This window comes from Pithys albifrons, chromosome 17, assembly GCF_047495875.1.
Source record: "Pithys albifrons albifrons isolate INPA30051 chromosome 17, PitAlb_v1, whole genome shotgun sequence".
NCBI classification, from domain to species: domain Eukaryota; kingdom Metazoa; phylum Chordata; class Aves; order Passeriformes; family Thamnophilidae; genus Pithys; species Pithys albifrons.
Window position 1 is genome coordinate 13,691,398 of NC_092474.1, and position 274,693 is coordinate 13,966,090.

Sequence of the window (274,693 nt, forward strand, 5' to 3'; positions counted from 1 at the left end):
GTCTGCAATCGTCCCACTCCAGCCCAAGAGACCAAACCCAAGTGCTGCTTAAAGAACAGGGAGCCATAAATACCCTCATCCTTTACTGGATCATCCCAGAGTTTTCCAGCCAGGTTTCCTGCACTGTGCTGGGGCTGCTGGAATCCAGAGGGAACACGTCTGGTCCACTGGCAGGCTCTGCTTTTGAGTACTGACACATCCCTCTTTCACATCCTATTCCATAGTCTCCCAAAGTTCCTGGTGGCATAAAAATCTTCCTGTCAGCTCTGGCTCCTGCACTCCATCTCTGCAGAAGCTGCTGCTGCTGCAGACAGGGAAAACAAATGAGATTCTGCAGTGGTCCCACACAAGTTTGCAGAGCTCTCGCAGGGAAATGTGCCTGAGGAAGCCCAGCCTTTGAAATCCTGTTTCAAACTTTCCCTTTCATCACCCCCACAGCAATAACTGCAGAAGCTCCTTCTCCCTCCTTCCCCAAAAATCAGGGCAGAAAGCTCCCACAGATTCCAGGCAGGCAGATCCCACATCCCACAGCTGCCTGCTCCCAGATTCTCCAGGCAACTCCTACTGCAGGGGACAAAGGGCTGAACAGGCAATCAGAGGAGCAGCAGATTCTCACTGGGATTGCCCCTCCAGTGATTCCACCCAACACTTATTCCCGTCTCTTTAAGGATTCCTCTGCATGGATATCTTGTTGGATTCTGCCAACTCTCTGCAGCACCAGCAAGTCCAGAGGAATAAAAGCTGCTTCTGACGAGCACCAACCTATTTCCATCTCCCCAAACAGCTCCAGCAATAAACAAAGAGCATTATTCAGCTGAACACAGAGATGGTTCCTAATTAAATCCATCTTAGTCATTATGAAATAAAGGAAATGCAGCAGCTCTGTAAAGAACAGCCTCGGCTTGGCCATTTCCCCTCAACATCTGCAGACCCCAATTTTGAGGAGCTCAGACCCTGCACAGCCACAAACACCCCCAGACAGGCTTTGTGGCAGCCTGAATGAGTTCCTGAATCAGTGCAAGTACAAAAAACCCCCCAAGGGCTTTGTCTGGCACCAAAGTACCACAGGACTCCTCCTCTGCACCTCCTGTTTGATGAGGCACCTCCAGGCGTGTCCCAGCCACAGAGGGGCTCGGGGCATCTCCAGCCCAGCCCTCCTGTGCACCAGCCCACACTTCCCCTCTCCAGCTGCTGCCAAACACCCCGTGGTGCTCTGCACCAGCTACAGATTGGATTTAGGACTCCTGGGGTGTTTCCCTGGGCAGAGGGAGGAAGGTGACCCCGAGATGGGCACACAAGGACTCAGCTGTGTCTGGGTGGAACCCCAGGAGCTGCTGCTGGGCCTTGACCTCAATTTCCTGTCTCCTCCAGCCCAGCCTGGGGATGCTCCAGCCTCTTTGGATGTCCAGGCAGATGTGAAGTTAATTGGATCCAAGTGTCAAGCTTATGACACTCAGCTGCCAACTGAAATGGGCTCAGATCTGCAGGGAGACTTGGAATGGCAGCAGAGTCTGCTGGCACCTTCCAGTGCCAGAGGGACAGATCCTGCTTTCCATTACACCTGGAATAAATCATGGAATGGTTTGGGTTGGAAGGGACCTTAGAGATCACTTTGTGCCACCCCCTGCCATGGGCAGGGACACCTCCCACTGTCCCAGGGTGCTCCAAGCCCTGTCCAGCCTGGCCTTGGACACTCCCAGGGATGGGGCAGCCACAGCTCCTCTGCCCAACCTGTGCCAGGGCCTGCCCACCCTCACAGGGAAGAATTTCCTTCTAATATCCCATCTATCCCTGCCCTCTGGCAGTGGGAAGCCACTCCCTTGTCCTGTCATAGAATCATCACAGAATGGATTAGGTTACAAGGAACCTCAAGGCCCATTTCATTCCAAGCCCTTCCAGGGGCACCTTCTACTGCAAATCTGGAGCTTGACTTGGGATTAACCCCAACCTGACCACACACAAACCCTCCTGGGGGCAGCAGTTCAGGGGCTGTTGGGGAGAATTGTCTGAGAGACAATCCTGAGCAGTTAAATTGGAAAAATAACTGAGCTTTTGCAGTCTCTGCTCTGTGTGACAGGGACAGGGCACAGGGAATGGCTGGAGCTGTGTCAGGGCAGGGACAGCACCCAGGGAAGGGCTGGAGCTGTGCCAGGGCAGGGACAGGGCACAGGGAATGGCTGGAGCTGTGTCAGGGCAGGGACAGGGCACAGGGAATGGCTGGAGCTGTGCCAGGGCAGGGACAGGGCACAGGGAATGGCTGGAGCTGTGTCAGGGCAGGGACAGGGCACAGGGAAGGGCTGGAGCTGTGTCAGGGCAGGGTCAGGTTGGATCTCAGGGAAAGGTCCTTCCCCCAGAGGGTGGTGGGCACTGACCAGGCTCCCCAGGGCAGTGGGCACAGCCCCAAGGCTGCCAGAGCTCCAGGAGGGTTTGGATGATGCTCTGGGGCACAGGGTGGGATTGTTGGGGTGTCTGTGCATGGCCTGGAGTTGGACTGGATGATCTCTGTGTGTCCCTTCCAGCTCAGGATATTCCATGATTCCAAAGGTGTAACACTACCCACAGGGCTCAGGAATGTGTCAGGCACATTCCAGGCTTCCAGCACGAGCAGAGGCCTTTCCCTAACCCAGAAATATCCCACAGATCCCCACAGTCACTGTTTGAGAAACCAAACATAAATAAATCAGGAGAAATGACTCTGCAGCCCAGACCTTGTGCTATTCCTGGGTGGGTGAGACAAACAAAACGACAGAGCAGAGTCACTTGAGGGTCTGCTCTGGAATTTCGTGTAGATGCTCATCTAACAACAATCCTGAGAGGAAACAGCTCAGTTCTAGGATATCCCCTCTCCCCTTGTCTGTCCTGCCATCCTACACCCAAATTTGTCTCTCTGTCCCATCTGGGCCACCCTGGGGCCCCTCTGCCCTTCTGAGGTTAAACAGGGAAAAACACAAAGACAAGGTGGCAAAAGGGAATGTTCCCACCTCTGTTCTGCCACATGGGGCCACATGTCACTGCTCCTGAGGCCTCTGGAGCAGCTCCCTGAGGGTGCCCTGGCACAGGTTGGGCAGAGGAGCTGTGGCTGCCCCATCCCTGGGAGTGCCCAAGGCCAGGCTGGACAGGGCTTGGAACAACCTGGGCTGGTGGGAGGTGTCCCTGCCCATGGCAGGGGGTGGCACTGGATGGGCTTTGAGGTCCCTTCCAACCCAAACCATCCTGTAATTCCATGATTTAGGAGGCCCACGTTGCTCTCCCACTCACCCCACATTGTCACTGACCACCCTCCACACCCACAAAGTGCCAGAAAACACCCAAACTGCCCCCAGCTCCAGGGGTGAGCAGAGAATCATAGAATTGACTGGGTTGGAAAAGCCCTCTGAGATCATCCAGTCCAACCCTTGGGCCAACTCCAGTCCCTTTACCAGATCATGGCACTCAGTGCCACGGCCAAGCTCAGCTGAAAAACCTCCAGGGATGGGGAATCCACCCCCTCTCTGGGCAGCCCATTCCAATCCCTGAGCACTCTCTCTGCAAAGAATTTCTTTCTGCTCTCCAACTTCAATTTCCCCTGGCAGAGCTTGAGCCCATCGTGCCCCCTTGTCCTACTGCTGAGTGCCTGGGAGAAGAGACCAACCTCCACCTGGCCAGAACTTCCCTTTGGGGCAGTGACCACAACCCCTGAGTGTCCCTGTCCCCCTGGGAGGTCACCCGGGCAGGGCAGGGCAGGGCAGGGCAGGGGTGACTGTGCCCCCTCGGCCCCCCGGCCCCAGCCCGGACTGGCCCCACAGCCGGGGCCGCGCTGGTGTCACAGCACAAGGCGGGACACAGACCCTGGGGCAGCCCTGGGGACGGTCAGGGCCAGGGGGCGGGACGGGGCGAGCGGGACCCCCTCCCAGGGCCCTTCACGGGGAATCCTCACAGGGACTGTCACAGGAACCACCACAGGGACTGTCACAGGAACCACCACAGGGATCCCTCACAGGAACCATCACAGGGATCCCTCACAGGGATCGCTCATGGGGAATCCTCACAGGGACTGTCACAGGAACCATCACAGGGATCCCTCACAGGAACCATCACAGGGACTGTCACAGGAACCATCAAAGGGATCCCTCACAGGGATCGCTCATGGGGAATCCTCACAGGGACTGTCACAGGAACCATCACAGGGATCCCTCACAGGGATCGCTCACGGGGAATCCTCACAGGGAGTCACACAGGGCCCTAACAAGGACTCCATACGGGGATCCCTCACACGAAGCCTTCACAGTGACCCTTCACACGGACCCCTCCCGGTGGCCCCTCCCGGTGGCCCCTCCCGGTGGCCCCTCCCGGTGGCCCCTCCCGGTGGCCCCTCCCGGTGACCCCCGGCCCGCTCCCCCCGGCCCCGCTCACGCACCTCCAGCCGGGCCCGCGCCGCGCGCCTACAACTCCCACAGTGCCCCGCGCGCCGAGCCGCACACAGGGAGGTGTCACCGCACCGCCTACAACTCCCACAGTGCCCCGCGCTCGGCGCTCCAGCGCCGCCTACAGGCCCCAGCAGCCCCCGCGGCGCGGCGCAGGCGCGGTGCGCGCGGCCAAGATGGCGCTGCTGCGGCAGGTGTACTCGTCGCTGTTCCGCCGCACCTCCACCTTCGCGCTGTCCGTCGTGCTGGGCGCGGTGCTGTTCGAGCGCGCCTTCGACCAGGGCGCCGACGCGCTCTTCGAGCACCTCAACGAGGGGGTAAGGCGTGGGAGGCGCCGGGGCAGGCCCGTGGGGCGCGGCACCGCGCTGAAGGTCAGGCCGGCCCCGCTGGGCCCCGCCCCGGGCAGGCCCCGGACAGTGCCGGAACGTTCCCGGGCTGTTCCCGGGGTGTTCCCGCGGTGTCCTGGGCTGTTCCCGAGCTGTCCGGGGCTGTTCCAGGCTGTTCCCGGGCTGTCCGGGGCTGTTCCCGGGGTGTTCCCGGGCTGTCCCTAAAGTGTCCCTGGCTGTTCCTGGGCAGTCCCTGACTCCTCCCCGAGGCTCGGCTCTGCTCGGCTCAGCCCGCCCGGGGCGCCCCGCGTTGTCCTCGGGCTCCGATGGCTGCGGGAAGGGACGTGGGCGGCGGTGGGGGCAGGAGGGGCAGGGGGAGCTGTTCGGGGCTTTGTTTGCCCCCCAGGGTGCCCTTGGCAGGGGGCTCAGATGGCGCTGTCGGGCCGGGGTGGGACACACGGGGCAACTTGTCCTGGTGTTCCCGAGCACAGCTGGGAGGGGACAGTGACTGCAGGGGACAAACGGGGGCTTCATGGACAGGAAGAGAAGAGAAGGCTCCAGGGACACCTGAGAGCCCCTTCCAGAGCCTGAAGGGGCTCCAGGAGAGCTGGAGAGGGACCTGGGACAAGGGATGGAGGGACAGGACAAGGGGAATGGCTTCCCACTGCCAGAGGGCAGGGATAGATGGGATGTGGGGCAGGAATTCCTGGGTGTGAGGGTGGGCAGGGCCTGGCACAGGTTGGGCAGAGAAGCTGTGGCTGCCCCATCCCTGGGAGTGTCCAAGGCCAGGTGGGACAGGGCTTGGAGCAACTTGGGACAGTGGGAGTTGTCCCTGCCCATGGCAGAGGGTGGGACTGGATGGGCTTTAAGGTCCCTTCCCACCCAACCCATCCTGTGGTTCCATGAGTAGGATTGTTCTGTGCATCCCTTTTCTCCAGGAGCAGAACTGCCCTTTGTGGTCCAGGTGGGAATTCAAGGCAATGTGACTGAGATACTTCATTAATCCAGAGAAGGGGAGGGGGATTTTCTGCCCCTTCCTCCCTGTCCAGACCAACAGCCAGGAGCCCCCATGGCCAGAGCCATTCAGGGCTCCATCACCTGTCCCCAGGCAGGACAACTGTCAAATATAAACTATAAAATAGCATTTCAGAGTGAAGTGTCATCCCAGCACCTCTGAAAAGCCTCCTGAGATTTTTGTTTTGTTTTCCCCTTTGTTTTGCACACAGAAACTGTGGAAGCACATCAAGCACAAGTATGAGAACTGAGCAGCTCAGCAGCAGGAGCCAGCCTGGGGTGGCCACAGGATTTGGCCTCCTGAAACTGGGAATGGATTCCTGAGGAACAACTCCGAGCCAGACTTACCAGCCACCCCCTGATCTGATGTGAAGCCAGATGGACTCCAGGAGTTCTGCTGCTGCCCCCGACTTTCTGTGTTCAAATAAAACTCCTGGTCCGTGTCTGGTGTCTGTGTGTTCACCTCACCCCTCCTGGTGCCTCCTCCTTCTCTGGGAGGTGGGGAATGGTTAAATACAGCCCCACCCCTCAGGTCCAAGGCATTGTGAGGACTCAGAACGTCCTGGAAATGGTTTGAAAGGCTTGAAAGCACTTACACAGCTGTGGTGTTAGTGCCAGGCCTTGGCCTGTGCCTGGGGGCAGCTGGGACAGGGATGAGCAGCTGTTGTATTTCTTCTGTTCAAAGGGACTGCAAATCATTTGCATCATCTGTAGGTCATGTGTGGATTTGATGGAGGTTCCTGGCCTGTCCCTTCAGAGCCTGTTCCCCTTTCCCCCTCAGCCTCTGAGTGTGCCCAGCACTGCTGGGCTGAAAATGGGGGTGGTGTGTGACCCCCACCTTGTCCAGCACCTCCTGAAAGGGGACATGGATCCCTTTCCCAATCCCTTCTGTGCCTTCTGGCTCTTCAGATGGTCTGAGGGGCAGAAGGGATGTCAGGTCTGTGGTGCAGTTCCAGCCTGCCCCATCCAAGGGGAGCTGCTGGGAGGGGAAAGGAACTGCCTGGTTCTCCCCAGCAGCTGGATCAGAGGAGTCAGGGAATGGTTGGGATGGGAAGGGACCTTACAGATGATCCAGTTCCATCCCCCTGCCCTGGGCAGGGATCCCTCTCTTGCCATGGGCAGAGTCATTCCCTCCCCAGCAGCCTCCCTGGGGAGTCCAGCCCTGACTCTGGGCCCTTCCAACACCTCTCTCTTCCCAGGAAGGGATGTTTGGGTCCTGTTTGGGGCAAGGACCCAGGTGCTCAGAGCTCTCAGGTGGCTGTGGGGGGATCTGGCTGGGTGGCTCCTGCTCCTCCCCAGCTCTGCAGCCACATCTCCTCTTCACACCAACCAGGAGGAATTCCAGCCATGGCTGGGGCAGAGCCTGTCAGAGCCAGGGCTCCAGGCAGCAGCTTTGCTGGGTTTGCAAACAGGTGCCAGGGGGGAAACATTTACTCTGAAAACACAAGGAGGACTTAAAAATCACTGTGTTTTTAGAGCAAAAACCAACTGCAGCTGTCCCAGTGCCAGCTGTGCTTTATGGAGGTGCTTAAGGGGAAGGCTGAAGCTTTCCTGGGACAATCCCAGGCTGTGAGTGCAGCTGGCTCTGCAGTGCTGCTGCTCCGGGAGAGCTGGAGCTGCTGAGCAGAGGGAACCAGAGCTGAATGCAGGATGAGAGGGCAGACAGCACTGCAGTGGGCAGCAGGGAGGAGCTGCAGCTGGGGGAGAGCACAGCTATCCTGGCAGGGGATTTCCCTGGACACAGGATTTGGGGACAGAGGGAACTGTAATTCCCTTTTTCCTCTGCCTGTCATCAGGAGGTTTGAAAGAAAAACCTCCTCCTTGGAGCACTCAGGACTTCACCTCATGTCAAGACTGGCAGTTCTGCTGCATTTCTACTTCTCTGCAAACAGCCCCAATCACCCCCCCAGCCCCCTCTGCATTAAACCAGGCACCAAGTGCATGTCTGTGGACCTTACTACCACCTTACTACCACCTTACTACCACCTTACTACCCCCCTGCTCCTCCTGCAGTGCTGGAATTACCCTGGATCATCATCCACTGCTGATTTTCTCACCGTGGGGGTGGCAGCCAAAGGCACCTTTGCAGTTCTAGAAAACACACTGTGGTGGGGAGACACCACTCAGGGCAAGTTAACCAGGCAAATTAACCCAGCAAAGGCTAATTGGTTAACAGGAGGTTCATCTCCATGATAAGAACAGCATTCCAAAACATCCTAATGCTCCTCCATGACAACAACAAGTGAACAACTTTACCCCAGCTGCAGGCAGGGCAACTCTGGGGTGCCCAGGCACAGTGTGGCAGCCACTGCTGTGGCATCTCAGCACCTCACACACAGCTCACAGTCAGCTTGGCAATGTCTGTGTCTCCCTGCTCAGGGAACAACTCCCTGACAAAAACCAGCCCTCAGGAGGAGCCTCCCCCTCCCACAGCCAACGGTGACAGGGGCAGTTCTGCCCCACAGGGTGGGACAGGAGGTCACTGAGGAGGAGGCAGCTCCCGAGGGCTCTGCCCCTGCTGCCTTCAGCCTGCATTCCACACCACTGGCATCTTGCTCAGCATGGCCTGATCCTCATTTTCCAGCATCTTTAGCCTTGGTGCTGTGGGTCAGTCTCACTACACTGAACCTTTCACTGCCTCCAGATCCAGCACTGAGAGGCTCATGGAGGTTCCTCAGAGTTACAGATCAATCCTGTCTGTAGGAGCCCAAAACAGCAACTGCAACATCCAAATCATTTATTTGCACTGTTTGTTTTCACAGGCCTGACTCAAGGGACAGAAATCTGTGGGAAGGTCTCATTCACCTGAACTGCTGTGGGTCAGCAGTGGGAACAGCCTGAGCACTTCCCTGCCAGCCTGGAGTTGTGCCAGGGCAGGGGCAGGATGGATTTTAGGAGAAGGTTCTTCCCCCAGAGGGTGGTGGGCACTGAGCAGGCTCCCCAGGGCAGTGGGCACAGCCCCAAGGCTGCCAGAGCTCCAGAGCTCCAGGATGATCCTCTGAGGGACAAGGTGGGATTGGTGGGGTGTCTGTGCATGGCTTGGAGTTGGACTGGATGCTCCCTGTGGGTCCCTCCCAACGTGGGATATTCTGTGGTTCCAGTTCAGGACAAGGCATTCCAGTGGAGCAGAGCTGGGGCTGTTCCAGGGGAGCTGTGGAGCCCTGGGAGGGCAGAGGGCACAGGGAGCCAGTGGGAAAATAAAACTCTGGAAATTATAAAAGCACAAAAGGGCAGGAGGGGCTGGGGCAGCCTGTCCTCTGTGCTGGGTGCAGCCACCAGCACACACCTGTGTCTTCAGGACCTGGAGAGGCAGGGCCTGCCTGGGGGCAGCTCCTTCCCACAGGGAATGCTGCTCCACACGGGCTGAAGTGCCAGGGACTGAACCACAACATCCAGGCCCCTGAGCACAGGGAATGCCAAGGAGCCTGAGCCAAGCCCCGGGCAGAGGGCAGGGCTGGTGGCACAGCTCAGGACGGGATCATGCCCTTGCTGCGCTTCCTGTCGGCCATGGCCCTGCGGTTGTGGTTGGCCCTCGTGCTCTTGTTGGCTTCCTTCTTCCTCCGCTCCTGCAGCGTCTCCCGGTTCTGCCCGTGTCCCTTGGCATTCCCAACAACGGCAGAGCTGTCGTGCTTGTGCCTGGGCACAGACAAGGATGTCACAGCGAGCCCACCCACCCTGGGCACAGAGTCCCACATCCCACACCTGGGTGAGGAGCTCAACCCTCAGGGATCCCACAACAGCCACACAACAACTGTGTCCTTCCACACCCTGAGCCCAGCAGCTGGAAACAGCTCCAGCTGTCCCAAAATCCCTGCAGGAGCTGTCTGAGCTCTGGAGGTTGTGCCCTCCAAATCCTGCCTTGCACAGGGTTCTGCTGCTTGTGATAAAGGACCTGGAGGGACAGGACAAGGGGAATGGCTTCCCACTGCCAGAGGACAGGAATAGATGGGATATTGGGAAGGAATTGTTGGCTGTGAGGGTGGGCAGGCCCTGGCACAGGTTGGGCAGAGAAGCTGTGGCTGCCCCTGGATCCCTGGAAGTGTCCAAGGCCAGGTTGGACGGGGCTTGGAACAACAAGATGAGCTTTAAGATCCCTTCCAACCCAACCCATTCCACAATTCCATTTGATGGGATAGAACAACCAGCAGTGCAGTGACAGGTGGGTGAGAAGGGTGAGAAGTTTCCAGCACTGTGGTGGTGACCCTGATGTACAGGAATGTCAGGCACAGGAACACCATCAGCAGCAGAATCCCTGCCCAGAGCAGAGCAGGATCCCCCCAGGCTGGTCCCTGCTGCCCAGAGCAGAGCAGGGTCCCCCCAGGCCAGTCACTGCTGCCCAGAGCAGAGCAGGATCCCCCCCAGGGTAATCCCAGCTGCCCAGAGCAGAGCAGGATCCCCCCCAGGCCGGTCCCTGGTGCCCAGAGCAGAGCAGAGTCCCCCCAGGCCGGTCCCTGCTGCCCAGAGCAGAGCAGGATCCCCCCAGGCTGGTCCCTGGTGCCCAGAGCAGAGTAGGATCCCCCCCCAGGCTGGTCCCTGCTGCCCAGAGTAGAGCAGGATCCCCCCCCAGGCTTGCCCCTGCTGCCCAGAGCAGAGCAGGGTCCCCCCCAGGCCAATCACAGCTGCCCAGAGCAGAGCAGGATGCCCCCCAGGGTAATCCCTGCTGCCCAGAGCAGAGCAGGGTCCCCCCAGGCCGGTCCCTGCTGCCCAGAGCAGAGCAGGGTCCCCCCAGGGTAATCCCTGCTGCCCAGAGCAGAGCAGGGTCCCCCCAGGCCGGTCCCTGCTGCCCAGAGCAGAGCAGGATCCCCCCAGGGTAATCCCTGCTGCCCAGAGCAGAGCAGGATCCCCCCCAGGCCGGTCCCTGCTGCCCAGAGCAGAGCAGGATCCCCCAGGCCGGTCCCTGCTGCCCAGAGCAGAGCAGGGTCCCCCCCAGGCCAATCCCAGCTGCCCAGAGCAGAGCAGGGTCCCCCCAGGCCGGTCCCTGCTGCTCAGAGCAGAGCAGGATCCCCCCAGGCCGGTCCCAGCTGCCCAGAGCAGAGCAGGGTCCCCCCAGGCTGGTCCCTGCTGCCCAGAGCAGAGCAGGATCCCCCCAGGCTGGTCCCTGCTGCCCAGAGCAGAGCAGGATCCCCCCAGGGTAATCCCTGCTGCCCAGAGCAGAGCAGGGTCCCCCCCAGGCCAATCCCAGCTGCCCAGAGCAGAGCAGGATCCCCCAGGCCGGTCCCTGCTGCCCAGAGCAGAGCAGGGTCCCCCCAGGCCGGTCCCTGCTGCCCAGAGCAGAGCAGGATCCCCCCCCAGGCCGGTCCCTGCTGCCCAGAGCAGAGCAGGATCCCCCCAGGCCGGTCCCTGCTGCCCAGAGTAGAGCAGGATCCCCCCAGGCTGATCCCTGCTGCCCAGAGCAGAGCAGGATCCCCCCCAGGGTAATCCCAGCTGCCCAGAGCAGAGTAGGATCCCCCCCCAGGCCGGTCCCTGGTGCCCAGAGCAGAGCAGGATCCCCCCAGGCCAGTCCCTGCTGCCCAGAGCAGAGCAGGATCCCCCCCCAGGCCAGTCCCTGCTGCCCAGAGTAGAGCAGGATCCCCCCAGGCTGATCCCTGCTGCCCAGAGCAGAGCAGGATCCCCCCAGGCCAGTCCCTGCTGCCCAGAGCAGAGCAGGATCCCCCCCCAGGCCAGTCCCTGCTGCCCAGAGCAGAGCAGGATCCCCCCAGGGTAATCCCTGCTGCCCAGAGCAGAGCAGGGTCCCCCCAGGCTGGTCCCAGCTGCCCAGAGCAGAGCAGGATCCCCCCCCAGGCCAGTCCCTGCTGCCCAGAGCAGAGCAGGATCCCCCAGGCCGGTCCCAGCTGCCCAGAGCAGAGCAGGATCCCCCAGGCCGGTCCCTGCTGCCCAGAGCAGAGCAGGATCCCCCAGGCCGGTCCCTGCTGCCCAGAGCAGAGCAGGGTCCCCCCAGGCTGGTCCCAGCTGCCCAGAGCAGAGCAGGATGCCCCCCAGGGTAATCCCTGCTGCCCAGAGCAGAGCAGGATCCCCCAGGCTGGTCCCTGCTTACCCCCTCCGTGCCAGCTGTGCCTGCCGCCGCGCCTCTGCCCGCTCCCGCAGCACCGCAGGGTCCTGCACAAAGTGGTCCTGAGGGAGGGAGGGAACAGGTCAGGACACTCCCCAACGCCCTGCAAAGCCCTGGAGCAGGAGGGCATTCTGCTGGCCCTGGGACAGAGTTATCCCTTGCTCACTATCCCTGCAGGGATTGCCAGGGACTCTGGACAGCACCTGCCACAAAACCTGCCTGAGGTTCCCCCCACACCCTCCTCTGGAGCAGCACCAGCACCACCCCCAGGACAACGGAGCCCCGTGCCCCTCAGCTGGCACTGCCTGTCCACTGAAAAAGGGAGATCAAAGCTCTCCATGGAGTGTCACTGCTCCAGCCTGGCTGTCCCAAGAGCTGTCCTGGGGACACGTCACAGCCATGGGCAGCAGCTCAGCCTCTGCTGCTGCTGAAAGACTCACCCCAAAGATTCACCCACATCACTCTGCAGGGAAGAAATAGGGTGAATCAGTGTTACCTTCGTTCTTTCCTTTTCAGCTTCCTCCTCCTCCTCCTCTTCATCCTCCTCCTCTTCCTCCTGTCCCTCCTCCTGTCCCTTCTGCCTCAAGACCTGAGGAATTGTGAATGGCCTGGGAATGAACACACAAACAGTCAGCAGTGAGGACAGTGCAGCCACAAACACTTCACTGAACCTTTTAGGGTTGCATCCTATCTTCCAAAATTGAGAATCTACAAATTTCATGGACTTTCTCTGAAGAAAAGAAAAAAAAAGAAGGAAACTCAGTAGCCAATGACACACATTCCTATGGGCAATTACCAAATGTGCTCTCCACTGGGGAATGTTCACTATGAAGTTGTCACTGAAAATAATAACAGCTTAAAAAAAAAGAGCAGGTCAGGGAACACCTCAAACCTCACAAGGAATTTCTCCAAGGAAACAACAGCTTCCTTTGGGAAATGGGGCTTTAGTGAGGAAAATCCTTTGTCAAGCTTTAGCTCCCCTGCCAGGACCCCCCAAACTCAAACACTAATGCTCAGCAGGTGTTGTGCCCTAAGCCCTTTGTGAGTGGTCAGGGGTCATCCTTGGGGCCCAAATTTCATTGCAGTGCCCCAGTTTCACACAGGGGAAAATTCTTGGAGAAATCCATCAGGATTTATGAATCACCCTGGACATGCAGAGCAAAGAGCCTGGGGGTGGAGGCAGAATTGATCACCTCTGTTATTCTTTAAAATATACATAGAGGTGTGTGCTTAAATTCTATTGGAATTGAGACCCACCATTCCACTGTCAAAGAAATAAATGTAAGACCAGAAAAGCCTTTGTTATTTCAAAGCTACAGATCCAGTTTTCAGCATCCACTAATTGTTCCTAGGGAGACTGAGCACCTGAAACAGGGGAAGAGACCTGGGTGCCACACTGGCAGGCAAACCACAAAAAGGATTTAAATTGAAGCCTCACCACACTTTGGAGTGGAAAAAAGGGACAAAGGAACCCCAAAGTTTCATCTTGGTTTGAGTTAAGAACAGTGACATCTTCAAAATACAGCAGAATTTAAAGGCCTGTTTCCAGGGAAGTGCTGAAGCAGCTTTTAAACCACGTGTTTTCTGCCCCCAGCTCATATTTCTGAAACAAATACTCTCCAGCCTCCATCCCAAATGAGCCCTTTGCTTCCCAAGAGCTCGTTGTCTACAGCTCTTCCTCACTGGGGAGGGTGCTGAGGGCTCTGAATTCCAGGTGTCAGCACTGGGAGATGCCAGAGGGGACTGGCAGGGAAACGTCCAGTCATAATATCCCAAATGATGAAGTTTCCTTTGCTAAGCAGCTGCTCTAGGTTGCCCAGCTACACTGACTTTCCAAAGTAGCCCATTTCTCCCTGTTGCAGAGTGTTCCTGTAAGCAGAAGGACCACTGAGTGCAAATTTCCACACAATGGCAAATTCTCCTCTTGGATTTGCTGATGAGTTGAGGTGATGGCAGAGTGGAAGTCACAGAACATCCTGGCACATGCCATGGCCACACCCTGAACCCACAGGAGAAGGGAGGCCCAAACCCCCCTCCTTGCATGTCATACAGAAAGCAGCAGCCAAAGGGGTGGCTTGGGGGGTGTTTGGAGGACACACATCCTTAGGGAGGAACAGCCCCAGGTCTGTGGGGCCAGACAACCCCAAAGGACTCCCACCAGCCTGCCCTGATGTGTCAGGAATTAAAACTGTTGACATTTTGGTCTGTGTTTTTGCGATTTATCCTTTTCCTGACAAGTTCTAGGGAATAAAAGCTGAGAGAGTGAAGGCTTCATCCTTGAAGACAGAGTTTGCATAAACTAAAGTTACTTGAGTCTCTCCTGTTGGTTGACAGCCTGGGGAGGAGATCTGAGGGGATGAGGAAGGATGAAGAGACAGAGAGAGCGGCAGGGGCTGTCACTTTTTCCTGGGGGTGGTGGACAAACCTCCCTGGGCAGAGTCTCCAGCAGGCTCAGTGAAGGTGAGAGGGTTTGTGCTCTTGGCCTTGGTGGGTTTTCCCCCCCCAGAAAAGCCAGCAGGGACCCTGCTCTCTGCCCGTGCCTGGAGGATGTAGCCCCTGCCTTTGGGGGAGTGTTCTGAGTTGGTAAGACAACCTTACATGAGTAACTCTTTGCTGAGTTGGTGCTGACACATTTGGGCTTAGTGCTTTACTCTCCCTCCTTCTCTCTTCCTTCTCTTTGGGTTCCTGCTATTGGGTCACTCCTGTTAATACAGACACTGTTTTCTGAACTCTCTACGGTGCTCAGCCTCACTTCTGCAGCCCCTGCAGAGCCCACCCTGTCACCCTGCCCGGGCACCGCACCCACCTCCTGCTGAGCAGCTCCTCGTCCGCGTCGGCGTCGTTGGCGCCCACCTGGTTGCCGTCGTAGGTGTCGTCGTACTCGTCGTCGTAGTCGGGGCCGGGCAGGGCCGTGTCGGGCTGTTCCTCCCACACGAGGCTGTACTGGCTGTACCGCGGCCGCTGCTCCCGCACCGCGCGCTTGTCGTTCACCAGGCCCCGCGCCGAGCCCGGCTCGCGCCTGCCGGCACAGACACACAGGGCAGGGGTCAGACCTGCCTACAGGGCTGTCTGGCACTGTCAGAGCAGTGCAAGGGTGTTCCCCAACAGCACAGGCACTCCTCAAACCCACTTATCTTCCCACTGATCTCAGAATCACAGACTATTCTGCGTTGGAAGGGACCCACAGTCACAGAATGGACTGGGTTGGAAAAGACCTCCGAGATCATCAAGTCCAACCCTTGGTCCAACTCCAGTCCCTTTACCAGATCAGGGCACTCAGTGCCACGGCCAAGCTCAGCTGAAAAACCTCCAGGGATGGGGAATCCACCCCCTCTCTGGGCAGCCCATTCCAATCCCTGAGCACTCTCTCTGCAAAGAAGTTTTTTCTGCTCTCCAACTTCAGTTTCCCCTGGCAGAGCTTGAGCCCATCGTGCCCCCTTGTCCTATTGCTGAGTGCCTGGGAGAAGGATCATTGAGTCCAACTCTTCAGTCAATGGCCCACATAGGGGATTGAACCCATGACCTTGGCATTATTACAACCAAGTTGTAACCAACTGAGCTGATCTCATGGAATGGTTTGGGTTGGAAGGAACCTTAAAGCCCATCCAGTGCCACCCCCTGCCATGGGCAGGGACACCTCCCACCAGCCCAGGTTGCTCCAAGCCCTGTCCAACCTGGCCTTGGACACTCCCAGGGATGGGGCAGTCACAGCTTCTCTGCCCAACCTGTGCCAGGGCCTGCCCACCCTCAGAGGGAAGAATTCCTTCCCAATATCCCATCCAAACCTACTCTGTCAGTTTGACACCATTCCCCCTTGCCCTGGCACTCCATGCTGCCATGAACAGTCTCTCTCCATCTTTCCTGCACGTCCCTCCTTCAGGCTCTGGAAGGCCACAAGGTCACCTTGGAGCTTTCCCTTCTCCAGGCTGAACAATCCCAATGCTCCCACCAGCCTTTCCTCACAGCAGACCTGCCCCATCCCTCTGATCAACCTGGTGCCTCCTCTGGACTCACAGCTCCATGTCCTTCCTGTGCTGGGCCCCCAGAGCTGGATGGGGTGATCCAGGTGGGGTCATCTGTCTGAGGGCTCTTTGTCTGCCCACTAAAACCATCCACTCCTGGCTTGGAACAAAGTCATTCTTAAAGAGAGGCCTGTGAAGATCCCACAGCAGAAAAGAGCAGGAACTGGAGACCACCACTCCCATCCCAAGGTGCAAAGAGCACAAGTGAGGATGAGACTCAGCACAGCCAACGAGGCAAAGCACAGAACAGCAGACAGTGACTGTGATTCAACCCTCAGAGCACTGTAAGGACTTTCTTTTAAATTTAGGAGGCAAGTTATAGTCATTTTAGAGAAGGGAAGACCAGGAAACAGAGGTATTAAAAAGCAGCCACTGACAGTCTCAGGCTGCACAAGCATAAGCCCTGAAGTCCAATTTTTCAAAGCAGCCAAGTATATATCTACAACAAAACAAGGAATTCCACTGTCCAGCATTCCCAGGACATCTTGCAGTCCTCAGAGTCCAGCAGGAACAGGCACCAATGGATTTATCACAGAAAGGCAGTGGCACTGACTCAGGAAGGGACAGACTGAGGTGACACAGCAGCAGGCAGTGGGGAGGTGATCCAAGCAGCCTGATTGCCATTCACAATCTCCAAACAAAGGAAGTTTCCAGCTCCATGTGGTTCCCTCTCTCCCATGGCTCCCTGTTCCAAGCCTGCACTCAGCTGCACAATGTCCCCCCAGGCTGGGGCACTGGGGTAGCACCTCCTGGGGGCATCCAGCACGGGGGAATGGCTTCCTGCCCAGCTGCTCTGGTGACTGCAGAGGAGCTGTGGGAAGTGGCACCAATCCCAGGAAAAACAGTGGGACAGCTCCTCTGCTCCCACAGTGCTCAGGACATGCCCTGACTTGGGAGACAGATTGGGCTGAAACAATTAAGGCTGAACAGGCACAGACAAGGGGGATCACATCTCAGCACCAGCAGAGCTCCTCATGCTCCTTTCCCTCCTCATCCTGGCTGGATTTCTCTTTCACAAGGGCAGGCCCTGCCCCAGACTGTTCCTGCTGACAGTGGCTCTTTAGGTGACATCATGCTTAGCAATAGACTGAGCACAAGGGAATTTGGTGAGCAAAAGACATTAAGAAGAATAAAACACAAAGAATTAAATATTGATACAATTCCAAACCAAAGCAGACCTCAAACTAGGCCTGGAGAGCACTGTTACTCCAACTCTTGGGTAAACCATCAGGCCTCCTGCTGCTGGGAGAACCACTGAGGGAGTGGGACTCTCAGTGCTGAAAAGACCCTCTTGGTATTTCTGGAGTGCTGAATGTAAAATCCTGGAGATCCAGGTACCCCAGTTATCCTGTGCTTTAGCTGGATGGGTGGGGGGTGTACAGTGCTGATCACACCACTCAAACCAGAAATGATGTGTCTGGAGTCCTGCAGAACATTCTCAGTGAAAGAACTGTTTGAAAGGAAGACACAGCCTGGGGGAGGCCAAAAGCCACCAGGAAGAGCAGCAGGAAGAGGGTAATCCCAAGAGGTCCTGTAACTACAGCAGGAGAGATGAGAACTTGCCCTGCAGTGATGGATTCTGTTCCACTGGAGACAAGGCTCAGCCTCCCACACAGCTGGAGGGCAGTGCCATGGGAGCAGAACCCCACAGCCCAGCCCAGGGGCCACCTACAGCTTCCAGAGCTCTCCAAGGGATCTGCAGAGGGAGCTCCAGGCAGGTCACTCCAGCCACTGGGTGCTCTGCACTGAACTCAGGGCTCTCTGGCCTTGTCCAGCTGCTGCAGCAGCTGCCCAGCTGTGCAAGGGTTTGGGAGACAGGGAGAACCCAGGCATGGCTTTGGGAGACAGGGAGAACCAAGGAAAGGCTCTAGGAGACAGGGAGAACCCAGCCAAGGCTCAGGGAGACAGGGAGAACCAAGGAAAGGCTCTGGGAGACAGGGAGAACCCAGCCATAGCTTTGGGAGACAGGGAGAACCAAGGAAAGGCTTTGGGAGACAGGGAGAACCAAGAAAAGGCTCTGGGAGACAGGGAGAACCCAGCCAAGGCTTTGGGAGACAGGGAGAACCAAGGAAAGGCTCTGGGAGACAGGGAGAACGCAGCCATGGCTCTGGGAGACAGGGAGAATCCAGCCAAGGCTTTGGGAGACAGGGAGAATCCAGCACACCTGCTCACAAGGCACCTGCATAGAGGAAGGTTCACCATGAGGAGAAAGGTTGTGTCTGGGAATTCTTAGCTTTGGGATGTGTAAAAAGTCACTGCCAGAAAGAAGAGAAATTCCTATTTTGCCCAGTCCAGCCAGGATCAGCACCATGGCACTGCTCTGAGAAGCTGTTCCACAGCACTTGGGACTAAAGTTGTTTCCTCCTGAGAGTTTGCTGCTTTGCTGGGAGCTTTCAGGGTCATCTGGCTCAAACTCCAGCCAGACTTTCAGTTGTCTTCTGTGTAAATACATCCCAACACAGAGATCACACTTGGCTGGTTACAGAGTGTTTAAAGTGCCCCTTCCAACCCAAACCATTCCATGATCTGATTTAAAGGATCTGAAGCAAGGGACCCACATCACAGAGCTGATACCCAGGGGAGCCAGCACCTAAATCTGTGTGGCACAGCACAACACACCCAGCTGGGCAAAACCAAAGTAAGGACTGATGGGTTTTCATAGAAGTCCCTGCTCCCTGTTGGTAGACTGGACTAAAGGACCTTCAAAGGTCCCTCCCAACCCAAACTACTGCATGACTCCAAATGCCCTTGTGCAGGAAGCTCATGGCAGCAGGAACAGAGGATGTCTAAGGCACTCAGTGTTATCAGATTTGGAAGGAGATGGATATTGAAGCTTCTCTTGGCTCTAAACCAGATCATTATTTATTCTCAGCTCTGAGTCACAATCCAGGCTCGGAAATGGTCCTTTTCAAGGTTCTGTTGTTCAGTGCAAGTTTAACATCAAGCCCAAGGAGCAAGAGCCTGACATTACAAATGGGTTTGGCAGAACCACCTCCAGCAGCAGACACAGGAAAGCCAATTAGGAAAAACATCAACTGAAACAAACCCCCTTAATATTTCACTTTCCTTTCCCAGACAACCAGGTGGGAAACATTTCTGATAAGCCTCATCCCCTGCCAACACAGTCCTGCAGGAGGTTTGCAGGAGGTATAAATGAGAGGTTCACAGGTATTTGTTCCTCCTGACAGACAGAGGTAATGACCAGGGACACCACACTCACCTCTTGCCTTTCTGTATCCGAGACACATCCACTGAGTCCCTGCTGAAAACATCAAACTCATCATTCTGGAACACATTATAGCGAGAGGTGACCAGAGGAGTGGGGTCTGGCTTCAGCTGTCTGTCAAAAAAGAGACAGGGAGAGAGAGAATAAAACCAAAGGTGAAGTGGGGCAGACCAAATCCTCTCCTCCCTAAGCCCTTGGTTTATCCTTTGTCCATCCCAAAGTCACCCAGAGCACACCAAGCTCCTCGCTGTGGTTCTGGGTCACCCCTCACTGCACAGCAGGCTCTGGGCTGAGCTACCAGGCAGTTTCCAGAGCTTATCCTGGTGGGGGAACTCAAGCAACTCACAGAGAGCCAAAAGGAAACTCTTCTGCTCCCTTCAGAGCAAGTCAAAGTGTGCAGCACCACAGAATACTCAGCAGCCTGCCTGGTCTCCACACAGGGACCCAGTGAAGACAAACACTAAGTATGATGAATTACGTGCTGGAGAAAAGTCCAATAATTTGCTGCTGCTGATTGCAAGATACTTATCTCCCTGTGGTTCCTCCTTAAATCATTCTCAGGGCTCCAGGTTTACGTTTGTTCAGCTTACAGGACAAAAGGCTGTTCTCTGACATTGATTTTGGTGTGCAGTGAGCTCAGCTGGGCAGCTGCAAACGCTGCTGTGCTCACCCATAAATCAGCAGGAACCAGAATTGGACATTTCCTATTGAACCAACCACTTTGTTTCAAGATGCAAAAGGCAGGGGAAAAAAAAATCCAGCTCTATCTCATTTAAGTGCTGGCTTTGCAGAAAAAGCAGCCCTTCCTAAAGCCCACCCTGCAGCAGCTGTGCCAAAGTCAGCAGCTCTGGCTGCAGGAGCACCGAGACTGTTGCAAAACTAAGATTTTTTACATGGTTTTTCTGATAAAGATGCTTCCCTTTAACGTAACAGTGAGACAGTCTGCCCACTCCTCCATGAAATGTGAACAAACAGCACATTCCCATCCTGACACTCTGTCAGGAACTGCTGGTGCAGCACAAAAACACCCTCACAGCTGCAGACAAACTCCAACAACTCAATCCTGCCCCAGACATAAACCCTCAGGCCCCTGTACAACCCAGGGAGGCAGCACGAGCCTGGCAAGTTTGTCAGAGGATGAGGGTCTGAATTTCCCATTTCCAACCTCTTTCTGGTCTGAATTCACTCACAAACCAGCAGCCTGTTAAATAACCACATCTGACCCTGCAGGTTGAATTCCTGCTGAATTAGCTCCTCTGAAGTTGCCCTTCCCTGAGATTTGTACACTGTGACCCCAAACTCTGCAGCAAAATAACTTTTGAAGGCAACACATTCTATTGCTCAGCCCAGTGGCCCAATGATGGAATTTTAATGGTGCTTATTTGAACATTTAATGTCCAAGCAGTGCAGTCCCTGTCACACAACATGACCCAGCCCTGCTCCAACACTGCACAGGGAATGCTCCACTCCTTGGCACGGACACCACGAGGGCAGCAAGCCCGTGACAGGTGGCAAGGAGAAGCTCTCACTGCAGTTATCCACCCCAAAAATGCACCCATGCAACTCCTCAGAGCCTTACAAGGGCTGAGCCTTCACTAAGAACACCGTTAAGTGCTAAACAACACCCAGAAGTTGTGCCACACCTTTGCATCCTTCGGTCCAGCTTATCCAGGTACGGCACCAGCTTGTCCTCCAGGATGTTGTTGATCACCTGCTCTGTGCTGTACCCATACTCCTCCAGGCAGGCCAGGATGAATCCCTCCCCAAGGTCAGGCAGCAGGTCCTTCACTTGGGAGATCAGGGAGTCGAGCTCCACGCCGGACACGCGGGCGACGGGCGCGGCCGCTGCGCCAGCACACTGTGGGCACCAAACTGGGGTTACTGGGCAGGGGCAGGGCTGGGGGCAGGCAGGAGAGCCCAGCAACACAGGGACAGCAGCACCCTGGTGGGGGGCACTGGGCAGGGGCAGGGCTGGGGGCAGGCAGGAGAGCCCAGCAACACAGGGACAGCAGCACTCTGGTGGGGGGCACTGGGCAGGGCTGGGGGCAGGCAGGAGAGCCCAGCAACACAGGGACAGCAGCACCCTGGTGGGGGGCACTGGGCAGGGGCAGGGTCAGGGCTGGGGGCAGGCAGGAGAGCCCAGCAACACAGGGACAGCAGCACTCTGGTGGGGGGCACTGGGCAGGGGCAGGGCTGGGGGCAGGCAGGAGAGCCCAGCAACACAGGGACAGCAGCACTCTGGTGGGGGGCACTGGGCAGGGCTGGGGGCAGGCAGGAGAGCCCAGCAACACAGGGACAGCAGCACCCTGGTGGGGGGCACTGGGCAGGGGCAGGGCTGGGGGCAGGCAGGAGAGCCCAGCAACACAGGGACAGCAGCACTCTGGTGGGGGGCACTGGGCAGGGGCAGGGCTGGGGGCAGGCAGGAGAGCCCAGCAACACAGGGACAGCAGCACTCTGACCTACCAGAGTTTAAACACAAAGAACTCCAAGACTTGATTCAACAGAAATCAGCTGTATAAACCTCACAAGGTTTAGGACACAGATTTGGGCACACAACTGCTTTTGTTTGCCCCTGAGCCAGCAAGGGCACTCTGGAGAATCCCTTCCTCAAAGCTGAGCAGTTAAAAATATGCACATGAACTGCAGGGATTATTTGAATAATCCCCATCAAGGAAAAACCCAAGCCATGGGAGTTCCAAGCAATTTGCTCAGAGATAAAGCAGGATTGAGGTGCAGATTCAGTTCTCATTTCCCAGGGGATGTGGGGCTGCATTGAGACCCACCACGAGTCAGAAATGACACTAAATCTCATGTTGCCCCAGAGCTGAGCAGGTCTGTCCTCACAGAGGAGTGAAGGGCAGGCAGAGCAGAGCCCTGTCCCACCCAGGAGCTGTACCCACCTCATCCCCTGGGGCACAGGCAGCCCCCAGCTCTTCCCTGTCCTCAGCTGAGCTCTCCACCTCTGCTGATGCTCCACTGGGTGCTGCTGGTGCTGCTGCATCTTTCACAACTTGTCCTTTTTTCCTGTCCACCCCTTCCCAGGCACTTTCCACTGCCTGCAGGATATAGGCTGTCCTGGTCTCATCTCTGAGAGCACGGAATTAAGGACATTCCTGGATGTGCAATGCTCAGGGATCACCTTTGAGTAACTGTGATTGTGACTCCCAAGCCTGTGCCCACATCAACACCCACGGAATGGGCTGGGTGGGAAGGGACCTTGAACCCCATCCAGTCCCACCCCCTGCCATAGGCAGGGACACCTTCCACTGTCCCAGGTTGCTCCAAGCCCTGTCCAACCTGGCCTTGGACACTCCCAGGGATGGAGCAGCCACAGCTTCTCTGGGCAACAACTGCCCCCTCTCACTTTTTTTTAAGAAAAAACTTCCCAGCACTCCTTGCAGCTTAACGAGAGGCAGCAGCAGTGGAAGTGTCAGTGGTGTGAAGGAATGCAGTGCCCAAGGTGAGAGCAGAGGATACAGTGTGGAGGATGCCTGCTGGAGCAGACTGACATCATCCTCCACGGGAAACAGCTCATCGTAGTCACGCAGAAATCTGAAAGCACAAGTTTAATCAGTGGAACTCAATTAATTACCACTCCCACCCCTGCTGTGCCTCCCTGACTGCCTCAGAACTCAGGTAGGAACACAAAGAACTTCTCACCCAATCCTGGCTTCCAGCCAGGCCTGATTTTGCTCCCACTACACTGCAGCAACACCCCCCCAGAGCAGCTGAACACCCTCCCGGGGTGAGGGCTGTGCCCCAGGGCTGCAGGACAGGGAAAAGTGGGGTATGGTGGGAACATGCTCAGAATGCCAGCACAGCCAGGAATTCCCAGTTCTGACACTCACTTTGCATGTCCAGCATTAGTGTTTAGTATCTTTCTGGTGTGGTCACCCCATGTGGAAAGCACAGGTCACTAATAACAGCCTAACCTGTCTAGGGAGCCAATGGCTAAATTGCTGCTCTCCTCTTTGGGAGCCTGGATTAAAGAGAGTGAAGAATAACATTCCTCAGTGTCATGCAACACCCTCCTCACCTTTACAATGATGTCTGTGCTGCAGGCTGCAATCCTCTCACTGCAGTTCTCCCAACTACCTGGAATGATTTCTAACTCCCCAAAGCCTCACGATGCTGTCTCAGGCAGTTCTGGGGTCAGGAATGGAGAGGAAGGAGGTCCCCTCCCCTCGGGCTCCCTTCCAGCCACACTCACCTCCTTTCCTGGAGCACCGAGGAGAAGATCTGTAGAAACTCCTCAATAAATGGCTGAATATTCTCACAGCTGCAAGAGAACACAGCAGGTGAACATCCAGAGCCAAGGCTGCCCCACTGCACAACCTCCACCTTCTGCCTCCCCAGCCAGACCAGTCACACTCACACACCAAGGGAAAATCTCATCTGAAAACTGACTTCTGGCCTCTTTTTGGCTTTCATGGGAGCAAAGGGTCAAATGGAAACAAGTCTCTCCTGCCTTCAGCAAACCCTTCAGGCAGCTGCCTCTAAAGCTGTATGACAGTTAGGATTACAGGACAGGCTTTACAAAGAGTTTGATGCCTCAGACTTGCAATGAAAAGGGTGTGTAGTGCCTTTGTAATTGTGCCTTTATTATATGCCTTGGGATGACACTACCAGTGCCCCTCCCAGAAAGTGTGTGCTCACCTGTGCAGGCACCTCCTGTGCCCAAACCTCCCTGTGCTGCTGAGTCTCCCAGCCACAGGCACCACGTCCTTTGGGGGGGAAGGACCTCAAAGCACAGCCTGTCCCACCCCTGCCATGGGCAGGGACACCTCCCACCAGCCCACGTTGCTCCAAGCCCTGTCCAACCTGGCCTTGGACACTCCCAGGAATGGGGCAGCCACAGCTCCTCTGCCCAACCTGTGCCAGGGCCTGCCCACCCTCACAGGGAAGGATTTCTTCCCAATTCCCCATCTAAATCTACCCTACCCCAGCTCAAAGCCCCTTCACTGCCTCTGCAGTATTTACAGTCCTCAGCACTGAGGGATCTGAGCTTGTTGCTCTGTTTTTTGTGGATATTTTCAATACTGCAGCAGGCACTGAAAGCCATCCCAGGAAGGCAGGGGAAAGGCAAGGCTGCTGTTGCTCCCTGAAGGATTGGATTTACAGCCCAGACAGGCTGAGGAATAAAGTCAGGTCACAGAGGGAGGCAAGGAAGTAAATCCAATCTCCTAAGGAATCCTGGTGTGATTCCTGGGGTGTCCTGTGCAGGGCCAGGAGCTGGACTCAAGTGGGTCCCTTCTACCCCAGGATATTCTGTGATCCCATGAATTTCACCATCAAACTGCTCATCTTGGACAGCTCTACTGCTGCCAAAGCAGGGGAGATGTTCCAGCAGAACAGGAGCCCCAGAGACCAGCACCCCACAGCACCCTGAGCAGCAGAGAGGAGAGATCAGCCCCAGGGAGCACCAGCCTGGCACTCCAGATCCAGGTCCCTGGCTCTGCCCCTGGTGTACAGCAGTATTTGGGGGTATTTCCCTTCTTTCCTCTGCTTTAAAGAAGGGTAGTTAAACTTGTTTTCCTTTTGAGATTACTCAGAGCTATCAGTTATTCTTCCCAACAGGAGTGGGGCAGGACTAGATAAAGGCACCAGTACCCAGGTTTAAAATGGCTGTTTTCAGTGATTCTCACTCTGCACCATTTTTGCTGTGGGGTCTCAACCAAGATATCTACACACACCCTTGGAATCTGCAACTGAGGCAAAACCTGAGGTTAGAGATCTCCTTGGACCACAGCTCACCACAGAGATTCTGGATCAAACACCTTCCTCTGGAACATTCCTGATTTGCAGGACAAGAGAACCCTGATCTTTGGCTGCAGCCCCAAGACAAATGGCAGTAACTGCTCATTTTCTCCAGTAAATTTGTAACTGAGGAAACAGTTCCCCCCCAGCAACCCCGTACCTGGCGAGGAGCACAGAGCCCAGTGCCAGTACCTGCTCTCCAGGATGGGCTGCAGACACACTTGGTTTATTAGGATGTGAAAAGCCTCTATCATCTTCTTCCTGGAGTGTGAAATCCTCCTCCACAGATCAGCAAAAACACTTCAGAGAGAGCAAAACACACTGTTGGTGTCAGCACAAGGCAGTAACACACCTTTATGCCAGAGTTAACCTTCTCAAAGAGAAATGGCATTAACAGAATCATTCCCTTGCTGCAAAGACCAGAGATTAGAGCCATTTCACTGTCATTAAGGAAAATCCATGCTCCAAACAAAGCTGATCCCAATTCCCAGCAGTCCTGACAGCCCCACACAGGATACCCCCAGTGCACCAGCACAGCCTGTGCCTTCCAACGAGCCCAGGCTGTACCCAGAGATATCATTCATGTTCTCACTCTTTGTTACAATTTGAATGCACCTCCCATCAAATCCCTTCTTACACAGCACTGAAGGAAATGATTAGTCACCCCACTGCCCAGGAAAATTTGGAATTACCAGTGTCATCTCTTCAGAGCTCTTCAAGCAGCATAAAGAAGGACAGAAAGACTCTGCAGGGATGGGTAAAGCAGCATGAAGTGAATTTTTAACTAAGCCCTGGGAAGCCTCACTGAAAAGCCAAGGCCAACCCTTGCAGTCCTTCTCACCTGTTATCCTCATAATGCCTCTTCTTGATTGCAGATTCCAGCTCAGGAATTGCCAGTTCATAAAATGAAGCCAATCTGTGGAAAGGGGCAACAAACCAGTAACTGTCAGCTGAGGTTCCAAAAACCATTTGCTAAAAGACAAATCAAATGGCAGATTTAATTACACTCCTCACCAGCAGCAGTCATTAGCACCACCCATTTTGTTATTTTTTCCCCAAAAACCCACAAGCAAATACAACACAAAGAGCAGCACTCCCAGGAAATCATCGAGGTGTCTTTGGAGAGGCAGGAAAGAATGCACTGGAAAAGCACCCGGGTGCTGATCAGAACCACCTGCCCAACCCAGAAACATCCCAAACACAGACCTGCAAAGAGCAAACAGACACAGAAACTCAGAATTGCTCAGGCTGGAAAAGCTCTCTGAGATCATCAGGTCCAACCAGCACTGCCAAGGCCACCACTGCCCATGTCCCCAAGTGCCACATCCACATGGCTTTTAAATCCCTGCAGGGATGGGGACTCCACCACTGCCCTGGGCAGCTGTGCCAGGGCTGGACAGCCCTTTTGGTGAAGAAATTCTTCCAATATCCACCCTGCCCCTCCCCTGGCCCATCCTGAGGCCATGCCCTCTCCTCCTGTCCCTGTGCCCTGGAGCAGAGGCCGACCCCCCCCCCCCGGCTCCCCCCTCCTGGCAGGGATTGCAGAGCCAGAAGGTCCCCCCTGAGCCTCCTTTTCTCCAGGCTGAGTCCCCCCAGCTCCCTCAGCCCCTCCTGCTGCTCCAGCCCCTTCCCAGCCCTGTTCCCTTTCCCCTCAATGTCCTGAGAGGCCCAAAACTTACCCCAGTTTGAGCCCAGCCCAAAATACCCCATCCCACCCCAGTATCCCCATGGCCCTCTTGCTGGGAACCAAGAACTGGAGATGAACTGGGATATGATTTCCAGTCCAGCCTTACTGGTCTTGCTATTCAGCTCTGCTCCAGGTGGGCATTTAGCTGGAGGTCTCCCATGAGCTGAAAGGCCAAGAGGATGTTCCAGTAGGATGGGGCAGGGAGGACCCCAAGTTTGCCCAGATCCAGTGCCAGGCAGCACACACAGACCTTTTCCCTCAGGGACAGGACACCAGGAGGTCTGGAGAAATGCCCTCACAGAACACAACCAGCACTGCTACACCAGCAGGGAGATGTTAATGGTTCCCAGCACTTTGCAGGAAGGTCTGGCTGGACTCCACCAGAACATTCTGTCCATGGCTCTCAGTAAGAGCCAAATATGCCCAGTGAGTGTCCCTGAGGCAAATGTGGCAAAGTTGGTCCACACTTTTAGTGAGGGAGAGGAACTAGCAAGTGCCAGCAGACTGACTGAGCTCAGAGTTTCCAGATGACATAAATCAGTCTTTCCTTCCCACATTCCAAAGCCCAAGAAATTTGTCCATACTGAGCATGGAAATGTTGCTGTTGTCTCACAGAGACCAAGATCTTTTCAGCACATCTCTGACATCAACAGGAGAATTCAAAGCCAAAGGTCTTGCTCCTCTGAGTGCCCAGGCAGGGAAGCAGTGCTGTTTGCCAGCCCAGAAATCCAAATCCCCCTTGGAGACAACACCCAGGGAGGACAGAGCCCTCCACACCCAGGCAGCTCACCCAGCCTGTGCTCCCCAGAGGCTTCAGAGCTCTGCAACCTGACTGGCAGCAAACGGGAAATCAAACCTGGGTCTGCCCACACTAAAAAGCACAGAAAATGGGGGAATTCAGGACAGTAGGGTAACACTTCACTCTACCCTAAACAAGGAATGGTTAAATAAAACTCCACAGGGTGATCTGGGGGCTTAAACCACCTGCAGCAAGGTGTGAAAGTGCCACTCAAGGACTTGCAGGCTCTGTGGGAACAGGCTCTGCTGTCTGGAGCTTGAGCCCATCCTGACTCATCCCCACTGTGCAGTGCCAGCCCTGCCACCCTCTCCCAGGCACTCAGCCTTAGCCAAATCTCAGGAATACTCTCTAGCATAAGACTTGGGCACCACATCAAACAAAACCACTTGGTTTTGGACCTTGAAGGACTCTGACTGTGAAATCCTTTCCACTTCCCTTGCTTTGGATCCTGCAGCAGGAAGCTCTGCATGTCCATAGCTCGTCCCTGTGCCCCTGTGCAGGCACACGGGGCTCTGCTCAGCTGGCCTGGGGCTGCCATGCATGCCTGGCTCTAATGCTGCAGGTGAAGATGTAACAGCAAATCCAGACTTCCCTATCCACTGATTTATGATGCTGCATTCCTGTCAGTGTGAGCCCAGCAGCCCCTGCATTAAATCTGCCTTCTCTCAGCGAGGAAGGGGCTGGGACAGGAGCAGCAGCACAGTCAGTGTTTGTACCTGCCCAGACAAGCTCTGCCTGCAGAGCAAGACGTACCTGGAACAGAACTCGTGTTTTTGGAAGGTCTGGCAGGCCAAGGGGAACACATCAAGGAAGGCCCAGAGTGTTGTGCAGGTGTCACATAAATACAGCACAATGTCCTTCAGCTCCTGAGGGGGAAAGAGCAGTTTCTGAGGGACAAACCAGGTGAGTTTTCCCAGGACACAGCATGGCCAGGCCAGGCCTCCTCCTGACTGCAGAGTCTGAACTACAAACAGGTTACAGGGTCTGGGGAAAGAGACAACATCTCTCCTAAACCCTCCCAAACTCCTTTAAACTCCTAAATCCTTTAAAGATCTGTAATGCAATCCCAACTGCTCCCTTCCACTAAAGATCCAGTGAAATCCTAGGAATTCTCCTCAGCTCCTGTCCTGGACAGTGGCTGTGCCCCCAGCACACCCTCCACACACAGAATTGTTCCCATGGAACAGGGAGCACTGCATGGCACAAACATGGGAATCAAAGGGGTGACTTCAGCACTCTGGCCCAGTGCAAGATGCATTTCCAGGGCAACAACCCCCACAAACTGAATGACTCAGATCCTGCAGAGCACACTCACTGACAGGGGGCCTTGGTACAGCCCCCAGCACAAAAACCCCCTCCTAATTAACTCCAGTTAAAGCCCATTGTTGTTAAACACACATTTCTGAGGGACACAAGCCAGCTCTGATCTCAGCCAGGGTTAGGGGGAGGCTTCTGTCAGATATTCTGCTCCATGATTTGTAAGTTGCCAGGTCCAAACCACCCAAAGGAGATGGGTGAGGTGCACACAAGCAAAGCACCAGCTCGTGGTGGGAAGGGAAGGTTTTATCAGCATGTTCTGTGACACTGAAATGACAATGTAGAACCAGGTGCTGTAGGAGCCCCCAGTTTTGGGCACAGGATGGCCCTCTGAGGGCTCAGTGTCCAGGCTGCAGGATCCTGGGGGCACAGGCAAGCAGGAGCAGCCCTACCTGCAGGGGCATGTTCCCTGGAGTCACACTGACTTTTTCTTCCAGTTTCTGTGGCTCAGCAGAGGCTCCTTCACACTGCAAACCACACTTGTGCAAGATATTGTTGAACACCTAAAGCAAGAGCACAGGGCAGAGTTACCACAGGCAGGAGCAGGACATGCTTTACCCTGGAAACAATCACTGCTGATCCCAAAGGCAGCCTGGGAATATTTCTGCACCACCACCCCCTGTTTATGAGCTATTCCCAAAGCCCTCCTCCCTCTCCCCTGGGGCTGGCAGGACAGATTTTGTGGTTCTTGCTTATAAACAAAGAACAGGGGAGGAGTTGGCAGCTGCAATGGTCACAAAACCAGAGCTCTGCAAACTGTCCTGACACAGCAGAGCACAACAAGCAAATGGAATCCCTGCTGTCCTCCCCAGTAATTCATTTGAAGGCTTGGTCTGGCTTTCCAGGATATTTTTAAAAGGTTCTATCACCTCTGAGATCTACCTCTAACAGCTTCTTAACAGACACATAAAAAAGGAGAATGTGGGTTTTCAAAAACCCAAGTGAGACTGTAGGTGTACTGGGATAAGTGATACAGAATCATGGAATGGTTTGGGTTGGAAGGGACCTTAAAGATCTTCAAATTCCATCTCCTGCCACCGGCAGGGACACAGGGACACCTCCCACCAGCCCAGGCTGCTCCAAGCCCTGTCCAGCCTGGCCTTGGACACTCCCAGGGATGGGGCAGCCACAGCTGCTCTGCCCAACCTGTGCCAGGGCCTGCCCACCCTCACAGGAACAATTCCTTCCCATATCCCACCTAAACCTTTCCTCTGGCAGTGGGAAGTCACTCCCCCTTGGCCTGTCCCTACGTGCTCTTGTAAACACCTTGTGTTTAATTTTGTGCACAGGGCAGCTTTTTGAGGACACAAACATGACATTTCAGGGTGCAAAGACTTCAAGACACTTTGATTTCCCCCTCACCTTAAATGTGAAATCCCTTTGCTGAGTCTGGGGAATGTAAAAGCTGTTCATACAAAGGAAAGCTTAGACATGGGAAGGTATTAAATAGCTCTTGCATGGCCACAGAGCATCCCTTGCACCAGATTTTCCTTTACTCCTGAACCTGCATGTTATTCCTAACCTGTTCTGCATTACCTCTCATTGTTTCTACTTTGCTGATTTAAGTTTAATTCTTCCTCTGAACTGTCTAATGAAAATTCCTTGAGATTCACTGCAGGGAAGGTCAGAAGCTGAAGGAAGGGGATGGGAGAGTCAGCAAGTAATAGTTTTAGATAAAGGCTCAAAACCTCCCTGGGACACGTTAACATAAAGCAGGGAAAGGAATCAATGGCAAAATCAGGGCAGGGTCAGGTTGGATCTCAGGGAAAGGCCCTTCCCCCAGAGGGTGGTGGGCACTGCCCAGGCTCCCCAGGGCAGTGGGCACAGCCCCAAGGCTGCCAGAGCTCCAGGAGGGTTTGGATGATGCTCTCAGGTTCAGGGTGGGATATTCCATGATTCTATGAACTGCCTGCCCTCAACTTCCCCTCCACTCTCCAAGCTCTGCCACATTTCCAGATGAAATCCCAGCAGGAAAGCAGTACCTGCAGGACAGTGGGCAGAGTTTCATCCAGGTCACCAAAGTAACTTGGCTGCTGAGTGAAGATGTTTCCTGAAAAGGGGAAGGAGACCATTGCCATTAGTCCAGGCACTGACACCAACAAGCAAATCTGCACCAGCAAGTTGTACCTGTAACATTGTACCTGTAACACTGTGCCTGTAACGCTGTGCCTGTAACGCTGTGCCTGTGATGCTGTGCCTGTAACGCTGTAATGCTGTGCCTGTAACGCTGTAACACTGTGCCTGTGACGCTGTGCCTGTGATGCTGTGCCTGTGACGCTGTGCCTGTAACGCTGTGCCTGTGACGCTGTGCCTGTAACGCTGTGCCTGTGACAGTGTGCCTGTAACACTGTACCTGTAACGCTGTGCCTGTAATACCCATAACACTGTACCTGTGACACTGTGCCTGTGACACTGTGCCTGTTACCTGTAACGCTGTGCCTGTAACGCTGTGCCTGTGACGCTGTGCCTGTAACACTGTAATGCTGTGCCTGTAACGCTGTGCCTGTAACACTGTGCCTGTAACGCTGTGCCTGTGACGCTGTGCCTGTGACGCTGTGCCTGTGACGCTGTGCCTGTAACACTGTAATGCTGTGCCTGTAACGCTGTGCCTGTAACACTGTGCCTGTGATGCTGTGCCTGTAACGCTGTGCCTGTAACGCTGTAATGCTGTGCCTGTAACGCTGTGCCTGTGATGCTGTGCCTGTGACGCTGTGCCTGTGACGCTGTGCCTGTGACGCTGTGCCTGTGACACTGTACCTGTAACGCTGTGCCTGTAACGCTGTGCCTGTAATACCCATAACACTGTACCTGTGACACTGTGCCTGTGACACTGTGCCTGTGACACTGTGCCTGTTACCTGTAACACTGTACCTGTGACACTGAGCCTGTGACACCGTGCCTGTGACACTGTGCCTGTAATACCCGTAACACTGTACCTGTGACACTGTGCCTGTGACACTGTGCCTGTAATACATATAACACTGTACCTGTGACACTGTGCCTGTGACACTGTGCCTGTAATACCTGTAACACTGTGCCTGTAACGCTGTACCTGTGACACTGTACCTGTAACGCTGTACCTGTGACGCTGTGCCTGTGACGCTGTGCCTGTGACGCTGTGCCTGTGACAGCCGTAATATTGTACCTGTGACACTGTACCTGTGACACTGTGCCCGTAATACCCATAACACTGTGCCTGTGACACTGCCTGTGACACTGTGCCTGTGACACTGTGCCTGTGACACTGTGCCTGTGACGCTGTGCCCATAATACCCGTAACATTGTACCTGTGACACTGTGCCTGTGACACTGTGCCTGTAAGATTGTACCTGTAATACTGTACTTGTAACACTGTACTTGTAAGATTGCACCTGTAACATTGCACCTGTCACACTGTGCCTGTCACACTGTGCCTGCAATGCTGCTGCCACCCCCAGGCACAGCTCATGAGCAGGCAGGACACAGGCCCAGCTCAGTCCTCAGCTCGTGCTCCCCAAAAACTGCTCCATCAGCTGGAGCTCCAGCACTGGGAAGGTGCTCATGAGAGCAGAGCAAGGAGGTGTCAGATGATTCGTGCTCCAGGGGCTGGATCAATGAATAATGCAAATACTATCACTGAACATCCCCAGTTCCTTTATTTGACAACTGGAGTTGACTTTTAATTACTGATAACAGTTCAGCACACACTGGTAAATGTGCTGCAGAGTATTTCTTAAAGGTAATGAGGCTTCAGTAACACCTGCTATTACATTTCTAGGGCTCCATTATCTTCACAAAATACTCCACTGAGTAATGCCGTGCCATAAATCCTCACCAAGCACTGAGGCTCCCATTTTCCTGGGAATTACTGTTCAGACAATGAAAATGAAGAGTTCCCCAGCAAGGACAGAGCTTGGGTAAGAGTTATGAGACAAGTTTCACAAAAATTTAAACCCTGAGAAGAACCCAAAGTTTATGAAGTTATGAATTACACACCAGAACTGCCAGTGCCATCATTGTCACACATGAAATAATCAGGTGGGCAAATCCACGGTCACCTGTGTGCAGAATTATTGTGTGGCACTCCAGAGCACAATTCAAAGGAAGTTTCATACACTCAGGTCTTCTTTGGAATATTTTAAACCCCAGATAATCTCAGCTTCACATCTCAAAGAGATCTACCTGTCATGCCTTTCTTCCCACTTCTGAGGCTCCACAGAGGAATTTAGAGTAGAAGTTTCTGAGAAAGGATAAAAGGATTAAAAACTTAAGGTTTACCTAAGCTTTTCTGGCTGTAAATCTGTCTGTATCACATGACCTGTAACACTTCTCATGTTAGTGAGCTTGGAAATGAGACAAAAACAACCACCAGAGAAAGGGAAGAGTTTCATCCCCTGAGCCTGCAGACAAAGTGAGTGGGAATTTAGGAAGACAAGCTCACTTAATCCAAGCCCAGATACTCTTCCAGCTGTGCTCAGGAGATGTTACAGGTCACAAGGAGCTCCTGTGGAGGGAGCACAGGATAAACACAGAAGTAAATCAAAATGCTGCATCTTCTCTGCTGAGGTTGGGGAACCACGTGGACCCTCCTGCCCTGTGTGCACACAGAGCTCCAGGGACAGGCACAGCCTGGACAACACTGCAGGGCCTGTGGTTTGGAGGCTCTAAACACCTGCTTGGAGCATTCAGGTTCTCCCACCTCCCAGAGCAGTGGTTACCTCATGCTGAGTGTTTCACTTGGCTCCCAGCTCTGGGAACAGAAGTGCTCACATGAGCAGCTGGACTGAGCCCCAGCTCCCAGCCCTTCTCCCTCCTTGCCCAGCAGTTGTTTGCTCCTTCCCACCTCTCCCAGGATTTTAGAGCCCTCACATTCCTCTAACAATGGCTGAGGACACACTGAATTGGCGTGGGAAAGGACTGAGCCCTGTTCAAGCCTCACAGCACGAGCCCAGCTCGGGGCAGCAGGACATGATGTTCCCTTGGCATAAATAAAGTGCCCAGGAATAAGGTAAAGCAAAATCTGATCTAGAAATTGATCTAGAAATTATAGATCCCAGTTGCTACTGAACAATTCCTTTTCAGACTGGCATAAAATCCCACTTGTCCCTTGTCATACAAGTAAGGAAAAGCCCGAAGGCAACAAGTCATTCCTTGGTTTTAACTAACCAATCATCTTCTGGAGCAGGAGGCCATTTCCCTTCCCAAAAAGCACACAGAGATCCAGAATCTTGGGAATGTCGAACAGGAAGTTATTGTAAATAATTTCTCCAAAGACAGAGGGAGTGATAAAATGGTCCTGCAAAGGAAAAAAACAAAAGCAGTTTAAAGGATAATCCATACCTTGCTCTGCAGTAGCTCCAGCAGTACAGTGACACCTGGAAAATCCTCTCCCAAAGGTGTATTAAGGATTTGGTTTAAGAGAAGGCAGCAACTCAGCTTGAGACAGCTTCTGTGAGACCCCTATTCCCACACTCCCAGCTGCCTGTCACTGCCACGACTCCATCTACCCTCTGATTCATCCACCATGAAGGGAACCAACCCTGAAAGTTAAACCCAACATCTCCCTGCAGCTTCTCAGTTCCCAGCCTGGCCAGCCAAGCTGAGCTCAGGAGCAGGAGTGAGTAACCAGGAACAGCTTCACTGGCAGCCCCAGAACACAGCCCAGCCCACAGCCCGAGGTCCCTGTGCCCTGGGAGGGCAGATCTGGGCCCCAGAGATCACAGAATCGGGGACAGGCAGCAAAACAGGCCCAGGAGCTGCACCCTGATGGCTCAACACTGTGCCAACAACTCAGCACACTGAGGGAATTTCTTCCCAAATTCTGGGGGGAAAAAAGGCTAATGCTGAGAAACAAACACCTAAAACATGGGTTAGGATTTTCAGAAGCCCAGTTTGCCTGTGACAGCAAATGTTTTCAATCCCAGGGAAAGGCAGGGCACATTCTCCCTGCAGAGGCACAGGGACAGGCCCAGTTTCCAGAACTGCTGACTCCTGCATGACAACAGACTATTCATGCCCTTCAAATCTCTCAGCTATAAAATGGTTTCAAATGCTCTCCTGCCTCTTGGAGTGGTGAGATTTAATCAGACCCTGGAAAGAAAGACAACACAGAGGTGTCAGGTGCCTCTGCTGAAGTGGTGCCAGCAGCTGGATCCAACATTCCTTCTACCTGCTCCTGTTCAGTGCTCCAGCTCTCACCTCCCTAAGTAATTTAGCCCTAAATAAAACATCATGAACCAATGAGGAGATCAAGGGAGCAGCTGCTAAAAGACAAGGTGCCTCCCCCATCCTGCCCAAAGGTCTGGTGAAGATCCCTTGGGTCCTGATGGGAGTTGCACTCACACCAATAGTGCTGAGTGTGTCTTTTAATTACAGAATCACAGGATGGTTTGGGTGGGAAGGGACATTAAAGCCCATCCAGTCCCACCCTCTGCCATGGGCAGGGACACCTCCCACCAGCCCAGGTTGCTCCAAGCCCTGTCCAACCTGGCCTTGGACACTCCCAGGGATGGGGCAGCCACAGCTGCTCTGCCCAACCTGTGTCAGGGCCTGCCCACCCTCACAGCCAGGAATTCCTTCCCCACATCCCATCTATCCCTGCCCTCTGGCAGTGGGAAGCCATTCCCCTTGTCCTGTCCCTCCATCTCTTGTCCCCAGTCCCTCTCCAGCTCTCCTGGAGCCCCTTTAGGCCCTGGAAGGGGGTCTCAGGTGTCCCTGGAACCTTCTCTTCTTCAGCCAAATGCTGATGATGCCAAAACCACAATAACTCAGAGCAACTCCACTGTGTGTCCAAAACTTGGGGAAAGTTCAAGGACAGACAGGCATTAGCAGGGATTATGTGACCCCACGTGGCACTGAGGGAGGGAACACTCAGGAATTGTGGCCTGAAAAGCCTGTTCCACGTGGCCACACAAAGGCCAGCTTGCTCCTCTCTCCTACCAAGATGTATCCCACCAGCACAGGGATAACCTGCTATTCCTTGGGAAGGAGATCCAGGCAAACAGCTGAGGAATCACTGCATAGTTTGGATCCTTCAGCTCTGAGTGTCATCATCTCCACATGGAAAATCAGACTGATAAACACACCAGGGAGAGGAACATGGTTGGACACATAAGGAACAAACAGGATTCACTTCCCTAATTCCATTTTCCCCTGCCCTGGGAGGCAAAGCGAGATGTACCTTGGACTCCTTGTGGGTGGACATCCTGAGGAAGGTGAGGAAGACGCTCCGGTGGAGGCATTTCTGCACATCCTCCACCTCTGGCAGGCAGTGCCACAGCCCATCGAACCTGCGGGGGGCACGGCACAGGAAGGAGTCCAGACACTTCTGCAGGGTCTCATCAAATATCACCTGGCACAAGGAGAGACAAGGAAAGGGAAGGAGGAATGTCACACATTCACAGCTTGAGCTCGTGAGCAGCTCAGTTCAGTTTAACAACAATCCAAAACATTTAGAAGTGCTCAAAGGACTCCCCCACCCATCACATACAAGCAAACTCTTAAAATCCACAATGGAAAATCTATAAGGAAATAATTGTTTTGCACTCTAAGGTGCAGTAATTGAAATGAAAATCTTTCCCACGTGACAAAATGAGCATAACCAAATCCCTGTGAAAATGTTTCAAGCCCGTGGCTTTTACAAGCACCTCCATGTTCAGGCTTTGCCTTCAGTGCCCACAACACAATGATTACCTGGCACCAAAACTTGTCATGAGGCAGAGCCAGGAGCCAGCTCAGGTCATCTGCAATGAATCTGGCTCTCTCCAGGAACTCCTCCAGCAGGGCAGGGTCTCTGACAGCAGGAGGGGGTTTGTACAGCACGAAGGAGCGCTCGGCTCTCATCTCGGGGTGCTGCAGGGACACAACACCCAGTCAAACCCCACACAGAGGGGCAGCAGTGCCCAGTTCCCACCTGCACTGCCCGTAGGATTCCAGGAAACACAGAGGTACATTTTAATACAGTTTGATATTCAAGGAATCATGGAATGGTTTGGGTGGGAAGGGACATTAAAGTTCATCCAGTGCCACCCCTGCCATGGGCAGGGACACCTCCCACCAGCCCAGGCTGCTCCAAGCCCTGTCCAACCTGGCCTTGGACACTCCCAGGGATGGGGCAGCCACAGCTCCTCTGCCCAACCTGTGCCAGGGCCTGCCCACCCTCACAGCCAGGAGTTCCTTCCCAATATCTGACCCAAATTTCCCCTCTTTCAGTTGAAGCCCATTGCTCCTTGCCTTATCACTACAACTCATGTGACAGGAACATTCAGTTCCCAGGTAACTTCCCATTTTCTAACCTTCCAAGGCAGTAGGTTTGTGTCTTGATTTATCAGCAACATTTTCAGACCTTGATGACTTGGTCATGTTGCTCCTTGCTTTTTCTTACCCACAGCCTTGCACAGCAGCTCTCCCACACCTCCAAAACCAACAGCAGCAGCTTCATGTCAAGCCTTTGAACTCTCTCTTTTTCCCCTGAACAGGTTCTTGCACAATATTCCATGAACTCAAACTGACACAACCATCAAATCCAGAAACATTTCCCTTCCCAGGGTTGCTGACCAGGCTTTGCCCAAGTCCTCCCACCTCAGGAGGAGAATCACAGGGAGCAGCAGCTCCAAGCTCTGCCTCATCCCCCACCTGTGCCCAGGATAAAGCAGCACTGCTGGTCCCACCCCTGCAACATGCCCAGAAAGCTCCCCAGGCCTCATTTCTGGGAGAAAAGGGTTACTGTGGGTTTAATTTTCTGATTCCATGCAGCTGAAGGCACAGGGCAGGATGTCCTGGCTGCAGGACATGGATGGACTGACCCCAGAGCTCAGAGCTCAACTTGAGGCAGGGCTTGCAAAACCTCCCTGGGCATCCCCATTGCAGCACAGGTTACATCTCCAATCAATTCATAATTTTGCTCCTCAAAAGAGTAGATCTGGGAAAACACAGTTCAGCACAGATGTTGAACACAGCATGTTTGGTGGTTGAGTTTTGGGGGTTTCTTTTATGGTGTGTAAATGAAATCTCAACTATTTGAATGCAATAAAAAAACCCCAAACCTCTTTAACAGGCAAGCTGAACAAACTTCATCATATCCCAGACCAAGGGGTGCTTTTGCCCAAGTCTCAGCATAAGAGAATTATTTACTAAAGGTCTTGGTTGGCTTTCAGGAACGCCAGAGCTCACCAGTGCAGGTAAAGTTCTCAGCTTCCCTGTCCTGGGATCCCTTTCTGTCAGCTGGAGCTCATCCAGAGGCAGCACTGGCATCCTGGTGGCTTGTCCCTGTCCCCAGCAAACAAAGGCAGCACAGGACACAGTTCACAAGGTCAGTCAGGCAGAAGCACAACAGAAGAGGCTGCAGCCTGGCTGTGACACACACACAGTGGCTGGAACACGCTTAGCAAAGCAATTTATATCCCCACAAATCATCAGATCCTGAGGGAACACCCAGGATTCCCCAGAGAAACCTGTCATGTGGTGCTGTACCTTCATCCCTGCTCCTTATTGAGAGGCCACAGGTACCTTCCAGGACAACAAAAAGCCTTTGGGGACACTGCTGAATATGGAAATTAGAGATTGAAATCTGGGTGCTGAGGAGCTGGAGGAGCCTTTGCAGCCTCTTTTGACACTTGCACTGCATCTCCTGAGAGCACAAACTGCAGAGGGATCCACACACAGCCTGCCTGGGCTGCTGAAGGAGTATTTTTGGTGTTTCTGAGGCAGTCACTCAGCACCCACCCAGACAGTGCCAGGCTGAGCCCACACCCAGCACTCCCTGCTCCTGCCAATCCCACGTGCTCCCAAAGCCACAGCATTCCAGGGCTCACAAATGTTTCAATGGACTTCCAGAAATCAGCTGGAATTCAACCATGAGAGTGACTCAAAGCAAAGTGTGTTATGGGCGTTGTTTAAAAGGTTCAGACAGAAACCTGCAACTTTCTTTTCTTCTTTTTAAATTCTTTTGGGGGGGTGTTACTATTATGAGTTCTGGAAAATGACACCAAGAAGTTCCTGTTAAGGTCTAAGGTCACACATCTCATATGTGCAATTAATGCAGGCACACTGATTGGGCAGAGTAACAATTAACACCAGGGAAGGGTCTCTACAGCTGAACACCTGACCCAGGGGCAGGGTCACAGTTCAGACAGTGAGACAGGGACATGTTTCATTCCAGAGGATTTATCACCTATGGATTTAGGGAAAAAAAATGGTGTCATCTCATATTTTAAAAAATACAGAAAATACAGCAGAGCAACCCCAACACACACAGCTTAGAAAACTCCAAATCATGATGCCTTTCTAGGGAAGGGTAAAAGTTAAAATGTTGACAAAGCAACAATTTTTTTAGTGGCAAAAAAATTTCTTCATGGAAAAATAAAAAAAACACCACCAGAACTTTCCAGCAGAATAAGCCAGGCTGGTTTTCAGTTCTCATCATATATTTAATTTGGCACTTAACATTTCCAGAGTCATCCTCAAGACTGCACATAAAGGGTGTGTCTGCAACAAGGAAAAACACTCCACGTGTCTCATGTGCAGCTTTCCAGGCACCAAAAACTCCAGCCAAGTCAGAAACACCTTGGAAAAGACAGAGCCCTGGCCAACAGCTTACTCAGCTGGAGAAGAGGACACCTGAGCATGGAATATCCTCAACAGAGAATCAGTCCTGGTCACCCTCAGGAGCTTCTCCCCACTCAAGAACTTTGCTGTGCACCACGAGCCCACAATTACTGTGCTGTGCCCTGGGACTCCAGGGACACTGAGAGCCCAACAGCCCCGACCAGGAACACACCGAGCCAGGGAAACTTATTTCCCAGTGCCAGAAACATTCCCTGCCCTGCCCTTCCCACCAGGTGCACAGACACAGGGACACCCCGGGGGAGGTGACACTGCCGGGGCACCACCCGGGCACAGCTGGCACAGGCAATGCTGTTCTCCTCATGGATTCATGGAATAGGATGGGTGGGAAGGGACATTAAAGTTTATCCAGTCCCACCCCTGCCATGGGCAGGGACACCTCCCACCAGCCCAGGTGGCTCCAAGCCCTGTCCAACCTGGCCTTGGACACTTCCAGGGATGGGGCAGCCACAGCTGCTCTGCCCAACCTGTGCCAGGGCCTGCCCACCCTCACAGCCAACAATTCCTTCCCCACATCCCATTTATCCCTGCCCTCTGGCAGTGGGAAGCCATTCCCCTTGTCCTGTCCCTCCTTCCCTTGTCTCAAGTCCCTCTCCAGCTCTCCTGGAGTCCCTTCAGGCCCTGGAAGGGGCTCTCAGGTGTCCCTGGAGCCTTCTCTTCTCCAGGTGAGCCCCCCAGCTCTCCCAGCACCGCAGGGTGATCCCGAACCGGCTCCGTGTCCGGTCCCTGCCGGGCCAGGCCCTGTCCCTGTCCCCGTCCCTGTCCCCGTCCCTGTCTCGGTACCGGCACACGGGCCCGCGGTGTCGGTGTCGGTGTCGCTGTCGGTGTCCCTATCCCGGTTCCTGTCCCGGTTCCTGTCCCGGTCTCCCCGCGCCCCTCCCCGGCCCAGCGGCGCTTCCGGCCCCGGCGGAACTGCCGAGCGAGGCGGGACCGGAGCGGCTCCGCCCGCGGGAGCGGGGCTGGCAGGGACGGGGACGGGGACGGGGACGGGGACGGGGACCGGGACGGGGACGGGGACGGGGACGGGGACGGGGACGGGGACGGGGACGGGGACGGGGGGGCATCGGGGGGAGCGGGGATGGGCACGGGGGCAGGACTCGGGATCGGGGCCGGGACCGGACGGCAGGGTCAGCCCCAGGTCGGGCCGGCTGCCCTGCGGGGCCGGGCAGGGACAGTCGGGCAGGAAAAGGAGCCTCCGGCCGTCCCTCTGGAGGAAGGGCAGCCGGTTCATGTCACTGTCCCAAGGAGCAAACCCTGCCATCCCAGTGGCGCTGCCCGGCCGGTGTCACGGGCAGGGCGGGGGATCCGCGGGGACACGGACCTGTCCCCAGCCTGTCCCAAACCTGTCCCCAGTCTATTCCAAACCTGTCCCAAACCTGTCCCCAGCCTGTTCCAAACCTGTCCCCAGTCTATTCCAAACCTGTCCCAAACCTGTCCCCAACATATCCCAAACCTGTTCCAAACCTGTCCCCAGCCTGTTCCAAACTGTCCCCAGTCTATTCCAAACCTGTCCCAAACCTGTCCCCAACCTATCCCAAACCTGTCCCCAACCCGTCCCCAACCTGTCCCTAACCCGTCCCCAGACTGTCCCCAGACTGTCCCCAACCTATCCCAAACCTGTCCCCAACCTGTCCCCAACCTGTCCCCGACCTGTCCCCAGCCTGTCCCAAACCTGTCCCCAACCCGTCGCGGCCGGGACCCGCAGCCCCCCCGCCCTGCCCTCGGCTGCGCCTCCCGGGGCTGTCGGGGCGGTGTCTGTGCCCGCAGCCGGACGGCCCGCACGGACACACATCACATCGCGCTGGAACTCCGGGAATCGGGCTCTTCCCAGCCTGCCGTGACACGGACACTCGTCTGTGCTCCGGGGGGTCTTGGCTCTGCCCCGTGGACACGGGGAATTCTCCTGAACTTACCCCGCAGTCCAGCTTTAAATGGCGAAGTGGCCTAAAATAGACCCCGCGCCATGCCCTGTGTCATGTGGCTAATTAGGGCTGTGCCGCAGTGGGGTCCCGGCCCCGATGTCCTGATGCCCTGATGTCCCGATGCCCCGATCCCCTGATGCCCCGATGCCCCGATCCCCTGATGCCCCGATGTCCCGATGCCCCGATACCCTGATGCCCTGATACCCCTATACCTCGATACCCCAAGCCCCTGATGTCCTGATGATCCAATAGCCCAAAGCCCCTATGCCCCAATACCCTGACACCTCGATGCCCTGATGTCCCAATGCCCCAATGTCCTGATGCCCTGGTATCCCAATGCCCTGATACCCCGGTGTCCCAATATCCTGTTGCCCTGACAACCCCATGCCCCCATACTCCGATGCCCTGATACCCCGTTGCCCTGATGCTCCAATGCCCCGATACCCTGATGCCCCGGTGCTCCATTATCCCAGTGTCCCGATACCCCAGTGCCTCGAGACCCTGATGTCCCGATACCCCGACATCCGTGTGCCCTGATACCCCGATACCCCATTGCCCCGATGTCCCAATACCCTGATGCCCCAATACCCTGATACCCCAGTGCCCCAGTGCTTCAATAACCCGATGCCCCAATACCCCAGTGCTCCAAAACCCCGATACCCCAATACCCCGATGTCCTGATACCCCAATACCCTGGTGCCTTGATACCCCAATACCCTGGTGTCCCAATACTCCGATGACCCAACACCCCAGTGGCCTGATACCCTGATACCCCCAGTGCCCCAATACCCCAATACCCCGTTGCCCCAATACCCCGATGCCCCAATCCCCATGCCCCAATAGCCCAATACCCCGATGCCCCAATCCCCATACCCCAATACCCCGATGCCCCGATGCCCCAGTGCCCCAATACCCCAATGCCCTGTTGCCCCAATAGCCCAATACCCCGTTGCCCCAATACCCCGATGCCCCAGTGCCCCGGTGCCCGCAGGCTCCACCGCCGTGGCCGTGCCCGCCGCTGCCCCGCGGTCCGTGCTGGCAGCGCCGTGCCCGTGGGCTCGGGGGGCCCGGGAGGGGCTGCCCACCCTGAGGGCTCCCCCTTCGCCTGGCCCGTTCCCCCTCCCCAGCAGCTCCCACGGGTTCCGTTCCCGGCTCACCCGGCCGGGCATTACCGAGTCACATTGTCACTGTCACTGTCACAGCGGGCTGTCCGGAACCTGCCATCGCCCCCGGTCTGGTGAATTACCGATTTTTATGTGAAATATTCATTATTTCTGCTCCTCGAACATCCCTGCACCGCTCAGACCCCGGGACCGGAGCCCCGGCTGTGCGGAGCAACCTGCCGGCACCAAACCCAGCGATGGTGCCGATCCAAGCTTTGCTCCCACCGCGCTGTGCAGGGGAACACTTGGCAACTGAAACCTGATTCCCTTGCAAAGGCATCTGTTTATCTCCCCTCCTGTGCCAACCCTCTCAGAGCAGTGCTGGCACCAGGCCAGGTGACTCAGTGGGCTTCCAATGTGTCATCGAGCTGTTTTGAGTCACTGTTCCTCTTTCTGGGATATTTTTTGTTACCTTTCCAACTGCATATTCCATATTTGATTTCCTAAAGCACCTTGAACTATTGGAGCCTCTGCCTAAAATATTGGGGATATTAACTCCTCGTGTATAACTGAGTTAGATAATTATATGTAGATGTATTTGTGCAAATTCGTGTGGCAAACAAAAGTGCATCTGCTCACCCGTGACAACATGTCAGAGACCTTTAACACTTCATGACAGTAAAAGTTAAATCTGAAATCTTCCCAAAATCATGACTTTCTGATCCCAGTGTGCAGGGAAACTGCCAGTCTGCCCAGACAAGGCAAAGCACTAAGAGCAGCTTGCTGGCTGTGCTGAAAATCCCTCTTCCAAGGTTTGATCCAGAGCCATGTGAAGCTGCAGGCTTTGGATCAGATGGGAAGGGGAGAGCTGCCCCAGAGAAAAAGCTTTTGGAAGGGAGCTCTTGTTGGAAGGGTCCTTCTCTGGTTCCCATGGCAGGGGGGAACTGTTTGGCACTGGATGTAATGATGGGGATGGTCAGATGTCACAAGCCAAGGACTGGGATGAGGGCCCTGGTTCCAGAATCCTGAACAGCACTGAGGCTTTCCCAGCTCCTGCTCCTGCTCCAATTCAGCCCCAAAGTCCCAAATGAGAGTGTGGGGTGGGATAGAGTACCTGCTTCTCTCCTGTGCAGTCACAACGAGCTCTTTTCCTGCTCACACAGGAGTCTCTGCAGCCTCCAGGCCAAGTGACCTTCCTTGTCACACACAAAGCAGGTGGGGCTCACCTGCTGTTCCCTCTGCTGCTCCAAAGGACATCACAGGAAGTTTAGCACTCCTCACACATGGGTCTGTGTGTGAATCCTTCTAAACACACTTAAAAAAATAGAATAAAATGAAAGAGTTATGAAATGGCCTGAGGAAAATGTCTGTGTAATTTAGGAAAAAAAGACAGAACACAGCACTAAATTGCAAAGTTGTGGAAATTGGCCATTAAGTGTTCAAAGCAGCTGAAATGCAATTACAGTAATAGCAATGAGTCAGGAGAGCCCAGGGCTTTGCACTATTTCAATCCAGCCCTACTTTTTCCTTTTTTTCCATTTTATCTTAATGATATACATTAGTTTATCAAGGACTAATGGAAGTTACAAACCTTGGAATCAGAGAATCACAGAATTATTTAGGTTGGAAAAGACCTCCAAGTTTGACTGATCACCACCTTGTCACCTACACCGTGGCACCAAGTGCATGTCCAGTTGCTTCTTGAACACTTCCAGGTACAGCAATTCCACCACTGCCCTGGGCAGCTGTGCCAGGGCTGGGCAACCCCTTCCATGAAGAAATGTTCCCTAATACCCACCCTGCCCCTCCCCTGGCACAGTCTGAGGCTGTGCCCTCTCCTCCTGTCCCTGTGCCCTGGAGCAGAGCCTGACCTCCCCTGGCTCCCCCCTCCTGGCAGGGATTGCAGAGCCAGAAGGTCCCCCCTGAGCCTCCTTTTCTCCAGGCTCAGCCCCCCCAGCTCCCTCAGCCCCTCCTGCTGCTCCAGCCCCTTCCCAGCTCCCTCAGCCCCTCCTGCTGCTCCAGCCCCTTCCCAGCTCCGTTCCCTGCCCTGGACACGCTCCAGCCCCTCAGTGTCTCTCCTGTCTGAGGGGCCCAGAACTGCCCCAGGGCTGGAGGTGCCCCAGCAGTGCCAGCACAGGGGGACATTCACCATTCACACCTTCCACAGCATGTTCTTGACAGCCACAGAGACAGAGGTGTCACCATTTCACTACTGACCTGATGGATCCTACAATACATTATTAACTATTTTTTCAATCTCCCAATCATTCTCCAATTAACCTCCTTGAAGTTTATTCTTAGCATAAGATCTCATTGTAGGATATTTTGTATTTTGGTCCCTACTGAATGTCACCAGAGATGACCCAAGGTCCTTCTTGGGGACTCTGCATGGCACTGGGGCAGTGCAGGGCAGAACTCCAGTTCCCTGCTCCAGAGGGCTGTGGGTACAGCCTTGCCTGGGCAGTGGAACTCAGGAATTGCTCAGCTTTGGAGCTTTCAATGCTGCAAGTTCCCGTGGGTGGGAGCTCCCAGCACAGCCCTGAGCTGGGTACCATCCTGTGTCTCCAGGAAAGAATGAGCACTGAAAGATACTCAGTTAAAGTAATGTCATCTTCTAATGATACTTGAAGCAGATCCTCTGATCCAACAGCTGCCTGGCCTCTCTTTGCCTGCTGTTTCTCTAATTATCCAACCTCAGGAGGAAAGTTCTTGAGTGCTTATTAAGAAAAACAGATATCCTTTATTATGAGAAGAATTTTTTCAGGCAGCTTTGTTGTAGCAACACAACACATGACACAGGATAAAAGTGTGCCAGTTGGCTTTTCCAGGGAAGAGACAGGTTCAGCATAAAATGCTTTCAACCTTTTACTGACGAGGTGAAAACTATCATGGAATGGTTTGGGTTGGGAGGGACCTTAAAGCTCATCCAGTCCCACCCTCTACCATGGGCAGGGACACCTCCCACTGTCCCTGGTTGCTCCAAGCCCTGTCCAGCCTGGCCTTGGACACTCCCAGGGATGGGGCAGCCACAGCTGCTCTGCCCAACCTGTGCCAGGGCCTGCCCACCCTCACAGCCAACAATTCCTTCCCCACATTCCATCTATCCCTGCCCTCTGGCAGTGGGAAGCCATTCCCCTTGTCCTGCCTCAAGTGCCTCTCCAGCTCTCCTGGAGCCCCTTTAGGCCCTGGAAGGGGCTCTCAGGTGTCCCTGGAGCCTTCTCTTCTCCAGGTGAGCCCCCCCAGCTCTCCCAGCCTGGATCCATAGGAGGAAATTGTGTCTTACATGAATCCATATTAATCTAAAATTAATCTCCTGTAGGTTATTAGCTTTTTAAAGAAAATAATATAAGCATCCACAAACCAAGACTTCCCAGACATCCTGCCCACACTGAACTGCTGGCACATCCTGAATACTGATGGCCTCAGCTTTTACTTCCAGGTGTAGAAACTCCTTGCACAAACAAGGTGTCATCCATCACCTGCAGAGCAATGAACACGAGCAGCAACAGTGTGTCCAAACAAATTCAGGAATGCAGAGCTCTCCTGCCTCTCACAGCTGGACACTGTCTGGCTGTGGCTGATCCAGACAGGCTGACACATCCCTGCAGACCAGGCTCAGCCATCTGTGCTCCTACCTGCAAACACTGTCCCCAAAGCCTTGCTCATATTTGCTCAAAAATACGGTTGTTGTTCCACTGAACTTGAAGTTCTGAGTCCCCAAAATCTTCGTCTTTGGGCACTCCTGTGATAATCATCTTGAAGTGCAGCCAAGACAGCTTCACTAATAACACATCTTGTTTTCAAACCGGGTCATTACCAGACAAAAAAAATCCTAAAATGAGACTGGTGCAAAATGTTCTGACCAAAATGATATGTATGTAATAAAACCCTCATTATTTTCAGATTATTCATCTACTTTGCAAGGGAATGAGTCAGAGTATCTGCCTGGGGGCCCCATGAGGAGGGCTGGCAGTGGGTGCCTCTCACCTGGCACGTGGGGTCGGGGGTGTTCTGACCCCGCTGTCACCTCCTGCCATTGGATTGAACGAGCAATCAAACAGCAGCTTGTTTGGTGGGAGCAGGAAGAGCAGAAGCACCTGCACATTGAGGAACACCATGTAAATACAGTGGTCAGGGATGGGCTGCACGTTCTGCTCAGGGATTTGCTAAAAAACCAGGAGAGTCAAATGAGTAAAACACCTAAACAGGATAAAAGATAAGAAAACAAACAAAATAGCAGAGAAGGGATGAAGGGAGTTGCTTTTGGGTAGAAAACTGCCCAAAGGAGCCAGTTTGGAGTCCTGAGAAAGCAAACTGCCCTCTGTCCCATGATCTGACTGTTCTTATTGGATCAGCACTTGGTGTGCTGATTGGTTGTTTTAAGGCATATCTGACCTTGCCATCAGTTTTTTATCATAACAGAAACAGCCTGCAAAGGCTGAGGGGGATGTTGGGGCCGCAGGAGTGAAGTGTACAAAGGTCACTGGATGGGAACATCGGCAGGAGAGGACCTGACACACCTTTGGTTTTGCTGTTCCAGGTGTGGATCGTTCCAGGATTTCAGCTCACATAGAGGGTGGGGTCTGGGAAGGGGATCCCAGGGCCCAGGGTGGGATGATCCAGCCTTTGGGAGGGGATCCCAGGGTGGGATGAGCCAGTCTTTGGGAGGGGATCCCAGGGATGATCCAGCCTTTGGGATGGGGATCCCAGGGTGGGATGAGCCAGCCTTTGGGAGGGGATCCCAGGGATGAGCCAGTCTTTGGGAAGGGAATCCCAGGGATGAGCCAGCCTTTGGGAGGGGATCCCAGGGTGGGATGAGCCAGCCTTTGGGAGGGGATCCCAGGGATGAGCCAGTCTTTGGGAAGGGAATCCCAGGGATGAGCCAGCCTTTGGGAGGGGATCCCAGGGATGAGCCAGTCTTTGGGAGGGGATCCCAGGGTGGGATGAGCCAGTCTTTGGGAGGGGATCCCAGGGATGAGCCAGCCTTTGGGAGGGGATCCCAGGGATGATCCAGCCTTTGGGAGGGGATCCCAGGGTGGGATGAGCCAGCCTTTGGGAGGGGATCCCAGGGATGAGCCAGCCTTTGGGAGGGGATCCCAGGGATGATCCAGCCTTTGGGAGGGGATCCCAGGGTGGGATGAGCCAGCCTTTGGGAAGGGGATCCCAGGGCCCAGGGTGGGATGAGCCAGCCTTTGGGAAGGGGATCCCAGGGCCCAGGGTGGGATGAGCCAGCCTTTGGGAAAGGAATCCCAGGGATGATCAAGCCTTTGGGAGGGGATCCCAGGGCCCAGGGTAGGATGAGCCAGCCTTTGAGAAGGTGATCCCAGGGATGATCCAGCCTTTGGGATGGGGATCCCAGGGTGGGATAAGCCAGTCTTTGGGAGGGGATCCCAGGGTGGGATGAGCCAGCCTTTGGGAAGGGAATCCCAGGGATGAGCCAGCCTTTGGGAGGGTGATCCCAGGGATGATCCAGCCTTTGGGAAGGGGATCCCAGGGATGAGCCAGTCTTTGGGAGGGGATCCCAGGGATGAGCCAGCCTTTGGGAGGGGATCCCAGGGATGAGCCAGCCTTTGGGAGGGGATCCCAGGGTGGGATGAGCCAGTCTTTGGGAGGGTGATCCCAGGGATGATCCAGCCTTTGGGAGGGGATCCCAGGGATGATCCAGCCTTTGGGAAGAGGATCCCAGGGATGAGCCAGTCTTTGGGAGGGGATCCCAGGGATGAGCCAGCCTTTGGGAGGGGATCCCAGGGATGAGCCAGCCTTTGGGAGGGGATCCCAGGGTGGGATGAGCCAGCCTTTGGGAGGGGATCCCAGGGATGAGCCAGCCTTTGGGAGGGGATCCCAGGGATGAGCCAGCCTTTGGGAGGGGATCCCAGGGATGAGCCAGCCTTTGGGATGGGGATCCCAGGGTGGGATAAGCCAGTCTTTGGGAGGGGATCCCAGGGTGGGATGAGCCAGCCTTTGGGAAGGGAATCCCAGGGATGAGCCAGCCTTTGGGAGGGTGATCCCAGGGATGATCCAGCCTTTGGGAGGGGATCCCAGGGATGATCCAGCCTTTGGGAAGGGGATCCCAGGGATGAGCCAGTCTTTGGGAGGGGATCCCAGGGATGAGCCAACCTTTGGGAGGGGATCCCAGGGCCCAGAGTGGGATGAGCCAGCCTTTGGGAGGGGATCCCAGGGTGGGATACCCAGAACAGGATGCTCTCCACAGCCACGTGCAGATTTGCAATGTGTCCTTACTGACCACAGCCAATAACTCAAGGGACATTTGGTTGCAACTGCAGCCTGAGGAACATCTTTCCACACCAGGTACCTCTTTTCCTTCCATAAGGAGTCAACTGGTGGCTCAGTGGCTGTGCTCCAAACAGTAAGAAAGGTTTGGGAAGGGCTTGGTGGGTCTTTAGGGTCAGTTCTCAGCTGTTGGTGGCAACAGGGCACAGCAGCTCGGGATTGGAGCTGCTGGAAGCTCCGGTGCTCTCATGTTTCAGCCCAGACTTTTCATGGCCACTGGATACTTGTTTTCTCGTATATGAACACACTTGCTCTTAAGGGAGATGTGTTTATTGCTGTGTTTACTCTCCAAAGTTTCATGGAGAACAACTGTTTCCCTTCTCTGCATTCAGGATTTTTTGGCTAAACTATTTCAAGATCCTTATATAGGGAAAGAAAATCAGGATTACGCTGTGATTACTTTCCAGTCACATTTTATCTCCCTTGTTTAAAAGTGGCCAGAGCTGCAAGCATAATTCCAGAGGAGGTTGCAGCAGAGCTTCCTACAATGGCATTAATTTATCCCCTTGTCCTGGAAATATCTCAGTTGATTCGTGCTTTTTGTGGGATCTGCTTCATAGTAGGAGTTCATAGTCATCTGGAGATCAACAAATACACCCAGATTTTCTCTTCTTCTGTCATTTCCAACTGATGAGCTCCCAGCTCCCAGCAGAGATTCTCGTTAGCAATTCCCAAGGGCATGACCTTGTACTTTCCACTATTAAATTTCATCCCATTTCCAGAGTGCCAGCTCTCTGTGTTATCCAGCTCTCCCAGCAGTGCAGCCATTCCCAGCTTTGTGCCATCAGCACATGCCAGCAGCTCCCTCCCACCTTTGTTCCAAGGCCTGTCTGAAATTCAAACACTGAGCAAGCCCCAAAGCACACAGGGCCGTGCTGGGCCAGGCTGTGATCCCTGGGATCCAGCGCTCCGGTGGGAAGTGAGGCTGGATAGGGAGAACGAGGGGACCCGGACACTTCCTGCTCACTCTTCCCTTTGCACCCCCTGTGGATCCACAACTGGTGTGTGTTGGAGGTGACTTCCCTGCCTTTTCAATCTGGCTATTTTTTTATTGCTCTGCTTTCCATTATTTTATTAAATATACTAATAAATCTATTATATATCTGTTGTCTAGAAAACAATTATCAAATGTTTAATCTTATTTAAATGCAACCAATCTTTAGTAAAGCTATGCCACATTTTTACTTTATATTTTACACTTACTTGTCTTGCCCCAACTACTTTTTCCTTTACATTTAATTTGTTAATCTTTTAATGTTCTGGAGGTCACACTGACAGGTGTCTAAATGACTGGATTGCTTTACTTCTTCCTGCTTAAGACTGGCCAGTGCTCCAGGAGTTCCTCTGTAATTCATTACCCCCCTCCAGCTGGCAAATTAAAAAATGTACTGGATGAGTGAGGATACATTCCTGGTCCATCAGGGGTTGGGAACACCTCATTCCCTGAGCTGTCAGGTTCTCACAGGCCTTGCTCTCCCTTTAGGTCTAGTAATTTCCAGTTCCATAAAATAATCCTTATTAGCTGTCATCCTTTGTCCTGATCATGATGGGAAACAGGGGCAAAAGTCATTTAATGTGAGGCTTTTTCTTAAAAAGTAGTCTGAAACCCAAGAAATAAAGAGGTTCAGGACATAGGACATGGAGTATCTGGTCTGGAAGAGATGAAATATATAACCAAGCAGCTGAAGTGCCCAGTTTTGCTGTCCCAGGGGTGGCCCTGCAGGAGCTGCCCCTCCTTGGGAAGCAGCAGGAGCAGCAGCAGGTCCTGCTGTGCAGGAGCCCTGGTTCTCCAGGCTCTCCAGGCTCTCCAGGGTCCAGCTTCCTGAAGTGGGGCACATTTATCTCCCTCCAGGCAGGCTGCAAAAGGCAACATTTAACAGGGGCTTCTCAAAACCCATGTTTTGCTTGCTAGTGCTGTCAACACACATCCTTTTCAGAAACAGCTGTACTGGCTCAACGTGTTTTCATTGCTTTTGGGTGTAAACAGGCCAGGAATCTGTTTTTCCCTTCAGTTACCTGTATTTCTTCCAAAGTTCAGCTGAAGGTACATATTGACATTCAGATCACACTTGCATTCAGGTGATGGCTTGTTGTTGGAAAAAATCCTTTCAGAGGGGCTGATGAACTTCCTTTGCAGTGTTTGCTGTCCCTGGCTGAGGGAGCAGAACTGGAACACAACTCACTGCACGGCTCAGATCTGAGTGTGAAGACACAGGATCATCCTGTATTTTGCATTGTTCTCTCTGAGCAGTAATGCTCCTTCCAGCTTAGACATGACCTAATGACAGCCTGAAGTCCATCTGTTACAATGACTAGCCTTGGACTCAGTGGGAGAGTCCTGGGGATAATTTAGGAGTGCATTTTATAGCTACTTGCAAGCATTTCATTTCAGATCAAGGCGAACATGAGGAGCAGGTGGAAATCTCTTGCAAAAGAACAACCTGACCTACATATGGTATTGTAAATTAAAGATATGTATAAAAATAAAACATTAATGATCCATCACAGTTGCTACAAAACCCAGACATAAATCTTGCTGCTGGAAAGGGGCTCAGTTAAGGCTTCATTTTGGAAGTGGTTTTGTTCCTGCCACCTCTGACAGTGATGCCACTCACCCCTCCAGCTTTCCGGTGTTTTCTGCAGCTTAAAGCTCTCAGACCTTTTGCTTTATCACTCGTGTCTCAGTTCCCATGTGTTTTTTGGCAGTCCTGCCCTGTGCTGGCTCCCTGCTCCCCATGGCTTTGTGCTTTAGGGCCCGTGGGCTGTGCTGGGTGTCCTGGTGGAGGGGCCACTTGTGTCCCACAGCTGAGCTGGGTGGCACCAAAGCGACACAGGAGACCCTCAGCCTGAAGCCCTTGTGCACCAGAATGGCTTTGTAGTCAGACAGGGTATTTCTCCAGGGGTTTTAGAGGATCCTAAGGAGGAGGGGTGGCAGTGGATACTGCAGGACCTCCGAGCTCCTCAGCCCCCCTCAGTGCTCATCTACACCATTACCTGCCTCACAGGTTGGGTGCCAAACCCCTCCTGAGACACCTCCTGCCCCATGGCCTCACACCCCCCACCTCAGAGGGGCTCTGGGACACTCTGCCCATGCTGGTGTGGACAGACACCCGTGGGGGATAACGGGGAAGGGGCGAGTTGGCTTCACAGGATCACAGGACCACAGAAGGAATTACAGGATCACAGAACTGTTAAGGTTGGAAAGGACCTCCGGAGACCACCCAGTCCATCACCTGCTCCAGGTGACCCAGGAATGTGTCTGGATGGAATCTGAACATCTCCAGAGAAGAAGAATCCACGCCCTCCCCAGGCAGCTCTGCCACCCTCCGTGGGAAGAAGTTCTTCTTGTGCTGAGGTGGAACCTGCTGTGTTTCAGTTTATGGCCATTGCTCCTCATCCTGTCACTGGCACCACTGAGCAGAGTCTGCCTCCATCCTCTGGACACCCCCTGGAGACATTTCCATGGGTTGATGATCCCCCTCTCTGGACTCAGCAGCCCCAGCTGCCACAGCCCCTCCTCACAGGGAGTGCCAGTCCCTCAGTCCTGGCCGTGGGGCTGCCCCTGTCCTGCTGAGGGGCCGCGGGGTGTGCTGACCCCAGAGGGGCCAGATCCTGCTCCAGGAAAAGCATTCCCACTGCTCGTGTGGTCGGGCACTGGATGGGACTGCCAGGGGTGCAGTCCCCGGCCCTGGAGGGGAGGAGAGTTGTCTGGACGTGGCACTGGGCAGAGTGGGGTGGTGGCTCAGGGGCTACGGTGGCGGTGCCACCAGGGTGGTCAGGATGGGTGATCCTGAGGGGCTGCTGCGACCTGGATGATCCTGTGATTCCGTGATTCTGTCATTCTGTGATGCCGTGATTCTAGAATTCTGTGATTCTGTGATCCTGTGATCCTGTAGGTTTATAATTCTGTGATTCTGCAATTTTATAATTCTGTGATTCTGCAATTTTATAATTCTGTGATTCTGCAGTTTTATAATTCTATGATTCTGCAATTTTATAAGTCTGCAATTCTATGATTCTGAAGCGTCATGAATCCACGCTCTGTGATTTTTGATTCTATAATTCTATGATTCTGTGATTCTGCAGTTTTATAATTCTGTGATTCTGTAATGCCATGATTCTATGATTCTGTGTTTCTGTGATTCTGCAATTTTATAAGTCTCTGGTTCTATAATTCTGCGATTCTATGATTCCATAAGTCTGTAATCCCATGATTCCATAATTCTGCAATTGAATGATTCTGCAATTCTATGATTCTATTTCTGTGATTCTGCAATTTTATAATTCTATAACTCTGTGACTGTGATTCCACAGTTTTGGGATTCTGTAATTCTGTGATTCAATAATTCTGCAATTTTGCAATTCTGTAATTAATTGTGTGATTCTGTGATTCAGTATTTCTGCAATTCTATAACCCTGGTATTCCGTGCTCCCCGTTCCTGCACCTTCCCATTCCCGGCCAGTCCCTGCTCGGCTCCCGGGCCGGGCTATGCGGGATGGGCTGTGCGGGATGGGCTGGGCTGGGCTGTGCGGGACGGGCTGTGCGGGATGGGACGGGCGGTGCGGGATGGGCTGTGCGGGACGGGCTGTGCGGGCTGGGACGGGCTGTGCGGGCTGGGATGAGCTGTGCGGGATGAGCTGTGCGGGATGGGCTGTGCTGTGCGGGCTGTGCGGGACGGGCTGTGCGGGATGGGACGGGCGGTGCGGGACGGGCTGTGCGGGCTGGGATGGGCTGTGCGGGACTGGGCTGTGCGGGACGGGCTGTGCGGGACGGGCTGTGCGGGCTGGGATGGGCTGTGCGGGCTGGGATGGGCTGTGCGGGACTGGGCTGTGCGGGACGGGCTGTGCGGGACTGGGCTGTGCTGTGCGGGATGGGATGGGCTGTGCGGGATGGGATGGGCTGTGCGGGACTGGGCTGTGCGGGACGGGCTGTGCGGGACTGGGCTGTGCTGTGCGGGATAGGCTGTGCGGGCTGGGCTGGGCTGTGCGGGACGGGCTGTGCGGGACTGGGCTGTGCTGTGCGGGATGGGATGGGCTGTGCGGGATGGGATGGGCTGTGCGGGACTGGGCTGTGCGGGACGGGCTGTGCGGGACTGGGCTGTGCTGTGCGGGATGGGCTGGGCTGTGCGGGATGGGATGGGCTGTGCGGGACTGGGCTGTGCGGGACGGGCTGTGCGGGACTGGGCTGTGCTGTGCGGGACTGGGCTGTGCTGTGCGGGATGGGCTGGGCTGTGCGGGATGGGCTGGGCTGTGCGGGACTGGGCTGTGCGGGACGGGCTGTGCGGGACTGGGCTGTGCTGTGCGGGATGGGCTGGGCTGTGCGGGATGGGATGGGCTGTGCGGGACTGGGCTGTGCGGGACGGGCTGTGCGGGACTGGGCTGTGCGGGACGGGCTGTGCGGGACTGGGCTGTGCTGTGCGGGACGGGCTGTGCGGGCTGGGCTGGGCTGTGCGGGACGGGCTGTGCGGGACTGGGCTGTGCGGGACTGGGCTGTGCGGGACTGGGCTGGGCTGTGCGGGATGGGCTGGGCTGTGCGGGATGGGATGGGCTGTGCGGGACTGGGCTGTGCGGGACGGGCTGTGCGGGACTGGGCTGTGCTGTGCGGGACGGGCTGTGCGGGCTGGGCTGGGCTGTGCGGGACGGGCTGTGCGGGACTGGGCTGTGCGGGACTGGGCTGTGCGGAACTGGGCTGGGCTGTGCGGGCTGGGCTGGGCTGTGCGGGATGGGCTGTGCGGGACGGGCTGTGCGGGACTGGGCTGGGCTGTGCGGGATGCCCTCCCCGCCGGGACGGGCCTGTCGGGAGGCCCTGTCGGGAGGGAGGTCCTGTCGGTAGGGCTCTGTCGGGAGGGACGTGCTGTCGGGAGGCCCTGTCGGGAGGGAGGCCCTGTCGGGAGGGACGTGCCGTCGGGGAGGCCCTGTCGAGAAGGAGCCTGTCGGGGGGTCGGGCTGTCGGGAGGCCCTGTCGAGAAGGAGGGCCTGTCGGGCGGTCGGGCTGTCGGGAGGCCCTGTCGAGAAGGAGGGCCTGTCGGGGGGGGTCGGGCTGTCGGGAGGCCCTGTCGACAGGGAGGTGCTGTGGGGAGGGCGGGCCGTGGGACGGCCCCGCCCGGCGCGGGGGGGCGGTGGAGCCGCCATGTTGTTGTGCCCGTGAGGCGGCGCCGAGCCCGCAGCGAGCCCGGCCCGGCCCGGCAGGACGCGCGGCCCGCACGGGCGGGGGCCCCGCCATGCCCTGCCCCGCGGTAAGCACCGGCACCGGCCGTGACCGTGTCCCTGTCCGGGTGCCTGTCTCTGTCCGGGCGGCCAGCGCCGGCACAGCGGGGCCTGCGGAGCGGCCGCGCTGTCACCCAGGGCCGCACACGCCCCCTCGGCCGCGGTGCGGGGCGGGCACGGCGGAGGGGCCGGTGCCGGGTCGGGGCTGTGTTCGGGGCCGGGGCCAGGTTGGAGCTGCGGTTGGAGCCGGTGCCGGGTCTGAGCCGGGGTCGGGGCTGTAGTCGGGGCCGGGGCCGGGCCCGGTTTTGGGGCCGGGGCTGTGGTCGGGTCGGGCCCCGCTCGGCGCCCTCAGCCCCGCTCGGCTCTCCCGGCCGGGGCACAGCGGGCCGGGCACCCTGGACAGGAGGCCCCGCGGACAGGAGGCCCCGGGCCCTCCCCCTGTGCCCTGTCCGGGCGCTCGGGGCTCTGCCGGCCGGACCCGCCGAGCTGTCCCAGCGTCTCCCCGGCCCGGGCCGGCCCCGCCGTCCCCCCGCGCTGCTCCCTCGGCCCCGCTCGGCCTCGCGGGGTCGGCTCTGCTCGGCCGCGCTGCCCTGATGCTGTACGGCGCTGGTTGGGGGGTTGTATTTACATGGATTTGCGACTCTAATTGCGCTTCTTCCCCGTGTTCCTCTTCACAGTCCTGTTCCTTCACTGGGATCTGAGCAGATGTTGCCCTTCCTCGGTAAGTGCTTTGCCCCCCAACACGGGGCTGAAGTTTGTGCATTGAAGTTGTTGCGGCTCTTGTTTGCTCTTTTAGAGAATGTTGTTTTTATCGGCAGATGAGACCTGGTGTTTCTTCACATCTCCGTACAGGAAATTGATGTCGTTCCTTTCCGTGCACACTTCCCTCGCTGCGGGAGGGGTGGGTGTCCTGCACCCTGCGAGTGTTGTGGGCGCTTTCCTGTGTGCCTCACCTGCTTGTTTGGGTGGCGTAGCCGGGTCAGTGAGGCTTTACTTTAGAAGAAAAGAGCTGTCTAGTGAATCACGTCAGGTAGTGCTGAGTGTGGAGGTGCAGCTTGGCTTTCTGGTGAATATAAAGGCATGTTTAGATTCCTCGGTGAGCCCTCTGGGAAGGGACTGTAGCGTGGCGGAAGGAGCCGGGACAGGTTTCTTGTAGTACCTGTCGTGCTCTGAGCTCTAGATAAAGAGCTGAGGGGGCTTTTGTCTGTTACTAAAGCCTGTGGTATTTGAAAATGAACTTTTTTGGTGGAGGTGAAGGAGTTTCTATGAAGGAGTGCTTGTAAACTGGAGGGGAGGAGGCTGACATGTGATACCTGCTTTGCTTCAGCTGTTACTGATCTCGGTGGTTTGGAGATAGAAGTGTTGCTTTCTTTCCTAGCACAGGAAACACTGAGCTGTAAGTGTTGAAACTTTGTGCTGATAAGTGAAGGCGGGGCATGAGGCCTCAGATGCCTCAGTGACAAGTGTGTCTGTGCCTGCTTTGGAGCTCGGGGAGGGGCACAGGGGCACACACAGCAATGTTGGCCAAACCAGGTTGGTTTCTGAGTGAAAGGTGCTCTTGTCCTACTTCAGTTTATAGGAGTGATATATAGAGGGCCAAGCTGAGTTCTCCTGCTGGCAGTGCCATAGGTGCTTATCTAGGATGCTGTTAATATTCATTACATTAACTGCACTAGCAGTTATTAAAATATCAATGTTAACCTGCTTAAGTAACCTGCCATACAACCCACTCATGATACCACAGAGGTGGAGTAGGGCAGCTTGATAAGCTCTCATTGTATTTTATTTATTTTTTACATAAAAACAGCCATCTGCAGCTGGAGGAGACAGAAATGGAGCATGCCCAAGCTTCTGAAATAGAGGATACAATATTTTATCTCAGATCTCAATCCACCCACGTGCAGCCCAGGATGGTGGAGAGAAGTGTGTTGTCAGCTTGCAGGAGTAGGAGGAATGGGGCTGTGCAGTGTTTTGCTGGCAGTTAACCTGGAAAAAAGGAGTAACTTAAGGAGAAGGGTATGGTTGGGCTGCTGGAGTAATGGGCAAGTGTGATGTGGCAAGGAGGAGGAATTGTCTGCACGGGGTGACTCGGGGGAGCTGGGTTAGCATCCAGCTGGGAGCTCCAGATCCCTTCACCTGCAGAGATCAAAGGGCTGTGCTGGCTGTTCCTGCCCTGGTGGCTTCCTGCTGGGAATGTAACTGGATATAGAGAGAGGACTCTTCCACTTGGTATCAGTGGTGCCTTGCAGGGCACGTGACTCCCAATAGTGCACTGGTGCTTATCAAATGCTGTGAACCAGAATGAAATGTCCAGATACTTAAACATGCACTTGTTTCATAGTAGCTTTCACTGCCTGAGTCAGAGTCATAATTCTTGTTTCTTTCAAAATAACCTTTGAGGTACTGAATTGTCTAAACCAGCACGTGTAACTGTTGTGCATTTGTCTCCAGCCTGAGTAGCTGGTGGTGTTAAAGAGCTGCCTGTTTTATCCCATTTGGGCTTTAAACTCTGAGAAATGAGCTTCATGACTTGTAATTCCACCCCTTTTGCAGATATTGGTGTCGTAACTTCCCAGTGCTGTCAGGAAAACTTCAGGAATGTGCCTAGCACTCAATTCCTGCTGGAATTCTTGTGAATTAACTGGATTGTTAAAAGACTACTATTTCTACATAGTGCTTCAGAATTTCAGGCTGACTGAGGGCTTGCATGAAACCTCAAAGTGGAGCTGGTGGTAGTTGAGGAATTTGAAATGCTGACTTTTCCTGAGACCTCAGCTCGGGGTGCTGTGCAGTTTCTCCCTTGGATGGTGCAGGACAGTCGTGTCCAGGCTGGTGCATTGACTTGCTGCTGTCAGCTTCCTGTGGGGTGGGCAGAGGGCACACACCACACACAGCCTCCTTTGGTGGGAACTGCCCTTATTTGGGGTGTTTTGGTCAGCAGAACAGCCAAAACTCTGTGCCCTGCTTTGGGGGAGCAGCTGGGAAGCACTGACAGAATGGACTCGATACCATGGAAATCTAGTGGTGAACTGGAGCATGAGTAGCCTCGACCTGTTCTTCCTCTCATCTGATGAGTGGTTTCTGGTGGTGGGGTGAGGGAGGTGAGCCCCAGCTGGCTGTAGTGATTCCAGGGTATTGTTTCATCCTGTAAGGAAGCCTCGAGGCTGCCCCTGTGCTCAGAGCTACAGGGAGCAGTAGCAGGGGAGAAATAAATGTGGCATGATCTGGTTGCAGCCGGGGTGTCTCTCACCTTTGGTCTGTTCTGAGGTGTCAGGTTGTGTTGCTCTGAGACAGAGCTGCTCTGCTCACCTTCAGCAGGTGCCAATGTGCATCTGGAAGTGAGGCCTGGACCTGCAGAGTGAACTGGGGGAGGGCAAACGGGGGCTTTCTGGAATGTTCATTAAGTGGGGAAGATGTTTCTGGAGTCACTGATGTCCAGCAGAAAGCACTGTTTGTAAAGGCTGCCCTGGAAGTACAATTGCTGCTTCATAGCTTTGGTTCATCTTCTGAAACTTGGAATCTTCCTGTGAAGTTTGGGAGGCAGCAGTTGGTTTGGCACCTGAATGTGGCTGCAGGTTAAGGGGGTAACTGGGAGTGTGCTCTCCAGGGCTTACTGGGTGTTTCAGAGGCTTTGTCCCTCCTTAGGGGTGGAACAACAGACCTTCTGGGTCCTTCTTACCCCCTTCTGGGTCCTTCTTACCCCCTTCTGGGTCCTTCTTACCCCCTTCTGGGTCCTTCTTACCCCCTTCTGGGTCCTTCTTACCCCCTTCTGGGTCCTTCTTACCCCCTTCTGGGTCCTTCTTACCCCCTTCTGGGTCCTTCTTACCCCCTTCTGGGTCCTTCTTACCCCCTTCTGGGTCCTTCTTACCCCCTTCTGGGTGTTAATGCTGAAAATCATTGTAACAAGGTAACCATGGTAAGGTCCAGCTGGGAGTTTTTGGGATTTGTGTGTGTGGCTGCCTGGGTGAGGCAGCAACGACATTGCAACGTCATGCAGGTGGTGGGACCCTGAGAAAGGGGAAGAAGAACCCCAGGCCCTGAAAGAACTGCCTGAATAGGGGCTCTTGCCCTTCCTTGGGAGAGTGGGATGTCAGAAGACTTGGAGCTGGATGGCCCTTGTTCAGTGATACTGTAACTAAATTGTACAAGCTGTTGTATTGAAGTATTGGCACTTCTGGAAAGTGAATGCTTTGAACAAGCTCCAGTGGGACTTGATTTTAGACAAATGAATCTGTTATTTTTCCCCTTGACTAGGAATGCAGTGCAAAGTGGCTTGGGGGCAGGCTGTGGTACATCACCAGTCATGCCAGGAATGAAATGTGTCCTCAGCAACACATGCTAATGGGTCTTAAGTAGAATTAAACTCCTTTTTTTGAGAACTTTAACAGAAAAAAAAGAATTGTAAATACTTTAAAATGTAACTTTGCAGGCTGGAGTTGAAAGGGGCCAGAAGATCAAAGAAGCCAAGGCTTGGGGAAGCACTGCAGGTGACAAGCAGAGCAGGTTGTCCTTTGCCTTGCTCAGCACATCTGGCTGCTGCTCTCAGCGTTCATGTGAGGGACTGACTGACCACAGTGGGAATGAAGTTGGGTTTGCTCTGCACGGCTTTCACCTGAGATGCTGATCGAGCTGATGCTTTTACTGAGGCTTCTGTGGCACTGGTTGTTCATCAGATTATTCAGCAGGGTGCAAACAGCTTGGTCAGCTTCAGGTTTTCAGCTGCTTTGTGTCTGGTGAGGCATTGGAACTACTGCTGGCCTGAGCTTAGCCTGGAAAATTATCCTGTGCCTATGGAATTGGCTTGGAGAGAGAATGAAACCTGAAACTGAGTTCCTGGCTCCTTGGAAAGAGCTGGGCTGGTGGAAGGGCAGCCAGAACAGACCCCCACCCTGCCTGGGGCGTGTTCTCTGTAGGGGGGACTGTAACAGGGAATGTTCCCATGTTTGAACTGACGAGGCTGGACAGCAAGGGAGGCTTGGAGCTTTTGGAAGGTGGCCTGGCAGGCAGGGAACATCCATGTAGGAAGGACTGGGCTTTGTTACTTTGATATCCAGCTGTCTTTATCCTCCCTGGGGTGTATGTGGGTCTCAGCTGTGTGTTCTGTGCTCCCTCACTTGATTCAGTCCAGCCACTCCTGTATCATCTGCAGAGTGGCATTGTCTTGGTTGAATTTCCAAACTGGAGTTGTTCTTTACTGGGACTGTCTCTAGCAGGTGTGCTGGTCTAACCTCTCAGGTTTAACCTTTACTGGGACAAGAATAAAAGAAGACTTTTTCAGTATAATCTCAGCTTCCTACTTTTGAAGGAAACAACACTGTCAAAGCAACTTACTACCTGTATGTGCTTCTCTTGTGCTCTGTGTTCTCCCAATGGCTGAGACTTCTACCAACAGTTCCCTTTTATGGTCCTTCTACCCAATTTTAAGAAAGATTTTCATCAGGGAAAAGCGGTGAAAAGGGTTTAAATCTTTCTTTAGCTGAGATTTCTGAAAGCAAAGTAGCATGAAATAGATCTTCAGGGTGCCTCTGTGTGATGAAGTCTTTTGTATATACAGGCCTAATAGTCTGTAAGTATTTTGGATTGTTCTGGTACTCGGGGGTTTAGTTTCTAGAACACACAGGCAGGATGGGGGGAGCAATGCACTTCAGGCTGGGTTTGTGGGGGAAGGCTGCTGCATGGCCATAATTAAGTCTTTGTAGTTTTTCTTTCCAATACCAGAGATTTGTGCACTGGTATAGACATTATTTATAGAAACACTGTTAGAACAGTTTTGTGTTGCCCTTTTGTGGGCCTCATTTGCTTCTCCAACTTTGGGACTGGAAACTAGGGCTATAATCAAAGCATTAATTCTGTGGTGTTACCTGGGAGGACGGAGCTTCGGGAAGACATAAAAATAGTTTCTCTTTCCCTGTGCCTTTAAAAGAAGGTTTTGACTCCTCTGTCAGCCAGGAAAGGGCAGACTCGTGACAGAGTGAGACTTGTGTTCTCCACTTGTGGAAGTGCCTGGGGGAAGCTGCTCCCAAGGCACCTGAGGGGGGAGAGGACAGAAAGCCTGTCTGTGTAGGGTGACATCGAGTCTGTGAGGACAAGATGCACTTGGGTGGCTCCTGAGTGCCCTTGGAGAGTGAGCAAAGGCAGGGCTGGCTGCAGGGCCCCTCCCCAGCTCCCCCTGAGGGCAGCCCTTCATGTGGGGCTCAGGTGCATCATGAGACTCCAGGCCCTGTGATGTGACCCCTCAGTTCCTCTGAGAGTTCTCCTTCACTGCTCTGGGCAAGTAGGATTCTTATTTTTGGAGGTTTCTGTACAGCTGGTGGCAGGATTTCAGAAAACAGGTGGAAAACCAGATCTTCCCTCGAGTCTCTCTGTCATGTGGAGTTTAGCACAGTATAGGTCAAGGTAGACTACTAGAATATTGATTTTGGTTCTTTCATTGCTGGAAGTCACAGTTAAAAGTGTTGAAGAGCTGAGTGGAACTGAAGGCTGAGTTAGAGAAGTAGTTACAAAAAGGCTGAGCACACAGAGGTTAAGAACAATTTATTTGAACTACGGTACTACTGGAACTGCTTATGGCTGTGGAGTTGTTAGTACCTTCAACACCTGACAGTCAGTGTTACCTGGGTGGGGTAACTTTCAGTACTTTTGAAGTGACACCTCAGTTTTGTACAGGAGTTGTCAGAATGATCCAGTGCACCAGCTGATCTGGTGTTAAACTCTGTCCCATCACCCTTATGCTATCACTGTGTCCTTTCTAAAGGAGTTTAAGCTCAAAGCTGCTCATGGAAGTAGCTGTCTCTAGGTCTGGATTTGGTGGAAGGTTTCCTTGGAATTTCTAGGTTTGGAATTGGTGGAAAGCATTTCCCTGGAATATCCTGCCTGGTGGTCAGGAGGGACCCAAGGGCCTGACTGTCCGTGCTCTCCCTGCAGGTGGGCGAGGAAGGGAGTGAGCCAGGGCTGGCACCGTGTGATTCCAGCTCTTGGAGATGGCCAGGTGTGTACCTGGCAAAGCTCTGGTTGTTCCCTTGCCAGCGTGTCACTGAAACCTGACCCAGAGGTGAAGGAGGGCTGGGAGGTTGTGCTGTTTGTCCTGGTGCTCTTTGCTGCATCCTCGGGGGGCTCTTTGCTCTGAGACCTTGTCACACCCAGAGCTGGATCTGGTGCAGCTGGAAACCACTCTATTTTCTTGCCTCCAGCCTTGTCCTCTCTAAGTAAAACTGCTGTTACCAAAGCTGACTTTTGCTGTTCTGTGGGTCTCTGGGCTCAGGCTTTCCAGGTGTGTGTCTGTCTCCTGGCAAAGAGCAGGAGAGGCAGTGAGAGGAAAACTCACCTGCCATGTCACAGAGCAGCTTTGCCTGGGCAGTGGTGTCTCTCTGCACTGTGCAGCCAGTTTGCTGTGGTCTGACCAGGGCAGAAACAACTTCTCTAGGTAGTATGACCTCATAGCTTTGATTTTATTGCATTTGAGTTACTTTCCTTTTTTTCCCCCACAAACAGTTAGTGTAATGTAGGCATTGATCCATTTTGATCCATGAAACCTCACTAAATGTCTGAGCAGGTTGCATTTCTAGGTTATTTTGAGTATTTTCCTTTAATTAAAGGAAGCTGCAAGCAAGTGAAGTGTGCTTGATGTAAACTCACAAGTTTACTGCCTGTGCCTGCAGACCTTTTCTTTCCATCTAAACCCTGTGTACAGGTTTTATTAAGAGTGGATAAGCTTTTCATCAAATTAATGACTAATCCTTATCAAACAAGTGTTCATCTTTACAATTAGAGAACAGGAATGCCTAATTGTGTGCTGATTGGTGAACATACTAGTCATGAGTACATTTGAGAATTCAGATTCTTAATTTTCTCTCAGTGCTGGTAGCAGGAATTTGCTGTGAACAGGGCATTATATTCTGGTTGGATACCCATTATGATTAAATTATCATCTTTGTCTATGTTCAGTGAACCTTTCTTTGAGTAACTTCCAAAAGAATGCACCTTTTTGCACTTTGGGAAAATCTGAACTCTCTGAGGAAAAAGGAGGAAGATAGAGCAAGGTAAATATTTTGAAGTTGCTCAGCTTTCCTTGTGGGTTTGGCTGATGGATTATGGTCAAGGCATAGTTGTGTTCTAATGCAGAATACAATGGCTTGCTTGTTTTCTTTTACTTTGGGCTGGAATCTCTTAATCCCTTCAGACCCAGGCGTGAGTATCACATGATTTGGAGGTGTTTGGTTAGTGCTGCCCTGCTGCAGAGCATCCCTGTGCACAGCACGGGAGGACAGGGGGGCTGCAGGAGAAGCCACATGGAAATTTTCAGTTTTGGAGATCCATGGCCCAGTGTCCAGTATTTTTGTTCTCTGGCAAAGCCACGTGGTCAGTTGGGCTGTAAGGGAGGGAGGAGCCCAGATACCTGCTCTAAAACTCCCAAATTCCTTACACAAAGGACTCCAGCTTCAGTATACTGACACTACACCTTGATGTTCAGGGTGCCTTAAACCACACACTGAGGGATTTGTAGGGAAAATTCCTTGCAGGAAAACTGGTGGCACAGCTCCTTGTAGGCCCTTCTTTCAGAGTCTGTGACCACTGGACATCAGTGGGGTTATAGCTGTATAAGTAATACTCATAAACCCTTATTAAAGTAAAAGAATAATGAATATTCATTAACAGTGTATTGCCAAATGTAGTAGCTTCTTGTGTAGCTGCAGAGTGGTACCAACATGCCTGGTTACTGTCAGGTTACTTTTCCCCCCTTCAGTTCTGCAGGTTTTAGGAGCTGGAACCAAAATGTCTTCCACGTGTCAGACTGGAATTTTGGCTTATAATGTCAGGGTGAGTGCTGGCCTTGGTGAGGGTGCCTGGTAACCCTGACCTGGGGAGAGCACTGGGCACGGGGGGCTCTAAAATAGAGTAGGATACCCCAGAGTGCTGACATATGGTCACGAGGGGGATGGTAGAGAGACTGCAGTGAGTTACAAGATGCTGGTCTTGGCTCTTGGTGCTGCTTGTGCAGGATTTGGTGTGTTAAGCACAGAGTCAGCGTTGCTTCCTTGCTCAGGGGCTGCTTCTCCAGCTGTTTCACCTGCCTCTGAATTGCTGCACAGGTAATTGGGGCGCTGGAGCCCTGGTGTCCTGTACTTAGCTCATCACTCCAGGCAAGTTATCTGGTCCTTCTCAGGTGTTGGCTGGCAGGCCAGCTGGAGAGTTGTCCAGCTTTCCATTGCTGGGGCATTCCAGCTGCCCTGCTGTGTTTTCATGGCACAGACACTTCCTTCTGGGACCTCCTGAGAGGCTGGTGGTGACCAAACAGCGCGAGGGGCTGAGCATGGCAGTTCTGTAGTAGTTCACTGAAGGGGAAAAAAGCAGTGCCAAACCTGCTGTTGTAACCAGCTGGGAGCAGGAAGCAATCTGGAAACCTGCTGGGCACTGTGGGGGGTGGTTGGGTCCATCCCTGGCCCTGGGTGGGTGTGGTGTCACCTGGCGGAGCCAGCCCGGGCAGCTGCGGGCCAAGGATTGCGCTGCGTTTGACAGCGTTGGTGTAACAATAAAAGCTCCTTCCTTGCTTTCATTTTCCAGCCGGGCTTCCCTGGGCTGTCTGTGTCAGGCCCTGTTGGTGCTGCCCTCCCACAGGGGCACGCCCAGGGCAGCCCGTTGGGGTTAATGGTGCTGTTCACCCTGCCCAGCCCGCGGTGTGCCACTCAGCGCTCAGGTATGGAGACTTCCCTCTTGCATAAGGCACTGGGGGTGCTCGCTCGGGCAGGAAACAGCTGGCAGCTCCCTGAACAGGGAGTTCCATGTGCTGTGCCCTGTAGCTTATTTCTCTAAACATTAGAATTTCGAGTTACTGTCCAGCTTTCTAAACTGTACAACTGCTCACACACAGGCAGGGATTGCCTGCCAGCCCCTCTGCATGTAGAGCCCTTCCTGCTCTCAGCACACTTGCTCCTGGACCCAAACTCTTTGGTATTTAGAGACACAGAGCAGGGCTAAGCCTTATGGACTTGAACATACTTCAAGAGCCCCAAGATTCCAATATGGAATCATAGAATAGATTGGGTTGGAAAAGACCTTCGAGATCATCGAGTCCAACCCTTGGTCCAACTCCAGTCCCTTTACCAGATCATGGCACTCAGTGCCACGGCCAAGCTCAGCTGAAAAACCTCCAGGGATGGGGAATCCACCCCCTCTCTGGGCAGCCCATTCCAATCCCTGAGCACTCTCTCTGCAAAGAATTTCTTTCTGCTCTCCAACTTCACTTTCCCCTGGGAGAGCTTGAGCCCATTGTGCCCCCTTGTCCTATTGCTGAGTGCCTGGGAGAAGAGACCAGTGTGTCTTTTTTCAATTTCTAAGTATTTCTAACTACTGTGTTTATTTTTTTCCCTGATTCTTCCAACAAAATTCAGTTTTTAGTCTCATCACAAACCTTCTCTACCATGTGTCAACCCCAGCAGACCAGGTCTACTTGGTCTGTTAAGAAATAATACTAGTCAAGAAGTAATTTTTCTATAAATCTGCTGCAGGTCTAGTAACATTTGTTATTGAGCTAAAGTGACCCCACTTACCAGAAGCAAGGAGTGGTAAGTTAAAACAAGCCAAGGAAGCTGGTCTGAAGGGACCTGTATCACAAAAAGGACAAGAGAAGACTGAAGATTTTGAGCTAGATTTGCCATATTAGAAGTAAGCAGGTGGGCTGGGGAGAATCTGGTTGAGCTTTCAGTTTAAAGAAAGGCTTAATGCCAAAACACCCTCAAAACCCAATTTATGTGCTTCAGCTCTACAGTTTTTACACTGCCTCTTGCCAAGACAGTTAAAGAATTCCTCGAGCTAGTCTGAATTTCCAGGCTGGGTTTGGAACACGATACCCACTTCTGCAGGTGCAGAGAACACTCCAGTCTGTTCTGGTTGGTTGGTGAGTCTTGGTGCTTTTATTGCTGATGTCCTTGATTTTCAGGAGCCTGGAGGTGCTGCTCTGCAGCACGTGTGTGGTGCAGTTGCAGGGGTGGCCAGGTGGGGTTGTGCTGCTTTTAAGCTTCTGTGAACTGATGAAGAGCAAACTTTAAGTTGGTGTTGCAGCACCTGTTTCCTGGAGCTTCCAGCCTCCTGTTGGACTCTGGAAAACTTAAGAGGAAGAACTTGAGTCCTGTGTGGGGTTGGTGTTAAGATCTGTTTAACTATTTGTAGCTAATTAAAATGCAGCAGGTGAAGGAGTCCCTGGGGTCAGTTTGGAGGGGGCTTGTGCAGCTGGGTGAGGGTCAGAGAACCAAGTGCACCATCCTGGCTGCAAGGGAAGCACAACCAGCAGTTGTTCAGTAGCACTGGGCTGTGCCATTGAGTTGTCCTGTGGGTCACCTCATTGAAAGACTTAGCAAAGTTTGTACATGTTGAAACAAATTTGGTGGCTTGAAACTTGCCTGAAGAACCTGCTGCCTGTCAGGTGACTCCTGAGGAGCTGCTCCACCTGTGACCCCTCAAAAATCATGACTTGGGTACTTTGATTATCTTTTAATAACATTTTAACATACTGACAGCTTATTGCTTGTAAGAATGTGAAAGAGAAAGTGTGAGCCTTTCTGTGGAGCTGGGGATCCACAGACCAAACTGGGTGAGTGACAGCTCAGCCTCTACATGGAATTCAGAGCATCTTTGCCATGTTATAAAAAGCCTGGTGCTGATGTGTCTGTTCCTCCAACACTGAGCTTTTTGTAACCTGTAAACTCCAGGTATAGGGTAGGAATTTATCCAGTTAAAACCTGCATTTGTTTGAAGAGTTCACTCCTGCTTGTTCCCCTCTGCCCCACATCTGTAGATCTCAGTTATGTAAATACCAAGGTGTGTGTCACTCGGAACTCACTGGGTAGGTCGGTTTTCCTTTAGCAGAAGGCAGTAAATGTGACCTGTAGTGAACAAGCAGCTGTGCCTGTCCTGCTGCACCTTTCTCATTCTTCAGCTTTGCTTATGTACAGTGGGACTGCTCAATGAGGATTTAGGAGTTGGTCTGCAGGTGAGTTTTTGGGAAATCCTGGAAGTTTACTGAAATACTTGAGATGAATGTGCAGCCTCAGCCTTATCTTGATGTGATGTATTTTGCTTTGTCTCTGATGTCAGGTTTACAGGCTTTCTTCTGTGGAGGAAGGAGGAAAAGTCCTTACTAATTTCTCATCTCAGCAGAACAGGCTGAGGGAATAACATGTACTGGAGTATCTTATAATGAAGTGCTTGATGAAGGGGGTTGGGTGGAAGGGTCTGAAAGCTTCATTTCTGAAGGAAGAAATAAGTCTTCTAGTTTGTCCAGTCAGGCTTGTCCTACTTTGAAACCTCACTGAATTTTCAAAGGGAGAGGTAGCAGATTTGTTTGGTGTTGAACAGCAGGCTTGAATTATATCCTTTTTTAGTAGTTTGAGATAGCTTGGTGTAAACCTCTCACAGACGTGGTGCTCTTGCTGAGCTGGTGAGTTAAGTTCATCACAACTCTAATGCTGCTCTTCCTCTTCATTTAACTCCTTGTCACCAGTGACAGGGTTCCTTGCAGACAGATTTTAGGTAGAAATCTGCAACTTGCCCCTTGTTTGTGTTGTCAGCCCTCACAGCCCCCAAGTTTACGGTGCAGTCTCAGTGCCGTGCTCAGTATGAGGAGACTGATACTCTGGGGGGGATTTTTAACCCTTCTAGAGCAGGGTCACTGCAAGTAAAGCATTTCACACGTGCTTCTGCAGTGCCTGAGTGTGTTTCTGGAGGTGAATGGAGCCTGTGCTGGTGCTGCTGGCTCACAGCAGCCTTTGCTGGGCAGGGATGTATCCCAGGATGGGTGCACAGCACCAGGGCTGCTCCCTGGATCCTGTGATTGGAGCTCAGGATCCATCAGCCTTGTGGCCCAGGGGCCTGGGCTGACCCCCTGGCACAGGGAAGCCCCAGTGCTGGCAGGGTATCTGCTGCTGCCCATCTCAAGTGGTCATCCCTCAGAGGTGCAGCTCCCAAAGCTGGGCTGAATCTGTGCTGTGGGTCGGACTGCACTGGAGATTTCTGTAGGAAGGGGAAGCAGATGCATTCCTTTTTCTCAGAGCTTTTATTAATTGTTAACTGAAACAGTTGAGTTGCTGGGTGGTGTTTAGTATTTGTGGTAAGATTTGATATGTTGCTTGATAACCACTCGTGTGTTTTCCACAGATAAAATGTGCTTAGTCCCTGTGGGTTATGGGGAGTGGGCTCTTGGGTCTGTGGGTGTTGAGGTGGTTGTGTTTAATTCAGCAGTGAGGACTAAGGCACTGGAACGTCATGTGGAGAGTTACTCAGGAGCACTGTTTGTGTCACGGAGCTGCAGGAAAGTAATGCTGAGATCTTAGCAAGGCTGAATGGGTATTGTGCAAATCACATGTATCTATTTCAGCCTCCCCTGGAGGTGATAAAGCCTTCGGTGGTTGCTGCGCTCAGGCAGAGATTCCTTCTGGCTCTAGCGAGACTAAACGTTGTTATCGATGTTCTTTACCAGTGCAACCAGGACCTCTCGTCCTTATTTCCGAGGTTATTTCCTGTGAGCAGAGTGACTCCCTGCCAGTTTTAGTGCTCCAAGGCAGGATCCGCTCCAGGTGTTGCCAGGGAGGGCAGAGCCTGTGAAGGCAGAGCCTGTGAAGTCTGTGTGTGCCCGGGGTGGGCTCCTGCGGGGCCGTGTGTGCCCGGGCTGGGCTCCTGCAGGGCACTGGCTCCTGCGGGGCCGTGTGTGCCCGGGCTGGGCTCCTGCAGGGCACTGGCTCCTGCGGGGCCGTGTGTGCCCGGGCTGGGCTCCTGCAGGGCACTGGCTCCTGCGGGGCCGTGTGTGCCCGGGGTGGGCTCCTGCAGGGCACTGGCAGGTCCAGGGCCGTGTGTGCCCGGGGTGGGCTCCTGCAGGGCACTGGCAGGTCCAGGGCCGTGTGTGCCCGGGGTGGGCCCCTCCAGGGCCGTGTGTGCCCGGGGTGGGCCCCTCCAGGGCCGTGTGTGCCCGGGGTGGGCCCCCGCAGGGCACTGGCAGGTCCAGGGCCGTGTGTGCCCGGGGTGGGCTCCTGCAGGGCCGTGTGTGCCCGGGGTGGGCCCCTCCAGGGCCGTGTGTGCCCGGGGTGGGCTCCCGCAGGGCACTGGCCCCTCCGGGGCCGTGTGTGCCCGGGGTGGGCTCCTGCAGGGCACTGGCCCCTCCAGGGCCGTGTGTGCCCGGGGTGGGCCCCTCCAGGGCCGTGTGTGCCCGGGGTGGGCCCCCGCAGGGCACTGGCAGGTCCGGGGCCGTGTGTGCCCGGGGTGGGCCCCTGCAGGGCACTGGCAGGTCCAGGGCCGTGTGTGCCCGAGGTGGGCCCCTGCAGGGCCGTGTGTGCCCGGGGTGGGCCCCTGCAGGGCACTGGCAGGTCCGGGGCCGTGTGTGCCCGGGGTGGGCTCCTGCAGGGCACTGGCAGGTCCAGGGCCGTGTGTGGCCGGGGTGGGCTCCTGCAGGGCACTGGCAGGTCCCTCCCCGGGGATCACGTATCGTCTGGGGGGCAGGAGCCAGGCTGCCAGCACACTTAATCTGGTTTGATTCGGCAGGATCTCGAAGACAGGAACAAAAAGCACTTTGTCCCGGCCGGACTCGAGGACTGACACTTGAATGGCTCTCTGCATTGTGTATTCACTGCTGTGTGAGCTGCCCCTGCAGTGGAGCACATTGTTGTGGAGCAGCCACTTCACTGCTCAGTTCACAGGCTGTGGCTGCCGCGGCAGCATCTCGGGGCTGCGACTTCACAGGGGGCTCTGATGTGAGCCCTTCCAAGGGCAGCCCTGTCAGTGTAACTCGGTGGAACTGCCCTGGCAACTGGTGGTCCTTCAGGAAAGGGGCCTGTGCCAGGGCTGGCTGAGCACTGCCCTAATCCTTCCTGGTGCTGCAGCTCCTCTGCCCCAGCCCAGTGAGACAAGGGGACACTGCAGGGACCATGTGAGCAGGAGCTCCAGAGATGCTCCAGAGTTTTGGTGGTATCTCCAGGGAATCATTCATGCAGTCAGCAATAGGACAAGGGGGCACGATGGGCTCAAGCTCTGCCAGGGGAAATTGAAGTTGGAGAGCAGAGAAACTTCTTTGCAGAGAGAGGGCTCAGGCATTGGAATGGGCTGCCCAGAGAGGGGGTGGATTCCCCATCCCTGGAGGTTTTTCAGCTGAGCTTGGCCATGGCACTGAGTGCCATGATCTGGTAAAGGGACTGGAGTTGGACCAAGGGTTGAACTCGATGATCTCAGAGGTCTTTTCCAACCCAATCCATTCTATGATTGCTGAGAGAATCTGACAGAATATTCTGGAAATACTGCAATCCAATTTCTAGTTATTTTGGTATATATTATAATAAACCTTTCTTTGTTGCTAATCCCAAGTGTCTGGATACAGGGAAAAGATTGAGTCTTTACCTCACTGTGTGATCTGCCTGTGGCCTTTTTCTGAAGCTCTAATCATCAGGGCTTTTAATTTCTCATCCACATGAGAGCTGTGTGAGAATTTCCCTGACACTTGCAGGTGATCATGAAGTGTGTGGTTTATCTTTGAGTAGCTGAGCTTGGTTTCCTACTGTTAATTCCATGCTGTTTGGGTTTCTGTTTACATTTACCTCAGTTAAGCAATAATAATTAACTCAAAGCATTGAACTGATGAGTTACCATATTGGGAGAACAACCCAATAACCATAATGCAAGAAGCATTACTGCAGCTTCCTGGTAATGAACATTCCAGTAGTAGAGGACTTGATTTAATCTTTGAGAAAACAGTAGTGGTGATAAAAAGACTTTCTATCTGACTCTCACTTAGACAACCACTTAATACTAGTAAAAATCTTGGGGTGTGAGGGAGGATCATAGTGGAAGAATCATACAGCTGTTGAGAACTAAAGCAGTTTTTGTTAATTGGGGGAATGTCTGAGCTCTTGCTGTTCACATTTGAACCCCAACCTGCAGTGTGCAGCTGTGCTTTTAAATCACTGATGCTTCCCCAGACAGTCTGGATGACATTGTTTGCTTCCTTCTAGTGAGTCTGTCTAGATGTATTTAAGCTGGAAATTGCAGAGTTCAGGGCAGTTGGATATTCCTGTTCTCCCACCAGACCACACAGTTGAATCAATCCATGCCTGATACATCAAACATGTGTCTGTCTTGTGAAGTGGGTGTCCAAAATAGGTAAGAACTCTTAAGGGATAGAATGTGGGACTTTTAAATAAAGAGGGACAATATCAGACACAGAAGTGTGGCTTTTGCTGAAGAGCATCTTCCTTAATGTCTGTGGGGCAGTTTTAGTGTGCAGCTGGCATGGCCATGGCACTGACATGGATCTCTTGGCTGCAGGTGGCTTTGGCAGTTTCCTTGGCATGGCAGGCTGATTAGCCAGCACAGCTATAGTAGTGTGGATGCAGCCAGTGAAGGGCTCACAGAACAGCTCTGAACACTTGAATGTGTTGTGTAAGGACAGCTCTGACTCAGTGGGGAATGTCAGCACGTGGCTGAACTTAGGCAGTATCACTGTACAAGTGGAATGAGGGCTCACAGCCACACCACCTCGATCCCATCACCCTCCTAAGTGGCATCCAGAGCTCGTGCCTTATCTCACTCTGTGTGCCTGTGCTTGCTTTAGGCCCTGGTTTCCAGCTGTGCAGGCTGAGGCCCTGCTGTGTGCCCTGCAGCTCAGCTCAGCTCTGGGCACTCTGCTGGGCAGCCCCAGGGACTGCTCAGACATTCCTGCACAGGGAGATGCTGTTCTGTGCCAGTTCAGAAGCCTCTGGTCTAACAGAAACTTACCCCCAGACCAACCTCTCATCGTTTATTTTACTGAATTTTCTATGTATTTCACAGATACTGCCAGTGGTTATTGTATCTTAGTGGGTATTGCATCCTAAATATTGGTATTTTGAGCAGTGAGTGAAGACTTTAAGCTGAATGCTATGGGCCAACAGTGGGTTTGGGGGCTGGGATGCCTTTAATGACATCACTAAAGTGAGCTTAGTGTTAACAAACAGAGCCCTTCTAAACAGACTGCAGCATTGCAGTGGTGGCAGTGGTTGTGATGCCAGGACTGGCCTGTGAATACACCCTCCATGTGCACACTCATGTGAGAATGACAGCACAGCACGTGCTGGGCTCAGAGATAGTGTTTCTGTCGGTGTGATAAGGAGTGGGGCACAGTTGTGCTTTGCTTCTGACGTGTCACACAGACCCAGTGCTGGGTGGCTGTCCAGGAGTGAGTGGAAGCTGCAGGGGGTGGGGAAACCTCTCCCTGGGAAGGGAACACACCTCAGTTTCTGCAGTGTGTGCTCAGAAACCTGCCTGCGTTGGGCTCTTCCCTGGGTATGACATGGCAGGGGGTGGACTTCCCATGCAGATGGGAGACTGGAGCCAGCTCCCAGCTTTGGGCTCCCAGGCTTTCTGGTTTTTCCTCTTGCTTGGGTTTTGAGCTTGCTTGTGTACTGGTTTATTCCTCAGCAGTCAGGTAGTTAAAGGGGAACACCTGGTAAGTAATCCTTGGAGGCTGTGATGAACTGGGGTGAGCTGTTCAAATGGCTGCTGCTTTCCTGCTCCTGGCTGCATAACGCCAAGGAAGTGTGGGGGTGTTGTGGGCAGGAAGGGACACTTGTCCTGAGAGCCAGACTGTCTGAGGGGCACTGCCCAGCACAGCTGCCCTGATGGCACCGAGGGTGGGCTTCAGGGGTAGGAGATCAGTAAAGTACCAGCTCTGAACACCTCCTTGTGCTGCCTGGTCTCCTTGACAGAATTAGTCTTTTGAACATACAGACTCTTCAGGCAATCTAAAGCTGGTTTGTTATTGTAGGCAAGACTTGGTCTTTCTTGGAAGTGCCCTCCTTGCTACCTGTACTATCAGGAGATGGGCCTTTCTCACAGGGCAGTGAACATCCTCTGCCATGAGGCGTCAGGTTCTGTAGGGAGAAGCCTTAGTGTAGTTAAGTGGAAGTGAAGCAGCCTTGAATGCCAGAAAATGGGACTGCCAATGACTGATGAAGGATCTGTATCTCTTCAGACTTCTCTCCAAGTGCCCTGGGTTTCTGATGGAGTTTAATAGACAGGTTGTCTTAGTACCAGAGACAGGTGGTAACCTGAAGTGGGGCTGATGCTGTAGGAGTGGATGGAAGGCAAGAGGAAACTGTGGAGAGCTGACATGCTCTGGCTGCCTCAGTTTGCACACCTGTGCACGGCCCGGACGTTCAGTGTATGCTGCTAAAAACTTCTCTGGAAGCAGAATGAGAAGCTGCAGTTCCTCCCTCCTGCTGCTTTAGTTCCTCCAGAGGCTGCTGAGGAGCAGCTCTGCTGCAGTTCTGGCAGTGCTCCTTTCCCTGGGAATGCCACTGCTGGAGCAGTTGGAGCAGTGGAGGCCTGGGCAAGTACCACTGGCTGCTTCTCAAGTCTGACATCATAGCCAAGAATTAGATGGCTCTCTCTCACCGTGGGGATAATGAAATAATTCCTACTGTGTTATTCATTAACTCACATTTCATTCAGTGGCTCCTAAGAGGATAACGAGTACATTAGAGGTGAACTTGCATAAGCCTTCTGACATCCTTTTGATAAGTTAAATAAGAGTTAAGGCTGTGGCAGACACAGCATGGCAGTGGGGCCTCACTGAGGGGCAGGTGGCCTGTGCTGTGTTACACTGACTGCCTTAAAAGCTCATTTAGTGGCTTTTCCTTTAATGACTTAAAACACCAGCAGTAACTGGTGCCCAGAGCCAGGTGAGGGTGGTGCTTGGTGTGGGGGCTGTGCAGGTGGGTGATGGGGAGCCCAGTGACTAAACTGGGGGCTCAGCATCCATAGCAGGGAGGGGAAAGCATCCCAGTGAGGGACAGCTGCTCCTGATCTGCACGCAACTTTTGGGCTTGTTAAGCCTTGCTGGGTTTTAGTGTTAATGTAGCTTAAGCTTGTGTAAAATTTGAGCCTGCCCTAAGTGTTGGTGTCATGCACTCTCTGCCCTCAGCTCAAATGCTCCTTTTAAAGGGAAGGGATTGCCTCAGTTGGTCAGGGATTTGGACTGACAGGATGTTCAGAACCAACGAAACAGCCCAACTCTACCCCTGGCTTTAGGACTGACCATTCTACAGGAGGGTGTTGGAATTGGGTGTAGTGTCTTCCCATGTGAGTCCCTGGTGCCCTGGACTTCCTGGGGAATGTGTCTGTGTCTGGTGGAGCTGCTGGGAACGCTGCTCTGTTCCAAAGGCTCACCAGGAGTTTGTCTCCCTCCCAAAGAGGTTTGTCTGCGCTGTGCAATTGAGGCAATAAACTAATATAAATAAAGATTAAGTTGTTTGTGGGAGGAATGCTGGTTGGATATCCAGGTGCCTAACAATTTGTCTGATCTCTTGAGTGTTGGTGTGCCTGTGCTGACATCAGTAATTCATCCCCACAGATAATGACTGAGATCATTTTAAGCAGAGGCTGCAGTAGCCTTGGACACCTGCAGAAATCCAGAATTTCCAGGTGGCCCAATAAGATGTTAAATTACCTGGTATTTGTTGAAGCAGTGGGTGAGGTGCTGTTATCTGGGAAGGAGCTGTAGGTGGTGGTCTGGTGAGTCAGGTCAGTGCCATCCTGGAGAACCAGGTGTGTCCCTGCCCCGTTGTGGATTGTGGTCCTGGCCTGTAAGTTCCTGGGAACCTTTCCAGGTGTGTGTAGAGTTATGGATTTGGTGCTGAGTGTGTAACTCCAGGTCTGGGTGCTCATCTCTGCAGCTCAGAGCCCTGGCTAGGGCAGTTGTATTTCCAGACACAGAATCCTATAGAAATTGGGAGTATTTGAAAAACTAGACTCTGGACATCTGTTCTGGGTACCAACACTAGAAGGATCATTCTGATGCCTTGAATTCTTACTATCCTTAGTTTTCCAGGCTTTTGAAAATCCATCACTGCCACTTAGGGAATGGGGGGCAGTGAGAGCCCTGGTGAGCACTGTGGATCCTTCACAGTGCTGGAAGGATTGAGTGGCTTCAGAACTCCCCCCTGGCTGCAGGGTTAAGGAAAATGACTGTAATGGGAAGTTCTGGGTTCAGGGAGTGCTGTCCCATCCAGTTCCCTGTGTGAGGGTGGGGGTTTACAGGAAGGAAAGGATGGAGATTGTAGTTAGGGGTCATACATATGCCAAGAGAAGCTGAGCTAAAGCTTCCCAGGTGATCACAGTGTTTGCATTTCCTGATGTGTAATTCTTCTCTCCGTGCTTTTTATGTGTGACCACTTGAAGCTGCAATTACAAGTTGATTTCCATGGCAGGAGCAGTGAAATACCTGCTGGGTCATTAATACTCAGGGCTTTCAGCTTCACCTCCCTTGTTTGCTTATTGTGCAACTGCATGGAACAGCCTGGGCCAAAAATCCATCACCAAGGCCCGCCAGCCTGCTGGGGACCTGTTCCCTCTCAGCAGCACCCACACCCCACAGCTCTGCCCTCTGAGAGAAGTACCCAGACAGCCCATTGAGTCCCACCTGGTGTGCTGGTTTAAAGGGAAACCGGTGGAGAAATGAACCCAACACAAAAGAGATTATAAGTCAGAGTTACAATTTAATAACAATATTACAATAAATGCAATGGCACAAAGAGAAAAATTGGTTTTAACCCACAAAAACCTGGCAGTGTAACCCAGCCCCCTGGGGCACAAACACAGAGGGGTTTGGTGGCCCCTGTGCTGAGCCCCACGTGGTTCCCCCGAGTCCAAAGGAAGAGTCCAAAGTGGAAAACCCATTGGTGCAGCTACAGTTGCAGTCTGGTGGGGAGTGGTGGTCGCAGCCTGGTTGAAAGTGGTGGGCTCCTCCTGTCGAGGTTTTGGTCCCCCTCTCGATCCGATGAGTGACCCCTGAGGTCTTCTCACCCCAAGATATGCACCCCCAGTTCCAGGTGGGAGCCCCCAGTGCCTCCCCCAGGGCAGGGAGTTCCACACTGGGGGATCTGACTCTGGCACTCAGGGGGGATTTTGGAATGGTTGCTGGCCCATGGGCAGAGCTGAGCCTTCAGGTGGGTGTGGAGGTGCCAAGGAGTCCCTGCAGGGCAGTTCTCCCAGCTCCTCTGCCAGGCTTCTTTCCCAGCCAGCTCCCAGCCTGAGGGCTCAGCTGTGCCCTGGGCAGCTGCTGCCAATGGGCCATTGGGAACAGTTGCTGGGAAATGGCCCAGAGGGTTTGGAATGCACAGCTTTGGGCACACCCACACAGGGCAAACTGGGCCCAGCTGCTTAACTGGGACACCTGGCCTGCCTGAGAGGGTCTGGGTTTGGGCACCCAAGGTAAGGGCATCTGGAAAGGGAATTCTTCAGTTCAAGCCTCGAGCTGTTCAGGCTGAACTCGGCAGTTTGGCTGCAGTGCTGGTTCCTGGTGGCAGTTTCTGTCCTGGCAGGCTCTGGGGCAGTGCTGTCAGAGGGACCTGCTGCAGGGCTGGCACAGCTCCACACTGGAGACACAGATGTGCTTTAGGAGACATCCACACCTTGGATCCTTGTTCTGTGCTGGCAGACTCACCTCAGCTCGCCAAGGAAGCCTTTCTGCATAAAGATGGGATCTTTCCTCCAGGAGTTGGGCTGATTTTTGGCATTTGAATCTTAAATGAGCAGAACTCTGTGCATGCTCTGTCTGAAACACACGACCTGAATGCTGAGGCTGTTCCTCAGCAAGCTGTTATTTATCTAAATTACAGATGCTTTTTCATCTTAGCTCTGAGCATTTGCTTCTAGATTTGTCTTCACATGGAGATTTGTGTTACACCAGCTGCATAACCTCTTGAAATAAAGGCTTGCAATGGAAGAGAGGCAGACTTAAGTATTCTGAACATTGTTTTTGCCCTTCTTGTTCCCTGGTTTTGCTCAGAGGAATTTGTTTCCTTTGCCTTTGAGTATTTTTCTGAACTTGGTTGCAGATTCCAGCTTTCATATTGGAACAGTTTGTCCAGAAAGAACATGCCTGGTGGTGCTCAGACCTGGGCTGGGTGACTCTCTGAGCAGCTTGGTCTGGTGGAACAGGGGCTTGGACTCGCTGCTGTGCTCCTGTCCCACTCAACCCAAATTCTTCTGGACTTTTTGGTGTATGTTTCCATCTTGGTTCTTTGTACTTTCCCATTTGGACTTAAAGGAGCAGAAGTAACTTCTGTTGGTTTTGTAGTTGGACATTAAGTCTTGTTTCTGTGATGGCAATCTGGTGTTGAATGGGAGTCTCGGAAGGAAAGCTTTCTGTGGAGTTGGGTCTTCCTGGGCCCGATGGCAGGCGTTGGTACAGGTGTTACTGCAGGTGTTACTGCAGGCAGCGTGGGTAGTTCTGGGAAGGAAAGACATTCCTGCCCTTCCTTGGTTTGGGTTTTGGCCAGAGGGGGCACCTCATGAGGTGTTTAAGGAGGTCCCTGAGGACCAGAGCAAAAAGGGAGTCCCAGAGTCGTGTCCATACCCTGTCAGCAGCCTCGTCCTGTGTGCACCACGAACCGATGGCAGCTGAGGGCAGGGGGTGCCACTCCATTTCACAGCAGAAAAGCAGTATGGCAGGACCCAGACACTGAACCCTATTGTACCTTCTCAGTGGTGTATCTACTAGTTTTTCCCCTCAAAACTCACCTGATTCACTTTCTGACTCGAAGCAAATGCACCCTGAACATTTTACCCTCACCGTGTAAGACACTTCTCTGTTTGTGCTCGGCGAGTGCAGCCTTGGTTTGCTACTCAGCTGCTCACCAGAGGGGGCTCCAAGTGGAAGCATTAATTTAGTTGATCTTAATTTTTCTTGTGAAGTGCTCCTTCTGTGCATTTAATTGAAACGAGATCTGCAAGTCACAGGTAGCAGTTGTAGTGTTACAAATGTGACTTGGGCTGTTCTCGTGTATTGAAGCCCATGGACTCATATGCACATGTTCTTTTATGTCTTCATAAAATACAGTCAGAAGGGGACATGTTAAATTTACTCTAAGGATGGTTATAAATCTTTATATATTCCTTAAAGGAAGGTGGAGTCTTGCTGGCTGGTAATGATTCAACTGCAAAACAAAATTGAAGTGGGTAACTGCAGTTTCCTGACATGTATTTTTTACAAGCTGGGATTAAACCACATTTGAAATGAAAATTACCTTTCCCTGATGCATCGGTAAGAGAGTGAGCTGTGAACTGCTCTGCCTTCGGCAGTGCCCGTGGGAGGGATGGGATGTGCCCTGTTTGGGTAACTCGCCGAAGAGCCAAACCTTTGTTTCTTTAAAATGATGATTTATCTCTTAATTACAACCAACTCTTTCTTAGTAAATTGGGTTTGTTTTGAGTCACACAGGGAAGGAGTGAATGTTCTCTAAAGGATAAAACACTTAAATGGCTACTTATGTTCTTTGTACTATTCTTTTCCTTCCCAGTGTTTGTGATACCTACCAAAAGGAATGAATTTCTTTAGGGAAAAATAAGTGGGGGAGGTTTTAAATGAGTGTTTGCCTGACTTGAATGAGTCCACTCTAGCCCAGATTTTGGGGCCAGTGTGTTCTGGATGGTCCCCTAAGAGCTGACAGGACATGTCTCTGTACAACAGTTGCTTTCCTGCAGCCATTCAGCACTACAAGCAGAGGTTGCTTGTTGCTCTCTTGCATTGCTAATTTGTTGTCCTTTTCTAAGGGTCATTTAGTGTAAAACAGGATACTGGGGTAATAGCTCTTTTTGTTAAGAACTGATCAGCTGTGGAGAACCTGATTGAAGGTAGGAAATCAAGACTAAAATCTTGCTGTTGCAATCACTGTTCCAGTGTCAGGGTTGGCCAGAGGAGATGCAGTTACCCCATAGGATGAATTCCTTTTTCCACATAAGGCAGTCTCTGCTGGTATCCTTCTATGGAAGCTTGAACTTCATGGATTTGGACTTTAAACAGGAGGAGGGGGAGGCTGTGCTGTTAACTGGAGATCTGTCAGACCTTGTTTCACCAGCAGAGCTGCAGACTCTTGCAGAGCTTAATTCCAGTCCCAGCTGAAACCCTGTGTTTTGATACACACACATGCCTTAATCAACCACAAAACCTTCTTTGGTGCCTCAGAAATACCTAAATATATTTAACTTTGGCTTCATACTGTTTAGTTTTTTAGAATAAGCATATTCTGTTAATCCAAGTAAATTCTTTCTTGGCTCTGAATGGCTGTGCAACTTCAGTCTAAGTGAACGGGGCTGGTGATTATTTGAGTATGGAAGTTGTTATGGAGGAAAGATCTGGGGAGCTGTGACTGAGCTCAGCCTTCCTGGGCAGTCTGGAAACAGGACTTTGTAAGTTGTGGTTGTTCCTGCCTTGGACACCCTCAAGATCTGAATAAAACTAGCGTGGCCAGCAGGCCCAGGGCAGTGACCCTTCCCCTGGACTCTGCCTTGGGGAGGCCACACCTTGAGTGTTGTGTTCAGTTCTGGGCCCCTCAGTTGAGGAAAGAGATTGAGGGGCTGGAGTGGGGCCAGAGAAGAGCAACCAGGCTGGAGAAGGGACTGGATGTGGCACTGAGTGTCCTCTGAAGCACCTCCAGGGACAGAGAATCCACCATGTCTTGATCCAACCCCACTGTGATCACCAGCCCAGGGCACTCTGTGCCAGAGTGATCCCAGTGGGGTTGGATCAAGGACTGGACTTGATGATCTCAGAGGTCTCTTCCAACCCAACTGAGAAGAGCAACGAGGCTGGAGAAGGGACTGGAGCACAAGTGCTGTGGGGAGAGGCTGAGGGAGCTGGGGGTGTTCAGCCTGGAGAAGAGGAGGCTCAGAGGTGACCTCAGCACTGTCTGGAAGTGCCTGAAGGGAAGTTGTGGCCAGGTGGGGGTTGGTCTCTTCTCCCAGGCACTCAGCAATAGGACAAGGGGGCACGATGGGCTCAAGCTCTGCCAGGGGAAATTGAAGTTGGAGAACAGAGAAAACTTCTTTGCAGAGAGAGTGCTCAGGGATTGGAATGGGCTGCCCAGAGAGGGGGTGGATTCCCCATCCCTGGAGGTTTTTAAAGTGAGATTGGATGTGGCACTGAGTGCCATGATCTGGTAAAGGGACTGGAGTTGGACCAAGGGTTGGACTTGATGATCTTGGAGGTCTTTTCCAACCCAATCCATTCTGTGATTCTGTGACTGCAGGGCATCTACCTTGATTTAGTAGCTGGAGGATGACTGGGCTTAGATAAAACAAAAAAACCGTGGGGCCTGTTGTTTCTGAACCAGCACTGCTGTAGAACACATTTTGCAGTGTGACAAAATGACCGAATATGTTGCAGCCCTCAGTACTTCCCAGCAGACGCTGCTGATGTGTGTGATTGATCTTCCGAACCACTCACGGCAACTGAGGCACATCAGGTCGTCCCTTCAGGCGTGGAGGAGCCGCAGGACTCGTGGGTGCCTCCCCATCACAGGCTGGGCACAGTCCCTGCTGCAGCCCTTCCCCCGGGGGCTGAGCCAGCCCCGGCTGCTCCTCCCTCCTGGCTGGATGCACAGATGGCTCCGTGTCCCCTCCCTCCTCTGTCCATGGGCAGGGCGCTCCACGACTCTCTCTTTGCCTGCCTGTTATTTGAGTGGTGGAGGTTCATCTCCAGGGCTTATTTAGGTCCAGCTTGCAAATGGAAATTTTGCCAGTTGCGTTTTCTGCTTCCAGAAGTAACTGTGACTTTCCACGAGTGGAAAAAGATAGGAATAAACAACTGTCCTAATGCTTGGAAGGTACTGAGGTGATTTAACTGTAGGAGAAAATTGTCTTTTCTGGCTTTTTTATTTTAGCTTTAGTGAATTGAGGAGTAAAAGGCCAAGGTTGGACAGGGCTCGGGGCAACCTGGGCTGGTGGGAGGTGTCCCTGCCCATGGCAGGGGTGGGACTGGATGGGCTTTGAGGTCCCTTCCCACCTAAACCATTCCATGACTCCATGACTCATCTGTCCAGAGAAAGGCCTGAAGCAGCAGGTTTGTTGGAGGCAACGTGCTGGTGAATTGGCCAAACCAGTTTGTCCCTTGTGATCTGAATGCAGGAATTTTCCTCACTGGGAAAGGCATTTGGGTTCTGTGTGTCTGAACCCCTGTGGGCAGCCAGAGCCCTTCCCTGCTGTCCTGGAGGGAGCTCGACAGAAGCACAGCAAACTGCAGGAAGTTTGGGGGCTCTGGAGCTGGCAGCAGGTTGATAGACCAGCCTGACTTCTCTCTGGAAGGGGTCACTGCTGAGGTGCCAGGAGGGCAGGAGCCTGTTGAGGTAAATGGTGTGTCTGGCTGTGCCCTGGAACTTGCTGCCTAAATAGGACCAGCAGAGGACTTGGTGCACTCACTGGAGCCGCTGGTGTTTCCTTCCCCAGCTCTCTCCTTATCAGGCACAGCCACACGTGGCTTTATCTCCTGAGTTTGCCTCCTGCCTGGCAGTGTTTACACAGCAGTGTCTGGTTGTGACGGTGCTGTTGATGTCTTGGCAGCATTGTTGGTGATGCCCTAACAAGTATTTGGACTGCTCTCTAGAAAACAGCTGTTTGTGAGCCCAGCAAAGCTGGTCTGATCCTTGATTAGCTCCTGAAATGTGGAAATTAGGGGTCAGTTCATAAAAAGGGCTCTCAGCTTAGGTCAGCTCTTGATTCAGTTACCAGGATTGTTTTGCATGAACAGTAAAGACATACCTGAACTCGGGGCTTTTCTTGCGTTGAATTTACTTACTGTTTTACACTGTAAATATGCTGTGATCAAACATACTTGTCCCCTGCCATGGTAACTGAAGAGGCTTTGGGAGGAAGAGCTCTGCATGCTCAGGTTCACAGACTGTGGCAGAAATGTGTGAATTCTTCCTGCAAACATCTTCAGTCCCGTGGGCTCGAGTGCTCTAATGCAGGTCAGGGCTTTGGGAGCCTGCTGGGTGTTTGCATTGTGAGCTCTGCCACTGGAACTTCAACCACTTCCATGTTTCTCAAAGCATTAAACAGGCTAAGGGCAAATTGATCAATTCTGTAAAGAAATGCCATTTCTGCAGGACTTGAACAGGTTCTCAAAGTGCCTCAAATTCTGTAAATCAGGAATGTCCTGCAGGTTTTCAGGATGTGCTGCTCTGGGAGCAAACAACAGCTACACTCCAGAGTGGTGCTTCCATATTCTGCTCTCTGGGTTAGTTTTGTGGTGAGGGCTTGGATTGTGCCATGAGGGGTCTGAAATTCCAGACTGGTGGAAGACAAGGAGGGGGAGCATTTTGTTTGGGAGGAGTGTGGGAGCAGTACCCTCTCTGCTGGCTCACCAGGGAATGCCAGTGCAGACTGTCTTAAAGCAAAACCAGCTGAAGTGCCACATTAAAAATGGCATTTTTGGAATGTGCCCCAATTTTCCAAGTGCTGATGTTGGGCAGTTTGCAGTAGTAACTTTCCCACCCGTGTGGGGTGATCCCCTGGGATCACTGACCAGGGAGCCTCCCGTGCCCTCCTGTTCCTCGAGGGAGGCAGAGAAGGTGGGTGTGCACCTTACCCAGGGGCCTCCTTGACAGAACAGGTTTTTTCAATGCAACTCAGGAGTTAATGGATTAAAGCTTTGCCCATAATTAGGTTGTGTAAGGTGTGCAAAGAAAGTGATGTCTCGTGACAGCCCTCGATGACAGCAAAGCCCTTTGTGTCCTGCCTGGTTCAAGCTGTGCAGCACAGAGTGGTGGAGAAGGGAGGGACAGGCCAAGGGGAATGGCTTCCCACTGCCAGAGGGCAGAGATAGGTGGGATATGGGGATGGAATTCCTGGCTGTGAGGGTGGGCAGGCCCTGGCACAGGTTGGGCAGAGAAGCTGTGGCTGCCCCATCCCTGGGAGTGTCCCAGGCCAGGTTGGACAGGGCTTGGAGCACCCTGGGCTGGTGGGAGGTGTCCCTGCCCATGGCAGGGGGTGGGACTGGATGATCTTTAATGTCCCTTCCCACCCAAACCATTCCGTGATTCTGTGGTTGCTGGGCCTTTGCCAGGGGGGACTGAGGTCCCTGTCAGGGACACCTTGTAATAACTTCAGCATTTCTTTCTGAAAGCATTACTAGATTGTTTGTAACAGGTACTTGGTGTTTCAAGAAGGTTGTCCTACAAGAAAAGCATGGAGTAGTGTTTGGTTAAAAGATCTTCAAAGGTTTGTGCCAGAAAAAGTGTGGTGACAACGAGGTTGACTTACACACTGAGGAGCTGATGGCTGTGACTGGGTGTGTTGTCCTAAGCAGTTCAGTGGGGGGAAAAGTCTCATGGGAAGGTATCTTGAATCTCCAAAGGAGCCTTGAAATCACATCTGCTTCCTGGTTCTTCCTTTTTTCAAAACTTTGTTGCTTTAAGTAGTTGTGGGTGTCTCTAGTGTTGCTGCACTGGCTGTCAGAGCACCGTGTCCTGCTGGGGGTGTGGAATGCTCTGGAACAGCTGCTGCCCCTGACCAGCACCCAGCCAGGCACAGGAAGCAGGTTGTGACCCCAGGAGGGAAGGGGGATCAAGAGTTGCTTTGGGAGGGTGAGTAAAACCTTGGGGACTTTGATGAACAGCCACTTCTGGTTGGTTGTTGCCTTCCTGGAAGGAAGAACAGGGCAGGGCGTGGGACTCGTGGCAAAGGGTCCAGAGAAGAGCAACGAGGCTGGAGAAGGGACTGGAGCACAAGTGCTGTGGGGAGAGGCTGAGGGAGCTGGGGGTGTTTAGCCTGGAGAAGAGGAGGCTCAGAGGTGACCTCAGCACTGTCTGGAACTGCCTGAAGGGAAGTTCTGGCCAGGTGGGGGTTGGTCTCTTCTCCCAGGCACTCAGCAATAGGACAAGGGGGCACGATGGGCTCAAGCTCTGCCAGGGGAAATTGAAGTTGGAGATCAGAAAAAACTTCTTTGCAGAGAGAGTGCTCAGGCATTGGAATGGGCTGCCCAGAGAGGGGGTGGATTCCCCATCCCTGGAGGTTTTTAAAGTGAGATTGGATGTGGCACTGAGTGCCATGATCTGATAATCACAGTGGGGTTGGATTTGATGATCTCGCAGGTCTCTTCCAACCCAACCTGATTCTCTGACTCTGTTCTATGGATGTGAGGACCCTGGTGGGAAAATGAGGACTGTGAGGAGCAAATCATTCTCTTCCTCACTCTGCCATTTCAAATGGAAGCTTTTGCTGCCTGGTCTCAGCCTTCCTGTTTGTTCCATAACTCCAGTCTAATACTGCCCTACATTTCATGGCTCTTTGGTGAGCTCTTGCCATAATTCCCCCTCTCTGGCACACCTGGTCACCTTTCCAGCTTGGAACCACCACAGGTGCCCTGGGTTTGCCCCAGCAGAGGCCCTGGGCAGCTTTCCTGCAGCTCCCAGATCCAGGTGCCACCCCCCCAGGTCTCCCCACGGGTCAGACCCAGCTGTGCAGCTCCTTGGTCCTTCCTGGTAGCTGTTCCTTGTCTGTCATGCACATGAAATTGAGGAATATGGAGTAATTGAAAGAAAAGGAAAATTATGGTACTGAAGATCTCTGATGGATAAATTGTATCCTGGCTTATGTATGAATAATTGCAGCCTTTGGATCTCAGGGTTTTATCCAAACTGAAAGAGAAGAAAGCCTGAAATGTTGTAAGAAAACGTGACATTCTTTTTAAATTTTGGTTTTAAGCTTGCTGTGGTCTTTTGGCCTGTGTTGTTTTGAGGTCAGTGAATGGGAATATTGATGTAGAATCTTTTCTTCAGAAATACTCTTGTATTTTTTCAATAATTAGTACTGTTGTCTCACCTGAGGCCCTACTCACTTTTATTCTTTACATCAATTATGGAAAATGGGTGTTTCTTACAGGAAGATGAAGTTTCTCTGTCCCCTTTGCTGTTGACCAGCAGGGTCTCAGCAGTGCCTCTCTTGCATTCTGCTGCCATTTCAAGCTCTGCTTTCTGTTCAAGCTGGGGTTTTTTGGTTTAACTCATGGACTGTTGCTTCTGCATTTAATTTTTGTAGAGTGTAAAAAGTGATCTTTAACAAATATGCAAAGATAATCAGCTTAATCAAACTGCTCTCAGAGCAGATTAATGGCTCTTCTGAGTGGGAAGATGAAGGAAGATGAAGGAAGCCAAGACACCAACCTGCCATTAGGGGATGAGTCAGTGCAGTGACAGATGTTGACAAAACTTTTTTGATGCTTTGGACTCTCAGAATTAATTTTATTCTCCACTCATAAAAGCAGAGGTAGAGCAGAAGATGGAATGAGATCTTTTTAAAATCCTCTTATGGAGGGCAGTTCCCATCCATGTATGGGATGTTCAGGGTGGCTCTTGGTAGCTGCTCTCTCTGTCCAGTATTGTTGTGTACACACCTTTATATCCAGCTGAGAATTATGTGGCTTAATGTAGGGACTTGCATGGCAGAGCAGACAGGGAATGGGGGGGCTCAGCCTGGAGAAAAGGAGGCTCAGGGGGGACCTTCTGGCTCTGCAATCCCTGCCAGGAGGGGGGAGCCAGGGTGGGTCGGGCTCTGCTCCAGGGCACAGGGACAGGAGGAGAGGGCATGGCCTCAGGCTGGGCCAGGGCAGGGGCAGGGTGGATATCCGGAGGAATATCTCCCTGGAAGGGATGGTCAGGCCTTGGCACAGCTGCCCAGGGAGATTTGGAGTGCCCATCCCTGGAAGGTTCAAGAAGCACGTGGCTGTGGCCCTTGGGGAGCAGGTTGGTGTGAACAGGGTGGTGCTGAGCTGGTGGGTGGACTGGGTGATCTCAGGGGGCTTTTCCAACCTTCACAACATGGCAATAGAAGCCAGAGATGTCTCCCTGAAGACAAGCATTCCTCCTTCTCTGTGTGAATGTTTTCCAGCTTTCTCTTGAGGAGCAGCCTGGCCCATCCTGGCGGGGAGGGCTGAGCTCCCGTCCATCCTCTGTGGCTCCCACAGGCTCAGCCCAGCTGGGGGTGCTGATAGCAGCTCTGTGTCCTGTGCCTCAGCACGCTCAGGACAGCAGGAAAACAGCTGGGAAAGGAAGCTGAGATCCACTGTGAAGAACAGAGAAAGGAGAGAGGAGGAGAAGAACGTGGGGCTGGCATTGGAGCTAAGGCTGAGCAGGAGGAGGTGAAATCGATGGTGAGTGTGGATAACCAGGAGAAGGAGAACCTTCTGTCCCAGCAGAGGTTGGGTGTGTGGGAGCAGAGATATTGGGGTTAGAAATATCAGCAGGAATGCAGAACTTCTCATCAAAACCCACACTTGCATAATATCAGATTGTGACATGGGGTGGCATAACCAGGGTGGAAATGGCACATTTCAGCAAAGGGACAGAAAAATACACCTTCAGAGTAGTCAGTTACCAGGGAAAAGGCTCCAGGTGGTTGTGTTTGTTTACACCTTTGTGAGGGTAACTTGCAGCTAGAGAAAATCTGGGTTTGTTTTTTTTCCAGAGCTCTTTTTAACTTGTGCCACTTTATGTTTATGAAATCATCCCTCTCTGCTCTGGGTAGATAGAGCCTTTCAGAGAAGGAACTGAAGAGAGAGCGTCCCAATCACCTAATTAAACAAACATGTTTATTAGAATGTCTACAGAGTGCTTTTCCTCACTGTTTGCCAGTGTTTTACTTCAATAAATGTCAAGAAAAACATTGTCACAGGCTCATGGAGTTTAGATTTTGAACTTTCTGTAGCCCAGCACTGCTCAGGTGAGGGCTGACTTTGATGTTGGATTGGATTGCTCAGGGTATTGCAATTCCAAGGGTTGGAATGTCTCCAGGGATAAACCATTATGTGGAGTTTCCCCCCACATTTGTGTTGTGACTTGTATTTCACTCTTACAGTGTGATATAAATGCATCTGCTTTACTTCTCCATAGCACCTTCCATGAAAAAACAGTGGAGGTGAGACCTGTGTGCTGGTGAAGTGTTCGCCTAAACCCCAGTTCCCAAAACAGGCAACGGAGCAGGATTTTAAGAGGGTGGTTCAGAGGAAAAGCTGAAGTTTAAACGCTCCTGTTCCCCCTGCTCAGTTCTGGAGCCCCATGGCAGAGTCACTGCTGGCTCTGTGAGGTCCTTGGGCAGCTGAGCTGAAATGATCTGAATTCAGGGAGGGGATTGACCCCCTCTGTCCTGCTCAGGTGACACCCCACCTGGGGCCCAGCACAGGAAGGACGTGGAGCTGCTGGAGAGTCCAGAGGAGGCCCTGGAGATGCTCCAGGGCTGGAGCCCCTCTGCTCTGGAGCCAGGCTGGGAGAGCTGGGGGGCTCACCTGGAGAAGAGAAGGCTCCAGGGACACCTGAGAGCCCCTTCCAGGGCCTGAAGGGGCTCCAGGAGAGCTGGAGAAATACGTGGGACAAGGGACGGAGAAACAGGACAAGGGGGAATGGCTTCCCACTGTCAGAGGGCAGGGATAGATGGGATGTGGGGAAGGAATTCCTGGCTGTGAGGGTGGGCAGGCCCTGGCACAGGCTGGGCAGAGAAGCTGTGGCTGCCCCATCCCTGGAAGTGTCCAAGGCCAGGTTGGACAGGGCTTGGAGCCACCTGGGACAGTGGGAGGTGTCCCTGCCCATGGCAGAGGTGGGACTGGATGGGCTTTAATGTCCCTTCCCATCCAACCCATTCCATGATAAACCAAAGCAGCTCTGAGGGTGTGACAGGCTAATGAAGGTGGTGCAAAGCCAGTTCCTTACTAGACAGTTTTGTAGGTTTCTCTCAAAGGGTCCCGTTCCCTTTTCCATCTCCCACCTTGGCTTTCCTGGTGGTGCTGAGTGTGTTCCTGTGGCTCCACCAGCCGAGGTGCCCCCGAGGGGCAGCGCCCGGGGCTGTCCGGGCTGTGTGAGCTCAGTCCCCCTGGAGCCAGGACTGAGCCCCCCACCAGGAGCTGCTGCTGGGGCAGCAGCACCCCCAGCCACGCTGCCTTTCAGTCAGCTTCTTTTCCTTGTTTTGGCCCCAGTTGTTGCCTCAGGAAGTGCTGACACTCGCGGTGCTTATCTGAGCCCCACAGGCTCGCAGCAGGAATGCTGCTGGGCACGGGGGGTTTGCTGGCACGGCCGGGCGGAATTGCGGACGCTTTTCTTGGAATGTTTCCCCCTGTTGTTTAAAGTTCTCGACAAAACTCTGGAGATTCGGTGACTTCTTCCAAACCTCGTTAAAATCAATAAAAAGCTTGTTGCAGATTTTGTGAAGGTGGTGTTTTGTTTTTGGGGTTTTTTTTCTTCTCTTGGACCTAAACCTCACAAAATCAGTCCAGCTCCTGCTACTCAAAATGTGTGTCTTGCCTTGTGGAAAAGCAAATACATGGCCAGAAAACTGTCTCTGAAGAGTCGTTCTAGAGTTGTCACTTTGCCTTCTGAGCTTTTTTTTGTTTCATAAACTTGCTCCATGTTCCCTTCAAAGGTGACTTTGTACAACCACACAGCTGTGAAGTTGAACTTGTTGCAGGATCGAGTTGGTACCTCAAAGTAAAACTGTGCCCATTCCCCTTTGGGTGCTGGGCTTGATTATTGATCCAAGTTACTGGAATTGGTGTTTGGCTTGTTGGTTGGGAGAGATTTAAAAAAAAAAAATGAAAACAAAGTTGAGCTCTGTTGCAGGTAACCAAATGTTGCTTTTAGAAACTGTTTTATGAAATGGTGAACTGAAGTTTAGCTGAGGCTTGGGCAGTTGGCATCGACACAGGGCCTTTCTGTTCAAGCACAGCATCCTCAGGGCACTGTTTGTGTCAAGACTGACTGGACACAGATCCATGAGATTCCCAAGTGGGAACATGCTGTGAAATGGTAGAATTTCTTTGGTGCATCTAAGTTTGTACTTGGAATCATGGAATATCCTGAGTGGGAATGAACCCACAAGGACCATCCAGTCCAGCTCCTGGCCCTGCACAGACACCCCAACGATCCCACCCTGTGCCCCAGAGCATCATCCAAACTGTCCTGGAGCTCTGGCAGCCTTGGGGCTGTGCCCACTGCCCTGGGGAGCCTGGTCAGTGCCCACCACCCTCTGGGGGAAGAGCCTTTCCCTGAGATCCAACCTGACCCTGCCCTGACACAGCTCCAGCCATTCCCTGTGCCCTGTCCCTGCCCTGACACAGCTCCAGCCATTCCCTGTGCCCTGTCCCTGCCCTGACACAGCTCCAGCCATTCCCTGTGCCCTGTCCCTGCCCTGACACAGCTCCAGCCGTTCCCTGTGCCCTGTCCCTGCCCTGACACAGCTCCAGCCGTTCCCTGTGCCCTGTCCCTGCCCTGACACAGCTCCAGCCCTTCCCTGTGCCCTGTCCCTGCCCTGACACAGCTCCAGCCGTTCCCTGTGCCCTGTCCCTGCCCTGACACAGCTCCAGCCGTTCCCTGTGCCCTGTCCCTGCCCTGACACAGCTCCAGCCGTTCCCTGTGCCCTGTCCCTGCCCTGACACAGCTCCAGCCGTTCCCTGTGCCCTGTCCCTGCCCTGACACAGCTCCAGCCCTTCCCTGTGCCCTGTCCCTGCCCTGACACAGCTCCAGCCGTTCCCTGTGCCCTGTCCCTGCCCTGACACAGCTCCAGCCGTTCCCTGTGCCCTGTCCCTGCCCTGACACAGCTCCAGCCGTTCCCTGTGCCCTGTCCCTGCCCTGACACAGCTCCAGCCATTCCCTGTGCCCTGTCCCTGCTCTCAGGGATCAGAGATGGAGCTGCAGCCCCTGCTGAGCTCTGCCCTCAGTGTCCTCTCCTCCAGCTGAACAAGCCAAGTGCCCTCAGCTTCTCCTCATGTGGCCCTTCCAGGCCCTTCCCCACCTCTGTCCCTCCTCTGGACACTCCAACAGCCTGAGCTCTTTCAGCCCAAACTGCCCCAGGACTCGGGGTGGGGCTGCCCCAGTGCAGAGCAGGGCAGGACAGTCCCCTCCCTCCCTCCCTCCCTCCCTCACCCTCTGGTGCTGGGCCTGAGGCACAGCTACTTTAAATGCAGTTTTTAATGCTCAGCTTCTTAAACTGTTTCTGTCTAGTGCGTCAGTCCTGAAATTATGGCTCCTTTTTGTGTATTTCTTCTTTTCCCTGTCACGGGTCATAAACTAAAGGATGAAATGAATGCGAAATAGAAATTTATTTTATGTAACGGACCAGAATGTGAAATTTATCAGCAGTTGTGGCACATCAGAGTACAGGCAAACTGTTTCCAGCAGCAGGATTATGTGGGGTAGAGATTGGACTTCCCAGACACATCCACATGGAATGTGCTGTTGGGAGAGTGTCCAGGTCGCTGTAAGAGCACACCCTGGGTACAAGGGAGAGGTGTCCCATCAGTTTGGCTGCTCGTGTGCTTTGGGAACGGTTGGGTTTGGTCTGGGACTTTAATTGTGGCCTTTGGGTGTTGCAGTGTGAAACTTTGTGTCCCAGCAGCCCTTCCAGAGCCACAGGAGACATCTGGGAATAAACACCTGCTGGAGGGATGAGGCACATCAGGCGCTTTCTCCATGTGATTGTTTTGACAAATGTGTATTGGTGAAAATACTTCTGTTTTCTTGGGAAGTGCAAAAGGCAGGGCTTGGCTTGGAGGAGAGTTCTGTGAGTGTTGCTGTTCCCCTGTTTGGGGCCTTGCTCTGCTTTGTTGGGGGGGAAAATGCTATTTCAGTGTGAAATTAAAAACCACTCTTCAAGATCAGTATAAATCCACTTGGGTCCTTTATGGAAGTTCTTTCCTGTGGCTTGTGTTTCTGAATAATTGAGTTTTTGTTCATTTTAGTTAAAAAAAAAATCTGAATGGCTTTGTGGCTACGATTTTGGAACTGCTCCTTCCCAGAGCAGAGGGCTCATCCAGCACACCTGTGTCTGTGGGAATCCAGTCATGGAATTCCCTCTTTGGGAATGTTAAGATGTACTTACAGCTTACATAGCAATTAAACATTTTCCTTTTCTTTAATTAAGCCAAACCAAGCAGTGGAGTCTCCTGAGCTGCTGCTTTAGAAGTGGTTTTTTCAAATGAAGGTTCCTATTTTAAAGTATTGTCTTTTCATTTGCAGCTGTCAATGTGAAGTATCAGAAGAGAATAGTTGGAACCTCCTGGGCCAAGAGAGGACTGGTTTATTCTCTCGTTCTTTGGTAAGAGTTGCATTATTTGGGGAAGATCAGCTGCCTGTTGAAGGTGGATTCTGTAGTTATCATTGGTTACTCTCTTAATTTTTCCAAGACCTTAGACAAAAATAAGTGTTTTACTGAGATGGAGCTTGAAACATTTAATTATTTAAAAAAAGACTGATCCTGAGTTGTGCACAACCTTCAAACAGGATCCTTTGTCCTGCTCTGGATGGTGTGGGATATCTGTGTTGTCAGCTGCTTCCCAGCAAATATTCCTCAGTTACTGCTGTGTGTGGTGCCAGGAAAGAGGAGAAACCCAGGCATTGAGACCAGGGCAGCCAAGTGTTTATCTCAGAACTTCCTTCCCCTCCAGAGGGCAAGAAGTGTTTGCAGTTTGCACCAGAAGCACCTTCTGCTCGAGGTGGATCACGGGCTGGAGTGTTTCACTCTCAGGTTTTCTGATCCTCCCTTGCCAAAACCTTTGGGTTCCAATCTCAGGGCAACTGTGCCACAGAATGTAAATAGCTCAGAGAGATCTTAATATTAAAATAAATGGAACTCATAACCTGGATGGGGAACAAAGGGAAATTCTTGGGTACTTCCTTTCTCCTTTTCCCCTCTCCAGTTTTTCTTTTTTCCTTGCTGTAGATCCACCTACATCTAAATGTATGTGAATTTAAATGAGCCTTCATTTATATGATCTTTTTTGTTTAGAATCACTGGCAAACAGATGGTTATTGCTAATCTTAATTAGGTACATAATTTAGACCAGAAGGCACATCTGAAACTAAAGGCAGTTAAGATGTTCCCACAGAGGCTGAACAGAGTCTGAGGTTACAACCTTTGCTCATCATTTATCCTTTGGAGCAGAACACGAGGATGGAGAATTAACAAGACCAACCTCTTTTTTGGTGTGATTTAACACTCCTGAAGCTGCAGGTGAAATGCCAGCACAGTAAACTGGTAACATCACCTTTTTTGGCCTCAGTGCTGACCAAAGCCAGTATTATTTCTGCCAATAAAAACAAGTTTCCCTGCACTGTGTAGAAACTGTTGGTAAGGGGAAGCCTGAATTTCAGGGAGCTTTCTTGGTCAGTGGTTATCTGAGCTGTGTTCCAACATTTCCATTTTAGTTCTGGGAAATGGGTTTTACTCTCAGGGAGGAGCTGATTATTTGCCAGCTGCAGTTGAACAAAATGAGAATTATAGATCCATTCTGCAGCTACTCCAGTGGCAGGGGATGGGTCAGCTTGGGAATGGGTTTCTGTGCCAGGCTGTGCCTGAGAGCACCACGGTGGGGCAATTACCATGGTCTTAATTAAGGAGTGGCCTGGGGAAGGTGATAGGAGGAATATTCCTGTTCTCAATTCTGAGGCTTCTGAAGTGAGGAATCCCCTTAGGAGGTGTCTCTGACCCTTCTGTTCCCAGGGGTGACCTCGGGGGGGGTTTGCCAAGCTGGAATGGGTTGGAAAGCTTTGGGAGAGCAGGAGGTGGGCTGGGATGGGTTGGAAAGCTTTGGGAGAGCAGGAGGTGGGCTGGGATGGGTTGGAAAGCTTTGGGAGAGCAGGAGGTGGGCTGGGATGGGTTGGAAAGCTTTGGGAGAGCAGGAGGTGGGCTGGAAATGGGTTGGAAAGCTTTGGGAGAGCAGGAGGTGGAATGGAATGAGTTGGAAAGCTTTGGGAGAGCAGGAGGTGGGCTGGGAATGGGTTGGGAAGCTTTGGGAGAGCAGGAGGTGGGCTGGGCTGGGTTGGAAAGCTTTGGGAGAGCAGGAGGTGGGCTGGGATGGGTTGGAAAGCTTTGGGAGAGCAGGAGGTGGGCTGGGAATGGGTTGGAAAGCTTTGGGAGAGCAGGAGGTGGGCTGGGAATGGGTTGGAAGGCTTTGGGAGAGCAGGAGGTGGGATGGGAATGGGTTGGAAGGCTTTGGGAGAGCGGGAGGTGGGCTGGGATGGGTTGGAAGGCTTTGGGAGAGCAGGAGGTGGACTGGGATGGGTTGGGAAGCTTTGGGAGAGCAGGAGGTGGAGGTTCCATGTGGTTTCAGTGTTGCTGGAGCTGTCACTGGGCACTGGGTGCTCTGTCCCTTTCCTGGTGCTCAGCCCAGGGACCATGATGAGATCACGGCGTGGGATCAGCTGTTGACATGGTGGCAAAGGCATTATTTCTTTCAGGGTATTCACTGGCCATCAGATCAGGGAATTCACTGCAACAATTCAGTCTTTCTTGCTGTTGTTGTCAGCAATTTTCAGAATGTTTTGTGTGGTGGCAGCGAAGTCACTGGAGCGTTCACTGACACCCAGACAGACCCTGCAAAGTGTCTGCTGTGGAACCAGCCCTGTTACTTCTCATACCATTTATCTTGGCAGCATCACCCTTTGTGTCTGATAATCCTGATTAAAACTGAAACAGGCATATTTTTTTCCACACAGTTTTCCCAAAATTCACCTTAAAAAGGAAGATTCACATTCATGGCTTTTTGCACACTGTTTTGCAGCTCAGTGCAGGAGTTAGACTGGAACTTGGGGCAGTTATTTGGATAGTCTGTCCTGGTGGCTTGTGCAGGCTTTTAGGAGCACAGCTGTAAGATATTTTCAAAGTCTTCATTTTTTAAGCTCATAGTGATATTATTAATAGGTAGGTGGTTATATAATAAACTTTAAATGTATCTAATCAGTCTGAAGTATAAAAGAACAATTCTGTCCAGCACAATTCCTAATAGATTAAAACTTTTCCTCAGTGATAACACTCTTCAGATGTGTAAGAAAGCTCATCTTTTTATCTGGGTTGGTGTTTCTTTGATAGTTGTATGTGAAGCTGAAGGAATTGTTTTCAGTAGCAATGTCTTTTTTATATCATAGAACAGTGGAATGATTTGGGTTGGAAGAGACCTCAAAGCCCATCCAGTGCCACCCCTGCCATGGGCAGGGACACCTCCCACTGTTCCAGGGTGCTCCAAGCCCTGTCCAACCTGGCCTTGGACACTCCCAGGGATGGGGCAGCCACAGCTGCTCTGCCCAACCTGTGCCAGGGCCTGCCCACCCTCACAGGGAAGGATTTATTCCCAGTATCCCACCCAACCCTGCCCTCTGGCAATGGGAAGCCATTCCCCTTGTCCTATCCCTCCATCCCTTGTCCCCAGTCCCTCTCCAGCTCTCCTGGAGCCCCTTTAGGCCCTGGCAGGGGGTCTCAGGTGTCCCTGGAGCCTTCTCTTCTCCAGGTGACCCCCCCAGCTCTCCCAGCCTGGCTCCAGCCCAGAGGGGCTCCAGCCCTGGAGCATCTCCGGGGCCTCCTCTGGACTCTCTCCAGCAGCTCCATGTCCTTCCTGTGCTGGCCCCAGGGCTGGGGCAGCTCTGCAGGTGGGGTCTCACCTGAGGGGGCAGAGGGGCACAATCCCCCCCTCCCTGCTGCCCACACTGTGGGACCAGCCCAGGGCACGGGGGGTTCTGGGCTGGGGCTTGTCCAGCCTCACCCACCAGCACTCCAAATCCTCCCTAGGGCTGAGAGTTTATCCTTTGATTATATCTTGACAGCTTTAAGATTAATGTTTAAAACTTTGCTCAAGGTGTTTGTAAATTTACTGATTAATTGACCTGGAAGTGTTTGATGTTAAGGACTCACTGCTGTGACAGAGCAGGGCTGGTGGCAGGGCCTGGGTGGCAGAGCAGGGTGGGTGGCAGAGCAGGGCTGGTGGCAGGGGGTGGGTGACAGAGCAGGGCTGGTGGCAGGGGGTGGGTGGCAGAGCAGTGCGGGTGGCAGGGGGTGGGTGGCAGAGCAGGGCTGGTGGCAGGGGCTGGGTGGCAGAGCAGGGTGGGTGGCAGAGCAGGGCTGGTGGCAGGGGGTGGGTGACAGAGCGGGGCTGGGTGGCAGAGCAGGGCTGGGTGACAGAGCGGGGCTGGGTGGCAGAGCAGGGCGGGTGGCAGAGCAGGGCTGGTGGCAGGGGGTGGGTGGCAGAGCAGGGCTGGTGGCAGGGGCTGGGTGGCAGAGCAGGGTGGGTGGCAGAGCAGGGCGGGTGGCAGAGCGGGGCTGGGTGGCAGAGCAGGGTGGGTGGCAGAGCGGGGCTGGGTGGCAGAGCAGGGTGGGTGGTAGGGGCTGGGTGACAGAGCAGGGCGGGTGGCAGAGCAGGGCGGGTGGCAGAGCGGGGCTGGGTGGCAGAGCAGGGTGGGTGGTAGGGGGTGGGTGGCAGAGCAGGGCTGGTGGCAGGGGGTGGGTGGCAGAGCAGGGCGGGTGGCAGAGCAGGGCTGGTGGCAGAGCAGGGTGGGTGACAGGGGGTGGGTGGCAGGGGGTGGGTGGCAGAGGGCAGTGGTGCCCCAGCAGCCGGCAGGACCCGCCAGGTGCTCTCTGAAGGGTTCACACTGTGAGAGGTCACAAAAATACTCCCTCCCTTTCATCACTCCCTGCCTGGCTGCAGGTCTGGGTGCTGCACTGGAACCTTGCCATGATTTTCAGGCTGGAAAAGGAGATTTGGGTAAACCTTACAGTTTTTAACCCCGTCTCTTGCATCATTAGTGTGCATTGTATCAGGACATGCTGCAGAGTTAATGCAGGCTGGGCCTGCCCTGGGGGGTGAGCTGTGTGAGGGAGGGCAATCAGGCTGTGCTCAGCCATCACTTAATTGAGCAGGAGCCTCATTTTTGAATCTTGGAGCTGGAAGAGAATGGGAATCTGGTAATCTGACCCCCCCAGTCCCCGAGAACTGAGGGTTGGGGGTGGGAACCAGCTGGGTTTGGGGGCACTGCTGAATCCTGGGGCTGGTTTGGGGTCTGCAGGGCAGGGCCAGGCGTGGGGTTGGGAGAGAAACCCTGAGCACAGCAGCTCTGAAGTGCCAAGTCATGCTGCAATCACCACAGGCTCTGCTTTTCAGTACAAGGACTGGCATTTCATGGTTTCTGATACATTGAAGATCAAACCTGGTGAATTTATGGTCTTTTAAGCTCTAACCATTGTGCTCCTTAGATATTCTCTTCAGTCACAGCGTGGGTTACACATGAACCATCTTTTTTTCCCTGCTTCTTTGGAACAAAAATGTTAAATAATCCTGCCTTTTGGAGGCAGAAATGGTAAATAATGCTGCCCTGGACCAGCCTTGGCAATGCTGCTGTTCTCATCATGCTGTTGGTAGGCAGTGTTTCTCCAGTCCCTTAGTTTCTGATACCTTAAAGGAATGTTACTCCTCTCCATTGCTTCAGGCTTAGAGATTTCTGTGCTCTTTTGTATTACTTTTATTTTACTGTTTCCATAGTCAGTGGATCCAGTGAATTAGTGGCAGTTTCAGCTCAATTCTGCTCATAATTTCCTCCTTTTGTTTATGTCTGTAAACACATCTGTGCACATCCTTCATGTGCATCTGCTGCTCCTTTTCCTCTGTCAATATTCCATACAATGTGCAGGATGTGTTTGGGGCTCCCTGCAGTGCTGGGAGCTCCTGGCCTGAAGTGCTTTTCTCTGTAATTTGGAATATGTTTCTAAGTGACATGAGCTGAGAACTGACTGGACTCAGTGCTGTGGTTTGTATCTTTTATGTGGCACAGTCTGCAAGTCCCATGGAATACCTGGATGAATCCTGGTTTAGTAAGAAAGGATTAAAAGGTTGAGTGTCAGACCAGCCTCAAAATCAAACTATACCTCCTCTGTTCACTTCAGTCATTAAGTTACTAATTGGGTGATTTGCATAAACCTCAGGCCTGTGTTGATAATTCCAGACAATTTTCAGCTTACCAAGGACTGGGGATTGCTGGATGTGGAGGGAGCAGGTCCCTGGAGTGCCACTGGGGCTCTGGGGAGGGTCAGGGCAGGGAGATGGATGTTCTGATACATCCATGGGTATCCAGAATGAGTCAGAACTGTGAAATGAGGATTTTGATCTCAATAAGAATTCCAGTTCATGGGCCACAGCTGAAATAAGATTGTTCCAGGGGGATCCAACAAACTCTGTTTCTCACCAGATCAGACTCGGTGATCCCAGTGATCCCTTTGGATTTATAACCCACACATTTGTTACTCACCCCCTGCAAATGACTTGGGAGAAAGTTCCAGGGGACCTGGGAAAATGAATGGGTTTTAATTTACATTCTGTAAACACTGCTCTAATTGCTGCCTTCAGACAGGTGTTCTCCCAGCAGCTCCTCCAGAGGTGATTCTCAGGATGAGCAGCAGGAGCCAGACACAATTTGCAACAATTCTGGCTCTCAGGAGAGTGAGCTTGTGTGGATTTCATCTTTCCATAATTACTGCTTGCTCCCACTTTTCTAATACTGCATTCCCAGTCTTTAGGGTTAATTTGTATTTATTTGGCAAAAGCAGATGAATTTCCCTCCATTGTTACACTTTTCTGGTTTTCTAGATTTCAACAAGACAAGAGCCTCCAAGTGCTGGGAGTAAAGACGAGGATTTCTCCTCCTACCCAGGGCCTGTCATGGTAAGTACAAGGGGTTTTCAGGGTCTGCTCTGGAGCAGGAAGGTTGAAAATGTGGGAAACTCCAGGGAATTAATGTTTCCCTGGGGGTTGTTGAGTATGAAGCCTGGGGCTAGTTCAGGGGAATGCTCCTGTAAGTCTTGCTGCATTTTGAGCTACTTTATCAATCAGGCTGCAGGAGGAAACCTGCTCCCAATACCACATTTAGTTGTCTGTGGAAGTTGAGGAGCTCTGGGCAGTTCTGATCCCTGAGTTCCCTGACCTGCTCCTCCCTGAGGGCCTTTCCATGGCAGTGCCAGGGGTAACACACACTCTGTTCCTCAGGATGAGGAGACTCAGCACAGCCTTGAGTGCATCCAGGCCAACCAGATCTTTCCCAGGAAGCAGCTGATCCGAGAGGATGAGAACCTGCAGGTAAGCACCAGGATCACAGGATCTCCAGCTGACCTGGGGGTTCTCTGGCCTCTCCTGGAGCTTTGGAATTCCCAATGAGCACAGGAATAGCAGAAGCACCTTTTCTTCTTCAGTGCTCAGGTAGTGTTGGTAGAACTGAGCACTTGGGTGTTTCAGTACAACAAGTTCCTTGGAGTGTCTGAAAATGTTGCTGTTATTTGTACTAATTTTAAGTGCCAGGTTTTATTCCCTAGTTTTTTAAAAACAGCACCACTCAGCTAAGTAAACACTGCCACTGCATCTGGTTACTGTGAAGCCAAAAGCTTCTGTTGCACAAAAATGGATGATTTTTGCTTTCTTCATTTTCCAAAGTTCCTTTTGGAATCAGTTCAAATTATTTGCCATGGAATCCTGGAATTTTTTGGACTAAAGGGACCTGAAAGCTCATCCAGTTCCACCCCCTGCCATGGGCAGGGACACCTCCCACTGTCCCAGGGTGCTCCAAGTTTATCCAGCCTGGCCTTGGACACTCCCAGGGATGGGGCAGCCACAGCTTCTCTGCCCAACCTGTGCCAGGGCCTGCCCACCCTCACACCCAGCAATTCCTTCCCCACATCCCATCTATCCCTGCCCTCTGGCAGTGGGAAGCCATTCCCCTTGGCCTGTCCCTCCATCCCTTGTCCCCAGTCCCTCTCCAGCTCTCCTGGAGCCCCTTTAGGCCCTGGAAGGGGCTCTCAGGTGTCCCTGGAGCCTTCTCTTCTCCAGGTGACCCCCCCAGCTCTCCCAGCCTCCCTGTCCATACAGACACTCCTACACCAACTGAGCAGGTGGCTTGTTTCATTGTAATATAAAATATTTTCAGTTGATTTAAGTTGGTGTAAACCCAGAGTATTTTCAAGCTGAGCATTTGCACTTTTCCCCCAGCTCAGCTAAACTGGGCTTAAGTCCTGTTTCAATTAAATGGGCACTGTGATGTGACTGCAGGTTTTTTATTTTTACAAAACAGCAGCATGTGCATTTTCATGTTTGCAGTGAGGAATATGAAGCACAAGGCAGGATTTGTCCAGCTGATTTCAGCTGGGTGGCACTGAGGGCTCCAGTCTGGGTTGGATACCTCAGCTAATATTGGGGAAATACAGAGGAGATTATTCATCTTGGATGTTTTGCCTACTTTGGGATGGATTTAATAACATTATGGAAATGCCACTGTCCATTAAGTAAAGAGTGAGAGCATAATTCAAGGGCTTGCTCAGGCTGCTTGCCAAAATGTGAGGATATTTTTCATAAAAATTCCTTGCTTTCCCTGGCCAAGCACTTCCCACTGAGGAGAAGTAAAGAAAGTGAGGGGTCACTTCAGAAAAAGGCTACAATTCCCCTCTGAGGCAGCCTTAGCTGAGCTCCCTCCCCAGCAGGACACATGGCTGAGTTCCCAGCAGGGCTCCAGGTGGATTTTAGGGTGGTGGTGGCTACAGGAGGGATGGATTTTGGTGGATGGTTCCTGAGAGCTTTTCCTTGCCCTGTGCAGGTGCCGTTCATCGAACTGCACGGGGAGAGCACGGAGTACGTGGGCAGGGCAGAGGATGCCATCATTGCACTCTCCAACTACAGGCTGCACATCAAGTTCAAGGAGTCTGTTGTCAATGTAAGTGCTGCTCCCTCTGGGCCACTGCAGGGTCCTCATCCCAGTCTAATCTGAGGCAAGTGTGGCCATCCTGCCTTCAGGGGTGGTGCTTGTGGAAAACAGCTCTGCCATGTTCAAATCCCATTGCTCAGGGAGAACAGGTACATTCAGAGGCACCACAATCAAATCCCATTTCCCAGGGAGACATCCCAGTTCTCAGGCAGGGCAAATCCTCATTTGGACATCAAAGGGTGACTCAGCACCTCTGAAAATCAGGTTTGTCATGTCAGGAAATGTCACATCACTCAAGCTGATGTTCACTTTACAGCTGTGTCAGCCATGGGTTCTCTCCAACCTCTGGATGTGCTCAGGGGGGAAATAAAAGGGCTTTTGGAGCATCAAAGCTTGATTTGGGCCTTGCTTGGAGCTTAGAAAGGTGGAAGTTGGTTCAGGTACTGAGGTACCACAGACCAGCTGCAGCTCCAGTTCTGTATGGGCTGTATAATGGAGTGTGACAGGACATGATACATGGCATGGATTTATTTTTGTGGATACTTACCAGAAAACAAAATAAAATCCAAAGACTCAAAGCATTTTTCCCCCTCCTGATAATGAGTTTTTACCAATCTCTTTATTTCAACACAATTCCTGGTCTGGCTGAGTCACAACTGCCAGGCTGTCACAGGTCCTGAGCTCTGCAGTGGGGAGTTGTGTCAGCCCCAAACTGTTATTCCAAAGCTGAGAGAAGCAAGGGAAACAAAATGTAAGAGTTGGGAAGTGTCCAACACAGGCATGACTGAGACACTTGTGACACAGTGGTCTGGAACATCACAGGGTCATGGAATGGTTTGGGTGGGAAGGGACCTCAAAGCCCATCCAGTGCCACCCCTGCCATGAGCAGGGACACCTCCCGCTGTCCCAGGGTGCTCCAAGCCCTGTCCAACCTGGCCTTGGACACTGCCAGGGATGGGGCAGCCACAGCTTCTCTGCCAGGGCCTGCCCACCCTCACAGGGAAGAAACTAATCAGCACCTGCTCTAATTGGTGATGCCATGTCAACCTTAAATTTCAGCTTTTTGTATTGTTTTGTTCCAGAACTGAGTATTAGGTCTGTAAAGGTGTTGGTTGCGAAGTGAAGCTCAGTCTTCACTGTTTGATGTTGTGTTTAATGTGCAGGCTTTGAAGTGTGGCTGGGTCATGGTTATCATCAGTCACTCTGTTTTGGTTCATGAACTGTCAGTGTTTTAGGCTGAACAGGCATGTCAGCTCCTGGTGACCTTTGAGTGCAGCATTACAGTGGTAAGTCAGGTCTGGGGATCGTCAGCAGATCAGGGCATTGTTTCTGATCGTGCCAATTGCTCAAATGATGGCAAAAAGAACCAAAATGCAACTGGAAATTTAAGGGCAACTGCCCATCCACAGGAGGTGATACAAGACATGCATGTTCAGGGGGAGCATCACTTGGCTTTTCACTTCTCTGCTGCAGTTGAACCTCCGGTGTGAGTTGAGAGTTGACTTCACAGCTGCTGGAGCCTCTGGAATGGGGCTGAGGGGTCACAGCTGGCTGGGGGACACCTCGAGGGTTCTGCAGGATTCCTCTGCTGCCCTGGGGTACAAACCTGGGTTCCAGGGGTGGAATCTGCCAAGGGACCTGTTACATTGAGTTACTGACTGTTGGGTTTATAGTTCAGTCTCAGTGTTGTGTGGAATTGGCAACTGGAGCTGCCAAAGCAGAAGTTGGGATGTTGAACAAGGAGCTGAGACAGGAGAAACAGGAATAGCTGTGGAAATGAAGAGTTTGTCCTGAGGAATGCCAGGGAATGATGGATTTGCTGTATTAGGGAAGCCACCAGTGCATGCACTGCACTTCCTGTCCTTAGGATAATTGGGGTCATTCATTTGTAAGAATTTTCAATTCAGTGTTTTGGAGCAGTAGCAGGAATTGATGTTTTCTCAACTCATGTTCCCTCTTTGTGTTCAGGGAGGGGTCCATAAAAGTTTATCAATTTTACCACATCAGTTTTGCTTCCCTGACTTTCATACCCAGCGTTCTGCCCTCTCACTCTGTGAGACACCTCATTATCTCCAGCATCATTAACCAGAAATAATCAATTAGTGTATGAGGTAGAGCAGAGTGTAAATCATTCCTTGTAGCCACATATGACCATCACCAGTAATGAACTCTACTGGAATCCAGGGCAGAGAGGGCTTGGAATATCTTCTTGCAATATTTAAGAACCATATTTAAGTTGTTAAATTTGGGAGTAATAATCCCTTTTGTTACTGTTGATCAAAATCATTGATCAGATGGTAATTTTTTAAATTAAATCTTCGCTGAGGAATTTTTCATTGAGTTCCTCTTGATTCTGTCCTGCTGTTTTTACTTCACTAGAGCTGTTCAGAAAACACCTGTAAGAAGATTCTTTTAAAAACACAGCATAAAAGTTTCCTATGATTATCAATTGGAGTTTTTATTACTTGGAATGATTGTGTCCTGAGTGCAGCCACAAAAGGACCTTGTGGACACAAATATTCTGTGTAAGGAGGAGGATTCTTAGCAAATATCTGTGTTCTAGGAGCTGTGAAACAAATGGATTCCCTGTCTGGATGTGCAGCAGTTCTGTGCTGGAATCTCCTCTGGAAGGGGGTGGGATATTCCCAGGGTGCTCCTCAGGAAGCAGTGGGCACATCCCCTCCTAAAGGCACTGCATGAAGTTAAAATCCTGTCAAAAATGGATTCCTGGCCTTGGTTTTCACCTCTCTGTGCTCTTTCTGGTTACAATTGAGGAAATGGTGCCTGTGCCACCCCGGTGTAGCTCCCAGAGCTCCCGGGGAGCTCCTGGGGAAGGAGCACAGGGAAAAGGTGGCTGTGCTCCCTTGCAGCAGTGCAGACAGGGCTGGGTGTGGGACTGTCCCCTGGATCACTCCCTGGATCACAGTGCTAATGGGAACATGGTGTTTCAAATGCAAAAACAAAGGATCCTGCAGACCATGAGTAAATCAGGGGGATTATGACATTCAGGAGTGTTGACTTACATTTGTGCAGGGGATAGAAGTGCAGACTCAACAGGGATCCCTCAGGGCACGTGGGAGCTTTGGTTCCCAGGCCCAGCCCTACTGATTCCTTAAGGAAATGCCAAACTGTGCAGCTGCAGAGTGTCTCTGTGTAATCACTTTTCTCCCTGTAAGCTGATGGCATTGATGGGGGAATTAACATTTTGGGGGAGTTCAGGAGAGCATGGATTGCATGGAGCCTCTTTCCAACAGTGGGGTTTGGGCACAGTGCCAGAAAATTCATCATGGGGGACACTTTCAGTCCTGGTGATGAGGTGAGTTTTAGTGTGAGCTTTCCCTTGCTTGGCCTTTACTGGAAAAAGTGGTTGGATTGGGGTATTCCTTGTGTCCATGGCTGTTGTGGTTCATCCTGCTGGAGGAGCTCAGTCCTTGTCTTGTCCTACTGCTCAAGTTGTTCACACTCATTGCCTGATCCTTGTGAGAGCAGGGAGGGCTCAGTGGTGCCCTTCCAGACAGATCTCAAGTGTCATTAGTTGTAATTAAAAGCTAAATTTGCTTCAGATCCTCCTTGTAGGTTGTGTGGGCCTGAGGGGCTGTCCTGGCACCCTCAGTGCCTCCATGTGTCCCACCATCCCCCCTGCAGGACAGCCAGCACCCAGCCTTGGCCTCGTGCTTCCCAAAGCCACCCACCTGGAACATCCCCCTGGCATTATTCCAACTCTGAGCTGGGAAAACCAGGAAATGCTGATTACAGCTCCTGGCCTGGGGGGTCACGGGGTGGCCTGGAGGGGTTTGGGCCAAATGGTGCTCAGGGGATGGTCTGCAGCAGTTACTTGTGCCCACAGCAGCCTGGCGTGGTCCTCTGCATCCCACTGGGAATTGTGGGCATGGATCCAGCCTCAGGGTGGTTGTTTCAGCAGGGAAAATGTAACTTGTGCTTCTTCTAAGTACAGAGGGAGCATTTTCTAACTATGCCCTGTACTGGTCATTGGTAACAGAGAGTTCCAGTCATCAAAATCGTTAAAAATGCCTCAAAATTAAGAAGTTTTAGTCGCAGAATGTTGCTATTATTTAAAATGAGATCATTTTAGGGAAGAGCCAGTCAGGAGAGAGATACAGCAAGAGCAGGATGCTCCAGTAGTCCCCGTAATGGGATGTAATTGGGCTCAGATAACAGTGCTGGTTTATCCTCACAAAGGCAGGAGTGATGGCTGCTCCCTGCTGGGTCTCAGTGCCATCAGCAGAGTGGAGTGGCTGCAGATGGAGGGGGGTCCCTCCCCAGAACAGGCTGAGGGTGCCTGAAGGATGGGAGGGAAGGGAAGGCTGTCAGGGAGGGAGGGAGCCACAGCAGGTAACTCTGCACAGCTCTCCTGGGGAAGAGTAATGGCCAGAAAGCAGATTGAAAACACAAGAGGATCAGAGGACAGATTTTTATGACTGGGAAGGAAAATTAAAAAGATTAATAGGAAGGTTGTCCTGAAGAAAAATGTGCAGATTGTGAGGAAGTGGCTGCGCGTGGGGAAAACGGATGGTCGGGGAGCAGAGGGCACAGGAGAGGGCAGGGAACAGAGAGTGACTTTGAAAGAGGGAAATTAAAAATAATGCAGGAGGAGAAGAGTTAGTGTGTCATTAGAGTGCAGACAGGAGGAAGAGGAGCCAGGAGGAGGGAGCAAGTGGAGAGCTGCTCAAATGAAGATGGACGTGGGGAAAAATTGCAATAAAGAGGACTTGGGGGAAAACAGATATTAAAAGGCAAAGCAGCATTGGAGTAAAAAACCAAGTCTGGAGTTTTATTGCCTCAGTTGGGAAGAGGTACCTGACTTTCCATGTTGGTGCCTTTTAAGTCATTGGTAGATTTAAATAATTTATTAGACAATCATGGAATCGTTTAGTTTGGCAAAGCCCTCCCAGCCCATGGAGCCCACCCTGTGCCTAATGCCCACCTTGGCAAAGCCCTCGCAGCCCCTGGAGCCCACCCTGTGCCCGATGCCCACCTTGGCAAAGCCCTCCCAGCCCCTGGAGCCCACCCTGTGCCCGATGCCCACCTTGGCAAAGCCCTGCCAGCCCCTGGAGCCCACCCTGTGCCCAATGCCCACCTTGGCAAAGCCCTGCCAGCCCCTGGAGCCCACCCTGTGCCCAATGCCCACCTTGGCAAAGTCCTCCCAGCCCATGGAGCCCACCCTGTGCCCGATGCCCACCTTGTCCCCCAGCCCAGAGCACTGAGTGTCACAGCCAGTCCTGCCTTGGCCATCTCCAGGGCTGGGCACTCCAAACCTCCCTGGGCAGCCCCTTCCAGTGCCTGACCACCCTTTCCATGAGAAAATCCTTCCTGAGAACTATTATTAGTTGTATGTGAGTCTGTCCAGTCAGGAGGAAAGACTGGAAGATTCCCCAGTCAGGATCCATTCCACTCCAGTATCAGCAGCACTGTCCCAGTTTACCTGCCCTGCAGACCAGAACCAAGCAGAGGAGTGAGCAGTAACATACAAGGATTAGCTGTGGAGCAGCACATGTGATGTGGTCTGTGAAGCATTTCAGCCCCTGCTCCTTTGGCAGATCCCCTGCAGTCAGGGTGGGCTTAGGGATGGCAGAGGGGCCTTGTGTCACAGCAGGGGTTCCAGTCACAGTTGTGTCAGTTCTGTTAGACTGTCACAGGTCTCCCGCAGTGGCAATGCTGAAAACACAGACCAACATTCAAATGTATTTGAATATGCAAACTATTGGGCTGTTGGGTCAGGCTCCTTCTTGCCAAGCCTCCTTGTGTCTGGATTTTCTGTTATCATCTAGTTACAACACAAGGGGCAGAATAACTTACCTGTGCCAGCTGGGCAGGGGAGGGTTGTGCCTCTGCAGCTCTTGGCAAGGGACAGGCTGAGCTGCCAGAGAGTCCCTGCCTGTTGTGTTTTGGGGCTGAGGCCTCTGGGCTCTGAGGGGCTGCTGTGAGTGGAGCCTTCCCCAGGGACAGCAGAGTCCTCTTCCCTCTCCTGGGCACAGCTTTGGCCCTGAGTTTGCCCCAGGCATCTTCTTGCTCAGAGTCAGTTTTCCTCTGGTTTGTATTTCTGAGACATCTCTTCCTCTTGCCTCCTGTTTTAGTTCCATTTCCTTGAGATCCAGTACTTTTTAAGCCTTGTGGTGCCTGAGAAGACACTGTCTGGGTTCCTTATCCCAGATCCCTGATGGAAGGTGACCTTCAAGGACTTGCCCAACCCTCTGGGAAGGCCCTGGCAGGTCAGGCTCTTCCAGCCACAGCTCCAAGCCAGGCCTTGAGCTGCCTGACCATAGCCCTGATGGCAGAAATCAGAGTGTTGGAATGTTACTGCAGGATCCCCATGGCAGAGGGTTTGTTGCCTTGTGGAATATTCAATATAATCTAATAAACAATTCAAACAGTTTTGTACTTCATACTTTTTATATTGGCTAAATTCAGGCAATTATTTATGACTTTTATTTGTTTAAGACAATACTGTACATTTACCCATCTCAGATAAAAGTCCAAAAATATTAATGAAAACTAAAATTTTCATCTTGTGGTTTCTTCTTATCCTTAAAGATACTTTTGGGTGCTTTCATGTTTTCCTGTTGAAGCTTCTGTGGGTTCCCCATAAAACATAAGTGCTTGTAACTACACTGAAACAAGAAAGATTCAGCTTTATCACTGTGCCTGGGGCTGCTTCCATCACGAGTGGCCAGATGGTTTTCCCTGAGGAGGAGACACAGGATATTCCCACAGAGAAGCACCCAGACTCCAGCAGTCTTGGGTCTTGCTCAGCAGCCCCTTCTGGGCACCAGCAGTTATAGTTGTGTCCCCAAGATTCCTGAATCCAGGCCTGTAAGAGAAAGATGCTTCCATGAGAGAGCAGCTTGGGTATCTGCTGCCTTTCCTGAAGGATTCTCAGCCCTTTCCATGTGATCCCTTAAGGTGTTTGGGCCGTGGGTGAAACATGAACACAGGGTACCAAACCTTGGATCTGCTGGAGTGGTTCTGCTTGGATTTCTTTGTTTTCCTCCCTCTTACCAGACTCCATGTGGTGCCACAAGAAACCCTTGTGAGATATGCCAAGAAATCCCTGTTGGAATGAAATAATGTGCTGTTTCTGATTGCAGGTCCCGCTGCAGCTCATAGAGAGTGTGGAGTGCAGGGATATATTCCAGCTCCATTTGACTTGCAAGGACTGCAAGGTGATAAGGTACGAGCAGGCTTTGCTTTCCACACCCTGGGGCAGCTGGGATGTTGGGAGGAATTGGATTTGCTTACTCAGAGGACTTGATTGCTCTCCAAAGGGTTTTTTATGTCTGATTTTTATGGTAGTTGGGTATTTTTGTAAGGAGAGTGGCAGCAGGGTGGGCTGTGTGTTTGCTGGGCTGCAGGACAGCAGCACACCCTGCTCTGAGCCCAGGGGTTTGTGGGGAAATCAGTGCTGGCCTCACTGTTTCCCTGCTTTGGATCAGTTGTAATGTATTGCTTCAGTAACAGATACATCAATATCTCCATGCCAGTGGACACAGAGGTGGATAAAGGCACTGACACAGTGCTAGGAGGGTGTTGGGTCAGGATTTGGGGTTTGGGGGGTTCCAGTGCCCTTGAGCAACTCTGTGGTTTCAGCCACTCTGCCTTTTCAACCCCTGTGAGGGTACAGTGCTATCCTTGAGGCACCTTGTGGCACAGGATGGGAGGGAATGATGGCAAAGAAGGGGACAGCCTGAGGAAATGCAGGTCTGCACCCTCTGCAGGGCAGCCAAGCAGCGGATCATGGAGGGCAGCAGGTGCTGCTCTGTCCTTCAGCACTTCCAGAGCCTGAGCCAGGACTCTCTGAGCCACCAAGCCTCAACTCCAGCTACTTTGGCTTTACTTTTCTGCTGCAGAAATTAGTTCTGATCTATGAACTTTAATTAAGAAGAAAGGAACATTTCTTTTTGATTAAATGTTTGCTGGCAGTACCTTTTGTATAATGAAATGAGCCCGAGTCATCTCTGAGCACTCGGGATCTTTGGCAGGTCAGCTGCTTCCTGAAAGGCTTCTTCTTCACCAGGACTGATTTTACTTTAAAAGTAATATTTAGTTTAATTTGAATTCAATATTTAACTTCCTCTTCACTTGTAGCTCTTGACATTTAAGAAAGTCACCCTTCCTCTCTCTACATTAATTTGTTATTTCTCTCCAATTGTAGAATGACTACAAATTGTTTGTATTTATGCCCTTGCTTATGAATTTCCCTTCTAAATTGCATCTCCAAGACTGAGGACTTGAGGTGAAGCCGTTGTGAGATGGTGAAGTTTGGGGTTGAGACAGCAGAATTAGAGCATGTTCATGTTCCTTTTCTTGAGCAAAGTTTGTATTTTGAGTACTGGAGCTCAAGTGAAGATTGTACCTGTTATTTACACCATTAACTTCAGAAGAATTTAGAGAATTTAGGGTGAGATGCATCTTGTCTGGGTATGGATATTCAATAGGGAATTATCCAGTCTGAGTGAGTAGTCTGGGCTTGCTTTATAGTCAATGATGGGAAATAAATAAACACCTGAGGCTGCAGCTCCTCACAGCTCTGTAGAGATGTTGGTTGTGTTTCTTCCTCCCACTGCCTGGCCCTGAGCTCTTTGCAGGTAGTGGTGATAAATGTGCCCTCAGGGAATGCAGGTGCCATCATTAACCAGGGATGGAAATACCAGGGAATATTTAATAACTATAATATCCTGAACAAATCTGTCAGAGCAAAAGAAACCACTCATTTCTTTCCACCCTTTGGAATAAAAGGGTCTAGGAATCCACTTTGAAAAGACAAGCTGATGTAATTTTAATACACTGCTTTGAAATTTAGTTTCTCCTGTGCAGGGAGTATTCTCAGCAGTTGTTGTTGGTCTGTGACGTTGGGCAAAGCTCAGGTTGAAACACATTTGTCCTTCCCACCAAGAGCAGGAGAAGGGTTTGGAAGGGGCCTTAAAGCTCATCCAGTGCCACCCCCTGCCATGGGCAGGGACACCTCCCACCAGCCCAGGTTGCTCCAAGCCCTGTCCAACCTGGTCTTGGACACTCCCAGGGATGGGGCAGCCACAGCTTCTCTGCCCAACCTGTGCCAGGCCCTGCCCACCCTCACAGCCAACAATTCCTTCCCCACATCCCATCTATCCCTGCCCTCTGGCAGTGGGAAGCCATTCCCCTTGTCCTGTCCCTCCATGCCTTGTCCCCAGTCCCAATCCAGCTCTCCTGGAGCCCCTTTAGGCCCTGGAAGGGGCTCTCAGGTGTCCCTGGAGCCTTCTCCAGGTGACCCCCCCAGCTCTCCCAGCGTGTTCTTGTTTTCAGGACTATGATTATAGTTACAGATTATGATACATGTGATAGTTTCTCAGTTTCCACCCAACTCCAGCAGTCAGAAGTCTCTGTAACACTCCCCTGTGTGTGACCTGGTCCTTGCTGTCACAGTGAACACCTGTACAAACCCCCCTCCCTCCTGGCAGGGCCCACCCCTGGGTATTCACAGCAATTTGCTGCTCACAGTTACTCCTGACCCCATCAGTGTGTTTCTTCACTCCTGTCATTAGAATGTACATGGAAGCAGAACTAAGTTGTCACTGAGCTGTTTATTCTCACTTTCTGCTCTCAGAGCTTTTCCTGCTCAGCCTGTCATCTCCCAGTCTGCCTTCTGTGACCCAAACTCACCGTGGCTGTTTGTGTGTGGCACAGGTGTCAGTTCTCCACCTTTGAGCAGTGCCAGGACTGGCTGAAGCGGCTCAACAACGCCATCCGCCCCCCGGCCAGGATCGAGGACCTGTTCTCCTTCGCCTACCACGCCTGGTGCATGGAGGTGTACGCCAGTGAGAAGGAGCAGCACGGGGACCTGTGCCGGCCTGGTACGTGGGGGCACCCCGGGGGGCACCTCGGGGGGCAAAGCAGCTCCTCGGGATCCCTGGGGAATTGCTGTGGGGAGGGGACGTCACACAGTCACAGGATGTGCCGAGCTGGAAGGGACCCATCCAGTCCAACCCCAGGCCCTGCACTGGCCCATCCCCAAGAGTCACACCCTGTGCCCCAGAGCATCATCCAAACACTCCTGGAGCTCTGGCAGCCTTGGGGCTGTGCCCACTGCCCTGGGGAGCCTGGGCAGTGCCCACCACCCTCTGGGGGAAGGACCTTTTGCTGAGATCCAACCTGACCCTGCCCTGGCACAGCTCCAGGCCATTCCCTGGGTGCTGTCCCTGGTCCCCACAGAGCAGAGATCACTGCCTGCCCCTCCTCTGCCCCTCTTGAGGAAGTTGGACCTGCAGTGAGGTCTCCCCTCAGTCTCTTCTTCTCCCGCTGAGCAGACTCAGCTGCCCCTTATTTCTCTTCACAATTAACAGTTTTTTCACCACGGTAGCAACTTTGAGTCCAAACCACCTGGCATTGTTTGTGCCATGATTTTTGTGACTGCCTGGCATGGTGGTTCCCAGCAGGGATGTTGAGGGGCAGGAGGTGAAGGAGGTGAGAGGCCCTGAGCTGCTCCTGAGCTTCACTTGGAGCCACAACACTGAGATGTGTTTTAGTGCAATTCCATCCTTGCTTTAAAGCTGCCAAGCAAATAAAAGCTAAAAATTGGGATGCTGGTGGTTGTAGCACTTGTTTGAATATAAGAAATCTAATTTCCAGCTCTCTGCAATCTCTTGTCACTCACAATTCACTGCTTGAGGGAAGTGTCCCAGTTGTCAGGCTGAGGGATGTTCCTGGCATTCTGGCCTTGTTCCTGAGCTTTCCCTGGAGTTGGGCATGGACTGTCACATCCAACCTGGCCTTGGACACTCCCAGGAATAAGAAGCAGCATTTACCTTTTTATTAATTTTACGTATCAGATTTTTTCTCAAATGTGTGACTATCAAATCCTCCTCTTTTCCATAACTGTGTCTTCTCTCGCCTGTGTCTGGGGGTAGATGTTCTCCTTCAAAGAGCTGAATTACAGTTGAGATAAATCTGTGTGAATGTCATTAAATAAGTCAATCCCAAGATGTTGTAATTTCTCTTTTACATCCAAGGAGCCCATTCTTTGGTAGATATGGACAAAAGTACCAAACTGCTTCAAAATCCATCCAACATCAGGGGCAAACTCTGTCAGCAATGTGTGTGATAGAGGTACAAGCTGTGGCTCAGGATCAGCTTTATGGGCAGGAGGCACAAGTCAATCAAATGTCCAGCTTGTTTTTCCTGTGATTCTGAGAGTGGATTGAGGTGCTTCTAAATACCATCCATCTTGGCTCAAAGTGCCTCTTAAAATCCCAGCATTTCAGTTGGAGTGCACTAAATGTTAAGGCTGGAGTTTCATTTCTCAGAGGAAAACCTGTGGTTTTCCCAGTAGCTGAAAATGAAGAGGGAGAAATCAAACAGAATATTTTATTTCCATGGAATTTTATGTGTTTCTCTTAAAACCCACCAGAGATATGCAGCATTGATTGGGAGGTTTCCAGTATTCCCATTTCCTATCAAAAAAAACTCCTTAAGGATGGATCACAAGTTTGAAAGACCATTCCTCAGAGCAGCTGGTGGTGAAGCCCATCCTTGGTGCTGGAGGAACATCTGCTGCTCCAGAAAAAGGGATGGTTGAATAAAAGAGTCTCTAAGGACACCTCCCACCAGCCCAGGTTGCTCCAAGCCCTGTCCAGCCTGGCCTTGGACACTCCCAGGGATGGGGCAGCCACAGCTTCTCTGCCCAACCTGTGCCAGGGCCTGCCCACCCTCACAGGGAGCAATCCCTTCCCAGTATCTGTTCTTGGTATTTTTCTAATTGTTCTGTAATGTCACATTAAAGAATTGTTTCAGACATGTACACGTACAACTTTGAGCTAAATGTGCATCTACAGATATCTGGGGGATTGGAAAGACTTTAAGGGTTTTCTGAAATATTTAATGGAAAGATGTAATACTTAAAGCATTAATTTTTCAGCAGGTTTCTGTCCCCTTTTGGTGCTGCTCTGCCTCAGGATTTAATGACACAGGAATTTAAAGAGACAAACTATGGATGGACTTTCAGAATCACTTGATTTAGTGTTGCTCAGATACTCATTAAGTTTAGCACATTTCTTAGAAACCTGGAAGTTTCATCTCATTCTCTAGAATTTAATAACTACCAGAATGGTTATTCTTCATTACCATTGTATATTTTTCAACTGTATTTTCATACTTTTAAAAGAAATCTCTAGGAAATAAATGGGGCTCATTGCACTTCCTTGAGTGTATTAATCCAGGAGTTTGTGAGGATCTTTTGACTGGTATTTTTGCCTTCCTGTCTCCCCATGAGTCACAGAGGAATGGTGTCCAATTACCCCTGGCAAAGTGAGGTGCAGGATAAGTGACAGGACTTCCCTCCAGCCAGAGAGGAACCCTGGGGCTGGAATTGCATGTTCAGTGGAGATTGCCCACGTTCCAGAGCACATTCCAGACCTCAGCCCCTCACCGGAGATTCACATTCTTCTCATTGATAGAAAATCCTTCTGAACTTCACAAAATAAAATCTACTGAAGTTTTCCCACTGAAACTCCTGATGTATCTAAATTCCTTTTGGTGACTGGCTTGGTTCTGGTTTGCAGTGTTACTGTTTTATATGAATTTCTAGAAGTTGGTAATTTCAGGGGAAAAACTCCTCGTTGGACTTTGGCATTTCTGGAGAGCTGAGCATGGAGAGCCACCAGAGCCATTGCCCAAATCAGGCTGGGAAATGCAGCTGGTTCTGGGCTGAGTGCTGTGTTTTTCTCTAACTAGGCTGCAAAGTAGGAATCTTAATTTCTCATTTCCCATTTATTTTCTCCCTGTGCTCCTGATCCCCAGGAGAACATGTAACTTCCAGGTTTAAGAACGAAGTGGAGCGGATGGGGTTTGACATGAACAATGCCTGGAGGATTTCCAACATCAATGAGAAGTACAAGTGAGTACTTGGCTGATTCACAGCCCAGTGGCACCTCAGAGCACTCCTTTTTTACAGCACATTCTGCAACTCTTTTTTGGTTCTACAGGGCCTAATAATGGGCAATCGGAATTATGATTTTTTGTTGTTTTATGGAAAAACATGCTTTAAATTATTTTTAATTAGCTGATACAATTTTTGAAGCTTAGAAATACCAGATTTTGGTGAGCTTGCTGGAGGGCTTCTTAGAGACTAAGATTCTAAGGGAAGAAATGGGCATTTAAGTGAACAAAGAGGGGAGTTTGAACTTCTGTGAACAATTTTGTATTGTGCTTATTCTCTGACTTACCCACAAAAAAAAAAAAGAAGTTTGGAAGAGTTACGTTTGTAGATGCTGAAAATAAGAGAAAACACTTTCTGAGGTCCTGACAGCCCAGACAAAAGTCCCCCTCAGGCTCTGAGCAGGGGAAGGTGCTCCTGGATTGTCAGCTGGTGGGTGATGCTGCTCAGAGCCAGCCCAGCTGGAACAGGCTGAGGGAACACCTGTCCTTGCTCTGGCTCTGCAGAGCAGTGACTTGCAGCTGGTGGTTGGTGTGCCTTGGTCTCTGAAAACCTTGGGAAGGAAAAACAGCCATTCCCTACATGTTTAATGCTGGGGAAGGGGGAATTGATTAACCGGGACTGAAACAGGAATTACCAACGGGGCATTTGCTGGGGTGAGCAGTGCCAGGTCCTACCCTGCCAGGGGTGTAGCTGCTCTGTGTCCCTGAGTCCCAACCCTTTGCCCCCCTCTCCCCAGGCTGTGTGGCAGTTACCCCCAGGAGATCATTGTTCCTGCCTGGATCACGGATAAGGAGCTGGAGAGCGTGGCGAGTTTCCGCTCCTGGAAGCGCATCCCGGCCGTGGTGTACAGGTGAGGCCCTGCAGGGCAGCAGGTGAGGCCCTGCAGGGCAACGGGTGAGGCTCTGCAGGGCAACCGGGGCAGGCTCTCCAGGGCAACAGGTGAGGCCCTGCAGGGCAACAGGTGAGGCCCTGCAGGGCAACAGGTGAGGCCCTGCAGGGCAACCGGGGCAGGCTCTCCAGGGCAACAGGTGAGGCCCTGCAGGGCAACCGGGGCAGGCTCTCCAGGGCAACAGGTGAGGCCCTGCAGGGCAACAGGTGAGGCCCTGCAGGGCAACAGGTGAGGCCCTGCAGGGCAACCGGGGCAGGCTCTGCCGGGCAACGGGGGAGGCCCTGCAGGGCAACGGGGGAGGCCCTGCAGGGCAACGGGGGAGGCCCTGCAGGGCAACGGGGGAGGCCCTGCAGGGCAACGGGGGAGGCCCTGCAGGGCAACGGGGGAGGCCCTGCAGGGCAACGGGGGAGGCCCTGCAGGGCAACGGGGGAGGCCCTGCAGGGCAACGGGGGAGGCCCTGCAGGGCAACGGGGGAGGCCCTGCAGCCCCTCAGCAATGGGAGTCTGGCAATGAAAGCTGCAATCCCTGCCATGCTGTGCAGGTGAGGCCCTGCAGCCCCTCAGCAATGGGGGTCTGGCCAGCAAAAGCTGCAATCCCTGTCATGCTGTACAGGGGAGTCCCTGCAGCCCCTCAGCAATGGGGTCTGGCAATGAAAGCTGCAATTCCTGCCATGCTGTACAGGGGAGGCCCTGCAGCCCCTCAGCAATGGGGGTCTGGCCAGCAAAAGCTGCAATCCCTGTCATGCTGTACAGGGGAGTCCCTGCAGCCCCTCAGCAATGGGAGTCTGGCAATGAAAGCTGCAATCCCTGCCATGCTGTGCAGGGGAGGAGGCCCTGCAGCCCCTCAGCAATGGGGTCTGGCAATGAAAGCTGCAATCCCTGCCATGCTGTACAGGGGAGGCCCTGCAGCCCCTCAACAATGGGGGTCTGGCCAGCAAAAGCTGCAATCCCTGCCATGCTGTGCAGGGGAGGAGGCCCTGCAGCCCCTCAGCAATGGGGTCTGGCAATGAAAGCTGCAATTCCTGCCATGCTGTACAGGGGAGGCCCTGCAGCCCCTCAGCAATGGGGGTCTGGCCAGCAAAAGCTGCAATAACTGGGAATTTTGCTGGTAATGAAAGACATTGTGGCTCCTCTGGGAAGGCACAACTCGCTGCTCTTTCACCCTGAGAGGGAACGGGGCTTTAGACTCTGAATTCCAAACACACACTCAGCACTGGCACCTCCTGCAAATCATTCCTGGGGCAGTCACCCCAGTTAAGATTGATTGGGAAATTTTTTTAATATGAAAGTGAAGAAATGTGAGATGAAGCCCTCAGTGATGAATGGCCTCCCTGGCTGGGCACTCGTGGCTTCTCTGGCCTCTTACCTGGCTGGTTCTCAACTGCAGTATAAGCAAGGACAAATGCCAACATTAATGGAAGGAGATATAAAACTCCAATTAAAAATTATTGTATGATTAACTCTATCTGCGTATTTTAGGTAGTTTTCATTAGACAGTCTCTTCCTTACACTGAGTCCAGCAATTCTATGTAATAAAATTGCTTTTCTGGAGTACTGGGTTTTGGCAGCTTCTTTAGTAAGAAATATATTTCAGCATCTCTTTTTTCAAGTATTCTGGATTCTCTGGATATTCTGTGGCTGCCCCAGCCATGGAAGTGTCCAAGGCCAGGTTGGACAGGGCAACTGGGACAGTGGAAGGTGTCCCTGCCTGTGGCAAGGGGTGACACTGAATGGGCTTTGAGGTCCCTTCTAACTCAAACATTCTATGATTCTATAAACCTCTCATTTAACACCTTGGCCCCTTCCCTGGTGTGGTTATCCTCCCATAAATCTTTAAAATCTCTTTAAAAAATCAGATTACAAAGGGATTACAAAGATAATCAATACTGATGAATACCTGTTCCTTGGGAACAAGGGCAGGCTGCCTGTGGAGAGCAGGAAGTTGGCAGATCCATAATGCTGGACTGGAGGAGCGAGGGCACGAGAGGTCCCAGCCACACAACACTGGCTCAGGGCTCTTCTCCTGTCACAGGAGAACAAATTGGCTCATGGCAGCAAACCATTATCTTTAAATCCTCCTGTCTTCTCTCCTTTTCCATCCAAACAGCAAAGGGATTTAGAAAGGTCTCCTTTGGAATGGTGAGAAATTGTTCCATCCTCTGCTCAACTCCTGTGGGGGGAAAATGCCTTCCAGCATATGCTGGCTTTAAAAAATGTAGATATTTTATTATTATGGTGCTGTTTGTATGTACAAATATGCATGTTGTGTATGTGTAACTGTAGTGTGATTGTTGTGTGGAGTTGGGCTCAGCTTTGCAGGTGCATCTCAGGCTGCTCTGGGCCTTTCCTGTGGCTGTCACCCAATTAGGGGACACCTCACCTGCATATACAGGGAGGCTTCCCTCCTCCTGCCACCAGGGCACACAGGGAAAGCACTTTGTCCTCATTCCTGGGAGCAGCCTGCATTCCAGGGATTTATGGGAGAGCAGTTTGAAAGTCAAAAGGCCACAGAGACTGAAATTGTGCTGTCCTTGGGTTCAGTTCTCTGCAGTTCTGCTGATGCTCTGTGGGGTAAATCACACCTGAGTTTTCATTGCCAGTCCTCAAATCAAGGAGAGAAAACTGTCTTTTTTAATTGCTTTTTTTTTCTTACCTCTACATTTAGTAATAGATTTTTCAGGGCATCCAGTTCATCATTCTGGGCTCTAATTGAGCTCACAGCAGGGAGTGGGTGATGATCCATATGATTTCAAGGCCAAGTTGGATGGGGCTTGGAGCAACCTGGGCTGGTGGGAGATGTCCCTGCCCATGGCAGGGGGTGGAACTGGATGGGCTTTAAGGTCCCTTCCCACCCAAATCATTCTGGGATTGGAATTTCATATATAATTATATATATATGACCATTAAACCAGTTTTTTCTTAGCCTTGGAGGAGTAAGGAGCAAAGCCTTTTTCAGCATTTTTATCCATTAAGGATGATTTGGGGGCTTAATGATTTTAGTTTCATTATTGATGACATTAATACATCTCGTTTTGCTTTACTTCAGGGGAAAAAGAATAATAATTATTTTTTAAAAGTTATTCCAATGACTTCTCTCAGATGCTGAACAGTGGGACAGAGAGAGACCAGACAGACATTGGCAGTAAATTCCTTGTCCTTGTAAAGCAGTCGAGGCTGAAAAGCGGAACAGGCTGAAGTTGAAGAGCAGCTTCAGGAATACTCCTGGAAATGAGACTGTCAGGAGTGTTGCTTCTGTCCTCTGATCAGATTTCTAGAGGAATCTCACCTCCAATCTCTGCAGTTTTGCTCGGTGTTGACAGTTTTTTAAACCCATTCTCATTTCACAAGGTCACAGAACCCCAGAGTGGTTTGGGTTGGAAGGGACCCTGAAACTCATCCAGCCATGGGCAGGGACACCTCCCACTGTCCCAGGGTGCTCCAAGCCCTGTCCAGCCTGGCTTAGGAGACTTCCAGGTGTGGGGCAGCCACAGCTTCTCTGGGCAGCAATAGTTTGTGTAGCTAAATCTGACCCCAGACAATCAGTGTTAGGGAGAAGGCTCCCAGGATTTTGTGGAAAGACAACAGAGAGGACTTCCTGCCTTTTAGGAAGAGCATCTTAAGCTCAGAGAACCTCTCTGGGAGCTGGCTGTGTGCAGGGAGTCCTTTTGCCTTGCCCACTGCTGAAGGGCAGCACCCACACAGGAGCTCCTGTGGCACAGGGGACAAAGGCACGTGGAAACCCACCCTGTTCCCTCCCTGCCGGCTCCTGTCCCTGACCTGCAGCAGTGCTGTTTCCATTGCAAGTGCTGGGGGCTCAGGAGTGCACTGCAGGGAGCAGCTCAACCTCCCTTACTCCTCCTGCTCTGTAGTACAAGGACCTGGGGGATTGATTGTTGTGCTCAGGGATAGTTTGAACAGGGGAAGGGTTGAGCCTGTGCAGAGCTGTGTGTACATCCCACAGCTGCACAGCAGCTTCTGAGGGGCTTCAGAGTTCCAAATGGGGCTTCACTCCTTGGTTTCTGCAGGGGCTGCCTGTTGCTGTGTCTTTAGTGAGGAAATTGGCAGTGGAGGTTTTGCTTTAGGTTTTTTAAATCTGTTTTTTTGGTTCCTGAGCACTGAGTGGCACCATCATATCCCCCAGGACCTCGGAATCACTGGCTGTGTTTTGTCCCAGTGGCCAGTCCTGTTGGAATGGTGTGATTGCTCAGACCTCCAGCATGCCCCTAAGTAGAATTGTTTGCTGATTCCTGCTGGTACATCTGAACGTGGTGTATTTGTGTGGGATAGGAGTGTTTGAATTCACAGCCATCAGCAAGCTCAACTTCTGGCCTAATGATTCTGTTTTATTTGGGGCATAATGCGAGGCAAGAACCTGGAGATGAAAATATAACTGTTTATGAACCTGAGAAAATGAATCTGCAGCAGGTAGTAATGAAATCTGGGGGAACATATGGAAAAATAAATGAGCTGCTCTGTTCAAAATAGATTTCTTACACGTATAATGATGTTTTATTTTCTTTTATTATTTGTGCAAGCGTGGCGGGGAACTGGGTGGCCTTTCAGTGATTGGCACGTACTTTTTGCTGAACTAATTTGCTCTGGGTAGAGCTGTTTCTGGAAGGCCATTAATTCCCTCAGAAATCCATTTCCCTGTGCCTGCAGTGGGCTGGCACCTGCTGTAGGTGCTGTGGCCTCGCAGCACTGACCCTGTGCCTCAGTTACTGTGGCAGCTCCGTCCTCCCTCCGGAGGGGTTCTGTGTGACACAGTGACACAGGAGCCGTGGAAAACACTCCAAATTGTGCCTCCCAGCCTGTTTTCCACAGGAGGCTCTGCCCCCCACACCGTGTCCTGCTGTGCTGCCACTGATGGGGAGCGGGAGGCGGCGCTGCCCACGTGGGGACACTGCGGAGGAGGTGCTGCACAGCACCCTGGGGTGGCAGCTGTGACAGCCCCCACTGCAGCCTGTCACAGCTCCACACTCAGTGCTCACAGCCTGGAGGGGAGGGCTGGAAGCTCTGGGGGGTTGTATTCCTGCACACGACTGGTGGAATTGGCTGTTCCCGTTTGCTTGAAGGTTGAGCTGAGCCTTTGCTGCTCTGGTTCCCTGACCAGAGGGAATCAAACATCTCCTGGGGGCCCTGGAGCTGAGATGGGCAGTTTGTCTGCTGGAAGGGTCAAAAATCCTTTGCTGCACCATGACATGTAGGAACTGTAGCTGGCAGGTGTGTGCCTTGGAAAGCCAGAGCTGTGGGGGGAGCACAACCTGAGCAGGAGCAGCATTGCCCAGAGGCACCTCTGCTTGGAGGGATGTGTTCCCAAAAATCCACCCCTGTGCTGGGCTGGTCCCACAGTGTGGGCAGCAGGGAGGGGGGGATTGTGCCCCTCTGCCCCCTCAGGTGAGACCCCACCTGCAGAGCTGCCCCAGCCCTGGGGACCAGCACAGAAAGGACCTGGAGCTGCCGGAGGAGGCCCCGGAGATGCTCCAGGGCTGGAGCCCCTCTGCTCTGGAGCCAGGCTGGGAGAGCTGGGAGGGTCACCTGGAGAAGAGAAGGCTCCAGGGACACCTGAGAGCCCCTTCCAGGGCCTGAAGGGGCTCCAGGAGAGCTGGAGAAATACGTGGGACAAGGGACGGAGGAACAGGACAAGGGGGAATGGCTTCCCACTGCTAGAGGGCAGGGATAGATGGGATATTGGGAAGGAATTGCTGGCTGTGAGGGTAGACAGGCCCTGGCACAGGTTGGGCAGAGAAGCTGTGGCTGCCCCATCCCTGGGAGTGTCCAAGGCCAGGTTGGACAGGACTTGGAGCAGCCTGGACTAGTGGGAGGTGTCCCTGCCCATGGCAGAAGGTGGGACTGGATGGACCTTAAGGTCCTTTCCAATCCAAGCCATTCCATGGCTGTGTGATCCACAGGCCATTTATTTAGAGAAGCAGAGTGTGTGGATGAGTGGTGGGATGTTTCAGCTGGGACAGGAGGCAGGGAATAAACTCTGTGTGTCCTGTTCTTCAGCACTGGTGCCTCACTGTGTGACCTCAGAGTAGTTGTGTCTCTGCTGCTCCTGCAGCTTCCGGTGCCCAGGGCTGAGCTCCCTGAGTTCTGCTGCTGGGGAAGGTCAGGGACAAGGTTGTTACTCCCAGATGGAAATGCTTTGGTGAATGGGGAATCTCAGGGGGGAGGTAGCAGTGGAATTCCTGTGATCATATGTTTCAGTCCTCTTTTATAATAGATTATAGGGGAGAGTTTTTAAATCTTTTTCAGGGCATGTTTGCAATGGTTCAATGAGTTTTAATTATTTCAGATCTGTTCTTTTATGTGTAGTACAAGAGGCTGGGTCACATTTAAAGAAATAACTAATAACTCTTCAGACATGTGAAAAAATGTGATTTTTTTTAATGTCACTCCCCAGGACACAAGAGCCCTGCTCAGGCTGGGCTGTTCCTCAGTGATCTCCCATCCAGCAGGTGTTGAATCCTTCTGAAATGCCTCACCCGCTGTTCCAAAACACTCCCCAGCTTTCATCAGCCAACAGGCCACAACACTGAGCAAGAAGATGCTCTGTTTTCTCTTCCTGACCCTGGTTTGGCTTTGCCCTCTCAGTGCCTGTGGTCACAGCCAGCATTTTGAGGGGAAGCACATGGAATACCCTGCCCCCAAATCCCAGCTTGGGGATCCCAACAGAGAGGTCCCCGGTGGGAATTAGGACACTGGGGCACAGCACTGAGTTTTTCATGCCCTCTGGCTCTTTTTCATCCTGATTTTTCAGCTGATGCCCTGTTGTTTGTGTTCCCCTCCCCGGCAGGCACCAGAGCAACGGGGCGGTGATCGCGCGCTGCGGCCAGCCCGAGGTCAGCTGGTGGGGCTGGCGCAACGCCGACGACGAGCACCTCGTGCAGTCCGTGGCCAAGGCCTGTGCCTCGGACTCCAGGTCCAACAGCAACAAGTTAATGAATGGCAATTGTTCCAGAGATTTCTCCAACGGAGGGGATCTCTCTGATGTGGAATTTGGTGAGTCTGTGGCTGTTGCTGTTCAGTGAAAGTTTCATGTCCTGTCCTGGAACAGGCGGGTTCCATTGTGGTCAGTCGGGCGTTCTCAACTTGCCGTGTGCATGTGCCCTGTGGGGCTGAGTATACCACGTTGTAACCAGTGTCAGGAGTATCCTCTGAGTTCCTCACCAGTTGCATCTCCTCCTCCCCAGACTCCTCCATCTCCAATGCCTCGGGAGCAGAGAGCCTGGCCATCCAGCCCCAGAAGCTCCTGATCCTGGACGCGCGGTCGTACGCGGCGGCCGTGGCCAACAGAGCCAAGGGCGGCGGCTGTGAGTGCCCAGGTGAGCAGCATTCCCTCTGTCTCAGTGAAATCAGTCAGCAGGATGTGCCCAGATGGGGTTACACTGACCCCCCTCAGCACTGCCCGTGGGGATGGAGGGCTGCTCATCGCTCTGGATTGTGGCAGCCACCACCCAGCCCTTCACAGGGCAGGTTCAGCTGCTCATTAAGGCTGTTCCCAGAGCAGAAACCCAGCTGGTGACAGAGCCCAGTAAATGCTGAACAGTGTGGAACATGCTGATGAGTTTTCCCTTGCTGAGTCAAACCTATAAACTAGAGAGAGACAAAGGTGTCCAGTGCGCTCATGTCTAAAACTCCTGAACTTGTAAAACCCACTGACTGCAGAGAATAACACTGTTCTAGAATGGCTGTGCAAAATGCAGCTTTTCAGCAATTTTTCTAAAGCTGAAGCATTTTTGAGCATTTATATTATAGCCAACTGCAGTCCTGCTTCCTCTTGCATGTGTAACACACTTGAAACACCACCTTGTGTTCTTTGACACTTGTGCATTGGTGGTTTTATAAACAAGATGTTATTTATGGTCACCACTGGGTATGAATGCAGCCTGTTAAAATTCCATGGGTGGAGAGTCTGGGAAAAAATCCCAGACAGAAAAACTAGAGATAAGATAAGAAAATCCCTTCTGACCATGTATTCTTGTTTTGGTCTTACTGCAATAGCTGCACTTTATGCAGGCACCAGTAAGGAAAAATGAAGTTTCTATTTAACTCCTCAAAATTGCCAAATAATTCTTCATCAGAGAGAAGAATTTCAAACCAGAAAAGTAGAGTATACAGGAGGTTTGATTTTTCTTGTATATTGGTTCTTGAATTCTGTGTAGAAGATTTTCAAACAGCTTGTCACCTTCAATAAATAATTGTATTGCTTTTTGCTTCTGAGTTTTCTGGAGATATTGCCAAGTTTGCTTCATTCTCTGTATAAAAATAGCTCATTTCTGCTGGGCTTTATTTTAGATATAACTCAGTAAAAAGCCAAGCAAAGGCTGAAATTGTCTGGTACAGTCTGTGGCTGGAGTTACACAGTCCATTGCCAGCAGGGTGTTCTGTTTGGGTCAGCAGCTGTTGGGCTGATGGAGAATTGGGAAATCAAGTTACAGCAAACATGCTCAGACTCCTGCATTTCCTTATGCAGCACTCAGCATCCCAGATCCTGGATCATGAGTATTTTCCTTCTGTAAAAATTGGCATTTTAGCTGTTGTGTCATCATTTTTGTGCAGACAGAAGTATCACAGCAGTGTGAAAACTAAACCTGGGGAAACTGTTGAATTGGTATTTTTCTGGCTCTCCTTGGGTGCCCCCCTGAGCTGTGGCCCTGTCTGTACCATGAGCACATCCCATAGCAACATCCAGAGTAATTCCATTTATCTTGTGTTTTCCTGAGCTTCCAGTATTTCTCACACATGTGATGCTTCCTCATAAAATCCCCTTCAGAAGAAAGTGGTGGATGAAGTAACCTTCCAGCCTTTGAGTGCTTAGGAAAAGGAATTTGTACCTTGCATAACTTCCATCCATGAATTATCAGTTAAATATTTTTATGCTTTGCATCTTACAATGTTCCTCAGTCTTTAGAACCACTCTGGTACCTGGAGCACAGGAAAAGCCTTATTCCCAAAGGTTTGCACTCTGCCTTCTGTAACCTGGAGGGAAACATTGGAAGTACATCCACCAGGGCCTTGGTAAATGCCTCCTCTTTTGCTGAGCTGTGGCGTCCCATCTGGGCTACCCACCGAGCTCCAGGACTGGCATCTCCTGAACAGATTATTTCATCTGTCATGGTGCTTTGTTTTCATGAAAAAAGCTGCTTTCAGAAAGGCAGTTTTTGAGGTTCTTCCCTTTTTTCTTGCCCTTTGCCCACAGAGTATTACCCGAACTGTGAAGTTGTGTTCATGGGGATGGCAAACATCCATTCCATCCGGAAGAGCTTTCAGTCCCTGCGCCTGCTCTGCACACAGATGCCGGACCCAGGAAAGTAAGTGGCTCTTTGGGCCTCTGGGGACGTGTTTGTGCAGCCACCTTCCTTCACTGCTGGTTTGGGAACTGAGGGTTGGTGGATTTTCCCCTGCTGACTCTCCTGTGTGATAATGCCAAGCTGTATTTTCTGATTTTCATGGGGGTAATTGACTCGCTGTGGTTGAAGTGAACCTAGAAAATTAGTTGTGAAATTACAGTGTCACCTTGAGTATTGATACCAGACTGTTACTGCTTCTGGTGGGCTTGTAAGCAGTCACACCTGCTATTCCCAGCTCTTTAATCTTCCTGTCTTGTCTCTCCTTTGGAAGATTCTGGCTGTGTTCCATGTTTCCCTTATTTATAGTGCCATTTCAGGAGAATATTTCAAAGCCCTCCATTGCTGTGGAATAACTGCCCTGTAATGGCCCCTCGTCTCAGGAGCTCCTGAGCTGAGTCTTCACTAGGACACTGTAGTTGTCACACTCCTGTTTTCCCTCCCACTTGCCTGTTTGGAAATTGCTGCTAAAGCCTTCCATGGTTTCAGAGGTGACCCAGGTCTCCAGCTCATCCCAGAGGTTGGCAGTCCCTTGGGTGGGCTGTGTGTCTTTGTTCCTTCCACCTCTGGGAAAGCCTTAACGAGACATAACAGAACTGCCCCCGAGTGGCACTCACAGCTTATTAAAACAGGAGCTTTGCCATCATAAATTCAGAGATCCAAACCTGCAAGCATTGTAAAAGAGCAAAAACTGTCTTGCCTTGTTTCCCTCTAGTTGGCTGTCAGCTCTGGAGAGCACCAAGTGGCTGCAGCACTTGTCGGTGCTGCTCAAGTCGGCGCTGCTGGTGGTGCACGCCGTGGACCGCGACCAGCGGCCGGTGCTGGTGCACTGCTCCGACGGCTGGGACCGCACGCCCCAGATCGTGGCGCTGGCCAAGCTGCTGCTGGACCCCTACTACAGGACCACAGAGGTTGGTCATCCCCTGGAGCACTCTGGGCAGCTCAGGCCTCTCCTGAGCGAGCCTGTCTGTAAAGTATTTCAGTCTTTCCCTCTGCCAAGGGCACTGACGGTGGCAGGGGATAGGCAGCCATAGTCTGCACACGCAGCCACACACGGGTGGAGGCACAGTCTGGAACTCAGGAGCACATTGTATTCCCTGTGCTGTAACTGCACAGTCATGCTCTGGGCTTCCTCATGTTTGCCTTAAGAATATGGAGTGCGAAGTGCTGCACTTGGCAGTTTCCATTGTCCCACTGCAGGTGCTCAGCCAAGCACTCATTCAAAGCCTTTCTCTTTGCTGGATTTCCCAAGTGTGTGGTTTTCCAGTTTCACATTTTCCATGTCCTCTATCAGTTGTATTTCTCCTGTTTTGTCAGCCTGAATTTTTCCCCCCTCCCTTTGCAGCACTGTGGGACATGTGCTGGCTGGGTGCCATCTGCCAGCCCACGGGCAAGATGCCTTTGTTGCCCAGAGCAGAACTCTCTCTCTGAACACTGCTGTGAGCTGCTGCTTAAAGCCTCACTCACAGGAGAACCAGAGGCTTGAGCTGCAGCAAAGCCTTTTGGATGGAAGTGTGGAAACTTCTTGGATCCTTTTTCATGTGGGTTCAGGAAGTTGCCATCCACCAGGGCAGAACATGCTGCTCTTGCCTGGGCACAGAACCTTCTGGTGCTCCCAGGAGTGCTGTCCTTCCTGTTCAGAGTGCAGAGTCCTGCTCTGCACACCCTGTGCCTTCCTTGACATCCAGGGAAGACCATAAACTGCAGCTGTCTATACCAGGATCAGAAGTGTTGAGGAAAATGAGTCTTCAGCATTGCCACATTTCACATTTGTCAGCTGTCAGCCATTCCTTTGGCTCTAATCACAGCCATTATTTTGTCTCTGATCACAGCCTTTGACTCGATAAACATTCTCTGCAATTTTTCTTTCCCCTAAGAACCAAAACCTTCCTGCCCTGTGATGGATTTCGGGTGCTGTCAGACAAGGTGTCACATTCAGCTGCTTACCCAGGCGCTGGTTGGGAATGTCTTTGCCCTTTCCATTTTCCTGAGAAATCACTCAGGTGAACCTTTAGTCAGCCTTGTGACTGGTGTACACTCAGACAAGCACCTGCAGCCTGTCCTGTTGTGGATTGTTTTCTTTCTCACAGACAGATCTGCCCATCATTTTCAAGGAAAGCTTTCAGATGTCCTGTGCAAATTCTGGGTACCACCATTCAGATGGATTTTATCAAGATGAAGTTCCTACTCACCCCTGCCAGGAGTAATGGGGCTCATATCAGCATCCTCCCTGCCAGTCACTGAGGATTTAACCTGCCTTATTCCCTTTCCTGTTCCTGTAGTTTGGGAATCCATATCTGTCCCAATTTCATTCCAGGGCACAGAGAATTAAACCAGCAAAGAGACGTATCGAGCCCAGTGCGGGAGGGAAATAGGAGAGTGAGGGCACATCAGCAAAGCGATTCCCACAAGTCAGTCCATCTTAGAAAACTGACCCAAAGGAAAACAGGAATTCTCCATCTGTCCTTTTGTTCCTGCAGGGTTTCCAGGTGCTAGTGGAGATGGAGTGGCTGGATTTTGGCCACAAGTTTGCAGACCGCTGTGGCCATGGCGAGAACTCGGACGACCTGAACGAGCGCTGCCCGGTGTTCCTGCAGTGGCTGGACTGTGTCCATCAGCTCCAGAGGCAGTTCCCCTGCTCCTTTGAGTTTAACGAAGCATTCCTTGTGAGTTGAGAGATTACTGCTTTACAGACTCTTCTAAACCATCCCACCTGTCTGTGACATTCTGGAGGTGTCCAAGGCCAGGTTGGACGGGGCTTGGAGCAACCTGGGCTGGTGGGCCCATGGTAGGAGGTAGAATGAGATTGGCTTTCAGTCCCAAACCATTCCCTAAGCATGATAAAAGTAATAGGAAAGCTGCCCAGATACAGCAGACAAAATTACATGTATACCCCATGGGGTCTGTTCACTCTTAAAACAGAGGCAGGACTTCTTTTAGACTTTAAAGAAATAAATTATATTAATTGAATATTCTTACCTAAGAGGTATAAAACATCCACACAGCCAGAACAAAATCATTGTAAATGGCAATACAAACTGCTTTGATCATGTTTTGACTTGAAAACCCCCTCTAAAAACAACCTGCTCCATTCATTTTTCATTTTCTTTGCTGAGAGGATGTAGGAGCTGTGTGTACCTTCTCTGGAAGCAGACAGTGCTCGCATTAGGAATTCACCCAGGATGGTCACAGTCAGTCCCAGGTGTCTGGGGAAGGGGCAGTCACGGACTGCAGGAACAGTAATCCAAGGAGTACAAGTTTTTATGAAGTGTCTGCTCCACTGAGAGACTTCAGGCACATTCCTGTGATTGTGGCTGACTTGAGTTACCACTTGCAGCTCAGCCATGGAGCCGAGTCCGTGTTCGGCCGCGGCGTAACTTGGTGTGAAATGAGATACAACAGGTAGTAACTGGCCTCACTCCACTCTGCTGATCTCCAGGGGCCCTGAGAGAACATTCCCATGGTGTTCTGGCCTTTGTAGAGTAACCCCCTAATTTATCAGAATATTGAACTACTTGTCTTGATTTAAACATCTGAATAATCCTAGGGAAGTCATTTATATGCCTGAAGTTAAGCTCACACTAAGCCATTTTGTTAGGCTGGGCCCACAGCACAGAGTGATTAATGGTCAGCATTTCTGTGCTGCATTAATATTGTGCAGCACAGGAATCATGGCTCCCTGCCTGTCCTGCAGGGCACTGAGTCTGAATCAACATGACTTTTGTGCTTGATTATGAACAAATATTTTGTCTTTCTAAGTTGTATTTTTTCCTGAATTTTTTCAGTTACGATTTTAAAAGATTCCACTTCTCTTGCATTCTTTTGCAATTGCTTTGTAAGGAGGTATGCAAAAAATGCTGTGTGAGCCCTGGGAGGGGGCTTTGGCCCTGCAGAGGGAGGGTGAAGCTGATCTCCTGTGCCACCTGACACCTCTGAATCACTCTGTGCAGGTGAAATTGGTGCAGCACACCTACTCCTGCCTCTTTGGAACATTCCTGTGCAACAATGCGAAGGAGAGAGGAGAGAAACACACTCAGGAACGGACCTGCTCCGTCTGGTCTTTGCTGCGGGCAGCAAACAAAGCCTTCAAAAACCTGCTCTACTCCTCCCAGTCGGAATCTGTATGTATCCCCCACCCCACTGCAGGGCAGAGCCCTGGGGGGGCCCCAGGTAGAGGCCCCAAAGTGGGGGTACCCTGAGGAAACACCCAGACGGTGGGACACGGGAACTGGGGTCCAACCACAGCCGAGGTGGTGGCTGCCCCATCCCTGGACGTGTTCAAAGCCAGGATGGGGCTTGGAGCAACCTGCTCTAGTGGAAGGTGTGCCTGCCCATGGCAGCGGGTGGAATTGGATGATCTTCAAGTTCTCTTGCCACCCAAACCCTTCTGGGATTCTCTGAACTGTCACCACAAGCAGAGAGGTGCTTGCAGACCAGCGAGCCCTGCTCTCCCCACTGACATTCACCTCAGACTGACATTTCAAGTCTTGTGTTAATTTTGCTGTTATTTGAGGAATGTCAAATGCCACCTCAGAAATTTCCCCATGCTAGAAATGTGTTTTCTGTAACTAAATATTTTTTGTAGCAGAAAACATTTCAGTGTTTGATAAATAGACCTCTCTAGAGAGCTAAGCTGTGTCAGAGGAGTGATAGAAAATTGCCTGCAAACCTAGACACTGTGTCTAAATTCATCTTAAAGCTGAACAGCAGAAGTAGCTCAGATTATTTGGTGTATCTTTGTTTCTCTTAATACCTTCATGTTTCCAGTTTGGCTGCTCCATGGTAAGAGCTCACTGAAAGTTCTGGGAAGGGGCTCACAGTGACCTTGTTGTGTCTTTGATACAAGGTCTTGTGAGGCATTGGTGAGATGCAGAGCATGGGCAAGTGAACACACAGTCACCAAATGACATCATGGGTAGGACTGCAAACTCTTGTATAAATATTTGAGCCTTTTTATTTATGAAAGTATCAGATGTCATAAATGGAGCTGTAAGGACTATGCAGAGGGTTTCCATGTGATAGATGTGACTTTTATTTGTTCCTTAGAGTGAAATTAAACCCTGTCTAAGTAGGAAAGAGTTGTATGCCCACATTGGTTCTATAGAGATGAGTGTTCCGTTCCCCTGAGCCCCCGTGGCCGTGTGTGCCCTGGCTGTGGCCCTGCAGAGCTGGCACTGCCTCCCCACCTCACACTGGCACCACGGGGTGCTGGGGCAGAGCAGACAGACACAGCCTCTGGGGGTGTTCAAAGCTGTGGAGGCATCTGAATTTCCCTGAAAAGGCCAGCAGGTGTGCACAGGAGGAGTGCAAGGAGGGCTGTTCAGCAGGCTGAGTGCACAGGCTGTCCTTGGGCTGCCCTTCCATGCTCTGTGCCCCGGCACAGACACAGGCTCAGGGACTTGGCCCCCATCCTCAGGAAATACAACACTGTCTGTGCTAACAAGGACACTCTTGCTGTGTGGGGGAGTTCTGTTATTTTCCTGTCTTGGGTTCATCTTTTTGTGGTTTAATTTAGGCTTTAAAAGGTGCAGCCACATCTGTGACAAAGCCAGAGTTGTTCAAGAGCAGCAGCCACCCCCCAGCCCTTCCCCTGCTCAGTGCCCGGGAAACCCGACTGGAATCATGAGATCTCCTGAGCGGGAAGGGACCCACAAGGACCATCCAGTCCTGCCCCTGGTCCTGACCAGACACCCCAACACTCCCCCCCTGTCCCTGAGGACATTGTCCAAATGCTCCTGGAGCTCTGGCAGCCTTGGGGCTGTGCCCACTGCCCTGGGGAGCCTCTGTGGGGCAGACTGTCCCTCTGCCACTGCCTGCTCTTCCATAAGGAAGCTGCTTGGAAAACAGTGGAGTTGCTGAAGTGAGCCCAGGGGACCCTGAGATTAGCTCAGTTAGAGCCTGGTGCTGATAGTGCCAAGGTTGTGGGTTCTATCCCTGTATGGGCCATTCACTTGAGAGCAGGACTTGAGGATCCTTGTGTGGCCTTTCCAGCTCAGAACATTGTGATTCTTCCCTTCAAAGTGAAACAGAAAGTGTATTCCACAGTCGAGGAATCCCTTTTAAGAGCAAGCTGCCTCTTCCAAGTATTTCTGCATGTTCTAAATTTGTCCCTGAGTGCCTGCCTGGCAGCCAGGCTGGGCTGGGGCCTGAGAGGCACATCCAGCTGCCTCTGGCACAGAGGAACACCACACACAGGGAGACCTTGGCACTGACAGTGGGACACTGAGTTCCACAGCAGCTGAAGTGGCTCAGGAGCATTGTGGAGGTGCAGATTCACAGAGAGCACATTGAGGGGTTCATTCAGGAGGAGCTGAAGGCCACCAGTGTCCTGCCTCTGATGGAAAAGATCATTCTAGACCCAACTGTGGCTGATGAAATGCCATCACTGCTCACTGTTACCTTCAGGGCTGAACTCCTCTGCCTGCTGGGAGCCAGCAGTTGACCCTGTCCTGTGCTGTCCCTCTCAGGTGCTGTACCCAGTGTGCCATGTGAGGAACCTGATGCTCTGGAGTGCTGTTTACCTGCCCTGCTCGTCCCCCTCCACGCCGGCCGACGACTCCTGTGCCCCCTACCCTGTGCCAGGCTCCAGCCCTGACGAGCAGCCTCTGGGCAGGTGAGCCTCCAGCCCAGAAATCCCATCCTGTAAAGTAAGATCAACAGGGGAAATTTGTGGGAAATAAAAGGAGAATGGTGGTGGTGGGAGGGCAGGGTTCCTTCCATGTGGGTTTGTGGAATGTGGGACTGACCTGCCCAAGCACAGTCTATCAGTGCTTTGGTTTTGGAAACTGTCATGTTTCAGGGGTGACTGTGACAGAGAGAAGCTTGGTAAATTGAATTAATCTTTGGGTGTCACACAGCCACAAAGAATTCCTTGTATCCTTATGGAATATAAGCTTTCCTTTGGTTATCTTGAATTTGAGTTCTTTGGCATTGCATAACTATTTGCTTTTTTGTACGATGACTCTGACCACATGTTAATTAGGAGGTGTGACCAGAGTGGAAGCATTTGGGCTCAGTGGTAAAGGGATTATTCTGGGAGTGTTTGAAGTCTGGTTCAACATATTTTCCTGCTGTCAAAAAAAGGAGGTCCTGAAGCAACTCTGCACTACAGATGGGCAGCACGTTCTCCTGGATAATACTTCCCTCAAGTCCCAGATTGTTACTGACCTGACTGGGGGGAGGTTTAGCCCACAGTAGCTGAATGTTTGTTTAATAAAGCCTCCCCTGACTGTGCACTGGGCTCTCTGTGCCTCTGCAGGTTACCAAAGACCAGGTCCTTCGACAACCTGCCGACGGCGTGTGACAGCGGCGTGGCGGCGGCGGCGCGGCGCAGCAGCGACCCCAGCCTCAACGACAAGTGGCAGGAGCACCGCCGCTCCCTGGAGCTCGGCGGGCTCGGCCCCGCCGGCGACGAGCCCTTCGAGGGCGACGGGCTGGGCCGCCAGGGCAGGGCCCCCCTGGGCGCCGAGCTGTCCGTGGCGGCCGGCGTGGCAGAGGGACAGATGGAGAACATCCTGCAGGAGGCCACCAAAGATGATGTGGGGCTGGAGGAGCACCTAAGGGGTGGCCCAGAGGCAGCAGGGAAAGGGGCTGAGGCTGCCCTGGATAAGGAGAGAGTGGACAATCTGCGGGGGTACGTTGGTGACCCTGGTGACAGGGAGGAGGCGGACACAGGTATCGTAAGGAACAATCCCACCCCCACCCCACTGCCACCTTCACACGGTGCTTCTGAGCCCAGAGCACAGCAGGACGAGCACAGTGATGCCAGCAGCGCTCTCCAGAAGCTCCCTCAGGTGCGAGGGCTGCAGACCGCTCCCTTGGAGGGCTCCACCCCGAGCAGCACGGAGGAGGAGGAGGCCGTGGGGAAGCACGGAGACGCAGAGAGCCCCTGCGGCACCGCACAGGCCGGCCTGCCCTTCCCTCTGCCAGCCCCGCCCGAGGCAAGGACAGCCAGCATCGAGAGCTCCACGGAAACCTTAACGGAGACTGAAGCAAAGCCCGAGTTCATGCCTAAGGGGCTGTGCCACAGAGCCCACCCCTTCGACAACAGCGCTGACGAGCTGTGCCGAGCTCCGGAGTGGGAGGGCATGATAGAGCTCCAAAAACTGGGCCCACGAGCACACAGGACTTCTGGTAGCAGCACCACACACCTCCCGATGCCTTCCCCTTGTGCCTTGCCCCCAGTGGAGCGGAAAGACGAGGTGGTGTGTAACGGGGAGCTGGAGCCCGAGAACAAGCTGGAGGGGCTCGTGCCCCCGAAACTGCCCATGGCCAACGGGCACTGCGTGAACGGCGCGGACGGGCGGCTCAAGGCCGCGCTCAGCAGGCAGGTGTCCGTGGGCAGCTCCGCACAGCTGCACCTGCGCAACCTGCAGCACAAGTGGACGCTGAGCCAGCTGGGCAGGCAGGCGGCCGGCAGCCCCGACCAGCCCGCCCGCAGCCACCTGGACGACGACGGCATGCCCGTCTACAGCGACGTCATCCAGCAGCGCCTGCGCCAGATCGAGACGGGACACCAGCAGGAGGTGGAGACCCTGAAGAAGCAGGTGCAGGAGCTGAAGAGCCGCTTGGAGAGTCAGTTCCTCAACAGCTCCCTGCGGCTCAACGGGGACTACGGAGACGACGTGGTGAGTGAGCGGCGCTGGTGCCGCGCTCAGAGCTCACCGTGCGCTCAGCCTGTGGGGCACAGCTCAGGGTGGGGCTGGGGGGCTCTGCAGGCTTCTCTAGAACTCCCCAGGTCGTTCTGAACAGGGCAGACCCTGCCTGAGGACATGATAAATGGCAGCTAATGACAAGTGTTTTCACCCAACTTAAGTTTGACCATGAGTGGACCAAAGGTTTATTTCAGGATGGGTGTTCAACAGCAACTCACACATACCTGGACATCCCTGAACACCCTCACTGGCCTTATTCCAAAACAAACACCTCTTTTCTTGGTGTTTTTGTGTAGGACAAAGATATTTTCCTAAGGCTGTGAGTGTGCCATTTTTGGGACAGTAGCATGGGATGATCCCTTGGTGCTTTGCAGGTTCAGGTGGTGCTCTGTGAGCTCAAACCCATCAGGTTCACACTGTCCCTTTCAGATGGCCAGGCTGCTCCAGGCTCACTAACTGGAATAAATTAACTGAGCTTTCATGACAGCTGTATGTCAACAAGGGTTTTTTTCCTCAACAAATACCAAAATTTAGGAGGGCTTTTAAAGTATGATTTTACTTAGAAGTGTTTCAAGTTGTGGAAGTAGGGAATTTTTTAGAGAACCTTCCTGTGGGTTTGAGCACTTGCCTGTAATTCCTGAAGCTGCCACAACACCCATCAGAAATTCCCTTTTCCCACATGGTTTATATGCCTGTAAAATAGCAAACAAGAAGTGTTTGTGGGAGGTTTGTCAAACTCATTGCTGTTCAGAAGTGGCAGAGGTGCTGGATAGTCCCAGGTACGTTTGTTGTGAAAAATCCTCAGAGCCCTCTTGGCTCTTCCCACTGGAGATGCTGCTCCATTGGGTTCGGTGTCACTGCAAAAACCTTGGATTCCCAGGAGAAACGGGGAGCTTTGGCTTAATTCATTCTACTCCCATTTTTAAGGGCCTTCAGAAGCTTCAGTGAAGGGCTGGCAGTGCCTCCAGAAAATTCCTTGTTTTTAGGAACCTGATCTCTACCTTCTGTTTGTGCCTCAGCTTGGGAGTTGCAGGTTTTCCTCTGGAGCTCCAGGAATGCCCATTCCTCAGACACAAGAAGACATTAACTCAAGATTTCTTGCTGTTCTAATGTGTTTTAGGGGCTGGCTGAGTTGGAAGTCAGTTAAAATCCAGCCCTACTTGCACAGACTGTATTAAGGAAGCATCATTCCCCAAAACCTATATATAGGATATATATAGCTCAAATTCTGAGTTCCCATATACAATTTGGCTTGTATTTTCCAGAATCCTTGCCAACAAAAGGATATATGTATTGCTAATTTTACTTTTGAAAGTGAAACAACCTTGGAAAGGAAACAGAACCCTGGAATTGGAGCCACAGAGAGCAGGTTTTGGTTAATCACCCAAAGCTTTGCCAGAACTTTCTGCTAATGCAGCAGAAACTGGATTTTAAACCCACTCTGCCTCACATCATGGTGTCAGCAGAGGGTCAGAACCTGACCTGTCGAGGTTTCTGGGTGATCTGTGGTGCAAAGAGGGACATGGGCAGGTTCTGTTCAGCTGTGTTTGTTTGCCAACAGACGTCTATCCCTGACTCCGAAAGCAATCTGGATCAGAACTGCTTGTCTCGCTGCAGCACAGAGATTTTCTCTGAAGCCAGCTGGGAACAGGTGGATAAACAGGACACAGAGGTACAGACTGAATCCCTGTAAATCACTCCTTCTGAGATACTGATATTCAAATTATCCTCTGGCCTTTGGTCGTCTTGGGAACTCTCTTCTCCTTGCATTCCGCTTATCTCACCTGACATACCAGTACCTGTGCCTATGAGCCCTCTGCTTCACAGCCTGGGAGCTGGGAAGGGGAGAGCAGGAAAGGAGCCTCAGGTGGGAATATCCACCTTTAGCTGAAGGGAATTGGACTTCCTGCATTAATTTCTGCCTGTGAGGGGAATGCAGTGTCTCCATTCTCACAGATCCGTGTCTGCTGCTGTCGCCAGCCCTGACTCTCTGCTTTCACAGCAGAACAAGCAGCTCCCTCGGGGTGCTTGGCTTTGCTCTGGGGGCACAGAGGGGCTGGGGGTGTCTGCAGTGCCCCCCCTGAGCCCGTGCTGTTGTCCCGCAGGTGACGCGGTGGCTGCCGGACCACCTGGCCGCGCACTGCTACGGCTGCGACAGCGCCTTCTGGCTGGCCAGCAGGAAGCACCACTGCAGGTAAGGGCACGGGGGGCACAGGGCCCTCACACCGGGGGGTTCCTGGGACACACAGCTCCTCTCCAAGGGTGACTGTCACCCACAGTGGCAGGGCAGGGCTGCGCGGCTGGAGGGGCCGAGTGCTGGGAGGAGCACAGGTTTCTCCTGCCCAGCTCCAGTTCATGCACAGGAGGTGTTTGAAAGCCAGATTTGTATCTGCTCCACCCCAGCCAAAACAGATCCCACCTTCATCCCTCAGACTGGATTTGGAGGCAGCTGGCTGTTCAGTTTTATTGAAAAAACAGCTTTGTCATCTTCCCTTCAGTAATTCAATACATGAATTACATGAAATATAGGAATAGCCTTCCCATTGCTGGTTGTAAACCTGCTCCTTGCCTTCTCTAACCATTCTCCCCTCTTCATTAACCTGCTCCTATGGTATCTGAAAAGAACACCTATGTGAGGTCAAAGCTTTCTGGGTTACTCTTTGTCAGACATTGCCACAGAGGCTGCAGCAGCTCAGGCAGCCTTAATGAAGACCAGGAGGCAGAGGCCACATGGTTAAAGCCAGAGAATTTTCAATTTCTAAGTTCCATTTCAAATAAGTTCCTATTCCTGGTTTCTGGACATGCAAAACTGTTACAGGAACCGAGGCTGTTCCCTAGGCCTGGGCTTGGGAGAATTCCCAGAGCCTGGATACACAAAGGTCAGTCACCCCAACACCAGGAGGGGTTAAAATGGACTCAGGGTTTCATGTGGCTGCAGATCCCCCTGGAGTGTCTCTGTCTGTTCAGCTTTGCCCTGTCAGTGACCAGACTGTCCCCACTGGTAGAAACCAACACCACCAAGTATCAACCTGGCAAACATGTACAACCCCTTCCCTGGGAGTGGAGATGAGTTGAACCACTCAGAGTAAGGCCTTGAGCAGGATAAAACCTTCCAGCTTCCTTGGTTGCCACCGTTTGCTCCCTTTGGCTGTCCCTGAGCTCTCTCTCCCTCCTGCAGGGGCACTGACCGAGGTGATCAGCTCTGGTGAGCATTTCCAGCAGCCTCTGCCCGTTGTCCGTCTGCCTTTCCGGGGTGACTCCTCCCAGCTAACTTGGGCTGTTCCCCCTCTCTCTCACTTGCCTACCAATCACCAGGACTGAGGTGGGGGTGGCCAGCACGAGCTGTTGCGTGTTTGGATCCATGTGAAAGGCCTCTCTCTTCACGGAAGGGCTTTTAGGACTTGGCTTGTGGGGCTTACATGGGGTGTGTCTCACACTAACACTCACTGCCAGCCCGTGTGTGAGTGATGACAGAGGATGCTGCACTGACACTGGGAGGACACTGCCCTGCAAGTTTTATCCATTTAGTTTTGATCCTTCCCTTTTTTGCCATGTTTTTTGGAGAGGTCTGTGTGTTACCAAACAATTCTAACACTGTCCCGCAGGGCATTGACAAAAACCTGCTGCTTGTTTTGGAAGGACTGAAAACCCCATGGCAGGAGCAGGGACAGAGCTGGCTGGGGGGTTAGAATCACCAAAAGTGGATGAACATCTGTCATTTGGGATTTTGGGGGTGTGTGATTTTCAGCCCCACTTCCTCTAATGAGCATGATCCCTTTTCCAGCCTGTTTTTTAACATCTTGTTTTAATCCCTGAAGCAAAGCAGGAGACCACCAGGATGGAAGGATAAGCTGTCCAGAGCTTTTCAAAGCTTGAGAGAGCAGTTCCAGAGCACCATTATCTGGGATAAAAGAAAACCCCAAGCATATGTTAGGAAGCTGCTTGAGCTCCAACAAAGAGATCCTTGGTTTAGTCTCTCTGGTTCTCTTTTCCCTCATCCATCAGCACTGCTGTGGGATCGCCATTCCCAGGGCAGGGAGCTGGGGCTGTGGGTGCTGCCTCTCCATAGGGTGTTGCTGTGTGTGTTCCCCCCCACCCCCCCTGAGGTGTTTCTGAGAGGGATTTCTGACAGAATCCTCCAAACTCAGAACCTCTGCAGAGGCTGCTCCCTGTGCTGGAGTTCTGGCTCCAGAGCCTCTGTGCGGAACTGAGGAAATGAGCCCACTGAAGTGGGAAATGGGATTTCTCTGCTCCCTCTCTCCCCATCAGTGGCCAGCAGCTGGAAATCTCCTCTCTTGGAGAGGAAGGATTAGCCAGAGCTGGTGGGTGTCAGCAGAATTCCCTGGCACAGTTTGCTCTTGGCAGCAGCAAATCTCCAGCACAGAACAAGGAGGGCACCAAATCCTCATGCCAGAGAGTTAATGGGAAGGGCAGCTGTGCAATCCTTGGAGTGCTGCTCCCAGCTCCTTGTGGGAATGAATGAGTTTGGAGGATAGGGCTCACTGGTTTTGAGGGGGAGCAGGGGAGGGGGATTGCTTTGAGCTGTGACCCTGCCCCGGGCAGGTGCATGTGCCAGCTCCCGGGAATGCTGTGAGTGCCCACCTGCCCTGCGCATGGAACACCTGCCTGCCCACCCCGGGCCCTGCATGGTCCTCTTGGCTGAGTTCCCTGGGTGCCGGAGTGTGGGACTGCTGGAGTTGCTGTGGGGGCACTGGGAGGGTTGCATTGACTGAGGCTGGGTTTGGTATTCCATCTGTCCTGGGCTTTCTGGCTGGGAGCAGAGTCCTGGCTCCTGCCAGCACTGCCACATCCATCCTGCTGTGTCCCAGGGCTGGAGCAGCAGTGCGAGCAGGGCCAGTGCCCCTCATTCCCCAGGTGCTCCTGTAGGAATGGCTGTGGTGGCTCCAGCTCAGCCCTCTCAGCCATGTGCCCCAGGGTGGTGGTGGCACCGTCCCTGAGCTCCTCTGCAGCACATCCAGCCTGGAAGTTTTCCAAGCCAGGTTGGACAGGGCTTGGAGCAACCTGGGACAGTGGAAAGTGTCCCTGCCCATGGCAGGGGGTGACACTGGAAGGGCTTTAAGGTCCGTCCCACCCAAACCATTCCATGATGACATGGCAGAGAGCTCACCCATCGCTGCAGAGGAGTTCCATGAGCTGCAGTCCCACACTGTCCCTATCCCTGAGCTCCTTCCCGTGCCCATTCCTGGGTCTCTGCTCCAACTGCAGGAGGGATCAGCGCAGGTGCAGGTGTTGGAACTGTCCCTGCCTATGCCCTGCTCTGTAGGGAGATACCAATGTCTCCAGGCCAACCCCATCACAGCCCTGGCAATACCTCCTGGTACAACTTTATCAAGCTGCTTCTAATCCTTCCTTTCCCCTTTCTCCTCTGTTCCTGACACAAGGAATTGCGGCAACGTGTTCTGCTCCAGTTGCTGTAACCAGAAGGTGCCCGTTCCCAGCCAGCAGCTCTTCGAGCCCAGCAGAGTCTGCAAGTCCTGCTACAGCAGCCTCCACCCCGGCGGCTCCAGCCTGGACCTCGAACTGGACAAGCCCATCACTGCCACATCCAACTGAATTCCCGGCCCGGGAGCGGCGGGAGCAGCCGGGCCGGGCCCTGCCAGGGCTGCGGGAGCGCTGTGAGGGCGGGCGGGACGGAGCTCCGGGAGCGCCGCCGGACTGTGGGAGTCTCCTTTTCCAGCTCTTCCCCTTTCCTGCCTGTCCGTGTGTCTGTCTCTGCGTGCGTGTGTGTGTATATAATATATCTGTGTGTGTGTTTGTGCGGGGGGGCGCAGGGACCCCGGGGCGTCTGTCCCGCTCGGAGGGGCCGCTCAGAGGGTTGGGGAAGGAGGAGCCGGCAGGGAGGGTTTGGGAGAGGGGCCGGCCGGGCTGCGGAGCAGCAGCAGCAGCAGCAGCACAGCCCCAGTGCTGGCAGCACTCCTGGCACTCCACACCACAAACTGCGCTTTGGGAACCTGTTGCTGCTACAGGAGGTGGGAATCTCCTTCCCAAGAGAGAGCCCTCTCCCTGTGTGTTCTCACAGGGGCTGCCCCAGGGGTCAGTCAGATTCCCTGCACACATAGTCCACAGGTCTGAGCCTTGGGAGTGGGAACAGCTGGAGTGTTGGCTCAGGAATGCTGGGAGAGGTGAGGTGGGACTGAAGCAGCCGAGCTGAGTGTCCCATGGGCCTCTGCAGGGGCCTGTCCATGCAATCCATGATTCAAACCCGAGGGGGACCGGAGCAGACCTTCTCCTTTTCCCTGCCCCATCCATGGGAGGTTCCCTCTGGGAGCAGAGCATTGCCAAGGTCAGGCCCAGGCCCTGGCTGGTCAGACTCGCACTTTACTGAGACTCCAAAGGGCCAGAAGGCAACCGAGACCCCCTGGAATCCATGGGGAGTGCACTGGGGCTTGGCATCCCCCTGGGATGTTCCTCCTTTTCCAGGCTCTGCTCAGTGTACTCCAGATAGGAAAAACCTGCCTGAGGATCTTAGAACAATCCAAAATGCATCCTGGATTTGCCTTTTTCCTTCTGCCCCAATCCAAGTCACCTCATTGCAGTGAGAATCTCCCGAGTCTCTGTTTGTAACTCAGCAGTAGGTGCTCATCCCCTTCCCGTAGATCCCATCAATCCTGCTTAGTGCAATCAGGCAAGGAGGAAGCATAGATCCTGCTCACAGTGTATTCCTTAGGCAGAGTCCCAACTGCTCTGTGATATTCCCAGGAATCCTCCTGGAGTATTTAAGAGTTCTAAATACAATAGCTCAAAATCTAAAAAACCTTGGGAAAGGAGCATTTCCCTTCCCTGGAATGTCACAATCATCCTCCAAAGGGAGGGCCACACAGATAAACCGTCTGGCAGAGCTCGGTGGGTCTGAGGGGAAAGGCCCGGGTGGTTTGTGCCCTCCCACCCCGCGAGGATCCGGCAGGGATGAATGTCCAGGAAGGAGGAGGCTGCGTCCTTACGGGAAGGGGGTCTGGGAACGGACGGAGCGTCTTGGGATCTCCCTGGCACGGGTTTGGGAAAGCTGCAAGGAGGGAAAAGCAAGGGTGGGTCCTGCAGCGAAGGGTATCCAGGAGCTGCTCCCGGCCCGCAGTGCTGGAGCAGAGGCTCAGGCATCGCTGCTCCGCAGGAACGGGCTGAGGGGAATGTCGGGATGGGGATGGGGAGGCAGCGGGGCGGGGCTGGGAGCTCAGCCCAGCCCGGAGGGGCAGGACGGGCCGGAGCCAGGCGGGATGTATAGTGTGAATAAATGCTTGCGGCTCTTTAGGCAATTTTGGATCCATGAAGCACTTTTTTTTATTAATATTATTTTTCTTTGTATGTAAAGGAGGAACCGTCTCTCTCCGTAGCTGTACAGAAATAACCCTTCTCTCCACAAGAGAGTAAAGTGCTCCTATATTTTTCATTTTTGTCAAAAGCGAGAAGTAAATACTTTAGAATTGTTAAATATATAAATAAAAGTGAATAAAGTTTAGACTTTTGCATGGGAGCATTTGCTAACACACTTTCTAATTTTTTATTTTGCTTCCCTGCCCCTTGGAGGTTCAGCAGGAGCACCTTGGAAGAGGAGGCTGCTTTGTGTTCCACGCTGTGTCCTCACAAGGACAACAAACTGCTGCTCCCAAACCTAGAAGGAAAAAATGAAACCTTAACTTGGTTTTCCTGGTGCAGGAGTCCCAGGGAGGGGGAAGGACACAGTCCCCACATCCCCCCGGGTTCTGTTGGTACACTCAGTGCAGTTTTCCGAGGGTGGAGAACTGATGGAGGTTGTTGGTGTTGGAGTCTCAGCCCCCTCCATCCCACGTTTTTCTTCCTCCACTTATCCCACTGTCGTGTTTCCATCGGGTGCTGTTGCCCCACTGTAGGATCAGCCCAGGTCTCCAGGGAGCTCCCCCTGCTTTGGGAGAGGTTTGGCAGAGGAGGCTCCAGGTCCCCTTCCCGGGGAGGGGAGGTCGGAGCTCTGGTCTCGCTTTTGCACCTCCTGCCTGTCCTGCTGTGGATGGTGGAGCTGCAGCTCTTCAGGAACAGACCAAACCAACTCAGGTTTAAGATCTTTTTTGCCAGAAGGTGGAAAACTCAGCTGCTCTAAAGCCCAATTATTCCCAGTTTCCTGTGGCTGCTGCTCATTCCAGCTGCACTCCTGTCCCCTCAGCTCCCCCCCCCCATCAGTTATTCCTTCTCTTTGATGTTTGAGGGTGTGCTCTGAATTCCCAGGGGTCGGAGCAGCTCCTGGAACAGCTCTGAGTGACCTGGGGCCAGACCTCATGCACAGTCATTGACCTGATGGTGTTTATTTGATCCAACCAGGCCGGATCAGGGCAGAGCTCCCTCACAATGGTGGGATGTGCAGCTGCAGGAGGGGGAAAGAGGCACAGGGATCACACCTGGCACAGTCAGGAACACACAGAGGAGCAGGAGGGTTCTGGTTACAGCTCACACTTGGATTTCCTGGAGCTGCTTTCACGCTCCAGTTCCCTGTGAGTGCTTTCCCAGGAGCCCATTGCCCTGCAGGCCGTGTGTGCTCCAGAACCAGAGGGTGTTCCCGTCCTTGGGAATGCCAAGTGTGGGTCTCCTCTGCTCTCAGAGGGGGTTCAGCCCCTACAGGCTGTGGGGCACTGTTGGTGCAGGATTCCCCTCAGGGGCACCAGTGCCCTGGGAGCTCTGCCAGGGGAGGGCACAGCCCATTCCCAGGGGATCAGTTCTTCCTAAGGAACTTCCTTCCCTATTCCCTTTGTCACAGCTCTCAGCAGCCCGGGGGCCTGTCGGGACAGCGGTGCTGCTGTCACAGCAGGAGCTTCAGTGCTCGCTGAGGGGCTGTGGAACAACCTCCTTGGGCAGGAGGATCTGGGGAGGCACCAACAGCAGCTGCAGGACAGAAACCTTTGGGAGCTGAAGGAACCTCACCGGGTGGGACAGTGGCAGGGCCACCCCTCCCAGACAGAGTCACTCAAGAGCACTGACCTCACACCTGGCAGTGCTTGGTGACCACACCTGAGCGGGGCAGGGGAGTGGTGGTGGCTGGTGAAGGGTGGAAAACCAGCTGTGCTTTGGTGGGAAAGGGGGTGTTGGGAACGGCTCTGCCACGCTGGGAGGGCTGCCGGGGTGGGACAGAGCCAGGATGGGACTGAGCCCACCCTGGGACAGGTGTGGGAGGCTGCAAAGGGCAGAGCCTTGTGCAGGATGCTGAGCAGGCTCAGAGGCCGCTAACAGGGAGGGTGTCAGTCTGTTACTGCCCCTCTGATCGACCCGGTATTATCCAGGACGGGATTTGGAGCCAAGGACACGTTTTGCTGGGCTGTGGTGGCAGGGTGGGCTCAGCCAGCGCTGAGTGAAGGGCAGCAGCTCTGCCAGGCACAGGGTTGGACCAGGTGTCACACAGCCCTTACAGCTGCCCCTGCTGGCATCGCTCGGAACTGGCTCCTGAACTCCTTGAATTACCTCTGCTGGCTAAAAAGCCAAAGCAGCGATTTAGGCTCTTTGGTGAGTGGTGAGAAAGGACAGATTGGTGATTCCTGGGCGAGCTCAGGGCCCTCAGGGACAGCTCAGGGCTCTCGGGGACAGTTTGGTGTCTTGGTCAGTGCAGGTGTCAAAGCTCCAATTGTTGCATTTTGAGATTCCAGGTCACCACATTTTTTGGACTGTGACATTTTTGTCACAGTTTTGCTGCTGAAGTTTGATTATTTAACAAACTTGTGTTTTAAACTGATTTCCCCCAGTTCTGTCATGAAATGAGTTTTACACCTCACAATGGAGACGTGTTTGTCCTTTTTTGTGTGGGGTTTGTATTTAAATGACATCTGAAATCTCAGTTAATGACTTGAAGCTCATGAAATGTTTGAAACTGTGCAAAGCTCCAAGGGCAGAGCTGCTGAGCAGCAGTGGGAGCTGTCAGACCCTCGTGCTCACCTGCAACAGCATTTCTGCTGCTGTAGCCTCAGAGTGAGTATTTAGATATTAATAAATTTGTCCTTTTCCTGCACAGTGATGATTTTGTAGTCCCTTGTTCTCAGTGTTGGTGCATCTGCAGAGCTCCCAGTTTATGGGGCTTATTTTTAGGCAAATTAGAGCTCATAGATGAGGAAAAGGTAATCCTGGTTTGAGAAATATAAAATAGATTGGAAAGAGGAAAGCCTGGGTGGGCAGGGATTGCCAAAGCCCTGGGCTTTGGAGATGAGCAGTTGAGGAGAGCAGGGAATTTGGGGACTGATAGCTCTGCAAACACTTCCAAGGGTGAGTTTCCCTGCTGTTGGACCCTCTGCCAACACCATGGGCACATCTGTGATGGAATTAGAGACACGTGGTGTTCCCTCCCTTTCCCCTTCTCCCAAGTTTCACAGGGCACAGCAGCTCCTGGGAGACCTTTGACACCAAACTGCAGGGACAGAGTCCTGGTGACAAGGGGGAATGGCTTCCCACTGCCAGAGGGCAGGGATAGGTGGGATATTGGGAAGGAATTGTTGGCTGTGAGGGTGGGCAGGCCCTGGCACAGGTTGGGCGGAGAAGCTGTGGCTGCCCCATCCCTGGGAGTGTCCAAGGCCAGGCTGGACAGGGCATGGAGCACCCTGGGCTGGTGGGAGGTGTCCCTGCCCATGGCAGGGAGTGGGACTGGATGAGCTTTGAGGTCCCTTCCCACCCAAATCCTTCCATGCTTCCAGGATGTAGGGGATTTTTCAGACCCAAATACTCTTTATTCCCTCTGATGCACATACAACAGAAGCCCTTTGGTGCTGGGGCTGGTTAATGGGGTTTGTGGTTTCAGAGAAGCTCTGCCTGGCTCAGCCTGGGGTCCCTGTGCCAGGACCCCACGGAGCCTCCCTCGCTGCATCCCACTGGAACTGCTCACTCTGGTCCTCCCTGGAGGCAGCGACTGGTCACTTGTGTCCTCCTGGAGCTGCTGGTTTGGCCTCAGGGAAATGCTGGACAGCTCCGTGCTCAGCAAACAGCTCCTCCTTCCCCTCCCGACTCAGTGTCGTGGCTGCTGCAGCACTTCCCAGCTATAAATCCCAGCTGTCTTTGGCCTACTAGTGCTTTTCTTCTGTTATTAGCAACTCTTCAATTAAAAACTTGCAGTCAGCAGGGCAATACCAAGCAGGTGGAGTGACAGGCTGAGGGAGGAGAAGCACAAGGGCAGTATTTAGGTGGAGAATTACTGGATGTCAATTTGAGACTTGGGTAGAACTTATGTCAGGATGGATTGCAGCATCGTTAGGACACAGGGAATTCACCAGCGATTTGGAGGCTGTAGAGAGTAAAATCCTCTCTTCTCTTCAGAAATCAGCAGTGCCTGAGGAGGGCCATGCAGGAAGGGCCCCACAGCCCTCAGAGCCACAGTGGGTGGCAGGGGCTGTCCCGGGAGCAAACCCCATCCCAGGCATGTTCTGGGGTGGGAGCCTGGAAAGGAAGAGGCTGAACAGGGAAAATGGTGTTTTTCTGTGTTTAATCAGCTTCAGACAGTTTTCACTTTGGTTTTGGTTGGCTTTCTTCCAAAAGAACAGCATTGACACGGGAGGAGCTGCTGCTTCCAGTCATTGTCTGGATTGGACACTTGGGCTTTGCCTAAGTCATGGTGAGAACATTCCAGCAGCTTGGAGTGACTGGCAGGGCTGTGCCTGAGTCAGGGAACAGCCCAGAGCTGTGGGTTCAGGCGGGGGCAGGTGGGGGGCACTCCTGAAGGATTTGGTCAGGCCCTCGGTGGAAGGTCCCCACCATGCCTGGAATTTGCAGCTCCCTGAGGATTGTGGGGTGGGGTTTGGGGATTGCAGCCCACCTTGTGGGGGGGTCCTGGGGGTCTCAGAGCCGGCTGCCCCCGTACACCAGGGCACTGTCCTGGCGCGCTGCCCCCACCCCGTAACTGCCCGACACCGACCCCGCGGCCACCGGACACAGCTCCTGGGAACACCACCTGCATGGAGAGAGGGGACAGGCACAGGGTGGGGTCACCTGGAGAGAGGGGACAGGCACAGGGTGGGTCACCTGGAGAGAGGGGACACACACAGGGTGGGGTCACCTGGAGAGAGGGGACAGGCACAGGGTGGGTCACCTGGAGAGAGGGGACAAGCACAGGGTGGGTCACCTGGAGAGAGGGGACAGGCACAGGGTGGGTCACCTGGAGAGAGGGGACAGGCACAGAGTGGTGTCACCCTGGAGAGAGGGGACAGGCACAGGGTGGGGTCACCTGGAGAGAGGGGACAGGCACAGGGTGGGTCACCTGGAGAGAGGGGACAAGCACAGGGTGGGTCACCTGGAGAGAGGGGACAGGCACAGAGTGGTGTCACCCTGGAGAGAGGGGACAGGCACAGGGTGGGGTCACCTGGAGAGAGGGGACAGGCACAGGGTGGGTCACCTGGAGAGAGGGGACACAGGGTGGGTCACCTGGAGAGAGGGGACAGGCACAGGGTGGGGTCACCTGGAGAGAGGGGACAGGCACAGGGTGGGTCACCTGGAGAGAGGGGACACACACAGGGTGGTGTCACCCTGGAGAGAGGGGACAGGCACAGGGCTGGTGTCGCCCTGGAGGGTGGGGACACACTCAGGGTGGGTCACCTGGAGAGAGGGGACACACACAGGGCTGGTGTCACCCTGGAGAGAGGGGACACACTCAGGGTGGTGTCACCCTGGAGAGAGGGGACAGGCACAGGGCTGGTGTCACCCTGGAGAGAGGGGACAGGCACAGGGCTGGTGTCGCCCTGGAGGGGGGGGACACACTCAGGGTGGTGTCACCCTGGAGAGAGGGGACAGTCAGGGGGTTGGTGTCATCCTGAGCCGTGCCCAGTTTGGATCCTGCCCATCACTGGAGACATCCCAGGTCAGGAAAAGGCCCGGGGCTGGGAGTGGCCACCCAGAGCACTGTTTTGTGTCCCCTGGGCAGGGGGGTCTGACCATGGCTGGGGTCGGATTGCTGTGGGGGCACAGCAAAGGCTCCCACAGTGCACGTGGAATCATCCAGAACAGCCAGGGCTGGGCAGGTCTGTGCCTACCTGAGCGCAGCACAGGTGTCTGCGGGGGAGGCATCGGGCCGAGCTGCATGTTCCATTAGAAGAGCTCCTGTGGAAGAGCAGGACATGTCAGCATTCCCAGCATCCTGCCAGCACAGCCCAGGGCTCAGGAAAAGCAACTGGTGGCTGTTTCTCAGCAGTGCTTGGAGGCTGTTTCAGTGGGAAAGGGGAAGACTGAGCTTTAAAGCTCCACCCTTGACCCAGGTGTGAGCCAGGCATGTAGGATGATTCCCAGCCCTTTTCTGCTCTGAAATCCATCAGCAAGAAATGATGTGGAGCTGCTAAAGAGTCCAGAGAAGGCCAGGGAGATGCTCCAGGGCTGGAGCCCTCTGCTCTGGAGCCAGGCTGGGAGAGCTGGGGGGGTCACCTGGAGAAGAGAAGGCTCCAGGGACACCTGAGAGCCCCTTCCAGGGCCTGAAGGGGCTCCAGGAGAGCTGGAGAGGGACTTGGGACAAGGGAAGGAGGGACAGGACACAGGGAATGGCTTCCCACTGTCAGAGGGCAGGGATAGATGGGATATGGGGAAGGAATTCCTGGCTGTGAGGGTGAGCAGGCCCTGGCACAGCTTGGGCAGAGAAGCTGTGGCTGCCCCATCCCTGGGAGTGTCCAAGGCCAGGCTGGACAGGGCTTGGAGCAACCTGGGCTGGTGGGAGGTGTCCCTGACCACGGCGAGGGAGTGGAACTGGATGAGTTTTAAGTTCCCTTCCCACCCAAAGCTTTCCATGATTCCCTGGTTTCTGCTGTTGCCCCACCTGTGTAGATCCGTGCCAGGCTGTAGGAGAGGTCTCTCGCTGCCAGCTCCATGCCCATGGTGGGCTCTGCTCCTGCTTTCTCCAGGAACTGCCCGAGGCTGCCCACGGCCTCCTGTGCCCTCTGCACGGCCGGTGCCAGCTCTGCAGTGCCCGAGGCCAGAGCCAACTTCTTCTGCAAACAGAACAACCACAGGAAAACCTCAGTGCATTTGCCTTGTGCCAGAGAAGGGGCTGGAGGGCCCCTGTGCACTGACAGCGAGCTCAGATCCCAGTGCCTGCCCCTGGCACTGCCCAGGGGGAGCAGCAGCAGGGAAGGGACATATCCAAAGGAAGCTCCCAGCCCTGACACAGGAATGGGGAATTCCTGTGACCAGACCCAGTGAGCTGCTGTTTCCAGGATGCCTTCCCAGCTGCACTGGGGACCAGCTCTCAGCCCCAGCTCTCTCCAACTGCACACCTGTACCAGGGTCTAATTCTCCTGGGTTTGTATTTTTGCTTCCACAGAGGTGCTAGAGCTGTGTTCAGGCAGGAAAATTCACAGGTAAAGGAGCTTTCCTCTGCAACAGGGTCAGTGAGAAAGGCCCCAGGATGAGAGGAAATGGCCTCAAGTTGCACCAGAGGAGGTTCAGGTTGGATAGTGGGAAAATTTCTTCGCTGAAAGGTTGTCCAGCCCTGGCACAGCTGCCCAGGGCAGGGGTGGAGTCCCCATCCCTGGAGGGGTTTAACAGCTGTGTGGATGTGGCATTTGGGCCCATGGGTCAGTGCTGGCCTTGGCAGTGCTGGGAGAACAGTTGGACTCAATGGTCTCAGAAAGCTTTTCCATCCTAAAGGATTCCATAATTCTGATGGTCACCAGGCAGGTAACTATGCCTGGTTGAGCCAAGTCACTGCTCTCCAACATCCCAAACACTTTGTGAAAGCACAAGTGGTGCTCTGCTGGGAGAGTCTGGAACAGTTTTCTTTGGGCATGGCATTCCCATGCATTTCATCTGTGCCTCTGGTGTGCTTCCCTGTCAGCAGGGCAGGGACACTGCCTGGCTCGGGGCTGGGCAGGCCTGGAATGGGCTGGGACTGGGCTGGGCTGGGGCTGGGGCTGGGCTGGAATGGGCTGGGGCTGGGCTGGGCTGGGGCTGGGCTGGGCTGGAATGGGCTGGAATGGGCTGGGCTGGAATGGGCTGGGGCTGGGCTGGGCTGGGCTGGGGCTGGGCTGGGCTGGAATGGGCTGGAATGGGCTGGGCTGGAATGGGCTGGGCTGGAATGGGCTGGGCTGGGGCTGGGCTGGGCTGGAATGGGCTGGGCTGGGGCTGGGGCTGGGCTGGGCTGGAATGGGCTGGGCTGGAATGGGCTGGGGCTGGAATGGGCTGGGCTGGGGCTGGGGCTGGGGCTGGGGCTGGGCTGGGACTGGGCTGGGCTGGGCTGGGGCGGGGCTGGGCTGGGCTGGGCTGGGCTGGGCTGGGGCTGGAATGGGCTGGGCTGGGCTGGGGCTGGGCTGGAATGAGCTCGGCTGGGCTGGGGCTGGGCTGAGGCTGGGCTGGGCTGGAATGGGCTGGGCTGGGCTGGGGCTGGGCTGGAATGAGCTCGGCTGGGCTGGGGCTGGGGCTGGGGCTGGGCTGGGACTGGGCTGGGCTGGAACGGGCTGGGCTGGGCTGGGCTGGGCTGGGCTGGGCTGGAATGGGCTGGGGCTGGGCTGGGCTGGGCTGGGCTGGGGCTGGGCTGGGGCTGGGGCTGGGCGGGGCTGGGGCTGGGGCTGGGGCTGGGCTGGGGCTGGGGCTGGAATGGGCTGGGGCTGGGCTGGGCTGGAATGGGCTGGGGCTGGAATGGGCTGGGCTGGGCCAGGCCGGGCCGAGCCGAGCCCGGTGTGCTCCGTGCCCCTGCTCCCCCCTGCCCTGCCCCGTGCTCTCTCCCCAGCCAGAACCCCCATCCCCAGCGCTGCTGCTCTGGGCTGCATGGGCAGAACCCTCAGCATGTGCTGCACAAACACAAACACAGCTGTGGTGCCGAGAGGAAGCCCAAAGAACCTCCAAGCCCAATGAGGCATTTTAAAGGAGCTCAGAGCTTGTTGCTGAGGAGGATCCAAGGCCCCGAAGGCACCAGCACGTTCCCAGCAGGGCGGGTGGGAGCCAGAACGGAGCCAACACGTGCTCCTGTCAGCAGCTCCTGCTCGTGGCACAAACACACCAGACCCCAGCTGGGAAGTTTAAACACCTGGAAACACAGACCAGGAATACAAAAGCATCATCACAACCTTAGGGGAACAAAAAGACCTTGTATTCCCTTTGCCATCCAATAATTTACTCCTTTTTTTTGGTCAGATTGAACTTACTGCTTTCCTAACCAAAAGCTCCTTCTGGAAGATCACACTGGGGTTTTTCCATCTCCTCCCTGCATTTGGGAGTGAGAGGCTGGGAGTTGCTCCAGGGGTGATGCTCGAGTCAGGAGCAGTTCTGTTCTCTCCTGCAGGATGCTCTGCTCCCTCCCCAGGGTGGAGGCACAGACTCACACACACATTGAGCCCTGCCTGCACTGCTCTTGGTGTCTGAGAACATCAGTAAAAGAGCTTCAGAGCTCCAATATTTCTGTTTCCTTCTGTTTTGACTGAGGAATTTTAAAATGCTGCTCATTTGTTTGCTCTCCATCAAGCAACGTGGTCAGAATGGTTTTTACTTACAAGATTAATCATGAATCTAAAAATACAGGGACAGGAAGAACATCCCAAGCAGGGGCTGAAAGCACAGTCTCATGTTAATGCTTCAGACAAACACAGTATCCTCCTTTTGTTTCCTGCTGTCTGAAAATTGGGGTTGTGATCTGAAAAGGACCTGAGAACACTCTCCTGAGCCTCAGGTTGTACAGTTGATTTCCAGCCCCAGTCACAGCCCTGCACAGACACTCTGGGGGCAGGAGTTGGTGCTGAGCCCAGCACGAGGCACAGCGGGCTGGAGCTCAGACACTGTCCTGGGATGTGCCCAAATTCCACCTGAAGTGACTCAAATGCAACAATCAAGTAACTGCCCAGGGCTATTTTAGAGGCCCTTTTCAGATTATAATTGAATTCTAAAGTACACTCAAGGCTCTGGCTCCAAATTCCAGCTAATAAAATTTTAGTACAACATGAAATGACTGGCCCTGAGCAGCATCCACCTGCAACTCCCTCCTCGGTGGAGCTGGAACCCAGGACGTGCCCTGGGCTGGTCCCAAAGTGTGGGCAGCAGGGCAGGGGGGGATTGTGCCCCTCTGCCCCCTCAGGTGAGACCCCACCTGCAGAGCTGCCCCAGCCCTGGGGCCCAGCACAGGAAGGACGTGGAGCTGCTGGAGAGTCCAGAGGAGGCCCCAGAGATGCTCCAGGGCTGGAGCTCCTCTGCTGTGGAGCCAGGCTGGGAGAGCTGGGGGGGTCACCTGGAGAAGAGAAGGCTCCAGGGACACCTGAGAGCCCCTTCCAGGGCCTAAAGGGGCTCCAGGAGAGCTGGAGAGGCACTTGGGACAAGGGATGGAGGGACAGGACAAGGGGAATGGCTTCCCCCTGCCAGAGGGCAGGGATAGATGGGACATGGGGTAGGAATTCCTGGCTGTGAGGGTGGGCAGGCCCTGGCACAGCTTGGGCAGAGAAGCTGTGGCTGCCCCATCCCTGGGAGTGTCCAAGGCCAGGCTGGACAGGGCTTGGAGCAACCTGGGCTGGTGGGAGGTGTCCCTGCCCGTGGGAGGGGGTGGCACTGGATGGGCTTTCAGGTCTCTTCCCACCCAAACTCTTCCACAATTCTATCCCTGTCTCTCACAATCACTCTTCATGCCTTGTGTTCTCCTCAGACTTTCCACACTGATCACCTCTGGATAAGGTGTCTTGCCACCTCTGTAGCAACAACTGTAAAACTTCAGCTTTTCACAATCCCATTGTGCAAGGATGAGGAAGTTCTCTGTATTTCTGTTTTCCTGAGGATAATTACAACACTGGGTTCCTGCTCTGGGCACAGCAGCAGCAACACTGGGCATCTCACCATCAACAGGGGCCACTGGCCCAGGATCAAAGCAAGACCAGGTGGCAGAGGGGCCATGGGGGATGTTAACCTTGATCCAAACTCCAGAGAACCACGTGCTGGGCTAAGTACTAACTCTGCTTTCTGCACAGCAGGCTGACATGGGCACAAATCCTGCACACTGAGCACCTTGATGGACAAACACAAAATACATTGTACTTGGTTTGTGTGCATCAATGAAAAGGAAATGGACTGGAGCAGTAAAAATCCCTTTATGACGGGATAAATTATTTCCCCCCTAGACAGGAATGGGAGGGATGGTTCAAAACGAGCCAGACTCCCAGAGACAAAGAATTTGGACACTTGGAGCTCAGAAAGAGATTGTTTATCACCATTGAGTGATTCTGGGGTAGGAACTCGGCATGTTCCTGCAGACAGAAATCCCCCCTAGGCTGTGGCTGCCCGAGGCACAGGGGAAAGGCTTAAACTGGCCAAGCCTGATCTGATCCATCCAGAATTGGAGCATCCAAAGCTCTCTCCTGGCTGAGCCACCCAGGCACCCTCTGTGGAAATGCAGCAGCCCCAGAGTGACATGGCCAGCAAATGCAGTGGCACTTCCTGGAATCTGGAGAGCTTTGGTGCCCTCCAGCCTCACACACAGGGTGATTGGGGCAGCACAAGAGCAGTAACGAGCTCACTAATTAATAAGTCTCAGTGCTTGGTTACTGCTGTGCAGGTCCCTGCTCTGCATCTTGGCCCTCCCTAAGGCTTCCCTGATCATCCAGTTGTTCAGTAGCTGGAAGGGCCCTCCCAGAGGCACCAGGAGGACACTCTGGGGTGCAGCGTTGCAGTTTGGAGGGGTTTTGCTTAAATTGGTTTAACAATGTGGAGGTTGCTTCTGTCCAAAGTATTTTTAGAGCCAGATCCTTTCCCTCTCCACTCCATTATCTGCAGCCTAAGCTGCTCTTTGTCAGCACCTGGACCTGCTGGATTTGCCATTAGCAGGTGTGCTCAGTCCTGCCCATGAGCAGGTTTGTCTTCTGCTTTGGTCATCAAATGGAGGCATTTTTCCTTTCTCAAAAGTTGTCTGAGAGGTTGGCAAGGCTCAGCCCTGGAGGTCAGAGAGGTGCTGTGTACAGAGCACAGCCCAGCTGGGGGTTCCAGATGGGACAGGAGTTTCCAGCTGCAGCCTCTGTGAGAACCACTCAGGCTCTTGCTGCTTTTGGTTTGGGAAGCCCTGCCCAGTGCTGCAGAGTGCAGTGCCCACACCCTTCCCCTCTCGTGGGGTCTGCAGGGGAAGTGAAGGCTGCACACAGCCAAGCCCAGCACTCCAGAGGCCCAGGATGCCCTTCCTGTACACCTGGATTAATAATGTCACCCCTGAGAGAACAGCCTCTGATATGCTGATCCTGCCTCCCAGGCTGGTTCCTGTCTCCATTTTAGAGACACATCAAACCAGATGATGCTCATTCACCTTCATGAAACTCTGAGCTGCTTTGACCCTCTCACCTGAGCAGCTTCACAAGTAAAGCCAGAGAATGGCAAATCTAGAGAGACAGCAATGGGATTCCTCTGGCTCTTCCCATCTTTTCAGTGGGAATAAAAATAGCAAGTCATAATGCAGTAGGTAGCTCTAGTGAGGTTTGATATTTAGCAGTCCTGTGGTGATTTTCCAGTTAAAGAACAAAACCACAAAACTATTTTGGATTCAGGAGGGTGACTCACATTAAAAATACACTTATTTTGGTACCTGTCATGAGGGACCCTGACAATGCCAACTCCTCACTGCTGAGCTGCCCACAAGGATCCCAGCACAAGCACTCCCTGCACCCTGCTCTGGTAAGAGCTGGTGAAGGGTCTGAATTGTGAGACACCTTTGGAATACCTGTCTGGAGCTTTCAGTTTGGCCACATTCCCTGCCAGTCTCAGTCAGGAGCATGAACCCCAAACAAGGCTCTGCCAAGGTGGGCAAATCAGGTGAGCAGAGGTTTTGGTGTGGGCTCACCTGCACTGTGGACAGGAACACAGCCATCACCTGCCCTTGGCTCTTGGCAAGGGACCGCAGGACATCGAGGGACAGGATATTGGTGGTTCCCTCCCATATGGACAGAACCTGTGGGGAAGAGGAGGAGGTGGAAGAGCATGAAGGAGCCTTTGGAGTGACTGCAACAAAGATAAGGGAATGTGAGGAAACAAAGACATGGAGCAGAGCTAAGGGACATCAAGGAAATCTCCAACAATATCTTGCCATACCATGAGAGGAAAGGAGGGAGCTCAGCTTGATTCCTGTGCTAGAGAACCCCCTCAGCACCAGGAACACATCCCACCCCCGCCCTGGGAATGGATGGGCTCAGCAGGAAGGCAGTGGGGGAAGAGCTGCCACACCTGGAGTGAGCTGGGAGGACGGTTCCCCCAGGAGCAGGGAACCAGAGTGCTGTGGGGGGACCAGGGGGCACAGGAGCCTGTCCTGCTGCTCTCACCAGAGTGTCCCGCAGTATGACTGGCAGGCCTGTGTCCTCCATGTAGCCTTGGCCCCCAAAACTCTCCATGGCCTCAACAGCCACAGCAGAAGCCTGCAAAATGCAGAGAGCTGCAGTGATCCACGAGGGGAAAAAACACAACAGGGGAAAACAAACCTCACATGGCAGTTCCTGCTGGGATGGCTGCCTGGGTCCTGCTGAATTCCTGAGGCAGGCTGCTCATTCCATGCAGGAGGAGCAGCTGGGGAATGAAGGTTCAGTAACACTGAGAGAGGACTGTGGGAGAAGATCTCAGGAGAGTCTGCCTCAACACAGCCCTCCCAGGGCAAGGGAGCACACCTGTGGTGTGCTTGGTACATGGGCAACTGTCTCTAGTCCAGGAGAGTCTTAACAAATTCCCTATGGTGTGTCAGCTTCTGTGTATGTCAGCTGAGGGCCATGAGAAGAGGACAGATGCCTGAAGTCAAGGCTAATGTTAAGCTGTTAATATCTGCTCTTCTATTTATTTATAGTGAAAGACGTTCTCTGTGGCCCAGTGCCCAAGGGGCAGCCTCAGCACCACTCCTGTGGCACATGGAGCTTGTCACAGCAGAGCTGGCTCCCTCTGCCCCCATCAGATGCCTCATGTGAGAGCAAAGGGACAAGGCTCCTACCCACAAAGTCCAGCCTGCAGAGCAGCAGCTGCTGCAGGTCCTGCTGGTATTCCCCACTCTCGCTGCCCTTCCCACTGGCTGTGTTACCCCCTCCTCTTCCCAGCCCTGTGGTTGTCCCTGTGCCACACAGCCCCTTCCCAGGCTCACCAACCTGCCTGTTCCATACCTGCTTCCCTGTGTACAGTTTGGCCACAGGGACCAGCAGCCTCAGGAGCAGCAGGTCCTGCTCACTGGCCTGGCTGGTTTCTGCCAGGCCGAGAAGGCGCATGATGTCCATGAGCAGCAGGAACGCCCCTCGCACCTGCACCTGCGGGCACAGGGGGCAGGGAGGGGCAGGGAGGGGCAAGAGAGGGGCAGGGAGGGGCAAGAGAGGGGCAAGAGAGGGGCAGGGATGGGCAGGGAGGCGCAGAGAGGGGCAGAGAGGGGCAGAGAGGGATTAGAGAGGGGTTAGAGAGGGGTTAGAGAGGGGTTAGAGAGGGGTTAGAGAGGGGCAGTCAGGGGCAGGGAGGGGCAAGAGAGGGGCAGTCAGGGGCAGGGAGGGGCAAGAGAGGGGCAAGAGAGGGGCAGTCAGGGGCAGGGAGGGGCAAGAGAGGGGCAAGAGAGGGGCAGTCAGGGGCAGGGAGGGGCAAGAGAGGGGCAAGAGAGGGGCAGTCAGGGGCAAGAGAGGGGCAAGAGAGGGGCAAGAGAGGGGCAGTCAGGGGCAGGGAGGCACAGAGAGGGGCAGAGAGGGGCAGAGAGGGGCAGTCTTACTTGCAGGGATCGTGGAGCCAGGATGACTCCATGATTCCATGTCAAGGTGCAACGGGACTGTCTCAAGGGGGAAATGCCACCCCTGCCTGCACAGACCTGCAGCTTCAGAGACCTCCAGCCAGACAAGGCACAAAGCCATGGAATATTACAGGTGCTCTGGAGCTGCTGCTCTTGGACACTGCGATCTCGTGTGAGGAAAGGGGCAGTGCCACTTCACCAGGACTGCCTGAGCCTTAGCAAAGCTCCTATCAGGCATCCAGGTGACAAATCCACCTCCATTCCAAGGGTAAGGGATGTGAGACCAGAAATGATGGTCAGCCTCTGAGTACCAGGAACTGCAAGGTCTGTGACAGATTTCTTGCTGATCAACTTTCTTCCCTGGCAGATTGTGATTTGGGAAGCAGCAGGATAGGGAGCTCTGTAGCTCCTCTGCATAAAGATGTGCTGTGGGACTATAGAGGATCTGCCCTTCCTTTCAGAGGTGGAGTTCTGGCCACAGGCTCAGACAAGATGGAGCTTGAAGTTATGTTTGACATATGTTGACCCCTTTCCCTATCCCTCACTTTGCAAGAGAATTTTCAGCCCATCTCCTGGTGCATGAGCTACCAGGCAAGCTGGATGAGTTTGTGCCAGTCTTGGACAGGACTCTGGTAACTGCATTTCAGCTGACTGTGGTGTCAGGCCTGGACTCTGATGCTAACACCCAGTTTCAGAGGTCATGGCCTATCACAGCAGGGGCACTCATGAGCTTTGGCCCTCCACTCAGGAGAGCTCCTAAGGAATTGTTTAGGATAACCTGAAGTCCAGCAGAGAAGGTAGGTCTGTCATCAGACCAAATCCCACCAGAATGTGGCCATTCCCTTGCTGCAAACAGGGACAGCCTCCTACATCTGATTGCTGTACACAAGCTGTGCTCACTACCAGTGGAGCATCTCTGCCCTCACACCTTCCCAACAGCTCCCAGCAGCCCTACCTCCATCCTGGCTATTGTTTGCATGTGCAGGGGATGGTCCTTGAGGAGCTTCCCAAAGGCAACCCTCCTGCAGGCATAGTCCCTGCTCAGACTGATCATCCTGGAGAGCACAGACAGGGAACACGGTCACACTCTGCACTTCTGAGCAACTCCCACCAGCCACCCCCACCAGAAGAACCTGCTCAGCTGTACCCTCCAGCCTGGGTCACCCCCAACCTCTTCCAGCACTGGATGGCACTCAGCTGCAATGCCAAGCATTGCCAAGTCCCCTTGTCCTGACAATCTGCTCCTTCAGCTCTGGGGGATCCATTCTGCCTTCACCTTCTCATGCTGGATACTGCACCGATGACATTGTGGATCCGGGTGATGTTCAGCATGCTGGAGATGGAGGCCACCCCGCGGCCCTCTGCAGAGATCTGCAACACAAGGGACAGGCCCACCTGAGCCTTTCCCACCGCCTTGGATGGAAGTGGTGCCAACAGACAGATGGACATGGGCTGTCCACTCTGTCCCTGTCTGGCCTCAGGTACCACAGAGATCTCCTTGCTTTAAAATACAGCTCTCTCACATTAGCCAAGCAAGTGTCATCATATGGATGTTCATCCCTGGAAATGTTCAAGGCCAGGCTGGATGGGCTTGGAGCAACCTGGGCTGGTGGAAGGTGTCCTGCCCATGGCAGGGGGGTGGAATGAGATGGGCTTTAAGGTCCCTTCCCACCCAAACCACCTTGATTCAGTGATTCTGTGACCAGAGAGGTGGCTTTGGAGAGCATGTCATCATGATCCGTTCTGGTCCCTGTTGCTTGTTGTCCCTGCACATTACACAAACTGTCCCTCAGCTGGCTCAGTGCATCTGGATTAGGGAAATGACCAGCCAAAAATGACTTGCTTTGTTTTCTTCCTTCTCAAATTTTCTTGAGCTCTCCTCAGCTCTGCCCCACACAGCCCCACTGATGAAGCATTCTGTGATGTCAACAGTCAGATACCAAGATGGAAGAGGGGAACTTTTCCATTTGGGATCACTGCTGAAACCCCCAGGAGTGCCTGCTGTGCCGAGCCAGCCCAGCCCTCAGGGGAGGCTGATCCTTTACCCACCAGCTCTGCCCTCGCCCCCTGCAGCCACAGCTCTGCCGTTGCCATTTGCCTGGTGCCCAGCTTGTCTTTGAGCCGCTGCACCTGGATGCTGTTCAGCTTCCCCTCCTCATCTCGAACCCTCAGGAAGAACAGGGACAGGCCCCTGGAGCCCTGGGGACACTAAAAAGCACACAGTGAGGATTTCATTACAATGAAACAGGGAACAGAAAGAGAGTCCCTACTCCTTCACCTGGTTCCTCCATCCAGGAGAACTGGGTTACCTGTCCTTCAGCATCTGCTATCCTGGCCAGGGTTAATGCCATGTCAGAGTCAGCCGCTGATGTGAACCACTTGAACCCATAGAGTCGGTAGGAGCCATCTGGCTGCCTCCTGGCCACGGTCTCTGTGCCATTAGCTGAAACAGAGGGGGACATTTCTTGGCCTTATGGCACCTCCTGAGTCAATCAATGCTGATTTCTCAGTTTAAGCAGCAGCTCTTTTAAGCCATCACTTGCTGTGAAGATGGAGCTTGGATGAGCTTTTAATCTCTTTCATTGACCCTCAATAAAACATGTGGCATGTACAATCCAGTGTCTGCCCTTTCGGGACTGCCACTAAGGGCTCTATGGATCTGGGAGTCCTGCAGTAATGCACATCTTTCACTTCACAGCTGATCCTTCCACTGCTTCCCTCGGGAAACAAACTGCAGCTTCATCAGGTGCCAGGGACTCCCTTTCCAGTTCTACCTCCTCCACAGCAGGAGTTCTGAGGTTCCCTGGCCCATCGTGCTATTACTTAACCTTTGCCAAGAAGCAAATATTGAAGGCCAGGGATGCTTTCTCAGTCTCTGGGATGGCCTGACTGTCTTGCTCAAGGCCCAGGTTACAGAGCTAGGTATCCATGTGTTATCTGTGCAAGGAGCAGGCCTGTGCCTGCCTGTATTGTTCTGTTTGCACCAATGGACACACTTGGGTGATTTGATGGTTAAAAAGCTGAGCTATGCAGAAGATTTGGATGATGTCTGCTGAAGTTTCCTAAACCAGCTCCCTGGCTTTGTAAGTTCCCCACTGCCTTCATTTTCTCAGTTCTCACTGCCACATCTCTCTCCCACCTCAGAGCACGTACCAACATCTGAGCCGCCCCTGCGCTCCGTCATCCACTGGCCTGAGGTCCAGAACTTCCTGGGGTCACGGGATGTCAGATGGTCAAAAGCATTCTTCAGAGATCCAGGAATACCCAGAGACTGTTAGAGGGGAGGGAAAAGAAACTGAGCTGATCATAACATGGGAGATGGAATCAGGCAGATGCCCTAACTGGCTGTGGTGTGCCCTGGGCTCAGAGCAGCCGGGCTGGGAGCAGGTGGGGGCTCTGCACTGCAGAGCACCTGCAGGTGCTGCAGAGAGCCAGCCCAGCCCCTGCCCAGCTGCTACAGCACTGGGCACCAGAAGGTGTTCTCTGTGTTACAAAGGGAAGTGCTGAGCATCCCTACCCTCCTCAGAGTCTGGCACCACTGGACATCTGGACTGAGTGTTCCCCAAACAGCCCATGTGCCAGGTATCAGCATATGTTCATGTACACTGGATGTCACCAGCAGGTAACTGCCTTGTGCTGGTTTAATTTTTGTTGAATTAAAATGTCCAGAGTTAGATATTGAAGGGATACTTTTCTCTGAAGCATAGGTAGCCACTAAGGCAATGCAAAGGGCATCACTAAGACGCAGAGCCAAATGTTCCAACTGGGAAAGTCTTGGTGGCTTGGTGAATTTGCACCAGGTATGGATCCAGTCCAGTATATCCACTGCCACTGCACACAAGGAATAGGAATACAAAATACCTTGCAGTAAAAACATCATAGCATCATAGAATGGTTTGGGCTGGAGGGACCTTAAAGTCCATCTTATTCTACTCCCTGCCATGAGCAGGGACACCTTCCACTGTCCCAGGTTTCTCCAAGCCCTGTCCAACCTGGCCTTGGACACTTCCATGTGGGACACCTTTCCAACTGCCTGCAGCGCCACAGGTGTCACGTGCAGCAAAGGCCTTATTGTACACAGTGCTGTAAGTAAACACAAAAGCTGGCGTGGGCACAGAGACTTGGTCACTAACAGAAAAGGCAGGGGGAGAGGGAGCTGAGGCACAGAGCAGGGAGGGGCCATGCCCAGTGCTCAGTGCCCAGAGCCAGGTGGCAGATCAGTGCTCCTCCATCCTTGGCTGATGCTCCCGAATCTAAGCAGTGCTGCCGGGATGTGGGTGTGCCCCCAGGGACCAGCTGAGCTCATACCTCAATGACTTTGGCTGCCCCATCAGTCATGGCCAGTGGACAGCTGAAACCTCCAGAGGAGCTTGAGAACAAGTACAGTTTGACAGCCTGGAACAGGCGACTGAGAGAGAGAGAGGGAACAGACGGGTTACACAGCAGTGCAACAGCAGGAGGATAAAACATCTCAGCTAGAAAGAGGGAAAATACAGCCAGAGCAGGTGAGGATCAGACCACTCATTTCTGAGAGGGCACAAACTGTTCCAGCCAGGAGGAGAGAAGAGGAGCAGCAGAGTTTCTCAGTCTCAGTGGGACTGCCAGCACCAGGTCAAGTTGGTGCAGTTTTAACAATAAGAAATGTGGGTCTGTCTGCAGGGACTGGAATACAACAAGAGACTGCAAGAGAAATCCCAGATCTTCAGCTGCATTACAATGAACATACAGAAAGCTGGAACAGTGCAGGGAACTCCCAGGCCCCACAATCAGGAAGGTGGCACCAAAGAATATTGTAATCAAGTGTGGGCCATTAGTTACAGCCTGTCTTTGGTGAGGTGGAACTTTGCAGCAGACAGACAGTGCTGCTGGAGACAGCAGGAACGGTGCTGGTGTCCAGGCAGCATCTGTTCCCCGTTACACAACCAGCTCAGTCCTACGAGATGCTGAATAAACCTGGCCAGGAATAACCAGGAAGGCTCCAAGTCCCTCCCATTCTCCCCCAGTTACCTCCAGTTGGAGTATCTTCTCTCATAGGCCTCAGCAATCAGCCCCTCCTCTGCTGAGATCTCCTTCATCCTCCTCCACGCCGAGCAGGTGTCGATGCGATCCACGCGCTGTCCCCAGGCGTCGTACTGCCGAAACACGGGGGGGTTCAGCTCGCACTCCCAGGCCAGAGGCTGGATCTTGGTTAGCAGGCGCTTTCCAAACCTCTCCAGGTCCTGATGCACCTCCTCCAGCACCTGTGGAGCAACAAGACGAGCCCTTCAGCACAGCCCTGGAAGGCAGGAGCCTCAGTCCCAGCTGGAAGGGCAGAGGACGGCCCATGTTGTCCTGCAGTGCCAGTGGTCTCTTGGCACTTGGCCCTTCCATGCATCCTGTGACACAGCACAACAGCTTCTCCCCTCAGCCTCTGCTGGCACAACTGCACTCCACTGTCACTTTTTCTCTTTTTTCCCTCAAAATCATTTTTTCAAGTTACTTTTGGCAGCATGTCTGGAGCTCACAAAAGAGAGAAGTACTTCAGTGTCAGGGCTGGGAATGACACAGATGCACAAGAGCAGGGGGGTTGGACGGGACAGTCTCCAGAGGTCCCTCAGCCACTCCTGATTTACTGCTGGAGGAGAATGCCAGGGGAAGAGCTGCCAAGAACAGAATGCCTTCATCTGTACAGAATAAGTTCTACTGGGCTGGGCAGTTACCTGCCTGTCAGGTTAGGAAAGGAGAGATGGCACAATCATTTCAGCTTCAGCCTGGCACACAACGTGTCAGGATTCTAATTTCCACCCTGCATCCAGCTTCCTGCATGGCCCTGGAGAAGGATTCTTGTGCCCTTGTTTCCCCTGGGCTTGGCTGACCAGGGCAGAACAGTCTGCCCACAGTTAATGGAGAGAAACCAGCACCCACAGAGCAGTGATTCATTCCAACCCCCTCAGATCCCTGTTTCAAGGTGACAGGTATTGCCTTCTTCAAATGCTCTTCCCTCTCTGTGGGAAACGTGAGTGAAGTTGCCCAGACTTAAAGAACCTGACTTAGAAATTATTAAATTCAGGCCAGGAGGACCCAGCCTCCAACACTCTTGGATCCTCATTAGCACAAACACACCCAAGACTGTTCTGGGGGTCAGAGAAGCACCTGATCTGCTTCCATCAGAAGAATATGGTTTGCTGTTCTCTGCCTTTGGAGAGATGCTCGTTCCCTCATCAATAAAACAATCAAGGAGGTGAATGCTGTATTTTCTGCATCCAAAGCACTGCAGTTATAAACCCCATTAATTTGCTGTTGATGAAATACAAACACAGCTTCTTCCTTTCCTGGCTCCCCTTGCATTGACTTTCCACTAAGCTACATCCCTGTGATTGATTCCTTCAGAGCTCTGCCGTTCCGCATGTGTGATGAGGATCCAACACACACTGCCCAGGTGCTGCTCTGGAAGTCTCATCCTCACACCAGCCAGTTGCCCTTCAGGTTGATGCCGAAAGGGTTTTTGTTCTGATTTTCACATTGTGTAGATTTTAGGAACACAGTAGTTGTAGATTTTTAGAGGGTTAATATTTCTAACAGTTTAAGTTTAATGCCTTTCTATCACTACCCCTGACCCAGAACAGGGAGCTCAAATTCCTTTAGTTAATTAATCTTGTTTAGACTCCTTTCCAAGGTAGAGCTGAAGGATATCAGAGGCCCACAGAATGAAACATAAACACAGGTCAGAGTGACCCAAAAGCCAGAACTGGATGAGCTCCAAGAGACCTTTGTGTGCCTGAGGAAGAGGAGCTGATGAAGACAGAGGGTCCTGACGACCCCAGACCCAATTCCAGGGGGTTGGACCAGGGGTGGGACTGGGACTGGACTGAGAAATGTGTAAAGCAATGATTGGAGGGATCTTATTATAAAAGCCATGGAAACAAGAACTGGGACACATGCATGTCATCCTGTATTCCTGTGGGCTGTAGGCCCTGTGTTATTAAAGGACCTTTACTTTTTATCTTACCCTGCACTAACATGGCTCAGAGTCCTGGTTTTGGGGGAAGGGTCATTCACAGCATCAAGGTGAATGATGAAATAGTGTTAAAAACCCCCAAACAAGTCAAACCATGCACCAGAGCCTGCCAGCTGGTCCAGCTCATCCAGCACTGTGCTTGCAGTCAGAGCCCAGCTGGGGTGGGTGTGCCCCCCCAGTGCTGAGCACATCAAACTGACAGCAGTTTGAGGGTTGTTTACAAGGCATGACCCAGGAAAACAATGGTCATGGACTTTGCTGATCCCCGAACAAGAACCTTTGAACTGTTTACCTGGTAGTTGTTTTGTGAACAGAACATGAGCCTACCAGATAGACCTCTTTGTCTGAATTCACACGACAGGGAACTCAACCAACAATCCTTTCACCTCATCCATATTTCCTAAACTCCCCAACTAGCATGCTGGGAGCTCATGCCCTGACCACACACAGCCTGACAATCCACTGACTTGCCCAAAGAAATGTGTTTATTTTCAAGGGGAAAGAACAAAATTCAACCTCCTGTGTTTGTGACTGCTGAAGGTCACACACAGCAGCCTTGGTGCTCCAAGGAACACACCCTGGGATGTGGAGAGGACACCTGTAAACCATCAGGGTCAGGGCTGAGGCTGCAGAGTGGTCTCATTCACCTTAACCTCTCCCTTGATGTTCCAGGCATGAATATATTGGAAATGTGCAAGTTATGGCACATTAGGAGTGCAAACAGATGATCCTTTATATTAAAGGATTTATTTTCAGGTCAGTCAGGGCCAGACAGATCCTTCTCCACAACAATGCTCAGAAAAAGCAGGTGCTTAATTCTGTGTTCCCCTGAAATCACCTTCAAACAAAGAAAGAAACCTTTTGTGCCATTCCAGGAAATTTTCTGTGTTTGCCACTGAAGAGTACAACAGGAACCAGCCCCCAGCGTGGTGTCTGCCTCGGTGGGACACCCAAAGCTTCGGGGGTTGCTGCTCTCCTGGTGAGGAAGGTGTTCCCATGGAGAGGCACTCCCGGTCCTGCGAGCAGCAGCCGGGCTGTCCCTTCCAGCAGCGAGGCAACACTGCCCCGCTGGGACCGGGAGCAGAAACCAACGGGAGATGCTGCTCTGGGAGATCTCACAGCCGCTGTTCGCTCCTCGGGGGAGCAGTGGCAGCAGCTCTCAGCCTCTCAGCCTCGCTGGAACGCAGCATTGATCTTTTTACTCTCTGAGAGACTTGGATCATGATTCTTCCAGAGGTGCAGATTAGGAGCAAGATCTTCATGGCTGCTCAAAGACATCCTCCTTTCCTGTCTTCTCTTCTGGCAAGAAGGCCACGGTGGTACTTAGGGAGGCCTCATTCCAGAGGCCTCATTCCAGAGGCCTCATTCGGGAGGCCTCATTCGGGAGGCCTCATTCCTGTGTTATGATTAAACAAGCTCCAATTGCTTCCACCACATTCTTCCCACCCCTCGCAGACCTGGAGAGCAAGCAGGGAAAGGAAGAGCCTCACTGAAAAACCATGTTCTGCCCCTCTTTTCACCTGGAGGCTTTAGAGGTCATTGTATTCCATCTCCTGCAATAAACCATGGAGAGAGGTCACACTCTGCTCCTTGAGAACAGAAGAAGTGGGAGAAGACCATTGTGGTCCTTGGGGTGATGGCAGAAGACAGCCAGGAGGGAGCTGCCTCCTCCCAGGGGTTCCAGAAGGACCAGAGCTCACAGCACATCAGGGGGTCTCACCCCACCATCTTCACCCCTGAAATCTGTACAGGGCCTTCCCTGGCTGAAAATCAACCCAGAAACGCCACCGACCTGTGTTGAGGGCAAGCGAATTCCAAGGGGCCTTTGTACCTGCCTGAGCACTCAGCTGAGAAGGGCCCCATTCCTTAGGAATTTCCTTAGAAGCCCCTCTTCCCCGGAGAAGAGAGGTGAAAAAGCACAGCAGAGGTTGGAAATATCTTATTTTTTCCCTTACTCTAAAATATCTTTCTCCAGACGACCAGACAACAAATGCCCCCAAACCAACACTGCAGCACCCAGCACAGTCCCAGGAGCCACTTGTTGTTCCTGTCCATCCTCCCTGCCCCCAAACACAAGTTTTAGAGAAAGCTGATAAATTCCCCTCCACTTCAACACTCAAACACACAAAAGGTCTCAGAAAAACGCTCAATTCACAGGCTGAAACAGCAGCTGGGCAGAGCTGTGGTGGGTACACACAGAAACACAAACATGCACGCCAGACCTTGGGAGGAAGGTGTGTTTTCAAGTAACTCCGAAGCAAAGTGTCTTCCAAGTACGGGTTCCCAGTCTCGGGCTGCTCTTGGAAGAGGGTCTCTGTTTGTCTCCTTGCAAGGGGCATTTCCAGATCTTCCAACCCTTGTTTCTCCTGCGTGCTGACCTGTTGCTCCTGCCCCGCTGTCGTGTTGATTCCTTTAATACTCAGCGCTTGGCACCTGTCCCGGGGGCGAGGCAGAAAGTGACCCGACTGCCAGGCCTGGATGGTGGCACTGGATCTCCACCAGGGCAGGCGACGGGCAAACATGATGCAGCAGAGCCCTGAGAGTGTGACACAACAGCTCTGACCTGCAGCCCCTTCCTTGTCCGGTACCAGCACCAATCCTGCCTTGACTGAGCGGTGTGAAGTTGTACTTGAAAATCTCCTCTCCTCCCTCGGGGCAGCTGTCGTCAACTGAACTAGGGAAAAGGTCTTTGGAAAGAGATCAGGAAATGGCCCAGAAAAACACAAGTACTCAGGAAACAGAGTGTTCTCCCCTCCTGGCTGAGCAAAGCATCGTAACTGGGCAGACAGACATTCCCAGAGCTGGGGGAACTGGGAAGAAGGGGTGGGGAGAGTGTTCTCACCTGAATTGCTTGGGATGATAATGGGGGAGAGACGAGAATGAGAAAATACATTGCCTTATCTGAAGTATCCTTCCAGGCCAAATGCCTGGAAATGCAAAGAATTGGTTTAGGCAGGTTATTCTCTAAGTAAGATAGTGTGGAAATGGAGAACTCATCCTCCTTGCCTGGGCTGTGAAATAATCTGCTTTTTATGGAGTCCCTGGTGCCTTTGAGTTGAGTTGGGATGATATTAAGTCTCCCTTTCCCTAGAGAACTAGCAGAATATTCTAAGAATGTGGGTTTGAGTGGTTTAAAACCTCCACATCCTTTGGGGTGATATGCTGCTAATAAACCCAGTATTTTACCATAAAGCCATTTTAAACAGGTATGGTGCCACACCCCTGCCCCGGCCATGGCCCTGCTGCTGCTTGTTCCCTGGAGTCACCTTGTCCTGCCCGAAGCCCTGGGGCAGGGGCAGATACAATGATAGGGACAGGGGCAGATACAATGATGGGGGCAGATACAATGGCAGGGGCAGGGGCAGATACAATGGCAGGGGCAGGGGCAGGGGCAGATACAATGACAGGGACAGGGGCAGATACAATGACAGGGACAGGGACAGGGGCAGTTACAATGACAGGGACAGGGGCAGATACAATGACAGGGACAGGGGCAGATACAATGACAGGGACAGGGGCAGGGATGGGGCAGGTACAATGACAGGGGCAGGGACAGGGGCAGATACAATGATAGGGACAGGGGCAGATACAATGACAGGGACAGGGGCAGGGGCAGATGCAATGACAGGGGCAGGGACAGGGACAGGGGCAGTTACAATGGCAGGGACGGGGCAGGGGCAGATACAATGACAGGGGCAGGGACAGGGGCAGATACAATGACAGGGGCAGGGACAGGGGCAGTTACAATGGCAGGGACGGGGCAGGGGCAGATACAATGACAGGGGCAGGGAGATAGATGTACAGGGGCAGGTTTCGCCCCGCCCGCCCCGGCTCCGCCCGGCCCGGCCCGCGGAGCCGCGCGGGGGCAGCGCAGGTGCGGGGTGGCCGAGGGGGCGGGACCGGCCCAGGTGCGGGGTGGCCGCGGGGGCGGGACCGGCCCAGGTGCGGGGTGGCCGCGGGGGCGGGACCGGCCCAGGTGCGGGAGCGGCGCGGCGCGGCCCGAGCGGGGCGGGCGGGGGCGGCCCAGGGGGACCCCCAAGGGACCCTTCCACGCCCCAGGGGCAACCGAAGGGCCTCAGGGGATCCTTCTCTGCCTTGGGCTTTCCTCACTCGTCAGAGGGACACCGGCCCTCAGGGGGGACACCCCCCCCCTCCCACCCCTCCGCCTCAGGGGCCTCTCAGTGGCTCAGGGTCCCTCAGGGGCCTCTCAGTGGCTCAGAGGTGTCTCAGGGGCCCCTCAGCAGTTCCTCAGGATCCCTCAGTCCCTCGGGGTCCTTCAGGGTCCCTCAGTCCCTCAGGGTTCCCTCAGGGTCTCAGGGTTCCCTCAGGGTTTCCTCAGGAGTCCCCCAGTCCCTCAGGAGTCCCCCAGTCCCTCAGGGATCCCTCAGGGTCTCAGGGTTCCCTCAGTCCCTCGGGGTTTCCTCAGGAGTCCCCCAGTCCCTCAGGAGTCCCCCAGTCCCTCAGGAGTCCCCCAGTCCCTCGGGGTCCCTCAGTCCCTCGGGGTCCTTCAGGGTCCCTCAGTCCCTCAGGGGTCCCTCAGGGGTCCCCCAGTCCCTTGGAGTCCCTCAGGGGTCCCTCAGGGGTCCCCCAGTCCCTCAGGGTCCCTCAGTCCCTCAGGGGTCTCTCAGTCCCTCAGGGCTCCCGGCCCCTCACGGTGTTTGCCGGTGCCGCCGTGTGAGGGGCAGGGCCGGGCCCCGGGGGGAGCCAGCCCGGAGCTTCCACTCAACACCTCAAAACCACACGAAAAAGGCTTTTACGCCCATCTTTCGAGCCTTGCAGAGCTTTTGGTGGCTGTCCCTGCAGGGCCCCCCGTGTCCCACAGCAGGAGGGGCAGGGCTGGGCTGAGGGGGCACAGGAGTGCCCGGGGTCCGGGTTTGCTTTTCCCTGTTTATACTAATTTCTTGATATTTGGTGGTAAAGTGGCTGCAGGTGGTGAGCACTGGAGTTCCAGGGTCCCTCCTGTCCCCTCCAGCCCAGGTAAGACACTGCAGTCCTGCACCTGAACAGCCAGGCCGGAGCGACAATCTCAGTCCAGGTGATGTTTCCTCCACAATAAATCAATATAAATGTGGTGTGGTTTAGAAAGCACATTTTCTTATCTCTTTGTTTCACCTAAATCAGCTTTATTTACCGAATAACCTCAGGTTGTTATAACGCCTTTGTCTGCTTTGATTGCATTCCAGTCCTGCTCCAAGTGCTTGGGTAAAAAAAGCGACTTTGCTAAAATATTTAACACATTAAAAATGTTGCAGGTGTGTATTTGTTTAAATATACTTTTATAGCCATAATCTGTCCTCATTACTAAATGAAGTGCTAAATTTAGCATAAAAGCTGTCACCTTGTTCCAATCAAAACATCTCCATGCCTGCCAACAAATGGAAATGAGGCTTCTGTGGAAGAGCAGCACAAAAGGTACAAACAGAGCAGGGTTGGAGCAGCTGAGTTAATAAAAGCCCCGTGCTGGTGGTAACAGGTCAGGATTTAAATCAACCCGCCGTGTTCGTGCTATTATTTTAATTGTTACTGGGAATATCGACTGGCTGTGGGCTCTGGGGACCTGTTGTGGTGTTTCCTTTCATTAACATCCCCCATTCCTAATGAGATGTGCAGATCTCCCAGCGAGTCATTTTTCAAGCCAGTTAACGTGTGCCTTGTTAATTCCAGCTAATGGAAGGTTTTAATCAGGGTGTCAGATGGTGCTAAATCAAGCACCTCACCCGAGTGTGAAACGTGGAATGTCCACGTTATTGCCTGTATCAATCAGCTCCCCATTCTTCTAAAAAGAATATTTTCATCTTTAATCCAGGCTTGTCTAACAGGCTTTCACTGAAACAATTTGGATTTCTCTACTTCTCTTTTTTTTCCCCTTTTTTTTTCTCCTTTCAAGGTGTCCCAGAAGAATCATTCCTTTATTCTGGCCAACACTGATGTTAGTGCATTTCCTGCTTACCCTTGCTAAAATATTACCTACTATTGGCAGACCTCCAGTTCTTTCACATTCCCTCTTCACAGTTTTTAATGGTTGTAGGAATTAACATTTGTGGTTTGGAATATGAGAAATGCATTTTGCAGTGGCACCGACTGACACCAAGTGCAGTTGTGGCCCTGAATTTCAAATACTATTGATCGTTTACCACTGAACAGGCAGTTTTCATGCTCTGCAGACTCGGTGCCACGGAGTATCCTTGGCTTGCTTTGCTCTACCTGTCCTGGCTGGCAATTTGCTTTCAGACCTCAAAAAGCTGAACAATCTTATTCTTAGTTTAAGAAATGTGAGAAATAGCAATAACTGTTCCTCAGGTGTCTCCTATCTTCTTTATTTTCCAGGGTTTGGTTACAAGTGAAAGGCAAGTCTTTGAAATAGAGGATGGCTACTCAGCAGCTACTCAGGCAAAAGAAAAAGTCCTCAAAGGTAAAGTTTAACCTGTGATGGTACTGACAATGGTGGCCCTCAGTTTGTGACCTGGCACGGCTGTGCCTGGGGAGATGGGAACACTTTCTGCTGCCTGCACTCTTCTTAGTTGGATTATTTCCAGTTCAGTGAGAAGCAGTGTGGGGCTCTGCATGATTTGAGTCAGTAAACGTAGGCTCATTAGGTGTGCACTGAGCTTTACTAGCAGGAAGAACAGCAATAAACTAATAAAAGAACTAAATTTAGTGTAGTGTCCACTACATTGTTCATGTTGACATCACACAGTGTGTATTTACAGTTGCTCCAGGTGCAGCCATCTGCTGTTTACAGCTTGGAGTTGAAATGGCTCTGAAACCTGGGGGTGTGCAGTGCTGGCACCTGGGGCTGCTGTCATTGCCCCCAGACAGCTGTGGCAGCAGCCCTGGGCACAGCAGGGAGTGCCACACCAGCCCTGGCACCTGGGACTGCTGTCATTGCCCCCAGACAGCTGTGGCAGCAGCCCTGGGCACAGCAGTGAGTGCCACACCAGCCCTGGCACCTGGGACTGCTGTCATTGCCCCCAGACAGCTGTGGCAGCAGCCCTGGGCACAGCAGTGAGTGCCACACCAGCCCTGACACCTGGGGCTGCTGTCATTGCCCCCAGACAGCTGTGGCAGCAGCCCTGGGCACAGCAGTGAGTGCCACACCAGCCCTGGCACCTGGGGCTGCTGTCATTGCCCCCAGACAGCTGTGGCAGCAGCCCCGGGCACAGCAGTGAGTGCCACACCAGCCCTGGCACCTGGGGCTGCTGTCATTGCCCCCAGACAGCTGTGGCAGCAGCCCCGGGCACAGCAGGGAGTGCCACACCAGCCCTGGCACCTGGGGCTGCTGTCGTTGCCCCCAGACAGCTGTGGCAGCAGCCCTGGGCACAGCAGGGAGTGCCACACCAGCCCTGGCACCTGGGGCTGCTGTCGTTGCCCCCAGACAGCTGTGGCAGCAGCCCTGGGCACAGCAGTGAGTGCCACACCAGCCCTGGCACCTGGGGCTGCTGTCATTGCCCCCAGACAGCTGTGGCAGCAGCCCTGGGCACAGCAGTGAGTGCCACACCAGCCCTGGCACCTGGGGCTGCTGTCATTGCCCCCAGACAGCTGTGGCAGCAGCCCTGGGCACAGCAGTGAGTGCCACACCAGCCCTGGCACCTGGGGCTGCTGTCATTGCCCCCAGACAGCTGTGGCAGCAGCCCTGGGCACAGCAGTGAGTGCCACACCAGCCCTGGCACCTGGGGCTGCTGTCGTTGCCCCCAGACAGCTGTGGCAGCAGCCCTGGGCACAGCAGTGAGTGCCACACCAGCCCTGGCACCTGGGTCACTCCACAGTTACAACCATGCACTTTTTTGGGGGTGGTTGTCTGGTAAGTGCCAGGCTTTGGTGCAATGGAAGGGGTGGGAATGTGATAAAGGGGAGGGAATGTCCAAGCAGTGCATTCTGCACCTGATGATATTGTCAGATCTGTTGATCACTGTGGTAAAAACATTTAATCCCACCCACCTTACACAGGGTTCTTTCCTGCGTAGATTAAAGGCCAGAGAAATGTTAAAATTACACTTCTAAGTTGCCCTCTTTGCCCCTGCTGGGAGCTGTTTGCACACAGTCCCTGCAGCGGTGGCATTGTGGCCGTGCCCTGCCCTGCAGGCAGCCGTGCTGTTCCCCGAGGCCATCGGCACGGAGCAGCAGTCGGCGGTGCTGGTGAAGAGGCTCCTGGCCATCTCCGTGTCCTGCGTCACCTACATGAGGGGGCTGTTCCCGGAGAGCTCCTACGGAACACGCTACTTAGATGGTACCACTGTGTGCTGAATTCTTCCTTCCACTCGCCCTGTTTTAGCTGTAATCTGCTTTATGTGTTGGCTGCTGGCTGTGGGAGTTCAGCTTGTTAGGGAGTTCCTTCTCAAGTCTGGGTGGAGACAACGCTTCTGACAGAGAGCATGGAAGACAACCCAGGCCTTCTGGCCTCTCTGTCAGTATTTCTCTTGGTTTATACACATTCCTTGGCATTACCAGCCCTGTGAGTCAGGTCTCGGGAGAGTGACTTAAAAATCAGAATTTTTTAAAAAATGAACCCTGATCAGTGTGTTTTATTTTCCTTTGGAATTTTGAGCTCTTGAGGTTCACATTGAGCGTCTCTTGTGAGGCTGAAAGTACATTTTCCATCTTGAATGCCTGGAAACACAGGTAGAAGGAGCTGTGTGGAAAACTTAACAGAAGTAGTTTATTCTGAGCACACTCATTTACCCAATATGGATGTTGGTGAAGTGTGGGGGCAGAAGAGAAGGTGTTGTCTGGGAATGGTGGGATAGGATGGAGTGGAGGAGAGGGTGAAGTTGCTGGTGTTCTGAAATGAAGCTGTAACTCCAGTTCTTCTTCCGGGACAGCCCTCAGAGCTGAGGAAAGCTGTGACATTTGCAAACACTGCAATAAACTTGTGTCAGCCCACCTGGGACTCAGTGGAAACCCAACATTTCCGCTCAGGAAGGACCTCCAGATAAAGCATTTTATCCAAAAAAGGGAGGGTGACTGGCTTAGTTTCAGTGTTTGCCCAAGAGCTGTGATAAGGATTGTAACTATGTGCTAAATCTGGTTTTGCAGACCTATGTCTAAAAATTCTCCGAGAAGATCAAAGCTGTCTGGGATCATTGCAGATAGTCAAGTGGTAAGTGAGTAACAGTGAAACCAAGACAAGATTGTGCTGAGCAGGGAGACATCTGCCCCTGCATTCTTCTTCTTCCTGAACTGCCAAACATCATGCCTGGTGGCACTGCCAGTGCCCGGGGAGCACCCCCTGCCCCGGGGGGTGCTTGGCCCTGCGTAAGCAGAACAGAATTAGCTGAGCCACATCATGTGAGTTCAGGGTCTGTGGAAGTGTTGGCTGCAGTGAGGTCATGGTCAGGCCCCAGAGCACACACAGCAGTGGAGGTACAGAGAGAGGGTAAAGACAGTCATGAGATCGATTCTGTTGTTGTTTAGTCTTTTCTGGTTTCACTTTGATAGGGATTCTTGCACTTGTTTTTCAGTATGTGCAATATTTTATCTCCCTGAGTACCCCACGGCTTTTCTTCAGGATGTATTGCAGAGTTGGCACGTTCCCAACAAGCAGAAAAACTGACTTTGATGTGCTATGGAGATACCTCGCTGCACATCCTTTGACTCCAACAGTAAATATCTGGCCATTGCTACTTCAAATAATATTTACTGCTTTGAGAAAATCCATTGCTGTAAACTATGCATCAGATAACAAAGATTTACAAGACCAGACATGTTCAGATTCAGCTGAGCTCTGTACAAGGCTGAGGGGAAAAGAGCCATCAGAGCTCTGGCTGGGAGCTGGAACAGGACACTGAGCAGGGAGCCCCTCAGAGCCAGCCTTTGGCCTCCAGTCCTTGTCTTTGTCAGGATTCAAGCGGGCTCTGGGCTGACAGGATAATGCCCCAGAAGTATAAACAATGCACAGATGCAGAAGGGAGGACAGTGCCTTCAGGACTGACCTGAAAAGGACTGTACAAGCCCCAAATGTTGTTAGTTTTGTTGTCCTAATTCCAGAAAAAATGCCCTTTAACCTGTATCTAATGAGTGTGTGTTTACAGATCAAGAGATAACTATTGCTGGTTAGTATTAACATGTTTTTTCCCTGGCAGGATTCAAGGTTGTTTTGATGCTTTGGACAAGCAGTATGTAAGTTTTTTTTCACATTTTTAATGGAGTTTCCTATTTCTGCATAAAGTATGGACAAAACTGTCTTTCCATCCCTGCTATTATTTCTGTTACAATCTGTCATGCACACAACACACCTTTGTGGCCATGGGACAGGGGGAGACCCTGCCCTGACTATGACATTTGGGATTTTATGCCTTGAGCCACTGTTGCTTTCTAGGCTCGTCTGTCCATGGTGTGGGAACTAATTTTCTGCCTGCAGTGGATTTCCCTTAGTTCTGTGCTTTACATTTGTGCTCTCTAATGCCTGATAGAGGCACTGCCAGGCAGAGCTGAGGTCTGTTGCCTTGAGAGAGGTTCTGGGCTTCTGCTTTCCTTCATCTCTTTTCCTCTTCCTCTCATCTTCTATAATCCTCCTGGCTTTTCTCTTGGGCTGAGTTCATTACTTCTTTTTGGGAAAGTAATTCATTGTGCACGATGCGTAACTGGTTCCAGGACAAAAGCAGCCAGCAAATAATCATATTCCTTGCTGATTATCACACAAAAACTGCTCTGCACAGGAAGAAGCCCCAGCTGCTGCCATCTCTGTCAGCACTGCCCATCAGCCCAGCTCCTGCAGATCAGATGGGGGGCTGGTTGTGGCACTGATGATCTGATGGGCTCTCAGACCTCAGTACAACTGTCACTGTGCACAAGATAATTCACAATGTTGTGAGCACAGTTTCGTGCTTGCTGACAGCTCTAGGAGTTCCTTTGCTGTTTATAAGAGACATAAATTAACTGTTCTTTGACAAGGATTAAGAAAAGACTGAGGTATTTAATTGCATATTTTAAGATTGTTTTCAATACATGTCCTTGCTGTAGCTTAAATACCTTTGGGGAGGAGTTTCATAGCAGAGAGCAAATATTAGTCTTCAGTAGGGTTGGGTGCTCTTGTAGAAGAGTTTGACATCGGCACAGCCTTTGGGGATTTGTTTAAAGGGAGTCCCACGGGAGAAGGCTGAGTGTGGAATTGTTTTTTGGGAAACTGCAAGTGAACCCAGACGAACTGGCCACTAGGTGTTGCTGATGCTGTGCTGGGAAGACTCTGCAAAACGGGTTTTAACTCCTTGTTTGTTGAGTGTATCTATTCCTTCGCCCTGTGTAGGCAGTTAAGGTTTGATAGGACTTGCTTTTCCTTGCCCACTAAAATTAGATTTTGAATGTGTGTTTTGTTTTGATTTTCCCTCCTCAGCTGCACATGGCTGTCCTTGCAGTAAGTACATGAATACAAAGTGGTTTTCTTTCTCCTCCCTTGCCTGCAAGAGATACGGAGTCAAGGTTGTGTCAAACCATTTGTGCCTTTTTTAAGGAGAGGCCAAAATGTGCATGATTTTTAATAGAGCTGTGTTTTTTTCTTAAATGCAGTAAATGTGAAGTTCAAGGCTGCGTGGGAGTGTTTTTCTCAGCATGTCACACTTCTGACTGAGGCCTTACATGCATCCTTAGACCCTGAGAAACACTTCCATGGATTCCTATCATGGAAGCTGCCATGTCCTCTCCATTTCCCCCTGCAAGAGTGTCCTTATTAACCTGACCCTGGAAGAACCACACGCTGGTAGTTCCATGGGCAGCCACTGGCCCTGGCCCTCTGTAAGGCACCAGGGGCTTTGCTCTGCATCTGCCCTGTGCATCATCTGAGCAGTTAAATCTCAGGCCCCAACAGCTGCCTGTGAGGGTTGGAATGGGGGTTAACCTCATTCCTCCACAATTGCACACACGAGTGTCTTCTACCTGTCTTTGAAGTGGTAAGTATTGCCTGCTGATAGAGGAAAGCTATTTCTCAGCCATTCCTTTCTCTGATCCCATGCTAAAGATAGTCCAGTCTCTGCTGTAAACTGAAAATATCATTGTTAGTCACTGGTTCAAGTTGTCCTGGAGAGAATGCCCTCACTGTGCTTTCTTGTAACAGATTTACACCAATCCCAAGGAACCGGAGGTAAGAAAGGGTCTTAATTAATCTCTGAGGCAACTGAAGACATGGGTGAGTAGATTTGTATTCAGAGTGGAGTCGAAGGCTTGAGTTCTCCCTGATGTAGCTGCTTGGTGACCCCTCTGTGTCCCTGTGCCTTCGCTCCAGAGCGCCAGCTCAGTGAGCTGGACTGGGATCAAACACCAGGACCAGGCCGGGGGCCCACCAGGGCCTCAGGCAGGGCTGTCAGCAGGCAACTAATGGCCATGGTTGCACTTTTGGTTTTATTTCCCAAAGAGAAAAAATGGGAAGTTCAAATGGATTCATTTACGACCCACCTTTGTAACAGCCCTGATGAAAAGAGCTGTATTGTTATGCAGAGAGGTGTCAGACCTGGACAGATGTGTTCTGTAGTGCCTGTCCTTGTCCTTTTGGTGTTCCCTGTCATGTTTCTGTTTTGTTACATCTCTCTAGGGGATACAGATGTGGGGTGTGATCCATGATGAAGGTCTGCATCCATACTGGAGATCACAGAACAGCTGCAGACTCTGTGCACCTGAGCCTAGTTGCAGTTCTGCTGTGTGGCACCTCAGCATCTGGGGAAGGAGCCAGAGTTTAGTTGTGCCAAGGCTGGGGTTTGTAAGGAAGACTCAGACTTAAGGACACAGCTGAGCTCCTTCTAATCAACCTCATTGTCTCCAGAAAAAGTGAATTATAGGCATGGAATTGGTCTACAATAGATCCTTTCTCTTGGGGGGGGGAAGCTGTCTGTTCTTCCTAATTGTTTTATTCTTTAATCCTTTTAAATGGAAAATCATTTTGTTTTTTTATCTCCTTCAAAAAAACCTCTGAGACCGGTGAAATTCAGTGACTTTTTCCATGCAATATTGTTTGATTTCCCTGTGGGAAGAGTCCTCCAGACCTTTGTCTCCATTCAGAGCTCTGAGCCAGCCTCCCTGTGGCACTGGTCACCCGTGCAGGCTCCCAGTTTTCCTTTAGCAAGGGAGGCTTGGCCAGCCCTGGAGCCTCACCAGAGACTGAGGCTGGGGAGACAGGCCCACGGAGGAAGTGGAAGGGGGAAGCAGGAAGTTTGTAATCTTGTTGTGATTCTTTCAGTGCTGGGTTAGATGTGGTTGTTAAGAAAATTTGCCAAATGCAAAGCAAGCACTGTGCAAGCACGAATAGAGTTAAAGTTGTCATCATGTCATTCAGTTAATGCTGTGCTCTGGAAGAGAGTGAAAGGACTCTGCCAAGCTCAGGACACATCTTTACACTTGTTACTCACAGTGACCCATTTTTGCTTCTCTCCTCTCTTGTTACCTTTCTAGGTATTGACTGAACTGTATCAATTCAAATTCAAGTATGAAAAGAAGGTGCCGCAGATGGACATCAGCAGGTAAAGGTTTGGGCTGGTTTCTCAGGGTTGCACTGAAAACTGGGTTTGAACCATTAAGAAGCTGCACTTTTGGTTGCCCAGAGAGGTTGAGGACTCCCCATCCTGGAAGTGTCCAAGGCCGGGTTGGATGGGGCTTGGAGCAACCTGGGCTGGTGGGAGACGTCCCCCCATGGCAGGGGGTGGGACTGGAGGGGCTTTAAGGTCCTTCCCAACACAAACCACTCTGTGATTCCGTGGTTCAGGCATGTCTGAGTTGCTGAGCAGCTGTAAATACCCTCAGAGCAGAGGATGTTCCCCTTCCAGGAGTGCTGGGAGGGTGAGTTGCAGAGATGTTCTGTAGCACCCTGAGGCCCTCAGAGGGCACCTGAGCTGAGCTAAGGACAGTTGGTAAAGTGGTGCCTCATCAAGGGAGTGATACAGAAACAGCCAATTGTTGAGCTTGCTGCTGTCTCAACTGACAATGAGTGTTCTTCCACTTTCACCACTCAGCCCTGTGCCTTCAAATGGAGCTTGGTCAGGTTTGATCCCTCTCACCATGATGCTGCACCCAGAGTTTTTACCCTTGGGCATTTGCATTCATGTGTTCTGCTTGAGCAGCCCTGCGTGGGTGACCAGAGAGAACTTTCACTTATGATGCCTGAGCTGATGGTGCAAAATGTGTGGCAGGAAGCAGCAGCTTTTTGCCCCCTTTTGGCACTCTCTGTTAGATATTTAAATCTGTGTTTAGTAGGCCATAATCCTGTGGAGTTTCAAATAAATACTATCAAAGGCCATTGGCTGCAACCAAAGCAAAACCCAAGAATTAATTAACCTGTTTTCAGTTTGTTCTGCAGTTACCATTGGTGAAATCCTTGGGCCTTGGAACCTGCCTGTACAGCAGCAGGGCTCTGCTACTGTCTTGGGTGCTCCTCAGCAAGCTCCTCCACACCACTCCTGGAGTGTGCCTTTAGCTGCTCTTCTCTCAAAACACATCAAAATAATCTCTAGTATAAGGCAAAATGATCTTCTCTTGGCAGAATCTGAATTATCTGAGTCTGGAGTGTCCTGTTGGCTCTGCCCTCTGGTTCTGTCCCGAAGCTGCTCTCTGTTGTCCTCACTACACTGAGGGGAAGAGGCTTGGGGTTTGAAAGATAATAGATGGCCCTTGAGTTCTCAGGGGTTTTAATGAGCCTTACTCATTAGTTCCTGGAGATAAGGACACTCCCCAAATGGAGCTTGGCATCCCCAGAGTCCATCGTGCTGGCCAGGGAGAGGCCAAGCAGTCTTGGTGTTGTGTTGTGTGTGCACTGGATTCCTGGGCTGTGCTGAGTTTCCTCAGGGACTGGCAGTGCTCTGGCAGGTTCGTGCGTGTCCCTGCACTCCTAATCCAGCGTTCTGGCACGGACCAGGGAATTGTGTCATCTTTGCTATCCCCTCCCTTGGCTGATAATGCTGCTTGTTACACCTGCAGTGGTTGTTGTCATGTGCAAACTCGGAGTTACTCATTCCAGGAAAGATGTTTTGTGGGTTTGCATCATCACATCCGAGAGATAAGGGAAAATTGTCTTAATTTAGGTGGATTTTGGAGGCCCTGCATCCCAGTGCTTCTGAGGTTCAGTTCCTTATCTTCTGCTCTTTGACATATTCCTACATCAAATTCACAGTGTTATTCCCATATTGAATCAGTCCTTGACCTGCTAATTCCTATGGAAGTCTCGTTTATTTTTTTCTGATCATCTTTCCCCTTGCCATTTCTGATCTGCTAATCCCACAGCTTGTGAAGGTGGTGGATATTCTACCTTGGGCACTGCCAGTGTTTTCCTCTCACTTGCTGTATGTTTCTGAACATACATGATTTAATCTAAGACCACAGTGCACATCTCATACCACAGAGTTTTGCTGTTGGTACTTAGGAGTCTGCCAAACCATACCCTGCAACTGCCAGCAGTTTGACTTGATGGTCTTAGAGGTCTTTTCCAACCTAATTCATCCTATGTTTCCATACTCTGGGAAGTCAAGCTATTCTACAACCACTCCATTTTCATGCTGAGCCAAGAAGCTTCACCTGCAAGGGAGAATGTGTCTCAATGGAGCTGTTCTTTTCTGTGGTTCAGTCAGATTCAGCCCTGGGATCCTCTGCTCTCCTGGGTCACTCACTGCTTTGGAAGCAGTTTGGAGTGATTGCACCACGGACCATCCAGCCTGTGTATGGGACCATCCACTCATGTCAGGGGTCTTCCAAAGATATAATGAAGGAAACACCTTTTTTATGGCCCTTTCTCATTGGAAGTTAGGGAAGTTCAGGTCCCTTAGTCACACAGTGATTCATCTGGTCCATCTAAGGTTGGCTGGCTCATCCCATCTACCTCTGTAGTCAAGGGAAACAAACTCCTCCAGAGCACCATTCATCCCACTCGTGTCACCCGTGGGTTTCAGTCTAGACTGCTGGCTCAGCCCAGCCAGCTGGCATTTGGATGGGTGAAGGAGGTGAGAGGAATGCCCCTTCGTCACTGCTGAAAAATGTGCTTCTGAGCTCGTTTTTCTTCCATAGAATTGAGGGAGAACATGCAATTTGCTTCTCTTCAAACTGCAAAATGGACTTGAAAATGGTCCCTGTGATGAATCGGCTTTAGATGGGATTCTCGGCTCATTCCTCTCATTCCTGAAATTGCTTAGGTGAAAGGCACTTGTTTTATAGGCCTTTGATCCAATTTAGTCATGTTCAAACAAGTGAGTCATGGCATTTGTATAATGGGGTCTGTTGCCCAAGCTCCAAAGTCTGTTCAAATGTAAATGCCAAGCCTTTCAGTCCCAAGCTCGTGTTCTGCGATGCCACCCTATCCCTGGAGCCCGTTTCACTTCCCTGTTTATCTGGAAATGACATAAAGACATTGTAGCTTTGTCACTGGTGGTTTCAGACGAGTCAGTGGGTGCTCTGTATGTGTAATTAGATCGTGAATATTCATGACTGAGGATAACAAATCTGTTGTTCTTCTTCCTACTGCAGGAACCACAGCGAGTTTGTGAGTGGGCCGCGCAGCGAGGACATCAAACAGGCCAGCAGGCTCCTGCTCCGGAGGCTCTACCTGCTCATGCAGAACCTCGGGCCACTGCCCAATGACATCACCCTCACCATGAAACTCCTCTACTACAACGATGGTAGGGGAGGGGAAATTCCCTTTCCGTCAGTTTCTATCATAAATGAGCCCTGTAAAGTAATTGAAGCATAGAGAGGTGAGATGGCACAAGCTGTTGGCTGATAACAGTGAGAAATGGTGTAACACAGCACATCTTTCTGATGCACAGGGATAGTGGATGCTTTTTAGGAAAGGTGTCCATGTGAGAAGTACAGCCATGCAGTGTGAAAGGAAGACATCCTTCTTCCCTGGGGTGTTTTGGTTTGGTTTATTTTTTAAACCTGCCTGCACTGTCAGGTTCTGCTCCAAAAATCGAGCACTTTAATGGTATCTCAACATCCTAAAGTCATTCCTTCTTTGGGGTCCCCAATAACATTTGCTCAGCTTGTTTACCCCTTTGCATTCTCTCCCTTCCTCCTGACAAAAACCCACCTGGAATATTTTCAGTAGTTGATGTTACTCGAGGCTGGTTCACACTTTTTCTTTCTGAGTCAGATTAAGGAGAGATGGAACTCAGTTTCTCTGACTCCCTTGAGTTCCCTCTCCCTGTGCAGTCACTCCCAAGGACTACCAGCCCCCCGGCTTTAAGGAAGATGCCAGCCCTGGTGACCTCATGTTTGCTGGGGAACCTGTCAGCCTGAGAGTGGGATCAGTCTCCACTGATTTCCACCTCCTGAAAGTGAGAGTGATAACTGAGAAGAAAAGGATCAGGAAGGCTCACAGCAAGCTCATCCAGAAGAATGGCCCTACCGAGATCTCCCACCAAGGGTTAGACTGCGAGGAGGAGGAAGAGGAGGGGGGCACCAAGGTATAGAAATAGCTCTGTTTGCTTCTCAATGGAGGAATGGAGGTTATTTAGCAAAACCCTCCTTAAAAAACCATTTTTTTGAGTTTATGGATTTACCATCTGGGCATATGTTTTAGGTTATGCTGTTAAGACAAAGCATCATTTACTTTACAGAAACACCCTCTCTCTGTCAGAAAAGATTCAAGTGATCATGAAGGGAACCAAAAGGACACCTACCCAGGCAGGAAAACTGAAGCATCTTCTTTTTGCCTTCAAGATACAGGTAAATGTCCAGTTTCCAAATTTCAGGAGCTTCTGCTCCTGACCATATTCCAGTATAATATTTAGGTTTTCTCACTCACATTGAAATGGATAAAGAGAGTTTGCCAAGCTGTTTGAATTTTCTGTCAGATCAGACTGAACTGTCCTAAAAGGTTTCTATCTGCTTGGTTTCTTAAAAGCAACATTTGATTTTGTATAAGTATCTTTCCACTTTATCTCAGCAATTTCTTTCAGATACAGAGGAAATGCCCAGATCATCAAAACTGTGTTATGTTATCTCCATGTTCACCATGTTCCTTTAGCTGTTACAGTTTGATTTTTAATAACTTCCATATGTGAAAACATCCATGAAAATACCCAAAAGAAAAGCCTTTTCCTCTCCCTTCAAGCATCCCAGTCTTTGATACAGCACGCTGTGTGTGACCTTTGAGGCTCTGGGATATAGCCTGTGGAACAATACCATCTAGTGACAAAATGGTAAATAGCATTCCTGGGATGGCTGGGCAGCGGGACAGAGCAGCTTCTCTGCCTGTGAGGTCACCTTTGCACGTCTTTCTCCTGCAAATTCTTCGACGACTCATAAGGAGTGAACTCATCCTGCCACTTTTGTCCCTCTGGGAATATTCACAGGATCCTCCTCCTCTGACCAGTTGCCTGTTCTCGTGAAAGTGGGACACTTTGGAGATCCCCTCAAATTTTGATGAAACTGTCTAAAAGGTTAATAATTAGTACCCAGGGGAGATCTTCCCTCCTTTCCCCCACCCCTCACACTTAGAGCTTATGCAGACATAAGCTTTGCTTTCCTAGAAACCAGGTTAAAATAACATTTAAGTCTAATTGATAGAGCTGCTGCACATTGATGTGGTGCATGTTCAGAAGACACTGAATTCTGACACCTCTCCAGGAGTAACCTGGCAGTGCCACAGTGCCTGGGAGCAGAGGGTACACTATTCCCTGGGATTTTGCCCCAGTGGTTTAGTCAGGCATCTGGGTTGGGGTTTTTTCAGTTAAACACTTTGAAGCTAATTTTGCTTCGCTGTTTGGATTGCAGGTAGAAAGAAGAAGGCAGGAATAGAGGAGACAGGGAGGATGCCCTGCTCAAGGCCATCCCAGCAGGTGAGGAAACTTCAGTGGCTCTAAGGTCCACCAGGCACAGTAGAGTTCACTGCCAGGGATCAGATCAGTGTGTCATCAGGGATGGCACAAGATTCACTAACAGTAGTGGATTTATTGTGCAGGACCACAATAGAGAGAGGCTACAGAGTTTTGGGGCAGAGGAATAAAAGCATGAACTGGAAGCATTTGGGAAGAAGCTTTCCATGATCAAGCAGCTTATTTCATAAATCCAGTACCAGAAATGGGTTCTGTTCTCTGGAGTTGGCACCTGTGGGTTACACACACAGACTAAACCTGTCGCTGTCCCAGCCATGCTGGTTTACCTGTGTGTGGTTTTGGGGGAAGGGTCTGAAATCACCACCCTATTTTAGGTTTGAAGAATGTGTTTGTTGCCTAACATGGTCTTTACCTCCCCTCTCTTGCTTCCAGAATGTCTTTACATGGGAGTCACAGGTACTTACTGAATCCTATCCCTTTTTGGCTACCTCTTTGGGATGGGAAGAATTATCCCCTGCAGGTACTGATCTCTCTTTTGGTGGTTGTTGGGGGAACCCAAAGAACTAGGGTAGACCAGACATGTCATCTTAGATAAGTAAAGTGATGTGAAGTTAATCCCACCCTGAGGGCTGCCCAGGCCAAGCACTGAGTCACAATCAGACTGGATTCATGTGCAGAGGTTTTCTCAGTGACAGGGCAAATCTCTGAAAATCACCAGCCTTGCCACTTGATACTCCTCCCATTCAAATTAGCTGAGAGTCATGTGAGCCTGAATGGTCAGAAACTGCATCTTTACAGGGTAAGTTAATGAGAGTAGGAAATTGCTACTAAGATTTTCCCCGCCTCTGTTGAAAAGAATCCTGGGGAGTCTAACCCAGACAGCAACTGCAGACTGCAGCTCACCGTGTCATTCTAAAGGCATCTGCGAGGTATTTGCCTTGACTCTGGATCTTAGAAATGAACTTCTGTGCCTAGGCTGCTATTTTTCAAACTTTAACCACATTTTTTTTCATGTCACATCCTCCAGTTTCCTTCTGATCATTGTTTATTCTGTCGTCTGTGTGAAAACAGGAGCCCTTTTTGTTTGTAACTCATGGTTGCCCCACTGATTCATGCTCTGACCTTCTTTTGGGGCTGTCACGATGATAAGCAGAGAACCAGACTTCTCTCTCTCTCTCTCTCTCTCAGCATGTGCATTTCATTAGAATTCAGTAGCAGGAGTGAGAGTGTCTGAAGGTGGTGGAAACAGCATTAGTTGCTGAAAAAATGGAAGAATCACTTTATCCATCATATACTTCCAAAGACTAAAAAAAAATAATCCCAAGCCCTCTGCTTGGTAGATTCTGCGTGGGAGAGAGTTTTCTTAATGCATTTTTTGATACTATTTTTAAAACCTCCTTACTTAGAAGCTGGCTAATATTTCACTCGGTTTAGGGAAAAACAAAGTCAGGGCAGTAGTTCGAATCATCACTGTAAAACCTGTGCTAATAAAAATTTGACACTCTTTTCCATATGAGAGGGACTTTCCCTTCTTTTCTGAAGGAAGTGGTTAAAACAAATGACCATTGTGTATTCCACTTGAATCAGGAAGCCAAGTTGGTGAGTGAAGTTTGTCTTAAAAAATGAGGAGAAGCCTGGGTGGATGTGAAGTCTGAGTTAGGTTTTATCTGACAGGGTCAAGAACAGGTAAGATGGGTTGAACAGACCTGTTGGGGTGTGAGTGTGAGCACCTTGTTGCTATCCAGACATTATTCATAGTGTTTTCCAGCTGTTTGGTTGGGGTGTGAAAGCCAAAATTTTCTGAACTAACCAAAACAATTTGAAGTGGCCCAGAAATTGCTGTCTACACAAGGGTTTGATCTTCAAGAAGTTCTGGGTTTGAAACTGTTACCCACAGTCACAAGTTGCTTCTGGAAATGTGGGTGAGCACATTTCTGCCCTTCATCTGGAGTGAATCCTTCTGATTCCTTGGTTACCAAAAATAAAAACTGTGCTGTTGGAATTGAGTTTATTGGTCATTATCTTCCTGACCAATAGCTCTTCAGGAAAACCAGGAATGAAAGTATTAAAGGCTTATTTTTATCTAATCGACATGGGAGAGGCAGAGGATGCAGAATTGCCAAAAGAGAAGCAGCTCTTCCTGACCAGTGAGAACTGGAACTGGGCTTTGGGAATGGCCACAGAGAGTCTCTGACAGGGCTTTGCAGGCTTGGGAGGAATTTCCATGTACTTGGCTTGTTATCTGCAATCTCATGATTGATGATCCTCGGGATCAACTGAGAGATTGCCCTTTTCCAGCAGAGCATCTCTGTACTTAATCATCCAGGGTTAGACACCAGCATGTAAATTAGCCCACCTCTGCTGGCCTCAGGAGTGATTGCATCAGCCAAGGATTTGTCCCCCTGCGCTGTCTTTGTGCATCTCCCTATTTTTCACTGGAACTCTAGGAGCTGGGAAGGGTTGGGAAAAATAGGGAATTGCTGCCCATTGGTTTAACTTACAGAAATCTGCTTACAAGAGTGAGGTCCTGCACTGACTTGGGATAACCTTTTGAGTTCTTCAGCAAACTCATTTATCCTCTTGTGAATCCTTTCATGTTCTTGTCCTGAAAATTGATTTTGGTCAGCTATGTCTGCGTGTAAGCAAACATGTTGCAGTGGAATGAGTTTGGAATGAAACACAACTAGAAGATGAGTAAAATCTGACCATGTGAACGCCTCTGCAGGCTTTTATCTCCCCTCAGGAAGCTGTGGGCTGCAGTTCTGGGGTGGTCCTTGGAGCACAGTCTTGGAGCACAGTGAGGCAGCCGCGCAGAGAGCCCAGGATCGCCCTGCGCCGGAGTGGGAATGGTGGGGCTGGATCAGCACAGCACAAGGCAGCTCTGCCTTCACTATCTGCCACCAGACACTGCTCCTGCTGCTACACTGCTGTGGTTACAGACTGCTGTGGACATGAGGAACGTGCTGACACTTGGCATTGCGTGGACAGAGCAGTTGGGATCGGTGATAGCTCCGGGCCTGTGCTCTGGGATTCACTGCCTGTGTAGCTGTGCTCCTGCCATGTGGGTCAGCTCTGCTAACAGGAGCTGTCTGCAGGGAGGTGTCTGGGGACATTCATACCTAAAGGCTGTGAATCAGAGCTGGTTTAGCCCTCACAGGACAGTCTGTCTGGCCTCCAGCTGCTGCTCCTTGGCTACCTGGCCACGTCCTCTTTCTCCAAGGGACTTGTAGCACTGATGGAAGTCAGTGTGGAAAAAGACTGTCATGGATGACACAGTAAAACATGTTGTGTTTGCCAGGAATCAGTGTCCTGTTGGTGCCCTGATGGAGACCTGAGAGCTCCTTCCAGCATCTAAAGGGGCTCCAAGAGAGCTGGAGAGGGACTTGGGACAACAGCTTGGAGAGATAGAACAGGGGGGAATGGATTCCACTGCCAGAGGGCAGGGATAGATGGGATATTGGGAAGGAATTCTTAGCTGTGAAGGTGGTGAGGCCCTGGCACAGGTTGGGCAGAGAAGCTGTGGCTGCTCCATCCCTGGAAGTGTCCAAGGCCAGGTTGGACATGGCTTGGAGCAACCTGGGATAGTGGAAGGTGTTCTCCCCATGGCAGGGGGTGGAATGAAACGAGTTTTAAGGTGCCTTCCCACCCAACCCATTCCATGATTCCTTGCTGACCTGCTGTGTCCTATACAGCTTCTGGCTGGAAGTGAAGGTCAGCACAAGTGGGTTCAATTGCAGAATAACAACTTGGAGATCAAGACCTTTGTTGTCTGATTTTTCCCAGGCAGAGCATATCTAAAAGTGCCATGACAGAAGGCAGTTGAAGGGTGAAACCTGCCATGTGCAGAGCAATAGCAAAGCATTTTTCTGTGGCAATGTCATTATCTTGAACTTTTGCAGAAAACTAAAAAAAAAGCTTTATCTCTATCTGTCTATCAAGAGTTATATCTGATGAGAAGTTCACAGAACATTTTCTCCTCCAAACCAGCTGAAGCTACACAGACCCAAGCAATGAAGAGACAAAGATTCAGAGATGATCTTGCCTCTGCTTCCTGTGAGCTCAGGCCATTCTGGGAGGAGTGAGACAGGGAGGTCAGGAAATTCCTGGCTCCTCGCAGTTCACGTCAGATCCTTAGCTGTGTCTTGGGGCCATTCATCCCTTCCATGAGTTATCCCTGTCTAGTGCACAGGAAACAGTTTCTTAGTGATCTCTTCATGCAGAGGTGAGGCCCAACAGCCACAGATCTGGGGAGATTTAACCCTTGTGCCCTCAGATTCCCTGGCAGCTCCCACAGTGACATCCATGGGAAGATGTGGTGCTTCCGTGCTGGCTGCCATTCCATGTATTCATACTGTGTGTGCAGCAACCAGACCCTCAGGAGAAATGCACATAAATTAAGGTTGGACAGATCTAATATCCCATGAGGGACTGTTGGGTAGCAGCCTAGTAGGCAGGAGGAGTGTCCATTGCCTTGCTCCTCCTTGGCTGCCGTGCTGGAGTCATAGAGAGGAAGGCTTCTGGATTGGATGGTGATCCAACAATCAGAGTGTCCATCATGGAAGTGTACAGTATGATTGAGGGCCTTGGAAAAGATCAACAGGAGAGAGAGTGATAATTCTGGTTTTCAGCAGCTATTTTTGTAGCTTTTTTGCTCTGGAAAAGTCTGTTCATTAGTCCTCTAAAAGCTACAAGAGACACGAGGTGCAGAGCGGGCCGTGAGACGAAGAGATGGAGCTGAATGGCAAAGGTTTAACAGTGAGCTGAGTGAGGAGAGGACTGATGGGAGTCACTGATGTGTTGGTGTGGCTTCCTGGGCACAAAAACGTGGGAAGTTTCCACAGCTGCACCACACTGAGGTCCACCTGCGTCAGTTGGCTTTCCTGCTAAGCAGCATGAGCATCCCCCACACTACAGATGAACATCAGGATTAACTCCACTCATGTCAGTGTGACCACGTTCCTGGAAACTGATGGGTGCTCAGTGCCAAGCCCACGGAGCCACCTCTGCAGAGCCAGCGGGGTCGAGAGGGGCAGCTGGAGATCAACGTGCCCAACTAACCTGCCCAAAGCACGGGAGGAGCACAGGGGCCTCAGGACCTCCTCCACTCAGGTGGTGAATATCTCCAAGGATGGAGACTTCACAGCATCCTTGGACAAGTTGGGCCAGTCTTTGGTTGCCCTCACAGTAAAAAAATTAAAAGTTTGTTCTTATGTTTAAATGGAATTTCTTCTATTTCCCTCAAGTGTCCAAGGCCAGGTTGGACAGGGCATGGAGCAATGTGTTTTAGTGGAAGGTGTCCCTGCCCATGGCAGGGGAGTGGGATGAGTAGAGCTTTAAAGTCCCTTCCAACCCAAAGCATTCTGTGATGCCATGATTCTGTGTTTCAGTTTGTGTCCATCTCCTCTCATCCTTTCACTGACACCATGATGTGTCCTGTGAACCTTGATTTTCCCTCTGCTTGGGGAGCATGGAGCAGCCGCTGCCAATGAGCAGGTGGGAATTACTGCCCTCAGCAGCCCACACCTCAGGTCTTATGGGACTGATTGAAAGAGTCACTGGCTTGATTTTTGGAAGTGGCAGGAGTTTGCAGTGCTGTTGAATCAGTGGGAGCTGTAGCTGAAATCACAGGGACACTCTGATCATGATGAGAGTCCCCAGCACAAACTGTTGCCCTCACACCTGAGGTCGCTCTGCCTTATTTCTGCAGTTAAATCCTGTATCTCAGCCCTTATTCTTCCAGCTTGCTCGATGGAACTGCACTTCTTTTGACATGAATGTGCTTCTGAACTTGTCAGGATAGTTACAAGGTACCAAACAAAACCCTCCATGTCCCAGACAAAAGGAACTCTTCTGAGGGCAGAAAATTTGCCAAGTGCCAAACCTCAGCATGGGGCAGGCCGGGGACAAAGAGGGACACAGCCGAATGCTCTTGTGCAATTTTAGCTGCTCTGCTTAAGGATGCCTTGGGAAGCAAAAACATGTCAGGAGAGCTGTAAATTTGCCTCAATTTATGCTGGGAATTTTCAGCTGGAATACTTGGGGACACTGGGGATTGCAACTTGAAGAGCACAGAACTGGGTCCTGATTGTGTCTATCTAAGAATAGCAGTGTGGCTGTGGTCTGCTTATGCTGTTTGGTCCACCAGTCTGCCTTGGGAAGGCTTTAATCTAAGTCTAATCTATTTTTAGCCTGATATCTGCTCCAGACAACGAGCAGCTGTCCTGTGAGTTTTATGCCAGAAATTAGTAACACTTGTGTGATTCACAAGTTTGCTGTAGTTCTACAGGAAAATTCCTGCCACAAAGTATTACTTTCTTACATGTCGTTCAGTGCAGTAAAACAGGAGATTCAAACTCACTGTGGGATGACCCAGACCCTGAACTGAGTCAGGAGGTCATGGATCTGTTCCTGCCTTTGCTACTTGATCTGGACTTGTCCCACCTGTCAGCAAGGTCCCTTTGCAGGGTGAGGGCCTGCACTTTGTCCTACCTGCTTTTATGGCACCCTGGAGCTGGGGTTGGGTAAGAGGAGAAGCAACATTCACACAGCACAAGCTCTGCCATAGGTTACTCCAGTCAAACATCCCAGTGCATGGGAAAAATTAGAATTAATCAACTTCTGGAGGTTTTGATTGCATGTTTAATCAATGGGAGGGATTTCCTGCTTCTCACCACACCGTTGAAGATGTTTACTCTCTGATTCAAGTCAAATAAACATACATAGGATCTGACTTAATCCCTTTTAGAGTGACATTTCTGGGGAAGAAGCTGGAGTGTTTGGTTAAGGATGGGAGCTGAAGTTGGACTTGGGGTCTGTTTCTGGCTCCCAGTTCTTACATGGACTTGTAGCTGGGCAGGGACAGGCCAGGACACGTTGTCTGTGTGAAATACCTCTCACTGTTGACATCTGATTCACTCAATAGATGAACAGTGCTAGTCCAGAGCACTCCATGGCTTCCATGGATGTTTTCAGTCCTCATCACAGGTTCCTGGGATGTGCTTCTGCTGCCTGTGGTAAAGGACAGGAACACTGAGGAGAGTTGGAGTGTGAGCAGCTGCTCGTGGCTATTTCTCCACCTCAAAAGTATCCCATCCCTGCAGAAAATTCAGGAGGAATAGCAAAGGGGTAAAATCTTCACTGAGTAGCTGTCTGGACAGGGAAAGATCTGTTCCTCAACAGAGGAAATAAAAGCACCAGCTCTTGCTGATGCTGTTTAGGCTAAAATAGAAGGAAAGCTGCCTCATCCAGGTGACTGGGGCTGGGAGACTGGGATCATCACCTTGCTTGGTTGTGTGGCCAGCAGGACAGGGGACAAACCCTGCAGTTGTGTTAGCACTGCTGAGGGCTTGGATGCAGCATTTCCTCCTCTGGGCCCTTTACTTCAAAAAAAAAAAAGAAGCAGACAGGTTAAAACAATGCCAGGGAGAGGCAAGTAAGTAGATGCCTAAAATGCCCTTTGGAGCAGCTGGATGTCAGGTCAGGAGGTGCAACACAGACCCACTTGTCACCCTGTCCTCCAGCCAACACGCCTTGGGCAGCCTTGGGAGCTCTGTCAGCCTGAGCCTGCAGGGGGAGGGACAGCCTGCCCAGACCACTTTGGCATTCTTGTTTTCTCTGTTTTTAGGGAAAGGAAATTGTACTTTTTGCATTAAGCAATATATTGTGTTGCTCATAATGAAGAGGAGGGAAGAGGGGAAGAAAAACAATTTGAAGCAGGATAGAGAGGCAAAGTGAGGTTGTTGGAAAGTGTTTTGCTGTTAATCCCTAATCAGAGCATTAGAAAGCCCATTGCTATGCAGAGATTGCTGAAGCCTCAGACCAAGGTCAGAGGGAAAGCAGGCCCTGGTGAGGTGAATGGGGAATTCTATGATGACCACATCTTGTAATCTGGAGACCTTGTGCTCATCCCCGCGATGCCTCCTGGAACAGCTCTTTATTAACTCCTTGTGCTCACCCTGCTTCAGCCTCAGGATTGCTCATGCTTTGCAGTGACTCTGCAGCGAGGCACGCCTGTTTGGGAGCAGGAATTTGGTCAGCACTCCTTTCCCTCTCTGCTCACCTCCCTGTCATCCAAATGAACTTTGTTTTGGAGGCGAAGCTCTGTGCTTTGTGTGTCCCTTCAGCTCAGCTCCAGGAAGAGGTCACATTGCCAGACTGTGCTCTGTCCCTTCTGGGTGGGCGACAACACACGTTGCTCTCAGCAGCTCCAGATTATTATTGTAGAAATGCAATTACATTACATGATAAGGAGGATAAGTGAGTTTGTCCCCTGGCACAGCCAACACTTCAGCTGTCGTTCTGGCTGTCCATCTCCCTGTGGTCTGTCTGAAGTGCCTGTTCCATTGACTCATTTATATTCTCATGTAGATTTATCTATGTTTTTTAGCTTCTTGGTTTGTAGGCTTGAAGATTTTGGGGGTAGGTGTTTGTCCTTCTAGAGGGAAGTTAAGCCTTCTTCAACAAAGCTTGCTTGTCTTAGTTATTTTTCACAGACTCACAGGTAATTCTAAAGTCTGCAATTGACCAGCTCGTGCTGAATTCACTGATGTACAAACAGAGGGACTGTGTGTCTTCTCCTTACAGGCTGTGACCACAAATTTGACATGTGCCCCCTTCTTTTCCATGTGTTCTGGTTCCCTGAAGTTAGTGGGAAAAACAGTGCCCTATCAGCTATTGTATTTCCTAAAGCTCTTCTTGCTCCTGCTATTTCTGTTGGCAGGGGAAGGTGGGTGCTGCTCCTGTGCCACCAGACCCATTCTCAGTCCCTGAAGCTGAACCTGTTGCTTACACAACTCTTACAGTCACACCAGTTCCATCCAGTACTCCACTTTTGATTCCTTGCCTAATTGCTTTTCTGGAGAACAGGATCGTGCTGAGCCGAGCCAAGAGGATCCAGGCACACACATGGCAGTTTTGGAAGCTGCACTTTTTGACTCATGTAGCAGGAGCCTGCTCTGTGAGAATGATCCCTGTTTCTGATGGTTCTTGCAGATAAAGCTCCTGAACCTTGCCTTTAGCCAGGAAGAGGTAACAGGACCCGAGAAGAAAAGGAAGGTCAGTGAACCAGAGAAGCCGCCTCTGAACAGCAGGAAATTATGTTCGTTCTGACACACGATACATTTTGGAAGGTGTGAGTTTGCACTGTCATCTGACTGGTACAGACCTTTCCTCTCCCCCAGTGTTTAACCCTTCCACATCCCACGTGTGTTCATGCATGTTTCCTTGGCTTGTGAAAACTCTGGATTGCAGAGACAACAAGCCCCATAGTTGTCATGACATTGTCAACCACTAGCCCTTGTTTGGTGTTGTAAATTTGAGGATTAATACTTCCATGCCAATGGTGTCTGTGTGCTTCTTTCTGCCTCTTTCCCTCATCCCTCACTGGCTGAATTCCCACCTCTGGGGCTGGACTGTCCTGTGCCACTCTCTCATCTGTATTTAAGGGCACTATCTCAAGAGGAACTCTGAGCTATCAGTGCCAGAGAGCACCAAGTCTCATGATCCCCTAGATTGTGCTTAACTTCACCCTATCTGCTGTTTCCAGAGCATAGATTTTTTTTTCAGAAGTGTTATCTATATTGAGTACAGAGATAAACTGACCTATATACATTTTCTGCTGGTGCTGGATGTTTTTTTGTGACTCTGCAAGTAGTGTTGGCACAACTGTGTTATCAGCTTATTTCTAAACCAGCAGCCCACCATGTCCAAGGGGCTCAGGCAGTTGTGTGATATAAATTGTGTTGCAATACAGCCCATTTAAAAACAGCTGTAATAAAGGCACTGTGTGGCAGCAAATACAGGTAAGGAGAACAACACCTGACAGGCACCTGCCAAGTGTGTGGGGCATCTGACTGAAGGGCCTTGGCCACCAGGGCCACCACTTGACACACCACGTTCCCTGTCACCATTGACATTGTGATGTCATGTGCTGTGGCAGCACTCAAGGTTGGCTCCAGACATAAGGGCTCTTCCTTGCTGTGGGAACACTGATCTTTCCATGCCTAAAGCTACCAGGAGCTGGGATTGATACATCTCCCTTCTCTTCTTACTCTGCTTGGCCTGAATGAGTTGAAAGCCCAACTGAACCTGGCTGACTGAGCAGAGATAATGCCCAAACTGAGCCCCCTGAGATGTTCTGCTGCCCTCCTTCTCCAGGTGGTCAAGTGATGGGTTGTGATCCTAATCCCACAGCTGCCCCCCTCAGCCCCTGGCAGACAGAGCCCTGCATGTTTCTGAGCCCCCAGCAGTGCCTGGCAGGTGCCATGGCCCGATGGCTCTTTCACAAAACCTGCAGAATGTAGGAATTCTCCATTTTATTCTCACTCTCCCTCCAGTGCTCTCGTTTTTGCACCTATGGCCTAATGAAGCAGTTCGTTCATATGCCAGAGCAACTCAGAAGCCTTCCTTGTGCCTGGCTCTGTCACAGTGTTTGCTCTCAGGGCTGCACACCCCCCGAGTGACCCACACTCTGCACGGGACAGCCCCGGGCCTGCCGTCACCTTCCAGCTCTGCCCCAGCACTGCCGGGCTCTGGCCCCACATCCTTTCAGCACTGAGGCCGTGTCAGGTCATTGCATCCTGCATGAGGGCAGTCAAGCATGGCTGTGATTTCACCTGCTCCAACAAGGTGGTCTTCCTCCTCTACACATGATACTCAAGGCTTAGGTGCACTGGAACCTGCCAGATGCAGACTGGGAGGTGCCCAGTGCCCTGTTCCCAGTGAGACCACAGTGAGGTGTCCTGTGCAAGAGCACGCACAGCCCCACAAAGTCAACACAGGGCTCAGTTGACCACACGATGCCCTGGTCTCGTAGCCACCACCAGGGCTCACTGTCTCAGCTCACACTGGGTTCTAATCAGGTATTTTACGGTAATGACTTTTAGTCATTTTCATTTCAGGCTTGGTTAGGAATAAAGTAAGTAGTGATGAACTGCCGCAGTAAGCGTCTGATTTGTCTCTCCCACAAACTTGTGGTTACCATCAGATTCTAAGAAAAGTCTTTCCACTGCAGATTGGAATCATCTAAGCCACTTGCACATACCCTTTTATTTATTAGCAATTCTGCTTGGCTGGCTAAAGGTGAAAAAAACCTTTTTCTTGTGTTTCAGTCGCATTTCTAGTTAATACTCATTAACTGACTTAATGTATGTTACACATCATCAACCTGATTCACCACTGACATAAAACAGAAGCAATTCGTTAGTAACGGTCCCTTGCCAATTAGTGAACTAAATTACGTTTGAACAATTTTCTTCAAAGATTCTCCTCCTCCCCTCATGCATCATTTGGCAAGTCCTCTGCATGTTACAGTAATTGTGTGCGTGCAGTGAAAGGAGCTGGTACCTCTTCAGCCCAAATAAATGAGTATGTGATCCTGGCGCTAATGTGAGTAATACAAAGAATCCCAACCACCCTCCCTTTGATCGCCCAAAGATCCCAACAGCAATTAAGATTAGGAACTGCTTAAGAAAACAGAATATTGGGAACATTCTTGAAGGGAGAAGTGAACGCTCCACAGAGTTTTTCAGAAAATCATTGAACAAGGGGACGCCCACAGGCTCTTCAGCCACTTTGATGTGGATACCCTCAACCTGCCGAGCCACAGGCAGGTCAGCCGTGCTGCTGGAAATCCGTCCTTGTTTCTGGGATGGTGGCTAACAAGAAGAGGTCTCTCTGTTTCAAACTGAAAGTCAAACCCAAGTCAAACGGAAAACGCATCGTCTCAACCACATCCTTAAATGCACTGTCCTCGGCAAGAAAATAACCCCAGCCCCTGGTGCTGCACGGGAAGTGGATGGACAGGTGTCAACATTTGTTTTTCACCTGAAAACAGGATTCTTTTGGGATTTCCAGTGCTGCGTGTGATCTAGGAAGTCACCTGATCTGATTGCTGCTGCTGTTTCAGTTTTGGAAGGACGGCAGAGAGGAGAAATGAAACACAACGCAGGGGCAGCAGAAACAAAGATGGTTTCATGCTTAAAACAGGAGAGTTTTGTCACTGATTGCAGTGGAGCATGGAGGGGCCTCTATCCATGGTAGTGAAACCAAAATCACTGTAACACTGTCCCAGGGAGCTGAGTGGTCAGTTTCTTCCCTCCAGTGGATTTTGGAAACTATACCAGTGAAATGCCTTGGCCATACCTTGCTCTGAAGGTGATTAGTAATCAGCCAGTGCTTTCACGAGTGTAATTCTAGTCATAAATCTTTTACCTGAGGGGCTGCTCTGTGAGATTACCATCTCAGGATTTTGGCTGGGACTCTTAATTTTTGTAGGCTCTGCATTCTTCCTCTTGAGTCAGCAAGTAAAATATGTGGCTGTGGCCTGCCTTTGTCATGCCACAGGGTTGCCATGCTTGGGGGGGCCAAGGTCCGTGCCAAAAGGATAATGTCACCATGCTGGAATCCCACCCACGGGTGTTAATGGGCAAAGTCTTTTCTGTTAATGGATGAGTAAAATTTCACCAGGCTTGTGTTGTCATCACGGGGTAAGTAAGAGGGATTTGCATCTGAGCTGGCACATTTTCCATAATCAGTTTTCCAAGGCTAATTTAAGTCTCCTTGGCACATAGATCTTTCCTTTAAGCAGAGGCTGAGATTCCAAAGCCTCACAGGAGTTTTCCATAGGAAACACCTCCCTGGGTATCCATGTGCCAGACATGCCTGTGTGACATTTCCCGGAGCATCCATGACCTGCTGCTCTGATGCAGAATCGATTGGCTGACTGTATGAATACTTTCCTGTGGAGTTGGTTTTATGCTGGAGAAATAGGAATGGCAATACTCTGGCTGTGATCAGTGGATTCAACATTTCCATCCCTGAAGTGTTTAAGGCCAGGTTGGATAAACTTGGAGCAACCTGGTCTAGTGGAAGGAGTCCCTGCCCATGGGCATGGGGTAGAATGAGATGGGCTTGAAGGTCCTTCCAACCCAAACCACTCCATGATTCCACAATTTAACATCCTTCAGGAAGGTGCATGGGTTGTAGCTGACAAAGCCACCAGACCTACCCTGCAGGGCTTTGGGCAAACCCCAGAGGGGGAAGAGGGATGTGCTTGACAAATACAAGGTACTGGTTTCTTTTCCAAGCATGTCATGATGTATTCTGTTCATGCTACTTGTGTTTCTCTACAGGACGTGCAGTGAGGGGATGTTTACTCTGATGAAAGTCTGCGCTTGATAACAGGAAACCAAGTCCTTTGTGCAATAAATTGACCTTGAATCACACACAGACCTTTTTTCAGTAACAGAGGGTAAGACTGTCTAAAGCACAGGAAAATGGTGTTTCTAGAAAACAAAGTGGCATTTGGAGTTGGCGAGAATGTGCCCGAGGCTTTGCCAGCCCCAGCTCCGTGAATGTCAGCGCGAGCAGGTGGCAGCGGCCTCGCAGGAGAGCTGGGGGCACAGTCGCCTTTTGTCCCTGAATACTTCTCCAAAGTTCAGCCCAGCCAGTGGTGGAAGCTGCATGGCCCTGTGGGTGAGGCACAGCACTGGGATATGGTTTGAGAAAGGATCCTTCCACTCCTCCCCACATGGAGAGCACTGTCCTTTGGGGCAGGAACCATCTCAGGAGCCCTTGCAGGAGCTGCTCTTACAGGGCTTTGATCTTGTTGGATGTTTCCAGATGCTTCCCCAGCATTAATAAGAAGTATTACAGGATGTAGTTCCATTAATAACCAATAATTCCAGGGTGAAGGAACTCTGGTTACATGTGAGAAGCAGTTATATTTTTTGTCTTTATTGTTCCACCCTGGAAACTGAAGCCTTTGCTGAGCTCTGCTCCCACACCTGAATCTGTCCCCTGCTGCATCTCTCTGGGCACAGAACCACGGCGTGGTTTGGGTTGAAAGGGACCTTAAAGCCCATCCAGTTCCACCCCCTGTCATGGACAGGGACACCTTCCACTAGCCCAGATGGCTCCAAGCCCCGTCCAACCTGGCCTTGGACACTCACAGGGATGGGGCAGCCACAGCTTCTCTGGGCACCCTGTGCCAGGGCCTGCCCACCCTCACAGTCAACAATTCCTTCCCCACATCCCATCTATCCCTGCCCTCTGGCAGTGGGAAGCCATTCCCCTTGTCCTGTCCCTCCATCCCTTGTCCCAAGTCCCTCTCCAGCTCTCCTGGAGCCCCTTCAGGCCCTGGAAGGGGCTCTCAGGTGTCCCTGGAGCCTTCTCTTCTCCAGGTGAGCCCCCCCAGCTCTCCCAGCCTGGCTCCAGAGCAGAGGGGCTCCAGCCCTGGAGCATTTCCGGGGCCTCCTCTGGACTCTCTCCAGCAGCTCCACATCCTTCCTTTGCTGGGCCCCAGGGCTGGGGCAGCTCTGCAGGTGGGGTCTCACCTGAGGGGGCAGAGAGGCAGATTCCTGTCTTCCAGTCCCAGGATTTTTCTCCCCATTTATTGCAGACTGGATCTCACTCAGTGAAGGCAATTACTTGCCATTGATCATTCTTCTTAGGCTGTCAAATCCCACTTCAGTGGGACTGAGGTGGTTCCTCTCTGTGTCTCCTAAGCTGAGAGCTGGGAAGGGACAGCACAGGTAGGTATGACCTACATCACCTGTGTGTTCTGCTGAAGGCTCAGATGAACTGCCTATGGGATGGGTTGGTTTTCATCCAGAACCTTTGCCTGACCTGGTCCATCCCATGGCCAATGGTTGATGCTGGTGCAAGGGCCATGGGCCGGGGCAGGGACGTCTTGTTTTGGCACCAACCTCCACATTGACCAACTTAAGGAGGAGCAGGAGAATTGCAGGACAGCACAGAAGCTCCCCCAGAACAACCTGATGTTATCCCATGGCAAAGAGGTTGTGAATCAGTGCAGGCTTCAGCACCTGGACAATGCTTGTAGGCAGGACATCCCAGCAAAGCCGAGTTGCCTGTACACACCCAAACACTTCCTTTGGCTGGTGGTTGGTTGGTTGGTTGGCTGTTACCTGGTTTTCCTGCCCATGCACTGGAATGACACTGAAGTTAAAAAAGAATTGGGCCAGTTGCCTGACACTGTGTTCTTTCTATTTTCATAGAGTTGCACAGAGAGTTTGACTGGAAGCTTCAGGGCAGGAAGATCCAAAAAACCCCAAGCACTCCCAGTATTTCTGTGCATTTTGGGTAAGGCCAGATGGGCTCATCCAAAGATACTTTGCTGTGTGTGTTAATTCTGGGGAAGCTTTGAGTGCTTTAAAGCTTTTGGTGACTTGGAAATCAGACCCGCAGTCAACTCTCAAAATTTCTGTGAAGGGGATCCAAGGATTTGACATGGATGTGTCAATTTTCTGCTATAAAAGAGACGTCAGCCTGCGAGTAAACTTGCCATGGCCGTGATGTGTCAGAGGGCCATTACCTACTTATTTCCAAAAAATATTTAGCCGACTGGCTGGCTGGCTTTCCTTTTCCCAGGCTGTTTGGGAGAATGTAAGAGCTGAGCTACTTGGCTACAAGAGATTTTCTTCTCTGAAATTGGCAGCTGCTCATTCCGGAAGGGAAGCAGCATATTTGGCCACTGATTGCAAGAGTAAAGGGAAAACCATTATTTTTTTTCATTTTGCTCATTTAACTATCCAGTGGGAGACATTGACTGTATTTGGGTGACCCTTGTTGCTACGGCTTTGCTAAGGCTTCCCTATTCCTTAAAAGTAGAAAATCCGTTCTCAAAAATGCATACATTCCCCTTGGCTGTGTTTGGGGAGAGCGGGTGCCAAGTGTCTCATTGTGTCAGGCCTTACACAGCAGCACATTCAACGTCACGGCTCCATGAGTCAGGATTTTCGGTCTGAAAAGGATCACGTCAAGGAGCCCGGGACAAAAATTCCCTATAGCCCAGCAACAGAGCTCTCTGTGTGAGAAGCTCTGTTAGCAAAGAGCGAGATGAAAGTCAGCTATCTCTGCCTGGGCTGCCTTCCACGCTGGACAAAGGCAGCGCTCAGTGACGGTCAGCGAGGCTCGGTGACTCAGGGACTGTGATAATTGCTCCCGGAGCACAGCGTGTGAATCTCACAGACCTGTGGTGCGGCCCTGCCGTGGCTTTGCTGATGTCAGAGGCCTTTGAAGTCACCCCATGAGCGCCTCAGTGCCGGGGTTTGTGGATCCGTGTTGGACTGAGGGTTGTGGCTGTCGCTCAGCCTCGCTGGGATCTCTCACACCGTGCAGGGAGCTCCAGGTCGCTACGTCAGGAGGGCCCTGATGGTGTCACCCTCAGCCCCCAGTGCATCACCAGGGCAGGAAATGCTGCCCGTGGGCAGCCTTGGGTTTTTCAGTGTCTTGCAGCTGGTATTTCCTCTGCTTTCCATTAGTAATTCCATTAATCCGTCAGGACTTATCTCATCCACAGATCACAAGGTTTTTACTAAGGAGGTTGAACAATTTGTGTAGGATCTGGAGCAACAGGCCAAGGGGGAATGGCTTCCCAGAGACAGAGGGCAGGGATAGATGGGATATTGGGAAGGAATTCTTCCCTGTGAGGATGGGAAGGCCCTGGCACAGGTTGGGCAGAGAAGCTGTGGCTGCCCCATCCCTGGAAGTGTCCAAGGCCAGGTTGGACAGGGCTTGGAGCAACCTGGGACAGTGGGAGGTGTACCTGCCCATGGCAGGGGGTGAAATGAGATGAGCTTTAAAGTCCCTTCCGACCCAAACAGTTCTACAATTCTATGAACTTTACTTTCACTAGAAAGAGGGAGAAGCTTAATTTCAAACTGGAAGGGACTCTCCAGAGGTCACACAACTCTGCCAGGAGTGATGTGGCAGAGGTGTCAGTTCTTCAAGGTGCTGTCAACAGATACTTATCTGCAGTTTCTGGTGCTGCATAGATTTCTGTTAAGAATTTTCTTTTTAATCTGAAATATTACTAGAGAGCCTTGTAAAACAGGGCTTTGGGAAATGATTTTTTTCCAAAATTCAGCTCTTTACTGGATTCCATCTGACTTTCATCTGTGATCTGCACCTTAGTGGTGACGTTTTATATTTGAGGGTGGCATCACAGAGATGTCCCTATAGAGGGATGTTGCTGAAGCTAAAACCCTTTCTGGTGGTGCATCCACCCTAATTTGAGGTGTTTTAAAACATTGAGCTGAAGACCAACGGCCCTAAACTCCGTATTTGGTTGATGAAAAGAGATCAGCTCTTCCCCAGTATGATTCAGAGTAGAGATGGACTCTCCTTTTGAATCACTGAAGGAAGTCTTTCATGGTTCTCTCTCCATTATCTGCAGGGGACATCTCCTCCCTAACATTGGTCTTTGAATGAGCTCATGTGAATCCCACCTGCATCCCACTGGGCTTGACCAGCAAAGCCACCGGACTTGCTCCTGTGCCCCTTTGGGTGACGATTGGAAGTCCTGCTCAGGCAGATTATTTTGTGTCTACAGGCCAAGGAGATTTTGCACCTTCCTCTGGAGCACCTGGTGTGAGTTAGTGCCAGAGCCAAAGATGGGCTGGATGGGCTTTGGATCTGATCCCACCATTCCCGTCTTGCTTTGATCTAAAGTAACATTTAGCCATCACTTACTGGTGCAGGAAGGACAGGAATTTTGCTGATTTCAGTATTTCTGCAGACTTTGGGAAACAAAGAGTCACTTTTGTTAGGTTTGGTGAGTCTGGGGATTAGCATTGATCCCCATGAGTCCTGTGGTGTACACAGCATTCCTGGGAGGTGTGTATGGACTCCCCTTGGAGCACAGCCTGCCTTGGGCAGGCCCCTTGGGTGGATGGAGGCGAGATGGGAGAGAACATGGTTTGCTGTCTGACAGCAGATGAAATGAGAACATACAGGAGTCAGGTGGCTGATTTTTAGGTCATATTCAGGTGGGTTTTGGTGTCTGTTCCTGATTTCTCTGAGGCTTGGTTTTCTGCTGAAAAAACTGGCTCAGGAGAGTTTGTGTGAGGTCACTCCCATGAGGTGCTTGACAGCCACACTGCACTTGGGGGACAGATTTTTGAACCTTATCTATGGTGTTTTCTGAGGAAGACAACAGGTGAAGGAGGGTGATAAAATTCCCCTGGCTCCAGCCTCTGCTTTCAGGACACAGCAAGGGCAGCACTGGCCTACTCAAGCCAAGCAAAGAAGGGAAAACATCCTTCATTCTTGGGAGCCCACCTGCTCTTCTGCTGCTGTTCCCGCAGCCAAGGAACATTCCTTTGCTCAGGAACTGCCTGAACAGGAGCTGTGCCAGGCACTCATCCCTGCGTGGGCTGGGAGGAAGAGGAGCCGCGACAGCCCCCCTTGCCAGGCAGGAGCTCAGGAGCAGCCTGGATCCTTCTGAGCAAGAGCCAATCCTCAAGCCAAGCAAGGTTGTATATTCCCTTTGCTGGGAGCAGGGCAAGTCTGTTCTTGGTGGGAAGTTCCTTCTTGGAGATTCATCTGGGGCAAAAGGAGGGGAATATGGAACCAGCCGGGCTGCGTGGGACTGTGGGCCACATCCTGCTCCGTGGTGGAGCCGGGAGTGGTGGAGTGACTTCCCTGGTATGTCGGGAAGTTTCACCTGGGGACAGGAATGCACAAAGTCGGGGGGAATCTTGGGTTTCCCCTTGCCCAGTCTGCTCTGCTTCCTGGTGCTCTCCCATGCAGACTCAAGGAGAAGCTGTCCTGCTCTCCCACCCTTCTCCCAGTGTAACACAGAGCAGGAGGATCCTCGTGGATCCAGGCACTCAGCCATGTCCTGCACTAGAGGGGACAGCAACAAAATGTGTTCTTTGTTCTTTTCATAGAATCACAGAATAGTTTGAGTTGGAAGGGACCTTAAAGCTCATCCAGTTCTAATCCCCCTGCCATCGACAGGGACACCTCCCACCAGCCCAGGTGGCTCCAAGCCCTGTCCAACCTGGCCTTGGACACTTCCAGGGATGGGGCAGCCACAGCTTCTCTGCCCAACCTGCGCCAGGGCCTGTCTACCCTCACAGGGAAGAATTCCACCCCAATATTCCATCTAACCCTGCCCTCTGGCAATGGGAAGCCATTTCCCTTTGTCCTGTTATCCTTGTAAAAAGTGTCTCTCCATCTTTCTTGTTGGCTCCCTTCAAGTACTGGAAGGCTTCAAAAAGGTCACCCCAAAGCCTTCTCTTCTCCAGGCTGAACAATCCCAATTCTCTCAGCCTTTCCACATAGCAGAGATGCCCCATCCCTCTGATCATCTTGGTACATTCTCTGGACTCTCTCCAGCAGCTCCATGTCCTTCCTGTGCTGGGCCCCAGGGCTGGGGCAGCTCTGCAGATGGGGTCTCACCTGAGGGGGCAGAGGGGCACAATCCCCCCCTTTCCCTGCTGCCCACGCTGTGGGACCAGCCCAGGGCATGGGGGGTTCTTGTCCAGCCTCTCCCCCTCAGCAACCCCAAGTCCTTCTCCCCAGGGCTGCTCTCAGTCTGTTCATCCCCAGCCTGGATTGGTGCCAGGGGCTGTCCTGACCCAGGTGCACCAGCAGCCCTTGACCTTGTTAAACTACATGAGATTCCCATGGACCCTCTGCTGGAGCTTGTCTAGGTCCCTCTGGATGGCCCTGTCCTTCTGGTGTGTCACTGCACCCTCAGCTTGGTGTCATCTGTAAACCTGCTGAGGGTGCACTCAATCCCTTCATCTACATAATTAATGAAGATACTAAATAATGCTGATCTCAGTATGGACCCTGAAAGCATCCACAGTTCAGGGCTGAGGAATGCCCAAGCTCCAGGGACCTGCAGGATTTCAGGTGGTGCCTCTCTCCTGCGCTGCTCCTCCGAGCTGGCCCTGGCCCCGGCGCCGTGCTGACATGCTCCATGTTTGGAGCAAAGCCCTGCCCTGCAGACCGGGCTGAGGGCTGTGCCAGCCCGGCTGGTGGGCAGCTCTGGCTGTGTCCCAGCCCGCGGCACCGAGGGCTGCAGGCTGACCCCAGGGCGAGCCTCTGGCACGGGCACATCCCGGCGGGACTGGGGGTGGCCACGAGCCAGGCAGGGCTGTGCTGGGGGCCTGTCCCTCCGTGCCAGTGCCGCAGTGCCCGAGGCTCCGCAGTGCCCGAGGCTCCGCAGTTCGGGGCAGCGGAGGAGCCGCCGCACGTCGGGCCGCGCTGGCAGCTCCGCGGGTCGTGCCAGCCCCGCCGGCCGCGCTTCCTTCCCCTGCGGCTCCCGGGAAGGGAAGCTGCCCCAGCAATGCACCCGTCAGCAAAAAGACTGTGGGTGCCGCACGGGCACCCGGCTGCCTCCTGGACCAGCGCCCAAGGAACTCGGCAGGAAATGCCCCAGAGAAGTGAAATGGCAGATGGGAGAGCCAGGGGATTTGGGAGATACAAACGGGATAAATCCAGCCGAGGGGCTGGGGAGAGTTGCTGCCTCAGGTTATTTTTTAGAGGTGTTTGGATATTTCCAGGGAACTGCCCTGCCTATGTTTTCTGCCCAGCTGGCTTCCCTCCACCCCTGCGGTTATGAAAAGATGTGTTTCAGCTCAAACTGCCTGGGCTCGGCAGCGCTGCCTGCGAGCCGTGTGACAGTGTGACACAGCCTCCAGCTGCAGGCATCGGTGCCCAGGGCTTTCCCACAATAGGCTGGACACCGCTGTGAGGATGCCAGCAAACCTTCTGGCTCCAGAAGGGATTTAGCCCAGCAGAGCCTTTCTGCTGCCTGAATTCAAGCCCTTGTCCTGGCTGCGTCTGAGCCGCTCTTGCCTCCATCCACTCTCAGCTGAGCTGGTTGCACATCCTGGCCAGGAGGTTGAGGCTGAGAGAGAGTCTGTGGAATTGGGGAGCAAAACTTGGAGATGCTGCAGTGCCTGCTCTGCATCCCTGTCCTGCCTCTGCCTGGGGCTCTTCCACAGGCAGTGATCCCACCCTGGCCATAGGACAAACTCCCCTGAACATCTCTCACTGTGGTCAAAGCCCAGAGTGTCTTGTCCCACCCTGTGCTGACAGAAAACAGATAGCTCTGCCCTGCTGTGCCATGGCCCCTGTACCTCCCACCCCACCTTTCCCAGGCTAAGCAGGTGCTGCTGGGATTTTCCTCCCTTCCAGGATGTTTCCTGTCCTGGGTCAGGGCTTTCTCAAAGTGGTCAACTCATCCCATGAGCTGATGGCTCTGGGAAGAGTGGTTCCATGCTCTGCCAGTTGCTGCCAGATCCCACTCATCCCTGCTCCAAAGCCTGTCTGCCCCAGCTCTGCTTCCCAGCGCTCTCCCATCCCATCCTCACCCACCATTTTGGTGCTCCCCATCCAGCTGAGCCCATTCCCTGGTGACTGGCACTGTGGTCCCTGGGGCCGGGTACTGCGGGCCGTGTGCCCGCTGGGATGGAGCCCCTGCCCTGCCCCGGGCTCTCACCGCAGTGCTCGCGTGCAGCAGCTGGAGGGAATCAGAGGAGCTGGATATAGCAAATCTGGGCAAAGGCAAGGGGAAAAAGAATCCTGGGACCTGGCAAGATCCTACACAAGTTTCCATGAGGAATCCAATGTGGCCATCGCCAGCCCACGTCTGTGCTGGAACACTCCCAGGCCTCTCCTGGGGTCAGTGGCGCTGCCAGTGCCCACCCAACTCTCAACAGGGCCCCAGCCAAGCCTGGGCACTTGCCCACGGCTCCAGCGACTCCGTGAGCCCATTGTCCCACCGCCACTGCCAACTGCCTCCCATTGCTCCTGTGACATGTTTATTGTTATCAGTTTAGTCTTTAATTTCCTTTGTTTCAGAATATCTGACGGCGCAGTTAGGAGGGCCCAAAGGGAAGCGTGTGTGTGCTCGGTCATCAGACCTGCGGTTACGGCTGTCTGGAGCGGCGCTGGAGCGGGGCTCGGGAACAGCTGCCAGGCTTCCAGCCTTGTTTTCATTTTCTAAGAGGTTAACTGAGAGCCCGCTGCAAAGAGACACCCGTACACACCCCGAGCCCCACCACACACACAGAGCCACACGCACCCGCACGGAAACACACACATAAACACAGATGTGGGCCGGCACGGGGACATGTAAACAGAGCCCTGTGCAGAACCAGCCCCGGGAATGTGGGATGGGTCCTGTGTTATCCTGGCTTTGAACAGGTCGTGGTGTGGCAGCAATGCTGCTGGCTCCGTGTGGGGAGCAGGTTGACCTTTGCACCTCCAGTCCATGAAGTGCAGCTCGTTCTGCCCCGGCTCCAGGGCGGTGGGGCAGGTCCCTCCCAATGCTCGCCCAAGACCTTTTGGGGGAAGAGCCCGGTCACAGTAGCTGTGAGGAGGCACAGCTGGGGCTTGTTTCCTCCCAGGCTTGGCTGAGAGAGGAGCATGCGAGGATGTGCTGGGAATGCTCCCGGGGTCAGGCTGTGGGGCTCTCTCTGCCGGCACCCAGAGCTGGGCTGGGCCCCTCCACCCAGACGTGCAGGAGGGGGAGAAGGAAGGTTTAATAGTAACTGAAGTGGGGTTAGGAAAGGAGAGAGCCTTTCACTTTGTCCCTCGGAAATGGTAAATCCTGGTCCTTGAGGGGCCGCAGCTCTTGATGGCCTTGGCAGTGGTGGTGCTGGTGTGATGGGGACTGGTGGTGCCAGGGTGATGGGGACTGATGGTGCCAGAGTGATGGGGACCGGTGGAGCTGGTGTGATGGGGACTGGTGGTGCCAGGGCGATGGGGACTGATGGTGCTGGTGTGATGGGGACTGGTGGTGCCAGGGCGATGGGGACTGATGGTGCCAGGGTGATGGGGACTGATGGTGCTGGTGTGATGGGGACTGGTGGTGCCAGGGCGATGGGGACTGATGGTGCTGGTGTGATGGGGACTGATGGTGCCAGGGTGATGGGGACTGATGGAGCTGGTGTGATGGGGACTGGTGGTGCCAGAGTGATGGGGACTGGTGGTGCCAGGGTGATGGGGACTGATGGTGCCAGGGCGATGGGGACTGATGGTGCCAGGGTGATGGGAACTGATGGTGCCAGGGTGATGGGGACTGGTGGTGCTGGTGTGATGGGGACTGGTGGTGCCAGGGTGGTGAGCACCATGGAGAGCCACTGCTGCCTCCCAGGAGGCTGACATCCAGCAGCACCAAGGTGAGCTGTTTGGCAGCAGAACTTGTCAGTGCCGAGCTGGGGTGGCCACAACTTCCGTATGGAAAGCCCCATCCTGATCCTGGCAGGCATCTCACCAGGGCTGCCAGGAAGAGACAGATTTCGCCCAGCCGGCGCTGACCTCCCTGCCCAACAGCCATGGACAGAGCCCATGTGGGAAATGCCAGGCTGGGAGCAAAGCAAGGAGACACCTTTCCAGGAGCAGGTCTGTGCCTCACAGCACCCGGCTGCAGAGCAGGAGAGTCTCTGGTGGCCACTGAAGGCTGAGTTCACGCTGCCGCCGTGGGGGCTCGTCTGGAACTTGCTCCTCTGCAGCTCCTGTCTTCACAAGACGTGTAGGAACTTCCTATCTCTGCAGCCTCGGGCCCTTAGTCAAACCTGGTTGGCAGCCACAGGCGCGCACACGCTCGCCCGGCGGGACTGCACGCACACCTTGTTTTCTCAGGAACCGAGAGGAGAGCGTGACCCAGGCCGGGTTGGGCTTCATTTTGCTGCAATAAATAAACATGTCAACTGTCCTGGCCCTAAAACATGTCCCAGATGCAGCAAAAGCTGTGGGGGATGCTTGACATCCTCATGGCAACCCCAGGATGTGGGTGAGGGGGGTATGGCCAAGTTCAGTGGGGGCAGCCAAGGTGCCCATCAGGGCTCAGCCCCTGCTCTGTGTGGGCGTGGGCTGGGGGTCCCCAGTGCAAGGGTCCTGCTGGGGGTGGGTGCCAGGCAGTGGAGGCAGTGAGCAGGGTGCCCTGGGGTGGGACATCTCCAAGTTTTAGCTGAGGGCATCCCCCTCTGCCCCTGTGGTGCTGTTGGGCTGGAGGTGCCGCCACTCCCTGGGGTCAGAGAGTGTGGGTTGAGCAAAAGGCAGGTGGGCACTGCAGGGATGGGCAGTCAGGCTGGGCCAGGGCTGTTCTCTCCTGCCATCACCCCATAATGTTCAGAGAAATCTCTGCTTTCCTTTTCTGTTTCTCCAGGAATCTCCACTACTTTTACTAATTTTCTGAGTTTGCCACACTGGTGTGTAGCCAAAGATGGCACAACCCCCTTTGCTCTACAGGGCCAGGAACCACCAGCTGTGTCGGCAGGAGGTGCACAGGAGACTTCAGTGGCATCTGCTGACTCAGCCATGCCATGCTGTCCTGGCTCTGGGGACTCTGGGGAGCTACCACAGCTCCCACTTAGTCCTTTCTCACTATCCCCAGGGCCCTAGGGCATGTCTCTCAGTATTTCCTGCTCCTCTGGGAGCCTGCTCAGGATTTGCTTCTGAGCTCTTCACCCTCTGCCTCGTCCCCAAGTTCCCTCTCTTTCCTTGGGTGAGGTCTTCTCCTTGAGAGCTGATTTTCCCCTCCTGGCCAGGAATTAGGCAGGCTCAGGCCATCTGAAATACTTTTGTTAAGCACGTGTGCCTCAAACAGTTTCAACTCCACAGGGCCTGCAAAGGGAGGTTCAATGTCACATGAGACCTGAGGAGAGCAGGTATGGAAGAGCTGGTTGTTCTCTCCCTTTTGGGCAACAGTGAGTGGGTGCCCCGCCTGCTGTGGGTCTGGTTGGGGTGCTGAGCACTTTGTCGAGCTCCTCCCTCGGTGCCAGGCACACCCGGGGCTGCGGAAGTGCCCCTGTCTCTGTGGAGGGCGATAGCTGTGCTGAGATAACCCCTCCATCAGATACCCTGGCACCGCTCCAAGGAAGCACATCCCCTTCTCGAGGGAAGGTGGCTGAGGAGGGTCCCCTAAACCCTGTGCAAGGCAAATGGGCGTTCCCAGCCAGCCCCAAACTGGGGTGCAGCAAGGAGGGACCTCTCCAGCAGCTCCACAGAGCTGCATCTGACCCTGCTCCAAAGCTCGCTCACCAGGAGACTGAACACTTGCTGAGCAAAGCTGCCGACCGGGGTCTCGGGGGACCGCTGGGGATGTGTCATCCTGCTCCGAGCCAGCCCCGAGCTCGGCGGTGTCACACAGCGAGTGGCTCTGCCGGGGGTCCGGATCTGGCCCCTGCCCTCCCCTGGCTCTTGCAGGCCTGTGCCAAGTCCCCTGCTGGGCACGGGGGCGGCTCTCGGAGCCGGGTGCTGCGACAGAGGTTGCATTCGTCTCGCCTCCAGCCCATTGTCTTGTTTATTTGTCACGGTTGGTCCCCAGTTAGGAGTTTGAGCCGTTCGGGACGAGAGGCTGTTTCTCCCCATGTGACCGTGCGGTTCCCGCGCCGCCGGGCTGTGATGTGGCTGCGGACCCGCAGGAGCATCTGCTATTGCAGCAACAGTGCCCGAATGCGTTTCAGATGGGCTCGGCTCTGCTCTCCGTGCTCGGGCCAGCGGCCAGCCTGGGAATGGAGCCTCCAGCCAGCCCTTGGGATGCGATGTTCCCATCCTCAGGGCCCTAGTTTGGGGACCTGCTGGGGAGATTGCCACTGGCTGAACGTCTGTCCCCAGTACTGAGCCTTGAGGGGACCTCTCAGACGGGGAAGGGACTCTACGGTGGGCACCAGTGGGTCCACCCCCCGTCCCCGGGTGCACACAGGGGAAGGTGTGATGCTCCAGCTGAGATCTCTCAACCGGTGCCCTGGGCTTTGCCGGTGGGGTTACCCCGGTGGGGATGCTCCTGCTGGCTCAGTGCCCGGGGATGCAGCCCAGGTCACACACCGCCCACCGCGCAGGGGGCTGTGAGGCCGGTAGTGCCCCAGCCCCGCACCTGCACCCGCGGACGGCAAGTCCCGTCTGGCCGGTGGCCGCGGGGCAGCGCAGGGCCCGTCCGGCCGGGTCCGTGCGGCGTCAGCCAGCACATGATCCGCGCCCGGGGCCAAGGGCTGAGGTCAGTCAGTCACACCCAGGCCCGGCACTGACTTCACCGCGGGCAGGAGCAGCTCCTCACGTATCCCGCTCCCCGAAGGCAGCGCTGACCCGCCGCTCGGGGCCCATGGTCAGGCCGCTCCGTTATCGGGGCGCGGGCATCGCTCCCATCACAACGGATGGCTCCCCGGAGCCTCTCCTGGCTCTCGGCCCAGCCCAAATGTTTCTCTGCTCCTGAGGCTGAGGGGCGATCACTGACAGGGTCCTGCCGGTGCCGCCGGGGAAGCCACAGCGCCGGTTCCCTGCCAGTGCTCCCGGTGCGGCTCGCGGGGCTGGCCCGTTGCCCCGAGGCCCGGCTGGGTGGGATCAGCCGCTGGCTGAGGTCATTGAAGCCCTTTCCATCTCCCTCGAGTTTGGGACGAGCAGGGCAGCGCGTCCTGGCTCACTGGGGCGATGGCACGAGCCGGGGGCCACCGCCAGCCCCAGCTCCAAAACACCAGGGGAGGGCAAAGGAAGGGATTTGGGGGATTTTAGGGGCTTGTCCACGCGTTTCCAGGGAAGGAAGAGTTAATCCCCCGCCCGCCGCTAATGAGTCTTAACTGGGAATGACCCGACACAGGGGAGAAGTGAACCCATTGTCCTCGCCTGTGTTTGACTGTCTTCCAGGGAGACTCATGAAACGCAGAACCCGGGCGTGAGTTCCCGATTTATGTCAGGAGGCTGTGATTTATTCTATTTATTTATTTTTGCCATCTGGTTGAGGAGGGACGTTGAACACAAGCGTGAGAAATCCAGATGTGCACAGCTCCTGGCTCCCGTCGTCCCCAGCCCAGCTCGTGGCCCTGCTGAGCCCGACCCCAGACCCCGGCCCCGACAATCCTCGAGCCCCCGGGGCTGGGTTGGTGACATCCCTGGGCACCTGCCACCTCCCTGGCGAGGGTGAGGTGTGGATATTGACACACAAGCAGGCTCGGCCTGGATGTCCATCTCTGGACTTCAAGCCTATGAGATGCTGGCCATAAATGCTGTGCTAACAATAGCCATGGGGACACCCGGGTGTCCCCAACTGCAGGGACAAGGTGACCCTGGTAGCCACCATGGAGCCAGCAAGTGCTGCAGGAGGCTTCCCTGGGGCATCATGCCCATTCCAAAGGGATGGTGCTCTCCCCTCTGTGTTCTGACCCACTCTTGTGTTTTAGGGAGGTTGTCTTGCTTTGAGGACATCATATCTCGTGGTGCAGGAAGGAAATGGGCCCCACAAAATGGGATGCAACCCCAAACCAGGCACACTCCAGGTCAGGGACACCATTGACACCCAGGACCCCTTCTCTGGTGACAGGCTGGGAGGATGGAAGAAACACACATCATGCCTGGGGTCACACTGTGGCATTCAGGGCTGTCCCCGGGTGCCTCTGCCATGGGACAGGGGTGCTGTTTTGGGGCTCACCCCTGCCATGAAGGGACAGCAGGGCCAGGCTGGAGATGGGCACCACTGACTCTGCTGTCACCTCTGGTGCAGGGTGAGGCTGCCATGGGCACAAAGTGGTGCCACTTTGGGGTCAAAGCCCTGCCATGAAACCTCCCATGGGAGTTGGGGGACACAACTGGGCAGCACGACCCTTTGGGGCAAAGAAAGAGAGGGCTTGGGGGCAACTTTTGAATTTCTGCAATGATTTTCTGGTCGGGGCTCCTCCGAGACACAAGAGATGATCACACAGGATCTTAGCTCATCCGCTTGCTGTCTCATGCCTGGGAGGTTTGGCCTGTGGCCCGAGGGCTCCGGAGGAGGAGGAAAATTTCATCATCCTGCTCCAACGTCTCCTGTATAATCAGCCTCTTGTTAACCGACACAGCCCCATACGAGACACTCGCCGAGGACCAGGGCACTGGTGGAGCCTTAGGTGGTCTTGGCCCTGGAGAAGCTTTCCTGAGCCTCTCCCAGCACTGCTTGGGAAGCGGCTGTGATTTTTTCTGATGTGTCCCTTCCACCCTGCACATGCTCACTCAACTCTCTCTGTCTCTTCCCAACCAGTTTCAGTGTTCCCCTGCACTCCCAGGAGCTGCCAGCACTGCCAGAGTGGGGCTCCCTGCACCGTGGTGGTCCCCACACCGTGATGGTGCCTGTACCATAATGCGCCCCACACTGCCATGGTACCCACACCCAGCGCTCCCCATGCCACGATCCCCCTGCACTGTGATGACCCCACACACACCACAATGCTCCCCATGCCATGACAATCCCTGCACTGCTGTGGTCCCAACACCACGACTGTCTCCACACTGTGACTCTCCCCATGCCACAATGCTCCTTAGACCCTCCCAGTGCTTTTCAGCAGCTGGTGAGTGCCAGTTTAAGTATTGCCCCTGGAAAAGTGCCTTCCAAATCAGCCATCCCATTAGAGATGGGAAGGGAGGAAGGAGCAAGGTGACAGGGCACTGTGACCCCAGCCCTCAGGGATGCCTGAGGGGGTCTCAGGGAAGCAGAGGTGTCCGAGGGTGAGCACAAAGGGGACCCAGCAAAGAGCAGACAAATGCAGTCGGTTTCTGATGGTTTATTTAAAAAAAGGGACAAAGTATAAAAAAATAAATATTTAAATAGAATTCCATTTTATATATTACCACAAATCTTCTTAATAATTATTAATTATTGTTAACAATAAAATTATTAAGTCAGGTCACAGCTCTCAGCACACACTGGGCTTTCCACTGAGGCAATAAATAACCCTCACAGCCTCCTCTGGTGCCAGGAGCGAGCCAGCACCTCCTGCCACCGGTCTGGGGCCTCTCCCCACGTCCCCCTGTCCCACATCCCTGTGTCCCCGTGTCCCACAGCCCCTTGTCCCACCTCCCTCGTGCCAAGGCTGCATTCACCCATGAGAAGCCCAGCCCTTGGCCATTAGTACATTCAGAGCCCTTCCCATGGGAAAAGCACTTTTCCAAAGGAGAGGGACGTTCCGTGCCCCGCCGTGCCTGCGCGGGGGGATGATGCTCCACAGTGGGGTGACTGCCCTCTTTGTTCCCTGGGGGTGGCCTCGTCCCAGATGGCAGGACCCAGCCCCAGCCACCACAGCCACCCCAGTACCCCCAGTTCAGCTCCTTGTGGGGCCTTAAAATGTGCAGGGGGAGCGTGTTCCCACATTCCCATGTCTCTGCCAGCCGCCGCATCACCATGTCCTTCCTCACAATCCTTTCTCCAGCGACGTGGAAGCTTTCGGATGGTGCTCCAGGATGTCTCTCAGGTTGTTCTCCATGATGGAGACCATCCATGGGGGACAGAGTCCGGCCCTGCCACCAGCCCCCACGGCTCCCCACAGCTCCCACATCCCATGGGAGCGCAGGGACAGCTGAGGCACATCCCGGGACCAGCCCATGGCCCGGCATCACCTCGGGCCTCATTCTGCTGGATGCTGACCCCAGCTCTGCTCCACCCGAGACACTCCAGACTGCAATGTTCACCCCCCTCAAGGGGCAATAAATTACCAGAGGGTGGATGGGGCCAGCGCAGGGTCCGGGGTAATAAATAGGAAGGCAGGAGTTCAGAAGGCAGCGACAGGGGGCCACCAGCGGCGGAGAAGCAGCAGAGCTGGGGCGGGCGCTCATGAGGGGCTGAGATGAGGTAGGAGGACACGTGCTGCCTGGCCGATGACCTGCACGTACTTCCTGAGCACCTGGCAGCCCTGCTGCTTCTTCTTGAAGGTGCTCTTGCCCTTGGAGCTCTCCCCATACCTGACGTCCACCTGGAAGATGTTGTAGTTCTTGCAGAGGAGGCAGGTGAGGTTGGAGATGAGGCCCCGCGTGGTCTTGGTGGTGTTGTGGAGCCGGTCGAGGAGCTCCTTGGCCGTGGGGTTGAGCTCCTCCTGGTCGCGCGTGATGTTCCCCAGCGAGGCGTTGAGGAAGGCAAAGAGCTTGTACATGGCCACCATCACCTCCTTCCTCTCGCTCGTCCGGTTGACGCGGAAAGGGGGGAAGAAGATGCCGGAGGGGTTGCAGAGCTTGTCGCTCTCGCTGCTGAACGGCTCCCCCTGGCACTTCAGCTGCGGGGAGAGGTGAGCGTCACCCCAAGTCCCCTATGTCCCCCCTGGCCACCTCCTGTCACCATCCCTGCCATGTCTCCACCCTCCCCCTTCATGCAGTTGTGCATCAGACTCCGTGGGCTCCCTGGCTGTCCCCGAGCACCACTTACGTAGAGGCTGAAGAGGTCCTGGGCGGTGGCGTTGAGCAGCGCGACCTGCCTGCGGGTCTGCTCCTGGACGTTGGAGCGGCACAAGCCGTGGTTGGGGCAGCTGGAGCCGGTGCCCAGCAGTGCCCGTCCCGCCACGGGCCGCCGCTGCAGCAGGAGCAGGGCCATGAAGGGCACGACGCCTGTGCAGGGAGAGAGGCCACTGTCACGGTGGGGACCGAGACAAGACGGTGGTGGCCCATGGGGGCCACGTCGCGGCTGACACAGAGCTTCCACCGAGGATGACCCCGGTTTCAGGGACCCAAACACATCCAGCCAGGGCACCCATCCCTCTGGGCTGTGGGTGCAGCTCAGCCGGCAGCCTTCAGACTCCCCAGTTTTCCGTCCCGTCCCACTGCCGGCCCCTCACCTGCCCCCCGGCAGGCGCTCCCCCGCCTCCCTTCCCGCCGGGGCGCCCCGCAGCATTCCCACATTTCGCAACCGGCCTGATGGGGACCTGCCGGGTTTAATCAAATATGCAAAGAGCTTTTTCCTCCCTTATCCTGGTCCGGGCGCTGCGGGAGCAAGGCCCCACCCCGGCCCGGCTGACTCAGCGGGGCGCCCGCAAGGAAACCTGCCTTCGGCGTGCCCTCCCTCCGTCCCTCCCGCCTCCGGCCCCACCGCCTGCCTCAGTTTCCCCGGCTGCGGAGCGGGCGCAGCGCCGAGGAGCCCTGGGGAGGGACGACGCAGCTGCCAGAGACTCCAGCCAGGAAATCCCTGGACGCGGAACAAGGGGACTCTTGAGCCACCGGCAGCTGGGTCGCCCCGGCGAGCCCCTCCTGAGAGCTCCAAGCCCTCGTCCCCTGGGACTCCCCCAAACCAGGATCCCTGCTCGGGGAGGCCGAAATGCCTTCGAAGCGCTGCCACTGCGCTGGGCATCCTCGGGGCAGGGTGGCCCAGGGGGCACCGGTTGCTTGGTGACCCGGGTGCCCCCGGGGGTGCCGCCAGACGCGGGGCCGGGCAGTGCCAGCACCGGGACTGCCCGCACTTGTCAGCGCTTCCGACGTGCCGCCGGTGCCGGGTAATCCAAGCCTCGATTTATTTACTCTGCCCAGGTGGGAAAGGACTTACCTGGGCGTGTTGCGATCCCTGACCCGTCACCGCTCCGCTCCTGCACGGGGCGGGGTGGAACCCTTCCTCCCCGCGCCCCCGGGGCCCTGGGTGTTCCCATGGGATGCCGATTCCCTGACCCATCCCGCAAGCCCCTCTTTCTGCGTCCCCCGCGGCCGCTGCTTCTCCCCATTCCATAGCTGGGCAGGGAGAGGCTTGGCACCCACGTGTGCCAGGGGCTGGGTGGGTGAGGGGTCCCGAATGGGTGCTGCCCCGTGGGACCCCCCAGCACTGCAGCTGGAGTGGGGGCTGCTCCCTCCAATCCCCCTCCTGCACTTGGCAGCCTCCCTATCCCTCCAGCGCTCCCGACACGGCATCAGGAGACCCAGAAGGAAGAAAAGCAGGAGGGGGGAAAAAGTATTTAAAAGTACAAAAAAGCCATTAAAAAAATCCCCCCCCCTCCTTGAGATTTTTTTTTCTTGGAAGCATTTCCAGTTATATAAGTGTCCAGATGTTGACTGCACCGCGCCAGCGCCGCGCTGCGCTCCCGCTGCCAATTCCCAGGGATGCTCATCCCAAGGGGGAACGCAGCCCGGCGGGAGCCCTCGCTCCAGCTCCAGCGGGGGCATCCAAGTGGGACCCGCCTGCACCCGAGCATCACCGGGAAAAGGAGGGGAGGGGAGGAAAAAAGAAGGGGGAGAAGGGGAAATAATATCCCCAAAGTTGATTTTTTTTTTTTACCTGCCGGCATGAACTTCATTGTGAGCCGCGTCCCGGGAGCGACTTAATAGGGATTGGTGCTGGCAGAGGAAGTTTTCAGAAATTCATGTTCATACTGGGGGACTTCTCGGGGTTTATATACCGGTCCGGCAGTCAGCCTGTGTTGTAAGAAGAGGGGAGGGGGGAGACGCGGGGGGGTGAAGCACCGCTATCGTTACTTCTATTGAAACTGGAAAGCAATCGCGGGCTTGGAAATCCTGAATGATTCTTAGAAATAAAGTTGATTCACCCGGATTTGGTTTTTTTTTTCTTTTCTTGTTTCTTGCGCGGGCTCGGGGAGGTGCTGGGGAAGTGAGTGGGAAGGGAAAGTTGAATTAAAGCCCCCCCAAGGGAGGAGAGCACGTGGGGTTTGGGGGTGTCGAGGAGCGAGGACGGGCGAGCGGTGCCGTCACTCACGGACCACAAACACTTTCACCCCCTCCCCGGCCGGGGCTTCCCCGCTGCCTCCCGGAGCAGGCGATAAAGTAAAGGAGGAAAGAAAAGTCCGATTTGGGGTTTTTGGGGGGTTTTGGAGGGATGAAAGGTGCGGGAAGTTATTGGTGGGATCCCGCACCCCTCGGTCATGTTAGGCTGGTCGCGGTGACACCGGTGTCCCCCAGCTCATCCCTTTGGGCAAAAATATTGTAAGTAAAGGGTGGGTTTTCTGGAGGAAAAAGGACAAACCCACCCAGGGGGAGAGGCTGGACCGGCCCCCCAGGGTTAACCCTTCCCTCGGCGGGGCTCGCCCCTGTCTGGAGTGGACAGGGACGGACAGGAGGATGCTGGGGCAGGCAGAAAGGTGCTGGGTCATCCTCTGCTGGGGTTCCCATGGGATCAGGACACTGCAGGTCTGTCCGTTCCGCGATTTGGGTGAAAAACAAGTTAAAAGGATTTTTTGTCCCTCTCTATATTTTTCTCACCTTGGTCGAGCAGAAACTTTAATCAGGTTTAGCAAGTTTGTGCCCTGGCAGGTGAACCCGATGGTGACAGTCAAGGAACGGTGACGCAAGAGCCACCACTACCCCGACTGTCCCCCCGTGGAGGGGGGACACAGAGAGCCCCCTGTGCTGGGGCATTGGCCCACAGCTGCTGCCTACCTCAGTTTCCCCAAGCAAGAACCAGCCCGGTTTGCTGGTGGCATTGATGCCCTCACAAGCAAAGCCCAGTTCAGCCCAGTCTGGCCTTACTGGGGTGACAGGGATGAGGAGGGGGGCAGCGGAGGGTGGGGAGGATGATCTCCAGGACACACCCCCCCCAGCCTCACCCCGGTTTTATGGGGGTGTGGGGGCCAGCATATCACATATTGATGGACATCTGATGGCCTGACACAATTAATTAACTGAGGAATTAATAGTAGTTAATTAGTAGCACTGGAGGACATCCCTTGAGGGTTGTGTGCAGGATTTGCCCTTTTCCTGAATTTCTTAGGAGAGACAGACAGACTGAACTGGCCTGGGCTTTGGAGTCGCGTTTATAACTGATTTTCTAGGGAGATAAAAATGTTTTGGGAGGGTGAAAAGTGCAAGGAAATGGAGGGGGTGGTTCCCCTGGGGTATGAGGGACCCTGATCATGGTGGGATAGACACGCTGGCACTGCTGGCAGCTCATCCCTTTGGGCAAAAATATTAGGATTAAACGCTGGGGTTTATATAGGAAAAAACAAACCCACCCAGAGGGAGACACTGGACCTCTGCAGAGGGAGATGCTCTGGTGGGAAAACCAGAGGGTCTGGTCCAGGTGGGTTGGATGGGGAGATGCCTGGATGGGAGACATTGGGATGGGAGATGTGGGGTTAGGAGATGCCAAGGTTGGGAGAGCTGGGATTGGGAGATGCCGGTGCGGGAAATGCCAGGATGGAGGATGATGCCCAGGAAAGTCCCCTTTCCCAATTTCTTAGGTATCAGGAATATCCCCGCGTGAGTCCTGTGCCTGTGCCCCACGGAGACGGGCAGCAGGAGTGGGACGAGATGGTGACATGGGTGGGGGTCCCAGGGTGTCCCAAGGTGGGAGCAGGAAGGGGCTGGAGGAGGCAGCGGGAGGGAACTGGGGGGTCGGCAGCTCTCGCTGTCGGAGGGGGCACCGGGGACCAGCGGGGACAGAGGACCCAGGAGGAGGTGAGGGCCGGTCTAGCAGGGGGAGGCTGTGCCCACTGTCCCCACCACCCCAACGCCATCCTGCCCAGGGACACGGGCACAAGCCCGTGGTGTTCCAAGGCCACTCCTGCCATGCTGCTGTTCTGCCCCGCTCCGAGCTGTCCCCTCCGCCGCATCCCATCCCGTTAACTGTCCCCAGCGCCATCCCAGACACCTCAAACCCTTCCCTGCCTCCATGCGGTCCCCCCGCCCTATCCCTGTCCCCATCCCTGTCCCCATCCCTGTCCCTATCCCTGTCCCCATCCCTGTCCCCATCCTTGTCCCTATCCCTGTTCCCATCTCTGTCGCCATCCCTGTCCCTGTCCATGTCCCCATCCTTGTCCCTATCCCTGTTCCCATCTCTGTCCCCATCCCTGTCCCTGTCCATGTCCCTATCCCCATCCCTGTCCCCATCCCTGTCCCCGTCCATGTCCCCGTGCTGCCCCCTGCTGCCCCAGTCCAGAACTGGCCTCCCCCCATACCGTAATTGCCCCCCGCGCCTCATCACCCCCCAGAACTGCCCCATTCCCATCCCCATCCCTGCTCTGAGCTGACCCCTGACCCGTCCCCCGCCCAGACCTCTCCTCTCCCCAACTCACAACCATCCCCTTCTTTCCTTCCCCATTCCGTCATTGCCCTCCCTGCCCCAGCCCCATCCCAGAACTGCCCCAGCCCTGTCCCAAAACTGCCCCAGCCCCATCCCAGCACTGCCCCACCCCATAACTGCCCCCCACGCTCTGTCCCCTCACAGAGTCCCCTCAGGGTCCCATCCCTTGCTGTCACCGTGCAAGGGGTGGACACCCAAAGTCCAGCATCACCGAAGCCCCCGGGGGGTCCCGCTGATGGGGGCCGGGGGTGTCGGGGGGGCCTGTGGGAGGTGATGAAGGGATGAGTAAGGCAGGTGTCCCTGTCCCGGGGAAACCCAGAGCTGCCCAACGGCGGGAACCGAATTCCCCTTTGAGTCACGATGGTTCCCTGCCCGGGGCAGCTTCACCCCTGCCCCTGTGCCCCGTCGGTGCCACCCCACCGGTGCCACCCCACCGGTGCCACCCTGTGTGTGTCACCCACAGACAGACACCCTGCTGCTTCCCACCCTCCCGTGTCTGGGGACCCCGTGGCTGTGACAATGTGAGCTGCCACACAGCGACTGTGGCCAAACAATGTCCCCACTATGGGGTGGCTTTTCCCAGAGGTGGGCACAAGGGTGCCCTGGGACCCCCATGGGGACAGCAAGGACCCCCTCTGGTGACACTTAGCCCAGGGTGCCCCCTCCCTCCACACGCTCCCGGGGGGTCACATACCTGTGCCCTCCCCTCCACAGCCCTCTCCAGAGCTGGGGGGTGGCTCGGTGGTGGCACAGTCACAGTCACTGTCACACTCACTGCTGGCACAGTCACCCACAGCACACCAGGCCAGTCCGGGCTGCCTCATGGTGACATTGTCCCCACCAGGAGTGTCCCCAGGTGGCAGCGGGTGCCAGGACAGTGGTGGCCGTCCCGGTGCTGTGGCTCCTGTGACTGACTCAGGCAGGGTGCCCACGGCACAGCCGGGCAGCCCAGCGGGCACCGGCACACGGCACACAGGGAACGAGTGACTCCATGGGGACACATGACCAGGTCTTAGGATTTTTGACTCAGCGGCACTGGTGGCAGTGGGTGGCCAGGTCCCCACGGTGGCCCTGGTCGCACCACAGGGGCACTGCACTTGGCTTGGCTGTGGCGATGGCCCAGACCATGCCAGGTGGCTGCCACACAGGGCTGTGTGACATGTGCCACAGGGCACCACGCGGTGTGTGCCACACCATGGCATGGCACATGCCTGGCAATGCCAAACCATGCCATGGGACACCACACCTTGCTGTGTCACACACTGTGTCCCATGTGCGCCATGATGTGCTCTGTGCCACGCTGTGCTCTGTGCCACATGCCATTGTGTGCCACATCTCATTGTGTGCCATGTCCTCTGCCACACCATGGGCCACATCCTATCACATGCCAGATGCCACATCCTGTACCATGTGCCACATCCCATGATGTGCCACATCCTGTGCCATGACATGTGCCATGACTTCATGTGCCATGTTCTGTGCTGTGCCATGTGCCACATCTCATACTGTGCCATATCCTCTGCCGTGACAGGTGCATGACATGCCACTTTCTGTGCTGTGCCATGGGCCACATCCCATTGTGTGCCATGTTCTGTGCCATGCCATGGGCCACGCTGTGAAGTGCAGTGCCATGTCCCGTGCCATTCCATGGATCACATCCCATCATGTGCCCTGTTCCACATCCCATGCCATGCCACATGCCACACCATACTGTCCCTCACCCCAGGTGCCACATCCCCCACCATGCCACGCCATGTGCCACACCACCCCATGTCACACCCCATGTGCCCTGGTGAGGACAATGGGCACAGACTGGTCACCAAAATCACCTCTCTGCCCACAGGCCCCAGGACAGACACAGGGACACAAGGGCACAGGGACACGGGCACAGGGGCACAGAGGTACAGGGACACAGGGGCACAGGGACACAGGGTCATGGGCACAGGGACATGGGCAGAGGGACACAGGGTCATGGGCACAGGGACATGGGCAGAGGGACACAGGGACATGGGCACAGGGACATGGGCACAGGGACACAGGAACATGGGTACAGGGACACAGGGACATGGGCACAGGGACACAGGAACATGGGTCCAGGGACACAGGAACATGGGTGCAGGGACACAGGGACACAGGGACACAGGGACATGGGCACAGGGACACAGGGACATGGGCACAGGGACACAGGAACATGGGTGCAGGGACACAGGCACGAGACATTTCAGTGGCCGACAGGCCGAGGTCAGCACTTTATTTCCTTCTGCCATTGTACAAAAATAAGGAGATGCCACGTGGGCAGGGGGCACCACCCTTCTCAAAGTACCAAAAATATCAATATTCATAAATAAAACCTCACGACATCCATAGTTTAACACCATACAAAAATGATCACAAAAATAGATATTTATATATTACAAATGTCCTTAAATATTTTTCCCCATTGCAGGGATGTGTTAAATTAACCCTGAGAGTCAATAAATATGATAAACACACAAATATTAATGTATAAATTAGAGGGCAGGGGGTGGGTGCTGCCACCCCTGTCACAGTGCAGTGGCTGGAGCCAAGTCCCTGCCCTGCAGGGGACACTGAGGGGACAGGGAAGTTGGGGGTGTGGGAACACCAAGTGTGCAAGAGTAAGAGCAGGGACACCAAGCACAGGGGACACAGAGAGCACAGGAATGCTGAGGTCTTGGAGTCACTGAGCATGAAGGGACATGGACAGGGATGTGCAAAGGGACACTGAGCTTGTGGGGACACCAGCACAGAGGGACACCAAGCGTGCTGAGCAATGACCTCACAGGGCCACTGAGCTCAGGGGGACACCAAGCTCAGAAGGACACCAAGTTCACAGGGCCACTGAGCTCAGGGGGACACCAAGCTCAGAAGGACACCAAGCTCACAGGGCCACTGAGCTCAGGGGGACACCAAGCTCACAGGATTTTGCTCCCAGTGGCTCTCTGGGGTCAGCAGACCTGGTGCAGGGCAGGTAGGAGGTGACAACATCGGTGACACTCCCCGGTGGCAGCAGCACTCTCTGTGGTCCAGGTGGCGGGTGCTGGGCAAGCAGCTCTTAGTCAGGCTGGGTCACCCGACCCATTGAATCACTGGAAAATCCAGCAGGGCTCAGTGACAAGGCACAGCTGGGCACCCGGGGGACACCAGGCTCCACCGGCGCTGCCAGACATGGGGCAGGAGGTGGGGGAGCTGGGAGAGCAGAGCGGGGCTGTCCTGCAGCCGAGAAGTGGCACGGGGACAGCAGGGTCCCCATGACAACCCGAAGTGACCGGAGATGCTTTGGGTGCACTGGTGTCCTCACTCCGTGGTGAGATGAGAGGGCTCCACGGTGCATCCCGGCCAGCCGGCGCACCTCCGTCCCGGGGCTGGGGTTGGGATGGGATGGAGATGATGGAGATGCAGACAAGGACAGCTCCAGAGGCGGCAGGGCTGCCCTAGGGACGCGCAGGTATCCGTGAGCCCCGCTGCGATCTCCGCCTCTCCCGGCACCTCCGGCCGCCCCTGGCCTCCAGCTGGGCGCTGGACCTGGCCATGAAGCTGGCGTAGCTCCAGAGGATCCGGCACCCCTGCAGCTTCTGCTTGAAGATGCTGGTGGGTCCCGCAGGGCTGGGAGGCGGCCGGTGGCTGGGGCGGGGACTGAGGGCAGGGAAAAGCCCCGCCAGGTTGTTGAGGAGCCCCCGCACGTTCCGGTGGGTGTTGTTCAAGCGGCGAAGGATTTCGGCGCCGGGGGGGCTGAGGTCGCGCTGGTGCCGGATGATGTCCTGCAATGCCTGGTCCATGTGGACCATGGGCTGCCACAGCCTCTGGAGCACACAGGGCCCCTTCACCGGTCCCTGCAGCCACTGGGGAGGCTCGTTAGTGCGGCAGATGTTGTGGATGGCCAGGTGATGGTCCTTCTCCTGCTCAGGGATGGGAGAGGACGATCAGGGATGTGGGATGGGAACAGCATGGGGACCAAACCCCCACCAGCCTGTGTCCCCCTGTGGACGGGACAGGCGTGACCCTCACCCTGGGAAAGGGCACTCACGTAGAAGGTGAAGAGCTCCTGCGCGTCCTCGGCCATGAGCTTCACCAGTGCCTGGGTCTGCTGCACGGTGGGGGCTTTCAGGGGCCACCCCTCCTGTCCTGGCACCGCCCAGAGGATGAGGAGCCCTTTGGTGACAGCTGGGGAGGAAGAGGAGGGAGATGGGAGACATTGGGGCATTGCTGGGAGCAGGGTTGCAGCACCCTCTCTGCTCCAGACAGGCACAGGCTCACCATCCCCCGGCCCACGGAGATGGCTCAGCCCAGCAAGAATTTACTGAGGTCCCCGTCCCGCTGCAAGGATGACCCGGCCCCTGTGCCACAAACTTGCTGGGAACCCGGCAGGGAGGAGGATGAGGATGGCGAAGGTGCCGTGGAGCAGCCAGGATGCGCAGCACAACCACGGCGGCTGCTCCAGGAGCTCCCCCTGCCAGTGAGAACCACCACAGCGGAGGGGACAGCAGTGACACTCCTGGGTCCAGCCTCTGTGCTCTGGCCAGTCGCTGTCCCGGCCCTGCTGTCTGTCACCCACGGCCACGTGCCAGCCGTGACTTCGGGTATGGCCCTGGACTGGCACAGAGCATCCTTCCCTGCTGCACTGGGAGGGCCGAAGGCTTTGGGCAGCTGTCCCTGACTCTCTGCCGTCGGTCCCCAAACCGCCCCCAGACATGTTCCCCTCCAGCATCCCCTCTCCCCCAGGCTGCCCATCCCCAGTGCTCGCTGTCCCATGTGCCACAGTGGGGAATGTGCCCGTCCCCTGCCAGCGCCCGCGGGAGGTGACACTGCTGTGGCACAGCCTCGGTGCCCTCTGCCGCACTCCCGGCCGGGTCGGCAGGGCCAGGCAGGAGCGAGGGGGCAGCTGTGGGATGCCAGCACACACCTACCTGCCAGCACTGCCCAGGGCCGCCCGTGGCACCGCATGGCCGGGGCAGGGTGTTTCGCCGGCGCGCGAGCGACTTCCTTAACTGCTCGGGGAGGGGGAAGCTCGGCTTTTAAAGCACACCCAGCGGCCCCACCAGCCGCGGACCCAACGGAAAACCAGCGAGAAGTGAAGCCGTGCCCGGGGGCCAATGAGCAGGGTGAGCGCCCCGGCGGGAGGAAATGATGCCAGCCGGACAGGGGGATGTTCTTCGAGTCAGTTCCTCGAGGGAGTCTTGGTGGGTCCAGCCTGGGATTCTGCGGTCCCACTGCCCATCCCAGATGTGGCACTGCTGGAGCCCCATGTCCTGGCTTCTTGGAAAAGGGGCATTTTGGGTCACTCTGATGTCACTGCTCGGCACCCAAAGGGTTGAACTGAAACCAGCCCTGGCTGCCCTGAAACTCCAATGCAAAAGAGGGCAGGGGCACCAGGGACAGGAATGTCAGCCCTGTGGGGACACCCATGTGCCACCACACGGGGTTTCACATGCCAAATCCAACTGTGGGAGCCAAAAATCTGTCCTGGGAGGGAGGTGGAAGCACAGAACACACGAAGCATCCCTGCACAGCAGGGGACTGCACTCAGCAGCTCCTGAGGATGCTCCATCCACCTGCTCACACTCACCCACCCCTCAGGGTGACAAACTTGGGTGCTGACTAGGCTGGGGACACCAGGCTCAGCCCCTGTGCCCGGCAGCACTCCTGGGAATGCTCAGTGGGGACCTGCTGGGTGTTGCCCAAGACACAGGACCAAGGCCAGCGGAAGCCGACTGGGGCAACGCTGCCCTCAGCACTGCCCAGGCTTGTGCAACACTGCCCCGGGACAGCCCGGCTCGCACCCCGTGGGCACTGCCCTGGGACAGCCCAGCTCGCACCCCGTGGGCACTGCCCTGGGACAGCCCAGCTCGCACGGCCCCGCGGGCACTGCCCCGAGACAGCCCGGCTCACACGGCCCCGCGGGCACTGCCCCGAGACAGCCCGGCTCGCACCCCGTGGGCACTGCCCTGGGACAGCCCGGCTTGCACCCCGTGGGCACTGCCCTGGGACAACCCGGCTCACGGGGCCCAAGGGCACTGCCCCGAGACAGCCCGGCTCACACGGCCCGCGGGCACTGCCCCAGACAGTCCAGCTCGCACGGCCCCGAGGGCACTGCCCCGGCACAGCCCGGCTCGCACGGCCCCGCGGGCACTGCCCCGGCACAGCCCGGCTCACGGGGCCCAAGGGCACTGCCCCGAGACAGCCCGGCTCACACGGCCCCGCGGGCACTGCCCCGGCATCGGCACGTCCTCAGAGTAAACGCCTTGTCCCCCTCAGCTTCCCTCTCCCAGCAGATGGAGCCCTGCCTCGACGAGGGCTTTTCCCACCTCACAAAAATGCAGCGTTTCGAGGTATGTCGCAATTCCACTGGTTTTGGTGACCCTCGGAGCCGTCCTGTGCCAAATCTATGCATTTGGAAGGTTTTTGGTGAGGGCACAGGACACCCAGAAATAACACCTCCTTCCAGGGGAAAGAACACAGCAGTGATTCACTTCCAGAACAAGTGTTCACCCAAAATTTCCTCCGGGACCTGCAGGGGCTGCTTCCTCCACCAGGGGCTGCATCCTTCTCCTCCTCCTCGGGGCATCCCCTGGCAGAGGTGGCAGCTGCAGGGGTGGGCAGGGCTGTACCCGGGGCAGCCCTGGAGGAGTGGAGGAGCCAGAAGTACATCCTGCTTGCTCTGCACCTGTTTGAAGCAGTTTGTCCACCTGTCCACCCAGACAGGCTGTTAGCCAGTAGTCCACATGTCCACCTGTCCATCCATCCACCCATCCATCTGTCTGTCCATCCGTCCACCTACCCCTCCACCTGAACCAACAAACCACCCATCCATCCAGTGATCCACCCATCTATTCTGTCCACCTGCCTGTCCGCCTGTCCATTCACAATAAATTCCTCCACCTGTTCTTCACCTATCCATTAACCTGTCTATCATGAACCACCATCCATCCATCCATCCATCCATCCATCCATCCATCCTTCCTTCCATCCATCCATCCATCCATCCATCCATCCATCCATCCATCCATCCATCCCTGACCTCATGGTCCCTCCAGCATCTTTGCTGTCACAGGAGCCCCAGACACCCTGCCCAGGCCTTCAGGGCCACATGGGCTGAGCACCCCCATCCTCAGCTCCTCCCTGGCCACAGGTGGTCCTGGCCACTCCCCATGGCACCACCACCCCCAGGGGTGGGCTGGCAGGACACCACGGTGGTGGCCACCCCGCTGGAGGGAAGCGGGTGGCACAGGACTGTGCAACACCCAACGGGGACAAAAATAGTGCTGGTGACCGCATGGGCCGGCGGCAATTTCTTCATCGCCCGGCCCACGTCAGCAGCGTCCCATGATTCGGAGAAGGGAGCGAGACAGGAAGGAGAGAGGTGGCAGGAAGCTGGTGGCTGGAAGTGTGTGGGGCTGACGTGGGCAGGACATGTCAGGACCCAGGCACAGTCCCGCTCAGAATGTAGGAGAGCAGAGGACGGATTTTGGACACGGCAGGAACAGAGTCTGGGGGAAGAGGTTTCCACCAGGCTTGTGCTGGGTCTTGCTTGAAGACCAGGCACATCCTTCAGCACCCCCAAGGAGGGCACAGCCCCAACACCATGCACCCCACTTTGCCACCGGTGCTGTGCTGCCAGCAAGGCAAGAGGACATGGGGACACAGGGTTGGTGCAACAGGGACATCCCCGGGCCTGGGGTCAAGTTCATGCCTCAGTTCTGTCCCCAGTTTAGCCCAGTGTGGGGCAAGGGAAGGGCAGGAATGTGGGGTGGGTACCATGCCTCAGTTTTCCCAGGGCCACTGATTTGCTGGGGGCTACAGCCTTCACCCCAAATACATGGGAAGGGAGTTGGTCACATCCCAGTCACCTCACAGTGGGGCCCATGTCCCCCTGTCCCAAGCCAGCCCCCGCCCCTGCCACACAGACCAGCTGCCCCCCAGGGCTACACAGAAATAAAAATAATAGAAATTTTATTGACTTATGAAAAAATATGTGAAAATACAACTTGAGAGGAGCTGAGGGTCACTGTCACTGCTCCATGACAGGTGACAGCCAGGGCTGGGGGTGAACCACAGCCCTCCCCTCTGCCACTTTGGACGTTTTTGGAGTGCCAGGGGCATCCCCAGAGCTGTGATGCCTTTGCCCCGCCATGGGGCTGCTCCAGGGCCACCCATCCTCTTGGGACACACAGGGTATGAGGACACATCCCATGAACCCCAGGCTGTCCCCTATAGCACCACGGTGGCACATCACTGCTCTCTGCCATGTCCCCCTCGTGTCCCCTCCACCAGCAGGTCCCTGGGGACACCAACTCTCCCTCTGGGCCCCCCCACCCCATGAAGGCAGGGCTGGAGGCAGAGGATGGCACGCAGGGACTGACCTCTCTCCTGCAGGACACTGTCCCACTGCTACAAGGCCACCATGTCCCCAAAGCCATCATGTCCCCAAAGCCATCAGGTTCCCAGCACACAGGCAATGATGCTGCACCTGACTTTGCCCCACACCAGGGAAGCCTTAAAATAAAAAATAATGAATATTGGGGTGGCAGGGGGTGGGAAGGAGAGAACACCCCACATGCCACCGCACTGGGTCACCCGGCCCAGGGACAGCCGTTATCTGCTGCTCTCCTGCCGCTGCTGCAGCAGCTGGATGACCTCGGCAATGCCCTCCTCAGGGACCTGCCAGGGGGACAGAGAGGGTGTCAGCCCCAAGGGACACCTCGAGGGTGGTGGGGGGTCCCCAGAGAGGGGCAGGGGCTCACCAGGGCATGATCGAAGTTGAAGGTGCTGATGTAATAGGCAGAGATGTCGGCGGCTGCCAACGGCTCTGCGATCTGTGCCACGATGCCACACTCATCTGGAGGGGCAAAGAGGGTCCCAGGTCACTGCCATGGGGACATACAGGGACAGCAGCACCCCAGAGCACCCCCTGGGTGATGATGGCACAAGAAAGGGCACAGTCAGACTCACCAAAGCCGAGGGGCTGCCCCCCGATCCGCACCATCCGCCACAGCTCCCCTGTCGAGCTGGTCAGCAGGAGGTCACTGGGGAAGCTGAGGGGGTACCTGAGTGTCACCCCCATCCCTGAGCCCCCAGACCCAGAGACAGAGGGACAGACAGCCCCAGGGAAGGCACCTACCGCTTCTGGGTCTCAGCATCCATCACGATGGAGATGTAGCCCTCGATGAGGGAGAAGGAGAAGAAGGTGATGGAGTCGAGGTCCTGGCTGCCTGCACCAGCCTCCCATGAGGGGCTGCAGAAGGGGAGGAGACACAGGGATGGGTCAAAACCACCAAAATGGGGAGGAGAAGGGCTTGGTGGTGGCACTGAGTGTCTCAGCATCACGTTGGGATGCTGCAGTGTGAGAGGAGAGGGGACAGGAGCAGGTGTTCTTTGCACGGTCTGCAGCTTGCAGGTGCTGGATGAGGCAGGACAGGGGTGACATCAGGTTTTGGGGCATTCCCAAAAGCCCCGGTGTCTCTGGAGGAGCTGGGTGCCACCAGAGAGGACCTCACCACAAGGGACATGGGAGAACCTGGCCAGAAGCATTCCCTCAACCCAGCACCATTCCCCCCGACCTTTCCAAACCCACCCCCTGCTGCTTTGCAGCAACGGTGGGTTTGTCCCCTGTGTCACCTCAGGGCTCCCACCCACCGTGGTGGCAGCAGGACCTTCCAGCACCCACATGGCTGCAGCCCCCGGGAGGGCAAAACCAGTTTGGAAAACACACCCAGAGCTTGAAAACCCACTGGGAGCAAGAGGTGGGACACGTCACTGCCACTCACTGGGGCGAGGGGTCACCCCTGTGTCCCCTTGCCCGGGACCTACCTGTGGGAGTAGAAGAGGACGTCGATGAGCATGGTGGCGATGGCGGGCAGCGTGTCGGGGGCCACCGTCAGGACGCAGAAGCGGGTCTGGGGGCTCTGCACCGGGTGCAGAGTGGGGCTGGCGGCTGCCAGAGGAACGGCCACGCGTCAGCCCTGGGGACAGCTCGGGGACAGTCCCACAGTGCCACCCGGTGGCCACCGCACCCACACAGAGTCCCTCAGGGCGCAGAGGGGTGGCCCAGGGGTCCCCAGTGACATGGGTAGCACCGGTGGGAGCTGCTGCGTTTCAGTGGGGATTGGCTGGCCCTGAGAGTCCCTTAAGGATGCAGGAACCACTGGAGCATCTTGTCAGGGTGGCTCGGGAACGGGGTGGCCCTGGGGTTCCCCAGGGATGTGGAGCTGGAGTGTCTTGGCAGGGACTGGGTTACTCTGGAGGTCTCACAAAGATGCAGGTACTACTGGTGGTATCTGGAGCACCTTGATGGGAACGAGGTGGCCCAGGAGGCCCTCAAGGATGTGGGTACCACTGCTGGGAGCTGGTGCATCTCAGCAGGGACAGTATGGCCTGGGGACAGGGTGGCCCTACGAATCCCTCAAGGATGTGGGTACCTCCAGTGGGAACTGGAGCATCTTGGTGAGGACTAGATGGCCCTGAGGGACATGGTAGTCCTGGGGGTCCTCCAAATATAGAGGTACCTGTGGTGGGAACTGGAGCACCACAGCAGGGACAGTGTGGCCCTGGGGGTCCCCCAAGAATATGGGTACCAGCAGTTGTAGCTGGAGCATCTGGGCAGGGACTAGGAGGCCTTTGGGGACATGGGACCCAGTGTCACTCACCTGGCTTGGGCTTGAGGAAGCCGTTGCTCACATCATCACAAGTGACAGGGACACACTCGCCGCTCTCCTCCCTGTAGATGTCGAACTCCCCCGCCAGTGTGTGGATCACCACCGGCAGGTCCCGCTCTCGCACCTGCCCGGGGGCGCAGCATCAGGGCCTGCACTGCCACCCCTCCCACAGGGGACAGCGGGGGCCTTGTGACATCCAGCACCCCAGGGGGACCGGCTGCTGCCCATCCCTGTCCCTCACCAGGATGAAGTCAGTCTGGTACGTGGAGAGCATCAGCACCGAGACGTGGTGCTCGGCCAGCGGCGCGATGACCGACCGCGCAATCTTGGTGACACCGGTGGCCTGGCAGCCGGGGGGTTCCCGCCCGTTGGAGACCACATTGAGCACCAGCCACGTGGAATCTGCCACCTGCATGAACTCGGAGGGTGGCAGCTCTGCGAGGGACAAGGGACACTGAGGCATGTGGCTCCCTGGGGCTTGGCACAGCCACGCATTGTCCATGCCACGGAGCCAGTGCCAGCTCAGGCACTGCTGCCACACGGTCCCTCAGGAGATGAGTGGAGCCAGGACAGCACCAGCCCCAGGCACGGGGATGCTGGTTTGGAGGAGCCAAGAGCCCCATCCACGGGTGGAATGAGCCAGATATGGCTCAGCCACTCTATGCTGGGACTCAGTCACAGGGACAAGGGACAAGGCTACAACCCACCCAAAACCCAGAATGAGTCTCTTCTCCCCACAGCACCTGGGCTGGGTGCAAAAGGGTGTTCGGGTGCACTGAGCCCCAAAACTGGCACCAGCAGGGCCATGGGGCTGCCCAGCTCATCCTGTACACCCCTAGGAGCCCCAAGCCCAGTGCCCAGCACCAGAAATGCTCAGAGAGAGGAATACAGGCTTATGGGGAACCAGAGGTGACAAGGCAAGGGTCACCCCACTGTTCTGGGGGTGCCATCCCCTGGTGCCAGCGCAATGGGAAGGGAAGAGCATAGGCTGGCAGGGCCCAGGGCTGCTTCCCAAAAATCTACTGGTGTTGGCAGGGTTGGCAAGTGCCAGCTGTTCCCTCCCTGGCTCAAGTCCCCATTTTCTGCCTCCCACCCCTCTTGCTCACACCTTCCTGCCCAGGAGAGGGGCTGGCACTGCTGGGCCAACCCCAGGCTCAGACAGGCAGCCCCTCCTCCCTGGGCACCCCTTCCTAGGAAGGTATGAGGGGGCACCCAAAAGGTCTCCAATCTGCCTCCCCCCACCCCCGGGAAAGGTGGGAAGCAGCTCCCAGGGAGACCACACAAGCCCCCAGCCCTTCAGTGGGCACCCAGTGCCCCAGCCCAGCTGAGACCCCAAACTCTTCACACCAGTGCCAGAGGGGAGGTCACCCCAGGAGGGGTCCGGCACCCACCGCAGGGACCCCATCACGGGGCAGGCTCCGCACCCCATTCCCATCCCATTCCCAAGCCGTGGCTCGGGCGGGAGCAGGGCCGGATCCAGAGCCTCGGTGGGTGTTCCCAGCGCCTGTTCCTGTGCAGGAAGCGCCAGAACAGCCTCGGCTCCAGCCTAGGGCCCAGCGCTGGCGACGAGGCGGGGGGGACACGGGAACATGGGGACCTGTCCCAGCACTCGGTGCTTAATCGCTTTTCAACACCACCCCGGGCGAGGCTGAGCGCGGGGGGACCTCGCTGTGCCCTTGTCCCCCTTGCCAGGGCTCACTGCTGATCCCCACGGGCGGAGGGGGTGCAGCCCTGCCCTGCCGGGGGCACCCTGGTAGTCCCCCAGCCCCACCGGGGGCACCCTGGCAGCCCCCCCAGCCCTAACCGGGGCACCCTGGCAGGCCCCCCCAGCCCCACCGGAGGCACCCTGGCAGCCCCCCCAGCCCTAACCGGGGCACCCTGACAGCCCCCCCCAGCCCCACCGGGGGCACCCTGGCAGCCCCCCCCAGCCCCACCGGGGGCACCCTGGCAGCCCCCCCCAGCCCCACCGGGGGCACCCTGGCAGCCCCCCCAGCCCTAACCGGGGCACCCTGGCAGTCCCCCCAGCCCTAACCGGGGCACCCTGGCAGCCCCCCCCAGCCCCACCGGGGGCACCCTGGCAGCCCCCCCCCAGCCCCACGGGGGGCACCCTGGCAGCCCCCCCCCAGCCCCACGGGGGGCACCCTGGCAGCCCCCCCCCAGCCCCACGGGGGGCACCCTGGCAGTCCCCCCAGCCCTAACCAGGGCACCCTGGCAGCCCCCCCCCAGCCCCACCGGGGGCACCCTGGCAGCCCCCCCCCAGTCCCACCGGGGGCACCCTGGCAGCCCCCCCCCCAGCCCCACCGGGGGCACCCTGGCAGCCCCCCCCCCAGCCCCACGGGGGGCACGCCGGGCAGCGGGGCCGCTGCCTCGCAGGACCATTGTTCGGCACTTCCCGCCCTCCCCTCGGGATTGAGGAATATTTGTCCGCAGGCCTCGAAATAAAACAATACGTGGGGAACAGCTCTGGCTCCGTGAGTGGGGACAGCCCGGGACACGATCCTGTCCGGGAGCGGAGGGAGGTGGGAGCGGACTCGGCTGTGCCTGCGCGGCCAGAGCGCTGCCCCTTGTTCCTTGGGGCACGGCCAAGGCACACACTGCGGCCGGTTCCTGCGGCCGGGCAGGAAGGTTTGGGCGTGGGAGGCTGTGCCGGGATCCGGACCCTCCAGCCCAGCCTGCTGGGCCGGTACCCCCGGCAGGACCGGCGGTGGCAGCGATGCACGGCCGGGTCACCAGCGGGGGGGGACGTCACCAAAGGGCACCTCCCGGGGAGGGACACTGGCTTGGAAGGGATCAAACCTCCCCAGGACACCTCAAAGTCCGGTCCCTGCTGCCGAGAAGGGCTCACCCCTGCCAGCCTGGCTGGGCAAGTTGGCCCTCCCCGGGCAGAGGGACGGCGTGAAAGTGGCCATAGGAATGACGGCAGGAGGTCTGGCAGAGCCTGGAGCGCTGCCCGAAGGCATCCCAGGAGGTCCCTGCGCCCTGCCAGGAGCACCTGCGCTCTGGGCGGGCAGCGGGCTCTCCGCACACCGTCCCCACCCGTGTCACAGTCCGGTTCCACCAGCTGTGCCCGGAGGGGCTGGCGGGGCGAGGGCAGCCACGCCGGGAGAGCCTCGCCAGGCAAGCCGGGGCGGGCACGGGCCGAGCGAGCCGAGCCACAAGCCGGGACTCGCTCCCCGCGGCTGAGAACGTGCCCAGCTCATGCCTGCAGTGCCAGCGACCCTGCGAGGGACGCCGGGCCCAGCGCAGCTACCTTTGAAGCCCTCCTCGTCCAGCATGACCGTGTAGTCCTCGGGGGTCTCCGTCAGGCTGAAGAACTTGCATCTGAAGAAGAAGAAATCGGTCCTGGTGATCCCAAAACCGCCGCCGTCTCCCGAGGCCAGGCATGGGGACGAGGGTGCAGGGGGGAGGAAGGCCGGTACCGGCAGCGCTGGGGCAGGAACAGCAGTTTGAGCAGCGGGTGCGTGTAGAGCCAGAGCCCGCGCCGGGCCAGGCTCAGCACCCGCACCCGGTGCTCCAGGATGTGCAGGTCCATGGCGGCCGCGCCGCGCCGGGAACGCCGCCGAGGCCGCTATAAGGGGGCAGGGAACCGCCCAGCACCGCTCCGGGACCGCCCAGCACCGCTTCGGGACCGCCCAGCACCGCTCCGGGACCGCCCAGCACCGCTCCGGGACCGCCCAGCACCGCTTCGGGACCGCCCAGCACCGCCCTGGGACCGCCCAGCACCGCCCTGGGACCGCCCAGCACCGCCCTGGGACCGCCCAGCACCGCTTCGGGACCGCCCAGCACCGCTTCGGGACGGCCTAGCACCGCCCTGGGACAGCCCAGCACCGCCCCGGGACCGCCCCGGGACCTCCCCGGGACCGCCCCAGCACCGCCCAGCACCGCTCCCGAACCGCCCAGCACTGCTCCGGGACCGCCCAGCACCGCCCCGGGACCGCCCAGCACCGCCCCGGGGCCGCCCAGCACCGCCCCGGGGCCGCCCAGCACCGCCCCGGGACCGCCCAGCACCGCCCCGGGACCGCCCAGCATCGCTCTGGAGACCGCCCCGGCACTGCCCCGGGACAACCCCCGCACCGCCCCGCACTGCCGAGGGGCAGCCCCCCGACACCGGAGCCCCGGGACCTGCTTCTCTGTGGTGTCCAAACCAGCTCCAATTCAGCGCCCCCAAACGAGGACTCACCCAGGGTCTCACTGCTCCCAACCCGATTCAACCACCCCACTCTCAGCCCAGCCCAGTCAGGCTGGGACTGGACCCACTGGGAGCCCAGTGCCAACTCCACTGCCAATTCCAACGTAGCCCCCCACCCAGCCAGCCCCTCCACACTCAGACCCGACCACCAGCCTGGACCAAGGATTCACCCCAGGGCTGCACTGTACAGGACCAGAGGAGCATCCAGCACCCCAAACCAGAACCACCCCCCTGGGAAAAGGGAGTCATGGAGATCTGGGCAGAATTTCTGCCTACAGAAAGCAAGAATGGGAGAGCAATCCTGGGCATTATTTTGGGTATGGAGAGCTGAGCTCTAGGGTGTCACTGGATAAATTAGGGGGTCTCCTGGGTCTGTTGCACCACAGGAGTTGTGATGGTGGGAAGTGGCACAGGTCTGGGTGCAGGGAAAGGAGTGCACCCCATGGTATCCCCCGAGGAACGCAGCATCCATCCCTGTCACAAGCTGGGGCAGGTCCCACTTCAAACGAGCAGCCCCAGGGCTGGGCGAAAGGAGCGGGGTTGGGTCACGCCCTGTGGTGACAAAGGGTGACAGCAGCAGGGCCCCTCCCAGCACCCCCCCCAGCAGCTGACAGCTGGAGCACCCAGGGGAGATGGGTTCAGGGAAGGGTCAGAGTATCCAGGGGAAATGGAGTGCAAACAAGGGTGCCCACCAGGATCAGGGGACCCAGGAGAAATGCAGTGCAGGGCAGGGTGTCACCCCAAGGCCACAGAACCATGGGGAGCTGTGGCCCAGGGCAAGGTGCCTCCCCAAAGCTGGTACTGGCGCAGAACGAAGTGGAAGGTGACACCCCTGTTCCATGCCACCCTTTGCCCCTCCATGCCAAGCCAAGAGAGGGTGGGAGCTGGGGGCTGCGCCTTTACACACTTGCTTTATTGACCCCTTTGTACAAAACTGCTTTTCCCGCTTATTATACAAAGCCACCCCCCGGCCCTGGGGAGGGTACAGGGGGCAGAGGGGACCCCACAACTCGGCATCACCTGGCTGCTGCTCACCCACCCCATTTCACCTGCACTGGGGCCGGGGGGGGCGGCAGTGGTGGGGTGAGCCCTGGCAGGGTGAACACTCCCCCAAGCTGTGGGGAGCCTGGGGATGGGGTGGGGGGGCTTTAGCCCTGTGATTGGCATCAAATCCCGCTGCCTCCAGCGCATCCTGTCTCGGTCCCTATCCTGCTTCAGAGGAATAATAAATAGGCTCAGTGAGTAGGTAAATTGGGTACTACATATAGGGCTACAGCTTGATATATCCTCACTAGATAAAGAGGGGGGGCGAGGGGTCCCCTTGGCTCCTCGCATACCCCCAGTGCCCTGTGCCAGGCCTAAGTGCTTGGGAACTGGGGCTGGGGTTGCCCAGCTGGCACAGGGTGGGGGCTACAGGAGGGACCTGGGGGGTTATGGGTTGAGGGGCTCTGGGACGGGGAGAAGGGCCTGAGGGGCAGCCCAGCCCCCCAGCGTGGGGAGGGAGCTCGGGTGGCTCAGCCACCCCCTGCCCGGGCTCCCACCGCTCGTGGTGCCAGCACCCTGCGGGGTGGGCACCCAGCGCAGACCCACGGTGTCCCCTTTGGTCACCACACCTGGCCAAGCTCCTGCAGATGCCCCATGGAGCCATACCAGCCCCACTGTCCCATCCCTCCAGCTCAGAGCCCCCAGCGCTGGGTGCCAGGGGTGCCCCCAGCCCCACTGGTGTGCTCCCACCCAGGTGCGTGCGCAGCCCCGCTGAGCCCGGCTGCCCGGGGTGCAGCCCGGGCCCTACAAGTACGTGTCCTCGCTCTCCCGGGAGCTCAGGCTCTCCTTGGACTGGTGGTGGGGGGAGACCTGGGGGTGCAGCAGATCCCGTGTCGTGCCAGGCGCTCCGTTGCCCTCGGCCCCCGGGCCGTTGGCAGGACTGGCCGGGCTCTTTTCCCGGCTCTTCTCCTTGCTCTTGCGGGCCTTGGGCACGGGGGCGGGCCCGGGGGGGACGATGATGGAGGGGACGGGCTCCAGCGCCTTGCGGGGCGCGGGCTCGGCCTCGCTGATGGCCTTGGCGCCGTGCAGGCGCGGGGGGGACTTGCACTGCAGCTCCCCGTGCGTCTCCCGCCACTTCTTCAGCTGGATCAGGTGCTCCCGCTCGATCTGACGCTCTGTCACCGGCAGCTCGATGACCTGCAGGGACACTTGTGCCATCAGTGTCTCCCCTGACAGAGACAGCAGGGCTGGGTGTGGGACCCCCCCCAGAGCAGAGGCAACCACTAAGGTAAGCTTTTGTGGGGCTGCCCCCATGTTATGCCCCATCTGCCTCACCCACAGACAGCCCAGTCCAGCAGCGTTGGCCAACTGACCCTCTAGACTGTCCCCAGCACCTCACCTCCTGCACCAAGAAGGCTTCCTGCATGATTTTGGGGCTGAGGGCCCTCAGCCTCTCCATGGTCTCATACTGGCCCTGGCAGGACTTGAGCTTGTCCGAGGAGCCCAGGGTGTGTTTGAGCAGCACAAGGCCCACCCGGAAGATGATCTTCACCCCTGCAAGAGGAGACGTGAGGCAGTGAGTGCCAAGCAGGACAGGGTGACTCTGCAAGCATGTCCTTCAAATGCCGTGGGGCACCTATTAACATAACATTCAAGAGAGTGGATGTGGGATGCATGCATCCTCCAATCCCCAGGAAAACAGCCCATCTCTACCCCAGGCACATGCTGCCTCAAACCTGCCCTACTACAGGTCCCATGTACTGTGGGGTCATCCCAGAGGAAGAGGAGGATGGTGGGGAACTTCTACCTTCACAGAAGAACATGTCCCAGACGCGCAGGACGGAGCTCCAGGGCAGCGTGCGGGAGAAGGCGCACATGAACCACTCCGTCATGTAGAGGATGGGGTCGATCTTCTGCTTGCTCAGGTGTTTGTAGGCCACAGGTGAGACCTTGTGCAGCAGCGAGAAGAGGATCTGCCCATCCAGCTGGATGGCTTCCTGCAGGGACAGGGATCAGCATCCCAGTGAGTGCCCACTCTCCACACCCGGCTCTGGGAGCAGAGCTGTGTCCCACTGAGCCCCCCATCCCTGACTGCCAGGTGCCTCTGAGGCCATAGCACAATACAGAGACTGGGAATAGCCAGCAACGTCCTAGACGCCTTCTTTCTCCAGGATGAGAAGCTGAGGGAGTTTTTGGCCTGGAGACACGCAATCACAGAATGCTTTGGGTTGGAAGGGACCTTAAAGATCATCCTGTTCCACCCCCTGCCATGGGCAGGGACACCTCCCACCAGCCCAGGTTGCTCCAAGCCCTGTCCAGTCTGGCCTTGGACACTCCCAGGGATGGGGCAGCCACAGCTTCTCTGCCCAACCTGTGCCAGGGCCTGCCCACCCTCACCTTCCCCATACCCCATCCATCCCTGCTCTCTGGCAGTGGAAAGCCATTCCTCCTTGCCCCATCCCTCCATCCCTTGTCCCCAGTCCCTCTCCAGCTCTCCTGGAGCCCCTTTAGGCCCTGGCAGGGGCTCTCAGGTCTCCCTGGAGCCTTCTCTTCTCCAGGTGACCCCCCTGGCTCTCCCAGCCTGGCTCCAGAGCAGAGGGGCTCCAGCCCTTGGAGCATCACCATGGCCTCCTCTGGACTCGCTCCAGCAGCTCCATGTCCATCCTGTGCTGAGTCCCAGAGAGCTGGAGGCAGCTCTGCAGGTGGGGTCTCATCTGAGTGGGGCAGATGCACACAGGGTGGGTTCTGAGGGCTGGGGCTTGTCCAGCCTCTCACCACCAGCACCCCCAAGTCCTTCTCCCCAGGGCTGCGCTCCATCCCTTCATCCCACAGCCTGTGTGGATACCAGCTGTTGCCCCAAGCCCAGTGCAGCACTCTGCAGGTCTCTGCCACTGCTGAAGGCACATGAGCCCATAACTCACCAGCTTCTCACTGTAGTAGCCAGGGAGGTACTTCTCACAGATCTGCACCAGGCACCAGAACGCTTGCTGCAAGCCAGGGGACAGCAGGTGAGCACCCAAGGGACTTTCCTGAGGCCCCTCCCTGCTCCCAGGGACCACGGGAGAAGGTGGGAGGAGGCAGAGTGCTTTGAACTGCTGTGAGCTGAGCACCCCACCTGTCAGCACCCCACAAAGGGACCCATGCCCTCCCGGTGGTCCCAGCCCTGTGCCCAGCAGGCCCCCTGCCCTCAGCCACGTGCCCGTACCTCAGCCGGCATGTGCATGAGCAGGACGGCGGCGATGGGCGCCTGGGCCTGGCAATATCCCTCCTCTGGGCGGTACAGCGTGTACGCCTTCAGCACCCGGAACAGGTCCTGCTGCCTGCGGAGACACCCCGGGCACGGAGAGCTGGGCACAGGGCACGGATGTGGCCAGCAGCCTTCCTCATGGATCCCAGGCACGAGGCTGGGTCAGTCCCCGGCTGGCATCCCTTTCCCACACAAACCCAGAGCTGTGCTCTGGGAAGCTCTGCCCCCAGTCTGTGTCCTGCCTGAGTCTGAGAATCAAAGCAGGGAGATAACCACCTCCCAGGGATTCTGCGAGCGATGGACGGACAAGGATCCAGTTGCAAACAGAGGGGCACAGATGCTCCCCGACATATTGGGAACAGCATTTTGCTGGTGAAACTGAGGCTACAGCAGGTCACCTCCTCCCTTTGCCCTCCTGCCATGGCAACTCCCACTCCCACTGGGTGTTGGAGCCAGTGCCAAGCGTTGTGACCCACACATGGAGCTCCTGGGAAGCCACCCAGTTTTCAGCCTGTGCCTGGATGCTCCGAGAGTGTAAGGACTGTGGGGACGATGGGGCAGATAGGAGGGACACGAGCGTGGCTCTGTGAGCTGGGATAGACAGTGCCCACCCCGTGGCTGCAGAGGACTGGACACACAATAGCTCCACATACCCGTGGCCTCCACGCGAGACAAACATCTCATGGAAGGGGAACTGCCGGTGGAGATCCCGCTCAATCACATCCAGCCACTTTGGCTCTCCTGTGAGTAGATCCAGTTCCTGGGGAGGTGAGGACTGGGGTGAGCAACACCCTTCTGAGATGCCCGGGATCCCAACATACACCCCAGCCCCACAGGGAGCAGGAGCCATCCCAGCACTGTCCTGCTCCCTGGTGGTTCAGGAGGGTCCTCAGCACGACTCACATCAAACTTGCCCATGTTCTGCTCCAACTTGACCTTGCTCCCGGAGAGGTACTGCCAGGCACGGCCCCGCAGCGAGGGCGGGATCCCCTTCTGGCACCGCAGCCGGATCTGTGGGAAGACACAGCCGTCACAGGAAAATCATGGAGCAGCGAGAAACAAAGAGGCTCCTGGGGCAAGATGGGAGCCAGGCCAGCACCACCACGGCCACAGGCTGGTCCCCTGCTGCTTCCCAAACAAGGGGATGAGTCCCTGCACCCCTGGGATGCCAGCTGGGATGGCAGCCAGGGCTGCACCAGCATGGGGGAGCTGCCAGGAGCCTGGCTGAGGCTTTGTGCCTTGGAAACAGCTCCAAACAAGCCTGGCTCTGCCTCAAAGCTGGATCCTGCTGGGAGCTGGAAAAGCAAACACTGCAGCCAAGGTGGGGAGTGGGTGGCTCTCTCCGCATGGGAAGCACTGGGGATACAGAGGGGCTCTCCAGCCCCTGGTCTAACCTCCCACTCCCCCATGGTGGGACCATGAAGAGCAGGGTGTGTGCCCTGATGAGTGTCTCAGCCTTTCCACTCACTCATCCCAGGCAGAGGGGCAGGTCTGGCCCCAGCTTGGCACACAGACAGCTCCTGAGGCCCCAGGGCCAGCTCCATACCCACAGTCGGCCCCTAGTTTCCTTGGCACTGGGCATCAGCTAGGACCAAAGTCCAGGCTAGGCAGCCAGTACCTGTGAGGGAAGCTGAGCTGGCTTAACCCTGCTCTGCCTGCACCCCAGTGGGACTCAACCAGAGCGTCCAACATCCCGCTTCAACTCCCGAAGAAGCGGCAGCACCATCTCGTCATATTGTGGAATGGTTTGGGTTGGAAAGGACCCTAAAGATCATCTTGTTCCACCCCCTGTCATGGGCAGGGACACCTCCCACCAGCCCAGGTTGCTTCAAGCCCTGTCCAACCTGGCCTTGGACACTTCCAGGGATGGGGCAGCCACAGCTCTGCTCAGCTTGTGCCAGGGCCTGCCCACACTCTCAGCCAAGGATTCATTCCCCATATCCCATCCAACCTGCCCTCTGGCAGTGGGAAGCCATTCCCCTTGTCCTGTTTAGCCTAAAGTCCCTCTGCAGCTCTTAGACCATCTCCTTGGCCTCCTTTGGACTTGCTCCAGAATCTCCATATCCTTATGTGTCCTTTTTCATCACAGTCCTCAGTCAGGGCACACGGCAAGGTGAGCCCCATGAGCCCGGTGCTTTCACCACAGTAACCCCAGCACAGCCTCCACTCCTCATGTCCCTGCTCATGTGGCATGTGCCAACTCTGCCAGATCCCTGCAAGCAGTGGCCAACAGCTGGTAAAACCTTCCCGGGCCCCTCCTGCCTGCCCAGGGCTGCGTTTCCCTGTTTGCTGGAGTAACTGGGGAGCAGGTGGTTGTTTCCAAGTGTGGTACCAGCACACCCCAGGGGTTTTGCTGCTCCCTCACCACAGTGCTGATTGTTTCCCAGGGCAAGTCCCTTTGTGCTGGCAGGAAACACAGCAGGCAATGCCCAGCGCTGCGGCGGGCGATGCCCAGGGCTGCTGTGGGCAGCTCCATGGCTGCTGATGGTTCCTGTTCCCAGCCATCTCCCCTTTCTGCTGGCCAAGCTGTCAGGAAGGAAATCATCTCGCTGGATTTTGGTTCAGCAGCTCCTCCACCAGACCAGTCCCAGTACAGGCTGGGCCAAGCAGCTCATCCCACACGGTGTCCTGCCACTGCCCCTGTGATCCCACCATGCCCTCTCAGGGACTGGGGGCATGTCTGGGCTGAGGGATGCTGACAGCAAGGTGCAGTCAGAACACTGCTCACCCTGGGACAGCAGTGGGAGCTGCCCACCCACACGTCTGCCCTCCATCCAGCACGTGGTGCTGGCACGGCTCAGTGCCATGAAGGATGTGGGGTCAGGCTCTGCTGGGATCCAGGCCAGGCAGGCAGCATTTTGGGATGCTGGAGCAGTGCAGGTGTGAGTGAGCCTGACAGGAGCTGGTCCAAGGGATCCCTGGGCTGTCTGCCAACCCCCGTGAGGCAGCCAGAAAAGTACCGGGGTTTTTCGGAGGCTCAGGGAGCTCCCCCAGAGCAGGAGGGCCCTGCACCAAGCAGGCTCCTGCCAGAGCAAGGATAGCTGGCAGCACCCAAGGCCAAGCCTGGCAGCCTTCCCTGAGCAGCCCCAGGGCTCCAGGCACAGAGCAGCATTCCAGAGCAGCCTCTCTGAAGCTCCAGGCACGGATTTTTGCTGCAGGACACACCATACAGCACATCAGCCCCATGGAGACTCCCAGGAGCTCGGCCCAAGCACTGCCAGGCACGCGGCTGCCGGAGCACTCACCCCATCCGGAGGGCACCCCGCGGCACACGGCACACGGAATAAAGCACCCGCCTGCCGTGGCCCAGAAAGCTCTCCCAAATCCCTTAAGAGCAGCCAAGAAGCAGATGAGGGATTCCGGTGTCGTTCCCCAGGCACCAAGTGGGGACAACACTCCAGGCGCACGGAGCAGTGCCAGGAGGCTGTGCCAGCAGAGGGAAGGAAAAGGCGGCACAGCAGCAACTCAGGACTTGCTGCATCCCACCCCTGCCTTGTCCAGAGGCTCAGGGGGATAGGGAACACCAAGGACCAAGCCACAGAGCCACCCCACCAAGACTCTCACAGGGATCCCCAGCTTGCAGACCAGTATTACATGGATCAGGCTCAGACATTTCCTACCAGCAGCTTTTTTTGGTCAACAAGATGCTCAGAACAGAAGTTTCCATGAGCAAACAATTCCCATGGCTGCCTGCAGGCAGCCAAAAAGCCCTAGGAAGGCTCAAGCCCAGCAGAAACAGTTGGAGACAGGAGCAAGCTGGCTTGGGGACCACTCAGCCCCTCCAAGCTCCAACTTCCACAGGGAGAGAACAGGGAGGATGCCAATAGCATCATCCAAAGGCATCCAGACATCTCTCTGCAGGGACCCAGTGATGCCAAAGGGACACTGCTGTGCCTGGCTGTCCCTCCCTGCCACCTCCAGGAGGGAAAAACGGCTGTCACCTACCTTCTTGTGTTTCTTGGCCATCCATTTGTCCCAGTTGTTGAGCATATCCAGCCATTTGGACTCCCGTTGTCGGAGCACCTCCAAGGGCACCTCCTCCAACCTGCAGGACAAGGAGGAAGAGGCCGGTCAGCGTGGTGCCCAGCCCTGCACTGTCCCTCCCAGCACGCTGGGTGTCCCCCGTGCCCAGCTGGCTGCACCCCCAAGGCTCAGAGCCCATCTGGGACACGCTCGGCAGCACCAGCGTTTCAGCAGCTGCCAGAAGTGCTTGTCACCCATGAAATCACCGCGCCAGAGCGGCGGCTCAAACCTCTTGGGAGCAGCGTGCACTGTACCCACCACACAGCTCAGCATCCCCAGGGACACGGCAGGAAGGTGAGCAACAGGGAGCACATCCGGAGCCACGCGCGAGGCCAATCCCCGTGGCTGCACATGGAGGCAGCCAGGGCCATGAGCACCGTGTCATCCACACAGCCCCAGCCACGCCGTGCTCCCAATGCCTGGCACTGCTCCAGCCCCAGCGCTGAGCCCGGCTGAGGGTCCCTCAGGAGGGAGGGGAGTGTTTTCCAGAAATGGCTCAGCCTAGCCAGGGAATCCAATTTAACCCCGTCAAGATGGGGCGGTGCTGCCGTGATGCCAAAGCTGACACCGCAGCCTCCAACTCCCCATGGCACCACCTCTGTGCAGGGATAAGTCACAGGCAGCTCAGGCAGGCGCCAGGCAGGGACATCCAAGCAGAGCAGAAGCTCCTTCAAAGCCATCAGTAACGACTTACTGCCTTCCCAGGCTCTGCTCCACAATCCCTTATGGCTGCACCAACCCCAGAACAGCCAGATCCTTCCCGAGGACCCAAGGACAGTGGCCTGGGTGCTGAGCATCCTCCAGTAGCAGCTCCACTGCAGGACACGCAGGCCCTGCCTCCTCCCAGCCCTCTCTCCGCGTTAGGAGCCGGAAAGCGAGCGGCACGGCGCGTCCAGAGCCACATCCAGCTGGCAGCACTGCCCTGCTCCCTGCCCAGCCCTTCCCCGCCACGGCCCACCCACCGCAGCAGGTCGGACGGGGCGAGAGCGATTGTTCCGAGAGCAAACCCGCTCCCGAGGGATCTGCTTTGCTTGGATCCCCACCCTCCCCAGCACGGCCGGGCTCAGCACGGGGATGGAGGGAGCACTGGCCTTCAGCCGGGGCTGCGCGAGGCGTGGGAAGCTCGGGATGCTGGATACAGGAGCTGGCTGTGGGCCCGCTGGAGCCCTGCCAGCCCAGACTGGAAGCTGCTCCCAGCTGATGGCTGCTTGGCAGTGGGCACAGAGCGAGGACCAGCTGCATTTCATATGGCCGAGGCGGGAGGAGGTGGTGGGGGCACCCAGGCTGGGAAGTGGCGGGATGCCCCGTGCCAGGAATGTGCTCCTCTGCATCCACACTGTGGGTGATGTCCCCCTTTCCAGTGCCCCCAGACCCTCCTCAAATACTGGGATACCCCATGTGCCCCCCTGTGTCTCCCCTTCCAGCTAGAGGGACCTCAAGTCTGTCAGGCACAGAGGGAGGCCACATATTCCCACTCATCCACTCCTGGACAGATGGCAAGTGGATGAAAGCCCCGGAGCAGGGCAGGATTGGACCCCAGTACACCTGCAGGGCACGGCAGGAGGCTCAGTCCCCAGTGACTGCAGCCACTTCACTGTCAGCACCCCTGGGAGCAGCCGCTCCCCTCCAGCACCAGGAGCTCCATCCAGGACCTGGACCCCAAGGACAGGGACACCACCTCAAGGACAGCCACAGGGACAACAACCAGGACAAGTGTTCCCTAATTACAGTCCGTGGCCAGCACAGGGCACAGCACCCCAGGAAGGAGAGGCCACTCCACTCCTGCAGTGTCAAGGGACAAGGTTTATCACCCGGAGCGACGCACCTTGCCCAGCGCCAACAATCCAACCTCCTGTGCCTTTTCACCCCAGAGATCAGCCCAGGAACACCCATGGGCTTATGGAGGCAACACTGTGCTCCTCACAGAGAGGGAAACCAAGGCGCAGTGCCCAGCTGGCACCTGAGCATGGAGGGGGCAGATGCCAGAGCGTGCTCCAGGGATGTCCTGCGGGAGCAGCCACGCGCCATCCCCGCTGTCACCCCGGCTTTCTCCTGGGCGTAGCTGTGAAACCAGGGCCAGCAAGACAAACACCAAACACGCTGCCGAACCAGCTCGACGGCAGCACATTCCTGGGTGTCAGCACCGCCCTGGGGCCCAGCGCCGCGGGTGAGCCTGGCTGGGTGAGCCTCACTTCCTCCGAGGGCTCCTTCCTCTGCCCTCCCAGCGCTCCCCACAGCGGCTCCCCGGGAGGGCACCACGGCCTGGCCTCCTCGGCCTGACAGGGGCCAAAACCCCCCAGAATCAGTGCCTGTAGCTGACCTCGGCATGCTGGCACCTCCTGGACCCCAGCTGGGGTGGACACCACTGCCCAGTTGTGCCCCTCGTTGGAGCAGGAGAGACACGGGGAGATGGAACAGCTTTTGAGGCTCTTCATAGAATCATCAGGGTACCATGGAATGGTCCAGCCTGGCCATGGACACTCCCAGGGATGGGGCATCCACAGCTTCTCTGCCCAGCCTGTGCCAGGGTCTCACTGCCCTCGCAGGGAACAATTTCTTTCCAAGAGCCCACCTAACCTGCCCTCTGGCAGCGGGAAGCCATTCCCCTTGTCCTGTCCCTCCATCCGTTGTCCCCAGTCCCTCTCCAGCTCTCCTGGAGCCCCTTTGGGCCCTGGAAGGGGCTTTCAGGTGTCCCTGGAGCCTTCTCTTCTCCAGGTGAGCCCGCCCAGCTCTCCCAGCATCACTGCCCCGTTCCCATCCCGGCTGCTGCGGCCTGGGCGGGGGGCACGGGCGATGCCGGACACGGCCCCGCGCCGAGCCGGGGGCGGCGAGGACGAACCCCCGGACGGGGAGAGCGCGGCGGGCCCGGCCCGGCCCGGCCCCAGGCGCGGCCCTGCGGGGGCCGAGCGGTCGGGGCGGGCCGGGGCGGGCCTGGGGCGGCTCCTCCGCGGCTCAGAGCCCCGCGACCCCCGGCCCCTCCCGGCCGCGGCCCACCCTCCCGGCCCCCACTCACGTCCCCTCGGCGCCGCGGCTGCCCACGATGAACCCGAACTTGTCGACGCGCCGCTCCTCGGGGCCGCCGCCGTTGATCTCGGAGTCGGAGCCGAGCGAGCTGAGCTCGTCGCCGCCGGGGTCGGCGAGGCTCTCGCGAGTGCCCGCCAGGCTGCGGCCGCCGGGCGAGCCGGGCCCGCCGCCCCCGCGGCTCTTGGCCATGGCGGCGCCTCAGCGGCGGCGCGGCCGCTCCGCCATGCCGGGACACGGCGGCGGCCACGCCCCGCCCCGGGCCCGCCCCCGCAGCGCCGCCATTGGGCGGGAGCAGCCGCAGCGCCAATAGGACGCGGGGACGGCGGCGGGCGGGGCCCGCCCACGGCGCTGATTGGTGCAGAGCGCTGTCCGTCAAGTGCGGGTGCCAGGCGGGGCGGGGCCTCGCGCGCGAGCGCTGGGGAGCGATGGACTGGGACCAGTGTGGGACACGGCGGGGATACTGGGACCATATTGGGACCATTTTAAGCCATAGCAAGACTGCACTGCGACCAGTCTAAGCCATACTGGGGCTGCATGGGGCCATACTGGCACCATTTTGAGCCCTGGAAAGGCTGGCCAGTGGCTGCACGGGGAAGGCACTGGGACTCCAGGGAGGGCGGATACTTGGACTGCAGGACGGTTGTGCTGGCACAGCACGGGGGCTGATCGAGGGTTGCACTGGGCACATACTGGGATGGAGGCATTGGGGGGATCTGTCTCCTACTCCAGAGCTGTCCCTGTCCTTCAGGTCCTACAGCTGGACCACTGCCATGTCACCCCAACCACAGCACCCTGGACAGGTAAAACCAGCCTGGCTCTCTCAAAAATAACACACCAAAGGATCTTTAGGAGACTGGGATATGTTGGGACCTGTCTCAGTTGAGGCCTTCCAGGGGCAGGTCCGTCCCACCTCCAGACATTTCTCCCAGAGCCCAGTGCTCCATTTCACCCCTGACAGCACAGCACGAGGGGTTATTGCAGCCAGGAGCCCTCTCCAGGTGGGGCCAAAGGAAGAGGGAATGAGGCTCCTCAAAATCGGAAACAACTCACCCTACTTCCACATTTTTCCAGCAGCTGGGCCCTGCCAGTCCTTCCCCCTGCAGTGGAAGGCCCCTGCAGCAGTTGCTTTGTACCAGATATCCACACACTGAGTCTTGTTACAACACCCATTGGTCAGATTTAGCTGGAAACAGGCTGGCAAGGCTCCATGCAAGGGATTTCCAGTGGGAAGTTTTCCTGCCTGGAGCTCAGCACAGCTGGGCTGGCAAAGGGGATTGGCTGAAAATGTCACCAAAGCTCCGGGGCCGAGCAGGGACATGGAAGGCACAGCCATCACAGAGAATCCACAGGCACCACCCTGAGCACAGCGGGAGGAGCAGCACGGGCTGACCTTCAGCACAGCCCCAGAGACAGACACACAACTTCTCCATTTTGGAGCCTTCTTGGCAGTTTTTTTCACATCAGCTCTGGAAAACCCCACTGGCTGCTGAGTGTTTTCTCCAGGCTGTACCTATTGTGTGGTTCTGAACAGCAAAAGGGAAGTGATTATCCCACCTTCCTGCAGGGCAGGAGCACCCTGCATCCAACCATCCGGCCTCCAGCCTGTGCCTGTGCTCCATCTGGTGTCCTGCAGCAGGGACACGTGGGGACCTGTCAGGGACAACAGCTGGACACCACGGCCAGGGACCACCGGCCACCTGGGCTGGGCCAGTGCCAGCCCCTTCCCGCAGCCACGGGGCTTCCTCCAGGCCCCAGAGGAGCACAGCGGAGGCAGGAGGATGCCAGCTCTTCCCTCCTGCCTCATCCCTCTCTCTCTAAGCATAAAATAAGGTAAACAGGATGTTCCTGCACTAAAAATATATGTAATAATATATCCATGGCTTTGGGTTATCCCAAAAAACCACAAGTGCCCAAAGCTCAGACACCCACCTCCTCCTGGGCATCTAATTCCATGAATTAACTTTTCTGTGTTGTGTTTCTATGAAACTGCAACACAGCTCTGACTGAAGGCCCAGGAATCATCTGTTTTTCCAGACACAGATGCTCTCCAGATCCAAGAGATTCCAGCTGCACCATTTAAGTGTAAATCACTTTTCCCAATTCTTGCTAAGTTCAGAGTATTCTTTTCCCCCCTCACACACAGACATAAGCATTCCTTCAGGAATGAGTGAGAACCACCAGGGAAACTTGAACAAACCCCTTTTCTTGTAGCCTCTCCTAGAAAATAAGAGGATTTCCTATTGTAAACTGCTTAAATACAAATCCCAATGTATTTCCCCATCTGAGTGCTCCCAAACCAGGCACATCTCCACTAAAAACCTCAAATCCAAAGAGGGAGAGCTGCATGTTTATTAAAACAAATCACAGGCTATCCAGAGCAGACCCAGATCTCCTTTATCATAGGAATAACCATGCACAGTCAAGCCAAGGGAGGAAAAGTTCTCAAGTCAGGGTCAGTGGAAGACCCAAGACAGGGAAAGAACAAGAACAGGGAGTTTATTAAGTGTGTGGAGAAGCTTTCAATTAGCAGGAGGTTAAATGAAGCAGTGAGTGCTGAGGGCAGCCAGATGATGCTCTTGGCCTGTGTAAATCCCTCAAAGACTGATCTAAACTAAGCTGGGCATGACCTTGATGTCACGTCCCGAAGGGATTCAAGGGAGAGCTGGCACTCGAGCAAAGTATCAATCACTACACACTAGTCACTACAATGGCACATTTCAGGGCTCCATCAGCTTCCTCTCCCTCATCAAACACCTGAACTGGGGTTCAAACTGGAGCTGGGGGCAGTGGATGCAGCCCTGAAAAGGCCAGAGTGGGAGAAGGATTGGGAGGGTTGGGGTTACGACAAGGGCATGTTCCACCTCAGGGCTCCACGGCTCCTATTTCTTCCTGCCTCCTCTCTCTTTGAGTGCCAGGTGAATCAGAGAGCCACTCGTCATGTTGTAATAAGCCAGGGAGTTGGAATCCTTGATGAAGATGCCCTGAGGGGAGGAGAAAAAAAACCAACACCAAAAAGCAGTCAGAGCAGCAATCTTAGTGCACCTTCCCACAAAATCCCACCCAGAAGGAGCCCTCCTGGCTGCACACTTGGAACAGGGTGATGACAGAGCACTTCAGGCTCTGAAGACCCTGGAGACATCCCAGTGTTCAAGATGGATACAGACTCCTAGATTGGTTTGGTTTGGGTGGAAAGGGACCTTCAAGATCATCCTATTCCAACCTTCTGCCATGGGCAGGGACACCTTCTACTAGACCAGTAGAACAATGCACGAGCACAGCCAACACAGACAACGTGGCTCCTACAACACACAGATAAGGAGTCACCACAGGTGAAGTTATTCAGGCTCTACTCCCCACACCTTTTTTTTTTCCTTAAAAATAACCAGCTCAGCTTCCTTTCTCGTTAAGGGTTAACCGAGTGTCTGCCCACAGATGAACTCTTGAGGAGATAAGTGCACAAAGTTCACTGCTTAGGCAGCAGGTTGTGCCTGCCTGGGCACATGCATGACTGGAAGTAAGTCATTAAAAAGGAACGGGGCCTTTCTGACAGCTCCAGCCTGGAGAGGAAGAGAGAGAGAGAGAGTGAGCTCTTCCCTTCCGTGTTTTGGAGAGAGCCAGCTGGAGCTGCCAGGGTTCCGAGCACCCCGCCCACCTCCCGGAGCACGGCAGAGCTGTGGGAGCAGCCTGCTCCTGCTGCTGCTCCTGCTGCTGCTGCTGCTGCAGCAAAATGTCACAAACCCCCTAATAAAACAGCAGGCTCATTTCAGAGAAAGCCACATCAAGCTTGGAGGACTCATCTGCAGAAGTGACAACACGAAGATTCACTGATGTCACCTATTAAAGGCTTGTGCTGCTTAACAGCAGGCAGTGCTGTCATCAGGTGTGCTGTGCAGGCAGGAAGAACATTCCCTCTGCTATTCCCAGCATCTCACTGTGCATTAAATTGTAAATTGCTATTTTCCTTTGTAGAAGTTTTGTGTGTGAGAGTGCCCTGAAGTAACAAACAGCATTTGAAGGGCTTATACCCACCTCATACTGCAACTTCTGCTTCCCAGCTGGCATCCCTGTGGCCTCGTGGATCTTCACCTTTATAACAGACACCTGGGGAGGACCAAAGGGCTCTCTCAGTGGCTGTGTCCTGCAGCACAGCCACTCCTGCTCCTGGGAGCAGGCAGAGCTCCCAGCCCTGCCATGCAGGGAAGCTGCTGCTCCCACGGGCAGCACAGGGAGCAGGGCAGGGCAGGGCAGGGCAATGGGCTACGTGCCTGGTCTGAGAGGGGCAGGGTGAACACCAGCACTTGGCCATTCAGCTTCCATTCTGTCTTGTCCTGCATGTTGGGAACCTGGACTTTGACGGTGACTGGGCCCTGTGGGAAACACAGAGAATGTCTCCCAGGCACAGGGCTCAGGGCTGTGATAACAGAGCTCCACACACAGTGTTTGTTCCCCAAACTACTCACATTATCTCAGCTTCTTGGTAAACATACTGAAATGTATTTGCTTCAGCACTGAGAAAGTTATGCCACTGCTCCCAAAATAAAACATTCAGTTGGATTTCTCTCCTTAGTCCTTCCTTTCTTTGTGCCATTCACTGAGCATCACATGCACTCACAGTATCACAGAGTGGATGTGTGAAGCATTAAACAGGAGACAGCTTCTCCATGCACATGGAATCACAGAATCCCAGAATGGTTTGGGTTGTAAGGGACATTAAAACCCATCCAGTTCCAACCCTGCCATGGGCAAGGACACCTCCCACTGACCCAGGTTGCTCTAAGCCCTTGTCCAAGCTGGCCTTGGACACTTCTAGGGATGGGGCAGCCACAGCTTCTGTGCCCAACCTGTGCCAGGGCCTGCCCATCCTCAGAAGGAAGAATTTTTTCCCAATATCCCATCCCAATCTCTTCTATTTTAAATATGCCCAGGAATACCATACAGCCCTTATTAAAGGACTTAAGCCTCCTCCTGCAACAATGGCACTCCTCAGGAAGGAATTCAGGCTCACATTTAGCTCACCTTGTTATGGAATACACCACACTACCCTACTATCATGCTGGCATTGATACTCTAATCTCATTGCATCTCCAGCTTAGCCCTCCTCTCCTTAAAAGCTTATTAACAGCTTTAGTTCTTCTTTACATTAAAACCTGCCTCTCACTGCCCTTAATTACAGAAAAGGGCTATCCCACTCAACTCCTGTGTGTAGCTCTTTCCAGTAAGATACAAAGGAGTTTGGTTTTCTCAGGAATGACACAAAGAAGGAGCCACCTCAGGAAGTCCCTCCTATTTTTGAATACGATCCCCTCTGTGTGTAGGAAATTGGCTTTACAGCCCCTTTGGGTGGAGCAGAACAGCCCGGGGGGGTCAGGGCTCTGCCCCACACATTGTACCTTGTTCCTGCGCAGAAATTCCTCCTCTGGAATGAGGCTGTCCTCACTTTTCAGTTTCTTGGAGACTGGCTCATCCTCCATGGGTGGAGGGGGGTGAACGGGAGGCATCGGCGCTGGGGATGGAACCGGAGCCACGGGAGGCGCAGGGACAAAGGCTGGAATGGGATGGGAGGCACAGAACACAACCCACAGTTACCCACGGAGGGCACAGCAAACACCCCCTCACACAAAAATGCTTTTAGCAGAGCACCAAAGGCTGAAAATAAATGCCACAATACATGGAGGAAGTTACAACCAACAGCAAAACATGCAACTTCAAATGTTCAGAGAGCTCATATTGGGAAGGAGTCCAGGAAAAGATAACAAGGCATGAGAGCTTCCTGCAGATCTTGCAAAAAACAGAACACGCTCTCAGTCTGGCACGCAACGGTGCCAGCTCCTCCAGTTAGGGAAGAAAAGAAGAAGGAAAAAAGGAAGAATTGCATTTTACATTGTGCTTTTTAACTTCAAAGGACCTAATGAGGGACGAGGCCAGAAAACAGCTTTTCCTCCTGCAGCAGCAGCTTCTGTGAGGAGCTCTAACACCCACTGGGGTGCTGGCACCTCCTCTTCACCCTGGACTCTTAATTTTCACCCAGGCAGGCTCCCAGGGGACACAGAACTCCCTGTATTTCATGGTGCAGGAAGAGCCTTGAGCCCAACTGTAGTACTAGATAAGCCACATCAAACACCCCAAAACTCTTAATGTCACAATCCCAGCCACACAGAACAGTGTAAGCACACAGAAGGTAAAACACTCCAAGCCTATGTTATGGAAGAATTATCTGACAATTCCCCAGGAAAAGCTGAAGTCACTGACCTGTGGGTACGATCATGGGGGGCGGGCGGGGGCTCATGATGGGGGGAGCAGAGGGGGGCATGGGCACCACGTTGATCCGTGGGGTGTGGATGATGGGAGGCATCGGGGTGGCGATGACGGAGCCCGGGGGCAGCCGGACCACGGACGTCATGGGGGGCCGAGGCATGACTGGAACTGCAGAGACCACGGCAGCCCGGACAGGAGGGGGCATCTGGGGAGAGAAGGGGCATTTCCTCAGCAGGTACGAGCAGGAATGCCCAGTGCTGGTCACAATCCCGATTAAAACATCCAAGGAAACAGGCCATGGGTTCTGCTGGCCAAAGGTTTGCTGGGAGCCTGAGTGGCCCCACCATATGGGCAGCCTAAGCTGCCCTGGACAGGCACAGAAGCCTCATTAACAGACTAAAGGTTCCTCCTTTCCTTCCCTCCCCACTCCGGGATCAGACCTCGAGGCATTTTGTTTCTTTTCTAAAACTGCTATTTGGGAGTCACACAGCAGATCCCCTGGGGCAGGAACAGGAGCAGTGAGTCACCTGTGAATGTTTCTTACCTGGGGCTGCTCCTGTTCTGTATCACTTTACACCTACAAGGGCCCCCACCCATCCTTTGTTAGCCACACAGCCTCCAAGATCCCAGGGCCCAGGTTCCTCCCCCACCCAGCAGATCCAAGTCTTTTTGATACCTCTAAGGACAAAAAGTATCATTTTCCATTTTTAACTAAGGTTCCTGTAATGTTTCCAAACTATTCTTAAACCATGAATTTCCCACAAAATCATCTTCCATGCCAGCACCCTGCTGTTACAACCCCTGGCCTTCATCAGGACTCCCTGATAATTAATTACAGCCCCAGTAATTGGCTTCTGGAAGCCCAACACTCACGGTGGGTGGGCGAGGCACAGACGTGATGGGCTGAGCACTGGCAGGGGGGTTGGAGGCTGAGGAAGGAGGGGGTGGCTGGGGGATCTCGTTGGGTTTGCTGGGCCCAATCTTCTCCTTGCTGTCATCCTCTGGCACCAGGCCCTTGGCCTTGTGGATGGCTTCAATTTGTTCTTGGAGAGTGATATTGGCTTGAGCAGCCTGTTGTGTGCGGGCCATGCTGCCCGAGTGGCCATCCCAGGTCACCTGAGAGGGTAACATAAATCACAGTAAGCCCACAGCCTGTCCAGACTGCAAATAAAGCAAGAGAGCAGCACGAACTCTCAGCATGCACAATACTACAAGGACCTGCTAAAAACCCTCAATTTCTGCTCTACCTTTTCCTCTGGTTTCTGGATTTCCTCTTCACCGATCTTTTTACCAATGGCAGTCTCTTCCACACCGAAGATGTCGGTACGGCGCTCTGCCAGCTGCTTCAGGCTGCTCTCAATGTCCAAACCTGAGAGGGAAAAATGAGCAACTCTTACCTCAATAGATAGAATCAAACATGATCGAGCCTCTGTTACTGATCTTTCAATTACTTGGTACCTCACAGCTGAGTGCTGCTCTTTTTACACAGAATATTCCCAGTTGGAAGGGACCCACAAGGAACCTCCAAAAGTCCAACTCCTGGCCCTTTATTTCTTTTTAAAGACACTGGCCAGCAACAGCTAACTCTGTTTGGTTTTAACTTTACAAAAATCATCACTGTACTAACGGCAAACGCATTCAGCTCATCAGCACATTAAGGACACCACACCTGTTGGGATTTTATATGCTCTTAGATCTAAAGTGTGAGTTGTGTATTGAACTTGTTTCTGTACTTAGCGTGTTGGAGCTTCAAGGACTAGTTAATGAGGTCAGCGGCTCCTGCCACCCTCTCAACAGATGTGTGTAATCGGCCAATTAGAGCGGGCATTGTCATGTAAACAGCATTGTTAACCAATTATCAGTGCCAGGGTGGCAGAGCTGCGGAGGGATTCAGCTTTTGAAGTGTATGAGTTTTGTGAGCGGATGAATAAAGTTGCCTGTTGCAGTAACTTCTGTGAAGTCGTCTCAGCAGGTCACAAACCCGCCTCCCTCCGTTACACACACCCAGTTCAGACTGCCCAAATGCGTGGGGCCTGGGGGCCCTGAGGGGCCGTGCTCCCCCGTGCCCATCAGTGCCCACCAAGGCTGACCTGGGGCATAGACCTCGTCGTCACTCTGCTTCTCCCGGATGGACCTGTCGCGCTGCTCCAGCCACCGGGGATCCAGGAGGCCAATCCGCATGTGCTCCTGCATTTTACTGGCGGGGATTTTCTCTCCAGTGATGGGGGAAACAAGATACTCATCCGGAGCCGGGGCTGGTGGTAATGGTTTTGAGGCTGGGGAAGCAAAACCACAGTGTTGGGGCAGGCTGGAAACAAATGGGTTGTGATTATTCAGGAAGAAATAAAGGGGTTTTTCCCCACTAGTTGGAGTTACCTTTGGGATCGTAATCTTTCCGCACAATGACCTGATCAGGTGTGGGAGGAAGAGGGGGTGGCATCGGCGTTTCTGGAGGAGGAGGAACCTTCTGACCTTCATCTTCATCATCTGAGCCCTTATTTAAAAGAAAACAAAAACCATAACCAAGTTTCAGCAGTTAAATACTCACACACAAGGTTTGAGAGAGGCATAAAATCCTACGCAGTGCTGAGGGAACAGATTATGCAGCTTCAAAGCAACGGAGCTGTTCTGGCTCTGGACACCTATGGCAGAGGTTCCCCTGGATAACCATGATCCAGAAATTCAGCAGACCCAGAAGAGGAAGCAAATACTCCTCAGCTTCCACATTACAACAGCCTGGCAAGCAGGGGTTACGGTTAACCACACTCTTGTTCCCCGTTACCAGAAAAACAGCTTACAGTGGGCAGAGTCTGAAATGAGTCATCATTCAATGTTCCAGGCTCTGGGCAGAAAAATCCCTGAAAAGACTTCATCACAAAAACATAAAATCCACACCACTGGGTGACAAGATTACTGCAATTCTCTCTTGACACTTGTACTGTCATGGAGAACACTAAGAAACCCCATACTCCAGCAGAAGTAGGTTGTTTTGAGATTTCATCAGAGGGAAATCTCATTTCCTCAAGAAACTGAAGAACTTCTTGCAGTGAAAGTGAGGAGCATCACAAACCACACAAACTTCAGGGACAAAAGCAATGCTGATTCTGTTGGTCCATTACCTCATCCATATCCTGCACTTGTGTGTCCTGATCCAGCTGGGCTGGGGGCTCATCTGTTTTCTCTTGCTTTTCATCTTCCTCATCTGACTCCACCTCCATCTCTACCTCCTCACTTTCCCCAAACTTCTCGTAACGCTCTTGGATCAGAATTCGAGCTCCCAGCTCTTCTGGAGTGGTGGGAGGAGGGAAATTCCCTACAATGCAGAAAACAGAGCTTCTGTTTCTCTGTCCCATTCCTTTGCTCAAGACACAAAAGTACCAGTTTCTTGAATGAAAAGCAGTGGCAACAAAATCCCTGGGAGCCAAAGGATACAGAAGGGAATGGAAATCTATACAGACCAAAACCAGCACAGCACATAAAGATGAGGGGACTTACAAATTGTAGCACTGTTAGAAAGTGGGACAAGCTCTGCTGTCCTGGTGGAAATGGAGAAGCAAAAATACCAGAAAAAACCAACAGCCTGCAAACTGTCACTGTAAGGCTTCTTCCTTCAGCTCTGAAGGATAAAAGGCTGAAAAACCCATGTCTGTGCAAAAATGGCACTTCAGGACACACCCTCTGCCCAAAGGGGCAGAGTTTCACAGAGGTTACAATGCCTAACATCAGTACCTTGCTCACTGGGCTGGAAGTCAACTGTTTCCACCACCACAAAGTCATGCCAATCAATCTGGGCATAAGCAACACGCTCCTTCTCCTTCTCCTCCTCTTCCTTCTTTCTCTCTCGCTCCTGGAACTTGGCCCACTCCACTCTGTAATACACCTGCAGAGAGACAGAGCACACAGTGTCAGACAGGAAACATCAGTCACCTCACTACTGGTTTGCAAATGAAATGAAGAACAGCTGGAGCTGTGTCAGGGCAGGGGCAGGTGGGATCTCAGGGAAAGGCTCTTCCCCCAGAGGGTGGTGGGCACTGATCAGACTCCCCAAGGCAGTGGGCACAGCCCCAAGGCTGCCAGAGCTCCAGAAGTGTTTGGATGATCCTCTCAGGGAGTGGGTGGGATTACTGGGGTGTCTGTGCAGGGCCAGGGGTTGGATTGGATGATCCTGATGGGTGCCTTCCAGCTCAGGATATTCCACGACTGTACTTTGTAAGCACTTGGGAAGGGAGCTGTGCAGTATCTCTGTGCTGCCATGAAGTACCCCCAAACCCAACACCAGCTGGTAGTTTGTAAGCCTGAGCCCCCTGCACTCAAGTGACAGCAAGTGACACATCCATTTTCCTTTCTGTGTATTTGTGTTTGCTGCCAAATAAGCCAAACGCAGGCAAAGAGAAAAAAATCAAAACATAACCAAAATGCTTCAGCAGTTTTGCACATTTTCCCTGGAATACCTGATCTAGGACTTCCTTGGGATTTTCAGCCTCTTTCTTGAGCTTGAGGAGTAAGCCCTTCGGTGGGATCAAGATCTGAAACATATTTTGCATGACAGTTGGTGACAATTTTTTATGCCAAAACCTCCTTGAAAGCAATTATTCTCTTTCCACACTGCTAAATATATCAGCACACCCTGGGGCCATGTCCCATTTGTTCTGCTGCAGGCCTCTCGTTACTTACTGCTCAGCCCTGCACTCGTGGCCTTCCAATTATCCTCTGGATTTAAAACCCCACAATTCTTACTTGTACTACAATGGTGTGTGGCACATTGAAGTGTCAGGCCACTGTGCTCAGCAGAGTATCCACTCTCAAGACTGGGATTTAAAGGATGGGCTTTCATGGAGGCTGCACATCCTCCCGGAATCCCTCCTGCTGTGGAAAACATCAACCTGCCAGGGAAGTGCCCGAGCACCTTTGTGTACTGCTCCACCAGCTTGGTGAAGTAGTTGAAGAGGCTGTGCTGGGGCCGAAGGAAATCGAACTGGTAGTTCCTCTGCTCCTTCTGCATGAGCTGGGTGAGGAACTGGCGGCCGTTGCGGGCCACGAACTGCGCCGTGAGCTTCACCACGTCCAGGTCGAAGGCGGAGATGGACGGGGGGTCCGCGATGAACTCGAACTCCGGGGGCGGCTCCTTGGGAACCACCGTCTCCTGGATCACCTGGGCCTGCACCTGCACACAGAACAGACACCCCGGTGAATCCCTGCAGGGAACCATTAAAAACCACTCAGGAGGAGCTGCCTGTCCTTCGGCTGCTGCGGGAGAGCAACACCGGACCAGATATCCTGGATGAGAAGGATCAGTAGCACGGGGTCTGTGGCCACCTGTATTTATACCATAAAAAAAAGCTGCTCCAGCAGCACAAAAACCTGAAACCACCAGGAGTTCACTATAACCCTCCAGGACCACCAACACCACAGCGTGTGGCTGCTGGCCATGCCGAGCATGCCAAAGCCTTGGATTCAGTCCATGCCCTTTTCCCACCCACACTATGAAGGCCCAGATGCAAAGATGAGCAGCGTTTCGTACTCCGTGTTTTAAGGGGAAGTTGGTCCTTCTGGAAGGGAATGTTTCTACAAAACAGTGTGTGCAACAAACCCAAACTGAACTCCAAGGGATTCCTCTGGCAAGAGGTCTAAACACACTCAGTCCAAGTAATCACCAGTGTAGTACTGTAGTCAATGCACAGCTGAGTGTAATTAAAATAGGCCAATTACATATTGGCTCTTTCACACACAACTTTGATTTACCAACACCCAAGGGATCCACAACTGCATCAAAACAAAGCCCCACACACTCAACTCCAAGACTCTCACTGATGTCTTTTGGGCAAATGTATAACCAACTTCTTCTTGACTTCCAGGCCTCCTGCTCAACCCCAGGCTGTGACAAAACCCCTCAGCAGCCAAACTCTTCCCCACAGTGCTGGGAGGAACACTGACCTTCTGTGGGAGCTGCTGCTGGGCACTCTGCTGCTGCTGCATGACCTTGGGGATGGCAGCCGAGGGCTCCTGGGCCTTGCCCTCCTTGAACTCGCTGACCTTGTGCCGGTAGTAGGCATGGTAGGGGTCGGTGGGGTTCAGGAAGTTGAACTTGGGGTTATTTATCTCATTCTGACGAATTCGGGCTTCAAATTCTGGACCATTTCTGAGGAGGAAAAAGAGAAACTGGTTAAATGACTTGAATGGGCATCAACTCGAGTGTAAATGGCTCTTTCAGAGGGAGATGAGCTGAGGCATCAGCCCCACAGCAGAGTCTTCTCTCCACATGGCAGAGTTCACCCCCCAGTAACTCACACCCAGCTGCCTCTGTGTGTTTCTCTCCATATTCCTGGATACCTCCAGGCCTTGTTTAGACACTCCACCTCCTCTTTACAATCCTAAAGGATAAACACAGTCCCTTCCTTATCCTCAAAGGAAGCCAACACTCCTTGGCAGCATTTGAGAGCTGAGTTACACATCAAGTGTCTTTGAGCAGCATTCAGTGATTCTCAAACCCACAACAGCCTCATTTTAGCACTAAAACAGGGCCCTGACTCCTCTTGGCTCCATCCCTCCCTGGAGCACCTGGACCAAAGCACTCCCTTTCCAGCTGCCATCTGGCTTCCCCCTCAGATCCATCAGGACCTGGCACTGCTTCTTGCAGCACTGCACATTTTAACAAGAACTTCATTCATTTGCTCCCTGTTTTTCTAGCAAAGTGTGTCTTACTCCTCTTCAGTAGAATTTGGTTTCTCTCCTGGTCTCCCTGGTCCAGACCCAATCCTTGAAATCCTTTACACAAACCCACAGGACTGTGACCTGTTCCAGCCCCTGGAGCTGCTCTGAAGAGGAAGAGCAGGAAAATCCCAGAAAACACAAGCCCAGTGTCATTTACCTGGCTACAAAGCTGGCAGTCTTGTCCACAATATTCCTGACCTCTGGAGGAGGGTAAATAATTCCCACCACGGGCTTGGCTGGTGCTGCTTCCTCTTTAGGCTCTTCTTCTGGCTGTAGTAAAAATTATTTTATTACACAAGGTGAAGGGGTGTCAGAATTAGGCATTCCAACAGCAACCCCAGCACAGCCCAGGGCCATCCTCCCTCCTCCTCCTCCTCAGCTCCCCAGGCCCTGAGTTACTCCTGACACAAGGGCTGCCTGAACAGCCTGAATGATCCATCCCACTGCTCAATTCCTTGGTTTCTCAGGGTGTGGGACAACATTAGTCAGCCTGTCAGGGGCACTGCAGGGACAGGGACAGTGAGGAAGGCCCTTCCATGGGAATCACAATCCCTCAGGGCATTTTTACCATCTCAGCCTTGGCCCTGAGGAGCTTTATAAACATTTGAAGGGGCTCTAACAACACACCCTGGAATATCTCAGCATTCTGAATATTCCCAGAGCTGTGTGGGACCACTGGGAAGTAAAACCTGAGTGTTTAAGGCCACATTAAATAAAACAGCTTTCAATCCTACTGTCCTTGCACCAGAGGCTGTTTCACAGAAAAAAAACCTCTGCAGAGTGTTTTTATTACTGACATCCCAGGAGGATCCAAACTAAAATCCCAGATCCCCACCTGTGGATGGCTTTGTATTCCAGGAAAACCAAAAGCTGCTCTTTGCAGGATACTAAAGATGCTGCTCCTCCCCTCACCAAGCAGCTTTCCAAGAAAAGCTGTTACAGACCAGAGCAGTCTATGGGAAATGTTTATAATCCTAACAGGGACAGTCAAGGAAAACTGAAAATCCCAGTAAAGCTCCCAAATCCACGAGGACTCCAAGGGGAAAACCACTCCCAAGCCCAACTGATCCCTGGGAGTGTCCCAGGCCAGGCTGGACAGGGCTTGGAGCAACCTGGGTCAGTGGGAGGTGTCCCTGCCCATGGCAGGGGGTGGGATGGGGTGGGATGGGATGGGATGGGGTGGGGTGGGATGGGGTGGGATGGGGTGGGGTGGGATGGGGTGGGCTTTAAAGTCCTTCCAAGCCAAACCATTCCATGATTCTGTGATTTAACCCCATCCCTGGGAGTGTCCCAGGCCAGGCTGGACAGGGCTTAGAGCCACCTGGGCTGGTGGGAGGTGTCCCTGCCCATGGCAGGGGGTGGGATGGGATGGGATGGGGTGGGATGGGGTGGGATGGGGTGGGATGGGATGGGATGGGATGGGGTGGGGTGGGGTGGGATGGGATGGGGTGGGGTGGGGTGGGGTGGGGTGGGATGGGATGGGGTGGGGTGGGGTGGGGTGGGGTGGGATGGGATGGGGTGGGGTGGGGTGGGATGGGGTGGGGTGGGATGGGGTGGGATGGGGTGGGGTGGGGTGGGGTGGGATGGGGTGGGATGGGGTGGGGTGGGGTGGGATGGGGTGGGGTGGGGTGGGGTGGGGTGGGGTGGGATGGGCTGGGCTTTAAGATCCTTCCAAGCCAAACCATTCCATGATTCTGTGATTTAACCCCATCCCTGGGAGTGTCCCAGGCCAGGTTGGACAGGGCTTGGAGCCACCTGGGCTGGTGGGAGGTGTCCCTGCCCATGGCAGGGGTGGCACTGGGTGGGCTTTGAGGTCCCTTCCCACCCAACCCATTCCAAGAAATGGACCTCAATAAAGTGTGTCAAGAGAGAGGTACCAAGAATAGTTTTAGTTTCCATTCCCACCCCCTCAGAACACCCTGCTGAGCAGCTGCAGGCTCAGGCAGCACCACACTGAGATGTTTTTATTCAACAGTGATGCTGAGTTGCCCTGGAAATGTCTGTGCATGGAAATCACTGGGTTTGGGGGGGAAGCCACGATTTTCCTCCTCAATGTGTTAATACACCAACCCCCCCGAGGGGGGATCAGCTCCCTCTGCAGCTCCACCAGGCTGGTGCTCCTGTGGGAGAGTCAGCACAGGGGAGCTGCATTCCTGCTCTGGAAAGGCTGGGAAGAATATGGATGTGGCCAAGACAGAAGGGACACAGGAACTGGGACACGGGAATGTCACGGTCCCTTGGACATTCAATCCCTCCCTGGGCTGCTCCCAGAGCTCTGGGCAGATCCCACCCCCACCATCCAGCCCTGGGGCACTGCCAGGACAGGGCTCAGCACCTGCCCAAGCCCAGCAGGATGGGGCTGCCTGGCACAGAACTATGGAATGGGTTGGGTGGGAAGGGACCTCAAAGCCCATCCAGTGCCACCCCTGCCACGGGCAGGGACACCTCCCACCAGCCCAGGCTGCTCCAAGCCCTGTCCAGCCTGGCCTTGGACACTCCCAGGGATGGGGCAGCCACAGCTTCTCTACCCAACCTGTGCCAGGGCCTGCCCACCGCCAGAGCCAAGAACTCCTTCCCAATATCCCATCTATCCCTGCCCTCTGGCAGTGGGAAGCCATTCCCCTTGTCCCGTCCCTCCATCCCTTGTCCCCAGTCCCTCTCCAGCTCTCCTGGAGCCCCTTCAGGCCCTGGAAGGGGCTCTCAGGTGTCCCTGGAGCCTTCTCTTCTCCAGGTGACCCCCCCAGCTCTCTCAGCCTGGCTCCAGCCCCGAGGGGCTCCATCCCTGGAGCATCTCCGGGGCCTCCTCTGGACTCTCTCCAGCAGCTCCAGGTCCTTCCTGTGCTGGGCCCAGGGCTGGGGCAGCTCTGCAGGGGGGTCTCACCTGAGGGGGCAGAGGGGGGGGTCCGTCCCCTCCGAACAAGCCGGGCCTCCCCCATACCCACACCAGGGGTCGGTGCGACCACCCAGAGCCCGAAGCACCCGCGATTCGCCCCATTCCCCCCTTCTCTCTCCCCCTCCTGTCCCCCCCCGGCCCGCACCGGTTTGCTCTCGGCGGGGGGCGCGGGCTGCGCCGGCGGCACAGCCTGTACGGGTCCGGCCGGCATCGTGCTCGCTGAGACGGCGGGGCCGGTCCCCGCGGGGCTGATCGGGCGGGCCGAGGGCCGGGCCGGGTCTGTGGGCGCCGCTCGGGCCTGGACGCGGCACCGACACCAGCGCGGGCGAAATGGCGGCCGCGGGTGCCGCACTGCGCCTGCGCGCCGGAAGTGACGCGCGGCCGCCAGGGGGCGCGCAGTGCCGGGGAAGGGAAGGCGCGCGCGCGCTGCGGGCTGTACCATCAGCGGCCCCGCGGGGGGAGCCCCCAGAGCTGGCGCGTTCCACTGCGGGGCGGGGGGCGCCGTTACCATGGCAGCAGCGCCGGGACGCCGCGGCCTGGCCGGGCTCGCCTCCTCCTCCCTCCTGCCCCCGGTTCCTCTCGCTGCCCTGCGCTGCCCTGCGCTTCCCTCCACGTTCCGCAGCGCTCCCGCAGCCCCCCGAACCCGCGGGTGCCGCGGCGGTTCCCCCCCGGCGGCCTGTCCCGGTAGGGCGCGCCCTCCCTCCCACACCTGGTGACCCCATCGGTCCCTGGCCTGGTGGCCCCGTTGTCCCCAGGCCGTGTCCCCCCACCATGGCGCACCTCTTGGGCCACCGCGGCTGCATGGAGAGCCTGCGGGCCGACTTGCTGGACCTGCAGGCCGCCATCGCCGACGTGTCCTCCCGGGCCGGCGCCGTTCGCTTCCCGTCCTGGAAGTTCCCCGACAAGGTGTCCTGCGACTTGGACATGTCGCTGCTGCTGCAGCGGTACAGGCACAGCGAGAGCGAGCCCGAGTTCAGCCAGCACTCCCACGTGGTGCTGCTGGAGCTGCTCATCGACAGGTGACACCCCCGGGCAAACCCGGGCGGCTCCTGCCCCGGGCAGAGGGGCCAGCCCGACCTGCGGAGCCTCAGCCAGGGCCTGGGGCAGCTTTGGGCACCTCGGGAATAGAAGGATCTAAAGCTGTGAGAGTGTTCAAGGGAGGGCTGAGAGGATGGTGAAGGGCCTAGAGGGGAAGCTGAGGGTGACGACACTTGGCTTGTTCAGGTGGAGATGAGGAGACAAGTCAGACCTCGCCGGGGGCTGCAGCTCCTCCTGAGGGGCAGGCACTGATCTCTGCTCTGTGTGACAGGGACAGCACCCAGGGAACAGCTGGAGCTGTGCCAGGGCAGGGTCAGGTTGGATCTCAGGGAAAGGTCCTTCCCCCCGGAGGGTGGTGGACACTGATCAGGCTCCCCAGGGCAGTGGGCACAGCCCCAAGGCTGCCAGAGCTCCAGGAGGGTTTGGATGATGCTCTGAGGGACAGAGTGGGATTACTGGGATGTCTGTGCAAGGCCAGGGGTTGGACTGGATGATCTTTGGGGATCCCTTCCAACGTGGGATATTCCATGATTCTATGAAGTCTACTGGATGCTTTTTCCCCACATATTCCCATGATGAGCTGTGCCAGCACCTCAGCACCTTTGCCCCCATGGCCTGTAGTTCAGTGCTGAGCTTTAGGACCCAACTCTCCCTGCTCAGAGCTCCAGGCACAAACTGGCCCCAAAGGAGCAGAGCCAGCCACTGCTCCATCAGGGAGCTGAGGGCTCCTGGGCAGGTGGGACAGGTGTGTTAACCTGCCCTACAGAACCTTGGGAACACACGGGCACGGCTGTATCGACAGCCCTGGGAGGCCAAAGCCCCTTCTGCAGTGTGGGTGCAATAAATACAGCCCTAGTTTAAAAGATGAGCCATTCCCTCACAGCTGCTGACCCTAAAAATGAGGGCTGGTGCCCCAAATCTTTGGGGGGAGCTCAATCCCAGCTCCTGGAAGTGGCTGCAGGCAGCGAGCACAGCCTGACTGATCCCTCCAAACGCTGCTCCGGGGGATGATCCCGGCCTGGGAGGGGTCCCGGGAGCACCAGTGCCACCCTGCTGTGCCACACTGGCGTTGTGGCGGGGGTGGGCGGGACGTTCCCGCTGGCTGTGGCTCCAAGGTGCGCTTTCCTGCCGGGACAGGCTGCTGCTGCTGCTGCAGAGCTTCACCGGCTACGCCGAGACGGCGCTGGGCGGGCACGCGGTGCCACCGGCGCGGGGCACCGGGCCCGGCATGTCCGCGGGGCTCACGGCCAGGAGGTTCTGGAGCACCATGCTGAGACTGGGGACACTCTGCCAGCAGCTCCAGCACCAGGTGGGACATCTGGGGACACGCCACGAGCTGACTGCAGGGGTCCCTCCCCCCAGGATGTGGACTGTGGTCCTTCTCTGGGACATCCTGTGGCTCCCACTCTTTGAGTGCTGACCTGTGTGTCACATCGGTCCCACACTGTCCCCTCCCCACCTGAGTCCCTTCCCCCCGCTGCTCCCAGCCATGCTGCTGGATCCATCCTCCTCCAGGATCTCAGGATGGGTGAGCTTGGCTGCCTCTACAGCTGGAAAATAGTCTTCTCCTGCCAAAATGCTGCAGCTCTGCCAACCCCACTTGTGGGGCTGAGCTGCCTCAGATCAGTGAAATAATTGGTGGTGAAAACACCACATTCCTCCCTTGCATTTTATTTTCCCCATAAAGTTCTTACAGATAAGTCTTACAATAATCCATGTGACACAACCAGGAGACAGCACAGGGGGTGGGAAAGAAGGGATGGCCACAACAAGGGGAGTGGGGAGCAGGTTCTGCTGCTGAGGCTGCCCCTTGGTCACTGTCCCCTGGCTGCACTGCTGTCCCCTCGCCACAATTCACACCTCGGATCTGGGCCCTTATGGATGATTTCCAGTTTGATCTGGGCCCTGGTTCTGTTCTCTGCTCTCTCCCTCAGGACAAGGATTGCAGGAAGGAGATCCCCACACAGCAATCCCCTCCTCACTTGCCGGGCAGCTGGGACAGCTCCCAGCCCAGGGCCGGCCCTGGCCTGGCCCAGGGCACCCGCAGTGTCCCCACACAGACCCCGGGGTGCCCCCTGGGCTCCTGTGACACCTGCTCCAGTGCCCAGGCCAGCCTGCGGGAGGTGGGCAGAGCCATCACCAGCCTCTGCCAGAGCCAGAACATCCCCTCGGCTCTCAGCAAATTCCAGGAGGTGCTGGAGGACAGCACAGGGAGAAGGAGCCTCTCTGCAATGGACATGAGCTACTGGGCCTCGGAGCAGAGCAGGGATCTGTCCCGGATCAACAAACACCTCCAGGAGCTGCTGCAGCAGGTGAACCCAGTGAAGGCTGAGCTGGAAGAGATGAGGAAACAGAAGGAGGAGCTGAGGAAACAGGTCGAGGATATTTCACGGCAGCTGCAGGCAGAGAAGGAGACCCGAGAGCAGCAGCAGAGGAAGGCTAAGCAGAGCCTGAAGGCCAAGCACAAGGAGCATTTGGAGGCTGTGGCCAGGCTGGAGCAGGACAAGGGTGATCTACAGAGAGGTACAGAGCTGTTCCAGCATCCCCTCCCAGGCCCGGGGGTATCTGCAGGAGAAGCACGGAGTCCACAGGCAAATTTTGTCCCTGTCACCACGAGCAGGGCTTGTGCCAGGGATTTTTGTAGGGGCTGGGGGATTTTCCCTCCTGTGAGGATAAACCCCAGACACAGGATCTGGTTGTCCATGTCCCATCCCTGCCTCCTCCCTGCTGCAGCACGAGACAATCATTGGATGAAGACACTTTGGTGGTGCTTTTTTCTGCTTCATTTTAGTTTTTTTGAGGAGCTGATTAACCAGAGGGTTTTTGTGCTGATTTAGGAGCGGCTCTGCTGGAGGAGCGACTCTGCACCCTGAAGGAGGAGCTGGAGGCAAAGCAGGCGGCTGTGCAGGAGCTGGGTGAGGACCCCCGGGGTCACCCAGCTCACACATCTCCCCTCCCTTGTCCCTCTCATGGGTGTTTCACACCCATGTAGTCCCTGATGCCCCTGGGTCAGGCTGTGGAGCTGCTGGGGATGGGCAGAGGAAGGGCCTCCTTCACAGCAGCTCCCCAGCACCACCCAGTGCAGAGTGGGCCAGTGCTGGTGGGCTGCCCTCCCTTGCCAGGGCCCGTGCAGGGCATCAGGGGCCCCTACATCATGGAAGCATGGAATGGTTTGGGTTGGAAGGATCTTAAAGCCCATTCAGATTGGCCCCCATGCCATGGGCAGGGACACCTTCCACTGTGCCAGGGTGCTCCAAGCCCTGTCCAACCTGGCCTTGGACGCTTCCAGGGATGGGGCAGCCACAGCTTCTCTGCCCAACCTGTGCCAGGGCCTGCCCACCCTCACAAGGAAGAATTCCTTCCCAATATCCCATCTATCCCTGCCCTCTGGCAGTGGGAAGCCATTCCCCTTGTCTTGTCCCTCTATCCCTTGTCCCAAGTCCCTCTCCAGCTCTCCTGGAGCCCCTTTAGGCCCTGGAAGGGGCTCTCAGATGTCCCTGGAGCCTTCTCTTCTCCAGGTGAGCCCCCCCCAGCTCTCCCAGCCTGGCTCCAGAGCAGAGGGGCTCCAGCCCTGGAGCATCTCTGTGGACTTTTGGCTTCTCCCCATTGCCCAGCCTGGGCCACAGCCCCTGTGTCTCCCCAGAGCTCACCAAGACCACCTTGCTGGAGGAGCTGAGGACCACAATGGTGGCCCAGAGCCAGGTGCTGGAGCTGGAGGAGAAGGTGCAGATGCTCACAGGCCAGCGGGACAGCCTGGAGCAGGAGCTGAGTGCCACCAGCACGGAGCTGGAGAAGGAGAAGGCCCGAGTGGAGAGCGTGCTGCTGCACGAGGAGGTACAGCCGGCTCTGGAGCTGCTCCTGGTGTCAGGGCAGGGGGGAGTGGGTGCCACAGCCCCACAGAGCCTCACCCACCCCACAGTCCCTGCAGGCCAAGCAGAGGGTCCTGCTGCAGCACCTCGACAGGCTGGACCAGGAGCGTGAGGAGCTGCAGGCCAGGCTGGCAGAGGCCGAGGAGGGCAGGGCCCGACTGGCGGAGCAGCTGGAGCAGAGCCAGGAACAGAGTGGGAAACAGCTCCGGGCACAGCAGGTGAGTGCTGGCACCCAGCGGTGGGACACAGCTGTGCCACAGGGGGGTCAGGAGCTACACAGTGCCCTGTCCCACCCCCACAGCCTGAGTTTTCCAGGAGGGGCACTCTGGGACCTGGGGTGACATTGCACATGGTCACCTCCTCCTGGGACTACCTGGGGAAGAGCCCTCTCCCTCAGTCCCTTGCAGACAGGTCTCCACTGGTTTTCCCCATGCCCAAGGCAGCAGGAAGGGACAGCTCAGGCTGCTCCCACAACTCCAGTGTGCCCGTTCCTGGACATATTCCATATTTCATGGTCACACCCCTGTGTGACCTTAGAGCCAAGACCCTGCATATTATTCCTGTCCACTTCCCACTGCCATGGGATGTCCTTATCACGTGAGGAAAGGGAATTTTCCAGTGGGGTCTGAGTGCTCCCATGGGATTCCTCATCCTGCAAACCTCCCCACCTCCCCATGTCCTGTGCCATGTAGGAGCTGTTGGACACACTGAAACAGGAGAAGCTGGCCCTGGAGCAATCCATCCTGGAGCTGCAGGCAAACTCATCCCAGCTGAAGGAGCAGGTGCAGGAACTGAGGAACAGGGAGAGGCTCCTGGTGTTCTTCCCCGAGCTCCATGTCCCCACAGAGACACGGTTTGAGAGTAAGAGAGTAACAACACTGTGGGCTTGTGCCTTTGGGGCCTCCCAGAGGATCCTGCTGGCCCCAGACAAGTAATTTGTCCCACTGATATCCAGGAAGAGCTCAGGCCCTGGGGTGTGCTAAGTTGTGACATCCCAACATGCCTCTCCGTGTGGGTGCTGTGCATCCCACCTCTGGGCCAGGAAATAAAGCAGGACCAGGACACGGCAGAGCCTCATTTGCCCACAGGGTTTGGGGTCCCAGCTGCCACCTACGGGCTGGGGCAGGCTCCTTTCCTTGGGAGGCAGGAGGGATGCCCACACCTCTGAGCAGGCAGCAGCGGGCTGAGCTCCCTTGGATCTTGCCTGCAGGCAGTGGGAACTTGACAGAGGACATGGAGAATCAGCTGCAGGCCAACAGCATCCGGATGGAGGTGCTGGAGCAGGAGAACGCGCGGCTCAGGGCTGTGCTGGCCAAGGTCAAGGCAGCTGCCCAGCAGGGTGTGCTGAAGGTGAGCTGGGGCCACAGGGCAGAGGGGTGGGCACTGTGTCACCCCAAAACCACCCCATGGCCCCCAGACATCCTCTGGGGACCCCAAGAGGGACAGGCCAGGCTCCTCGTGCTGCTGGGAAATCACTCTGGTTTAACTGGAGCTGATAGACAATGACAGGGAGCTGAATAACCCCCCTAAATTCCAGGAGGATACAGTTAGTGATTTACTACAACACTTGAATCCTCACAAGTCTATAGGACCAGATGGGATCCACCCCAGGGTGATGAGGGAGCTGCAGAAGAGCTTGCCAAGTTGCTCTCCATCATCTTCCAACAGTCCTGGCTCTCTGGGAAGGTCCCAGATGATTGGAAGTTCGTGAATGTCACCCCAATCCACAAGAAGGGCTGCAAGGCTGACCCTGGCAACTACAGACCTGTCAGCCTGACCTCGGTGCCTGGCAGGGTTATGGAGCAGTTCATCCTGAGTGCAATCACACAGCACCTTCAGGGTGGACAAGGGATGAGACCCAGCCACCAGGGGTTTAGGAGGGCAGGTCCTGTCTGACCAACCTGATCTCCTTTTATGATCAGGTGACCCACATGTGGATGAGGGGAAGGTTGTGGATGTGCCTGCCTGGACCTCTGCAAGGCCTTTGACACTGTCTCCCATAATATACTCCTGGAAAAGCTGGTAGCCCATGGCTTGGACAGGTGTACCCTCTGCTGGGTTAGGAGCTGGCTGGAGGGCCCAGAGAGTGCTGGTGAACAGGGCTGTGTCCAGCTGGTCACCAGTGGTGTCCCCCAGGGGTCCAGTCCTGTTTAACATCTTTATTGGTGATTTAGATGAAGGGATTGAATCCATCATCAGCAAATTTGCTGATGACACCAAGTTGGGAGGGAGTGTCGACCTGCTGGAAGGCAGGAGGGCTCTGCAGAGGGATCTGGATAGACTTGAGAGATGGGCTGATTGCAATGGGATGGAGTTCAACAAGGCCAAGTGCAGGTCCTGCCCTTTGGCCACCCCAACCCCTGCAGCGCTCCAGGCTGGGCACAGAGTGGCTGGAGAGCAGCCAGGCAGAGGGACCTGGGGGGACTGAGGGACAGGAAGCTCAGCAGGAGCCACCAGTGTGCCCAGGTGGCCAAGAGGATCCTGGCCTGGATCCAAAGTAGCGTGGCCAGCAGGCCCAGGGCAGTGACCCTTCCCCTGGACTCTGCCTTGGGGAGGCCACACCTTGAGTGTTGTGTTCAGTTCTGGGCCCCTCAGTTCAGGCAAGAGAATGAGGGGCTGGAGCGGGGCCAGAGAAGAGCAACGAGGCTGGAGAAGGGACTGGAGCACAAGTGCTGTGGGGAGAGGCTGAGGGAGCTGGGGGTGTTTAGCCTGGAGAAAAGGAGGCTCAGGGGAGACCTCATGACTGTCTGTAACTCCCTGAAGGGAAGTTGTAGCCAGGTGGGGGTTGGTCTCTTCTCTCAGGCAACCAACAGTAGGACAAGAGGGCAGGGGCTTAAGCTCTGTCAGGAGAGGTTTAGGTTGGATATCAGGAATAAATTCTTTGCAGAGAGAGTGCTCAGGCATTGGAATGGGCTGCCCAGAGAGGGGGTGGATTCTCTGACCCTGGAGGTTTTTAAGGTGAGACTGGATGTGGCACTGAGTGCCATGATCTGGTAATCAAAGCGGGGTTGGATTAAGGGTTAGACTTGATCTGAGGTCTCTTCCAACCCAACCGATTCTGTGATTCCAACTGGTGTTGGTCGAGGTATCCAGGGCTGGTTCCAGCCCTTTTATGTCGCTGTGGCCATTGTGTCACCAGCTCAGCAGTGACACTGCCAGGCCAGAGGCTGAGAGCTGGGGGGCTGTGGATTTTCACCCCCCCTTCCCTTCCCTTCCCCAGCTCATCCCTCAGGCCCAGCTGGGGTCCCAGCTCCATGGGAAGGCCATCAGGCAGGACACAGGGTGAGTAAGAACTCAGAGGAAGGGGCTGGGGGTGGGTTCCCTGCTCTTCCTCCCCTCTAACTGCTCCCAGCACTGCAGGTGGCCCAGCAGCAGAGGCAGCAGTGACAGCAGTGACGGTAGGGACAGCACAGGGATGCTGGGATGCATCAACAAGGCCTGTCATCGAGCTCTCAGCAGCCAGAGCTCCAAGCTGCTCCGGACAGAGCCCACACTCCATGCCAGACCCTGCCTGTCACTGCCGGTGGGACGTCTGGGGCTCGACACGCCCTTGCACCACAGGGGGACCCACCACAAATAAACAATGATCTAATTTTCTAACAAATTAACTGTTCCTTGAGCAGCCACCTGCCCTGCCCGGAGGGACCTCGTTAACAGGTCTTAGTGCGCCAGGAAGGAACATTCCCTTGGGAAACCTGGGCTCTGCTGGTTCGTGGCGGAGCTGCTCCAGGGATGTTCCTGGGAGCTGGAGCTCAGTTGCTCATGGCTACGCTGCTGCTGAAGTCAGCACAGCCCTGCCTGTGCCAATGCCTGGGCACAGTGTGTGTTATCTCATGCCAGGAACCATTCCCAAGAGGGGACTGTAATGTGGCCACACTTGAAAGAGGAAGTTAGAGCTGGGCTGGGATGAGAGGAATCGCAGCCGCCCTTGGCCCACAAGCACAGCCACAGCCTGGCAGTCATTCCCTGCTCCATGAGCACCCAAAGGGGCTGGGGACCACTGAGCCACTGGCACAGGCTGGCTGTGACCTCTGAGCTGCCTCAGCAGCCCCATGAGCCCCAAACAAGCCACACAGTCAGTCGTTGCTCTGTGTTTAATAGAATGGACACGTGCCATGCCGCAGCCCGTGGGGCAGGAGCTGGGCAGGGATCACAGCACAGCCCCAGTCACCGTGCTGGGCGAGATGAGCCCTGTGCTGGCTCTGCAGCAGACTTGTGCCATCCTTTCTAATAAGTTACTATAAATAAAGCGTCCAGCCCCCTGCCCTCCCACAGCGAGGCCGTGGGTCACCCCACAGCCCCGCCAGCCCCACCCCTGGCAGGTCCCCCCTCTCAGAGGGGCTGGCACCACAGCTGGGCTCTGCCCACCCTGCCACGGCCACCAGCAAATAGACAAAAAACCCAAGACTTAGAAAAATTCCCATGAGCAGGGCAAGAGCATGGCAGGTTCAGGACCCTCCCGGCCTCCAGCCTGACCCCATTACACCCATGGATGCCCCTGCAGCTTCCCTACCCGGCACTGCCCGTCTGGACCCCCCACCCCTCTACTCACGCCCAAAGAGAGCCAGAGTCCTTCCCTGCGGTGTCCGGCGCTGTGGTGGCACAGCCACACTGACCCCGCTCCAGCACCAAGTGCCGCTTGCTGGGCACCCCCTGCCCCCCTCCCTCTCCCCGGAGCGGCCGTGGGTCTGTCCCTGGAGCTCGTCCTCAGGCCAGCTAGCTGTCCGTGCAGCAGTTCCCTGGAAGGGACAAGCATGGAGAGCCATGGCACGGGGAGCCTGGAGGCCTCTCAGTCCTCCCCAGGGGTGACCCGGGGGGCCCAGCCAGGTGCTGGGGCAGTTCTCACCCAGGATGTTGCGCTTGCAGAGAGGGCAGGTTTGCTGCAGCAGGAGCCAGGGATCCACACAGTCCCGGTGGAACTCGTGGGAGCAGGGCAGGACCCGCAGCCACTGCCAGCAGGGAAGGGAGGGAGCATGTGAGCAGACCCAGGTGGCTGGGACAGAGCCAGACCCTGGCAGGGACAGAGCCAGACCCTGGCAGGAGCATCCCATCCCTGGCCAGCAGCAGGAGCCTCAGCTCAGGGTGGTACCAGCACTGGTGTCCCCAGGGTGGGACCCAGGCTCCCCAGTCCCACCTGGCTCTTGTGGAACTGGTCCAAGCAGACGGCACAGCTATCGATCTCGCAGGCCCGGCTCCGGGGCGGCTTCCCAGGGTGGTACCGCCGGGTTTTCAGCGCCAGCAGCCGCCGCCGAATGTGCTGCTTCAGGTCCAGCTGCGAGGGCAGAGCTCGGGGTCAGAGCCCGCCCACCGCTGCCCCCGGCACGGGGCACAGAGGAGACATTCCCACCTCGGCATCCCGCTCCGACAGGTCCTGCCGCGACTGGCGCTGGGCCTGCACCATGACGCCGGTGCAGAGCAGGAGGGCGATCAGCAGGATGGTGTTCCACAGCTGCTGCAGGTACTTCTGTGGGGACAGCGTGGGGGGCTGAGCCGGAGACCCCGCCCCACTCCCGGCCCCGCCAGGCCCCCCTGGTGCCCTACCTGGACCTGTGAGCTGCTGTCCCCGGGGCAGATGACCCCCTGCCACTCCCCGTAGAGACCCCCTCGGGACAGGCCACAGGTCGACCACAGGGTGAGGGTCACTCCCTGCAAGGTGGGACACGGCATTGCTGACGGTCACGGCAGCGTCCGGTGACGTTCCGGGGAGGAGGAACCGCCAGCACTGCCACCTGCCCCGCTCCCACGGGGACACCGAGGCACTGTGGGGCTGGGCCCTGCTCCCTCCAGCTGCTCCCATAGACTGGGGAAATTTGGCTGGGCAGTCATGCCCTGCCCTCCCCCACTGGGAGAGAAAAGAAGAGGAGGACAAAGGCCTGACATACCAGGTTCTCCAGCAGCACTGCCTGGTACGTGATCTTTGCTGTAGCCCGGAGCCCCCTGTGAGCAAAAAGAATTGTCAGTTCCATGGGCACAGAAGGATCTGGGCACAGCATCCCAATGCCAGGGAGCACCCCTTTCCCACAGGGACTGGCAGCACAGGATAGGCACCCATAGGGACAGAGGAACACACAGAGGAGGTGACAATGAGATACTTCCTCCCCAGCTGTGCCCAGCCCTCAGGGCTCTCCCAGCCCTGTCCCTCAGTTTCCGCATCTATGACTCCATGGTAGTGATCCCGATGTCCCACATGTCAGGAAGACCAAGAGGGTCCCACTGCTGCAGGCAATGGGCACAAACACCCCCAGAAGTGTTGGGGATGCCAGTGCCATGCTGAGAGTCCTAAATCTCTTGGCTGAGGCCACCTGCACCCCTGCTGCCATGTGGGGACCCATGGAAGGGCTCCAGCACTGGGGAAGAGCTGGATCTGACCCAAATCCTGCTTGGAAACACGTCTCAGCCCCAGCTTGGCACAGCACAAGCAACACTAGCCCATAAAACATGACATGCAGGGTAAGAGATCCCCAGGGCAGCCCCAGCTGGGCAGGGAACAAGGGAGGGACGAGACAGAGGACAAGGCAGGGCCCAGGCAGGGCCCAGGCAGGGCTAAGCCCAGCCCGTACCGCAGCAGCGCTCCCAGCAGCCTGGTGACGTTGTCCGAGGACTGGATGACGATGACAGGCTTGGCCAGGAGCTGGGACACGTCCAGCTGTGCCGGGGGAGGCAGAGCCGTCAGCGGGGCCCGACCCCGGCCCGGCCCCCCGCGGGCACGGCCCTACCTCACGGATGGCGTTCTGGTTCAGTGCCAGGATGAGCAGGGCAGAGGCCCCCAGCACCAGCGCTCGCTTCATCTGCGGGGACAGCGGGGACACGCTCAGGGGGCAGCTCAGCGTGTCCCCAGCCAGCCCCTGTCCTGCTGCAGGGAGCACCCAGTGCCTCTGCCACAGCTGAGGGGTCACGGGGGACCCAAAAGGGCCCCATCAAGGATCCCTGTGCCACCAAGCACGAGCCAGGACCCCCAGCCCCTGGTGAGAAGACACCCCAAGTGACACCTGTGAGGGTTTGTGACCCACCAATACCACAGCAGCCCCTGGGCCGGGCAGAGAGAATGAGGACCAGGACCAAGGCCAGGGCGAGGCAGAGGGGACAAGAATGGGGAAAAGGGACAGGGCCAGGCAGAGAAGACCAGGATCAGGTACAGAGGGCAGGACAGGGCTGGGCAGAGAGAACAGGGCAGGCAGAGGGGACAGGACTGGACAGTGGGGACAGGGTCAGGCAAATGGGACAGGGCTGGGCAGAGGCTCACCTTGGTGACGACAGCAGTAGTGAAGGACTCCTCCTTGGCCCCGCGGGGGCCCTCGGGTGGCTCCTCGGTGCCCACGGGCACCACCCCGATCCAGCTGTCGGCAGCGCCCAGCTCCGGCTCCGCGTCACCCACCTGGGGCACGGCAGGGACAGGGACAACTGGGATGGACACTCAGGCTCTGGCACCCCCAGAGCACCCTCATGTCCCTGAGTGCCCTGGGGAGCTGGGCATGGGGACAGGAACAGCAGCTGGGGTGGCACAGGGGACAGGGCCTGGCCCCCGTGTCCCTGCCCCTGTCGCTGCCTGCACCTCCCCTGTTCTGCTGGGCACTCCCGGGCAGCGGGACCCCCATTGCCTGCCCTGGTCGGTGTCTCCCACTGCCCTTGGCCTCCCCACCAACCCTCAGTGCCTCCCAGTGCCCTCCAATTCCCACTGCTTCCCCTCCCCATTCCCCTTCCAGTGCCCAAAGCCAGTCCCCCAGTGCCCACTGCCCCAATTCACACCGACCCCTCTCCCTCACCACTGCCCTGCCACTGCCCCCCGGCCCCGCGACGTGTCCCAGTGCCCTCCAATTCCCACTGCTCCCTATTCCCCTCCCAGTGCCCAAAGCCAGCCCCCCAGTGCCCACTGCCCCAGTTCACACCGACCCCTCTCCCTCACCACTGCCCTGCCACTGCCCCCCGGCGTGTCCCAGTGCCCCCCAGTTCCCACTGCTCCCTTCTCCTCGTTCCCACCCGGCTCCAGCGACCCCGTGCCCACTGCCTCCCCAAAGCCTCCCAGGGACCCCCAGTGGCCCCTGCTCCCCCCACTCCCGGCCGGCCCCGCTCACCAGCACCAGGCGGCCGCGGATCTCCATCTCCTCCCGCTCCCCCCGCGGGCCGCCCCGCCCCGGCCCGGCCCGGCCTCCCCCCGCGCCCAGCACGGCCCCGCGCAGCGTGTACGAGCCGCCGGCCGCCGCGGCCCCGCCGCCGGCCCCCTCCCGCTCCGGCCCGGCCGGCCCTGGCCCCGACACCGCCACCTCGACCCTTGCGGGGGTGGCGGGGCCCGGCCCGGCCCGGCCCAGCGCCAGCAGCGGAGCGAGCAGCGCGGCCCGCACCGCCGCCATGGCCGCCCCGCCGCGCCCCGCGGCGCCCCCTGCCGGCCGGGAGGACCCGCCGCCATGGCCGCCCCGCCGCGCCCCGCAGCGCCCCCTGCCGGCCGGGAGGACCCGCCGCAACCACCCGCCGCGGGCAGGGGGAGCCCGAGAGTGGGACAGGGATCGGGACAGGCATGGGGATAGGGATGGGGATGGGGATGGGGATGGGGATAGGGATGGGGAGGAGGATGGGGATGGGGATAGGGATGGGGATGGGGATGGGGATGGGGATGGGGATAGGGATGGGGATGGGGATAGGGATGGGGATAGGGATGGGAATGGGGATGGGGATGGGGATAGGGATAGGGATAGGGATGGGGTTGGGGATGGGGATGGGGATGGGGATAGGGATAGGGATGGGGATGGGGATGGGGATGGGGATGGGGATAGGGATGGGGATGGGGATGGGGATGGGGATGGGGATGGGGATGGGGATGGGGATGGGGATGGGGATAGGGATGGGGATAGGGATAGGGATGGGGATGGGGATGGGGATGGGGATAGGGATGGGGATGGGGATGGGGATAGGGATGGGGATAGGGATGGGAATGGGGATGGGGATGGGGATAGGGATAGGGATAGGGATGGGGTTGGGGATGGGGATGGGGATGGGGATAGGGATAGGGATGGGGATGGGGATGGGGATGGGGATGGGGACAGGCATGGGGATAGGGATGGGGATAGGGATGGGGATGGGGATGGGGATGGGGATAGGGACAGGGATAGGAACAGGATAGGGATAGGGACAGGATAGGGATTGGGACAGGCATAGCGATAGGGACAGGGACAGGGATAGGGATAGGGACAGGGATAGGGACAGGGACAGGGACAGGGACAGGGATAGGGATAGGGATAGCAGCAGGAATAGGGACAGGGATAGCGGCAGGGACTGCGTTGAGGATGGGCACGAGGATGGGCATGAGGATGGACAGTAGAGGGACAGAGAGCAGGGACCAGGATTGAGACTGGGAAAAGGGCTGGGACCAGGCTGGGCACGAGGACAGAGCAGGGACAGGAATGGCACTGGGGACAGGGAGAGGGACAGGGAGCAGGGAATGGGAACCGACATAGGGGCAAGGGGCAGGACCGGAACAGAAACCAGCACTGGTACAGGAACGGGGCAGTGACAAGGAGAGGAAATGAGACCGGGATGGGAACAGAGGCGGGGACCAGGATGGGGAGAGCGACAGGGACTGGGAGTGAGAGAGAGAAGGGACAAAGGCTGGGACCAGGATGGAAACCGACACCAAGACAGGGAGAGGGACAGGGACAGGACAGGGGCGGGAACCTGCACAGGCAGCAGGACAGGGACAAAGACGGGCATTGGGATCAGGAAAGCAATTGACTCCAGGAGAGGGGGAAAGACAGAGAGAGGGGGGAAAGACAGGGACAGGCACGGGGACACAGGCCCCACAGTCCATCCACGTGTGGCTCCAGGGGGACACGGGGATACCTTGGGACCACAGGGACACGTGTGGCCTGGGGAACACAGCCAGGGGACACACAGCCCTGCACACATGGGCACCCCAACCGTGCAACCACAGCCACAGGATGTACGTGGGCACACACCTGGGTGACACAGACACACACCTGTGTGACACGGGTGCCCACCTGGGTGACACGGGCACACACCTGTGTGACACGGGCACACACTTGGGTGACACGGGCACACACCTGTGTGGCAGGGACACACTGACACCCGAGTACCCCAAACCCCAGCTGCCCGTCCCCTCACTGCCCCTCCTCGCCCCCCCCCCCCTCCCCGGTGCCAATCCCGCCCCGCTCCCGCCACGTGTGCCCGGCCCATGTGTCGCCGCCGCCGGGGATTTGCCGGGTGGATTAGTCCCGGTACAGGCACGGGCTGACCTGCTTTGGGCAGGGGCCACGCTGGGGCCGGACTGGGGGCCGTGGGACCCCGCGCTGGTGCCGCGGGAGGGGCCGGGCGTGTCCCTGTTGTCCCCCTGTCCCCGGTGTTGTAACCGCACGGATTTAATCACGGGCTGGGCACGGCCTCTCCTCCCACGGCCGCGACCGGAGCCGGTTTAACCACATGGCAAAACATCCCGATTGCGACGGTCCGGCTGTGCCATAAACAACATCCAGGGGCACGGCTGGCACGGGAAGCGGCCGGGAACGGCGGCACCCGGGTGGGGCTGTGTGGCTTCGGGGGGACACCAAAGTGGGGCCAGGGTGGTGGCGGCTGCCAGAGCTGCCCCACGGAGGGAGGGGACACACGGGGGACACGCACAGCATGTGAATGGCTCTGCGGAGCATCCATAGATTTGTGGGATATGGATGACTTCCTGTGGTTCCAGGGGGCACAGATGGCTCCATGGGACACTTACGGCTCCATGGAACATGTGTGGCTCCATGGGTCATCCATGGGACATCCACAGGTCCCACGGGTCATCTATGGATGCAAAGGACACATATATGGCACATATATGGCTCCTTGGGACATGCACAGCTCCACGGGACACAGATGGTTCCATGGGACATCCACAGGTCTGTGGGGGACACATGGCTCTGTGGGACATCCACATCCCCAAGGGACATGTTTCATGGGACACAGATGCTTCCATGAGATATCCATGGACCTGTATGACTTCATTAGACATCCATGGGACATCCATGGCTTCATGGGACACACATGAGGCATGCAGAGCTCCATGGGACATCCATGTGTCCCTGGGGGACACAGGGCTCCGTGGGACATGCACAGACCCATGGGAGGGGGCAATGGGGACAGGAGAACCTTCCCCTGCTCTGGACCCCAACCAGAGCAGCTGCAGGTGCCAGGGCCTGTGGGTCCCGCAGGGACCTCTTCTCCTGGCCAGGCCCCCATTCCTGGCTGTGGTCCATGTCCCCCATCCCTTGCACACCCTGCCCCAGTCCCTGGCCCTTGTGCTCTCACCCTGTTCCCACCTGTCCCCTGTCCCCATCTCTGTCCCCCCTCCCTGCCACCTGCCCCACACCACCATTTCCCACCCCACAGCCAATGCCCCCACTCTTTCCATACCCCTATGTCCTTCCACACCCTGCTGTGTCCCCCAAACTCTCATAGGACCCCCCCCCTCCTGTACCCTCCATAACCTCCATAGACCCACACCCTCATGGCCCCCATAATTCCAATGTCCCCCACACTCTCCAGGCCCTCATACCCTGTCCCACATACCTCCTATACCCCCTGTGACCCCACAGCCCTCCATGTCCCCCATTACCCCTAAGGCCCCCATGACCTCATATTCCCTGTAGCCCCCCATGTTCCCTGTAGCCCCCCATATTCCCCATGCCCCCATACTCCTCCATGTCTCCCCCACTCCACATGACTCCCTGTGCCCCAAACCCCCTATAGCCCCCATACCCTCCATATTCCCTGTAGCCTCTCCGTGTTCCCCCATGTCCCCTGTACCACTTATAGTCCCCATACTCCCCACCCACTCCCCTACAGACCCCAGCCCCCCTCTGTCCCCATATCCCCTATGCCCCCAACCCATCGCCCCCACCCCCGGGGCGGCGGCGGGCGCTGACCGGGCGGGCGGGGGTCGGGCAGGGTCCAAGGCCGCGGGGGTGTGCGGGGGGGCCGGGCCGGGCCGGGCCGTGCCGGGCGGGGGCGGTCCCGGGGCGGTGCTGGAGCCTCCGCGGCCGCCGGGGCCGGGCAGAGCCGCCCGCAGCGCACCATGAGCGGCCGCGTCGGGGACCTGAGCCCGCAGCAGGCGGATGTGTTGGCCCAGGTGAGCTGGGACGGGGAGCCGGGGGCTGCGGGGGGACCGCGAGGAGCCGCCCCGATGGGCTCCCGAATCTGCCGCCCGCCGCGGGGAGGGGCATCACCCCCGCCCCGCACCCCAAACATACCGGCATCACCCCCGCTCCCCGCCCCGGGGGGCTCCGGATACCCCAATCCCCCTGGCATCACCCCCACTCCCGGCCCCGGGGGGCTCTGCACCCCGAACCCCCCGGCATCACCCCCACTCCCGGCCCCGGAGGGCTCTGCACCCCAAACTCCCTGGCATCACCCCCGCTCCCGGCCCCGGGGGGCTCTGCACCCCGAACCCCCCGGCATCACCCCCGCTCCCGGCCCCGGGGGGCTCTGCACCCCGAACCCCCCAGCATCACCCCCACTCCCGGCCCCGGAGGGCTCTGCACCCCAAACTCCCCGGCATCACCCCCACTCCCGGCCCCGGGGGGGTCCAATAGCCTTCAAACCCCAAAGCTGGCCCCGGGGGGCTCTCACTGCCTCTACCCCCCATCCCAGACCCCAAATCCACAGGCTGAGCCCCACTTGCCCATCAGGGACTCCTGAGTGGGTCCTGGGGGTCCTTCTGGCTGGACCATCCCGCTGGTGACCTCAAAACCTTCTCCCGGCCTTCCCACAGAACTGGGGAACCTCCTGCCCTCCCCCCTCACTACAAGGCCCCTGGGACCGAGGTCTCCTGCCACCTCCATCCCACCCCAGACCTCAGTCCATGGGCTGATCCCCCCGTGGTGCTGTCCATCAGGAACACCTCTGTGTCCCCAGTGGTTCCATCCCACTGGTGACCATCCCACTGGTGACCATCCAGACCATCCCTGGACTGGGCACTGACAAGCGCCACATCCCTCTCCTGCCCTTCCCATGGGACTGGGGAACCTCCCACCCCACTGCAGGGCTCACAGAACTGGGGTCACCTGGAACTGGTGACTGTCGCCCACCTCTGCCACCCCTGCTGGGGTGCCAGCCTTTATCGGGGTTCACTGTACCCCAACCACGAGGGCACCCCCGTGCCTTTATCTTATCATTGCCTTTCGGACCCAGCCAAACTCCATGGGCAGGTGATGACCCCGTTGGGTGCCAGGCTGGGGGGCAGGGGCAGGTGTGGGGCACGGAGCCCAAACTGTGCCTGGTGCCAGCTGTGCCCTGGGCAGGAGAGGGAGGTGAGTGGCTGAACCCGTCCGTCCGCCCGCCACAAGTGGGTTTGTCCCAGGGTGAAGGAGGTAATCCCGGGTTTAATTACCCCTAAATTCAGCGGGAGATAAGCTAATCAGGCTCATTAAGGGGAGGGCCTCGGCCTGGTACGGAGATTTGGGCCCTGGGTGAGCAGGGCCATGTGCAGAAGAGACCCCAGATCCTTCAAACCCCCCAGTCCTGCACCCCAACACCCTCCTGCCTGCACCAGGGGGGCTGTGACCCACTGGGAGGACACTGGGGGGGCCACGGGGGGAGCAGGGGGACACACAGTGACTGACTCCATCCCAAAGGATGTCACCAGAGAAAACTGGTCTCCTTGATCCCTTCCTAAGGGGATCTCAAATCCCACAACCCCCCCAGTCCTGCACCCCAACCTTCTCCTCCCTGCACCGGGGGGCTGTGACCCACAGCTGTGTCACTGAAACAGGAGGGACATGTCATGATCTCCTGGTAACTGGCTCCATCCCCAGGATGCCACAGGAGGGGACTGGTCTGTCTGGTCCCTCCACGAGGGGACCCCCAATCCCCCAAACCTCCGAGCCCTGCAGCCCAACACCCTCCTTCCTGTGCCCCACCAGGGTGTCACTGGAGCAGGGGACATACAGGAACCTGCTCCATCCATCCCAGAGGATGTCATTGGAGGGGACTGGTCTGTCTGGCCCCAGCAGGGCAGTGACAGCCCACACTCACTCCCTTGCGCAAGGGCTTGGGCACACCTGGTGTTTGGGGACGCCTGGTGCTGGTGGCCGGCTGGGGACAGTCCCCTGCCAGGAGGTGACCGGTGATCCGGCTGCACGTGGCAGCAGGGACGGGGCACAGCGTGACCCGTCCCTGGGAACATCCCAGTCTTGGCTGGGGTGTGTTTGGGGCGACAAGGAGGGGACAAACCTCCAGCTTTGGGGTTTCTGGGGAGGGATCAAGGACCCCTTCACTGACTGTCCCTCTTGTCCCCACAGTTCCGAGAGAAGCTGCAGGACGTGCTGCCCTCTCTACCCTCTCAGGACGACTATTTCCTGCTGAAATGGCTACGAGGTAACCCCAAAGTGGGGAGCACCTCTGGAGGGGCTGGGAGACCCACGGGGGGCTGGCGGGGGGCTGACCCCTCTGCTCTCTTGCAGCGCGTGCCTTCGACCTGCCCAAGGCAGAGGGGATGCTCCGCAAGGTGAGAGAGACACCCCTGCCATGGGACAGCCTGATGTGGGACAGTGTGCTCTGGGCCCCTCTCTTCCAACAAGGGTGACCTGCCCGCGGGGTGCACCCTGTCCCATGGGGTCCCCAAACCTCACCCCGGCTCGCTCTGCCCCCTTGCAGCACCTCGAGGTCCGCAAGCACATGGACGCCGACAACATCATTGCCTGGGAGCCACCTGAGGTGGGTGTCTCTGGCCCCGGGGGCGTGGCCCTGGAGGGGACCGTCCCCTTGAGCCCCTCAGGGGTGGGCAGTGCTCTGAGCCACCCCCGTGCTCCCGCAGGTGATCCGCAAATACATGTCCGGGGGCCTGTGCGGCTACGACCGGGAGGGCTGCCCGGTGTGGTACGAGATCATCGGGCCGCTGGACGCCAAGGGGCTGCTGTTCTCCGCCTCCAAGCAGGACCTGCTCAAGAACAAGTTCCGGGACTGCGAGGTGCTGCGGCACGAGTGCGAGCAGCAGAGCCGCAAGGTGGGCACCTGACGGCCCCAAAGGCCCTGGCTCCACCAGCCACGTCCCTGCCAGCCCCACGAGTCCATCTCTGGGCCATCTCCACCCCCAACGTCCTCCCCCCAGCCCTTTAGATCCATG

At 54.7% G+C, this 274,693-nt stretch overlaps 15 protein-coding genes and 1 long non-coding RNA gene across 23 annotated transcripts in view; 7 read left to right on the forward strand and 9 right to left on the reverse strand.

Annotated features, from left to right (window-relative positions):
* The window catches only part of ZMAT5 (zinc finger matrin-type 5), a 19,806-nt gene extending 15,332 nt beyond the window's left edge, over positions 1–4,474 (reverse strand). For both annotated transcript variants that reach the window (XM_071572238.1, XM_071572237.1), the window contains exon 1: positions 4,397–4,474. The gene's annotated coding sequence lies outside the window, so the exon portion shown is untranslated. The remainder of the gene's footprint in view (positions 1–4,396) is intronic.
* Positions 4,475–4,546: 72 nt separating this feature from the next.
* UQCR10 (ubiquinol-cytochrome c reductase, complex III subunit X) lies at positions 4,547–6,186 on the forward strand. Its single transcript, XM_071572239.1, has 2 exons — positions 4,547–4,720; positions 5,956–6,186. Exons 1-2 carry the CDS (start codon positions 4,580–4,582, stop codon positions 5,992–5,994), a joined length of 180 nt encoding a protein of 59 aa, XP_071428340.1. The 5' UTR covers positions 4,547–4,579; the 3' UTR covers positions 5,995–6,186.
* A 2,288-nt stretch (positions 6,187–8,474) lies between these two features.
* Positions 8,475–40,090, reverse strand: ASCC2 (activating signal cointegrator 1 complex subunit 2). 3 transcript variants are annotated; one of them, XM_071572152.1, is made up of 19 exons: positions 39,986–40,090; positions 37,751–37,846; positions 36,272–36,430; positions 35,760–35,930; positions 33,746–33,875; positions 30,583–30,650; positions 28,993–29,103; positions 28,037–28,149; positions 25,639–25,713; positions 24,990–25,097; positions 23,251–23,319; positions 22,518–22,592; positions 21,941–22,127; positions 20,684–20,898; positions 19,035–19,154; positions 14,599–14,811; positions 12,289–12,400; positions 11,778–11,854; positions 8,475–9,379 (listed from the first exon to the last, which is right to left on the reverse strand). In XM_071572152.1, the coding sequence occupies exons 2-19, from the start codon at positions 37,829–37,831 to the stop codon at positions 9,211–9,213; spliced, it is 2,253 nt and encodes a 750-aa protein (XP_071428253.1). In that variant the 5' UTR covers positions 37,832–37,846; positions 39,986–40,090; the 3' UTR covers positions 8,475–9,210. The 3 variants fall into 3 exon arrangements, with proteins under 3 accessions (XP_071428253.1, XP_071428254.1, XP_071428255.1); XM_071572153.1 differs by lacking the exon at positions 37,751–37,846; XM_071572154.1 differs by lacking the exons at positions 33,746–33,875; positions 35,760–35,930; positions 36,272–36,430; positions 37,751–37,846; positions 39,986–40,090 and adding an exon at positions 32,762–33,730.
* Positions 40,091–54,632: 14,542 nt separating this feature from the next.
* Positions 54,633–85,486, forward strand: LOC139679748 (uncharacterized). The gene is made up of 3 exons (XR_011699232.1): positions 54,633–54,754; positions 55,403–55,446; positions 85,401–85,486. It is a non-coding gene; the product is annotated as an uncharacterized lncRNA (long non-coding RNA).
* A 5,096-nt stretch (positions 85,487–90,582) lies between these two features.
* On the forward strand, positions 90,583–138,310 carry MTMR3 (myotubularin related protein 3). Of its 2 annotated transcripts, XM_071571762.1 has the most exons (19): positions 90,583–90,590; positions 96,901–96,975; positions 97,297–97,386; positions 98,891–99,007; positions 106,105–106,187; positions 108,680–108,846; positions 111,788–111,884; positions 112,663–112,776; positions 119,614–119,819; positions 120,011–120,142; positions 122,020–122,131; positions 122,883–123,078; positions 124,648–124,833; positions 126,118–126,288; positions 128,635–128,780; positions 129,426–130,794; positions 132,383–132,493; positions 132,927–133,015; positions 136,224–138,310. In XM_071571762.1, the coding sequence occupies exons 2-19, from the start codon at positions 96,973–96,975 to the stop codon at positions 136,393–136,395; spliced, it is 3,561 nt and encodes a 1,186-aa protein (XP_071427863.1). In that variant the 5' UTR covers positions 90,583–90,590; positions 96,901–96,972; the 3' UTR covers positions 136,396–138,310. The 2 variants fall into 2 exon arrangements, with proteins under 2 accessions (XP_071427863.1, XP_071427864.1); XM_071571763.1 differs by lacking the exon at positions 132,383–132,493.
* Positions 138,311–141,502: 3,192 nt separating this feature from the next.
* On the reverse strand, positions 141,503–162,077 carry LOC139679973 (acyl-CoA dehydrogenase family member 11-like). 2 transcript variants are annotated; one of them, XM_071572166.1, is made up of 15 exons: positions 161,660–162,077; positions 157,448–157,680; positions 156,749–156,848; positions 155,594–155,711; positions 154,750–154,883; positions 154,490–154,648; positions 153,717–153,811; positions 153,396–153,495; positions 151,839–151,979; positions 151,020–151,112; positions 150,545–150,652; positions 144,569–144,740; positions 143,799–143,865; positions 142,589–142,723; positions 141,503–141,926 (listed from the first exon to the last, which is right to left on the reverse strand). In XM_071572166.1, exons 1-14 carry the CDS (start codon positions 161,957–161,959, stop codon positions 142,612–142,614), a joined length of 1,932 nt encoding a protein of 643 aa, XP_071428267.1. In that variant the 5' UTR covers positions 161,960–162,077; the 3' UTR covers positions 141,503–141,926; positions 142,589–142,611. The 2 variants fall into 2 exon arrangements, with proteins under 2 accessions (XP_071428267.1, XP_071428266.1); XM_071572165.1 differs by having other exon boundaries at positions 141,503–142,723.
* A 1,306-nt stretch (positions 162,078–163,383) lies between these two features.
* HORMAD2 (HORMA domain containing 2) lies at positions 163,384–187,504 on the forward strand. Its single transcript, XM_071572361.1, has 14 exons — positions 163,384–163,413; positions 164,358–164,472; positions 165,765–165,849; positions 167,520–167,664; positions 168,471–168,534; positions 169,517–169,553; positions 170,767–170,787; positions 171,484–171,510; positions 172,812–172,879; positions 175,866–176,017; positions 176,550–176,803; positions 176,957–177,065; positions 178,116–178,180; positions 187,169–187,504. The coding sequence occupies exons 3-14, from the start codon at positions 165,805–165,807 to the stop codon at positions 187,283–187,285; spliced, it is 1,104 nt and encodes a 367-aa protein (XP_071428462.1). The 5' UTR covers positions 163,384–163,413; positions 164,358–164,472; positions 165,765–165,804; the 3' UTR covers positions 187,286–187,504.
* Positions 187,505–207,513: 20,009 nt separating this feature from the next.
* On the reverse strand, positions 207,514–209,977 carry LIF (LIF interleukin 6 family cytokine). The gene is made up of 3 exons (XM_071572279.1): positions 209,928–209,977; positions 208,101–208,279; positions 207,514–207,951 (listed from the first exon to the last, which is right to left on the reverse strand). Exons 1-3 carry the CDS (start codon positions 209,944–209,946, stop codon positions 207,514–207,516), a joined length of 636 nt encoding a protein of 211 aa, XP_071428380.1. The 5' UTR covers positions 209,947–209,977.
* Positions 209,978–216,014: 6,037 nt separating this feature from the next.
* Positions 216,015–217,646, reverse strand: OSM (oncostatin M). Its single transcript, XM_071572368.1, has 3 exons — positions 217,610–217,646; positions 216,730–216,866; positions 216,015–216,601 (listed from the first exon to the last, which is right to left on the reverse strand). Exons 1-3 carry the CDS (start codon positions 217,644–217,646, stop codon positions 216,137–216,139), a joined length of 639 nt encoding a protein of 212 aa, XP_071428469.1. The 3' UTR covers positions 216,015–216,136.
* Positions 217,647–220,635: 2,989 nt separating this feature from the next.
* CASTOR1 (cytosolic arginine sensor for mTORC1 subunit 1) lies at positions 220,636–226,956 on the reverse strand. The gene is made up of 9 exons (XM_071571892.1): positions 226,774–226,956; positions 226,605–226,675; positions 223,596–223,789; positions 223,346–223,478; positions 222,510–222,633; positions 221,821–221,934; positions 221,652–221,734; positions 221,444–221,538; positions 220,636–221,360 (listed from the first exon to the last, which is right to left on the reverse strand). Exons 1-9 carry the CDS (start codon positions 226,884–226,886, stop codon positions 221,295–221,297), a joined length of 993 nt encoding a protein of 330 aa, XP_071427993.1. The 5' UTR covers positions 226,887–226,956; the 3' UTR covers positions 220,636–221,294.
* A 1,472-nt stretch (positions 226,957–228,428) lies between these two features.
* TBC1D10A (TBC1 domain family member 10A) lies at positions 228,429–239,073 on the reverse strand. Its single transcript, XM_071572506.1, has 9 exons — positions 238,811–239,073; positions 235,720–235,819; positions 232,678–232,785; positions 232,428–232,534; positions 231,733–231,847; positions 231,449–231,514; positions 230,335–230,524; positions 229,927–230,081; positions 228,429–229,724 (listed from the first exon to the last, which is right to left on the reverse strand). The coding sequence occupies exons 1-9, from the start codon at positions 239,008–239,010 to the stop codon at positions 229,332–229,334; spliced, it is 1,434 nt and encodes a 477-aa protein (XP_071428607.1). The 5' UTR covers positions 239,011–239,073; the 3' UTR covers positions 228,429–229,331.
* A 2,068-nt stretch (positions 239,074–241,141) lies between these two features.
* SF3A1 (splicing factor 3a subunit 1) lies at positions 241,142–255,036 on the reverse strand. The gene is made up of 16 exons (XM_071572505.1): positions 254,826–255,036; positions 251,945–252,057; positions 251,011–251,215; positions 249,983–250,240; positions 249,528–249,602; positions 248,806–248,956; positions 248,196–248,389; positions 247,453–247,570; positions 247,167–247,352; positions 246,324–246,445; positions 245,950–246,192; positions 245,071–245,281; positions 244,212–244,366; positions 243,087–243,188; positions 242,851–242,922; positions 241,142–241,802 (listed from the first exon to the last, which is right to left on the reverse strand). Exons 1-16 carry the CDS (start codon positions 254,889–254,891, stop codon positions 241,701–241,703), a joined length of 2,373 nt encoding a protein of 790 aa, XP_071428606.1. The 5' UTR covers positions 254,892–255,036; the 3' UTR covers positions 241,142–241,700.
* A 158-nt stretch (positions 255,037–255,194) lies between these two features.
* LOC139680147 (coiled-coil domain-containing protein 157-like) lies at positions 255,195–255,703 on the forward strand. The gene has a single exon (XM_071572507.1). It carries the CDS (start codon positions 255,452–255,454, stop codon positions 255,701–255,703), a length of 252 nt encoding a protein of 83 aa, XP_071428608.1. The 5' UTR covers positions 255,195–255,451.
* Positions 255,704–255,851: 148 nt separating this feature from the next.
* Positions 255,852–263,167, forward strand: LOC139679802 (coiled-coil domain-containing protein 157-like). The gene is made up of 10 exons (XM_071571863.1): positions 255,852–255,904; positions 256,856–257,027; positions 257,653–258,241; positions 258,556–258,633; positions 259,362–259,552; positions 259,638–259,805; positions 260,280–260,448; positions 260,798–260,937; positions 262,808–262,869; positions 262,948–263,167. The coding sequence occupies exons 1-10, from the start codon at positions 255,852–255,854 to the stop codon at positions 263,165–263,167; spliced, it is 1,842 nt and encodes a 613-aa protein (XP_071427964.1).
* A 499-nt stretch (positions 263,168–263,666) lies between these two features.
* Positions 263,667–267,952, reverse strand: RNF215 (ring finger protein 215). 3 transcript variants are annotated; one of them, XM_071572099.1, is made up of 10 exons: positions 267,660–267,952; positions 266,831–266,962; positions 266,304–266,375; positions 266,148–266,233; positions 265,470–265,524; positions 265,129–265,233; positions 264,935–265,048; positions 264,722–264,859; positions 264,434–264,536; positions 263,667–264,326 (listed from the first exon to the last, which is right to left on the reverse strand). In XM_071572099.1, exons 1-10 carry the CDS (start codon positions 267,933–267,935, stop codon positions 264,304–264,306), a joined length of 1,104 nt encoding a protein of 367 aa, XP_071428200.1. In that variant the 5' UTR covers positions 267,936–267,952; the 3' UTR covers positions 263,667–264,303. The 3 variants fall into 3 exon arrangements, with proteins under 3 accessions (XP_071428200.1, XP_071428199.1, XP_071428202.1); XM_071572098.1 differs by having other exon boundaries at positions 264,935–265,051; XM_071572101.1 differs by lacking the exon at positions 265,129–265,233 and having other exon boundaries at positions 264,935–265,051.
* Positions 267,953–271,584: 3,632 nt separating this feature from the next.
* The window catches only part of SEC14L2 (SEC14 like lipid binding 2), a 5,817-nt gene continuing 2,708 nt past the window's right edge, over positions 271,585–274,693 (forward strand). Inside the window, exons 1-5 of the mRNA XM_071572097.1 lie at positions 271,585–271,699; positions 273,870–273,945; positions 274,032–274,075; positions 274,225–274,284; positions 274,385–274,573. Coding sequence (XP_071428198.1) covers positions 271,646–271,699; positions 273,870–273,945; positions 274,032–274,075; positions 274,225–274,284; positions 274,385–274,573 — 423 coding nt within the window. The 5' untranslated portion in view covers positions 271,585–271,645. The remainder of the gene's footprint in view (positions 271,700–273,869; positions 273,946–274,031; positions 274,076–274,224; positions 274,285–274,384; positions 274,574–274,693) is intronic.

Bases quoted from the DNA above. Each gene is read 5' to 3' on its own strand.
- LIF (XM_071572279.1), bottom strand. The intron at 207,952-208,100 runs GTAAGTGGTGCT...CTCTCCCCGCAG, and splicing joins AGGACCTCTTCAGCCTCTAC to CTGAAGTGCCAGGGGGAGCC.
- SF3A1 (XM_071572505.1), bottom strand. From the start codon at position 254,891: ATGCCGGCCGGACCCGTACAGGCTGTGCCGCCGGCGCAGCCCGCGCCC. The intron at 246,193-246,323 runs GTAGAGCAGAAA...TTACCCTCTCAG, and splicing joins TCCAGAAACCAGAGGAAAAG to GTGACCTGGGATGGCCACTC. The intron at 241,803-242,850 runs GTGGGTATAAGC...TCCTCCCCTCAG, and splicing joins AGCAGAAGTTGCAGTATGAG to GGCATCTTCATCAAGGATTC.
- RNF215 (XM_071572098.1), bottom strand. From the start codon at position 267,935: ATGGCGGCGGTGCGGGCCGCGCTGCTCGCTCCGCTGCTGGCGCTGGGC. The intron at 266,963-267,659 runs GTGAGCGGGGCC...GCCGTGCCCCAG, and splicing joins TCCGCGGCCGCCTGGTGCTG to GTGGGTGACGCGGAGCCGGA. The intron at 264,860-264,934 runs GTGGGAATGTCT...CTGCCCTCGCAG, and splicing joins TGTCGGAGCGGGATGCCGAG to CTGGACCTGAAGCAGCACAT.
- CASTOR1 (XM_071571892.1), bottom strand. From the start codon at position 226,886: ATGGACCTGCACATCCTGGAGCACCGGGTGCGGGTGCTGAGCCTGGCC. The intron at 223,790-226,604 runs GTAGCTGCGCTG...TGTCCCTCGCAG, and splicing joins GGACGAGGAGGGCTTCAAAG to AGCTGCCACCCTCCGAGTTC. The intron at 221,539-221,651 runs GTGAGTCTGACT...TTGCCCCTCCAG, and splicing joins GGGGCAGCCCCTCGGCTTTG to ATGAGTGTGGCATCGTGGCA.
- UQCR10 (XM_071572239.1), top strand. From the start codon at position 4,580: ATGGCGCTGCTGCGGCAGGTGTACTCGTCGCTGTTCCGCCGCACCTCC. The intron at 4,721-5,955 runs GTAAGGCGTGGG...TTTTGCACACAG, and splicing joins TCGAGCACCTCAACGAGGGG to AAACTGTGGAAGCACATCAA.
- ASCC2 (XM_071572152.1), bottom strand. From the start codon at position 37,831: ATGCCAGTGCTGCCTCTGGATGAGCTCCAGCTGACAGAAAGGGATCCC. The intron at 30,651-33,745 runs GTTAGTTAAAAC...TCCCCTTTTCAG, and splicing joins CCTGCTCCAGAAGATGATTG to GAAACATCTTCACTCAGCAG. The intron at 22,593-23,250 runs GTGAGTGTGGCT...TTGTGCTTTCAG, and splicing joins TCGGTGCTCCAGGAAAGGAG to ATTTCTGCGTGACTACGATG.
- OSM (XM_071572368.1), bottom strand. From the start codon at position 217,646: ATGCGGTGCCACGGGCGGCCCTGGGCAGTGCTGGCAG. The intron at 216,867-217,609 runs GTAGGTGTGTGC...CTTCCTCCCCAG, and splicing joins GCCCTGGGCAGTGCTGGCAG to CTGTCACCAAAGGGCTCCTC. The intron at 216,602-216,729 runs GTGAGTGCCCTT...ATCCCTGAGCAG, and splicing joins AGGAGCTCTTCACCTTCTAC to GAGAAGGACCATCACCTGGC.
- MTMR3 (XM_071571762.1), top strand. The intron at 122,132-122,882 runs GTAAGTGGCTCT...GTTTCCCTCTAG, and splicing joins CAGATGCCGGACCCAGGAAA to TTGGCTGTCAGCTCTGGAGA. The intron at 132,494-132,926 runs GTACAGACTGAA...GTTGTCCCGCAG, and splicing joins TGGATAAACAGGACACAGAG to GTGACGCGGTGGCTGCCGGA.
- HORMAD2 (XM_071572361.1), top strand. From the start codon at position 165,805: ATGGCTACTCAGCAGCTACTCAGGCAAAAGAAAAAGTCCTCAAAG. The intron at 171,511-172,811 runs GTAAGAAAGGGT...TTACCTTTCTAG, and splicing joins CCAATCCCAAGGAACCGGAG to GTATTGACTGAACTGTATCA. The intron at 176,804-176,956 runs GTATAGAAATAG...TTTACTTTACAG, and splicing joins AAGAGGAGGGGGGCACCAAG to AAACACCCTCTCTCTGTCAG.
- LOC139680147 (XM_071572507.1), top strand. From the start codon at position 255,452: ATGGCGCACCTCTTGGGCCACCGCGGCTGCATGGAGAGCCTGCGGGCC.
- TBC1D10A (XM_071572506.1), bottom strand. From the start codon at position 239,010: ATGGCCAAGAGCCGCGGGGGCGGCGGGCCCGGCTCGCCCGGCGGCCGC. The intron at 232,535-232,677 runs GTGAGTCGTGCT...TCACCTCCCCAG, and splicing joins AGAACATGGGCAAGTTTGAT to GAACTGGATCTACTCACAGG. The intron at 229,725-229,926 runs GTGAGGTGCTGG...GTGTCCCTGCAG, and splicing joins AAGCCTTCTTGGTGCAGGAG to GTCATCGAGCTGCCGGTGAC.
- LOC139679973 (XM_071572166.1), bottom strand. From the start codon at position 161,959: ATGTTTGCCCGTCGCCTGCCCTGGTGGAGATCCAGTGCCACCATCCAG. The intron at 153,812-154,489 runs GTGGGTAAAGGA...CTTGTGTTGCAG, and splicing joins AGGGGGCGAGGGCAGAGCTG to ATCTCTGCAGAGGGCCGCGG. The intron at 143,866-144,568 runs GTGGGGCAACAG...GCTCTTCCACAG, and splicing joins CCTGGCACGGATCTACACAG to GAGCTCTTCTAATGGAACAT.
- LOC139679802 (XM_071571863.1), top strand. From the start codon at position 255,852: ATGGTGAAGGGCCTAGAGGGGAAGCTGAGGGTGACGACACTTGGCTTG. The intron at 258,242-258,555 runs GTACAGAGCTGT...GTGCTGATTTAG, and splicing joins CAAGGGTGATCTACAGAGAG to GAGCGGCTCTGCTGGAGGAG. The intron at 259,806-260,279 runs GTGAGTGCTGGC...TGTGCCATGTAG, and splicing joins AACAGCTCCGGGCACAGCAG to GAGCTGTTGGACACACTGAA.